Source organism: Alligator mississippiensis, chromosome 14 (genome assembly GCF_030867095.1).
Source record: "Alligator mississippiensis isolate rAllMis1 chromosome 14, rAllMis1, whole genome shotgun sequence".
In the NCBI taxonomy this organism is placed as follows: domain Eukaryota; kingdom Metazoa; phylum Chordata; order Crocodylia; family Alligatoridae; genus Alligator; species Alligator mississippiensis.
The window spans coordinates 45,065,999-45,293,814 of record NC_081837.1 but is presented as its reverse complement, the minus strand read 5'-3'; the positions used below and the strand labels follow the sequence as shown (position 1 = coordinate 45,293,814).

Sequence of the window (227,816 nt, the reverse complement as noted above, 5' to 3'; positions counted from 1 at the left end):
TGTGTGAGGACATTGCTGAGGGGCACGCCTGTCCCTGAGCCGCACAGGCCCGCTGTGCAAGGACGGGGGCAGGTGTGATGGAGCCCAGTGCTGAAGGCTGCCCGTCACCTGCACGCCTGTGCTCACGGCATCAGTGCGCCCAGCCCAGCCTGCTCTCCTGGGGCCAGAGGCAGGAGCCTGTCTCACAAGCAGGCGCCCTCCCAGCCACTCGTGCTGCTCCGTCCCACGGCCTCCTGCAGTCAGTGAGCAGCAGGGAGCTGGTGTGTCCCTCACCTCCAGAGCCGTGTCCCTGCCAGCCCCGAGCCCTTGTACACGGGCTTCCAGTTGCTGCAGCTTGCAGGGATGTCCTGGCTGCTGTGACGCCCTCCCCTGGGGGTTCTTCTGTCCCTGGCTCCAGCCCCGTGCACGGCCAGTGCACCGCCATCTGCCTAAACAACAGCACCCAGTTCCCGTGGTACCAGAACCGACGCTCAGGCCGGAGGATACGCAGACCAGCCTCATCCTGGAGCACAGTCTCATCCATGACTGCACCTTCCTCAGCAGGTGGGGTCCCTGCCAGGGGGTGCCCTTTTGGGCCAGCTGTTGGGTTGTCACTGTGCACATGCACTGTGTTCTGCTCCCTCTTGGCCACAGGCAGATTGCATTGCTTTCGCCGTCAGGCTTGTCTGAAAGCCAAAGCAAGGGGCACTGTGTCCAAGGACTGCTCTGTTCCCTGGCACCTGATGCTGGTGGTTGTAGTGCCTGGGAATCAGGCACATACAGAGAGATGCTCCCGATTCAACATCAGAGTAAGTGCAGCTGAGATGGCCACGGGCATGCTCTGGTGGTCACTGCGCTGGGCTGATGGAACAGCTGAGCCCTTTCCTGACTCTGCCACTGTTAGGTGGTGGCCAGCTCCTGTCACTGCTGCCATGTCCCTGACAACACTTAGCACTGAGGCCCCAAGCATCACAGCCCACTAACCTGAGGGGTCTGGAATGGGACTGTTGGTATACTCTGATCTGGTTGCTTTCACACCCGACTCTCTAACCTCCCTCTAGTTATGGAAGATTAAACCGTGAACTGACCACACGCTGCGACTCAGCACTTGCCTTCCAGGCAGAGGGGCAGAGCAGAGAGAAGAGGGACGGTGGCTGGCTGCAGAGTGCTCGCAACCTCTGGCAGATCTGTCACCAGTATTTCTTACCTGGAGGGTCACCCACAGCTTATTTCATCACCTGCAGAATAAACTGGTGAAGCCAACCCACAACCCACTTCTGAGTGAGGCAGTGAAATTCAGGGCTGCAAGATGAACACACTCGAGCCATCAGTTGCATAGCAGAGTCATGCTGCTTACACGAGGAGGGCTGTTTCCCACCAGGAGAGAGGATAGTTTCGAGAACACTAACGCACGACACTAACCCGCAGGCCTTAGCAGAACGAGCGAACAGGACTGCATCCGGGTGTGAGACGCCTTAAAGCGCTCCGGGGGCAGTTCAGCAGCTACCTACCGTCAGTGGGGTGGGTACACGTATCCACCTTCGTGGCAGTAGGTTGGAGGAGGTGGGTCAAGGCCATCTGGTAAGTCTTAAAGCTTTCCACTTCACTGTGCCTTAACTCTATAGACACACCTGCCTCAGAAGGGTAAGGCCCAAATCCTCAGTGACAAAACCGAAGAGCAGGCCGATGGGCGCTGCGGTTGCTCATTTGTTTCTCTTCACGTGTTACTTGTGAAGAAGCTTCCCCCAGAGGCACAGCTCCACTGCGAGGTGCAGCTCACATTCTCCCTTCCTTGTGGTACAGTGGCTAGTTTCTAATATATTACGGTTGAAGTCGGTCACGGAGCTCATGTTCTGCCGGAACAAAGGGATCCCTTTTCGTAACGGCCTTCCTCCCGCTCACATCGTAAGGGGCAGGCTGGCAAAGGTCCCTTTTTGTAATAAATCATTTCTGCAAAACTCTTTGCTGTACCACGAGAGGCTGCGAGACGGAAAAGCAAGTGACAATAGTTAACAAAATGTCTGTGTTTAGGTACAAATAAAACTACAGAAGCAAACGATCATCAGATGATGCGTTGCCATCTTTTTTGTCGGACTGCAGTCAACTGTGAATTAAGAAAAGAGAGAAACACATTTTCACTGAACATTACCTTGTCATCTGAAAAATACCACCGCTGCTGAAAGGCAACAAACACACATCATACAGGGCAAGAACCAGCAGGCCACGAGCTGGAGTTTCTTTTTAATATCTATATAAAAAATAATGAGCGATTTACAGGTCTCTCTCTAGTCCGAACCTCAGAAGTATATATAAAGGTGCTGTACAATATATAAACATTTACATCCAGTACATCCATATGTTGCTTAGCATTCCAAGGCCACATTGCTAAGTCATCTTATACAGTAAGTACAGATACAGGTTCTCTGGAAAGGAGGAATCACAAACAGATAGGACACCAAATCAGGTCACAATGCAAACGATCAGAAAAAATAGCATTTGGATGGGTACTTGCCGACAGGAAGGGAAAGGGATTTCAATGGTGCTAAGTTTCTGAATTTGGTACTGTACTCAATGGCTAGCACAGGTGCATACAACTCTTAATGAAGAGACTCCGAGAGGTTTACCAATCAAGAATACATGGTTAATATCTACATAGGCTAGTTCAAATATTAAATATTTTCACAGTCATACTCTACAATATCGAGTATTTGTACATATTGTGCTACAGCAAATTAATGGATTCATAAAATAGGAAGCAGCAGAGGACTGTCTGAAGCCTATTTTAGGATTGTTCTTAATTTAGACCTGCTGCCAAGTAGAGTCGTCTGTATTTCCAAAAAGTTTCTAGTGCAAGCTTGGAACTCATCTGCTTTGCCTCACGAAGCTTCACAACACCTCTAGACCCAAGCAGGCTGCTGTCAGCTGGGTCTTTAATGAGCCAGTCACAGTCGCTTCAGATTTAACATGAGGGCTCAGCAAGCGAGCTAGGCTTTTTGACCCTTTTTTCCCTACCGGCCTCTGCAAACTGGACCAATGAGCTGCTGCTAGTCTGTTTGCAGAAGCAGATCCATTGCTGATACTATTTAGAAATCCAAACCTTGCACTTTCTGAAGACTGCTATGCTTCCAGTTCATTATGTGACTGATACGCAAATACGTTGTTGCTCATTCCTCAGCATTATCTTTAAATACATATTAGAGCCCAAAGAATAGATATTAAGTCTCATGTACCCTGTACATCGTCGATTCCCCACTCTTAAACCATCACATTTAAAACAAATCACGTATTAAACATAAAATACAGGAGACTTCTAATAGGAGGCACAGGCAAGGGGAGGACTCCTTGCTTCGGAAGCTGACCGTGGTGGTTCTGCCTCAAAGATCAACACTCAGCCTACAGGCAAGACAAGAAATGAACTGGCATTAGAGATATCACGGAGGATTCCAACGCACGGCGCCCACGGGAGGCGGAGGCGCGTGTGGCGAGTGCCTCCTCAGTGTCCAAAAAGCGCCAGGCGAGATCCTGCCCCGCCAGCCAGCGGGGGCTCTGGGCTGCACCAGGGTGCGGCATGCCATCCCTCACTCTCCTAGCAAGCATCGCCACTGAGTCAGGACCCTGGAATATCCACTGTGCTACCTGGAAGCAAGGCCCCTCCTCTCCTCTCCTCTCCTCTCCCCTCCCCAGAAATGCAGAGACTCTCAAAACTATTTCAAAGCAGCTTAAGGGACCTTCAGGGAAAAGTGTTGCTTGGGGCAGCGTGAGCGGGGCAGGGCTGCTGCTGCTAGAACCAGCCACCCAACTTCTTACTGAAGCAGTGAGGGTGTGGGTACCTCCCCATGGAAACATGCAACATGCTTTTTGAGAAAAAATACTCATTTTCATCAAAACCTTGCCTTTTCTGTGGCTGGAAAACAGAGATGAAAAAGTTTAACTGGATGGGATACAGTAGATAACTTGGCACAAGAACAAGCAGTGAATCATGATCACATTGGCAATATAGGCATTAAATAATGTTGTTCAGAAACTCACAATACTATCTGAGAGCTGTAGCAGTGCAATGTTGAGCAGCAGGGCACCGCCTTCAAAATGACGAGGGGCAGCAGCTTGTGGAAGAGTTTCTTATAAGCGATCCCAAAGGTCCTTCATGCAGTTAGATAGGTTAAGAACAAATCGAATGCTCCCTCCCACCCCCTTAATCACAGTTCCTGAAAAATGACAGCTTTGTGAAAAGAAATGATTCTTTTAATTGACCATATTAGAAACTTGATTAAAACATGTCCTAAAAAAAGTTCAGTCAGACCCGTTTTTCAGTCACACCTGTTGCTTTTGTGACTTTACGTGCACTTGGTACCTTCCAAGGTCCAGGAGTTATTGGTGCTTTCCTGACTGGAGAACTGCTGTCAGGTTTTGAAATGCCGTCATCTTTGGTTTCATCAGTTGACTCCCAGTCTCTGTCTCTCTGGATTCGGTGCAGAAGAGCTGCCTCTCGAGGATCCGGCCTGCCCTGTGCCTCCATGGAAAGCAGTGCGGTATCGGAAAGACTTGCAGGTTTGATTTTGCCAGAAGCTGCCTCTCCAGAGTTTGCTTCCTCTCCACGTTCATATTCAGATGCGTTTCTCCTGGGTTCACTGGCCTTATTAAACAGAACAGTCTTTTCATTTGGTCTTGGGTGCTTTCTCTCTCGAGACCACTTCTCATCCTTCGCAGAAACGGTTTGCTTCATGTCTTTCCTTGCGACTTCTGATTTGTCTTTGCCATCTTTGACCTGCTCAGCAGTCTCAGTAGCATCATTAGCAGCTGTTCGACCTTGATAGTCTGGTAGCCTGGGTAATTTCTCTCCGTTTCCTCCTTTACTAGGATGCTTCTGGGGACTGGCAGATCTGCCGTGGGCTCCCCTGAGAGGGCCTTTTTCACACGCCGTGTTTGTGTTGATTTCTGCGTGTTTCTTCTCACCCCTTCTTGGACTCCCAGAAAGGTCTGGGAGGCTGCTGTGTGGTTTTTTAGGCTCCACTTTTCTGGGGCTGCGAGTCCTCTGCTCCTTAGGAACACCCGGCTTTTGTGGACTTGTAGATCTGCCTCTGCCACTGATGTCGCCACTCACTAAGCCTGGGTTAGTTTTCGTCTCCCGATACCCCGGGCCGGTGGCCTGGTCCCATCTGTTCATATTCTTCTGGGTAGAAGTCAGGTGCATCCTCTCTGACTGGTTTTCAGTTAAAGTGCTTTTCTTGTCAGGCACAGTGTTCTGCACTTCTTCCAGTTTTTCAGACATCTGAACTTTTTTTAAAGTGTCTTCTGATACTGGTGTACGAGCCACGTCAGGTGTGAAAGCAGAATGTGATGAGGAGGGCAATGGTGACTGCTCATCATATATTATGTTTGAAGATGATGGACTGAAACGATCCCAATCACCTGGAAGCAGACAGAGCAGTGTGACTAAACACCACGGAACAAACACTTGCACACAACATACTAGAGAGGCTCCCTGTTACACACTTTCCGTATGTGATCCTAGCACTCCAGTTGCTAAAACAGAACAGCTTACATTGATTTTTGGAATCACATTTTTCTTGCACATGAAACTTTAGGTTCTCAACATTGCTGAGAGCACCGCGGTTCAAAAAGCAGCCCCTGGGATGGTGCGTAACCTCTGCAGACTGGCGGGGGCTTGCGACGTGCATGCCCTGAACACAGGACTCGGCACAGCTTCGGGCTTCTATGGCACGCGCACAGAAATCCCTGACCAACATCGTTACAAGGGAAGCCCAAAGAAAACCGATACAGGGAGAAGGGGAAGCTATCACTTACAGCATTGGACTTTAAAAAACAGAAAGAGGTGAATCACAAGACATGCAGATTTACCAAGTCTTTAAGGAAAGACCAAGAAAAGCACTGAAAGCCTTAGTGTTGCTCAGGTTTCACGTAGGAGCACAAACCGGAAGGAGCCAAACCTGAAGGAGGAAGAGAAAAAGCCCGGACTATATACCAAATCACAGAGCAACAGATGTCACCACAACCACACAAGTCAAGTGCGACACCGCAGTGTAGTGTGGAACCACCCTCCCTCCCTACACTGCCTCCCGCCGGCCTGGCACAGCTCAGCGAGCGGGGGCTGCGGCCTAAGACCGATGGCTGCCTTTGTTGTGAAGCGGTACGTCCCCGTGGTGCCAGGACACAGTGCATAACTCTTACGTAGCTCATCCAATGTTTCTTCTCAGTTCACAGTAATTTCAGTTCATGGCACAATTAGGTTTAACAGTCACTATCAGGGACAGGCGCAGGAACTTCAGGATCCGCGCTGCCCTCTGAGAGAACCAGGTCTAAGATGCCCAAAGAGCAATGGGTTCATTTTCAAAATACCACCACTAACTAAGCACTAACAGCATCCACACTAGCTGCATAGGAGATGCACAGGAACTCAACATGTGCATTTGTGGAGATCTAAAGTGCTGGTTAACAATCGAGAACAGATGTTCCTGAGCTTTCATTCCTCAGACTAAATCACTTTTTAACTGAATAGGGCACCACGCTGTAGGACTGCAACGTGTTGAGATAGTTTCTACCTTTCTTGGGGAGGAGAGAAAACACTAAAAGAAACACTTTAGTGAGTGACTTCACCATTCCTATGTGAATGTCAGTCACTGCCCGTTTACGGTAAAAGAATACTGACAGATTTGCAGAGACTGCGGCATGCTTGGGAGCTCTGATTTTCACTGGTTTCTCAAAAGCATGTACATTTGTGGAGCAGCAGCAGGTCTTCCAAAGCGTCCCATCAGAAGCCTGACCGCAGCCACGAAGGGACAGCTGGAGGAACACTCCTCTAGCTCCCGGGGCACGTGTTTTGTTTGGAAATGCTGCTGCAGCTCCACATCAGATCTCTGATTTTTGCCAGATGCCCTGAAGTCAAACTCAGACCTGTGTGTAAGGCCTTCCCCCGTGAATGGAACACCAAGTTCTTGCAGGCATTTGTCTTCCTGCCCAGGCAAAGTGCTCATGGATTTGCGCCTTGCTGTCTTATGTGCAAAGCCACCAAGCTCAATGAAGAACACAACCATAGTCCTCCAGGCAAACGCCTTCCCTTTCCTTCCAGTCTTGGCTTGGAAAACATTAAACATTTTGGGATTTGACAGTTAAGAAGAAACAAGTAAAACTCTGCAAAAAGAGCTGCCTTGGCTGTGCAGTTTGACCTGGGCCTTCTATGCTGTACGGGAGCATTATTCTGGTATCAAAGGCAAGAGCCCCTTTGTTACCACATCTGGGCACAGGAGAATAGAAATTAAGTACCGACAGGTGGGGACACTTCTCTTCACCAGATCAGGAGATGGGGTGACAAGCACATGCACAGAATCACGTTGTGTCTTCCTAGCTCCCGCCAGGCCCATTTATTCACTGAGAAGAGAGGGGGAATTTGTTCCACATTCTCCTTAAAAGCCAAGGTGGGACAGAGACAGCTCCAACGGTCGAAGGAGTGCTGCCAAAAGGCTCGGCATGGCACATCACTTACTGTGATCTGGTATCAAGCCTGTCCCGGGTCTGAGGAGAAGAAGAACTTTGTTCCCACCAGCCTGGATCAGCTCGATGGCTCGTGTGTGAGTGATTCCTTGGGTGGGCTCCCCATTGATCTCCACAATCTGGTCCCCAACCTGCAGAGAAACACCAGCCAGGTTAAGCTCCGTCACCACGAGCGTGTTCTACAGTGCTACCAGAGCAGCCATATGTGCGGACAAGCCTGCCGCCTCTCACGCGTGAAACCCGTTCCCACGATCACTGGTCATCAGACTCCGTGGCAGAGCGTGGCCGAGGCACGCAGAGCTCTGCGTGGCTGCTCTAAGCCACTTTCACTAGCAGATCTCAGGAGGCTTTCCACGACGCCACAGAATAAATGCAGACCAGTTATTTAAGCAGTGCAGCTACAGCCATGCTCTTGTGTATGTCTTACAAAGGAATGGGCTTTACGCCTGGCTATGGGGACCTCCAGCGTACGGCTCTTTAAAAACATGTTAAATATATGCTTAACTCAGGCGTTACAAGTGACGCGGTAATGGCTCCAAATTAAGAAGCAGCGACTTAACAATACGCTGCTATAGCCGAGTGGGTTCTACCGAGGGAAAGATTTACTGTTTCGTGGGTGAGAGACCACTGCTCGACTCCTCACTCACTAATGAGCGGTCAGCTGGGAGGGCCCTGCACATTGAGAACCGTCTCAGGTAATGGGCAGGCAGCTGTGATTTACTCTCCCTTTGTAAGCACCAGAAAGTTTCTGGGCTGGATCCCACAAAGGGCTGCAAGGCCATAGCAGTGGAACTGATCTGCCGTTAGGTGTCACTACCGCATAAAGCTTGAAGCTGAGAGAGCCCACGCCTTGGGGCAGTTATATAACATTTTGTTTCAGGAGAAGGCGACAAGTTACCTGCCAGGACTGCAACTCTCACACCGCCTCTGTGTCCCTGGGAAACTGTGTCCCGAGAGAGGAGCTGCAAAGAGCTTTGGAAAACAGACCCCTTAAATATGGGGCCAAAGCTGCACTTCATTACTGGGGCAGCCTCTAGCATCCAGGCCTGGGCAATTAGAGCAACTTTCATAAGCTGGCCTCTGAAATTGAGACAGGACCAGGCAGGGACTGGACACATCCCAGCGGCCAAAGTGCGAGGTACTCAGCAACACGTGATGGTGAACGTGATGACGCTGAGCTCTGGTTCTGGCTGGGGCATGTCTAGGCTACATCCTACATGCAGGTTTCTCGAGCCTGTTCTCCTTAGCTTAGCACCTTATATGCTGTCACAAGCATTAAATCTGTTCACCCCCTGACCTCTCTGTTGCAAGAGCTCTCCCTTCCCTGCCGTAAAGGACACGATTGTGTGCACTCCCGTGAGCAGAGAGACACTGAAAGCTTCTCCTGGGGGGCAGCTCCAGTGGCAGCCGTGGTTCAGATGGGATGCAGGTGCCTTAACTGTCCTGCTGTGACCGTCTACATGAATGTGGTAGCAATCTACCACAGATGGAGCTACAGGGGGATCATTTTACTAGTGTAGAGGCACAGCTAGAAACCCAGGGGTGTAAAAGGAGAGCCACCATTTTCTTCCTTTCAGGTGTGATATCAGGAAGGACGGGGCCTTGTCTCAGCAGCCCTGCCAAAGCCACCAACACCGACCGAACACAGCTGGGTTTAGGTGGGCAGGTGACGGGCCTCTGCAGGGAAGCAGGGACCCCCGTGGTGGTGTTTCTCACCACAGAGCCCTGCAGTCAAACCGGCCGCCCACCGCCGGCTTTGGCACCGAGGCTCAGCGGAGGAGCAGATCCGTGCGCCAAGGGCATTTTTCAGAACAGACCCCAAACAGCTTTGTCACTGTCCCGGTAGCCTGGGAGAGGAGCCTACAAAAAGCTGGATGCAGCCTGGGCGCAGGGAACTGTGCCTGCTGGACGCTGTTTATGGCTGAGAAATTTCTCCAGTGCAAGCCCTGTCTGTGTAGCTGGGAAGTAAATCTCTGGCGTTTGGACTAACCCCACTTGAAGGAGCAATACCAGAAAACAGAAGCAGCAGCAACATGCTTCAGGAAGCTCTCAAGCATAAGGAAACAGTTAATTACTGTAAAGAATTGGGATAATTAACATCTAATAATACTTAAGAATTTTACATCCAATTAAGCCCTGCAGCAGCCCTGGCACTTCGCTGAGCCTTAACCCTGTTCTGCAGGCTATGGACCAACAGGACGGGGTTCAGGTACTTGTGAGAAAGGAGAGGACTCCCAGTGAGTCAGTGGTGCCCAGGTACACCTGGCTCTGCACATGGGTCTCAGAGCTCTGCCCGCCGTGGGGCTGCTTCACACTTTGCCTTCTGCACCTGGTGGTTTGCTTCAGAGCCAGGACTGCACAGTGGGAACCTGACGATGTTCACAAGAGGAATCACGGAGCCACGGCTGGGAAGAAGCGGGTCTGGACACATTCCAGAGCGTGGCACCCTGCAGAAGCCCAGAACAGATGCCAGGTCGGACAGCTAGGGCAAGCCCACGTTTACTTGGACTACGGGAATCTCTCACAGGCCTCATGCTTCACAGAGCCATCTTCACTGCAGGCATCCGAAAAACGCTTCTCCGGGTACCGGACACCTAGGTTATGGGACACGTGTCTCACTACGCCGTAGATGGGCAGCGCCTGGCCTGAACACCCAGCGAGCATGGTGGCACTTGCAACTCTGACTCAAAGATGGCAGCACTATCAACACCTGTGCTGCCTGCTGGGATACTGCACTAACAGGGAAGAAGATTTGTTGCCTCCTCGAGCCATAAAATATCCTGTGAATGCCGCCTTCTCCGAGCTGACAGAACTCACAAGCGATCCAAATAACTCACGTGGATTCTCCCATCCTTGATGGCAGGCCCGTCCTCAGCAAGCCGCAGGATGAATAAACCCATGTTGTACTCCTTTCCGCCACGAAGACTGAATCCAAAGCCCCGAGGGCCTCTCTCCAGCTCTACTGGATAACAGCCAAGGCTCTGCTTAGGGAAGCGGATAAACAAGATGGAGGTGTGGGCTGAGGAATGCTGTGAACAGATTTTAACCTCAGCTCTGTTGGAAAACATGGCCGAGTTTCCCTAGGCTTTAAGGAGAAGCAGTTCAGAAGGCCAAAGAAGCCTTCCCACCTGCGCCTGCTAGCTGAGGTTTAATACAAAACGGTGCAGGGTGGGTTTAATTCAGGGCAATATGCCATGAAATTTGAAGTCAGCGCAGCTCACATGTGATTAGGTGTGTGTGGGGGGCAGGGGAGGCAGAACCCAGCCAAAATCAGAGGAGCACTTTCCTTGTGCTGTTTCTTAGCTACGCATCGATGTTTAGACAGGGAAGGTCTATGGGTTTGTGCAGTCGCCCAGACTCACAGGCTTGTGTCCATTAGAGCTCTAATGATCAGTCATGTCTTTAGAGCACGTGTGTAACAGGTGACATTAGAACAGGTCGCTGTAGCACCGGTACCTCCTTCCTGCCTGACCTGGGCCTAGCCAGCACGTCCTGTCTTAGGTTAGCAGGATCTTTCCTCTGCGACAGACTGGTAGCCGTCTATGCCAGGAAGCACATCCGATGCCCCTGGCATGCAGACGGCGGCAGGCTGAGTGCTACAGCTTGCCCCCATGAAACAGGGCGATGCAGCGCCGTGGAGATACCCTGCTCGCTCCCGAGCCAGAAGTGGCACAGGCCGCAGCAGTGCGGGGCACTGCCATGACTAATTAGCCTGCCGAGAAGCAGCTGACTAATTAGCTCGGGCAGCGCCACACTGAGTGCAGACGCCGGCTCCAGGCTCTGAGCTAGCACAGCTGCATGGCAGGCAGAGCCGCTTGTTCGGAGCCTGCCCAGCACCTTTGTGGAGCGCTGCATTACGCTGTGCAGCCTGCCCCTGCCTGAGCATCCTCAGGCTGCGTGTAGCTCCTGGGCCCCACAGTGGTGCCTTACCTGGGAATGCCGGCTGCCCACCACCGAGGGAATCCCTGCGTCAGGCTGGGCCAAGTGCTTGTGCTCTGGCCAGGAGACCTTGTAGGTGCTAGATGCTTCCTTTCCGGTATCGCCCTCTGTGGCTCCCCTGCAGGACAGAGGAATAGAGACTTGGTCACATCACGCTCACCTGGACACTGAGTCCCCTGAGGGCTAGACTCTGTGTGTCCTGTCTAGACATGGCTGAAGGGGCTGCCCTCTGCACCAGGATGGGGGCTGCCTGCAGGCCAATGCGCCTTCTGCCTGACCCACTTGTGCATGCAGGCCTCCAATGGAGACGTGGCCTGGAGGGTCCCACCAGTCAGCTCCTCTGCTCGCGCTCGGATCCCGGTGGCCCGAGCACCTCGGTGCTGTGTGTACCTGTCTGTGGTCGCAGGGTTGGGCTGTGCTGGTCCCAGGGCTCGGTGCTGCAGCGCAGGGCTCTGCCTGGCCGAGTTGGTTCCTGAAGGGGGACCACGATGCTCTAACAAAGCAAAAAGACTCCCAATTAGAGGTGCTGGCATGGGGGAAGTGAACAGCACAAGAGGATTAGCTAGGAGGCTGGGCCGATCGGACTCTCCTGCTTGCCAGCTGCCTGTGACATGGAGGCAGGCGGCAGCCACATTTCCCACTCAGAAGCAGCTTCTGCTGCACTGGGGAGAGCTGGCAGGCAGACTCTGCATGAACAGGAAGCAAAGCTGCTGGGCAGCACAGGGGGACGTGATATGGGGGTGAGTGCTGCGCTCTCAAAACGGCCCCGTGGTGAAGCCCAGCCGCTGGGGGAGCTCCGTGGAGAACAACGTGGCTTCACTGGGGAGAGCTGGGTTCAAGCCACAACGATGTTACCAGTAAAAGCCTCAGTGCAGGGTCCTGCCCAATGCAAAGCATGATGGGTGGGGGCAGGCGGTCAATCCCCTGCCACTTAGATGGACACGGTGTGAAAACAAGGTACCCTGGCACTGAAAGAGCAGCACCATGCACTGTACCTGCAACCCCCTTAGCTAGAAATCTGGAATGGACTTCTCCAGCAGTTCCAAAGTCCGAAAACAAGGTCTCCAGTGGGGAGTCATTCAGCTGTTCCAGCCCCATTTGCCCAGAGGTGCGGGGCTTTCGCCATTCTGGGTAATCACTCATTACAAGACAGGAGCGAGCATGCGCATTTGAGGGAAGAGATGCATCCCCTGGCTTCCCCACTGCAGACGGGGCAATTAGACTGTCTCTCGCGGCTGTGCCAGGCCCTGCAGAGCTCATCACAGGACTGCCTGGCCTTATTGCCATGACATGCCTCCAAGAGGTTTTTTCTGCAAAGACAAATGCCAGCATTTGCTCCTGGTTTCCAGCCAGAGTTTTAATTAATAAGCACAGGTAGGAAAAGGCCTTCTGTCTGTACACATTGCTCTCTCCCTGATCAGCTCGCGCTGCTGCTTATGACATGACAGAGGCTGACAGGTTCCTGCTTTTGTGAAAAATGTTTGAGAACATCTTTTGGCGCATGAAGCAGAGTTTGTTTTCTGAGAATTAAAGAAAATTTTGGAACAAAGGATGAAGAACAAAGATCAGGCGTTTGCGAAAGCCAGAGGGAAGGAGAGGAGCCAGCAGGGTTACGTGGCTGGATTTTCACTGCCAATCTAGAGAGCTCACGTGGAAGATGATGCCCTGGGGAATAGCAGGATCAATCTGGGCTGCGCTGCTCCTGGTTACACAGGTGCTTTGCTCCCTGGGACCACATTATCCTCCCTCCCCTCCGTGTTCTCAGCGCCAACGAGCAGCAGCAGCATGAGGATGACCGGGTTCTGCATGGCCCAGCCAGCCCTGGGGCACAAATGACCAGGAGGTGGGATGGAGCCGCGCCGGCCGTCGCCCTTCTCCAGGGGAGGTGCTGCTGCGGAGGCTGCGCTACCTGGCGCTGGGTGAACTGGAGGCGGCGGCTGCCTCGCTCTGCAGCTGCTGCTGGCTGTGCTGCATTCCTCAAGCCCAAACCAGTGATTATTTTAAAAACTGTAATTTACTCTCATTTACGAGCAACAAGGATTTCTGCCTTGCCGCCAAACGTTACGTAAGTCTCCATGTACCAAACATTCGCACTTCAGCTCTTCCAAACCACGTGGTTTGCTGGGGTGACCCCTTGGGCCTGGTTTTGTCATCTGGTCTACACATTTCTCTCACCACCAAGTCCCACCCGGGTCCATGTTTTACTCCTACGGTAAATCCCCTAAGACTGAGGAATGAAGAAAAACCGAGATCATTGTTTTTACAGGCTGCGTGCACGTGTGTAGGAGCAAGGGGCTGGGGAAGGGGATTACATTCAAACGCTGATGGCAGAGACTATTTATCCCGGGGACAAGGTTGGCAAAATCAGACAGCAATGGACTCTGGTGCAACCCCAGCTGCAATGTCAGAAGCAGTAAGAGCGTCATTCTGGGTGACTGCTTTGAGGCGCATCCCTCTGCTCTGAAATGAATTAGATTTGATAAATGTGAAAATCTCCACTGAAAAATAATGGATTTTATAAATATAAAAAGCCTCTCTGCTTCAAGCACTAACGAACAGGTAAATTAAGCCTTTGATATTCTGTATTACAGGCCAAGATAGTGCGTTAAATATTTGCAATGAATATGGAATGAGAGAGAATCATCCACTGGCTTTATCCACGCGCTGGCTTTAGGTATGTATTATTTAAAGTGGGGAGAGCCATCTTTCTGGCAAAATAACGATAGCAGGTTTAATTAAATCCACACGCAGCAATCCAGAAAAAAGCAAGGGTAAGCAGGCTGGAAGCAGCCATTTTTCTTCAGCTGACTGGACGTTACATATTCATGGGGAGCTGTTTGTGTGGGGACAATCCTGCAGGGAGCGTGCAGCTTCAGGGGAGCTCAACGAGTAAATGCGGCCTCTGAAGATGGGGCTGCGGAGTTGCATACGTTCACTCTGGTGCTGAGAGGCTCCGGCCGCCACGCCTGCGGACGCGCTAGCAGCTAGGCAGAGAACTCGGGACAGAAGCTTTCTGGTGGGACAGGAGTGCTTTCATCGGCACGCTAAGGAGAACCAAGAGCTAGAGCAAGTTCTCGCAAGCCCTGGGAATGCACGTTGCCGCACAGCCAGGAGGCAGCACAGGCTGTGGGGGATGGGGTCTCAGGGCTGGATCCAGCTGGGTTTCGGAGGCTTTTGCTTCTGGCTGGCAGCAGAGCTGTCGAGGCGCAGCTGTCCCACCGGCCAGCGATGCCTCTCGTGGCATCCCCGTCGCCCGCTTGTTCAGGACAAGGGCTCCCCCCCCGATGTGCTGCCTGCGGCGGTGACACATCTACAACGCCAAGACCATCGCTGACTTCCTCAGGGGCAGCTGCTTCTCCCTGACTCCGGGCACAGGGGAAGCCCGGGCTGGGCAGGAGAGGGCCGCCTCCTGCCTCTGCTGTGCTTGGAGTCTTCTCCTGCCCGAGACACGGGGCCCCACGTGAAGCCTGTGCCTTGTCTTTGCAGTAAAACCTGCCCTTTGCTTTGTGTAGTCTGGGGCAAGAAGGGCAAACAGAGCAGCTTCTTTTGGCCTCTTCCTACCTTCCAGCTTTGGCCTGTCTGCAGAGCCTCTGTCTAAGTTTTCTAGCTTGAAAAAGGCACAAGCCAGACTAGGGCTGTTTGTACACTTACTACAGGGGGGCTTTGGGGTCAGTCTGAGCCCACCCGTGCTGCTGTGCCATGCAGCCGCGTGGGTCTTACCTTCCTCAGCCACCACCGTCAGCGTGACCACGTTGCCTGCGTCCTTGATGAGCTGCACAATGCTGTCATGGGAGAGCTCTACAATTGACTGGCCGTTCACTGCGGAGATGCGGTCTCCTACTTTCAGCTTCCCACACTGATCAGCCGGGCTCCCTTCAATGACGCGCCCGATCTTGTGAGGAATCACTAGAGAGCAAGAACAGGCCCGTTAGCAGTGTCAGAACATGTGCTGCTCTCAGCAGCTTACGAACGACGTATTTTAAGCATCGCAAAACATGGACGGCTCCATAGCTGTCCTGAATACATGCAGTCCCTGCCCTGGAGGGCTTCCAAGCTGCAAGTAACTAGCTATGCTGAGCCAGGGCTAATGGCAATAAGTCTACCCCATGATATGACAGGAAAGCACATAAGCAGGGAAGCATCTGGAGGAGGGGGAAATAGGGCTTGGGGCAACACTGGGGACTAGGGAGACAGACGGGAGGATGTGAAGCCCCACTGGTCCTCTTCCAAAGCAGGCCACCCACCACAGTGCTGCACAACACTCCTTAGGCATGGCCCTTTGGCGATACATTTAAGGGTTATGAAATGCAGGTAATGAAGGTAAAGTTTCCTGCCAACCCTCCCTGAACTTACAGCAGGTGTGAAATTGCAGGCAATACGGCTCTACGCCTGCCCTCTGCCAGGCGATGCTGATAAGCAGCTACCGCTACTGTTGGCAGCAAACCCGTCTCTGGCTATCAGCAGGCAGTCATCGTGGAAAACCACAACAGGTCCGGTGCCAAACTCAGCCAGCAGCACAAGCTACCAAAGCAGAATGGTTTTAAATGGTACTCTCAGCTGCACTGAACTTCCACGGCAAGACAGGCACGCCTGGGTGAGTCAGATTTATCAGCTGCTGGGCCCTGGTCACGTTTAGAGGACACCACTGCCACGGCCTGTTCACACAGAACTCGTAACTGGACCGGCCAAGATTTAGAGGATTGACTCCCTTGCTACCGATTTGTCTTTCTGTGGTTTCTGAGGGCCTGGTCCTTCTAGTGAAGCAGTGCAAATCAACGTCAGAAGCACGTGTGCTGCTAAAATGCCTGGTATGGCAAATCCATCCCCTAAAAGAGAACAGGTATCACCAGGCCAATCTGTGTGTCCAACAGACCCACTGAGCATCCCAGGGCTAACGCAGCAGTCTTACAATCGAACAAGCACGTGCTCGAGAGTTACCACTGGAATGAAGGCCGCCTCTGACCAGGACACGGCCTGCATGGGCATGTGCCTCATGCCCCATGCCTCATTCTGTGCTCACAGAGCGAGAAGGCAGCTATGAAAAGCTTTGATTTTCATTGTCAAACATATGGCCTAGGCCTTATGACCCACATGCTACCACAGCCCGGCTCTGAAGAGAGGTCTTTGCCTCCTCCCAGGGTCACGGCACCTCAGCACTAAAGCTCCGCAGCATTTCCCAGTCATTTATTTGCACAACACTGTGCAACCCCTCGTCTACACACGGGGAACTGAAGCACAAGGGGACTAGGCTATAATGTCTCCTCCTTCTGGTCTCCAGTTCATGGCATCTAGGACCTGGTTTTTTTCCAAAGTGCTCAGGATTATACTGCACTCCCCATTTAAATGCACAACTTCCAGTGACTCCACTTGCAGATAGAGGCCAGGCAGCAAGGTGCACAGGTCTGCGGCCAGCTGTGAAAGCTGGTTTGAAGTCTCTTGCCTGGTGCTGTGTAGGAGCCCCATGGCAGAGGCAGAGATAAACCCGATTCTCTAGGCCAGCGCTCTGCCATCTGAACCTTTACCTTTATCTTCCTGCCTGCAGGGAGAGATTTTGCAAACCTCGAGGATGCACAGTCCTTTATCACCCCGACAATGGACAAGGAATGGTTACAATGGACGAGTGCTCCAGGCAACAACTGACCTTTCCTTGCCCCCATTGGTGTTTTTAAAAACACCAATGGCTAAAAATATGAGAAGTGCCTATGGAACGGCCCCATTCAGCCCCATGGCTTTTTGTAGGTGTCACCGTGGGGGACAGCTCTGAAGGAGGCGGCCAGGCGCCTCCTCAGGAAAGGCAGCTTGTGCACCTGGAACCGTCTGAGCACAACCAGGTCCTGCACAACACGCGCGCTGGTACATCCTGAAGTGTGCTGCTAAGGAGGAAAGCATCAGGATGGCCTGGATTAGCTGAATGCTGGAGCTGGTGCCCCGGGAAGGATGCAGGTGGAGGCGCAGTACAGACTGAGAGGAAGAGGGGTGTAGGCAGAGGTTTACAGGACTACGAGGATACCTCGGTGCCCTGCGAGCCCCACTGTACCGTGGAGCACCTACAGTCTTCTGAGAGATGTACTGGCCCCTAGGCAATGGCCGTTTTCAAGAGACTGCCCAGACACGGCTCTTTCAGGAATGACGCACCAAACCCGGTGTGCTGTGCCTGGATGGCCAGATGCTGGGACGCATGCGATAAAGTACAGCCCACCTCTAATCCCCGGGCATCTCTGCTGCTCTAGCAGGCGGTACCAACCAGAGGCTTCCCAGCAGGGTGATGCAAGGACATGCCCAGCTACACAGCGCATCTGCACTCTGCAAACTCCCATCCACACGGTTGTGCCCCCTCACTGTGGCTTTGGCACCAGCTTCACACAAACTAGCCGTCTCTGACGATCCCCTGGTACAAACCCCATGAGCACACAGAGCTGGCAGAGCCAAGGAAATGCATTAACCATGCAGAACCACGACTGCCTTGCCCTGGCGCACAAGAGCTGCTATTATGCCTAAATGAAAGCACTGAAAGGAAGCAGATCGCATCTGCAGAGGAATGAATAAGAACTTAGGCATTAGGGTTCTCCGAGGAGATCTGTTCTGCCATATGCAAGGTGTTAGTTTCTGCCTTGCTTTAAAGTACTGAAGCATGGTGGGGAGGGAGGAAGATACAGAGCTAACTTGGTACAGCCATGGGAAATCCAGAGGCATGAATGACTTGCTCTCCCTCCCCCACGATACTCATAGCACCATGCCTCACTCCATCAGGAGAAGAAAAGAAAGCATTCAGACGCCAGTGCTTTTGGAGCTGGGCATGTGACGGCAGTGCCTGGTGTAGCCAGATGTGTGGGAATGTGGGCCAGGGCTCCAGCTCTGCACTGAACTGCTTCTTGCCCCCGTTCTTCTTAGTTTCATGACAGACACGCAGCCACAACCACCCGAGTCAGCATCTACTTGAAGTTACAGCCAGGCCTCCTGCCCAGCTCCTCCAAGCTGCTCACGCTCCCTCTGAGGCCAAAGCAGTAGGAAGGACAAGAGGAAGCAGGAAATAAAGGACAGGGGAGATGGTACTAAGGGGCTCAGTCATTTCAGTCTCTTTCCTGCAGTTGAATAAAGCAATGTACAGGCACAGGAAAGAGTGAGCTGAAAGCTGCGGTTGGGGGGGGGGGAGAGGGCAAGGAAAGTCTACTGAATGCATGAGCTGAGCATCCCATCCTTCGAAGCACAGAGCACCTCTTCTGCTGCAACCGGCCAGTAGCTGAACCGCTCGCACTGGCCTGCACCAGTTGTCCCAAACTCACTGCTTTCCACTGCTCCTGTTTCCAGGTGAGGCTGTCCCAGATCCTGGCTTTCCATCACTGCTCTCCGCATGAACTGGTTCCTGAAATCCCACGTGTGCACCCAAAGCACCACGGGGCCTCCCGCGACCTTCTTTATTACCACTGCTCTTCCAAGCTTGCTTTGTTGGAAGGGGAGGCGAGCAACACGGAGAGGTGTGCAGCATTAAGTACTCAGCAAGATTATCAGCTGGCATTTCAAGGCATGACAGCAAGTCCCAAACCTTTGAGAGCTGTCACCAGGTTGAGATTAAATTACCGTTCAGCTTGTAATTAAGGAGCTAACAATCGGTTGTTACCTGCTCGACAAGAGCAGACACGGATGCTCTTTAGCTTTTACCTCCATATTAAGGTTTAATTACATTTTCTTTCATCTCTTCTCCCATCGTGTAAAGATCTATGTTTTTAATATCGTTTATACACACAAGAGGTATCTGTGGAGGAAAAACGCTACATGGCTGTTACTGAATTACCTGGCATAAATATTCCAGCTTTACATCAACACCGCGGGTTCATTTTAAACGGTAACAGAAAAGTCCCCATGTGCGGCACGCTGATGTACCAATGCTGCTTATTTACCAGCCCGAGAAGCAGCCCGGGACTGCTACCCAAGCCACCCCAAGGCTGAAATAGGGCTTCAATTATCTTCTGCTACTCCCCATAAAAACTACTGCAAGCTGCAACAGCAAGTGACGGGAGGAATTTCAAGCTGCTTTTCTGACAAGAATGCTCTGTGTGATACAGTGTCAGGATTATGCGGGTAGGGTTCCTCCAATTTTTTAATAACTGCATTTCTCCAATATTATCTGGCTGACTAGGCAGCACAAAACCAACCTATCGAGCTGCTTTTTCAACACAGGGCACAATCATCCACACGGCATCAGAAGGTGACAGCTCCGGTCTCAAGTGTTTCCATAGCAACCGCTGTTATGAAACGCAAGTCGGCGTCCCCGCGCACCGACCCAGCCCCGCCGCCGTCACGCACAACTCTGCAGGCGCTCGCCCCGCCACAGCTACGGGGACAGGGAGCTTTCCACCACGTTTGTTCCGAACCTCAGTAAACCGAAGGCACGGTCCCGTCGGGGCCGAGACTTCACCCCAGCTCTAAACGAGCATCGTGCAGACTCAGCAGAGTAACTGTGCAGAAGGGGTTGCTGAGACACAGCTTCACTTGTGCTCTGCTGTTTTTAATCGCGTTATAAAGAGAAGGTAGAGTGAAAGGAGTGGGCCAGAAGGGGAGAGGTCCCCTTGCACTCACGCACATGTGAAAAGACAGCGACACCCGAGCCCCGGGCGAGCCTGCCAAGCTGGCTAACGGTGCTTCTGCATCACCCGGGACAGCACTGCTGAGAGCCCCCCACTCCCTCAGACTAGGGAGACCCCCTTCCATCTCTCCAGATCTCACGAGCGAGATCAATCCCAGCCAGCGGCTTCAGTCCTGTTCTGACCCCACCTTCTCATTTTTGAATGGTGCTGCTCAAATCTTGGCTGATACGTGAGAAGGAGCTGTGACTACCTGGTATCGGCTACGTGTGGCGTGCGAGAGGCTGGCACGCCTGTCGACAGAGGACAAGTCTAACCCCCTCTGCTTGCACAGCCCCGGGACTCTGGCAGCTGTGCTGACACACGAGGCAGAACACGCCTGATGCTGTAGAGCGGGCATCTCTTTGCAAGGCCCCTGGGGCGAGGAGGGGCTGTGGACCCTGCCATTAGCTGGGCTGGATTTCAGAGGCTCCCCTCAAATAGCTGCTCTCACTCATTTCCGCTTACAATGTGCCCTCTTGTTTTCGCTTTTAACCTGGATTGCTCTGCTCTGCATCTTAGCACCCGGGCCTTCAGCGAACTCCGTTCACCAGAACCCGGAGACCTGCTGCATCGCTACTGTGCTTTTCACACGTCTCTTGCAGAGCCAGAACAACTCCCAGTGATAGCAACTTTGCTACATTTCTCCACATACAGACTGCTGAGAAAGCCAGGGTCCTGCATAGTGAGCTACTTGCCCTCACGGAGCGAGCCAAACTAAGCTTGGGGCAGGAGATTTGCCTGTGAATTAATAACTCACTAGCTGATCTGATCTATTGGCACCAATCTCAGGGGAGTGCTAGATCTCTGGGCACGTGTGTACACTGTCCTACACGCTTTGCCCCAACATGGGCACTTCCCGTGTTCTGAAGACTATAACCCCACAAGGACACGTGCGTCTCAGTCCCTCCCCTGTATTGGTTAGGAATGATTCGTCCTTCACCTTTGGTGCTATATAAGCACAACTTGCAACACAGTCTACAAAGGCGAGGAAGCACATTCACTTCTGCAAGCCAGGCAGACCTGGCCTTCAGCCTGTGAAGCTGTAAACAGCGTGTCCCGGGTGAAACAGGTCTGCACCACACAAGCTGCTAAACAGGGAAGATAACTGTTATCCAGAGACAGCAGAATCTCTCGAATCCACGGCCCCGAATGCCCCTGGCAGGAACCGCAAGGCAGGAACTGAGTTAAACCGGCTCCTCTGCCCCAGACAGGCCCAGTGGCGCAGACGACGATGCCACACAGGGATTGTGCTCTTACCGCCAGGAGGTGGTTTGTTTTTCGAGGTAAGGATGACAAAGCCAAAGCCTTCATTCTCCTTCCGCTGTAGCCGGACGTCATAGACCTCTGGGGACGGCCGGCTTGTGATCTCTGTCCGATTCAATCGGGGGGACCCGTTCTGCGTGGCGCTGGGTGCCTGCGACTCCTCCTCTTCCAGCTGCTTTTCTCCTACAAAAGGAAGAGCCATGACCAGAGGTGTGACCACGAGCACTGCCAACGGACTGGGTAACTGCGAGGAGCTCAGTAACAGGCTCAGGAAGCACCTTTCCGTCTGGGACTGCATAGGCAGGTTACTACTAATGCAACCGAGAGGAGATGGCAGTGAAACTTTAGGAGACTAACCTGCACATTCAGTCTGGCTGTGAGAGAAGGGCCTGCATGCAAGACGGGAGGTAGCACTGCCTGCCCGCTCCACCCAGTAACCTGCACTTGCTGCCTGGAACAGGGCCGTGGTTGTACGGCACACCCGACGTCCTGGAGACTTTCCTCGCTGAGGCCTCCTCACCTCCTGGACGCCTTAAGCATGAGGCCTTACAGCAGAGATCCAGCTGCAAGCCAGAGCTCTTGCAGGTCTCACTGCAGAAGGCTGAGGGTTTATTCCAAAGGAGCTTGAAGTGTACGGCCAGCAGCACGGCACAGCACATGCGTAAGCATCAGCTCATTAAGACCCATTTACTGCTCCCCCCGGAAATGGGAAGTGAGGAAGGCACACAAAACACTTGCAGTCGACATGCAGATACAGCAGGGTGTGGATACTGTGGCATAGCAGCAGCCTGACTGGAGCAACCCGCCCCTCCAGCCTTGGCTGCTTTCCTTGCTGCGTCCAGTGGCACCACAACACAGATTGGTTTCTACATGTCAGCGGCCATACAAAGGCACATAAGCCATGCGGGAGGTATGGTGAATAAGATGGCAGGAATGCAGCGTGTCAGGGACAGGACTGGGATCACGGTCAGGACCTTCTGGACTCCCAGACCCAGGGTCAGCCCAGGAAGGTGGCCCCTCAGGCTGTCTCATGAAGATGGGTGGCGGTGTGGACTGCCACCCATCTTCACGAGACAGCCTGAGAAACGGGTAGAAGGAATGACTTGGGCATCCGCGGCTGAATGGCGTCAGTGGCAGGCGGCAGCATCTACCATTTGGAACGGGGACTGTGGCCGGGAGTGCTGGGGTTCAGCCCTAACTCTGTCACTGATGTGGTTGGTGACATCTCAGCCAATGTCATACTTCCTGTGCCTTGGTTTCCGTACCTATCCATCCCATGGCTCTTCCACTTCCTGCAGAACACACCACTGAGTTTCTTATTAATTTCTGCATTTAATGAGACAAAAACCTATAATTTTGGATGCACTGAGACCAGTGGGCTTTCCAGTGCAAGCAGAGCTCAGAACGCAGCACAATGCAATGCAGAAAGCAGGTGTGTGTTGCTGCCTGAAGCTAACAGCCCCAAATGGCCACAACACCCATTGCTCATAAAGTGACTCTGGATCCTTCAGTGAAAATTACAGGCCAGCACTGCAGAGCCCTTTGCAGCTAAGGGGCACAGTAGGGCACCTCATTTACAGCCTCTTCCCACCCAGAGCCCTTCTCATTCAATTCTCCTGCTTGTCCAGGAGCGACAGTGACAGCCTGAGTTTAGGAGGTCGCTCCTTCCTTTCCGCCACACTCCTCTACAGCTACGCATGCGAGCAGCAAGGCTCAGCACAAGGGATCCCAGGGCCAGGCTGCCAGACTGGCAAATGCATCACAACTGGCTCCGCTCCCAGCATGTGCACATACCGCCAAAAAAGATCTTCCTCCGGACGGTAAGTAGCACTTGGCCGTTCCGTGCAGCGCTGGTCATCAAGTCCAAGACCTGCTTGTGCGACTTCCCTTTGATGGGGATGCCATCGATGCACATGAGCTCATCTGCAGCTCGGAGTCTCCCGTCTTTCTCTGCTGCCCCCAGCGGGATGATGGCTCCAATATATATCTGGCAACAAAGCACAATCAGCACACGTGGGCTTTGAAACATGAACACAGCAGAACAGTTCAGGCTCACAGTTAATCAGGCATCTCCTAAAAACGAGGACGTTTTGCAGGCCTTCCTGGGAGAAAAATGCTTTCCCCACCTAATTAATTACAGCAGAAACAGGCAGAGGCCACAACAGCTGGGATCATTTGCACGTGTAGAAATGATCACACTGTAACAGTCGGGACATCTACCAGCCATACTTATTGTTCACCTTATTTTAAAGTTTGCTTTTACTACTCAAATTTTATTCATACGTGCTCATCTAATGAAGTGTCAATGCCTTGTGAGTGGGTCAAGAGCTGTCTTTGTACATTTATCTGCTAAATAATACTCTTGCTGTTGATCCTATTCATGCACTATGTATTTGTTACTGGTACCAAAAAAAATGTGCGAATCACCAAAAGCAAATGCCTCTGTTCAATCAACACAGCAAAGACATTATCTTTGCTGAGACAGGTCGGAGGCGGGGGGAGTAAAAGCTCAGAAAAGTACCCAAGTGCCACAGTGGAAAGCTGCTTAGACGGACACACGCACACAACCACACACAGGTGCTGGGGACCAAAGTCTGAATTCAGACACTGGCAGCCCTCAGTCCCCTGCCCTTTCACCCCAAGCAAATGCCATCTAAATGCAAAGCAGAGCAGGAGACGCGGCGTTTGACATGCTAGAAACAACGCTCAGTTTAAATGCAAGATCAAGAACTATTACAGCCAGCAGGTGTCTAAGGTTAAACAGCAGAGAGCAGAGTCATCCAAACTCTCGCAATGCACTCGGGGCCCTGCTCAAGCTGTTACCAACACAGCGGTTGTTGCTATAGCAACACAACGGTAAAATGCAATAAAAATGGTAAAATTGTGTATTTCTTGTAGCAAAGACACACAGCCCGCTCTTCCCTCAATGCCAGGAGGAAAACAACCTGGCTGTGGATCACGCACGCAAATAGAGAAGGCACCTCCTTCTATCCTCCACCCAGACGACAATCTCTCTCAGTGCCTCTCCTGGAAGCTTCAGCACGTCTCGGGCGCAGGAGCCAACACTGCCAGACGGCCTGGGACCAAATTCTGCCTTTTTGGGTGAATCCGCACTTGGGAAGTGAGAAGTGGGGCGGGCTCCTAAAGCCAGGTGTGCCGTGAGCAGGCAGCTCCTGGTCTGCTTCCGTGCTAGCCCGCGCCCGGAGCGGCAGGCCCTCTCGAGCAGAAGCCGCTGGCTGAGCCACGCTGTGACAGTGCTGAAAACCAAGGCTGGAAACCCTTGTTTCAGGGGTGACTCTCACCTCCAGCAGAGAAATGGCCAGCTGCCATCATGCTTTCTTCCACTCACAGAGGTGGCGGTCCAAATACGAAACAGCCCCCAAGTCCAAGCACAGGGCTGCCCCACCCTCAGCAGGCTCCTGGCTCACTTTTCTTCCACACACTCCACATTTTGAGCAGATGAGAAATGAGAAGCAAGTGCTCAGCTGCTGGCAGCCTGAGAGCGTGCACAGCCGGGCCAGGGACAGGCCCCTGTGTCCCTGCAGGGAACGTGCCAGGGCTTGCTTGGGATTGCAGAGGGCTGGGGGCTGCGACGAAGGGCCGTTCTGCGCCAGCCAGAACCCCACACCCCGGAGCTGCAAGAGGCAGGGCTTGTGCGCTGATTTACCACTTCCCTGGCCGCACAGTGCAGACCCCTAGGGAGGGCCCCTACTGTTTATCGGCACCAGGTTAGCAGAGAAGACACCAAGGCTGCTGCTTCAATCACGAGGACAGGTTGTGCCACTTCTTGGAAGTATTTAACTTCTTGTGCCGCAGAGCCCCGCTGCAAGACACAGCAGCAAAGAGGAGGTGCGCGTGCCAAGGTGACTCTCCCGGGGTGGGCGGAGGGTTCCTCCAGTCATCCACCTTCCAGCTAAACTGCTGGGAAGGGTTAAGTAGCACTGCCAGAGGGCATTGATGCCGACCCCATTAACAAAATTAGGTGCAAAGGCCTGGTGCCAACATCATCTTTTAGAGCATTCCCAGGACAGAGCACTTACAGGAAACAAGGGCCTGGATTACACACCTGATGGAGACCCTGTTGCTACCAAGACTCTGGGCAAACTGTAAAGAGCAGGAGCCCGAGGGACTGCTGTCCACCAGCAAGAGGGAAGGCAGGCAGGCAGGCAGGCAATCATCTGTTTCATCTCCTCCTCCCTTTGGAGTTCAGTCGGTGCTGTCCCGCTGCCCTGGTCTCACACAACATACACCAAGGACCTTCACAGCCAATCATCTCACTGAGACGGCAGCGGCCAGATCCACCCCACCACCGTCATCGGGACCGCGGCCCTGGAAACCTGGGGTGGACAAGAGCCAGGCGGGGCACACTCCCACGAAGAACCTACTACGTGGGTCAACAATCCTTGCCTTCCAGTCTCATAACTGGCCAGCAACTGCCCATCAGCAACCCTCCCCATAGCATCTGAAGCAGCGCACACACATCCTGGACCTGCTCAGCGCACAAGTGGCAAACGCATACCCCGTTGGATGGGAGTGGAAATAAATAAAACCTATCCACTAAGCAGGGAGAATGCAGCTTTTCACAACTGGCAGCACAGACTGACAAAGTCAAAGAAACAGGTAAGTTAATGCACTTACTGGCTGGTCAGGTCCGTCCCCTCCAAGCACCCGGAAGCCAAAACCAGATTCCTGTTTCCGAAGGAAAACATCCAAATCCTTTGTGTTTGGAGCTAAGACAAAATAATATAAGACAAAATAATATAACAGTGCATAATTCATTACATTTATTAAAAGAGGTAAATAGGGGTTTATACTTTATTTAGTCAGAGCAGTCATGCAGCCGGCCCTAAGCCGGCAGCTTTCTGTAGACACAACACGCTGATTAGAATGAAAGAGCAAGAAACAGCAAGTCCTCAGTTAAGTGCTCTTAAAATGTGTGATGAGGATGTATTAAAAACAGCTGCAAATGTCATTATTTGTTCCATCAGCATCTCACAGGGAACAAATCCCTTTCTCTCATGGTGCTTGAATGTTGGGCCAGGACTGCAGGGCGCTCTACAGTACATCAGAAAGACCTGTATTCAGCGAGCACTTGAACCGCCTATTTTATTACAACCTTTTAGAATGGGAGCACGTTGGAGCTGGACAGCCCCTCCAATTAGTGCTACAAAAGCTGGGTGGAGTCCACCTCTCGATTTGTCAGACAGGGTGGGATGCAATGGAGATGTGACTTTCTTATCATATGGTCCATTCAAATAGCCTCACCTTGAAAATGCTAGGTTATGGATTTGCCTAGGTTTGTTTTATTCTGCTCCAGGGTTGTTGCAATCTATGATCGCTTGGTTTCAGTGGAAAAATAATGGGAAATATTTTTTTTAACTGTAATGGTAGTTTTGTTATATTGCAACTGCACATAATCTTGCCTGTAGCTGAAGTCAATTCAAATATCGGCAAAACACTTCTAAAACTTATAAAGCATCCTAACTGGGCTGTCCTATTACTGATGCTTGTATTTGCAAAATTATAAAAAAGTGCTGATAGCGAGAATGGAAATTAAACAGGCTAATAAAATCTTGATGGCAGTTACATAACACAACTAGGTCAACAGCAGCAAAGCTGGCTGCTGCTTTCCTATTTCATGTATGAAATCTATTGCTGGGCAATGTGTTAGTGGGGGAGAATGTTAATGCTATTTACACTCAAGTCAGCTCTACGGAGATGAAGCCGAGGGAGGCAGCAGCGCACCGAGGCACCGAGTGGAGATGATGCACAGATGTGCCAGGCTGCAGGCCGTCTGCCTTGAAGGAGGAAGCTGCATTTGCTTGTACTGCATCTGCAACGTGTGGGCCTTACCCAGAACCAACCTTTTAGACAAACACTGCCGACACCATTAGCAGCAGGTTTACAGTGTTTCCATTAAATGCCCCATAATTACATGTGTGGCTGAGATGCCGTACTAGGGAGCACGTTAGCTACAGGGGAAATTCACAGGCCACAAGTTCCCTGGGGACCAAGGCCTCTTGGGGACACCTCACTGACCTTCCCCTTTCACGCTGCCGCCACAGAATCCCTCTGCCTAATGACTATAAAATCCTACTCGCAATCATTCACTAATGGGGGCACTTGAACCCCTACCATTTCCAGAGGGAGGGTTTATGTGGGGTGGCACACCTGCAGGACAAATGGCTTTTGTTCATCCAGTGTACACCACAACATTGAAATACCACAGCAAAGCACTAACACATATTTACACCTGCTTTCATTAACTGATCATCAGTCTTCATTAGTATATAGCCAGAGTGCTGGGCTGCGATGTTAAATGAAAGGTTTAAGCAATTACTCAATCACTGGGCTTTTTATCTCCTGCTCTTCCTGAGTGCACCCCGAGGTGCCTCAGTGTAACGACTTGTGTCTGTACGTGGACAAGAGCAACAGACTACCACACCAAGGCACCTGGCAGGAAAACACCAACAGATTTTCCTTTTGTGGAAATCACCCACCGATCCCTAACTGCTGTACATCAGACCCCTTAAACAGGCGTTGCCAATATTTTTACTTAGCAAATGAAATAAAGAAAGTATCTGTTTATTGTTGTGCTATTGCACGTTCCCCTATGAAGTCCATGTACTTACGCTTGTCTTCAAATATGGTCTTAGACTTTAGGTAGACTTCAGAAGGGTCTAGTTTTGGAGAGCCTGACCGTACAGCAGCGGGTGGGAAAGGCATTGGCTGCGGAACGGCATCACTGATGACTTCCAAGCTTCCCAAGTTCTCCTGCTTATCTGTCTTCTGAAACCAAAAGGAGCAGAATCCACAGTTGAAAGTGGAAATCCACAGTCAGGTCGAAAGTGGTGCCTGAACTGGGTTAGCAGGTGTGTATGAGCAGTACAGAGGAAAGACCTCTAGAGAAAGCTGCCATGCCTGGCACACCAGAGTAACCTGCTCTGATCCAGCCCAGTGTTTTGAAGCAAGAGATCCATTCCCTACACGGCAGGCCTCTGCCGCACCTGTTCAGGACCCGGAGACACAGTGGGAGGTGGCTTAGGCCCACAGGGTGAGCAAGTCTATGCAACTTTGTGTTTTTAACTGCCCGATAAACAAGCACTGAGTCTTCAGAATCAAACCATGCTATTTCTAACCTGTCAGGATTGCTCCAACTCTTCCAAGTAAAAGGAAATCTCTGTGGATTCAAATCTTCATTTCCAAGGTTTATGTAGCATGACTTCAAATGCTTGCTTTGGGCAGAAACCCAGCGTGGAAAGTCCTCATGCAGCAATGTGCATGTTTAATATGAACAACACTGGAACAAATTTAAGTCTGCCCTTTTGAGAGCACAAGTAAGACCCCCAAGGTTTTAGAAGTTTGACACTTTTTGCATGTTTATAAACCCAAGACCTTGCTCTTTTCTAACTGAATTAGCTCATGGTGCAGATTAAAGCCACCGAGCATCAGGTTTTTGTCTAGGGAAGCTTCCCGGGTATTTTTAGCAGGCTCACACGCCGCGTGTTGGTGCAGCAGCCACGCTGACATGACTGATGCTTCTGAAGCAGCACAGCTCTAGTCAGTGAATTTTTAGCAGCTATATTTCTTCTTACAAGTCAAGATCTGCAACTTTCCACAGAATAGGCTGTTTCAAATGCAAAGAGTTACCACGCTTACATTATCCTACAGCCCTGGCTTTGGCTTGGAAATGCATTACCGTACTTGCTCAGTTTGACTATCGCCAAGGAAGAATTTACTCCTATTCTGAGGAAATGGACTTTGCTAAACTGCAGCGAACTGTGATGCACAAATGTTCTTCTTGAAGAAATTACTCAATTCCTGAAGTCTCTCTTTCTACTAGAAAGGCACAGATGGACTGCAATAAAACCTATGCCTAAAAACAGTCTCTTTTATGATAAAAAATATATATAGATCTCAACCAACCACCTTTATTTTTTAACCTCAGGGGCAGTTAATCAATGTAGACTTTTCTTTCCAGCAAGTCAAATTTAAATCAAAGATATTCCTAGGGGTCTGATCTTTCCCAGAAATGACGCTATCAGAGTACTGAGACATGACAACTAAGAGATCATATTTATTGCCCGTTCTAACATTTGGTGCTAATAGTGCTTAAGAAGGGAACGCTGAGCTGTTTGGTTTTTTGAGGTTTCTTACCATCACAATAAAATTCTCCCACAGAGATGAAATATAAACTTCCAGAAGGAAACTCTGAAGACCCGATATAGGTAATTAGCAACAGAATAATGAAACAGTGCGTTTTTCCTTGCAATACCCATTCTGGAAGACTTTGCTCAGGCAAATTAATGTGTCAGCCCGACAGAGCTGGATATTGGATTTAAATAGGAAACACTTTAATAAAAATAATCATTGCAGACTGCCGCAGGGACTGAGATCCGGGAGGTGGGGTTCTGAAACTGGAATAAGGCGCACACACGAGGTGATATCAAATCAAATCCTTTTTTTTTTTTTTTTTTTTAAAGGACAGGATTTGGGGTGGGGTGCTCTTGCCTGAATCGTGGTCATGAAGGAAACAATTACAGGGTGGTGTTACCCGATAGCCAAAAATACGACCTGCCCCTTCACAACCAAGGTCTTCGAACCTGTCTGTTTTTCCCTGCAAACTAATCCTGGCCGTGGCTTCTGCTTTGGGATATGACGAGCAGGGGACCTGGCCCCTCCTGGAAGGGATAGTTTCAGTAGAGCAGCGTCCCTAGCTTTGTGTAGCCTGGTGGTATGGGACCCGGAGGAAAGGGGAACCAGAAGGAAAGAAAGAGGACATGCATAGGGAGGAAGAGGAAGACCAGCTCTCTAGATCGCTCAGCTGCTGGTGAGACTGTAGAGCAGCTGCAAGGGCAGGCTCTTTAAAAAATATTAATCATCATTTAGTATCAGGGTTAATTGTTCAAATGAGGGAGCAGGCTTAGGAAGGAGCATGCAGCCCCACAGAGCTTGAGAAGCAGAGCCCGTATCCTCAGCATGCACAGGGCGACTCTGCTTCCTGGCTCGTCATCTTCTTGCTATTTCTTGGCATCTTGTAGCTACCACAGTCAGGTTATCTGTGCTTTTAGACAGGACACACAGGGCAGCATCCCTCCCTGTTGCCAGGGCTGTGGAGCTGTATCACGTCTCAGACGGGAGGAGTGCAAACCGTGACCCTCGGATTGATCTCACTTGCTGCCACAAGCCCAGGAGAGCGGCAGCAGACACGCTGGAGATGCCACGTGACTAAAGAGACTGCAGCATTTTGAAAAAAAATTATCCTTGCACCAATGCAAAGATAATAAACACCACCTTGATCTAAGCAGTTTGCAAAATCCACAGCAAACTGTACCTGGACTAACAGCCACAGGCAGCTTTGGGATAGCTCTGTGCACCCTGCAAAAATGAGCCATGCTTGTCTGGCACTTGGAGAGGGGGGGCCATGCCTGAATATGCACCAGCTGGAGGACAAAAAGGGATGGGGACGGGCTTCCACATCAAACGGGCCCTGGGGATTTACGAGCTCGTTTGCAACTGAAAAATCCATCCTCTCAACCAGCAACGAGTGCAGTAAATATTACCGTCATCATCACCCAGACAACATCAATACTCACCACTTTGGCAGCTTTAGTAGGTGACGGGGGACCTAAAAAAAACAGAGGAAAATATCTGAATCTGAGACGGAAGCTTGGGCGGGAGAAATCAAGGCTGCTTTATCCTGCACAGATCTGAAACATTCAGCTCCTGTTCTTCTGACCACTGCTCCCTCGCCCTCCGCAGTACAGTTTAAGGTTTGCAATAGGTTCCAATATTCCTTTAAGACTTTAAGCAAATATTTACTTGGCCAACAATGCTGCCTGGCAGAAGGCCCCTAAACAGTAACTAACAGCACTGTGTTGAAACCCCACGCATTTCTCCTGCTGCCAGATACTGAGAGTCCAAGCTGGAGACGGGAGCACTCAGGCAGCTACAGCTTGCTTTGCCGGCAGCAGGAAGGGGCTCCGAGGAAGTTCACTTTGCTCAGCAAACCGGCTTCTATGGCAGAGGTAGCTGGCAACAAGACTTGGCCATGCTGAAGCCTGGCAGGCACGCATTAACACAGGGCAGTGGCGATACGACGGCAGGCTCTTGCTCTTGGAGGGCCTGGCCAGGGTCCATCGTTTACTTCACTGAGTCTGAAACCAGGCCTAGCCAATTCGGTTCCTTTCCCTCGACAGCTGCATTACTGCACACTAGGCATGGGTGTCTCTGCATCTAACCCAAGCGTCACTTTTCCGGAGCTGGCAGACAGTGTCCCAGCCAATGCTGCCGGTGCTTCACGGGAGGTGCAAGTGCTAACAGCAACAGTGCAGTCTCTCGGCACAGAGCACTTGCGTCGCCAGCCCATCTGCCCAGTCCAGAAAGCGCTCACGCCAAACCAAGGGTCTGGCTCAGGCCCTTTTCCTCAGGGCTCAGTTTACCGTTCAAACATAAGACAAAGCAGGCAGCCACGCCACAAAATCCCCTTTGCGCCTCTGTGCCGCAAGGCCTATCACGGGAGACAGCCTCAGATCTGTAGCTCCCCTCACCCACCCCAAATTATCTCAACCCGTTATGGGAATCATCTGACCCCTCCCGGCTGAGCCTGATACTTGAGCCAGCTGGCTCTTGAAAAGCCAGCTGATCATCTGTGCTTTTTCCATGAGCGATTGCCAGCGCAGAAGGAGCCAGAGCTGAGCCGAGTTCTCCCTTCCCAGCACTTAAAAAAAGAAGACGTTTCGCTTGACTCTGCCTCAGCACAGAGAAGATGCAACTTTAGCTGGTCTCCTGCATCCTACATAGAGAGCGTCGGATAACAGGTGATCAGTATTGAACAGAGGGAAGCTCATCAAGGAAGTAGGCTTGTGGTAAGCCCTGGGATAAATCACTAACTCGAGGATTTCAGTTTATTCAGATGTGGGGAGCAAAAAGGTTAATGCAGGAGTCATCATTATGGATAATGAAGTATTCTGAAGTGCTTGGATAAACGGGGTTTTATAAATGCTGAGTATGACTACCGTTACCATCTTGCAGATGTCTTCAGAGGGATTATTAGTTTGTGGGTTGGGATTACATGGTGCACACAGCTGACAACCACTGTGGCGATCTCCAGTAACACAGCCTGTGCCCATTGCCTTATCTCTATCGGCAACAAAAAGGGGAGATAATGTCCACAAGGTATCTGATACGAATGAAAAAACAATATCCTAAGTAGAAGGTCGCTACTAATATTACCGATCTAAATATTTTCAGGCATTAAACAGAAAGATATAAAAACTGGGAGAAAATTAAGTTGCGGAGAATACCAGTGAGCTCATTAATAGCCAGGAAACCGCAGAGAAAGGATCCTCTAGCACGGATGAGACTGTACCTTCTGGCAAAAGCACGCTAATTACCAGCTAGTCTATGGGGAAAGGAGACATTCTGATCTGCAATGAAGGGCAATTAGGGATATAAATATACACAAAAATGGAAGTTTTTCAGAGATTTCCAGATGGCCAGGCCCATTGCATTTCACAGGCCACTGCTTCTTCAGGAACCCTCCTGGCACCTGGGTTCATCTGCCCAGTACAGCCAGTGCTGCCGAAATCCCCCCGAAAGGGAAAAGAGCCCCGTCCCTTATCATCGGGTCACCTCTGCCAAAGAGCCAGTGTAGACTGTGCATTCAACAGCAGCCCACAATCAAACCTCTGGTCTCACATACAACTGATGACAGTCTCAAGGCCAAGGGCACTTGGAGCAAGGTGGAGAACTAACTTTACTGCTGCCATTTCTAAGGCTCCCAAGGCAGTGGTTAGATGACCGCAGTAAAAAGGCCCATGTGTGGGGGCAAGTAAATGATCACAGGTCTACTCACACTTTTACCCACCTCCTCTTACGATAAGCAGTGGCACCTCTGCTCCCACCGGGAACTGCTTCAGGACCTCCACAACCTGCAGGTGTGTCAAACTCTGCACGTTCTGATGGCAAATCTCTTTGATCACATCTCCCTTCTGGAGGCCCTGGCACCACTGGCTATCTAAAATCATCTTCACCTTTTGCCCCGTGGGACTGTCTGCAATCGCAAACCCAAATCCTTTAGGGCCCTTGACCAGAGGAATGGTGACGAGCTCCGGCTGAGAACCCCCTGACGAAGCTACAGAGACCCTCTGCTCATTTGGGTCCATGGAAGGGCCGTTCACACGACCATTGGCCAAAGTATGACCTGGTTTCCCGTTCTGGTCCAAAACAACTGTTCCTGGTATCAGATCTTGGCTGGTGACACAAACTTCTCCTTTGGTCACTGGCTGGCCGTTGATGACAGGTGTAGCCGTAACAATGTCCACAACAGGGTCTTCGTTGTCATCGGGAAGAGGGTAACCTCGACACAAAGTCATGTTGACATACTGGTTGACAGGAACTAGCTGAAACATTTGGACAACATCTGCATGGGTATGGCCAAGGACGCAGCTGCCATTTATGTCTACGATGACGTCACCTGTTAGAAAAGGGAACGCAAAAGCATTGAAAGCTAGAAGCTAAACAATGTACCACACCTGCTTTTCCACATATGTCGAGGCTCAGAGTGAAGAACAGACCACGCATTCGAAACTAAAGGCAGGAGATTATGCAGAATCATTTCAACTAGGAGTGAACAGGGGTTATGCCATACTCTCTTGGCCACATGCTTCGAGAAGGGCAGGATCTCCTCTTTGTGTTTTCTCTGTATTCCGTCCCGGTGAAGGACACACCGCTCCAAATGTACTGTTTAATCTGCAGCAGATTTAAAGAATGACACGCTATGGCTTCAGAAGAGGAAACGGGGCCCAAAGCATCCTAAGCAGATGTCTTGTGCTTTAATTCACATTACACAGCATTCTCAAGTCAATCCACAATAAATCAGATTTTCTTTCTGGCTTCTATATTTTTCAGACTGGCTGAACTTTTCCGAAACTAAGCTCTTACGTAAACATACAAGCCCTTGTGTAAACCTCTGTATTTTATATGTTTCCGTTGTTACTACTGAAATACACGGTTAACCGAGCATATGAAATAGCACCAAATCCCAGATCTTGAATGCTTATTCACTATGCTAGACCAAGGGGCGCAGGGAAACCCCTCCCAGGGACCAATCCAACTGGCCAGCCACTTAGGCCTGTATATTTATAAAATAGTAATGTTTAGTTTAGATTAACTAGAATATGAAGAGACATACTCCTCTCCACTTGAAGATTTCAATACATATTGGATGTACCCGAAGAACCTTGTCTACAACAGCACTAAGGCATTATCTTCATTTTCACATTTGGGGGGAACATAAAATGAAACAGAAAGTATCCTGCCAAGCTCCAAGCACAGGTCAGCTGCAGAGCCAGGAAATTAGGGGCTTCTTGTTGCTGTTCCTAACTGAGTAAGGAGAAGCATCCAACGAGCTGAGTAAGGAAAAGCATCTTTATGCAGGTCGTATGAATGATGGTTTCAGTAAACCTGTGTCTACAATACATTTAACTGCCCTCACATTAAAGGGTGTTCTCGCCTCCCTTGCTTGCCGGGTTGTGTAGACCTGTTTGTTTATTCCTGCTGCTGGCTGACTGTCATTTCTAACACTTGGCATTTTGCTTTTGGCAGTCACAGCACACCCCGGGCTGCAAACTCACTCCCAGGCAGAGCAAATGCACTGCTCTTAGTTTCCACACAGGCAGGGAGTGGAGTCCAGTCAATAAATGAGACAGAGCAAGTTCTAAATCTTTTGAAGCTGCTTATGTCAGACATTTGTAGAGAGCATTTATTTTGCACAGCTTTACAAGCAGAAGTAGAGCTAAAATACGGGCCCTTTATTTATGAGTGTGAATGGAAACAATAAAGGCTACGGGAAACTTTTCAGTAAAACTACTTTGCAGCTAAATGCTTCCTACAATAGGTTCCTTCATGTCTTGGTATTTTTAAAATAAGACACAAAACTCAAAAAAACGAAGGAAAAAGCAACCCAGCCAACATACCGCTCTGTTCGAAGCACATTAAATACGCAAGAATAATATGCAATGCCACATACGCCTACTGTTATGTCATGTGCGATTAAGATAAACTAGAATCTAAAATTAGAAAATCCTGAAAGAATGAGGAGCAGCTGTGACTTATCCTACTCGGAAACTGGAAAAGGAGTGGGTAGAAAAATCAAGCGTTGAAACGGACGCTTTGTTAGACTTGCAGTCACCAGCATACTTTTAAACAACAATGTATACGGGCACATTTGAAAGGAAAAGGCTGGTTTCTAATACTTCTGTTTTCTCCTTATGGTCCCTCACAGAATTCTTTTTTTCCTTTCTCTTATGCGCTAACCACTGTGCACAGAAGCTGGGAATGGAAAGCTCATTCTGGATGAATTACTTCTGCTTTCTGCGGAGGATTTAGTACGGGCTGCTTAGGAGTGCCAGGCTTCTGGGGTCATTCCTGAGACTTGGGTTACTGGCTGCAGATTTTATTTTGCCTGCCAAAGAAAAGTCGAGCATCAAACATTCAGGTAGAACCAGCTCTCCTTGGCTAAACTGAACCTCAATAATGATAGGAAATCTCTAAACCACCACAAGGACAACTGAGGTCAAACTGAACCTCTGAAGTGGTAGACAGGGTACTGATATCTACCACAATGACTGGTTGGAAGCAGACCAAGACTTTTTTGCTGGTTTCCCAACAACCTCATCATCAAATGCTGGGTATAAAACTGCTCCTTTATTCAGCTGGGATGCCCGTGACACTACAGCTCTTAGTTCACAGGAACCCCTGGCACAGTGCTGGGCACATTAAAGACATGCAGACGCACATAATCCTTGCAAATACTGCAGGGTGCTATCCCCACATGCAGGAAGTGCTTGCTAAGCCACTTGAGATGCAGCTGAGCACCGTGTGTGATCAGCTAGAACCACAAGCCTTTATTGCACACGCTGTGCAGAAGCTGCTTTAATCAGAAGTGTTGCTGAATTGTGCTGCACGCGCAGTCCCTGCTGGACCCCTGCCTCGCCAGGGCTGGTTAGGAATAAGCGACAGGTAGCGCTTGTGCCACGTAGCTCACCAGCCACACGTGGAACTACTGACAAAGGGAAGGCCACCGAGACAGCAAAGGTATCGAAGTCGCTTTGCTAGAGTGTAGGCATTGCTTCCAAACACCAGCAAAAGCCCTCGCCTGCCCATTTAGAGCCGCCAGGCTGGGCGTGTCACTCTGCGGATGCTGTTTTGTGCTATGGAAATGCAATGTGGTTTGTGGTCTTTCATTTCAGGTAGCAGCAGCACAGGGGATGTACACAAGCCTCCTCCTTTTCTGTGGCAGGGGACAATAGTGTCTTTGGGGAATCAAGGACCAGCTGTGAATGATTAGAATGGGCTTGGTAGTCTCTCCCTGTCTCCCAGGGGCTGGCAGTCCCTGCCACGGACCCAGCGGATGACCCTGGCTAAACGGTTTCACTTCTCTCTTCTGTTCAAACAGGTGGGGACAACACAAATGAAGAACCCGACGACACATGAAACGCGCGAAAATTTCAAGACAAAAAATGCAGCAGGAACACAGGGCTGTCCCACAAAGTTAAATGTGTCTGGTTGGGGTTTTTGCTTTGTTTCTTAACACTGAGAACTACTTGGGGCGGTTCTGGCAATCTGGTAGAGTTGCTCACAGTGAGCAGCTGCGGTGTGAAGCTGGTCGCTCATTGACCAAGCCTCCTGAGGTCAGCATGGACAGGCTGAGGCTCAAAGGCCAGGCACAATTAGCAAAAAGAGCGACGGCTCCAGCGGATGGCAGTCGCTGGGTATCTGAATCTGCTCAAGCTTCTTCCAACAAACAAGTGTAAAACTAGATTCTTAAGAAAACACATCATTGCTAGAGGAAAAACTGATGTCCTGGTGCCAACTGGATCTTTCACACACGCTCTTTCCCTGCGGCCATTACAATTATGTGCAGGAAACGGAAAGCTTAGAAACCATTAATGCATTAAAATGAGAAAAACCGTGCATTCAATACAAGGTATGACACCACATCTTATTTAGAGACCAGACTCTACAGGAACGGTAAGCAAGGGTAGAGGTGTAGCAAAATCAACACGCACAAATCAATCTGTTCATAGCCTACGTTGAAACAAATCAAACTGATACCAAACAGAGGCAGAGTCACGCTGATACCTCAGCTGTGACAGAGGCAACATATATATGAGAGTAAGAACTACAGAAAGCAAACCAGAACAGTTTAAGAAGCCAGCTCAATATGATGTTAAAGCCATCTGAGGAAACAGGAAAACTGTTTTAGATCCATTTCGATGGATAGCACTTAAATTCATCTTGGGAACGCTATAATACTAAACACCATCTCAACAACCAGAACCTGGACGCTGTTCAATCTCAAAAAAGATAACAGCATGGCTTCAGCTTTTAAGTGGTACCAGTTTTATTAGTAACAGCTAAATAACCAGGCAGAGCTCACAGAACAAACCCTGTAAAGGGTAACTGGTATCTATGCCAAGCTACTGAAGCTAGGTTTTACCTTTGGGTTGCTTCATACAGGTCAAAGGATGATTACAACATAATATTTGCACCTTCTGACTCCCACTGTACCTTGCTCTGCTGCACCCGCCTGAAAATGGTGTTTGATTAGGCCGTCAGCTGCCTGGGGCTCAGGCGGACACGATCTGTGACAGCAGTATTCTGTAACGTGTACCTGAAAATCTCCAGTACACCGAGCCAGTGAACTCTCCAGAAATGTCCTAAACTTGGATCTATATTAAAACATTTACTGCTATTCCATGTCAGGGCTTCAGACATTGATTTATGGTCTGATAAAGCAGAGTGTTGGGGACCTGCTTCACAATGAGTGCCTGTGGATGGAATCACTGGACTCCCTCGGGCCCCCCTCTTTTTGCCAAGCAACAGGGATGAAATGAAGTGTAGAGAAGTGTCACCTGGTGCCATCTTCCCATCCTGTGCAGCAGGTCCATCTTTCAGCACATTCTTCACTTGCAAGAACTCATCAGGTCTGTCCCCACCAATGATCGTAAAGCCAAATCCCATAGCGCTTTTCTTCAACGATGTCCGTATGAGAGCTCCTGTGAGCTGGGCTGGGTCTCTAGTGAAGGCAGACTTGTCTGGTTCTGCACAAAAACAATTCCACACACTGTCAACAGCAATGCTGCTAGGAAGTGACCCTGCTAGTAAATGCAGGCAGCTACAGCAAATACCAAACCAGGTGACTGTGAATGCACGTCGGGTTGTGAAACAGAGTGGGGTGCAACGGGGCGTTCTGAAGTTGAACTAAACCCCTTCTGCAATTTCTGAATTATCTGAGTGAAAAACACTACACTTCCTGTAACAAATCCAACGCTGTTTTGAAACGGTAGCTGGCTAAACCCAGCGGAGAAATTCAGCGCCATTGCTTGTGTTAAAAACTTACTTTTGATTTGTTTGGAGCAAGCGAGAATTGCATGCTGAAGAACGCAGCAATCCTTTCAAAGCACATCTGCATTCCCTCAGGCGTGGCACGTGTACACAGATGACCACAGGAATACTGGAGATAATTACGCTCAGTTTTACATACTGAAATATAGGGCAACCCTTGCAGCACCCTGTGGAGTGGGCAGACAGCCATGATCATCATCCCCAACCAACAGCGAGGTTACAGGAACAGGGGGGTTCCATCTTTTGGGCAGGTCACAAAGCAGCCAGTCGCAGGGCTGAAACTGCAGCTTTCACCCCTCACATCCCCCAAGCTGTAGCTTATGGATATTTGAGCTGCAGAAGACAACAGGCTTCAGGATGTTTTATGCTGCTTAAGCAGCCTTAAGGTCTCAGGTCAACTCCAACTGCAAAAACCACTCTGAATCCCGCACACTTAGGAGGACAATGAATGGACTGGTCAGTGGTAGGATGAGCTTGTACTGCCGTAGACTTCTCAGACTCCATCCTTACCATCATACATGCATGTACACACAGAGCTGCTTATCCCATCCACAGTACTAGCAGGCACTGCAGAGTTGACCAAATGCTGCCTGTCAAGTCTACCGTTTTCTAAATGACGATTGCCAGGTACAAACTGACCCATTCTGACTAGCGTCTACTGCACAGCCAGTAAGCTAGCCTGCAAAAAGAAAATATTTTTCTTGCTCCCTGCTGGACCTTTTAATTTGCCCGTGCCTTTTGTGAAGTACGCTGCCCAGAACTGGACAGACCATGTGTAAGGTGAAACCTTACCCAAGCTGAATAGAGCGAAGAATCACTTCTTGCGACTTGCAACCCCCCTCTGCTAATACTGGTCAATATGCTATTAGCGTTTTTGAGAGGCTTTTTTTTCTTTGTTTCTACAATAGCACACGGAGCTGTGTTCAGTTTGGGGTTTGCCACAACCCCAGGTCCTTTCTGCAGTACAGCAGCCTCACCTTCTATCTCTCAGTGTACACTGTGCATTTGACTGGTCTGTCCCAGCTGTCCTCAGCCTACTACAGTTCAACAGGCAAATTTAGGAAGGGTGCATTTGATTCCACCTACTGTATGATTAATGAAGATACTGAACAGTACCAGACCCAGGACAGACCCTTGGGGAGACCCACTGGAGACCTTCTCTCAGGTAGGCATCATGCTATGGATGACTCCTCTTGAGACTGATAATGCAGGAGTCATGTAGCCACTTTACAGTAGTTTCACCTGGACTGTATTTCCGTAGTTTAACCTCTGTAGTCCTGATATCAAAGCACACTGGTTTAGTGAAACTGCTTTTCTGCTAGTGATCAGGATCACAAAATGCTACCATGAATATTTACATTAGTGTCAAAAAGACAACAGCGAGGTCTACGCAGACTGACACAGGCAGAACACTTCATGCTCGAGACTGCTTTCCATGTACTTTACAGCAAACAGTGCTGAAGAGCAGCTATTTCAAATAATACCTGGTTTAGAAGGGCCAACATCAGTCTGTCCTAGCTGTTTTTTCCTTTTGGCTTCCAACACGGGATTTTCAAACTGGGTTTTCTGGTTGATGTGACTGTAAAATATACAAATGTTATGTCAGAATTTCAGCATAGAAAGTATTGTGCCAGCTATTTTTTTTTTATCCTGATGCTTTGCTTTACTTTTCAAAGCCCTTGAGGTTTTAGTACCTATAAGATGCCTGTAGAAGCAAAGTCAGTCATGTTCTCGTGCTTCAAGAGCCTTTCCATCATGTATTTCAGCCAAGAGACATGCTATTCAGTAAATTCCATTTTCTTTTACAAAAGTTGTGAGTTGGATGCATTTTAATACGGAATGAAGAAAAAAAAAGACACAAGTGCAAGAGCCCAGCTAAGTCAGCTCTTCAAGCTTCTTGGAAGCATAGGATTATTGTTTGTCTGTAGATGGGATGAACCCAAGCTCAGATCTGCACACAACAGTTCAAGCAATAGCAGCATCCAATTTGCTTTCAATTGACTGTGTGAGCATTAACTGCTTTGCACAGTTAAAAAGAAGACAAGGATATGCAATCTCAGCAGTGCACGCCTGCCTTCCTCTTGATTCAGCTGCAGCTTGCAGTTCTTGAGAAGATTAATCAAGCTTCCAGACAGAGTTTCTGAAGAGTCCCATTATGTGGGATCTCCCTGCTCATTACCAGCTTAGCATGGTTCTGGCTTTTCTGGGGGGCAGGGGAAGTGGAGGAACGGAAGGGTATACCTTTAACTACACATTCAGAAAAATTAACATCTATGACCATAAGCTAAGAATTGCAAAATTATCAACTTTCCTGGTATATTGTTGGTAATAAAAAGTGTAAATTTAGATTTTGTAAAAGTAAAAATGGACAGCCACTTTAAGTAACTACACTGCAATAACAAGGAACACACATTACTTAAATTAATCAATTCACACATTTTAAATGAAGTCTCCCCTTGCAGAACTTGCACTCCATATATCCCAGTGCTAGGGCGGATCACCAGAAAATGAGACTGATTTGATATGGACCAGTCAAATCTCTGTGCAAAGCTGAAAGAAGCACAAAAAACAAACTGCACAAATGATGAAAAGCAAATTAGATTTGAGTATGGTTTGTCAAAGAAGCCAGAGGAAAGTTAAATTTAGTGGGATTTGGACACCTCACTCCCTCAGATGTCTTTGAAAATCCCAGCCTTGTAGTTCTTTCAGTATTAAGAACTTGATCCACGCTTGGTCATTGGTTATGCATATACAGGGCCGGTGTGTGTGCATCCAAGGACAGAATTTCACCTTCAGGTCTCATTATAAAGGTAAGCACCTTAAAATAAGCGTTTTTTTAGACACTGGTGCCCATTTAATGGGAGATCTGTAATTTATATCTGGCAATAACTGGAGCTGAATACAAGCTCTTCCTTTTGCCAGATTGCTACTCCGTGCTTTTGTCTTTCCATGCCAGAAACTAGTAAACATGTCTTGACAATCATTTCACAGCTTCCTGGGCAGGACCCGTGTTTTACCTTGAAGTCTTCCCCTTCATTAAACATCCATTATGACTTGCATTACCTACACACAACATACATTAAAGCCTTTAATTCCCATTGCCTTTGAAGAGCAGTTTCTTTAAAACATACAGGATAAAAATGTAAAGTGAACAGCAATATATTAAGAAAGCTGTCAGACTGGATCCCGTAAGCCCCCACCCCCTTAGGTACAGGTCAGTGCTGTTGTATCCATTTCACAAAGGGCCGTAAAGGGACAGAGAAGTTACGCGACTTGACCGAGGTCACTCCATGCAGCAGTTCCGGGAGAACAAAAGCCACAAGTGCTGGTCAGTCACCTCGTAGCCTCTTCCCAAGGATGCATTCACAAAGCATCCGTTCTCGAGACCCAGCGGCAGCTGCGAGCAGAGAACGGCTGACCTTCTGCTTTATTCTTGTTCCAAACAAATAGGGGAGGAAGACATTACCCATTCTGGGTTCAGCCCTTTCCTCTGGTAGGTCCCTAGGAACAAACAGGCCTCCTACCTGGCTTTTAATTTCTGAAGCCCTTCTGGTCCCAGGTGGGATCAGCTACATGGGTTACTTCTGAGCTGGGTGGAATAATTTGAGCATTTCTTCTGCCTAATGACTTTTAAAGGGGATCAAAAAGGCCGGCCAGTTCCCCATTCCTGCTTCAAGAACAAGAGTGCTCAGAGGCTGTGCTTAGAAGGCAAAAAGAATATATGTGCTCGAGTGAGTTTTCTTTCTAAACAGAAAGAAAAAGGGTTTCAGAAGAACAAGTAGCTAACCCTGGTAACTTCACTCCAGATAACTTCAGTAGCACGGCGGACTGCAGTAGTGTTTGTTCCACTTCTCCTGTAAAGCTTTCGGAGAACCTTTGATAAAGACATTTCTTAAACCAGAGACTCTTCTGCAGCAATTATTAAAAAAACCCTAGCTCAGATACAGGAGCTGGTGCAATGAAGCAGCATTATTTTGGCTTCTTGCTGCACGCGTTATTCAGAATGCCGGTGTAAGTTTTAAATTTTCCAGCCGATCGTACTACTTGCATGCCACTTATTTGCTGCTGAATTTGGCAAGGAACTCAGTTTAGACAGGTAAGATACACATGCAGCCATCTTCAAGTAATTTCCAAGCAGCATTTGGAGAAGAGCTTCAGTGATGCTAGATTATCGATTTCTGATTTCACAACTGAAGATTATCTGAAAAATAACTTTTTCGGTCCTTTCCGTTTGAAATGCTGAAGGACTTTTCATGCAGCATGAGACACCCAGGAACTCAAAAGCCCTTATAAAAACAAAAAAAACCCAATCTGGGCTTAGCTTGCTATCATATATTTTTTTGTTGCTTTTCTTCCTCAGCCGTACTAAAGCATTTTTAAAAGACTTTTAACAACAAAAGACATCATAACTTAGCAAAAAGTTTTCAGATTAGCCTCACAAAGCAAAAAATCATTTTTGCCTGTAGATACTCCTGAACGAGGCACAGCAGAGGAAAAACAGCATTTCAGGTTTTTCCAAAACCGGCGTTTCTCACCAATTCGCATGCTCTCTTTTGGCTGAGTCGTTTACCACGGCAGATCAAGTATTTCTGCCTATGAACTATGAATCTGAAGGAAACTGCAGTTTTGCCTTGGGTTGTGTTTTGTAGCACAGTTCTCAGGTGTCAGGATATTTCCCCCTTCGGTCCCTTGCTCAGGATGCAGTCATCCAGCTTTCCCTTATTCCCCGGGAGAGTGCCTATCACGCTAGAATAGGCAAGAGGAGCAGTTATGTCAAGTTCACATAAGAGGAGAGGTAATCAGCTAAGATTTATTTCCCAAGCAAAGAAATCCAATACAGCAGCTTCCTCCAAAACACAAATCCCTAAATTATTCCTTCAGCTGATGAAGGCCACTGTAAGCAATTGTTAAGATCAGGATTAAGCACATAAATACGTAACAGCAGGTACGAGTCTTTTCCACCCTGCATGCGAACGAATGCAGAACTCTGGTTACGTCCTTTTTTCTGATTTTCATCCATAAAGATTTGAGCATGCCAAAAGATGATGTGGAACTAATTCCAGAAAACCCAATTACTGACCCATTACGAGTTACTGAAGCAAATGATTTCTCTTTAGGCACTGGGAATATCATGGCTCAACAACAACTGCTTTATGAAGCAGCAAAATATGGACCTAGGAAGGTTGGGGGTCGCATCGACTTCTAGCAACTACAATCCTACAGTCATCGTCGTGCTACTCGCAAGGGTCAGAAATCTGTGCTGACTCAAGTCTGACTCTTTCTTTTAATCAAAGATATTCATCCTCAATCTCAATTTTTCAGTCAGGCTCCTTCACAAGTCAGAAGCACTGATGGGTGTCGCCGCCAGTAGCAATAAGAAGTCATATGCATTGGCAAGTAAAAGCTCTATGAAACAACCATTCAAGTAGTAGACCTTTACCTCCATCACTAATTCACCTCTGAGAATTATTATGCTAATGACTCAAAACTAGATCGGCCTGGGAATAAAGCTATCTACTAGTATGCTGCGCTCAGCATTATAAACTGTAAGAGAGTCACCCATCTGGACAGTCATTAAGTTATTGCTGTATTAAACCACTGTATTTGAGATAAAGCAAAAGGCACACGACTATTTGTGGGGCAGAAGCAAAGCGGACCCAAGTGCTGCACGGGCTGTTCTGGGGTTCTCAGTCCATTGCTAGTGTTAACTACTACGGCTGTTACTTGCTTCCGCCCATCTGGAAGATCTATGGATGCGCCTCAATTAGCCTACAAGCATCATCGTGCACATCAGTGCTTAAGCATGGGGCACAATTTACGCGTGGCCTCCAGAACTGGCCCTTATTTTACACTGGATCTGTACAGTGCTTAAACAAGATGCACGCCAGTTTACATTTATTACATATCAACTGTTTCACTGTTCTCTGCTAAATGTGATGACTATCAAATGAATAATTACTGTAGGCACTTACTCAACATAGTACGTTCCATACTGAGGGTCTTCTATTTTCTCCCAACCATAAGGCAGTTCTGTAATTAGAAGAGAAGAATGAACAAAATTCTGCACTATAATGGAAACGCATTTGAGAATGTCAGAGTTCACGTGGAGAAACGAGTGGAGAGATTATGGATCGACTGTGCCGGAAATATAAATGCAATTTATGTCTTCCGGGTTTCTTTAAATGTTTGAGACTGGCCTGTCTGATGAGCAGAGTGCTGGCATTCCCGGAGGGAAATCGCCTCCTATAACTCAGTGGTTCATCAGAGGGGAGACATATTTTTTTTTAAAAACTGGTTTAAGTTTTAATAAACTTCAGAGCAGGACACACAGGCACCTACAGGAAAGGAAGTAGAGGGCTCATATTACCAGATCCATCCGGTTATAAATTACTATGTTCACTCGAGAGGCAAGGATTTCTTAGGCTGAGGGTCTTTAGGAGCTTGGGAACAAAAATTCATAAGCTGGCTGGACACTCAAAACCAAGGACTAAACACTGATATTGGGTCTACAGCACATTATATTTTATCCAGCTCCTGAATTCTTTCCATGCAAGAAAGGTGACAAGGACCCTCCTGCCTCGTGATAGGCCTTGATCTCCCAGTAATCAGCTGCTTCTCTTCTGCTAATTGTGCATCTCTTGCCTCTGAGAGAGTCCCTCTCAGGCCTCGCCTCTGCTACTTCTCACTATGCTATGCCTGCCCTCCTGGGATCAGAGACCTGAGGAAGAATGCCTTGCCTGTGAAAGCTTGTCTGAGTTTATCCCAGAGCTGGTCCAATAGAAGAGACGACTCTAAGAAAGCCTTGCCTGTTGCACCACATCGCTCTTACACTACCTACGTTCACTTGCGGACCTTCACTTTTAACTGCCTGCGTACTAATGTGCAACAGCACTGCCTGGGGCTGCATGGCCGTGTGAAGAGGGGCTGCGCAAGCTTCCGGCACGCAGCACCCACCAGCATCGCCATCATCGGTGCCGCCCTTTACCGAGTGCCCGGGGCACGTGTGCCTCACACAGCAGCTGCCTGCACCACTTGTGGCACACGTCCATGGGTCGGCCAGCCCCACCTCGGAGGCAAGTTGCCTTTTCGCTCCGAGATGGCTGTCTTGTTCTGAGGGATAACATCTCCACATAACGATTCTGTTTGTTGCTTGTGGCTGCTCTCGGCTCAACGAGTGACAGCATGTTACCAATTATTCATATCAGCACAGCTCAGCAAAATTCGATAAATAACCCAGCGCGCTATCCACTTAAGTGTTGTTCACCAGGACACCCTGCATCTCTCTTTAAAATGCCCTTTTATCCTGTGGTGGGCTTTACATAGGTTTAATAAGCAGCACTATGAGGCAGTTGCTCCAGCCACGCCTCGTTATGAATAGACAGCTGTCAGGCTGCCCAAGTCAGGAGGACGAGGCTGTAGACTCTTGTGACTGGGAGACATTTGCTGCAGACCAAGCTCTGCAGAACATTTTTTCTTTCATTGGCTGTATAAACTGCTTCGCTGCCTTGCAACTGTCTGCAGGATCTGCCCGGAGGCTGATCACCGCAAATGTCCTTACAGCTCGGAGTCACGGTGTGCAAGTCCTGACGCAAGAGGTGCTCAGTAATAAATACAGGTCAGCTCCTCTACACCCCCTAAACAGTCATGTACTGTGACAGAGGGTCACCCTCAGGTATCTCCTACCTGCTTGTTAGTTCAGTGGCTCTACCTCCTGTATCAGAGTTGATGCTGACTATATTAATTTTAAAAAGCCAGCCTGGGTACCAGCGGACTGGAAAGCAGGAGCAAAAGCCTCTTGGATTTGGTGTGGGACATGTTGTTGGAGGAATCAAGCGTTTTACATTAACAGAGAAAACCAAGGCAGCAGCCCTGAGTGAAGCAAGAAAGCAACAGGTGCTGTTGGTAGGGACCACGATCTGCCAACACGCAGTTTCTAGACGACTTTGACCTTTACTGTTGTGAACGGGCTAGGCCAATGCTCTCGAAGACAGGTGTGTTCCCTCTGGCTCACCCAGCAGGTGTGATCAGTGGGAAAGCTGCAGCTGGTGGCACACGGAGGGGTCAGGAGCAGAGTACTCTCGCCTGGGAATCAGGAGCTGTGGCATTGTACAGGTCAGGCTGAATCCAAGCCTGTCCACACAAGTCAGATGGACAACTCTTCCCCTTCCTTCGGTACCAGCACCAGCAGAGCGTGGCATCCTTGTGTGGAAGGAAAGCTCCAGTTGCTAGTTACATTTTATTCAACAACAAAATCCCTGTAGCCCTGATACACTGCAAATGAGGCAGCTAGTTGTTCCTGAAGTTTGGTATTTATTCTCCTTCCCTTTTACCTGACAGGATTTTGCTGGGAAAAACAGCATGGCTGACAATCACTCCCTTACCAGGGAACCCTGCTTAGATTATGGCTTTCAAAGGTTTTGCTGCTGCACAAAGTAGCAGAATTATGTCAATGTTCAGCCCACGTCGAGCTTTACTTGATGGACGCTCTGCCACCACAGAAGACGTGGAATAGCTTAAGCACAATTAATTCATACATTTCCACAAAGACTAGTGCTCTTGTTGACTGATTATCCAGATGAAAACAAATAGAAACAGAGACATATTTAAGTCAAGTTAACTTAGACAGGGCTTGAGATGGCAGCAGGACAACAGAAAGGTTCAAGGCTTTCCTTAAAACTCTTGTTTTCAAATATACATAAAAGAGACTAATTATTTTTGAATGTGCTAGCATAGATGTTTATCTTAATTATACACTGTGTTATGCTTTGGGGCTTCAATCTCAACAGAAATAAGGCACTGAAGCTTAAAATGTGGAATGGCTTCAGAGATTCTGAACTCACTAATATCATAAAACCCTCTTATCTGGCTGCTCCACATCCAAAGCACGGAGCCTGACCACTGCCTGCCACACCCTGACTGAGACAGCCCGTACAGAGATGTTTTAGCAAGTGACTGGATGCCCACAGATACGGAACTTCACATAAAATATAATGTGGATAAGAGAAAGATGCTCTAAAGCGCTCAAGGATGCATCCCTGGCATGCCCTACAGACAGTCAGTCCCTCTGGGAGCGAAGCCAAAGTGGCTGAATCTTCAGTTTCTGTAGCACAGGACTAGTTTTGATCCATAAATCAGTGAATGCAACCGATACTTTGGGAATTCTATTTATTGTTTTCAGAAGAGCTAGACTTTGGAACAAGAACGTAAGTACACCCCTGTTTTAGGCTGAACTGCCTGCTTACCCCTTACCAGCAAAGAAAGTCTTTGAAACCAATCCCCTACCCAGAGCTAGGTTCAGCGCTTTCATAAACTCCCCTGTTCACGTGTCATCACGAGGATGACGTCGTGAAACTCAGACGTGCAAGCACAGAGTATAAAAGAGAAGATGCTGTACAACTCACCTCCATCCTCACAGTCTTCTGGAGCTTTGGCTTTCTTGCAGAGCCGTGGATCAAGCCAGGTGGTTGTCTTGGTGTTATGGCTACGGGATGAAGGACATTCCCATCAGGAAAAAAAGCAATACGAGACAGAAGAAGAAAGAGGAAAAAAATTCCCGAGGAAAGGATTGGCTTGTTGTAGTTAGCACTCCTCTTCAGAAGTTTGCTTGTGTGTACAAATCCTTGCCTCTGGCTCAGCAAACTCACTGTTCTCACCCCTATCACATCCAAAAACACCATTTCAGAGAGGTGACACTGAAGTGTCAAAAGTACCAGTACGCTGGCGGCTGTTCTGTGCAGCCATGACAGGGGAGGTTAAAGGCGCAAACATTAGTCTGCAGTCAAAACTATTTCAAAACTGCGCTCACAACTGTGGTATATGCAGTTTCAATAGAAAAATAGCAGATCTGCTGGGAGTGAAGCAAACCTAGGTTACAGCTGTCAAAAAATATTTCGTATCCCCGTGTTCAGCGCACCTCACACATGCAGAGGAATTTGGTGGCTCTGTGGCACTGTGTGGGTGGATGTGTAAGCTCAGCACAGAACAAACAGACCCAGCGACAAACACACACCGAACAAACAAGTCCCTTCTTGTTCTCATCAGAAGAGATCCACAGCACCTCTGCTGAACAGCTGGGTTTTAAAAAATTAATACAGATAGCAAAAACTGCATGCTCTTGGGTAAGGTGCTAAATACCACCTCTGCAATAGGACAATCATGAAAACAGTCACGCAGAGTCCTGGCGAAAACAAACTCGGCATAAAAAATGAAGCCTGCATAAAAAATTAACTTAAGTTGTCCCCCAAATACTTTGAAAATTCACAACTGCGGCGCACGTGCGCAGAGAGAATGCACTCTGGCCCAAAACGTGTAAGAAACTGCCAGCGATTTGGCAAGATCAGTGATTTCGCTCTTCCATGAGAAGAAGTTATCAGTGCAATGACAGGATCATGCGATACATGTGTTAACTCCAAGATAAAGAGCGCAAGCTTCTGAATGTTACAGTTGCATCCAAAAATGGTGCTTTGGATCAGGTCTGTCGACACTGCCAGAACACCCCCAGTTATCCAGAGATATCTAGCTCTGCCCCGTAAATGTGCATTAAACAGAGTCTAAGCACAAAGCCCTCAACAGAAAATACTTCTTTGCTAGCTCACACAGCATAACAAGGCCTCTCAGAACTTTATGTCTAAAGCTCCGACAACGATATCAGTTTGGGGATATCGGAATATCGGATACTTTTACCTGGAGAAAAAGTCCTTTACCTTCTGCATATGTTTACGCCTCAGTGGAGTCTGGTACTGTACTTTAAAATTCACGGAACAGGCTCCTACCCATTCCACGAGCATCTTGATTTAAAACAACATGAAACAAAACACACATTCCATTTCAAAAGAGGCTTGCATGCAGGGCAGAAAGGATAAGCAAAATCCCCTCGACTCCAGAGCAAGAAAGCAAAGGAAAAGCATGCAGAAAATGAGATAGTTCTCCAGCTAACAATGCACAACCCCAGCTTTGCGCTGCATGCCAGACATACGACACACAACACAAACAACGGAGTTTGCCTGTGGAACTGTGACGCTCTCCTGACAAATGAATTCATACAGACACACTTGACAGTATCACACTACTTGTATTTACATGAACTGTCTCCTCATCTGCATTATGCAGGCAACAAAAATTACACAACAAAACCTGACAATGGAGTCCCCAAGTGTGACAGCCAAGATACTTGTTTGAGTATCTACCTATGCTGCTGACAGACAGGGAAAGCTGCTGGGATGAAAACGGAGAAGGGCTGCTTTGAAGTTTTTCTCGCTTCTGTAGCCTATTCCTCAGCTGACGTCACCGTGTGACATTATAATTACCTCAATGGGAGCCTCTCTGAAATCAAACACACAGGGCTGGTGACATTCAGAGAGGAATATGCAGCAGAAGCACGTGAGCCTTCAAAGCAAGACAGATCTTGTTTTTGCACAGAAAATCCCATCAATAAACATGGGCAGGGAGGAGGTTCTATAAAATAAGCAGAAATCTCCAGAAATAACCAGGTCTTGCGAGTCTGGGACAGGGAATTCAATCCATGCTGATACAAGCTTCTACTCACTCAATGAAGTAGATCATGCCAGTGTCCGTGTAGGCCATCTCCCAGTTCTTCGGGAGAGGCTCCAGAGTCTCATCCCGTGCCAAGTAATTCCTGAAATCCATGGAGCTGCTTGTCTGGTTGTAACTAGGAACAGGCTTCATCCAGTCGGAAGAATCCGAATGTTTCTCTTTGTTTTCTGCAATCGTTCAAAGGACAGCGTTGCAGCCTGTCAGATTTCCAGGCTGCTCTGCTCACAGAGAACCGCTCTCTCACTCTAGTTCTGAGCTCATGCCAAGCCCTCTCCCGCCCCGTACTTCATCTATATTTTTCTTCTACTAACTTTAAAAAGCAGACATGAACATATCGAGTTCTGCTCTTCCTGTGCCAAGCAGCATTAGCCTTGCACTGTTTGTCTGAGCTTAGGCTGAAAAATCAACACTGGAGCAAGTCCAGGTAGACTATTTCATTGCATTTCCTAGCCGAGAGAAGAGGATTTGTGCTACCCATTAGAGACTCCATCCCATCATCATTCTCCACATACCCAGACATGGTGTGAGAACCAAACTGGCAAGGCAAGAAAGGCTCTAAGTAATAACCATTTAAGCACCTTAGTTTCCACACCCACATCAATAACCTCAGTTCCATGATTACATTTGTGACAAATGCTTGTGGCCTCTCGCCTGGCCACTTTGCACAGTGACTCTCAGCTTTGCAGCTACGTAGCGATAGGCCAGGCTAGCACTTAAATAGGAGAACTCCAAGGACTGCGGAGATGCGGCATCACCTGCAAACTGGCTGTACAGGTTGCACCGGTCAGTAGTAACGAGGTTAATGAGCACAAGGCATTGCGTCAATCTCTGCAGCACCTCAGTGCATGCTCTGCTCTAGGTCCAATGCACTGCTCTTGAGCACCACTGGGTGTGTAAATCCCTTCAGTTAGTTTTTGGGTCCATGTGAAATCCCAACATTTCACAGCACAAGTGCGAGGGACCAGCATAAAATGCCTCATAGTGGATTCAAACACAGTAATTTTATCAAATGATATGACCAACGTAGTGGAGTGTGATTTATTCTTTATAAACCCACACAATTCCATGACTTGCAGGACTGCTTTACAGTTTTTTCCTTTGACTCCACACAACTGGCTGGTGCATCCTTCTGCGACTGGTTTCTGTCTCTTTGAGATTCATTATGCCCCTCATGGTGGCCTGCATACCCATTTGATGATGCCACTGCACATCTGGCTGACAGAACAGCTACTTATTTTTGGCCCTTGGCAGACGTTACACTTAAGACGCGAGTAATCTATTAACCCGTAACCTGGCCACATGCTCAGGCAATTAATGGCACGAGGAAATGGAAAACCAGCCATCAAATTATTCCACAAAATGCGTGTAATACATTTGTGGCTGGTTTGTATTGTGCCTTAAATTGAACACATGGCTGGGGGGAGCCTGATGCCGGCTGCATGTCATAGCTTGCCTGCCTGCTCCCCTGTGTCTCGAGGCTGATAGTCACGTGGCGCAGCCCTTCACGAGGCTGCAGCCTGCTGCTTTCAGGGGGCTGAGTTGAGGAGAGCTCATCAGCTGGGCCAGGGCGCAGGGTCATAGCCAGGAGCTCCCCATGACCCAGCAGGGTGACTGGCTTGCTCCGCAGCTCCAAGCACTCGTCACATTCCAGCCACAGGGATTCTGGGTTCAGGGAATGGTTCCATCATCCCAGGGTCTGCGTGCCAGGACACATGATTTTCTGATGTCCCAAGTGCAAGGCTTTGGGATCAGGGGAACTCTTCTGGATCCTGGGAGTCCTTAAAAAAAAAGAACTGGCTCCAGTTGGTCCTACCCCAGGAACTGCACCGATTTACACCTGCTGCAGACACCTAACTTTCAATTTGCTGGTGCATGATCCTGGGCTCCCCCTGCACTGGCAATTGGGATCCGATCCCCAATGCCAAAGCTGCAGGCCCTGCCACGCATGTGCGGCACAGCAGGAGGGATCAGGTCCCATCGCTCCACTGCATGAACATGTGCCGGGGCCTATAAAACTTAGTTTCATAATAAAGCAAAATATGATGTGCCTACAAAACCTCCTGATGCTAAGAAGCAATCAGCACTACAGAGTCCAGGGAAATCATTAAAGGAGCAGTTCAAGCAAGGCTAAATTGTGGCTCCACCACCACCACCACCAAAGCGTGGCATCTGCCACAGCTGAGTTAATTCATTCCAGATATACTGCAGGGAATTGCTCCCTGTGTTACTGACCTATGCCTCCGCTGCCATTAACTGTTTCCTTCTCCTCCTCCTCCTCTTCCTCAGGGAGAGAACTGTCCATTCTTTGCATCTTGCTGACTGAGGTGGTTCTCTTTCTCTGGGACTCTGTGTCAAACTCATTGTCAAAAAGAACTTGATCCACTGGGTCTGGCTGAAAGGGACTGGGTTCTGCTGGAGGCTTTGGAGTGCCATAGAAATTGCCTGGTATTGAAGGAGAGATGGTAATAATGAGAAGCACTGATATCTGGTCAAGGTCTCTGCTGCTATTGTACCTATTCTATTGTCACCGTAATGTGGTTCTTTGTGAAATACCTGAATGAATAGGACACTTATTGCACTTCATAAGACATCAGTATCATCAGCAGCAGTGAATGCTCAGAAAACTGTAATATGCTGCTTCACTATATTTTTGTTAATGCTGCTATTGTACAGCTGCGTATAATACATTTAATTCCAGATGACTGCTCTACACAGGTTTCCAAATCAAAAGACTGATTTGTTATTTTACCTTGCATTCGCTAATGACTCAGAACAAGACTTATGGCAGAATAAGCCAGGAGTAGAGAGGAGGGTAACAGTGAAAATCAAAATAAATTCTATTCTAATCACATAGCATTTAGTAATTAGTGAATCTGGGGTAACATGCAGCCTGCAGGTAGGTTGAAGCCAAAAAAAAATAAATTCATTATGTGCAGAAATATGAAATATCTATTTACACAAAAGCAATTTAAAAAAAAACAACCCTAAACTGCCTTGATTTTTTAGAATTGTTATCCTATATCTTCATCTGACAATTTGCTTGCAAATTAAAGACATTAATAACACAATTCTATACTGAACTTAGCCTGAGGATAAAGAACACATTTTCATTTAATATTTGGCCTACGTCACAAGATTCAGCAGGGTTTTTTTCAATAAAATAAACACTCTGGAGTAGATCTGGAACAAGTGGAGAGCGCCTCTTAATTAATCACATGATTATCATTAGAGAAATGAACACAAAGCCTGTTGGATTAACATTTGGTAGCTATATTTGCTTTCAACATATAAAACATGAAATGGGAAATGACTCTTAAAAGAACAGCGAGGGTCAGGCTCAAGTCACAGAATCAGGTTAAGAGAAAAGCTTGGGTTTGGCTTGACTGGTTTAGGTTTAGCTGCTAGGGGTGTCCTTTGAGCGCTCACAGAACAGTCAATGTGCAGACAGGAGGAGGAGGAAGGGATGATCACTGGCAGCCCCCACTGATACCTTCTTTGACTAAGTAACCTTTGGTGAAGGAAGAGAATGCAGTGGACTTTGGTAATGTTTTTGATATAGTCCCACGAGACACTGTCATAAGCAAACAGGAGAACCGTGGGTTAGATAGAATTGCTTCTTAAGCAGATGCATAACTGCCTGAATAAGCACAAGCAAGGGGTAAATATAAATGGCTTGACAAAAGAACTGTCCACAGGGGTCAGTTCTGCGTCCAGTGATGTTCAAGTGTAGGAACGAGCAGTTTCCTGATCAAGTCTGCGAGCGAGACAAAACTGGGAAAGGTTACAAACACTTTGGAGGGCAGAATGAGAATTCAAATGGGTTCTGACAAGCTGAAGAACCAGCGACATACTAAGGTAAGCTGCTACATATAGGGAAGAAGAACCATCTCTTGGGCATCCGATGGAACTCATCTTTTACGCTAACTGTTTGCAGAGACTGGGTAAAACAGAATTGCCTTTAGGTGCATAAATGGACATAGGAGCCTAGTAGGTGGTAGAGAATCTGGACCAAATGCACAAATACAGAACATGGTGACAGGCCAGACAGCAGTGCTGCTAAGCAGGATCAGGGGTGTTGGCAGATCAGGCTCAACATGCGCCAGCAACGTGATGCAAGCATCACAAAAAGCAAATATAAGAGTACTGCGTGTAAGAGGGGATAGGACCATTCTGTTCAGCATGGGTCAGGCCTTAGCTGGAGGAAAAGACAGACAGCGGTGCTGAGAAAAGATCCATGGCGGCAGTGTGCGCATGCCCATGCACGTGGGGAAGCAGAATTAATTACCCACGGGGCTCTGCCATGCGAAGCTTTTCCTGGTGGAATACATGCTGAGCACAGTAGAGAGAGGGGAAACCAGGACACAACTGAGGCTGCAGACACTTCATCTATCTAAAATAAGAGAGCTGTCACAATACTTTGACCATGCCCAAGCACAAGAGGTGGGATGCTAGGTAAAGGCCTTCCCCCATGTTTGGGCAATCTCCTAATGTAGGCTCTAACTCTGTGTCGCTCGAGACTCTGCTGATCTCACCAGGATGCTACCTGGACAGACGGGACCACCCATGTGGTTCAGACTGCCTTGAGTCCTACACCGAGGCCTGGAGAACTCTGGAAGTGTGGGCTGTTACTGCTGCTACTCAGAAGGAGCCACATGAGCAGTGTCAGAAAGCAACATGTACACCCAGAGGCAAGCTGTGGCAAGCACGTTCCAACTCAAAAGAAAAAACAAAACACTTTCCATTACTTAATAGTGACAAAGATAAATGGCCGATGTGTCACACTGCTCGTGACTTAAAGACAGATGTGCACAATGAATGCAGTTAAACAAACAAACGTGTGATAACTTTTTGTGAGAATAGCTGTTGACAGTCAGAGTACAGAAGTTCAGTGTTTTACAAACACAAAGATACGGAAAAGAAGCGGGAGGTAAAGGGATGAAACACCGGGCCGGTGGGTAGGACGCCTGCATGCTAGTCCTGGCTCCAGCACTAAATGAAGTGTAAACTTGAACAAGGGAACCACTTTGCTCCACAATTCCTCCATCTATAAAATGGAGATGACATTCTCATCTGTGGAGGAGAACAATGCTATATTCATCTGTCACCTCTGAGTACAAGGTGCCCTGATGAGACAAGCAGTCTGGACTTTAGAGATGCAATAAATTCGTCCAGGTCTTTATTGCTGCTCTGATAAGTCTATGTTCCAATTACACAACTCACCATCATATGTTCCACTTTCCAGCAGGGCTCCACTTTCTTCCAGTGCTTTGAACTGTTCAACAGGAATGAAATTATAATCCACCCCTGGGACTTCCCCATCCCGGGGAGCCCTTGTAGTGCCTGCAAAGACAGAAGAGGAAGAGATGAAAGCTAATCTAGTACTGGTTTACGAGACACCGTTGGGTGAAGACTGTGGCCTAAATAAAAAGTTAGTTTCAAGCTTTGCACACCTGCTGTGCCAGGTACAGGTGAGAAAACTCTTGTGCAAGTGAACGTTTCAGTATATGAAACAAGGCGATAAATTATGTACTAAGAAGAACAGCTATTTTAACAAGTAAAAACCTTCATACATTTATGAAACTGCCAACTATGAAGGCTTCACAAAAAGTAATGTTAATGCCAAATGGAGTTTAGCAGCTTAAGAACTAACTTTCAAAGCCCAATACACAGCATTAATTACTGGCTGGGGCAACAAATATCTGAACATTTTCTATATTATAGTTTGCAGGGTGCCGGCAATGGGTGGCCACATCTTTGTGGCTCCAGGCCCTAGCACCCTACACAGGGTGCAGAGGAAGAGTGCAGCTCCAGCACACAGGCATCTCCTATGCATATCGTTTTGTTGTAAATCAGTGAGATTTCACTTTTCTAACATAATACACACAAAATACTAAAAGAAAATACCTTTGGCTTTTGTGCCCAAACGATAGGTATTGATCTGAAATGTCCGTGAGACCTTTGCTCCCTGTTTTCCATCAATGAACCTTTGCAGATTGCATCGAGGTATAAACTCTTCCCATTTTTTAAATATTTCAATTTACAATAGAATTATTTTCTTCTCACACGTAGCTTTGTCTAGACTGATGGCTAAGTTATTCATATTAAATTAACATTTAATTTTTGCTGGTAGACATTAGCTGATAGGATTTACAGTAAAAGTTCTGTTGAGAATGCAGGTGTTAAACATTAACGTCTAATTAGAACGGCAGTTTTGAAATAATACAACAAGCGTCTCTCATTATTGTATGGCGGCCAAAAGCACAAACCAAGCATTAGTCCAGCTGACAGCACTAGATGTCTGAAGGAATGTACACTGATACTTGAGTTTTAAATGTCAGCTTAGCTCATTTGGACTCTTAATTACTTCATTAAGTTATGATATTTATTCAAATGTTAAGTCCACAGCACAAGAAATTAAGTGGAAAAACGCCCCCACCCATATCCCAGAGAGACACTATGTCAGGTCAAAAGAAATGAATACATGCGGTAGTGAAGAACAGCACGAGGTTCGGCATTGTGTACTCCCCTAGAGCAAACAGAGGTTCATTGGTGAACCTGAGTTTTTACTGTGGTTTGTATTTCTGCTTACCAAAGGAAATGGCAAATATTGCCACCGCTCTGCCTTCCTCGACATCTCACACCTTCGCATTGCCTAGTCACACGTCCTTTAAACAGGGGTTGTGTGAGCTTGGTCCTACGGTTTAACAAGCGGGTCGGCCGCACGTAAATCTCAGCAGACATTGTAGGTACCAGGAAACAAATGTCAGAAATGGTCGTGATAGGGAAGTCCCCTCCTGGAGAAGGCAGTTTTCTTTTGGTGGCAACGTGAAGAATGAAACAACTGCACAGGGGAGGCAGGGACCTTTCCAGGGACTAGAACTGGTGCTTTAGAAAACCGAGGCAGACAAGGTTCCTTGGGTGAATTTGATATCTTTTATAAGACCAACCCAAATAGTTGGAGAATATTCTTAAGTGAGCACAAGTTATGGATGCAAGAGCCTAGACAGGCAGCTAACAAAAATGAATGGCCTTCCTACGGAGGTGCTCAGCACCCAGCTGAATTCATTGGGTTCAATGAGTGGCTGGGTGCTTCACGGATAGTTCATCAGTGGTCACATAGCAAAACAGGGCATCCGGCTTTAGGAAGTCATTTTTTAAAAATCCTGGACCGTGTTTTCTTGGAGATGCAACAGGACTGATGAGTGAGACTCGGGGTTGGTTCTGCTTCCCCTAGAGCGCAGAACACCCCTACTACCACTCCTGTGCTAATTAAGACCTCAAAAGCTGGTAAATAGGGAGAGAGCCTGCTAGTTTCATCATTGGCATCTCCTTATTTCCTAGGGAAAGGAGAAATGTATTCAAAGCTCAATGGTTTTTTTTATACTTTTTAAAAGCAGCTTTCTAATCAAGTTTAATCTTCCCTCAGACAAATGGTTCACTCAGTAGATAAAATGATTCTCATTCTGCACTGTTAGTGTTCATACAAGTAGGTGTTTCTAACTTCACAGTGTGCAGCATTAATTGAAAGCAAAGTTATGGCTGGCAGGAGTTACCTAATGAGAAGCAGTTAAAGATAAGGCAAAACCATTATTATAATGAAAATGAATTGTATATAACTTTCTGTGAAGCAATATTTAAAAAATGAGAAAGTGTTCTAGTGTGCTGGGCCACGTCGGCTTACCGGCGCACACTTAAAAAAGATGGGAAAATTGAAGGTAATTAGGGAGCATCAATCACCTTCACAGTGATTTTCAGAGGAAGAGTGTTTTAGAAATCAGAAATTACTACACAAAAGAGGCAGGCAATAAAACTCGAGGATGAGGTGATGTAGGGAAAAATGTTCCCACATGCTGTGTGCGTGACTGATTTACTCTACAGAAGTTGGGGGAGACCTGGGCTAAGCAGGATCAATCAGAGATCTTTCTATTTTTTGGGAGGGGGGTAAGGGATGGGGAGAAGAGGCCTCTGGGATAACTGCGTGCATTTATGATTTATCATTTCCTTCATCTATTCCTTCGGTTCCCTTGGGACTGATTAATTAACAAGGCCAACGAACTAAGCAGATTATGATTTCTGACCACTTCTTACATAGCTGGGCAGGAGCATATTTATTTCCATCTATTCAGTTATTTGTAAGACCATATTTTATATTGGATAAACTGAGTTCTGTGTTCATACTCCAGGGTGTGACCCAATCTTCATTCTGAAGCCTGGAATATGATGTGACCACTGGATGCACTTCTTCTGAAAAAAAAATGTTGACTGTAACAAAAAAAACCTTCAAAGCAATCTACCAAATTGGCTGTCCTCATTCAGAAATGTGCAAAGGACTACAGGTTTAGCAAATAAGGGCCTGACCTAGTCAACAAAGTGCGATTAAAGCTCTCTGTAGCAAGGATTCCAGCGACTCGTTACCACACACAATCATATTTCACCCTAACAATCCTTAGAAATATGTTAGGATGACTCCAGTGAAGAACATGAGCAGCTCAATCAGTGAGGTCACCTCGTTTTCATTCCAGTGATCTTTCTCTGTGTCTTATTTGCTGGATGAAGTGGGAATTGGTGCACGGTGGGACATACTGAACATAACTAGGTGACAGGCCAAGACAGTGATTAGCCAGGCCAGATGATGCACAAGCAAAAAATGTCATTTTAGAAAATTAAGGCACACGAAACAAAATTAAATACATATTTGAAATAAAACCTGTGGCCATTTTCTTACCTACAGATGTCTCCAGTGGAAGGAACAGTACAGATGCTGGATCAGTGGAAAAAGGTGCACAGTACTGGAAAAGCTTCAGCATAGACAAGACCCTTAATAACAGGCCTCTCTAAGGCCCCTGGCACACGTTTATTCCATGGCACCACGGGGGCTGATCCCCAGTCCTACAAACCACACCTCCTGCCAGGCCACACATGCATGGCAGGAGGTGCCGATTGGGGTTTGGGGATCAGATCCCACTGCTGCCCTTTCCACTTGACAGTGAAAGGGGAATGCCAGCGCTCCCCTGCTCTGACAAGTGGAAAGATGGATGCCCCGGGGTTGGGGCCGCAGTCAGGCCCTGGGACTGCACCCGGGCTTTGACCCAGCCCTGGTGGGATCCCAGGCTGGGGCTAACCATCAGCTGATGGTTGACCTGGGCCCTGTACCTGACAGTCAGTGGAAGGCACCCTACAAACCAGCCACAGAAATGCTCAACATACAACATTTGTATGGCTGGTTTGTCACTTTATGGCACCTGAAATTGGATGCACATGGAGCACCCTTGCCATTCATGTTGCAGTCAACATGTTACCCATGGCATAAACGTGACGTGTAGAGAGGGTCTAAAGGTACGGCCCTTACACTGGAGCGCACCCTTGCAAATAAGCTAGCAGGCGGCTGGCAGGACAACTCTGTAACTAAAAGGTCAGATTCCATTTTAGAACGGCAAAACGTTGCCCGGTATTCAACGAGATTTGTATTAGTGCACAACAAAGAGATGCATTAAACCTAGTGCGCTTTCAGAACTGTGCCAAGCACAAACCGATCAGTGTTTTTCATCACCAGAAAGCCATTCACTTCACTGAAGCTTTGCCTTGGCTTGATTGTTAATTAAATAGTAAATATTCCTGCATGAAAAGTATCCCGAATGCCTTACAGTTTTTTTAGTAATTAAGTAGGAGGACAAGCTTAAAAACATACTGCTCCAATGAACAGTATTAGCTGAGGTGAAGTCTAAGAGCACAGTAACAATGCAATACCGACAGGCAATCTGTGTGAAGGGTTCTAAGCATATTAATAGTCTTTGAAGCTGATCAGTGAAGAGTGACTGAAATTAAAGAAATTGAGAAAATAATGACTTTTCATGCCAGCCACAGGAGCAGCAACCTCTTCAGGATTCCTGCACAAAAGCACATTAACACCTGAGATGTCAAGATAATAAGATGCAAAAAGAAGCCACTGTAGCGTGACATGCCTGGCATAAAGTCATGACCTTAAGCTCAGCCACGGGACCCGTCCCATGGTGCTCACTGATTAATAATGCATGCTCCCAGACTCAGCTCTACCTCTGCTAGCTTAGACAGGCTACTCCTTCATTTCCCAGCCCTCCTGCCAGCTTTCTGTAACAGTCTGGATCACTTGGAGATCTTAACCTCCCTTTTAAGAAGGCACAAAAAACACTGACGGGAGTTATATTAAGGAAAACAAGTTATATTAAGGAAAATTATAACTACTTATCTTTTCTTCCTGTTGTTCTGATGCTTAATTCTACCGACAGCATTTTCACTAGTTTTCCGAGGCTGCACGGGTTCATTTCAAATGACACATATTGCAGGGATGCTCTTAATTTCAAAGTGCAATATTTTTGTGGGTTTGTCAGTCCTTCAGCATGGCTATCAGTTAGCAGTAGTTTCCTACTGCATGCCAAGTTCACTTAAAACATTTCTTAATATGGTTACCAAAAGAGACAACTCTGTTCTAACATTCATTCTCATCTAAAAACAGCCTCGTGTAAAGGAATTCCTGCTGGGTTGGAGAACATAAAATACAATGGGATCAAAGGAAAAGAGCTAAAGGTTCTTAAAGCAGGAGGAGTTTTACCAAAACAGCCTGGTTTCTGCTTGCACGGTGATATACTCACATGGGATGGTTCTCAGATAGAGATTGTCTCTGATCACCTGCTGGAGTTTATGGTCGATGGAGCCCTTCTGGAACTGCAGGCTCAGATAGTGACGCAAATCTTTGTTGATGACTTTTCCTTAAAGCAGAAAAAAAAAATGTAATGAAAAACTAGAAGAAAATATTTCAGCTGCTGTTCAGAGCAACAACAAAGTTGTTTCATCATGTAAACACCTCTGCAAAATCCCAAACAGGCAATTACAGCTGTGGGCTTTTAAATGCACTAGTTGGAATGGGAAAGGCCCTTGTAAACTCCTCAGCTGCTATGAACTGGAATGGCTTCAGTGACTTCCACCTAAATGGAGCCACAATGATTTATCCCAGCTGAGGATCTGACTCCTAGATAATTTCATGACCGCTTATCCTGCCTTACATTGGACAAAGAGGTCCTGGAAAAAGGCTCATTCATTTTGGGCAGGACAGGTACAATGTTCAGACTACAAAACTACGATGTGATTGATAAGAAAACAAAATTTTTAATGAAAATGTCAAACCTCATTCAGGTTTTATCAGTTTTTTATGCAAATGTTTCTGAAGTACAAATTCCAGATGTACAAACTCCTCCAGGCAGACTTTAAATGGCTGTTCTAGATAGCAGGCCTTGCTGATCAGGCTTGTCAACTAATCCTTGAAGTAATTCCCCTCTCGAGAACCTGTGCATGTGCTCTACCAGCTTCCCTACTCTGTACTGGGATGTGTCTGGTGTTCACAAGCCTGTAATGCCCTTAGCTCATAATGCAAGACCTACTTATTATTACAGTATGTCAGTCAGCAAAAACAATCTATTATCTAGTTACAATAAATAAACAGGTTCCAGAGAAAGTAATGAATATCCTGAAGATGGATCAAGATGGAAAGTTTTGCATATACCAGGTTGGTAGAGGGTAAAATGCCTCGTTTGCATATTTGTTTCCAGTCCAGCTAGATAACAATCTTAAATTATATCCCTGTGCTGAAGACCTTTGATATTGTGATTTTTTTTGCCTCTAATAGACTAGAACAGAATGGCACGCATTAAAAAAAACCTCTGGGAGTAAGACAAAACCTATTGCCCCCCCCAAATAAAAGACATTACTCCTCTATTCTGCAAACTATTTTTCTGTAGTATATCCTACTGCTTTATCTAAGTACATGTGTAATGCAAAATAAGAATGGTTTAAGTAAAAACAGTACATTTAGAATTCCCTTAATCAGTTGGAGCTTTTTCTACAAAGCATACATATTGATGTTGCTTTAATTGTCTGTCGCAATTAAAAGAATCAGATCTTAACTGCCAAAGACCCAAGATATACAAAACCCAAGTAGATGAGCTAATCAAGTTAATCAGGAAACGAGGCTGCAGCATAACAGAATGAACACAGGGAATGAGAACGTGTGTGTTCGATCCCAAATTCTTATCAGCACCAACTTGCTGCATGTCCTTGAGCCTCAGTTACCCACTTGTCAAGTGGTGATAATACTCCTTAAACGCGTTCTGAGACCTATAGGTAGGATTAAAGTGTTGTTGAAATGCAAAATATTAAAATTACAACTAATTACCAGTTGAAGGGCAACACATCCATCAGGCAATGACAACACTGCCTACTGAATTTGAATCATTAAATTAGGTATCTAAAGCCCCTGACACGTTACATTTAAGGTGCGATTTACAGGTCAACTACGCCTTAAACAGTAACCCAACCACACATGTAACTCAACTTAAGGTGTGATGCAGTAAATGAGCCACACAGTTATTCCACATATAACTTTGCAGCTAGCTTGTATCACGCCTTAAACTGAGCATGTGGCTGGGACCTATACAAGACCAGCTGCTGACTAGGATTCTGCATCCCTGGTGTAATAATAATAATAATAATAATGTTTTCGTAAAAAAAATACTGTGTTACAGGAAATCTATTTTACAATTATTCCTTTCCGAGACACTCTTGCCAGGTATCATTAGCAAACTTGTCACATCTCCAGATAACCACTGCCCCTCTAGCCCCTCTTGCATTACTGCTTCGTTCTTCTGACAGAAGGGTACAAAGCAATCTATTGTACCCCGTCATCTTCCCAGAAAGCGCATTAACTAGGGTTCAGTGAGCTTTGCAAATTAAAGTTATGTACTCTCTCAGAACGCCCAAGTCTTTAGGTAGAAGGGATTTAATGATCATTTGTTTTTAAAGCCTACGAAGAGAGTGGCTGGTAAGATGTGCCAGTGAATCATAACAAAAAGGGCACTAAATTTACACCCACAGTTTTCTTTCCAGCTTATCATACGATAGGACCTAAGGGTCTAGAAATGTGACCAGCAACCATAACAACTGAACAAAAGCTGCAATGCACTGAAACAGCTATTTAGCTTATAACCTCTTTGGACAGCCAGCACGGCACAAGTTGAATCGCACCCAGCACTCTGGGAATCTCAACCTGATGCGAGGCCAGGAGACACTACTGGAATGCAAACGGTAAAAATACTAGCGAGCAGAAAAGGACTGAACAAGGTATTTTTCACATTCATGTTCATTAATTCCTATTCAGCGACAGCTAGTAATTAATAGCTTCAAACAGTTAGAAATATCATTTTAAATGACTGCAAAAGAAGAAAGCTGTCGTGAAAGGGTGATTGTAACAGGAGTCTGAAAAGGCTGCTGCTACCTAGCTGGGGAAGATGATGCCTTGAAGTAGCTAAAAGAGGATCATAAGTATGGCAGCCCCCATTCAGACTCATCAAGAGGGCCATTTCCAGATGAAGAAGAAACAAGTGTTTCATAAATGTGAACCACTACGATTCGATGAGGAGTTGCAGTTGTTGTAAAGAAGCATTTTATACCGTGGCTGACCAGCACCAGCGGCACGTGACAACTCAATTTTCCCAGAAGAAGCCAGACCACTGCAGAGTTGAAAGTGCACTTCACTTTTGGCAAGTTAAACACTTTTCTGCTTCAGGGGCAGTGGATGGATAATTCCTGGCATGTCATCACATTTAAAAAAGGACGTGGTGAAGATAACTTGTGAAAAGGATAAGTGACAGCTGCAGCACAGATGATGAAGAGTGGGCCCAGAGAAGGCTGTGGTCTAGCCACCAGAAGACAGGCAGTGGAGGGGGAAATAACCCAGGAGCACAGGGCACTAATGCAGAGCTATTAGCCAGATATTATGTAAGTGTTTGAAGCCAAAACACAGCAAGACCAAAAGAACTAGGAGCAGAGAAGAGAGAAAGAGAGATTGTTTGTAATCATAGTGGTCTGCTCAGTAGAAAGAATTTCTGAGCGAGGAGGAAGATAAAGAATAGCTCTGCAAAGCTCCATTTCTGAATGCGACATTAATCAAGAATTTATATTAGAAGATTCAAAATGTAATATATAGTTCTCGAGGCACTGAAAAAAGCATGTGCTGGCACAGTATTAAACTATTACATGGCAATTTATTTTTTAAGTATTCAATCCACTCTGCATAATCAGCAGCCACGTTCTCTGAAGTCTGTCAGTTAAAACTTCCTTTTTTCCCCCCCCCAGCATCCGATTCTGGGTAAGAATGAGCTTGCAGAGCCTTTGCCTCATAACGATTTACTGGTAAATAAAACTGTTCTCTGCAGTCTTTAGTTTCTAGTTTTTTCTAATTCAGTGGTGGTTAGCAAATAACCATAATATGCATTGATGGGGGTGAGATGAACTCAGATTTGGCTTTTTTCCCCTGTTTTTTAGACTGGGAGGCTGGCAGAGGCTGCACACAGAGAAGGAAGTCCACTGCTTGAAAAATCCTGATAGTCTTACCAAAGGCAGCCAGCCTTCTTGCCTGGATCCAAAGTGGCTCTGTTCACCTGTGAACGGTAGGGGGGAGATACTGGTGCGTGTGGGGGGAAACTTAGCAGAAAATTACATGATGTGTTTGTAGACGGGACATTGGGGAAGTATAAACTTTAAATCACAGCAATTATTCTTTTCTTTATCATTCTCAGGTCTTTGTGCTTCAACTAGGTAATCTGACATACTTTTCTGATACGGGAATTGTGAGGCTTAATATCTGTACTGAGCTGAAAATAAAGCACTACATAAACAGTATTTTTTCTATTTTAGCACACTTCACAACATAGCACACAGACAAGAGAGGAACTGGATCTCAAGAGCAGCTGGCTTGTGAATCCTTGGAATCCACGAACAGATGGCATGTGTGTGCAGGGATTAATGCTCCCGAAACCCGTTCCTACAAACGCATGCTTTACCTGAAGTGCAGAAAACTCGTTTTCAAATACAGAATGGATCCGAGCTACATACAGCACTCAGCATTTTCCCCTCCAAAATACTTGCCTCATAGCTCCATAAATGTACAGGCGCCTGCCAGGTCCATACTGCAAATGCAGTAGGATCAAAGCTCTAGTTTTCTAAATACAAAGGGGATTCTACTTCTTAAGGCCAGTAATTTGGGCTACTTGAGGCTGTAAAATTCAACTAGATGCTATTTTGTAGGGCTGAGCAAAGAAAAGTACTCTCTCTGAAGGAGAGAGACAGAATGAGCATGTGCACGCATGCGCAAACGCTAACAACATGGATGACAATAATGCAATTAAATTATGTCCTTGATGCCATCTGGTTTTAGTTAGTCTCTCTCTTGTGGCCCAGTAAAATTCTGCATACAGGAAAATATCCCAATTAAAATGTACAAAACTGCTGCTACAAATGCCACCTAAACAGGTGACTTTCATCTTAACATTTCGTCTTTCCCTTCTGAAAGCAGCAACAAATGAAGAGTAGCCTGTACAGTAACACACAGTGATCAGCAATAGCTTTCAGCGTCTCAGCAGTTTGTGTTTCCAGGCCATGTAAACAATGATTTTAGAAGCATATTAAGGATGACATGGCAGAAGCCTCACAGGTGTCAGAGAATGATTATTTTATCAGCTCATGGTTTCGCCAACGGGGGCGGCAGCGGATGTTCCAACATGAAACTTGAAAGACTTGCTACCACTCACCTTGGTTTCGCTGTCTTTGTTGCCAAGGCAGTGAGGATGTTATGAACCAAATTCCCTTTTTTTTGCTATCATGAGCTGTTCTATATAAAGCTTTGGATTTGCTTCCCGCAGGGTAATGAGCAAAACATGTCACAGAAAATGAAAACAAATAGTGTAATCTCAGCAAAAAGTGTATATATCTCTATATATAGCTACAGATATATACGTTACTAAAAATCAGTCTATTGCTTGTGGACAATCCAATTTCTCAGTATTAAAATAATATTTCAGTATTCAAATGGCCCCTCCAGCTCCCTGCCATAGCCGAATCGATTGTTTCACTGTAACAATACAAGCATATTCCACTTAGACAGATGAATCTGGGTGTTAACTAGTCCAGACTGTTGCACATGCCGAGAAACTTGGCAAGAGAGGTAAAGATCTGTCATGGATGCAGAATTTATACGTAGCCTTGATTCATACACGGCTCTTCCTCCCTGTACAAACTTTCAAGTTAAACTTCAAGTCAGTCTCCCTGTAACAAGTATAAAGCTATTTGCTAAAAACATCTCAGTAAGTATCAACATGCCCAGGACAGACACGGGATAATGAAGCCAGCAGTTAAGGCAGAGCAGCACGAAAGAGTACATTTTAAAATACAAAAAAGTGCAGCACAGGCATTTGGCTGTATTTTGAGAATAATTTAAGACTGAATTATGAAATGGAGGCTGGGATGGATCCCCTGGGGAATACAGAAGAATGGCAGACAAAGCATTACAGGGAAACCAATGCCAAAAACCCTCCTGGAGAGTGATAATATAAATTAGAACGCACAAAATCAAGTGGTAGCAAAGGTGCCCGAGGCAACCTCTGGAGCCTGTTTTTATGTAAAACCAGTCGCTCCCCCTCCCAAAGAGCCCAGGATGCTTCGTTCTCATAGATTCATCTTAAAAGCATCACATCAGCCCTTTTGATATGGCTGCGTGCATTTGGGGCTTCTACTCTCTGTTCTACCCAATTCTCCCAAGGAGGGAATAGATGAAACGTAGGAATGAGTGAAGGAGAATAATGCATTTTAAATATGCCGTGAGACCTTCAAGCTGTGTCTGCGTATGTTCCTTCTGCTATTCCTCCAACGTATTCATTTTACACGCTTCCCGGGGATGTTGCCCTATCTAGGGGCATGTCAGACCCGCAGGGTAGGTGTACCGGTCCCGCCGTGCAGAGAAGGGTGGGTTGCACGGAGTCACAGCCCCACACTCTCTCTTCGAGGGCAGTTACCTTATCGCTAGTATTCTTTATGATTTGCTCCTCCTCTGCCCATTTTAGCTATATCTGTCCCATGCTATGAGTAAGTTAAAATGTCACATGGAGGAAAGCATGTCTGAGCATGGGAGAGAGCACCAGGAACTGCCCAGCTGAGTTCAGCTCAGACAGTGAATCCTTGAGTAGTTTCTGGTAACTCTTATGCCCCTCCCTGGGCCAAACTCCACCCTAAAGATACAACCCAACTCACATTTGTGATTGCAACTCATGGAAATGGTCTGAACTTGGCCTTCTCCATGTTCTCTTCCTCAGTCTCCAACCTGAGGCAGTACCCACCACCCGTTTGACAAGACATGATGACCAGCGCTGGGAAAGCACTGGGAAAAGTCCCACCTAAATAGTATAAGCTGCGTTAGAGAGGCAATGGCAGTCTGTGTTTGGGGACATGGGCAAAAAGGAAAAAAACAATGTAAGGACGACTGGCAGGATGGCTGTTTTCAGCAAATCTGTACGCACTTTGGAAGAAGCCAACTGGAACTCAGAACCAGACTCTCTGCAATCTGTACTAATGGCACTTGGGAAGCAGCACAATAAAAAGTGCATTCGAAACACTGAACGTGACCAACCTCTGGAATCCGATTTCTCTTCCACTGCTTGGCAAACTGCCCACACCACCACTCATCTTCAGATATGTATTTTTAGGGTGGCACAAGTGGGTGTAAACAAGAATAACGGCATGAAAAAGGAAGATTTTAGACACTCGCTCTCTTGTCGTCATACACACAGACCATTACGGCTGCTTTAAGAAAATCACTTTCCCGTTTCAGCTGTACCTGCAGCACAACTAATGGACTGTAATGGACGTTTCAGTCCTGCTTGTCACAGCAACTCTAACGCAGTCTTTCTGTATGTACACAGACCTTCCGAATGTGTTTGTGCACACCCGTACAAACACAGATATTATACGCTAACACAACACACGGTGCCTGCCTGGAATCCCCAACACGAACGGTGGCCATGCTGGGTTGGATGCTGTACGTACATTCAACCATACTGTCCCAAAGACCGCGTCGTCACAAAACACAAGACAAAAGAGGGGGAGAAGGGATGCATCAGCCCCATCATACAGCTGGAGAGCCTGGACACAACTTAGTGAATGGTCCAAGATCAAAGTGTCTGTGGCAGACTCAAAGGAAACTTGATCCTAGACCACTCAAGTCTACCTCCAGCATCTTAATCACAAGCCTGGCCTCTCTCCCCAGCATGGGGAATTAGCCCATAATCAAATAGTTATTATGCAACAGATAAACTTCAGTTCTATTAGATTCCATTGTTGCCAAACCAGTTTGCAGGTGACATCTTGAGACACCAGTTGGTGACTAGTAGCTTCCTGTGACGACAGAAGAGCCGCTGCCCAAAGTCCAAACCTCTGTGTTTTAAACTTACGCAGGGAGTGAGGAACTGTGCTTCACACTTAGTAAGTCTGGACAACTATGCTACTAAAATACGCAAAATAATGCAAATCCTTCAAATTAGTTTTTCCAACTGCCTAAATCCAGCACAAAAAAAGCAGCGCTAAGAATATGAATGAATTTCTCCTAATTATTTAATTCTCGTTTTAGAGCATAACAACCAAGACTTGCCAGGAAAGATAGGGCAAGAACCATGGTTCCCCTCCCTGCGCAAGGCAGTCTGACACTCTTTGTTCCTCAGATTGTCTGTTCCTATTTTAAACTGGCAAATACTGAAGGTGAGGTGACAACGCATTTGCTTTAACGTTCAGCCACTACACTTCAGTAAACTTGCTACTGAAACTTGTTTTTCAAAAACACAAGAGCCCCAATTCTGATTCTTGACGGTAAAATGGCAATGCAGGAATTTCAGACCGTGGATCTTCATATGCTGTGTGCGTTGCCAAAGGATGTGAGCTGTGCTGAATTATGTTACTGCCCAACGATAAGCCACAGCAAAGCATATGTCTTAAGAAAATTGGACATCATCAAAACACAGAATACACTGCACAATGTACTAAAGATTTTGTCATAAATGGCTTTGAAGACAAAGATGCTGGTTTACATTAGCAGACCTTTTCATAAATCTGCCCTCATTTAAAACAAAAGCACTTATTTTTGCAGAACATCTATGCGAGGAACACTATTCTTCTGTTCTTTACACACATTACACGGCTGTACACGGCTTATTGTATACTTCGCTAAGAGAATGAGAGGTTCGAGAAAGTTAGTTAATTGAAAAAAGGTCACTGCTGGAGTTACAAACAAGCTTCCAAAGCAAGGACCCTCCAAATGAATATGGAAAAAGTTCACCTCTTTCCAAACACCACGGACTTCGCACACTTTCAGTACATTTGGCATGTTCAAAAAAAAGCCAGGTTTTTGGATATTACTAGCCTCGACAGAATATATTTGTTCTTGGCTGTAATGGTATGGCGGGGTGATGCCAGCAAACTGAGATATAAGCAAATCTTTTCCTGGAAGGATTCCATTTTGTTTGTCTGAAAGAAGCGGTTCCTCCTTCCTCGGAAGAAATAAGCTAGCATATATCATAAGGAGAAGAGCTTACACACTTCTTATATAAATGAGTCCAGTGCTTTTTCACTATATAAGATTTCAGATTTATAGATCCCAACACTCATTAAAATTCTAGTTGAACTTTACCATTCAGTATTGTGCATTAAGCACTGTGTTTTATTATGCAATTATCTTGAATAACATTCTAAATAAATGGGCTGGCTCCATTTAGGTTATTTTTAGGACTATGTGAATACTTAATTTCTCTAGCTGGCTTACTCGACAGAAACACTCCGTGAGGACAAAAACCTGCACATCAATTTAATCACCGAATTGTTCTACTGCTCTCCCAAATGCTTACATCCACCGTAAGTTTCGCTCTCTCTTGTGCATAAAGTAACTAATTAACCAGGGGAAAAATACTTCTGTATGACACCGTGCATCCAACAGTGTTTTACCAGAATCGTGCAGGGAGGACGAAAACAAAACCGTTACTGTTTTTGGAGGTGATACTTCCCCTCTATCGGGCGCTGGTCAGACCGCAGTTGGAGTACTGCGTGCAGTTCTGGGCGCCGCACTTCAAGAGGGATGCGGATAACCTGGAGAGGGTCCAGAGAAGGGCCACTCGTTGCAGGCCAAGCCCTACGAGGAGAGACTGGGGCACCTGGACCTCTTCAGCCTCCGCAAGAGAAGGTTGAGAGGCGACCTTGTGGCTGCCTATAAGTTCATCACGGGGGCACAGAAGGGAATTGGTGAGGTTTTATTCACCAAGGCGCCCTCGGGGGTTACAAGAGACAATGGCCACAAGCTAGCAGAGAGCAGATTTAGACTGGACATTAGGAAGAACTTCTTCACGGTTCGAGTGGCCAAGGTCTGGAACGGGCTCCCAAGGGAGGTGGTGCTCTCCCCTACCCTGGGGGTCTTCAAGAGGAGGTTAGACGAGCATCTAGCTGGGGTCATCTAGACCCAGCACTCTTTCCTGCCTATGCAGGGGGTCGGACTCGATGATCTGTTGAGGTCCCTTCCGACCCTAACATCTATGAAAGTCTATGAAAGTCTATTGTCCATGGATAAAAAAGGGGTGGGTGAGGGGCAACGGGCTGGCATGCAGATCTAAAAGGAGATGCACTCAATGGGCTGGTTGCACGACATGCCCTGCCTGCCTGCCTGCCTGATTAAACAAGTGGCTAGGGGCTAACCACTGCATTCTGGCAGGAACCCGGAGGGCCGGTTAAAGGGAGGGTTATATTTAAATTCTGATGATAAACCTTCCCTTGACAAATCACGAAACACTGTCCAGTTGCGGTACTATGAATGAAAAGGTAAGCACAGGATGCCACGGCATTGACTCGTTTCTCTTTAATCTCACTGCTAATACACAGTTATTTCTAAACACTTTGGGCACTGGAACAATGGGCCCTGGGGAACCCCGCACAGCTACAAGCTTCTTTCAGCATCGAGTACAGAGAGGATTTTAGTTAGGTTCCTAAAAACAGACGCAACTCTCCACATATATATACTGCACAGCCAACCTAACGAAGCAAACCAATGCACTATGGGCACACACACCCCTTCAATCTGTCCAGGACACTACTGCTCCCACACGCAAAGGAGGACCTCTCTCTCCACTAAGCAGCTGTCTTTCTGCTCCGTCTCAGAGTCTCCAAGCATTTCACTGGCACTCTGAGCTTCCCAACAAGGCAACACTGCAAACAGTTTGCCAGCTTCTCTTAATTCACTCTTCGACTGCTGCGCGCACATCTGCCGCTCACCTAGTTCGGCCCCTTCAAGGAACTAGTAAGGGCTAGCATATGATTTCATGCTCTGATCGAATAACTAACAAGGCTTACACATATCCACACACGCGCTCACGTGTGCCCTGAAAAGTGAGGATGACAGAGTGAGGGGAAGAGGTGTTACCAGGCAGAGATGTTTCCAAAGCAAACAGCACAGCTGAATGTACAGTGCCATGCCCCTTTGACTATTATTTTATCTCCCATCTTGCCAAAGGATAAACCAGCAAAGACTTGGACCAGCATGAGCCTGAATCAGTTACTAAACAACCCTTCCATCAGCCAGAGATCTAAGTACACGATGCCAAGGCAGTATTATTAAAGCAGGAGTTAAAAGTCCTGTGAAACCATGTTTTCACTGAAGCAGCTGCAGGGAAAAGGCCTTGGAAACAAAGCAACGTAATGGGGAGAGGGGAGGGCAGTGTGCGCCAGAAGGCCTGCGTGGTCTTTGTCCATGCTTTGCCTCCAAATAAAACCAGAATCTTTCAAAAGAACTTCTGTAGGTTACACAAAGGCCTGCGTCTTACACGCTCCCATACAGATGATAATGTCCTACGGACCTTAAATACTCCTTGGAGCAGCGGCCAACTCAACGTTACAAACCACTCACGTCAGAGGGGCTTGCACATTTGTCACTTAAATGAAGCAAATCTAACAGCACAGAGAAATTCTACAAACAGCTTAGGGCAGGAGTTAAGAGTACAGGAAGCTAATGCAACTAAAGGGAGAACGCGTAGCAGGCAATACATGGTTACCAAGTTGGCATTTGATGAGAATAATTAGGTTAAACACCACAACTCACAGGAAAAGCAGTGCTACATCCTTAACAGCAGACAATCAGGTTGTCACTTTTAAGACACCGTGTCACAAATGATAGTGAATGCTATCCTCGTGCTCAGAAATTGCATTGCTCTGACAAAACTGCTGCCAACTAGATGCGTTGCCAGCCTTTTCTTTACCAGGCAGGCTTTCTTGAAGATCTCCCGGAAAGCAGGGGATCTGAGATTATGACCCGAGGCAGCATGACTGCATGCCATTACGTTTACCTAATACTTCTGAAAGACAAAGAAACTTTACAAGCAAGCTCCACTATCATAACCTTGCCAAACACTTTGCATTAATGCGCTAGATTAACATGCTAGAAGCATGCGGTCATGTTTCAGTGAGCCAGGCCTTCCTTTATTTAAGGACACGATACTGCCAAAATGACAGCTTACTACTCCCTTTACTTCCTGCGTCTTATATGAGATTTTAAAGTTTTGCTTTTTTTTTTTCTGTAAAGATTTTGCTTGACACTGTCAGCAGGTCCCATGTGACGCGCACACTCAGACAATGTGACTGTCTTCTCAGGTCTACTCCATGTGTGGAGATTTAAGAGCCTGGCTCCTTAGCTCAGGAGAGCTGTGTGCATTTAGGTCCAGCATTAACAGGCTCATTCCCTGATGCTGGGAAAAGGTGCATCCCACTCTCTGCCGCCAAACACGCAGGTCATTTTGGGTTCCCACAGCTCTGGGTCGAGGTATGCTGAGAGTCGGCACTCTATCCCATTCAGCTTCTTCAGAGTACGTGGTATTTGCCCACGCACATTCCCAGCCAACGCTTTGCCCACGCACATTCCCAGCCGAACTGGCTTGTTATCAAACCTCACTTTCTTCCGTTCATCAAGCAGCAGTTTGAAACAGGCTCTTCGTGTCACATGTGCCCCCCCGGCACCCAGCTCTAGCACCCAGTTCAGCCCCCTGCTCTCCTCCGAGCATCGTCAGGACAGATCCTCCTTCCTGCATAACTGCGCCTGCCTGCTGTTCCAAAACGAGGGACCCCCAAAAGGCCGTGCCACGGGGGGTGGGAGTACAAGACCATGGTCTAAAGAGCATTTTGCCTGAGAGTGCCTATGCCACGGGTACCAGAGCCCGCAGTCTGTTCTAGCTGCCAGGCAATGAGGTGAGACCTGGACCCTCCTCTGCATTGGTTGGTGTGTTTTTTATTTTTGAAAACCATGTTATTCTGGCAGATTATCTGGTCCACATAAATGGGGTGGCACGGAGCAGTCAATGGAAGAAGCCCTTTACGTGCTTCAAAAGCTGCATTGTTCTGGGTTCTTTGCAAGGTTTTGTTTGCTTTGTTATTGTGAAGCATTTTATTTTTAGATTCAAATACTACAGTCAGATTGAAAGTAGCCTCAGACCTCCTCTTTGCTTTGCGTAAAGGAATGTCATGAATGATGGCAACAGAGAACCTTGTTCCAGGTCAGCAAGCTGTTCCTTAAATACAAGCCAGTTGGCAGATGCTGGGCAGAGAAGCAAAAGAATAAGAAGAAAAAATCACAGCCCACAGGATACCGGGCTTATTTAATCATGTATTGTCTGCCTCTAACGGCAGATAGTATGATGAGATGGATGGATGCGACGAGGAGGCAGTTGTGTGTGAATGCTGGGTAAAACTAAGAATTATTGTCACAAGGGTGATGGCTGGTTAGCATATGCAGGGGACCTCCTATCCAAAGGTTTCTGATCCCAATGGATTATGAATGATTTAATCCAAGTTATAGTGGTTTCAATTCTTATAGGACTATTTTAGAGGACTGAGACTCAGGCATCAAGATGGAAAAAAGAAATCTCCAAAATGAACAGATTCCTTCACCGTGTCTGGTCTTCGTCTGGACTCTCGTTCCTTGGACCGAATGACCCCGATGCACTCCAGAGAGAAGAAACACAGAGAGAGATGCGTTTTCACAGGCCTGTTCATCCCACTCCCATCTAATGGGAGCTCATCCCACTTCCTCTCCTGCCATTAGCAGTGATATTAAGACATTTTTTGGGACTGCTACATTTTGGGTCCAATTTGTTACCGAGATTCTCAGATCACAAATTTTTTCCAGTGGTGAGTCAGGCCTGTAGGTGTTGACTAAGACCAATGCAGAGTTTAATTTACTTATAAATGTGTACCTTTGAACAAACAGAAATAAAAAGGAATCCTTAAAATACACAAGCCAAGTCACAAGCCTACACCTGATCCTTTTCCTGAAAGTGTTATAGCTACCATCCCGTTTATAATTTAGGAAGAAATCTTATTTCACATTTGGGTAATTTGGCTTTGTTACAAACAAAAACTCTCTCACTTTTTTTATTCGTCAGCAACAATATGAATTTGTGCCTCACTCCTTAAAGTCTTCCATCCACGTTATGCTCCCAAAAATATTGGATCAGTCACAAACCTATAGGGTAGCGGCTTAGAGGGCATCGTTCTCTGAACACCGAGAGAAGGAAATCCGATTCAGTTAAGAAGATCAACATCACCTGTACCAACCTCCTGTCTCAGTTCCTTTCTGCGTGTACGTCAGCAGCGCTTCTGCAGCAAGGCCCTGAGCACCTCTAGCGGCAGGATCACAGAAAGGTGTACCTGGCTCTGAGCCAGCAGGCGTGGGGCTGTTAGTCTTGCAGCAGAGGTTTGTGTTTTTAAAGCCAAGTGCCCCAGGTTGAATCCCAGCTGCTGACAACATCCTCAGGAGTGTTCGATCATGCTTCCCAAACCCTGTCCTTCATGGAAGGAGGTTTGCAACTGCATTTTGCTGCCATCTCCTGGGGGAGATACTGGACTTTCCAGCCTTGTTCGTTTCTGTTGTTAAAGTCCGGGCTTGACTGGCTCAGATCCATACAATTAATCTGTGGCATACTGCCTTCTTGAGTTGACCTTCTCCTTTGTACTTTAACAGGACAGATATGTGTTTTACCTCTCAAGATCATACCCAGGTATCAGGAAGCTGAATTCATTTCATTTGAAACAGACAGTCATATCCAAGCAATTGCTCCACATAATCCTAATAAAGCTGTAAAAGCTCAGAGAATGTGGAACCAGATCCACTTAACATTACAAACAGGGAATGACTATTAGTGACAAAGGAACAAAATAAAAAGGACTGATTAACTAATGTATATTAAGGTCCATCAGTGTATAATCTCCACTCTGATGTCCAAATGCAATTCAGCATCCAGGAATCCTATACCTTACATCAGTGGAACTTACCCCAAAGTTATGCAGACCAGATTATTTTTATGCAGCTAGTAGATCATGAAAACTGTAATCATTAAACTGTAATTAGCTTTTGGAGGTAGAGAAAACACCTGCCATTTCATGAAACAGAATCTTGGAAACTAATCAATCACTTAGACATGAAAATTAAAGGCAAACTACATACATCTGCATAATGAATACTGGGAGTCAGTTGAGTTGAAATCTGAAATTGATACCAGATATACTACCCATTACTTCCCAGGAGGAACTCACAGTACTGGCCCCTAGTTCAAGGGTCTTTTACAGCTAGTTGAATGAGCATTGAGTCATGAAATAGATTCAAAAGCGTGTGGTACATGCGTAGTATTGTCTGTTATAAAAGCAAACTGATAGACAAAACTTGGAGAAGCCAGACTTTTAAACCACAGGCCAGAATTCCATGAGACTAGTAAGTCCGTTCTTTCAGTAAAACTATGCAAGGGGGTTAGATCAGCAAAGAGCGCGCAGAACCGAAAATGATCGTTGCGTAAGAAAATTCCCCGCAAGACACTCACTAGGGCCAGCAGAAAAGCTATACAACTTGTGTCCAGAGCAAAAGCGTTAACATTTTAATTCCAACCAGGACATTTATATTATACACATGGCCTTTGTGATTGTATCTTAACCACGTACCATTTAGAGGAACATTGCACTTCCAAGGAAACCCACCACCTATCAATGTGCGAGACACCGGCCTCCCAGCACCTAACAGCTACACTGATCTCACAGGCAACAGATGGAAACAGCTGACGTGCACTCTCAAGGGCCAGTCTGGTCTGTCTTTTCAGAGTGCTTAAAAGACAGGTTTGTCCATTTGCTCCCGCTGCCCTACCCACTGGACCTACCTTCAGATGTCATGCTAAATGCTTATGGGCCCAATGAATTTCATTTCACTGGGTGACCCTAGATCTAATCTGCGAGGTCCTGTGGAAACAAAAGCCTGATACAAAGGTACAGCATTAGCTAAAAATAGCACAGTGGAAAGTTTTAATTTCTGCACATAAGAAAGCATGGCCTCAGACATCTGAAATGAAAAGTGAAAAGAATACTAAGTAGTCAGATAAGAGGAAGAAAAAACCCCAGCGAATTCAATTGCTGTAGATCACGTTACCTGCCTTGAAAGAAGAGCTCAGTTTTATCTGTGCAGGGCTCGTGGGGGGGGGGGGGGGGGGAGACATCAGTACAGGAAAATTCAAACAGCAACTGAGCAGAACATTTTTGCAAAATAGGTGTAGTGTAACTGTGTAGATGAACAATGCAACGTAAAAAGGGGATTAAACACGGCTTTTCCATCCTCCCTTCCAAGGGAACATAGGGAACGCGATACCAAGCAAGATCAAGGGCTCAGCCCTGCATGGCAGTGGCTAATACCAAATGCTGTATATAGATAGAGTGCTGCAAGAAATGCAGCTGTTGGACAGTTATGTAATTACAGAATCATTTGCCCATCTGAGAGGCTCAGATAATTAGTCTTCTCTTTGGCTATTTGACCCTCACATTCCCTCTCTCACTTCCAAATTTCTCTCTCTCCTACTTGCCATAATTCAGGCATCACTCTCTCCTGGCTACTCTGAGGCTGAATTTCCATTTTCTGTAGGGCACTTTTTGCCTTGAATAACCTGCAAGAACATGGTTTGATGCACTTACTTTTTTCCATACATATTCAGTACATTTATTTAACTAATAAAATTATTCTAACATGCTGTGTTGTGCACTTAATTGAATTCCATTTTCTATCAAAATGCAGTCTGGTACAAACGATAAGTAAAAATTATTATCTAGTAATTAATGTTCCATTCTCCATTTTCTACATAAGGAATATTAAAATCTAAACAAGCATATGTAAAATTATGTAACTGCTTAGGTAAGTAGGTATAAATATATCTTATAATCCTGATCAGCAAAATAAAGTCTACATTTTGCACCAGATCAACATGCTTGGCTGGTAATAATGGTCAATTAGAATAAGCCTTTCTTTAGGAACACAGCTAGGAAGTACATATACAAAAGAGGATTAAAACATTCTTTCCTGCTTCCTGATTTCAATCGGACTTAAAATTGGTGATTTAAAAATCATCTTGTTCAAAACAATGCATATTGCTATCACAAAACCCCAGCACCCTGGTTGAGAACTACTGCTTTCGATAAATAACCTGAACTGGCCTCTCTCAGGCTTGCAGAAAACAAGGATGAAGAAACATATGGCTCTACTCAGGTCTACACAAAAGATTTCAGCCCCAAAGGAACAAAATGGGAGCACGGCTTATGGCCGAGCTGTGCTCTGCCTACAAAACCAGACCGTGATTTCAGGCAGTCCAAGGCGGAGGATCCTAGGTCCTGCTCGAAGCCATTAGGAACACAGGAGCCTGTTGGAAAACTTCAGGCCTACATGTTAAGTTCAGGCGTTGAATAGAAAGGTTGAGTCAAAGGCATCAGATCCTGGGCTCAGGTACGAGACATCACGGGTTTATGGGTAAGCATCTCTCGCAATTTGTTTGGTTTTTGAACGGCTTTTCAGTGGAGCACTCAGCTCGCTTTCAGAAAAAATCACTGCGTCTGAAACACTGCGAGGAGAATTCACCTTTTGCAAGCTCAAAAAATTGAATAAAAGCCTATATTCTAGCCAGTATTTATAGCTTGCTTTAGAATTAAAGTTGCTCCAGAGACGTTGAGGAGATGCTAAAGGCAAATCTGTTTCCCAGGAGCACTTGTGCCTCTTCATAGCAGGACAAAATTCAAGTACTCGGAAAATCTACATTAATCAAGTCCTCGGATTGCTGGGTCACACATCAGTAACAGCCACTCATTTATTAATTCAGCTGAGATTTTACAAAACAGCTTTAGTGCCACTTTAGTTCAGTGCCATTCAGACTATTTTGGCATTATTAATCATAGAAAATAAAGGTATTTCTATGTAACTGTTAGGCAGCCACAGTTTTTCCAACAGAAATATCCCACAAGACCATGAATTTTCTGTTCCCCACGTAAAAGAACAAGATAAAATTAAAGAGGCTGCACAGAATTGGGGGGGGATGGGGGACGGACCTAAAAGCACGAAAGGAACTTTTCCCCCTCAGTTCATAAATTCTCTTTCATTAAAGACAAAATGATGTTTTGCTTCAGACGGTTAAACAGTCACATAAAATATACCGAAGAAGACATCATGTGTGTTCCAACTATCCTGATGCGTACAAAACTAACCACAAACTCCCGCTCTTACTGCAGGACCTTTCATCGAGGCTGGGATTTTAAAGGTGCCTTCAAAAGTCTGGCATCAAATTCCCTTTGAACTTTCACCCTTGCAGCCGGCAGAAGGGGAAACTAAAAAGGCCCAAGGAGCGTGTGGAAGGGACTGCCGAGTTTTCAGAGTGAAGGAAGGGCAGAAAGCAGTCATCGTCACTGATGACAGTGAACTGGACTGTCTAGGAATAGGCTTAAGGATCAGAAGACACAGAGATTAGGAGCAAGGATACACAGATAAAACATTTTTATATTAAATTCTTAGATTAAAAATGTAACAGTTATTTAATATTAATTAAGGCTTAAAGCATCCAACTAAAGCTTCCTGGGGTATGTGAATTTCCCTGTACTAGACTACAACACAGACTAAATTATTTGACTGTAACGAGTGAATGAATAAAGATATTTTTATGAGGCTGTGCTATCTTTAACAAGCTGCCTGCAGTGTACTCAGAAGAAACTTGGGACGATATCAAAATCAGAGACTTCAAGCAATTGGCACGAGGTCTGGATTAGCTCCGAGTGTCACACACCAAACCCAAATTCAGAAGGTAAGGAAGACCACCACTCACCCACACACACACACACGCACGCAGCACACCCCCGACTTGAGTTTGAAGCAGAAATATCACCATACTACAGTGACACGTCACCAAAAGATACAGTGCAATGAATTAAAAGCATGACAAATGTACGGGATTTGCAGTTTTCACATGCAAGGCCACAACGCCTGCGAAACAGGCAGGATGCTACTACAGAAGTAGTAACTACAGCAATCATACTACTTTGTCATTGTATCAAGGAAACCTGAACTAGACTGTATGGTTTCAAACAACAAATAGATAAAGGATTAAACTGTGACGTGATGGATTTAAAATGACTAGCTTGGGGTACTCTTGTCAATTTGTTAAAGATCATATATCCTGTGCCTGAAGAACTGTTGAATCTATCCTCAGCAATTATGAAATGAGGATATATTTGCCAGTTTGCACAGGCAGAAAATATTCAACTATTAAATGATTATGAACCCTCAAAGGACCCATTACGTTCATATAGATAGAGAGAGAGAACCTTTATATCCTGTCACAGAAGAGTTATCTTGCATTAAACATGCAGGAAGATTGATTTACAAAACGGGTAAGAAACAATGAAAACGAGAGCCACGTAGCAGCCTTGTGCCTAGCTGAAGTGGTTCGCGCGTGCATAAATCTGTGGCCACCTCTGAAGGCTCGCCCTCCCTCTTCTGCTGCGTACTGTGCTTCTTTCTGGTCCCTACACAAACTGCAGGCAATTCTCTACCGTTAATACACTCCCTGACTTCTCTCGTTAGACTGCGAGCTCAGAGGAAGGACTGTCCCCAAATGGTCAGAAAGGGGGTGCTCCAGGAAACCGCCTGGGGCCTGGCCCGTGAACAGGCTCCTAGAAGCCACGGCAATACAAATATTAATGCCACAGCCCTGAGATCCACGGCACCTTCTGGGGGAGCTGTTATAAATAAGTAGCTACCCGGAAGAAGCTGCAGGAGATAATGAGGAAAACTATTTCTGAAGTAGGTTAAACACCAGGCTTGTGAAGAGGGCAGCATAACTCATATTACAGTCTAAGACGCTTGTGCTTGGAGTTGCCTTTTAGCAGAGCTATCGATTACCCCCCCTTTAACGAGGGCAGCTCTCAGACACCAAACAAACACTGCTTTTTGGCATCCGTCAGAATGAGACTGACTAACTCTCATGGAAGCACTGAAATAATTTTAACTGACATCCCTTTGTCCTATTTTACCCCAGCCTTTACATCACATTACATAAGAATATTTAGAATTCCTTAGACCATGTGGAAAATATTAGCCTTCGGCACGCTTGTCCTTTATGAAAACAAATCCTTCCACGCTGGAGTATGTAAAACTAGTTTTGCATGTCAGACCAAACATCTCCATTCTCAGAATGGATTTACAGCAAAATTGTTGTAGTCTCACCCCTGGTCTTAGTTACAAATACTTCCCGTGTGTATACTATGAATGTGGCAATTTACATGTCGTTTCCACATTCCTACATGCGAGAGAAAGGTGGGTCGGTACCCATGCACGATTAAATCGTGTACATGCACATGATCTCTAAAATGTGAGTAATGCATCTTTTACACGCACGCACGCATGTGTATTATCTTAAGCTACTGGATGCAAATGCAATGTCAACACAACAGGCTTTCATTAATTTCTAAGGAGGAGCTTTAATTAATTCTTTCATAGGGGTAGTCCAGATTAAGCTTTCACTGCCAATGTATGATTCAAGTTTTCAGTAAGGCGCTCGTAGCCCTTCCTATTGTTACAGTACCTGCCCTATATAACAATGCGCTATCATCCTGTGCAGTCAGCCTTGCAGAAACCAGCCTGAAGCCAAACAAAAGCAGCCACAAAATGTGAACTCAAGGTGTCAGCTTCACAACCTAGTTACGATTATTTAAATGGTGGCATTATAAAGCAGAGCTGTCTAGGACAAAACTCTCAAATGGATTTTTTCTTTGCCAGCCCATTTTCAGAGCAGGACTTCTGGGACAGCCTATTCAAAAGGACTGCAGTCTGAATGCCTCTTCTTCTTTAGCAAATGTTCCTCTAATTTTCTCATTTTATTTTTTTTTAACCTCCTCCCCCCCACCTTTTTCTCTCCTCCCAGTAACTAGACATATTAGACGCACGCTTTCCTGAATCTCTGTTACAAATTGGAGCAACGGACTGAATCTCTTCAGACTTGCAGAAAAATGTTAGTTCAATGATTAATGCTTTAGAAAGGATGCCTGAGCAAATTCAGCAGTCCTCCATTAAAGAATAAATAAAATAGCTTGAGGTATGGAAGCACGGAAGTTATTTATCAACCCGGAGCACAATGGCATCCCTTACAGGAAACGGGAGGCGGTTATTACATCCCTCAGAATTCCCCTTACATTTCATGACAAAAACCTTTTCTACTGGCGCCTCGGCAGAGAACGCTCCTCGAGGCGGCACGTACAATCACAGTCTCCTTTCTGAGGGGCTTGGAAAGACGCTAAGGCGTTACACTGCCTTCTCCATTTCTTCCCTTTTTCTTTGGAACGGAGACGTTTCACAAATTAGGCCACTTATGTGCATTCACCTAGAAAGCTGTCAATGCCTAGGCCTCAACGATATCCAGCCTTTGATGCTCAATCACGAGCTCAAACAATGTGCCATCTTCTCGCCCTCCATTCTGCTGCTGCTCCAAACTACTCTAGAGACAAACTGTACTCATGCGGACTATCTGAAAATGTCTAGGGCTTTTATTATGACCTAAGGTTCAGCGTCTCTCCTTTAATACAAAATTTCCTTCACCTACCTTCACATCTCTAGCCCAGTTCGTAGAGACTGTGTAGAAGGCAGACTGGGCCCAACTCAGTTTTGTATTACGACTGAAGAGGTCCAATTCTCCTCTGGGACAGGTAAGCAAGAGACAGGTGTCTATCACAGACCTGTGCACGCTGTTCTGAATGAATCAAGCTATGGCTAGATATAAAATAGCAACGTATGAATGGAAGTATTTGGGAAACACCACGGAAAACCAATAATCAGACATCCTCTTTAATAAACAGTTGCCAAGAGGCAGAACATGCAAAACCAGCAATCGGAGTTTAAAATAAAGAACTACGGCTATCATGACACAGTACAGGGACTCTGTTGCCCATGGCAGGGCAAGGGAAGGAGTGGGAAAATCCTGACTGCTGTGGGTCAGAGGCAGACAATACTGTCAGCATGGACATGCAAGTCATCTGTGCTTTTCCATTCTGACCTGAGGACCCTAAATTATTGCCTTTTTGTTGGCCAATATAAGCGATCTTGTTTCGAAAATGCCATTCCAGGCTGCTTCCAACGTGATGGCACACCTGCCGAAGAGGGAAAATCTCCATCTCCACCAGGAACTCAGCTTCCTTGGGACTTCCTAAAAGAGCCAGGGTGATGAAGCTGGAGCCTTTCAACCCAGCCCCAGAATGGGGGGCAGCTTCTTGCAAAAACTGGAGACCTTGCAACCAAAAAGGATACTCTCCCAGAGGGGCGGCAGGAACAAATTCAAGGCTGAAATCATCCTGTGGGACCCACACAGGGATCTGGGATTGACAGTCACTTCTTAATGAAACAAGTGGGAGAAAGACCAGGGTTTCTAGTTTTGGTGTCTAACCTTCTTGCCAGTCTCTCACAGGGACAGAAAGGGGAGAAGTTGCCTAACTGTAGTCTTTACTTAGGAATGGCAGTTTTCCATTGCTTTTCAAGTCTTCTAGCATTTAAAAGAAAAACATAACTGAAAATAAACAGTAAAATATTAAATTATTTCCTGACACACACACTCTTCCCTACTGTGTTTTGCATGGTTGCATGTCTGCATGCGCTGAGCTAAACTGAGGTAGGGTGGAAGGGGCTGGGCTGTTAAAGAAGTTAGCCAGGACAGGTAAAGCAAAGGCTGATATACCAGGTGAGCCCTCAAACACAAGGCAACTTTATAGCTATGAAAAAGCAAACCTTGGCCCCAGCCCTCACAACAGGGCTTTTTACTGAGGCTGAAAAGACTGAAAAAAACCCTAACTTGTGTTTTAAATATAATTGCACTTTTATTTAAACACATTCATTATTCAACTTTCTTTGCCATCCATAGAAATTAATTCAGCAGAAAGCAGTCTGGTTGACTGGGAGCTACTTCCTTTGGCATTATTATAATGTATGATTTTTATTACCACGCTGCCTAGGAGCTGCAGTCTAGACCCTATTATGCTAGGCACCGGACACAAAGCAAGCAGGCTGTCCCCGGTACTTTTATTCTAAATACATTTTCCTGCTATTGCTGAAGATGAAAGGTAACCCTTGTAGGTATTGTCTCCTATAGACACTTTTACTATTACATAGGACTCCCTCAGGGCTAGTCTATGCTATAAAAGCTTTGCTAGCATTGCTATGCTGGCAAAGCACATCAGTCAACACGTAGGTTATATCAGAAAGACAGAGTCCTTTTGCCGATACAGTCAAAACGTTTCCCTTAGCAACATCAGCTATTTTGACAAAGGGCTCTTCTGCTGGTGTAAGCAGCATCTACATGGGATTCTGCAAGCATGGCCGTGTCCGTTACTGGCAGGAATTTCTTCACGTGCCCTACACTGATATGCCGGCAAACCTTAGTAGCATAGAGCCGGCCTAATTTAACGGGTAAAAGCATAACAAGCAAACATGAAATGCAGACAGCTTAATACAAATTTAAAACAAGATGCCACCCCCCCCCCCCCCCCCAATCAGGGTAGTTAAGCCCAGAAATTGTTAGCCGGTATGGTCTCCATTTCTTGTCTTTAGCTCAAGGCAGGACATCTTCCTACAAAGATCAGTTCAGCCTGAGTTAGCAGGTCAGATGGAACAGACAGCTAGTAACAGTGTGGTTGGTCCATGTTATGTAGGAAGTTAAATTAGATCAGAATGATGCCTTCACCCTACAAAAATCAAATGTAAAGTCTTTATTAGTGATAGCTGGCTTCCTCTAAAAACAGAGTTTTTACAAACGGAATCCTTTACGATCGAATTTGGCAGGTACGGTCGCAGAATGCACTTAATTGCAACAAGTATGTACTTTATTCTGGTTGGGGGGAGATATGGAAATACACCCAATCCATTTAATAGTTCTGGTGAATGACAAGAAGAGTAAATGCAAGTTTAACAACTCTTTTCTGCTTAGTTCTTATTACTGTATAAGTAGAGGAATAAAAGAGATTTTCAATCGGGGAGGGGGGGCGTTAGAAAAAGTAGTTCTGTCGCAGGGTAAGCACAGTGTTAGAACGGCCGAGCATTTGCTTCATTTAATCCCTAAACTGGTACTGGTGAAGTATTTAAAATTAAAAGCAGAAAAGGATTTTAATCCATAACTACCAAATCAAACAAAAATAAAATTAAACAAACAGACTCAGCAAAAAACTTCAGGAAAGAAGTTGGCCTTTCAACTGAAAGCAGCAAGTCTGAAAGCAATGTCAGCACCGTGCCAAAGTTAGATGCAGCTCCTAGATGCATTGGTGGTCTCCTGGCCTCACAAGCAAATTCCTAGAGCAGTTAGAGTAGTTTATGAAAAATTACATAGAAGTCACAATTAGTTACTGCTAAAGGGGATTTTTTCCACTAAAGACAGTGCAGCTTCCTCAAATAAATTAGGCTGATCAAAAGAAACTGAAGTTTCTTATCTGTGCCGCGTGAAGTACAGAAGGCCATTAAAAAATTACCTGGAGGGAAAACACTTCTCTCCAGATGCGACTAGAATAGTGTTTCAACAAAATAAAATAAAACTCACTTACAGGTCTATTATCCTTGTACTGAAGAATACTTTCTACGCAAAGAACCTTCCCTCCTTAATGTTGTTTTTAAATTCCTGCCATTTTTATGTTCTCGAGGTAAAGCCACAAATCCTGATTGTATCATGTATACAGGATTTCCCATAGATGCCAAACGTCTATTCATTTCAGTAAAGACTTACTCTTGAAGTCGTTAACAGGGGCTAAGACAAAAACCTCTCTTCTCAGGACACTCCTGTGCCTGCATATACACAATGTGGTGTTCAACAATGTGCATGGTGACTGAACAGAAGACAAATAAGAAGCTGGTCATAAAGAGGAGACTTGCATGCATTGGAGCCCTGTGTAACAGTACAAAATACGGAAGGGAGGGCAGTGCAGCACCTGAGGGTCCAATTCGTTCAGAGGTGCCTATTTATTCATCTAACAAAGCAAGCTGTAGCTCGTGCCTCTGAATGTGGTGGTCTGTAAGGTGCCGCGCTGCCCTGCCTTCTGCCTAACTTCAGACCAACACAGCTAGTCACCTTCTAATACAAAATACAGTAAACATAACTGTAAAATTACCTATTTGCATGGCTCTATTAGTCTGATTCAATACACGCAGAGGGATTTAATCCTGATGTTCCTTCTTCATAACAAATGTTATGTTCCAAGTTCTGGCGAGGGTTTCTCAAGAGCACAAGCTGGGATTATAAAGAAAGAAAGAGCCTTTCAATATAAAAACTACTGCAGAGAATGAAACGTTGCACTGCAGAGGACCACAACAAAAGAATTCGACTTCATTCCCCTAATATAATGTAAAGACTTGGTGATAACAAGAAAAGACGAGAACGTGCAATATGGGTTTACCAAAGGTAAAAAGCGTCCGACTCACCAACCTCTTTCTCTAACAAGATAACAGTTTTGGTTGACAAAATAAATGCAGATCTCATCTGTCTGAACTGCAAGTAAAGTGAGCAAGCAACTGGCTGAGGGGAGATGCCAATATGCAGTGTTGAAATGAGAACTATTGGGCTGAAGGGAGATTATAGAGGTCAGCAACACTAATGATCTTGGTACAAGCAGGAGTGTGCTAACAAAACCTACTGAGTGATGGCACATAGCGCTGTCTAGGCAGAGGAGGGCTGGAATATGCTACAAAAAAGAACTGGATGACCTGAGGCTGAAGGAAATGGAAACGGGAAGAAATTCAATAGTACCAAGTGTAAGAACATGCATCTAGGGACGAATAACAAGAATTTTTCCTGCACTAATCACTTATCAAAAGAGCAGAAGCAATCAGTGTAATGCAACTGTAAAAAAGGCAAATATAATCTTGGGAAGTGTCAGAATTATTTGAAGTGGAAACATGGAGTCTCAAGCAAGATGAATGCAAATGGGAGCAGATACAGAAAAGGGTTGCAGAGGAATGGAGAGCCCATCACATGGATGGAGACGAATAAAGGCTTGTTTCTTTGTTTTTAAGAGAGCTAACTGGCCACGTCAGTCAGGGGCTGAGAGGGAGACACCAGGGGTTGAGCACCAGCCAGGGAAAAGAACGAAGAACAATATTAGTCCAAGGAATATGGCTGTAGCCTGACAATGAATACATTTACACTGGAAATGAAAAAAAAAAAGGCTCTTTACTAACAGATCAGTGAGGTTCTGGAACTGCCTTCTCCAAGGAAAAGAGTTGCAAGCAAATTGAAGGAGGAGATTTACTGGTTTATGAATGCAGTTATACAATATTGGTTTCCGCGGTATGAGGGAATCGGGCTAGATCGAGCTGGAGGTCTCCCCCAGTTCCTTTTCCCATAGAGGCAACAGAGGCTGAGAAACATAAAGCCACCAGTTTGTATTTTAAGCCACGGCTCCTGTTATAAACGGCACTGCTCCTCCTGCTCTGCACGTCGAATATATTCAAAACCAGGACGTTCGTCGGACACTGAAGAATCCGACAAGAAAAAGTCCAAATTTGGGGAACCTATTCTCTCTCCCCCCCACTCTGGGGTACGTAAATGCCACGCAGGAGGTGGCTGGCCAGGGAAGAAGTCTCCGTGTGCAGGCGCAGCGCGGAGAAGCTGTGCTCTCCACTTACTGACCGCGGCTCCAAGGGAACGTGCAAAGGAACCGTATGACCTTCCTACTCAGTAGAGCAATAAGGTCTAGTTTAAGTCCCTCGGTGCGACTAATTTGTAAACATATAAACATGCTAATAATAAACCTGGTTTCCTGCTCAGAAAAAAAATAATAATAGGCTTCTACTGATGGACAGCTTCTGCTGATTACCCAGCTGTATAATAAAGGTTGTTACTTGGCTAAATGTTACTGGTGTCAATCTCTCTTTAAAGAAAATCTAATTAAGGATCTTTTATGGAGCTGAACTATAGCCATGTCATTAAAGATATTCTGCAAATTCAGGAAAAGTAAAGGGTCAATATGTCAGAATGGTCTAATTACATCCACATGATAGATGCAGAACAATTGACAGCAACATTTACATACAGTCTTTTGTTGAGAAAGATCTCAAGGTACTTCATCACCATAATATCCCATTAACCAGATTCATTTACCAATTGAAAGCTGAAAAATATTAGAAAGATTTACTTTGAAAGTGCTCGTTTAAATTTAGTTCATTACACACTGTACAATACAACCTTGGTAATGCATTCATGCTGAAAGTGAGCGGGCCAGACTTGCCGTATTGAGATTCTGCTATTTACCCTAGCACTAAAGAAATACTGTAATCTTCTTACGTGTTTTAGAGTGTTTATAAAATAAATGAAAATAGCTTCTCTCAGATGTAAGAAACAAAACAGGGCGACAGTGCTTTTAAGCAATCCACTTCATTCAGGAGCTCGTCTGATAGTCACCAATCCAGTGTCAACTTCTCACCTCCTCTTTATTCCTGAAGGCTGCCCCAGTTTGGATAAAATGGGAACCAAACTAAACATTTACTCAGAACTGAAACCGAAACCCAAATTTTTGTTTGCTAAGGATTATTTTGGGGGTTTTTTTGCCCTGCAGTATTTTGCCTATGCTGTCTCTGCACTTCTCAGCTGCAAGCAAACTGCTGGTGGCCGTGTCGAAATACGGCAAGCAGGCTACGGTCCCCCAGAAGCTGGAAGTACCAACAGCTCCAGCACTGACTTTTAGGATTCCTCACACTTAGGAAGCTAAGTTCATTACCAACAATTTTGGCAAATATCAAGACACACCTTCCAAGGCTCACAGTGTACGTTTATTCTAGCTATCTTCCTGGTTGAAGACAACGCAGAAAGCCCCTCAGGACTGAGAGACAAGGGTCACTTCTGAGCAAGAAGAGACTTTGCACGCTGTATTTCAATACCAGCATTACTACCCCACCCAGTTAAGCTACCCAGTTCAAACTACCCGTCAGAGGAAATGAAACAGATTAACAACAACAAAGCTCAAGAGCAAAGTTTTCAAGAAAAGCTTATGTTCTCCACAGCACTCACTTGAGCTGCCTATATTAAATGAGGTTTTGAACAACTAGCTATAAAGACCACATAACATCATGTATTATAAAAGGCACCCTGACACTGCGAGGGAAAAGAGCCTGCATTAGCTCTTTAGCAAGTGGGGTAAAGAAAAACCAGATTCAGTGGGACAGACCTCTCAATTTTGGGGGGCCTGTGGCTGAATCCCCATGCCTTTGGAAAAGTGACTGCTTGCCACAGGAACAAGACGTGGAAAATACCAGCAGGATGTAGATAGCATTTACACATATTCTTTCCATAAGCACCATTTGGCTTGTGCGTGAAACAGCACTCGTTAGCCCACGAACAGCTGCCTCAGTCTTCAAACCAGACACCCATCCAACAGAACTGCATAAAACTGAAGCTTGGGAACAAGTAACGTTGGATCTGGCAGGCTGGACTAAAAGCCTCTTAAACGCTGTCAGGAATATCTACGATTATCTATCATTATCCAGTCTCTCGTTCCCTGTTTACAGTGGAATCATTCCCCCACGTCAGTACGTTCTGGCTGAGATGCTTCCGCTGGCACTACTCAGCAACTGTAACTAAAAGGTTTACGCCAACTAAAAGAGAAGCAAAAAGATCCGTCTTAGATGATAAAGCAGGAAGATGACCGCATGAAGTACAAGCATGGGCACACATTCTGCATCACGCTAGGCATGTTTAAGTGACCCTTTTTAATGCAGAGATGCAACCCTCGGAGGGCTCCATGTGGCTCTGGGCTCCAGGGTTTCATCACGTTTTAAATGATACGTTACAAATCCAAGAAGACATTATTGGATACTAAAATCTGAAGAGCTTCCCTGAATTTGGTACAATTGATTAAGTGTAGAAGCTATTGCTTTCTTCCTGGCAATAGGCTTTTAGAGGAGCAAGTGTTAGACGGTGTATAAGTGATCTAAAGGGCCACAGTCAATAGGCTTCAAGTGTAAAAGAGGGATCTGACCTAGTTAACAGCTAGTTAATCAAAGATGTGCCCAGCATGCAAACATATTACTGTAATTAAGATCAGCAGAAATACTTGATCTGAAGACTTACCATCTTCAGAGGGGGCTGCCATCTGGGTATCCTGTCTAAGAGCCCCCAGTCTCGGAATAACGCGTCTGTCAGCGTAATTCATCATCCTGACGAGCTACATGGTACCAAATAGATTTTGCTAAGACTTCTTCAATCGTGGGGGACGGGAGACTGTAAATAGGGAGATCGGCTGGAAACAGCAGGTGGTTCTAGCTTTTGCTTCACTGACTCTGGATCATATTGGGAGATGCAGCTGCACTTAAGTGTTTATTTGATTTCTCCCCGAAGAAGCTCAGGGTGGCTCACAACAACAAATTCATAAAAAACAGCTTAAATAATTAAACAATAATAAAACAATTCCCCAAAGAATAGCCCAGCTTCACCCCACCTGCAAAAAACCTGCCCAAATAAAAAGGCCTAACTGCTTCCACAAGACGGGCAGGTTTGGGCTCTCGCACTGAGGAGGAACAACACGCTTTGGCCAAGCGGACGCGGTGCGGGCGGAGATGGTACCTGCAGCAGGTTGTTCTCAGCTGACCCTAGGAACCGTGATGGAACAGAAGGGAGGAGGAGGAGGTGGTCCCTTATGTCCATAGGACCCGGCCATTTAGGGTTCAAGAGCAAACCCTGCACTTGAATTGCATCAGAAAGCTACAGGAAACCAACACCGACTCTTAGCTGGAATTTCTTTTACAGACATCCTCGTGTTATGTGAAGGAAGCTGAGCACCAAGGGATAAGACTTCTTTATAAAAGAGCAAATTCAAACAAATAAAAACAAATCACAGCCTTGCCTATTATTAGTTATATAGAGATTTAGTGCAAGGATTTGAACTCTCAGTAAGTGATCTCCAATTAGTTTGCCAAAAGCTACTGTGAAAATTAAGATGAGAAACATGAGCCGTTACTGGTTGACAGTAAATTTAATTAATGGGAAATTCAAAAGAACAACAAGTTTCAAAAGTGAGACCATGAATTAAATAAAAGTCCCAGAGATTCTTTGGGCATACGTGATTTCTGTCATTTCACATCTCCTGATAGCGGGCTTGTCAAATTTCTTCAGTGGAGGGAACTTAATTTAATTAATATTTGTGGGTTAGGGTACAAATTTAGGACTGTACAGTTGGAGTCATTCTAAATTCACTTTATATTCAGCACTGGCAGAGGGAAGGAACTGAGAGTCTAATACTGTACCTCTTTCCTGTCTACGATCCCGAAGAGTTTAAGAGTGACGTACAGTACAAGCCTTCAAGCTGCCAGCTTTTCAAACATGCCAGCATCAACTGTGACTGTAATTCCACAGCGCACACCCACAAAAGCCCATTAACCAGGAAGATGCAGTCAGAAGAACGACCTGTAAGTGGGAAGCTATCTAATAACGCCAAGTATTTTAGCATAACCATTACTGAATTGGAGAATGGCAGGGCAAAAAGACGACGGTACAGCTGTTTTGATATGAGATCAGAGATAGGAGCAGATATGAGGAGAACTCCAGGATTAAAATAAGTAATGTCTTTCAGACGAATGCAAATTTAATGGTGTCTTTCAACTTACCAGTGGGGAGGAAAAATACAAGATTTTCCACAAGAGAACAGCCTGACCCTCCATATTCTACATGGACACATTTCTTTTCCTACGTTTGACTTGATATTTATACAGAAGTGAGAGCAATGCGCTGAAGAGACTGTTGATAAGCAGCAAGTGCCTGTTATTTATAAATAATTTTTCCTGGTATCCTTGAAGAAATAATTTAGCTCTGTATTTCTCTGAGGATGCCTCTGAGATGACAAACAGAACATCAAGATACTCGGGCTCCCAGCAGACCGTGGGTGAGGTACGTAGGCAGCGCTCCATCTCCGGGAAACAGGACACTCTTCTGTAGCAAGACCTTGCTGTATGTAACGCTGGTGGGTCAGGGTGGAAATTCAGGACTCTCTTCTCCCCTCAGTCCACAGAGGAGCACTTACTTGCTGACACCTTTGGGAGGTTTTGCACAAATCAGTCTTTGCTTATCACTGCGTTACACGGAGAGGAGATGGATGCCGACAGGTGAAGAATCACCAATGATGCAAAGCAACTCAACCGACCTAGGAGGGTTGTTACGGCATCTAAGGTGCCCCAACGGTTGCTGCGGCCTCAGGACTGACGTGACTTATCACTAAGTACGTTAACGTTCCATTCTGCGCAACTCAGAAGGGCGTCACCACTGGTTTTGCCCATTTTATTTTGTACTTCAACCATTCACTTATTTCTCTCTTTCCTTAAGTGTAAATCTCTCTTTCACATTTCACTCCCTGCAGCAATTTGAAGTCATCCCTAATTGGGCTCCGTTCCAAGTCCTGCTCCCAATCTTATCCCATCAGCTAAAACGGATGCCAACACTATCTGAAATATCAAATTAGGCTTCTGAGACCGTACTAAGAAGGGGCATCAGGGAAGAATCACAGCTCTCCTAGCTTTCACTATTTGTAGACTCAAGACAGTAGGACAAAATAGATTTACGTGCACATTTTGAAAGTTCGTTGAAATGAACAGTGCTAGACATTTAAGAGATTTAAAAATAAAAAAAACCTTACAGTTTAGATTTTGCAGCATATAAATGTACCAAGTCACAAATCTAATTCAGTCACGTAACTCTTCATGTTGGGTGTTGAGGTCATTGCGTGACATGATATGCAAGCTCAAATGGGTTGCAGTCAAACGTGGGGCCTAAATCTGCTAGGAAGGTTTTCAGGATCAAGAATGACCGAAATTTGCAACACACAAACATGTTTTGAAAGACACAAACAAGATTACAGGGGTATTTTAAAGCAAACCAGATAACATTTTATTAAAGTTCCATAATTACACACTCAATAGTCTGCTGCAGAGTTTCAGTCAATATGTAATTGCTTTTATGGACAGTGAAGCTCTTTGAAATTGTCTAGATTACATTCATATATAAATGGAGAGTTAAATGCTGGAACTATAATATCCTGCAACTCCCATGTAGTCATTATGGCTTATCACAATATAGGCGGATTAGAAACATTTCAGTTGGATGTTCAATGACTAGATCTCAGAAACTGCAGTGCCCTAAACCATTACTAGGGTATTCAAGTCTGTGTGGCTGAACGTACAATTTAAAAGTTAAGTGTCTTAATGCACAGGAATCCTTGTGAAAATTTCAGAAGAAAAGAAATTTGATCAACACACATTCAACAACACAGAAGAGCTGTCAATTTTGCCAAGAAGTGAAGCAAGAGCAATTAACTTGCATGTATGCACAAGAAAGCTGCTAATTACCGAGCCACCATCTAATCACCTACCACAGCTAATGCACTGAATACGTTTGCAATGGCAAGGTTAATACAGAGTCATTTAGCCTAGTGTTAAAAAATTCAGCTAACAACAGGAAGCTTTTTTTAGCTGCATTATCCAGTCTAAATCGTTAACAATGCTCTCTCCTTTGTACGTGCCCATTTAACCACAGAAAAATTAGCTGGCCGTTCTAATGCCAGCTAATGTATAGCTGGTTTTCTTTACCGCAACCATGACCAGGCTCTCTCTTATTATAAATATAAATTCCTTTCCCCTAATTATGCCAAAATATTTGATGATGGTATTATTATTTTCACTTTATAGAACAGGATAATTAAGACATGGGTAGAGTTACCGACTTGTCTTAGATCACGTAGCCAGCGTGCGACAGAACAGAAGAAAACACAGATTTGATTCCCCATCCCCTGTTCTCGACTACTAGACAGATGTTGCTGTGTCCCTTGGATGTGTCAGCACCTAGACAACCTCTTCAGTCAAGGCATGCCCTCCATGACTTTTGTGCATTTACTGGTACTGTTTCAAAAACTACCTTCACCTGTGTTTTGACTCTCTGAAAATACTACAACAATTCTTCTGTTGCAGAGACCTGAGAGAGAACGCAACGGGTCAGAGAGTTTTTCACTACGAAGCACAGATTTCTGTTTGCAATCTTTAGGTTTATCTTGTGAATCGAGTGTAGGTGTTTGCACACCTAACACTGCTAATATTGCATGGCGTGCTGCCTTTAGAAGGATCTCAGGGACCCCGGAACGTCATGATACCCTGTTGGAGAGGTACCGTTCTAGAAAAGCATCTGGTATTACATATGACATATGATTATTGCCTATGTCTTCTGTTCAATAATAAGGCCTTCCAGAAAGTGCACGCTATACAGATTATTTTATTTCTGGGCATGGTTAAAATCGGACCTAGCATTTGACCTAGAGTAATGTCACATTCCACCTGCTCAGAAGTAGACTAGGTGGCACATCTTATCATTCCTTACGTCGGATGAACTTCTAGAGAATAAATGATGCACTTCAATCATACCTGCTAGTGAAAAAATAAAAATTAAAATGCTATAGCAGCTGCCGTCCATGTCGGACAAATGGCTGACTTCTGTCTGCACTCTGAAACCGTTTTCCAACTAACATGTACGTCATACCATACATGTCATACATGCCATACCATACATGCCTTGCATACGAGCACGGACAATATTTGATACACAAGAAAAGAAAATTCAATGTTTATTTAAATCCGTTATCACTAATGAAATGTTCCTCTTTTTAAAATAAACCTGTTTAAAGTACGAAATGATGACGGCATACATTAAATCTTAAGCTTACTGCAATCATTTACCTTTAATAAAAATATTCAAGCCGCTCATGTTTGCTGCTGAAATTCTAAGAAGTCAAATCACTGAACTGATAGGAGCCACTGGCTAAGCATCTGGAACCAGAGTTTGTTGAAGTGCTAAATCATATTTTGACAGGAGTAACTTCTTCTGCAGGTTCAGAGAGAACATATTCTTCATTTCAGTTTAATTCAATTAGTTCAGTTCACTGACTACTTCATCTTAAGTTGAGAAACAGATTAGGAGTTGAAAAAGCAGAAAAGTTATATTCCTCTTCTCAACTATGAACAATCTATGAATAAATAGGAAGCGAGTGAAGAGGAGTTCTACCAATTTTAAAGTCTTGTAGGACATGGCAACCAGAAAGATAAGTTCATATTGCTAACTACTGTTAATATTTTCTTTGTTTAATAAATTGGTTAATTATAAAAATGTAAGATGTGTTTTGATGCATGTTTTTTTTCCTACAGCCAGCACATTTAATGATTAAAAGCAAAAATTTAAAACACTCTTTTTGTTAAACAAATTCATATGTCCATGAAATTGCAGCGTGACAAATTTAATGAGCAGAAAATAAAGGATGTAATAAAAAATTAAAAATAAATGTGTATAGGTAGGCTGTGTCTCTCTAGCGAACCCAAAAAGAAGTACCGCATCTACAGACCAATGCTAGCCAACCTTTCCTTAGGAAAATGACCCAAGTTCAAAAACAAAACAAGACTGACATGGGCTATTTAAATCAAGGTCTCCTGCCTCTTCCAGAAAAATAACTTTAAGAGGTGTCAACTTCTCTCCAAACTGATGTAAATGCTCATCTAAAGTGTGTCGCAGTTTGCTTTTCCTCTTGCGCATCTCTGCCTAGACATCTCAGCCTTTCTTGAAGGCTTTTCTTTGTCCCTCTTACTTCGGGCCTTCGTGAAGCAGCCCAGCCTCACGTACGCAGGAGGCAGCTCTCCCTGACTGTGGGTTGGCTTTCCCTCACTAATCTCTTCTCCAGCGATGCCTGTACTTGCTGGGCTACCTGATCACGGCTCGTTATGTTTTATCTATCTAAATGAGATTGTGAGCTCCTCTGGCCAGGGACCTCCCTGACATGACTGTGTACTTCAAGTACACATGGGGCTCCATAAATAAAAGTAAATAATGCCACCTTCATAAGAGCAGTGTGAAACCCATTTCTAACATGTACATTCAACACACAGAGCTAGGATTCATCATTTTGTTTTCAATTCAGAGCCTATTTATGGCAGGCAGAAGAACAATTTTAAAGGAGTTTGCTTTTATTTCCCTACAAAAATGATGTTGTGAAGCATAAAGGGCTAATGGGCTGGAAGGAAGCATTATGGTTTGTATCCCCACATGAAATATTATACGTCATGTATATTCAAATTACTGAGATAAAGAAATATTTCTCCCTGTGTTCCTACTGCTTATTCTCCAGGCTGAATGGCATATGGAGATGTGGATTTCATAAATCAGATGCAGCAAGATGCAGGATGCCTTTCTGCAGCTTAAGTCTTCAGAGCATCACTACACAGGTTAGACCCAACAGAAAAGTCTTAACGCAGAGATTTATTGCTTCCTTAACATCTGTTTTAAACGACAGTATTTAACCCTTGTTGGTCTAACTGTCTCCTTTCCTAATCTTGGAATAGGAGGAAAACTCGGATATTAACAGACATACACCTGCTGCAACAGGTGTTCCTGTAGGCCATTAGGAATGCAATTTATTGGCAGAACAACTCATAAAACAACCTACTCCACTCCATACCAGTGTAAGAGTCCCATTTTACTTGGTCTCACCTGTACTGGGAGACCTAAAAGAAGCTGGAGTCACTGAGATCCACTGGAATTGCAGCTCTCGCAATGGAGCCCATCAAGGACGGGATTCTTCCCCAGCGGCTGAACGAGCTGGAGGGTGCCGGGCCAGCCAGAATCCTTCCTGCTTGGAAGAGTCACAGCAAGTCTCCTGCTCTGAGGATAATCAAATGGACTCACTGCATGACTGTGCTACCACTACCAGTCCTCCCACAACAGCCGCTGAGAGGAGTCAAAGCCTGACCTTCAGAGCCTGGGATCACGCCTCGCCACCTCTCCTCCCCGCCCCGCACCCACTCCATCCTCTGCAAAGTGGCTTTGGCTAAAATCTGAAAAGAATTGCTAAGGACTTCTCCTCTGGAAAACTGAATGGGAGGACCAAGTCCCTGCATGTTCACAGTACTGCACAGTTAAACATTTCCTATGAACGGTGGAAGAAGAGTTCCCTTAAATCCACCTACAACTTTATTAGAAAAAGTGAAATGCATAAGATCAAACCCGGAACAACAGGTGGGATACATGGGGATGCACTTGTCAAATGACTCTTTTGTATTAAAGAAGGCACCTTTACTTCAAATTTGATATTTACCAGTTAAAGGACTTGCAAAGAACAGGTTAATTTGCTCTAATAAAAATGCAAAACAGAACGAAATCTGGTACTTTATCTGAAACGGATGACTAACAAGTTCCAAAATGCTACCAGTAACTTATTTAAAAATTATTATTAAGTTCTTTTCAAATAATATTTTATAGTAGTTCAATTAAAACATTCTCACTCACAATAGCAAAAGATTGTTACCACGCTTACATTTTACAAATTAAAATATAACGATGAAAATTAAATTATGTTTTTACCTTAAATACCTACCCCCAAACCTGCAAACTTTGCCATAGCAAATGCATCTGTAAGTGCACAGTGGAACTTTATACTGCAGGAGCTTTAATGCGTGCTATAATGGCAGCTCTCTAATTTTCATGGCTCCCATCTCCCTTGTTTTCTTTTCTCTACTGCTCCCATAGGATCTTGCTTTTCTTCTATTAATATTTTATTATTATCAAATTAAGTGCTGAGATGTTTTCCTATCTTTGAATAAAGCACTACCATCTCTAGAATAAGCTCTAATAAAATCCAAGCGTTTTTTAAGGTTATTTACATTTCAATACGTACAAGCTCTGAAATATCTCATTTAAATCCAGCACCAATTAAAAAGAGAAATCAATCCTTCGTATGCATTAGGATGACTTGGCAACAGACAAGAACTGGTCAGGTAAAATCTCGGCGCGCGCACTCCCCCTCCCCATCCTGCAACGTCAAGCCCATGCTAGAAGTTTTAAAATGGTATGATGATCAAATTTCCTGACATCCCACACACCAGTCTTTTCATGTTTCCATGAGTTATAATAATTTCTTGACAGGGCACCCACCAGTTAATATGTAGCTTTTGGCTTTGCCTGGAGATGCAACTAATCCTTGGTGCACAAGAAACACCCCCGTCTCAAACTGAAACTGCAGTGGAGTAATCCTGCCACATACATACTACCTGCTAAGACACCAGGACCATCAAATTACTTTGAAAATACTAAATTTGCCCAAAAAACAAAAACCAAACCACTGAGATAACAGTTGAATAGTGAAACCTGTGAAGGACACTGGACTGTTTTAGGTCATTTGCCAGCACACCTAATAGCCATCAGCTGGTACAGACAGCATGGCATTTCTTCGTGCTGTGACGTTTCTCTCATGATAAATGTGCGAGTTTTCTAGTTGTGTGAGAAGCATAAATGTTAGTGAAACTGTTTAAAGAGTTCTGGTGCAAAGTGAGAAGGAAATCGTCAGTCCAGTCAAACCTGCTTCTCTTGCTATGGTAAGAAATTCATCCTTGAAAAACAGGCAGAGTTTTTATGTCTTTATGAACTGTTCACAACTTTTCAAGTGACACGTTTGGTTCTTCAGTTTAAACTCTGATGCTTCACCAAGGTGCTGCACCTGCGACCCAAATATTTGTCAACGACTGTTTTCAGGAGGAAGGTACAGATCACACTTAGTTTGCAGGTGCTTTCAAAAAGTGAGCCTCAAACTATTTCTTGAGACTTCCAAGTCCCTGATATCTTTGTGGATAAAGACACTCGCATCAAGGCAATCTGAAAATACTTGGCAGTAGACAACTGCCTGCTCATAGTGAAGGTTAATATTAATATCGTAACACTGCATTGCTTTCAATTAGCTGTAAAACCATAATTTTTGCCTGTGGCCACTGGACTACCCGTGCTGATTCTCTGCAATCAGGAGAGAGAGCCTAATGGATTCGGTCAAACTCGTAGTACAGTTTCAAACTGGTAAACTCAGAATGGGTTACTAACTTTCATCCAGGCTAAGAGTTTAACAGCAAAGTATCTTATTAGTAGTTTGAGTCCAGCAGTCTTCTGCTCTACTGAGATTCAAAGGAAAATCCTTCTTGGTTTAACCAGGTTTTATCCAAGCCCTATTTCATGGCTACAAGATTTGCAGGGATAGGGCCTGAAACTCCCCCCACCTGTTGCAAGCCTGAACACGATGCTATTCCACCCTGCTCAATTCCTTGTTAATCCAAAAGCTGGGCGAGTCCGACTCCTTGCTGCTTTTTTGTGATTTGGTTTGAAGGCTAAGGTGAAAGCATGTTACTAAAATAGAGGCATTAGGGACTCAAGATGGGTGAAACAGGGTCGTACACAGGCACCTAATCAGTGGGGTAGGATCCAAGTCCCAGTGCCCTCTGCATGCAGAATGCGTCTGACCCATGCGTGTGCCGAAAGCTAGTTGCTCAGAAGAGGCAGTTTTTAGACCTCGCTCTTCTTGTTCCTTTCAGTACCGTATTGCAGGGACTGGCGACCTACAGCCACTTTACCCAGCCTGCAGAGCTAGGGGCTCTGGGTGGTGTCTGGTGCAGGACTTCTCACTACAAGCACTGGCAGCTTCCAGCCTGACCTCAACGGTCAGAGCACCCGGGCAGCAGGCAGTGGCTCCCGTGGCAGCTCTGACTCTTCAGGTCAGACTGGAAGCTGCCAGCGCCTGTAGCTAAGCTCCATGAACGCAGCACCCCGCTGTGAAACGCTGTTGATCTCTGACCTATGGTACAGTCCACATACAAACATCATGTCTTCAGCAAGGACCAAAAACATAAGCCTTGGTCACCTGAGTAACTGTTGGCTTTCCATGCCCTGGGGAGGGAGGACTTAGCTTTGCTGGGATCAAATAACGTGAAGAGCACACAATGCAAACCTCCGAGTCCAGCAGCTGATGCGCAGCTTTCCCTTCACGCTTGCCCATTTGAAATCAGAGTTCCAGAGAAAATCCTCACTCATTTCCTTAGAAAAGAAGCGTTCAATCTCCAGCTCCAAATTATATGAAATCATTCAAAGGTGCAAGAGGTAGTAGCGTAAATACATAAAAGTAAACTGCGCCGTTATGTTCACAGAATGACAGAAAACACAGGGCTCGTTGGGATCTCAAAAGGTCTTTGTCCACCCCTGGTCATCCTGGGCTGTTATGAAGTAGCCATGAGCCTCCAAAATTGTTCTCAGAGTGGGAAATCCTCTCGGAGGCAAGCTAAGGAGAGGTTCGTGCAGGCCTCAATTTTTCTCCGGAATCTCAGCGTGTTTGAAAATGTCTCTAGCCGTTACATCTGTGGCCGAAACCTTGAGCGGGTAACTGGGTGCGACTGATGCAGAAGCAACTGTCCCACGTGGCAGAAAGCTTTCACAGGTGCTACCGATGGTACTTTGAAATGTCAATGCAGATACCTCTGTCACATGCAATGAAGGGGAGGAAGGACACTGTGATCTACTCAATCCACACCGAGTGACCTGCATTTTAGATCAGGCTTCAAAACACCGCATGGCAGGTTTTTTTCTCATGAAGCACAGAGCTCCACTTGCAAGGGTCTAGGATACAAGAACCCACAACAGCTGCTGTTTCTCCTTGCGGTCTACCCCAGTAGACAGTCCTGTTGTTGAGCTGCCTTGTTCAGGTGCTGGCTGCGAATCCTCAAGGTGCCAGAACTCAGGCTCGCTGGCCAGCATGCCCCTGCAAGCTGTGATGCACTTTGCAATGACTACCAATGCCAGAAAAGGTGTGGTGCATGCTATAACCCCATCACGTGGGGCTGATGACAATTTTTCCCAACCACTCATTTAAAAGCAGGGGTGTAGGCTGCGACTCCCCAGGTACCCCCCCCACCATTCATCCCCCTTCTCTCCCCGCCAGCCAGTCCATCTCTCACCCACTGACTCCTCAATCTACATCTTCACTGCCTGCCTGTCTTGTGTGCCTACCAGCCCAGCCCCTGGCTTCTTTACTTTTCATTCCATCCAGGAAAAGCACACACCAACTGCAGAAACTTCCTCCGCCTGACAAAGGGCTTTTCAACCCAAAAGCTTGCTTAAATTTTTTTCCCCCAACTATTTAAGTTGGTCTAATAAAAGATATCAGATTCACCCAAAGAACCTTGTCATTTAAAAGCAGACACTTCTGCAATCCTGACGCTGCAGAGAACGTTCCCTGTGCTTTCATGCCAAACACAAATGCAGTATTCTAGTCTCATCCGCAATCTCCTGGGAATTAATCTACATAAGAGTATGGCAATATGCCACAATATTAAAGTCTGACTAATTTTCTGCAAAAGAAATTCGCACTAAGTGCTTATACTGACCTTAAGATAGTACTGCACTCCTTCACAAAAGAACATTTTCAAAGCAAAACAGAACAAAATAATTGGTAATGAAATTCTCCCAAAACTTTTCCTCTGAAGAAAACTTATGTAACCTCAAAAGGCAGTTGGGTGAAATCGGGGACAGCTCGGCTCTTAAATGCCTTTAAAAACGTATCCTCCTGAAGCGTCTCTCTTGATTTCTAGCTTGATGCAGCAAGCCTCCTTTGAATCCGCTCGCAGAAACATTCTGTTATTGAACAAACACAGACAGACAGACTTCAAATGCAGGTGATCTGAAATGCTGCCAAGTGAAGACCAGGGGTAGAGGTTCAGTGTTGAGAATAAGCCAGTACTTCAGTCAGAGAGCTGCGAAGAGGAAACTATTCCTCCTGATGGGAATCATAAAATGCCATCTCGCCTATGAGACTCTAGAGATAACAGGAAAGGCCTAAGGATTCTGAGCTTCTTTCAAGAACCGTGTAACAAAATCTCTCTCCACATTACCTGTAATATAGCAGACTTAGAAAAAAGAACTACTTTTGACTAAAAAAAAATTCATTATGCAAAATTTACCACAGTTCTTGGCAAAATGTTCCAATGATAAATTACACGTACTGTTAAATGTTTATAGCAGAGTCTGCATTTACCCAGTTTCAATTTCTACCGGTTGGTTCTTGTTACACATAGGCCTGCTAGACTGAAGAGCCCTTTTATCACATTTTTTTCCTCCCAGAGATGCACCTAACGCTGATCAAGCCATCCCATAACCTTCTGTTGTTGAGAAGCATCTTGGGGTCCTGAAGTGACTTGCTATAAAGCCATGATTTCCAACACTATAATTACTCTTGTGACTCTTCTCTGAACAATCTCCAATGTATCACAGTCTTCCCTGAAGTGTTTATATCAGAACTGGATATGGCATTCTCGTAGCAATCACATCCGCGCCAAACAAAAGTCATATTCTCCCCGTTCCTATTTGATAAGTCTCTTGCTTATACGGTATATCCAAAGACTGCATTAGCCCTTTTGACCACAGATCTTGCTGGGCCTCATGTTCAGTCTATATCCACTATGACCCTCAAATCCTTTTCGGTTGCTGCTTCCAAGGACAGAGTTCTCCATCAGCAAGGAAGGCCCACATTCGTGGAAGTAAGTGCAAAGCTCGGTGTCCAGATGTCTGCTGCCACAGCTTTCACAGGTGACAGGATAAGCCTGACCTTCTTATTGACCATACTGAATGAAGTGGCTGCTAGCCAAACTGCTGGGCTCCTATTTCCCCAACACTGATGGTGGTAGAGAAGTAAAATTAACTTCTCGTCTCAACGGGGACAACACACAGATGCTATTAAAATAACAATCCCTTCACAAATACATATTTCCTTTCCGTATTAGGCCCTCAACACTGCACTATCCATATGCCCCTCAAAGATGTTCATTTCCCCATTAAAATGCGGCAAGAAATTACTTTGCTGAAGAAAAACATAATTGATATCTAGATCCCTGGGGAAACCCTGCTTCAGAGAACTGACATGCTCTTCTGAAGGCCTTTCCTCTGCTAAACAATAACCCTAGCTGGTCCAGTTTGAAGCAGTTCAATTTGAGATGGACTTAATTTCCAATCACATCTTCATGCAACATTGATGGCATGCTTGCTCATCTGCGACCTTGTTGAGAATCGTCTAAGCAACTGTGCAGATAGAATAGCTCTCACCTTGGACAGCGTTTATGCATCGTATTTTTTCCTTCCGGAAATATAAACGGTGTTCTTTGGTTCAGAACAAAATGTTTCATCTGAAAATCATTTGGACAGGGAGAATTTAACCTTTCTAGAAGCAGCATGATTCCATTTCTAATTCCTTATCAAAGCAAGAGTGTATCTCACAAATGCAGTGTCAAAGCACTGCAGTTTTTCATGTTACAGGCGTGTAGGTTGTAGCCAGGAAGAGCACACACCGACTGCTGAAACTTCCTTAGCCTGACGAAGGGCTTTTGAACCCGAAAGCTTGCTTAATAATTGTTTTCCAACTATTTGGGTTGGTCTAAGAAAAGATATCAGATTCACCCAAGGAACCTTGCCTGCAGTTTTTCTACCTTTCAACTTACTCTCATAAGCTGAAGACCACGGGACCCTATAGACAAAAGAGAGCTCATACATCTCCATTAACACGCCCACAATATTCTTAAGGAACACGTCTCAACCCACATCTACACATAACGAGACCAGTTTGCAGTGGCCTCGATTAGTTGAGCAGAAGGCTGGGTAGATTTGCACCGTACAGACCAATTAAATCAAAGATGAATAAACCTTTGAACGCACAACCTTATGGTACCATCTGATGAAGTAAACTTCTGCTTATGAAAGCCGATGCACCTCTGATTTAGATAGTCCATAGGGTGCAAATCTACCCAGCCGTCTGCCTGACATCAGACTAACACGGCTAACTGCCTCTCTCTGCTCTTGGTTAGCCAGTCATGGTAGAGAAGCAAATATGCAGGTACTTCTCGCCAGCGCTATACGCAACATGAGGGAACTCTGGAGGAAGCAAAAGTATCCTGGATGCTTGGAGGTTTTTATTTTAAAGAGCCACAGAACTATTCATAAACTACACAAAAGTTCAGAGAAACGATGCCGCCCCTCTGGGATGGAATGTAACAGCAATTATACAATAAGAGGAAAGAGTAGCCAGCGATAACAGGCAACACCTCTTGCACTCATTCAGAGTACTGTAAATCAGTGCTTCTCTAAGTGGTGGTCCGCGGACCGCCACCAGTCGCCGGTCTGCAGCGAGTTGCCAGGAAAGAAAGAAACCTATTTTTAGAGGCATACCATTGATGTGTCACAGCACCACAGTTCATACGTCCCAACACTCCAGGTGACGTCGCGTCGTGCAAAGTGAGGAAAGAACGAGAAACAGCCGGTCGCACGTTTGCGTAGCGCTGTTACATGCAGTTGCTGCCACCGGCTGAACCGGGCACCGGTCCCTGGCCCGCTGGAAAAAAAATTGCTGGTCCACCACATCAGATAGTTTGAGAAGCACTGCTGTAAATTACAATGTTCCCAGAGAACAGATATGACCTCAGCTTACCTGCTGCCATATAAAGGTTGGAGTCAACACTGCTGTGTTGCAAACCTACACTTTCCTAGAGATTAAACAAACCAAATCTGATGCTGAAAGGCAATTACACCTTCCCCGTTTCCTGGAGATTTTGCACTGAGTCAACACCAGATCAAATGTTGCACTAAGCACTAGAACTGTTAAACTGGCTACTGTTTTTCCGCCTAGGCTACTAATATTTGAAATGCTTCAGGTCCAGTTCATCATTAACCTGCAGATGACTGATGCTTCCACATAGGATGGTGGATTAGTCTTTGCTTGTAATGTGATTAGAGTGTTGTAGCCCATTAGAAACCTACCCTTGAAGAAGAATTAAAAAATAACCAAGAGTCTAAAGGATTCCTACAGATCTGACAGCCTTGATTGCACGGTAACTGACTGCAGCTACCCTGGAAGGCAAACACCTGCTTATGATAGGGGGGCTGGACTCCACGATCTCGCGAGATCCCTTCCAGCCCCTAATGTCTACGAATCTATAATGATCTTATATCAATATTTATAAAACATGTCAAATTTGATGCAGGCATTGGAAGTCATACGTCAAAACAGTAAAAATGATGATACTGCTGTATAACGGTATGAAAACTCCACATGAAAACTCCACTGTACGTATAATTGGTCGATATGTTAAAAATGCATATCAGGCATTTGGCTTCTTAATTTAAAATGTATTTGAACAAATTCATTGAAATAAGAAAAATCCACAAATACAGAATATTGATAACCTAATCATAATAAAAATGGCAGTATACCATGCTTCACAAAGCACGATACTTAATCCTGACCTAGACAGGGGTGCGGATCTCCTGTCACTGTAAACAAATATTTCAACGCAAAATGCTCTGCAGATGCACTAGTTTTTGCGTGGATTCAGGCAGGCAGCACTACATCAAATATCCTCAGTCAGGTTTGTAAGATTACTTTCACATAAATTAGAGCTGGAGTCTCCCTTCCCACCCCCCCCCCATCAATACTCCAGAGGCCTAGCAAAAGAATGACTTAAAAAAATCCACAGCAGAAGCCATCGACTCTGGTGGAGCATGACAGTGTAATGAATTATCCATCTTATTTGCAAATACAATACTTACGCCCCTATAATTCAGTAGAGTTCAATTTTAACACTGGCCACGTGGAATGATGATGTTAAGTTTAAACAGTGCTAGACTTTTACATGATGATCAATTATAACATGGCATACCAAAAGGCATCGTGAGTAGTTCTAACTGGAGAATTAGTCTTTACATATACCAGTACCTCATCAATATGTCTATGGACAGCAGCGAGAGACAAAACACCAAGCAGCCTGAGCCTGATAGACACGCCTTCCCCAGTAAACCTAAATTACCCTAGTAGCTACCCCGTAACAAAACTGAGTGACTATACCCCTTTCTGGCAAAGGATGAAGGTTAAGTTCACATATAAATCAGTCTCAATGGCTGTACATTTATTGCAAGGGATATGCAGTGACACTTGCTCAAATACTTCAAGGTGCTAGGGTTTCCATTACAGACTCCCATGTTCAAATCCCTCAACTATTTCCAAGACTATTTTGGGGCTTGGAATCTATCTGTTTTTAGCTTTAGGTTCAGAAAAATACCAGCTTCTTTTAACAGCAAAAGACATTTAAATTATCCTGGAACTGTTGCACAAGTTGACATATTGACAAACAGTTTGGTAAATCAAAACCCATGCGCCTTGTAGTCTTCAAAGACAGCTCCTTTCTTAACAAGTGAAAGACTGCTTACAAGCCACGTGCCCACATCTTCCAAACCAGATTTGATCCTGGTGGTAAATGGTGTTGCTCTGGACTTAAAGATGCCACATATGCCATTCCCTGCTAGGACAGTGTGGGCGAGCACAGCACAAACACACTCCTTGGACTTTTTGCCCAACGCAGGCATGGTTTGATGGGGAAAGTTAGCATAATGCATGTTGACAGTTTCTATTTAAGTCTTCACAGACCTAATGTTGCAGGATAAATGAAGGTCTCCGGCTTTGGTACTTTCACCTTGTACCTATCAAAGGGGCACAGAATTGGACCGTGGAAGACCTGTAGGTCTTAATAACAGCATGACATTTTTTTCCTCTCCCCGCTGAACCTACAAAGAAACAAAGGTCTAAGCAGACAGGGAGCTGGCACAGTGGAGCGCATTAGCAGCCTTTGACCAAAAATGAGTTCAAGGGTGTTCCCATCACAAATGTATTTAATGTTCTCTATTAACAGACAAGGGGTTTTTTGTGATGGCTTTTAGTGCACCCAACTGTACAGTTGGGGCAGATGCTGGACAAGCTTTGGGGCACAAAGTGCCCTTCCTTAGGTCATTTTCTTCAGAACAAGCCCAAGCGAGCTGAAGAAGGACACTTTGTGCCCCAAAGCTTGTCCAGCATCTTTCGCAGGTATACAGGTGGTCCAGTAGAAAGGTCACCCAAACAATCCCTTGCCTCTCTTACATTTTCTGGACCGTCTCGGCAACAACACTCCGATCCCGGTATCCACAGGACACTTCTCCACAATTTTGATGCGCTCTGCCCTAAACAGGCAGAGGATTAAAGCAGCAAATCAGGAGTGCTATTCAGAGAGATGGAATATGAGATAATGGATAAAGCCTTCCCATGACGTTGCATCTGTGGCTTGAGCTCATCCTGCCAGACTTGTCTCAACAAGCAGGGGAAGACATCCAGCACTGCAACATAAAACCCATATTGTAGTAGCAGTTACAAAAATAATTTTCAGGACAACAATGGTCTGAAACGGCAACAATGGCGCACAGGAAAAACCAGATAAAATTTACTGCGGTCAGGAAATATTAAAGACATAGTTCAAAGGCTTCTGGGAGAACTGGCACTGTATTATCTCAAGAACTAACCTAACACTGGAGACGAGGGTACTAGACTGATGAGATCTCTTCAAGATTTAACTTTACTGAAGTCTGACATCAAAGAGATCCTAGAGGCAAAACAGTATGAAAACAGACAAGAAAAAGGGGAGGATTTTTTTTCTCGTGTCCTCGCTGGGTACAGATGATTTCTACACCCCTGACAACACGGGCACTTCAACTCTGGAGAGACAGGTACGGAGCACAATGGCAAACTGCTGGAAGAGCTGGTCGAGTTGACTCTGAATCACTGATGAAAGACAACACCCATTACCTTGCTGAGATCCTGGCACTCAGCCACAGCTACTTCTGAACCAGTACAAATCAAAACAGATGGCAGCTCACACTCAAATTCTAGGGTGATGGATATGACACTCTGCATAAAGACAGGTGTCCTTGGGAGATTTACAGAAAGAGAAATAGCAGATGATCTTTTACAGTTCCAGTTTCCTATGATGTGTTACACCTGCAGGTTTTCTTGGCCCCAGGGGGGACAGAAGCTCCTTACTCTAGTTGGGGCTCATGGCATTAATATTATCCCAAAGTCTTTGCTAACTCCACTGCTCAGGAGCGTCCTGTCTGGCATACCTTTCAAAGGCAATTCTGGGCATAGGTCAGCGTTAAAGCAAGGTCATATCTACCGGATCACCACAGCAATCTTTTAAGAATGTGAATGCCAGAACAAACTACAGAGATTAAAAGTGTTAGTGTGCCGATGTGGCGCACTAAACTAGCAGGTTAAAATCTCTGGTACCTTGGCATCTGTACCTTGATCATTAGCTGTTAGTATCTGAAATAAAATCAAGATACTCAAAAAGGATATCGTGTTAAGTGTGTCATTGTGTCTTTGTTCAGCGGTTATCCAAATATCCACTAAAAAACCAACTGCTATGACCTACCAGACTCAGTCATTTAGCTGAGACAGTAGAGGCCCGCGGCTCATAACTAATGCACAAAAGTCCTCTCCTTACTAATAATGCACAGCTGTGGGAGTCATTAAAAATGCAGTATCTTTCTTTGCCTTCAAAACAACGGATCCATTCTAAACACCCCGGCATCATACGGCATGTTTTAGAACAGGGTCGTCTTCACAACAGGATACATTTTCAAGCAATGCCTCGCATAGACAAAGATCACTAATCAACAGGCTCCTCTGGGCAAAGGTTCCTTTACGCTCAACCCTGGATAAAAAGGTTTTATCTTCTGCCACGAAGAACTATTGCTGTGCAGTTCAGCCTTGCAAGCTGGAATTAGATTGGCTGAAAAAAGCCAGAAGTCTCCTTCTGGCAGGATAACCACAATTAAGGATTTCCCATCCTCTCAGATTTCTTTTCCCACTTTTTCCATTAGCTGTTTCTCACCGCTAGCCACAGCGGGGCACAGTCATCTATACGGCTCCATCCTGAATGCCACTGATTGGAGCCGTCTGCTTTAGCTTATACGACCAGGCTCTTCTATCCATTTCAACGCCCCCCCCCACTTCCCTTTTCATGCCACAAAACCGTCCTATCCAAAAGGACATACCATCGGTCTGCGATTCTTGGCCCAGGTCCCTTCAGTGTAGTGTAACTGCATCTATTCATTTTACTGCAGCAATCCCCAGCCAGCATGGAGCATGCTGAGCACTGCGCGCGCACACGCAACGAGTGTGGTTTTTATGTCCCGTTTCTGAAGCAAATGTTAAAAAGGGTCTCGTTTTGCTTCCACGGGGAACCCTGACATTTCAAAACCACAATGTTGGGGCATTGCTCGTGTGGTCACTAAGCCAGAGAGAAGGGAGGCAGTTTACTAATCAATTCAAGTTTCTTTCAAGACCTGGACCTGCACCTCACCTGTTCTCACAGGCTCCCAGGAAGTTAAAGATGATGAATGTGCTAAAACCCATAGGTTTCTCCCTCTGAAAATCCCAAGTCAGCACTTCCAATGGATCAAATTAACAAACGTGTCACACATAAATGAGCACTGGTCACGGCTGTATTGATTAATTAAAGATCTGTCTGAAGGATTTAATTCCGAAAGAAAATCACATACTCCCTGTGCGATATGTACAGTCAGCAAAATCCTTTCTACCTCCAGATGTGCAGTAACCATGACTAATGTTAATGCATGACTCATACAGTAAAGGATGGCATTTTTGCACTGAGGAAAGCATTATTCAGTCCTGGTACAACAGCTAAGTATCATGGGTACACAGCATTAAAAAATATAACAAAGCAGAGAACTACATTTCCTATGGCCTGGGAAATCTGATTAGGAAACTGTCACTAAATTTAGAAACCAGTAGTAGTGAGAAGGCATACATGCTACTACAACTTGTGGAGAGAACTTGGAAATCACTCACGAAAAGAAAGTCCTCTACGAGACACTTACTACAAAGACAGTTCTCTGATAAATCCATGATCCGGCAAGTCATGCAATCCCACTGGACATTAAGTATTCAAATACAAGACCAAATATTAAGGGTAACTACTATCCTAATCCAGGACGCAAAGCCTACCTACGTAACACAGCTACTCTGGCATTATGACAACAAAAGATATTTCTTCCGCTATTTAGCAACTGCACACAGCTTTGGCTGTTAATGCAGAGGCCTTCAGCCATTAACTACTTTGGAACCCGAGGACCTAATTTACAAGTTCATTTAATCTGCATTCTTTTAAGCTCCATAAGTTCTCCAGGCTGCAGTTTATTTGCTGTCGGTGGCAGTGAATGAAGTGAAGAGTCTGCCTTGGAGCTAGTGTTTGGTTTTCTCAATGAGCACTGTGCCAAAGGAAGGACTGCAAACTCCAAATAGGGCACCAGACGGGAGTCAGTCCCTTGTGTGATGTGGCCGCTCGCCCTCCCTATCCCTCCGTTTACCCCTGGGTATAGCAATACTGATTTTTATTAAAGGTTCTGAGAAACCCCGATGGAAGCCATTAAACATGGAGTGTAGTGATTATTCAGGCTGTAAATGGAAAAGTACAGATTTACTGGAGAAATTAACTTTTCTGCCACCAAGAGGCAATTATCTGTCCTACAGCAACACAAATCTCCTTCTCCACCCACGTGTTAGCAGGAGAAAAATCAATACCCACTAGTATAACATGGTTTAATTAAAATAAATCACCCAGGTGAAGAATTAGTCACGACTGAATGACCTACCTTTAATTCTTCCAAACTCATTCTCATGAGAGTGAGCTAAAGTGACCAATCATCCCGGGTGCTCCAGGAGAGTCTTTAGTTTTGGGGTGTCCTAGGATCCTAGAGGACTCCCTGAAATGCTCTCAAGTCTGAGGTATCGGTCTCGGCTCAGCACCAGGGGCTGCGTCAGGATGGTACAAATCATACAACTGCGTGGAGTCCCAAGATGGTCAAGAAGCCGCACTGCATTAGCACCCATGAAAACGACTTCCAGCCCTCAGTTTAAGAGCCCAAAGAACAGGGGCGCGGTATTGAATCTCTTCAGGGGCAACAAGGAGTGAATCCCACCCTCGGTCTACGTGCAGCTGTGGAGAGGATGCAGCACAAAGCTGCCTGGTGCCACCCGACTGTGGTTATACTGCTTCACCGAAGCAGAAAGGCAGCTTTTCCATGTGGCATTTATGCCTTTTAGGCATCTTTTTTTTAAAACAGATATTGGTCCAATTGCTGTGCACCATTTGCAAATTCTCTAAATCCAGCTGGCTGGGTGCATTTTGCTTTAACAACAACCTATTGTGAAGATAAAAAAATATAGTGCAAAGCGATGTTTTGTTAATTGCTCCTATTGTTTCTGCTCTGTATATTTGCTACAATTTATTCCTATAGATATCAAACCACCGTTTTGTTTTTTTACTCGAAAAAAGCTAAAATTAATGTCACACTAAGGATCTTTTTCCATAATGTGTTTTAAAATGCTTAGCTTCAAGGCAATGGTAAATGCAATAAAGTTTACGTGCTAAAGGAGATATTTTCCAACAAAGAAATATAAAGCCAATATCAGCCAAAAAGTATCCCAAAACACACAGAAGCTGCCCACAGTAAAGAAAGTGATACAATTCTTTCGAAGTGAATAAATCCAACAAGGATGATAAAATGTATATAAAAAAGGACATTGCCCAGGTATGTCTGAAAACATGAAGAATATCTCCAATGCCAGTACTTCTCAACCTCTTCACTATTTAGATAACAACCACTATTAGGAAATACATTTTGAACCTCTCAACATTTTTTAAAAAATCCTCTTTAAAAAGAGCATGTCTATTAGTGAAAATGATAAATGCTGGCCTGGTAGACTCATACATCCGTACGTACTATATATATTTCTATATATCTAGCTATCTGTGTGTGTGTGTGTGTGTGTGTGTGTGTGTGTGCGCATGTGTATATGTACGTAAAAACTTGAAAACGCTGCAGTGCTGTTTTTAATTTGAAGTGAGTGTGTGTGTGTGTGTGTATGTATGTGTAGTATATAAAATGCACCGAGACATTTTAAAGTCTTTAAATAGCATGTGTTCAAAAAAAGAGAGAAAAAATATAGTTATGGTTAAAAAGGCTGCCTTCCAAAACATTACCCAGGTACGCACTAGCGGCACGTACTACGGTGTTTAGTAAGTAACATGAAACTTTAAAGGATCTCACACTATTTAAATTCCTTTTCAGTGCCATTAGAGAATGTATTTAACACCCACTATACTGAATTATAAATATTTTACTGTGAGATTATCTGAGTGACAGAAGCATGTTAGTATATGGTGCTCTGCTCTTTAGAACAAGGCTTTCACTGACACTTCTCAGAAAGCATCTAAAACCATGCCATTTAGGAGGGGAAAAAAATACGTGCGCGCCTTCTTACACGTGTTATAGCTAAGGGCACTTGCGTGTAAGGCAGAGCCAAGAGCCTCGTCTGCTTATTCTGAAGTCAGAATCTCCCTGCTGCGCGCTCGGGCATCACGACTGGCCTTTATTAAGCATAAGCACTACATAGTGCCCAGGATTTCCACAACCGTCAGCTGTCAAGTGACCTGATGGAGTCTAACATTGGGTAGCAAGAGATTAATGGGATTTTTAAATAGGCTGCTCAAATGCATCTATCCTCATTAATTATAAGAGGGGTAGGAGTGAACGCTTGCATACAAAGTTTTTTTTTAAACCAAATATTTGCATGTCCCGAGGCATTAGTAAATCTGTAAGAACAGGCGGAGGCAGCAGCTTTGCCTACTGCTTTACTGCCTGCTTTCATCCCCGTAGAAAAAAGCAAATAGAACTAAGCTACACACAGGTAATGAACAACAATTATGTCACTGATAACATGGAAGCAATCTCATATAATGGGAAGCTGCAGAAACTAATAATCTGGCACGCTAGCACGCATTACACTCCAGCTTTCCACGCAGCCCAGGAATGCAACTGCACAGCAAGCAGCACCAGAAATTAAAGGTTTCGCTTTCAGCGCACTATGAACAATGAAATGCGACACAAACACGGAGCCGTGCAGAAAACTGACTGTCCACACTGGCATGGGGAGGCAAGGCAGAGAGCAGGGAATCTTCCAGCATTACACCAGAACCGGAGCAACTTCCACATGGCAGCAGCTGTCACGTTTCCTTGAGTATCATGCACTGCATTGCTTGGAGACGCCCCCGTGCACCCAACGAGAAAGAAGCATACTAAGCCGCTGTCTCGGACACATGAAGGCGGCAGCAATGTGCTCCAGAGACTCCTCTGCCTTCCTCTGGCCTTGATCTTCCTTTCACCCTCACCAGCGGGAACGAAACTTTGCCGGTTCTCCAACTGTCACCAAATATCAATCGGGGTCTATCTGCAGATACCAACATGCCTGCAGATAGCTAGAATACTCCCTGCAATGTTCAAGCTTAATGTGGTGTTCAGAAAGTGTTGCTTTACTGGCAAATAGAGAATTATTGTTAGCCGAGTATGGCCTTGGTTCCCTTGGCCAACGACTCAGCTGTAAGTGTTTGCTTATGAATAATCTGTTACGGAAGGCCTCAGCCCCGGATCGCTCTCTCCCAAATCTGATGTGGAAATAAAAAAAATCAAAATAGGTAATAAATAAAATTCTGTTGAGGCAGTTACACATCTAAAGTCACAAGCTGCTCGTAATCGAATCAGTTCAACTGAAATATTTACAGGTAAAATGCGAGAGGTAAGGGTTTGGTGGCTAATTTCTTTCACTGAACCAATGGCCACGTTTATATTTGGCATCCAAATCCCTTAACTGCTTTAGGACCTGGAATTTTATCTAAAAATGCAAGGCAATAATTTATAAAAAGTAACTGTTGATTTGATTTTCCATATGGGTTATTTAACAAGACCCGTTTTAAACATACCAAAACACTTCTTCTTTTCCAGAGCTTAGCTGACACACCTGCAGGAAAACAGGGGCCGTTCTGGCACCCACTAGAGACTTGCCCACACTGAGATTTTCTGCAAAGAGAAGGCAAATCAAGCAACGGTTTGAAGAGTGCAATCCCAGGCTCAGAATTAAAGCTGCCCTAGACTGCAGAAGCTTACTTCTGCTCAGCTGATTTCCCTTCGCTCTCGGGAGAGTAGTGTGTGCGCCAGCCCTACGGTGGAAGACCCTGGAGAGCCCCTGGTGAGGCTGCCCACCACTGCTCAGCTGCAAGACAGGGTGTTTCCGTGGGAATTGCCAGGACTCGAGATGGGCTCCGGGAGACCCCGGCATGCAGCAGCGCTGAGCCTTCCGCTACTGGTCTTTGAAAGGCTGGTTACATAGAACAGCCTACTGCAGGGGCTAAGTATTATTTATCCAAGAAACAGCAGCATAACCAGTAACCTAAGTGAAATGTGGAGGTGGGGACCTTTAAGAGATCAGCTGGGGACTGACTTTAAACTAGGCTGTTGAACCTGAAAGGCTGCTATTCATAAATACTTACACGTTTCCAGAGATGCAGCTAACTCTTTGCTAGATCTGCAAGGGATGCTATCCGGTACTGGCAGCTTCTTTCATTGTGAGACTAGCTATTAGAAACAGCTGCAGCATTAGACACGTGCCTGTTCGTGCTTTTATACACCCAATTATGTTTTATCTTTATTCATATTCTCCAGGGGCACATCTGTGAGGGGCCGGCAGGGGAGTTTCTGCTTTGGGGCAATCAACATGGGTTCATTAGAGGCAGGTCCTGTCAGACCAATCTGGTGGCCTTCTATGCCCAGGTCACAAAATCCTTGGACGCAGGTGTCGCGGTGGACGTAGTCTTTCTGGACTTGAGGAAGGCGATTTGGACGAGGGGGTGAAAAGCACCTTGTTCAAGTTTGCAGATGACACTAAGATGTAGGGAGAAGTGAGCACGCTAGAAGGGAGGGACAAGCTACAACTAGATCTGGACAGGTTACAGGGGTGGGTGGATGAGAATAGGATGGGTTTCAATATGGAAAAATGCAAGGTGTTGCACCTGGGGAGGAAGAACCAGCAGCAGACCTACAGGCTGGGGAACTCCCTTCTTGTCAGTGCAGAGGCAGAAAAGGATCTTGGAGTCATTATTGATGCCAAGACGAACATGGTCCGCCAATGTGGGGACGTGGTCAGGAAGGCCAACCGCACCTTGTCGTGCATCCACAGATGCATCTCGAGCAGCTCCAAGGAGGTGATCCTCCCCCTCTATGCGGCACTGGTCAGGCCACAGCTGGAGTACTGCGTCCAGTTCTGGGCGCCGCACTTCAGGAGGGATGTGGACAGCATGGAGAGGGTCCAGAGGAGGCCACCCGCATGGTCAGGGGGCAGCAGGGCAGGCCCTACGAGGAGAAGCTATGGTACCTGAACCTGTTCAGCCTCCACAAGAGAAGGCTGCGGGGGGATCTAGTGGCCGCCTATAAACTTGCCAAGGGGGACCAGCAGGCAATGGGAGAGTCCCTGTTCCCCCGAGCACTACCAGGGGTAACAAGGAACAACGGCCATAAGTTGACTGAGAGTAGATTCAGGCTAGATATCAGGAGGCACTACTTCACTGTCAGGGTGGCTAGGATCTGGAACCGACTTCCAAGGGAAGTGGTGCGTGCCTCTACCCTGGGGGTCTTCAAAAGGAGGCTAGATGATCACCTAGCCAGGGTCGTTTGACCCCAGCATCCTTTCGTGCCCATGGCAGGGGGTCGGACTTGATGATCTGCTTAGGTCCCTTCCGACCCGACCAACTATGAAACTATCATTTTTATGGAATTTTTAAGATAATGACAATTAATGCTATGGTGGCTTACATAAAGATACTGTATGTTAGCACTCCCTGCAACAACAATAGTGAAGTGTGGAGCTGGATAGATAGCCATGAGTTCTTACATCATATCATACATAATGCTTACAGAATTAGTCTACTGCTCAACAGCAGCACCTAAAAGACGTGTGCCGCCGTTACTGCGCAGTAGCGCTGATTATGGGCATTACATTAGTACCTGTTATTACAGGCACTGAACTTAAATGCACCATATTTATGGTGCATTAATGCGTGTGCAGATGTGCCCAGTGTGGATGAAAGACCAGCCACAGGCTGCAGAGGCTGAGAGACTGAATTGTTATGTGGGTGGATATCTAATTTAGCCTTGTTTGTAAAGTAACTGGGGAAGCAAAGGTTCATCTTGCAGGGTATGATGGGCAGGACCAATGGAAATAATTAAGATGGATTTGAGACACAAAGTCAGACCCTAAGTCCACTCCCAGATGAAACTTCTCGTGCGCAGGACACGCTCAGATCTGGTATTTTGGCTCCGACCTGTCTCTGAGAAGCTACTTATGTTTCGCTCTACGGAACAGAGTGGTGCAGGTCAGGTTGTGATTTTGCTGCTGTTAAAGGCGAGATCAAATTTTCGCCTCCTTGAGCAACAAAGCAACACCACAAAATAGGTCCCAGGTTCTCTCTGAGGATTTTTCTGTCACTTTCCCACCAGCTAACTTAGGCCCAGCCAGTTGATTTTTTATTTCAGGCTTTAGCCACCTAATGAAGCAAATCCAGACTCTGTAGCACAATTAAAAATAGCAGGGAAGTGGGTGATCTATTTCAATGTTCATTCATTTTGTGGCTATAATTACACTCTACAGAGCTGCTAAAAATAAACTGCACCCAAATGGTGCCTAAATATTTGGAAATTAAAATCTCCAATCCTGTCACAGAAGAGAGAATTGTAGAACCGCTGGGGAAGTTGCTCCAGCATATGAGGTTACTCATTCAGTAGGGATGTCCTTAGGAAGAATCTGTTTTCCTACAGCAACAAGTCAGTTGGGGTCCATGGGGCTGCCTATCACTTGGACGCTACAATTAAGCTCCAACAGAGTATCCTTGGTTTGGTTTTAGTCATGAACCTCGTCCAGGAGAACTGAGAATACCCAATTATTTTACTGAAGGCAAGGCACTGTGGCACCTTAGATACTAACTAGTTCAGGCAGGCATACGGTTTCAGAGGTGACAGCCTATTTTGTTCCTATTAATCTCCAAGGGCGTTTTTACCCATGCTGTGGGGTGGAGGGGAAGGCACTTTAATTAGAGGGGCCCATGGGAGCCGCTCTAATTAGAGCCCTCAGCATCACGTGTATTCAGCATCCTACGCTTCAAAATGGTGGTGGGGGCACTTTAGCTAACGCCTGTTTGACGAGCTAATTAGCACGTGGCAGAGCAGAGGTCTGTCACATGTGTAGGTGCCTCAAGGTGCCACCCTGCCCTACCTTCTGCTTGACTTTGGACTAACCTGGCTAATTACTTCTCTCCAATTATTTTATTAAGTTGTTGATTTAACCAATTTTGACTTGTCTCTCAAATGTAAATCAATTCAATTTGCCCGGCAGGTCCTGTGCTCCCCCACCCCCACCTTTTTCCTCCTCTTCTCGCTGCCAGAATGAGGTTGCAAAGTTGATATTACAGAGACCTGTCAGCTCTGGTACAGGTGGGCCACAGAACACTTGATACTCCCTGCCTATATACCATACAGCAGAATGGCCCCAACCTTGGGCAAGTGCCTCTGATGCTGCTGTAGGAGAAATAATCAGCGTAACCCCCTTCCAGGCACTACGACAAGGAACATAACTGCTATTCCACCTCTGCGCCCAAAGCGCTCGACTCAACAGTGCTAGGGAAGAAAGACTCTGCAGCTCTGCCCCTCTCCTGTTCGGGTGCGTCCCTACTAGGCAGGATGCTACCGCCTCTCTTGCCCTGCCATCGCTCCAAGCTTTCCCAAGCAGCAACATGGAAGTGGCCAAAAATTTAAGCAGGGGTCGCCTACAAGCTTCTGCTTAGCGAGGATCTCCGGAGCAGCGGCATATCCTAAAAGATGCAGCTGCACACCAAAGTAGAGCACTGCATTAACTTATGTTCAGTAGCTCACGTGTAGCTCAGTAGTTGTTCTTGTTTTTGTTTTTAATTTTTAACTAAAAGCTTAAATTTTGCACAAACTGATAGCTTGCTGAGCCCAAGAGAAAGAAGTTCCTGCTTGCCGTAGCTGACCACACTAGATTTTCTACTGGGTTTCGAGGCATTCCTTATGTCGCTAGGACAACACAACAATATATTCAAGGAAGAGTGAATCAGATTTCTGATATACTCCTAGCATGATTCAGTGTAATGAACAGACCATCCACCACAGCTTGGCACGCCACAGACTCAACAAATGTACAACAAGAGCAATCCTGAACAGATTGTGGCACAGTAATAGAAGGAAAATATTGTTCAAGTACACATACAAAATAAAAACACAATACTTTTCTTTGCCTGGTATGAAATAAAAGGTCCTGGAAGAGTGCATGGATGTGGACAACTCGAAATCCTGCTAATGTGAAAATAAGATCTACCAAGGCAGAAGGACTACAACATTCGCCATTCTCAGCCAACTATACTCCGAGGTGCCTTCTTCCTAAATCCGTTCTAGTGCTAGAGCTGGCTAGAGCTACTTTGAAAAAGAGTGCTACGCTGCATCCTAGCAAGCTGGGAGCAACACAGCATGCAATATAATCATGGATCCAATGCAGACCACAAATTAGCAGAAACCAGAAAAAATGCCATGAGAAAAACAGGAGAAGTAAATTAGCCGGCATAGGCTGAAAGGGAAGTTTTTCAGAACAAAAAAAAATAATGTCAGTTTTGAGTCTTGGCTTTGTTACAGGGCAAGTGTAACTCACTGCCAAAGCTACACTCAGGAGAACACCTACCACAGCAGCGGAACAGACTTGCCCAATAATTTGTACAGCGTCTACACAATTGGAGGCTGGCCTCCATGCATTGCCAAAATACAAACAACAAATAAATGTAGGAGCTGGCAAGTGTACGTGGTTTTGTGAGCAAGCTTGTGAACTGACTAAAATGAACTGCATATTTGTACAGATTTAATGACATAGTGATAAGGAAAGAGGTGACCAAGAACAGGCTACAATGCTCTTGGACAGCAAAACAGTCCCTTCTTGCTGAAACTCAGCACAGACCCCCTATGCCTGAAGATGGGTGACTGTGCCTGAAAGCTTGCTAAGAACTTTTTCCCAACTACTCAGTTGGTCTAATAAAAGATACCGCATCTACCCAAAGAACCTCAACGACTCCAGACACTCAGAAGTTACAATTCAAGAGCTCCATTCAATCCTTAGCCACGAAAAACACCCCCACCAGAATATAGGTCTAAAGGAACCTATGGAAACTGATGGATCCACCTGAAAAATAAGAATTTATCTCCACTTTCAACAAGCGTGGACTATCTATAAGCAAAATGCTGCCACATACACATACAAAGCTCCAACTATGACCTGGGAGGCATGAGATCCATAGCTATATACCCTTTCACAGTCTACCACGGTGCATTAGATCACATGCATAGTACATGATTTATCATATATCCACGTGTCTCATCATTTCTCATGCCACGAATAACAATTCTGTTATAAATATAACTTAATTATGAACTATCTCTTCCAGAGCTCCTTTAAAAGGTGTGCCATTGTTGAAATAATCACATAAGCAAAGATAAACTTGGCACATATGGGAATCATGGTAGAATATTAAAAATGAAAGGAATTTATCTTTCCCCTTGAACAGTATGCCCTGCTGCTTCATCACTATTCATTTAGTAAGATTTATTTTCAGTTATGGCACCCAGGGTTTTCAATTAAATGTGAAATATCACTTTCTACGTGAAGCATGAAGACAAGACAGAAGAAAAAGATGACAGCTCAGCTTTTTGGGTTATATTGCTTTCTGCCGAGCAGTCAGTAGTTAGATAGCAATCACTGTTTGACAGAACTTTCAACTATAAATTAGTAAATATATATGGTCTTATTTGGACCCTGAAGAGAGAGGAAGAGAAAGCTATCATTTATATTCCACTGATGTCTGAGTTGGAACAAAACAAAAGTAGATTTTGAGCAAGTAAGGACTCACATATTGATTTCGGAAGGTTTGAAAGTACTATTATGAGAAGTCAGAGCAAGGTAGCATCATAGGCTTTAAGTTTAATTTTAAACATTTTCCTTACAGAAATAATTATAAACTGCATACAAATCAGACAGTCTGTAAGATCTTACAACTAGGTAAATGTCCTGCAGGGTCTTTCACCTAAAGAGAGAACACGGGACAGCTTTTCCAGACATACATTCAATAAGCGATGCTTTTCTATTTGTATCGTAATTCCACCTGCCTGCTGTTCCTAGCAGTAGGCAACCATCCATCTTCTGGATCATGCTATACACTACACAGTGGGGTAAGAGGTCTAGTCAGGTGCCTGAACCTGTTTGGGGCCGACAAGCCCAATTCAAGAGCGACACAGCTTCTTACCAGTTTCACAGATCCACATGCTATCTGAGTTGCAGTCCAAGTTTATAGCACGCTGCTTTCTTTTTTCCCCCTTTGCTTCCATCCTCTGGATCAAAGCCGCTTCATGCTGAGCTGCGCCCAGCGCCAGATCATGTTCCCTCCAGACTGGACGGGATACCGCGTGCTCCTCCCAGCTTTCTACGTCGGACAACTTCGTATCATTTTTGTCCCTAGCAATGCTACCTCAAAATCCCAACAATAATGGTGTAGTGTACACTAAGCAATAACACCATTTTAGAAGGGAAGGCCTTGTTCAAAACTTGACTTTAAGAAAGAAACTTCCAAAAATATTGCCTTATTTTTGGTGGGTAATCCAACAGGACAGTTAGGATTGTAGAGAATACTATGACTCGGTAAAAACTGACCTTAATGACCATCAGAAATCCTGTACCTATGGTATCATCCTAAAAATCAAACGCTGGCATACTGCCCCCATTTTCTCGAGAAAGCTTGTCATCTAGCTGTTCATCAGAGTCCCCCTGTGGCAAACATGCAGAAGAAAGGAAGTGACATAAGGAGAGAGAGAATTCCAATTATGACGGGAATGTTCAAATCTGTCGCAAGCAGAGCAAAAGAAATGCCGAGTCTGGCAAAAGCAGTTATACTGGAAAAGTACCGTCAGGCTTTGGTTTTGTCAGGCGGCAAACAGAGGTGAAGAGAGACTAAAGACAAACCACTGAAAAAGATAGGGGAGAAGGGATCTCAAGAGGTCATTTAGTAAAGCCACAGGCTCAAGGCAGGAATCCTCTCTATCTAAACCAGTCCTGAGACAAACGTTTGCCTTACTTGCACCTGTAAACTTCCAGTGATGGAGACTCCACCACCTGTCTAGATCATCTGCTGCAATGTTTACCCAGTCAACAAAATCTAAAGCGGGCTACCAGCCCAACTACCTCACTTCCAAAACTTTCATTCCTCCTGTAGGGAGCATCCAGGCTCTTTACGTACATTTTAATTCCGATTGCATGTTCTGTTACTTCAGAATTGCAGAAAAGGAATCATTGTAAAAATCCAATCAAACTGAACTGGAAATCTGAGTCTCTCCTCCAAGCCGCTCTTTTTACAGCGAGAGGGAGCATTAATCCTAACTAAGTAAATAGCGTTGCATGAAGTACAATAAAAGAAAATGATGCGCCACTAGAGAATCTAAACTATTGGCCCCATACAGCTTCCCGAATCACACAAAACAGACTAGCAATCCAAAGTGCAAGCAAACCAACAATATGCTTGGAAAAGTACTTTGTGCATTAGCAATGGCTCATTTGAGCTGCAGATGACAGGCTTCAAGTTCATACCAAGTACAAGTACTATATGAAGACAAAGTTCTGAAACTAAATACTGGCCTTATTTCTTCTCCATACTTCCTCTCTGGCAAGGTTGATTTTTAAGCCCTGTGGTCTCCCCTCCCCGATCCGGACACGTATGTTTTCACAGCAAACAAATTGGGGCCCTGAAGCTCTTTGCATGAGTTATCGATGCAAAACTGTAAGCTGCATTCTTAGTATTTAGATGAGAATGCTGTTTACATGAAAAAGGCAAGGATTTTGGGCGGGGGTGATACTTTTTATTGGACCAACTGCCAGGCTGGGGATAGTTGGACCAACTTTCAACTGCAAAGCATTCTTCTTCAGGTCCCAATGCCTTGGATTCGACAGTTTGTCTAACTTTATCCCAACCATGAGGCTAGTCCAATAAAAGGTACCATGGAAAAAAAATCCTTGCCTGACCCATAAATTCCTGGACCGTCACTGCTACAACATCACTCTAACATCACAGATTATTTAAATGCATTGCACCAGACTCCTCAGAGCAACACCTGCTGTAGCATTAATTACTTATTTCCAGAGTTTGAAGATAATTTCCAAACACTTGTGTGTCTGACACTGAACCTGATTAATAAACTGTAAGTTGTAACCAGGGAATGCTAGGTCACAGTGCGAGGAATCATTTAATGCAACTTCTTGTGGGATGAGAGTATTGGTTTTGATTCTTCATTTTAGCTTGTGGCCCTTGTTTTTTCACCTACCTGGAGCACTCTAATTTTGAGCATTTTCTCTTAAGAACAGTTTAAACACTGTCATTTAGCAGCCTGGCCAACAAACAAGTTCATTTTCCAATGCTTTGCAGCATATCCTTAAAAATGACTACATGGAGTTAGCTAAGAACATGTCATCTGTTAATACAGATGTTGTTTTTTATGCTTCAAGTTAATCTCATTTCCTACAAAGGACCAATCTACAAGCTGCAAGATGATCAAGTACAGTATGTGCAGTGGGGGAGGAGCAGGATAAGACCTGGCCTGAACTGCAGATACATCATCCCATTGCACACAGGTACCACTTGCCCACATTTGAGAAAGCTGCTCCTAATTTTGTATGCAAAATGGATCATTTCCCATCATCCTTCAGAAAAACAGATCTTGGACTGTTGAAAACGATGCATCTTCAGTTTGTTAGTACTAGACATCCTCCCAAAAACCGAGGAGGGAAATTAGAACATAAAAACCTGACAAACAGTCAAAGACAAGTCTAGGATTATGAAAAACACATTCAGAAATTCCCAATGTCAGTTAAATTTAATGGTGGTAAAATGCTGTTGCAGAACGGTGTTTTTGTGTGTGGTAATACTGGAATAACATGTTTGTGAGCCTCATCGTTCTGAATAAATCCTTGAGACTTTTTTTTTCTGACGCTCCCAAGAAAGTATGCTTCTCCCCTTTTTCATTTTCTGGGAAGGCAGAGGGGTGGAGGATCAATTTTCCATCATGACAAGATCTGATTTCTGTTTTTGTGGTCATATAAAGCGTGGCAACTGTTAACGTGGAACCCACGCGTGTCCTAACGCTGCAACCGGTGTTTCAAGATTCGAAGGCAATTTTCAGACTTCGCTGAACCCACATGAACGTGCAGAAACAAAAGCTGCAAGTTTCCCAGAGGGGAGAAGGAGCAGGTCTATGAATGAACCGTTTTGGAAACTGGAAACATAACCTGAAGTAAGATCTTGCAAACAAACACAAATGCTTTCTGCAATGAATCTTTCTGCACGCAGTCTGCACATCCTGGAGAATCCCACCAGGTCTACAGGCCCATCTTTCTGGTTTTGCTAGTTAGATGAACTTTGCCCTGTGTCACCTTGCACAAGCCACTTGGGCTCTGTGGCCATTGATCCCCCAATTTGTAAAATGGGGACAGCAGTACTCTCCTCCCTCGGTAATGCTGGCAGGATAAAAGCATTAATGCCTGAAACTCTCTCAGATGCTGAAGTAGCAGACACCGTACAAATATCTAGGAGGAACAGGCTGCAGGAGAGGCTCTAAAAACATCCGCATGCTAGACTGCTTACAGAATAGTTGCTTAAAAAGTTTAGCTTTCCGGAGCAGGTGGAGTCAAAAAGTAGGTAAACTCCTTACTTTAACACAGAGAGCTACACGGCAGGGAACAAAAGACCTGCTTGTTCCTTGCCACCACCGCCACGAGTAACGCCTTAGACACATACACCGGGCTCTCTGCAGGCGGGGGGAGTAAGACAGACTCCTGGAACAGGTTGGACCACAACACTTGCATAAGGAAATCCAACTCCCAAGAGAGGAAGATGCAGATTAATGAAGAAAACAGACTAAAAGAGCAAGTTACCCGAGTTTAATTACACTTGCCAAGTCTTAAGTTAGAAATGAGGCCTTTGAACTGTACATAAAGCTATTTTTATAAGTCACCAAATCTTTAGCTGAGGCTCATTTAAGTGCTCTGCACATTGTTAATGCCCTCCGCGCTGTATATTTTTGTTCGGCATCAACGCCTTCTATAGGCACTGCATGTACACAGTATATTTCAAACCACTAAAATAGCTATTTAGCACTTTTAAACAACTATTTTCGGTTCTTAAACTTGACTTCTCATTTTTATTTAATCACTAAACTTGTAATATTAACTAAAAATCCTATCTTTAAAATATGCCTGTTGTACACTTGAGGGTTGAGAGTTAATACATTATTGATAGGTCTATATTTCTACAGCATTAAAGCCAAAGTCAAATGGAAGGCATTCAAACCAAATAATAATGCCAGCAAGCTGTAAGATAAGGGGCTGCACCATGGCTGCAAAGTCTAATGAGGCATCAGTCACACTAGCTGTGAACACCATACACATCAGTGAAGTAACACGAGGCAGCAAAATCTACCGCCACTAAAACATGAGAGAGATTCATGGTTTTTAATCTGACTGAGAGAATAATTTGTGACATAGGATACATCTTGATTGGAGAACACTTGACAGATATGGACATAAATCTGACAGGCTTTGTAAAGTAGCAGAAGGAAAGAAAAAAGGGCATAGGCCGTGCATTTGTGTCCCCAGTGAGGTAGATTCAGTGTCTTGATCTGAAGGCAGACTGGTTTAATAGTGGGTCATACAGATTAAAGGAGCAAATTATCAACCCAACAACTTAAAATGCAATAATGAGACTACCCATTCGCAGCAGAGATTCAGCCAACCTTATATTTTAACAGATGAGCCTGTTCTGACGTGTCTGCTTCATTAGGCTTTAACTGATTACATTTCCTGTCCTAAACAGCAATTGCTCATAATTTATTTTTAAAGCCGTGCAAGCAGAAGTAACCCTCAAGTTGAACTAGAAACTACAGAAATTGCCACAAAACTGCACAGTAGTGTTAAATATTAGGAAGGGGAAAGTGTTGTACTGATTTCCTGGAAGATAACAGGAAAACTTTTTGATGTTTCACATGTGTAAAACCGTCCATGCTGAACACTTTTCTATACACACACACACATTTTTTATGCACACGTGTGCATGAGCTATATATGCACCCACATAAGTTCATCCTTTCAAACTTTTGAAAAGATTCAGCACATGACAAAAGGGAGACTGTATTCTGCACTTAAGTTTTAATATTAAATTAACTGACTTTTACAAAGAAGGCAGAGCAAGATAGCACCTTAGAGACCAACTCAATCAGAAAAGCATGGGTTTTTGTATGCAACAGTCTACTTCATCAGATGCTACGAGTGGTCTCGCATGAAGGAGGGTACTAAATACTGCCTTCCCTTTCATAAAAAAAACAACAAAACTCAACTGTACCCGAACAAGAGTTTTTCTACCTGACAGATTTCTAACTATATATGAGCTGCAAAGAAAGCAAGGAGAGGCTTTGAACATGAAAGCCAACAAGCAGATTCCTACACTGCCTACTCATAACCTAACTGCATGCCTGGTTTTTTTCTCAGTGTAGCATTAACAAGAGCAATTAATAAATACATAAATAAATTAAAACAAGACCGCTGCACTGGGTGCATCTGTACATCATTCATTTCATTTCAACTTTCTGTATGTTTTGGCCATGAAAAAAATAAACCCTTTATCTAATGATCCAGGCATGATTTCAGACTGAAAAAACAGAGAACCGTACAGACTTGTTTCAAGAGGGACCATAGTTGTATAACAGTGAAATCATAAAATGCCTTATGACAATGTCATGTGTTTTATATGGGAAAGGGAGCATTGGAGATGGATCTGCTATTGTTTTAGGCAGTCCCAGCGATAAAAATAACCACCTCTCCATTGTCTGCAAATCAGGCAAACTGAAAGTGGGCCAGGTATTTATGCCTCTATTTCTTTCCCTGTCAATGGGGCTAGCACAATTACCCTAGTTCCTATGGGAGCTGGGGGAATTAAATTTCTGTGAAAACTCAGAGGGCTTTGTGGTGGAAATGGGGCTACTGCGCAATAATTCATAAATACTGTATGCGACCTAGTTATCAGACTGTTTCCTGTATAAATACGTTGCTTTGATTTAACAGCAGGCTTTAAGGAAAACAAGCAGGTGGAAGGAAAGACGGGTCAAGGTAAGCTGCCCCTCCTCCAAAAGCAAACTCCTCTGGGGTTTGAGCGCCAGTGCCATAGCTATTAGCTGAGAAGAGTCTACTGCCAAGCTACCAAACTTGTTTTTCCACACCGGGCAATGCCAGGAGCCAGAAGATCAAAAGGAGTCTGAGCTACTAAAAAGCTTCTCTGTGTCCAGCATTCAAGCAGTGGTTGCTGGGGAGCTGTTCAGCCCGACACCCACTCCTGACACCCGCCACGTTCAGCCTGGTACCCGCCGGGTACATGGAAATCCCAAAGGCCTTGCTGGATCCCATTTCCCAAGATCACAGGACTTAAAGGAAAGACCGGAATTCATGCAGACCAGTGATCTAAAATCCTAGCCTCTGCTTTATTCCTCTTGTAAAAATCGAAGCGACAGTTTGACAACAAAATGTAATTAAGGTTTCCCAGGAAGTCATTACTAAGTTTTCCAACATTAGAGCAAGTGAATTGGTCCCTTCTTCCTTTGCTTGGACACTCAGCGATCTGTTGTCTCCATAAGCATCGGTGTCCTACATTCCAGCTGGTAACCCAATCCAATTTGCTGAATCAACACAAGATACCACTCTCTCTGGAAAGGCACAGCACAATGCACAGCTCTACAGCCTGCTCTAGCCAAGGAGAAAATTAGGCACAAGGCCTGAGAGCTAATACCCAGAGACCAGAGAAAGGCCCTGCATCCATGCCTGGCTTCATATGAAAGCTGCTAAATGGAAGTGATAATTATGACAACAGCAAGAGCACAATTTCTACAACTGTAAAGATGCCTTTTTTTTCTTACCTTATGTCCATAGCCATTATATTCTCTGGCAAGTCTAACTGGGAGACACGTCTCAGGTGTGTAAAGGCAATTGCGATGCATAATACAAAATATTGGGGAATGGGATAATCACATTTGTTATTTACAATACACCTATGTTTAAGGCATCTGGCAACAAAATATAATGGAGATTTCCCAGGAAGTCGTTACAATGTTTTTCAAAATTAAAGAAAGCAAGTAAATTAGTCCCTTCCCATTCCTTGAACAGTCAGTGATCTACTGTCTCCATAGCAATGCTGTCCTATAATCAAGTCTTCTATCTAAGGAATAGTTTTCAACGAGTAAAAAAGAAAATGTGAAGAAAATTAAAACCAAAAACTGAAATAAATGTTGTGCAGAAAGAGTAAGCTGAAATATATTCTCACTCATCTGGCATGCTCTTGAAATAATCAGATGCAGAAATATAGCACTTGGAAGCCACAAGACAGACTTGCATCATGATAAGAAATATAACTATCGTTATTCTAAGATTATATTCAGCCAATCTTTGAAATGGTCTTTGCCGCTTATCAAGTTATATACACCCGTCTAGAGACTTTTAGGATTTTAAAGTACAAGAATATACTGTTGAATAAACTGTTTTAACTTTAACGGCTTGAGAACCATTAAGCCATTTAAAACCGACCTAGATTAACCACCAAAAAGAAATGACAGGAATCAATCCTGGTCTGGCAGAGACAACATGTCACCAGACAAAGCACTCCACCTCTAACTGGGGCCATCGCTTAAAGAACAGCTGCACCATCTGGGCCATCTGATATTATAAGAAAAATACCTCCAGGGTTAACGTTTCAGAAGAAAGAAACCAACTGCAAACCTCATACATCCCAGCACTGTGAAGAAATACAGAAACAGAGTTTACAGCCTTAAAAAAGTGGTGCAACTTCATAAGACAGGACAGTAGCCCAAATTGCTGGTCTTACCCAACCATGGTCAGGGGCAAACAGTAGATCCTTGAAGGTGAATGCTATAGAATGTACTCTGTCCAAGTTTGCAGATGACACAAAGCTGTGGGGAGAAGCGGACACGCCGGGGGGCAGGGAACAGCTGCAGGCAGACCTGGATAGGCTGGACAAGTGGGCAGAAAACAACAGGATGCAGTTCAACAAGGAGAAATGCAAAGTGCTGCACCTAGGGAGGAAAAATGTCCAGCACACCTACAGCCTAGGGAATGACCTGCTGGGTGGCACGGGAGTGGAAAGGGATCTTGGAGTCCCAGTGGACTCCAAGTTGAACATGAGCCGGCAGTGTGACGAAGCCATCAGAAAAGCCAATGGCACTTTATCGTGCATCAGCAGATGCATGACGAATAGGTCCAGGGAGGTGATACTTCCCCTCTATCGGGCGCTGGTCAGACCGCAGTTGGAGTACTGCGTGCAATTCTGGGTGCCACACTTCAAGAAGGATGCGGATAACCTGGAGAGGGTCCAGAGAAGGGCAACTCGTATGGTCAAGGGCCTGCAGACCAAGCCCTACGAGGAGAGACTAGAGAAACTGGACCTTTTCAGCCTCCGCAAGAGAAGGTTGAGAGGCGACCTTGTGGCTGCCTATAAGTTCATCACGGGGGCACAGAAGGGAATTGGTGGGGATTTATTCACCAAGGCGCCCCCGGGGTTACAAGAAACAATGGCCACAAGCTAGCAGAGAGCAGATTTAGACTGGACATTAGGAAGAACTTCTTCACAGTTCGAGTGGCCAAGGTCTGGAAGGGGCTCCCAAGGGAGGTGGTGCTCTCCCCTACCCTGGGGGTCTTCAAGAGGAGGTTAGACGAGCATCTAGCTGGGGTCGTCTAGACCCAGCACTCTTTCCTGCCTATGCAGGGGGTCGGACTCGATGATCTATTGAGGTCCCTTCCGACCCTAACATCTATGAATCTATAGCGGTGTTGAGAAAGCAGCAAGACATACGAAAGATTAAGAAACGATACAGAACTGGCTTTCTTCGAGACGTGAGTGACAGCACGCAGCGCTCGGAAAGCTTGTTTAATATGACCGTCACACTGTTCAAATAATCAGTGTCCATCTTAAGTGACCTAAGCCACATTTCCAAACATGCCAATGCTCTTACTGACAAATGTTAGTCTTATTTTGACAAAAACCAGTGAAGTCATTATCAAATGTGCATGGATATTCAGTATCCACAGCCCCAACACCAAATGAAAAATCATGATCCAGCATGCCACTTTGCTTTTTCAAGGCTTAAGAATACGTGCTCGCGGCTAAAGGCTCAGTCCCGACGTCTGACTCGTGGATGTAGCGTGGAGGCAAGCTAGTCCTTCAGCTTGTGTTTTAGGGGAGGGCAGTGAAGGGAGACGCGCTGAGGCAGAAACAAAACCGTTGACAAGTGGCATCTATGACTCACGAGGGAAAGTGGATGGCTTGTGTTGAGGGATCTAGGCTTTAAATAAGGCCACACAGGTTTACTGAAAAATAAATGTAACCAAAGTTATGAAAACCAGAAATCTTGTAGCTGTCACTACATTCATTTAACAAGACTGTCCTACTTTCAGTGTCCCAGGGAAATGGAAGTACTTTAACTCCTTACCTTCCTCGCAGTGATGCTCTAGAGAACTCCACGATGTACTGCTAAATAAGAACTAGCACTATGTCAAAAGTTATGCTAAAGAGCATTGTGTGTAAGGTTTGCAAGAAAAGTCAGCAAAATCCAATTAATAAAACAGAACCCCATCAACTGGAATAGCTCACGCTCCCTTGCTACAAAGGGTAAAAAAAGGTAAATGGATGGAAATTAGAAGAGAGTTGCCATCACTGTGCTGCTGCAGTACAGAGCAGCTGAACCCATCTGTATACATACAACTGCCCTTTGTAATTCCACGTGACACGGAAAGCCCTTTGCTTGTTTGCAGACCCTTCGCCTCCGAGAGCCAATCTCCAGAACTACAGGAAAGTAAATCATTAACTTGGAAGAAGAGACAGGGAAGGAGGGAGACAAGGGTAACAAGAGTCCTTTAACTTGTGCTCACAGATCTCTGACGAAGAGATTACCATCTTCGTAAAATACTCAAATAGCTTTATATTTAGATATTTCCCAGAAAGAGCTATTTTGGGAAAGACCAGCAAACTCACAAATCATCCCAACTCAGAAAGAAAACATAAGTATGACGTAGTAGTCGCTTTCCATTTTTGTTAGCGTCTCCATCTAGAAAATTTGTGAACCAAACGTGCACAGCACCTTAGGGTGATGCACTGGCACACGCCCAACATGCAAAGCTGCACTCTGACAATACGGCCATTTAAAATGTCAGGATTTTGCAGACTTAAAGACCTGGTGCATAAGTCCATCGACTACATCTACATTAAGCAGTAATTTATAAAGACCTGGGAATATGGGAAGAAAATGGGAATACTGAATTTATCTATTAAAGGGTTAAGGTTTTCTAAGTCAGTTCAACTGACCTTGGTCTGACTTACCCACAACACAATCGACTCTTCAGTAACACAGATGGTTGACTTGATGCTGCCAATGTTTTAAGCTCAGAAAATGCTTTTAATTTTTTTTTTTCATTTCCCCATGCTGTGTTTACTGTTTTACATATGCCTCTGACTGCCAAGGAATTGTTAACTAATCGGCATGAGATTCATTTTGCTAGTACACAGCTGGGTACTTCAGTCATACAACATCTGCTTCTCAACATTTCTTCCTCCTTCCCTTTATCAGTAGTTTGTAAGAAAGTAGTCTCAGCAGAGCATGTTAACTCAGTACTTGAAAGCAGGAACTGATAAATGAGTTTACTGACTACAACTCTTAATGCTTAATACCTAGCACTGATTCAACACTACTGGTACAGCAATAAGTTCATGTTCAAGTGGGACACGAGAGATGAAATAAGGAAAATTTCCTCAAATCTATTATTTTTTATTTTTCCCAAAATGGACATCAAAACCAGTTCATTGCCTTTCAGGAGGAGTGGGCCAACAGACTCAACTGAAATGATGTAAATAAGCAGCAAGCCAGAGTAGACCGAAACTGGAGCCAAAGGGGTAGGTTCTGGGTTAGGACGGTGACTGCACCAACGTCCTGGTCCACCTCCGTAAGGAGTCAGTTCTGCGTTGTCGGCTGGCACCTACTTCACCAGGTTCGGAGCAAAAAGTTAATTTATTTCAGTTCCTCCTCTTTATGGTCAGAAAATCTGAAGTTATGCCTTTTTTTTTTTTTTTTTTTACAGCGCTCTCAGACTAGGGGTGCCGACAATCTGTGGAGTAAGCTGCCTCCACTTCGTTAGCAACGTGATTCCTGGGAAACACATCACACACGATATGCCATTCCGCAGCAGTGAACGTATAAACCGGTAAGTATGATGATTCCTAATGTTCACCCTCGTAACTGTCACCAAATCTAGAAATACCAAGTGGGAAAACTTCAATCTCTCTCTAATGTAAAACTCTTGAAAGATAATGTGTCACTGAAGTCACCAAATCATGAATGACAAGTGATACTCAGACAAGTAGTGGTACGAACAAGAGACTTAGAGACCTCTCAGTAAGGGAAAAGAAATCAAACAACATGAGAAAGGTATTGGTACCTGCACAGAAGTTAAGTACTTTCTTTTTTCTAACTTCCATTTTAAAGCCCTACAGTTTTAAAGGGATGTCAGAGTGTGTGTTGCAGCACAAAATGGACAAAATGTATACTTCCGCTTTTGAAGATGTCGGAGTACGTGGCGTACTTATAATCCACACACAAAATGACCCGATGGCTTCTGGACGCCGCTGACTGCCCGCTCCAGCTCCAGTGAGGGGCCAGTTCTATGAATACTTGATGCGAATTCAGTGACATGCCAGCCGTGTACCTAGGTTTCAAACACCCAATACTGGTGAAACGCAAGAAGATTCCTGCCTGAATTTTTCATGAAGATAAAATACTCTTCTTTGTTACCCGCCATTTTCTTTGATGCACCTGAGCTGCCCTTGCACCACCAGCGCGTATGCCATGTGTCTAATCGCTGTCCTTTTTCTGGACACCCACTATGTTTTTCAACTCTGCATAGAGCATAAACAGATGTGACCACCCCAGCGTATGAAAGGATAAAGGTATACGCTCTTATGATGCAGCCGATACATCCCCATGATTCTTGTAGAAGTACAAGTGCAGCAGAAGTACTACTTTAATCTAGCTTCATCAGGGTCCAACTTACAGCAATTCAGCTCGCTTGCATGGCTACAAGATCATGCAGGTGTAACAGGCTGTAAAAGCTGATGCAAGCTCTGGAGCAACAGCAAGTCCTCTTTTAAAGCAGCTAGAAGCGTATGTTTGTTCCCTCCTGCAGCTGTCTAGTGCCTGCCATAGATACTTAAACGTCTAGGCATGGAGGCATTTAAATGTTCTGAGTGAAGGAAGCAGGCTTCAGTGCCAGTGAAACTCCACCCTGGCTGCATGATACCTGTGTGCTACACAACGGCCCTGTTTCAGGAAGGAGCTCAAATGCCTGCTTCCTTCTCGTTGGCTTTGATGAGACTTGAGCATATGCCTGACCATGATTTCAGCAAATCATTCATCAACCTTGCTGCCCGATGGGGTTTCTTCCCATTACTGCATGCTTCATCCATATGCTGCCAGGCGCTATCAGAAGAGGATGCGTGGCATGTCAGGAAACTTTTTACAGTGACTATGCACAAATGATTTTGACTAATGGCCCTCTCTCAGCTCTGCAGAGTAGATTTTTAAGCACAATCAGAATCTGAACTAATTATAATTCCTATTATATACCAGTCTTTTTCTAAGTTTTCTTTATAGTACAACATTCAATCTCACAGAAGTAAAATGGAGGGGGGGGGGGTGTCTCTATCTACTTGCAATTGAAATCAGCACATTTGTCTCAAGATAGATGGGGCAAATTGAAAATTTCTGGTATTCAAAACAGCATAAATCATAATACAGAGCTTGACTGGAGTACAGAATATAGTCACACAATAGAAACCTCCATGGGAAGGAATACTGTGAATGAATCCATCTTTTGGACATCTCTGGCTGTTGTGTATAATATGAATCAGAGAATCGCGGATTAAATCCCAGAAACATCAAAGAAAAAATAACAACTCAAAGTCTGAGAGAGCGCAGCAACAGGTAGTGATTCAGCACCATCCCTGAACAAATACGAGCCTCCCAGTCTCAACGTGAAGCACTCCTGCAATGCAGACTGGCTGACAGCAGCAAGTGCCTGAGCGCTGATCAGAGCTCACCAAGCTCATTTATTCTCTCAGAACGCCTTCCAAACACAAGCACACTACTTCAATTTTCTTATCAGCTTCCATGTTTGATACCAGGCTCTATTCTCCTCTCTTTTAAAACTTGCTTTTCATTCTGCTCTTTTTAAAAAGCTTTGCATCTGTGTTTTTCTCTATTACCTTATTTCAAACGATGTAATTTAACATAAAGGGACGTCCCTGTAGCTCATTACAATTTTTGCACAAAGAATCAGCACAAAGAATGAAAACACTTCACGTCCAGTGCTGCAATTTGGAAATGGCTCATTAAATGTGCAAGAACAGAAAATAGTGCTAACAACTCAAGGTTTTACTGATCGGACGTATAGGAATCTTATACGCACAGTCATCTGTGGTGTTGCAACATTTAATATGTGAGCAAACAAATGAAGAGATGGGTAGAAAGCGGGGTAGGATAGCACCTTAGAGACTAATTTGTTCAGAATATCGAATCATCAGTCTCTAAGGAGCACCTTGCCCTGCCTGACTTCAGACTAACAAGGTTAGGGTCAGCTACCTCCCTCTTCATAACGAGTTGGCCTTGGATACAGGTCACTACACGTGAAGTAGCTGCATGGCACAGGAATTCAGAGCCTTTACATAGCAAACGGCCCCACGGGCTAGCACTTCTCACACAAAAGGGATCGAGGCAGCAGATCCGAGCAGCAGTAGGACTCTTATTCCTCCCCCCGCTTGTCAGGGAGTTTGATAATATGCCCTCCGTTTGACCGACAGCACAGGAAGCTTCGCCCATAACTTAGGCGTTTATTGAAGTAGCTCAAATGGTTCATAAAGTGTCTAGTGTCCTCAGTAATTATTAACAGCGCTGCTCCCTGTCACATGGTGGAGGTCACAGAGTCAGACCGGCTGCCACAGGGTTTACAGCACTGCACACCCTTACACAGCACTGCCTCCGCAAACTTTGGTTTAGTCACGTGACACCAGTAATACGCTGCATAACTGTTAGTGAGCAGAGTGCGCGCCTTATTCAGTTGGCTGCTAGGAATACCGGGAAGCTCAATGCCCTTTCTTAACCATCAACGACGTCCCAAGCTCCACGGCACAGGCAGTTAGGACAGCCTTGCTTCAAAGCTTCCCCTTCCACCTCCGGCACTTACGGAGATTTGTGCAGACAGGAAAAAGCGACACCAGCATTTCATCAGTCTAACGCGGAGCTGAATATTAATAGTCGTGATGCTGGCACGGTAAGCAACCCCAGGCCAACCACTTCTGCGGGAGGGGAAGCAGTCGGGGGCTACAGACGAGCCGCAGCGGAAACACAGGTGCTTCACGAGGAATTCTGACTTTTGGCAGTTTAGCACTTACAGCCAGCATCACCCACCTGGCACTTCAGGTGCACCCAGACAACAGCCACCTGCATGTTAATAATGCACAAGGGACAATAAGTTATTAAAGAACTTGAAATCCCCTGCTGACAAGGACATGAAGAAGCCCCATCCAAAGTCATTTGTGTTTTAACTGCCAGACAGAAACCCACCTCAGAAACTATGGCTATCCAGCAAAACTCAAACATTATATTTTCTTTTATCTTTGTCTCCCGCCTTTTACTACTGGAAAATCGTAAAACCTAACACGCGCTAAGAACCACGTAAGCCGATGTGTGACCCAAATTGATCAGCTTATGCAAAACGGAGGTTTTGACCTTCTTGAAGCTTCGTAAAGCACAGCCAATTAATTTAAAAGTAATTCTGATTTAAAAAATACGGTTCCCAGGCAGATATCCCAATATGTCAAGTTTTCACAAGAAACCACTTCCAGCTAACTCATAAATCCCATCCCCCATGGAAGTGCTGACAGCACCACAATTACAGCGATGCTGTAAGGCAGCACTGTCATTCCGGGAATGCTCAAGCAGTGATGCTATCACACTGGTAAGTAAAAGGCAGCTTACCCCACTTTCAGGGAGAGGTTCTCGTGCCCACAGCCTCTGATTCAGCTGACCAACTTCCCTTTGCAGGCCATCCTTGAACTACAGATCTTGAACGAGATTGCTCAGATGCAAAAAAAAGTTTCCTACTGAGGCCAGGTAACAGAGAAATCAATATTCAGACTGCTGCAGTGCAGGGGTGCCACCGGAGGGAGAAGCCAGCTTACTCCCTCTTTTCTGTATGGTATGTCTATGTGGGAGAAAAACCTGGTGAGGACCGTATAAAGTCTCCACACACACACACACACACACACAGAACATTGCTTCATCTAAATGGCTACTCATTGAAGCAGGGCCCATCTATATGGGCTGTTAACAGAAAGAACAGTTTCAATACACTGAATCTGGGAATCAGAGTTGCAGGTCGGGCACCAGGTTGTGAACTGCAGTTGGTGGAGCACCTGCAAAGCCCCATGTGCAAGTGTCTTCACCTACAGGCTCCCACGGTCACTCCTATGAGCAGAGAGCTTAGAGGCCAGAACGCGTGCCACCGAAGACTCTGTGCTCCTGGAACTCCAGTCCCTGCTGCTGCTTTCTTCCTTGCTTCCATCTGCAAATTTCATCAAGAGACGCTAAAAACATTACCGAATTCTAACGCACCTTTTCCACATCGGTAATTTCTGTAAATTGCACACCAGGATGTTTCATGATCTCTCATGGAAGAGGAAGGCTTCTACAAGACAATGTCCCTGTCTAGAAGTGGTCCAGATATAAAACTTTCTGCCTTGGGTTATGAAGAAAATAAGGAACAATGAGCATTAGGACTAGTTACAAACGTAAAGTTTATTAAAACTAAAAAGCCCTTAAAAGTGGCAACAAATCAACACTCCAGACTGTGTAAACTCCTCTGCACAGAACACAGTCCAACATTGTTTTGGGGGATGCAGAAGAATTAGTTTAGGCTTGAAGTAAGCGGCATTAACATTTGTTCGCTTGTTTAGCTGGGGGACTCCATGGGTGTATTTTCAATTCAGGCCATCTTTTTTCTCTCTTTTAGAGCACTCATTTCCTGCAGTAAAACATGTTACACGTTACAAATTACTTCAAAGCAGCTTTCATAGATTTCATAGACATTCGGGCTGGAAGGGACCTCGGAAGATCATCGAGTCCAGCCCCCTGCCCAAAGGGCAGGAAGTCAGCTGGGGTCATAGGATCCCAGCAAGATGAGCATCCAGTTTCGTCTTGAAGCTGAGGGACAGACATGAGATTACAAACTAATTTTGAAAAAAATTGTCAGAATAGTAACAAAATAAGCAGCACCCGCATTTTTCAGCTCATACCATGCAAGTGATGGTGGATGAAAGAGCAGCCAACCTTCTGGGCCCATGTTGCTAAATTTTGGGGCTTGACTTAGGCATGTAGAACCATATTAACACACTGAAGGCACCCAATTTTAAAAGGTGCTGAGCAACCCCAGTTGCAATTGGCTTAAATATGAGCCATAATCTGCAGCTACTCTGAAGACCCGGTCACTTCTTCAGGACCTGACGGTGCTGATTTACGTGCAAAGCTTGAAGGAATCATGTGAAAATAACGGCTTTGAATTTGTTCACTTCCAAGGTGCTTGTTCCCCCTTCTTTTGGAATTAACTGGTGAATAAAAGGACTACGAAAGGGACACGTCCACAGCGAACAGGCATTACAGCAAACAACAGAACAAAAATAACAGAGTCCCCCAAGGGCGGCTGAATGGTAACCTATTAAAATAGAGTCAGTGACTATCATCCCATAATGCACTTACAAATGAATTCTGGCTCCAAAACGAATTACCCAAGACAGAAGTCCTAGCAAAAGAATTATATCTGTATAGTCCACGGGAAAGAAAGGGCCGTCTCATTTCCAATGATGAAAGGTCCGCATTCGGAGCGCTTAGCTAGCTCTTCCGTCCTGGTGTGCTGCAAGAAGGGAAACTTGCCAATCGTCCATCTTGATGCAGCTGTCTGCAGGGGCTAGACTCATTTATGTCTGCTTAAAAAAATTCACTAAACTCAAGAGCAACACAGAAAACACAATTCTCATAAGAAAATACTTCAAATAAAAAGGAGACTTTGAAGGCAAAGCCAATCTAATTTTTGCTCTCGATTCACGATCAATCACAGCAAAACTATGTAAACCCCAGTAGGAAAACCAAAACTGACAGCACAGTAGCTGTTTGCTGTATTTACTGAGCAGAGTAAGTCATGAAACATTATTCCCTTTGCTGTCACCCTCGTCAGACCATAGGCGGGGGCTCCTGAACGTAGTAATCTTTTTAAAATGCTTTAGTAATGCCACAGCAGAGTTATTCACGAAGCAGACGTTTTATTGCCAATCACGGTCCTTTTTTTTTCATTGAAATGCCTTCTCAAAGACCTGCGCTCAAAGCTTCATGTTATATTGTTATTTTACCCGGATGGACTCAAGATTCAAGAAAGAAAAACAGATACAGGTTCTGAATGTTCCCAAATGTGATCTCCCTCAGCAAGGAGCTCCTAGGCTCAAGTCCTCTGGCCAAAAGCTACCTGTCTTTAGTGTCAAGAAGAAAAGGGCCTTAACCTGCGCGCACGTCTCAGTACTATCCCACTGAAGTGCGGCTGCCTTGGTGCTGCGCTCTGAAGTACCTATGTCCTAATCTATAAAAGGACTTGCATAAAAAGACTACGACTTAGACTCTGGTGGCTCTGTGGGCAAGCAGAGTTCACAGAGCACACAGTGCTGCTGAGCAGATTTTCTGCCTTTCGCTTTATTTGACATCGTTTAGTGGAGAACAACAGATATGCAGGAGAATGGGGTTGCACTGAAGGCAACTCATGAAGAAATCCAGTCGGCAGCTGCAGCGCTTCACCAAAACGCCTTGGCTTCTCAGCCAGGAAATTCACACTTTTTCTTAAACTGTGGCATTACCGTGATTGTGGCTGCATCACAGACGAGCAATGGATCCTCGGGACCAGACTCTCAACTTAAATGCCTGTTCATTCTTGACGAGTTGAATTTTAGAAAATTGTAACGCCAAGATTTCATCTGTTACTTAAACTATATTCCGTAATTTTAAAGTAATTCATAGTTATAAATTATTAATGAATATTTATTATTTATACTCACAGTGCCAAGTGCACTTTTTCAAGATTCTCTATATTACATTAACTACATTATATTGTACCTATGAATGACACACATTATTTAATATTTAAAAAGACAAAATCAAGAGTTTTCTGAATCTCTCTGTAGTCTGCTATATAACTCACCTGGCCGTACAGCATGCTGCAAGTTACTGTTTCAGAATCGACTAAAGTACAGATTTTTAGGGACATGTCAAAGTTCATGGATCTAGTTGTTGTTCCATGTTTCTACAACTACTTCATGGGACTGAAAGGTGCCAAGGAGTATGTCCCCTTATCACAAAAAAAGAGGGAGCTCAAATTAAAAGGTGGCAGTTCAAAGCTGATAAACATTAATACTTTTTCATGCAACACACAGATAACCTATGGAACTCCTTGCCACCAGATGTTAACGAGTATGAACTCTGTCAACTTCAAAGACAAATGAGATACTCCAATGAACAGCAGGAATATCCAGATTAATACAAATTAATACGATCAGAAATTTGTGATGGGATACAAAACCTCCTGCTTTAGGGATTATTTGGGATTAAAATGGGGGGTAGACTGCCCTTGTATCAGCCCACTCTGGGCCTCTTGCAACTTAGCTTTGAAAGCCTGGTGCTGCCACTCTCCAATACAAGGCACAAGATTTCCCATACACCTGATTCAACAGGAAGGTTTTCTACACCCTCTGCTACTACGTGAAAGTGGAGAGAAATTCATGGGGACCTGTTTGAAAAACAGAAATGTATGCACTCACTAATTCATATTGTTTGCAGTTCTGAGATACCAGGCATCATAATAAGAAAGACTTCTATGTTTCCACTAAATCTGATTAACCAGAATTTCCAGACCCTTGAAGTAGCAAGGCGATTATGAGAGGGATACTGGCAGAGTGTTTTGGTCTCTGCAGTTCGCCACAGCAGATTTTAGGCCTTCCCGATTCCAATGTTTTAAACCCTGCAGTGAGGACATTCTTTGGGGGGCTGCAGTCTTTACCAAACAGATCTGGACAATTTAAATGAGCTGTCAGCTATGCTTGTTATAATCACGCACACCTACCATGGCCTGCTGGAAGGAACTGCATTACTAAGTGTTATCTGGCAGAATTCCATACTCTACTGTGTTCAGAACTAAGGAGAAACAGCTAAGTAAAATATTAGACGCAAAAATGTGTTGGCTAAGCTTATCTCCCACTGCATTCAACAGCGAATTCAAGCATGAATAATAATCCCATGAGACTATCCCAATATTTTAGTAATTCCCTTTGGAATTCATAAATAGCCCCTTCTACTTTATTGTACGGGCTCGTGGACTACAATGGCCACTGTTGTGCAGAGCATGTAACTTTTTTTTGTCCACATTATATATGATCTCAATTGCTTAGCTTTTTTTGTTGTTGTCTGCATAATAATTTCCCAATAAAGAAAGGAAACCTAAAATAAATACCAACTGTTGCTAGAGACTAAAATGTGAACCTTGTAAACCCGGGTCTCCCACAGACTCCTCTCGAAGATCTCTCTAGGCTTTAACGACGGACCACATGGTGCACCCTGAAACGCTAAGAGTCCCCTTAGTTGACCCTTTATTAGTAGCATCTCCTGGCTCGCCTCTGAAAGGCAGAATAGTTCTTCATATGAAGTAGGTGGTTGCCTACAAAAGCCCATGCCTCTCTGAATCAATTAGACTAAGGAACCACCCAGCTATACCTTCTGCCTATCCACTATATGCCATGCACAGTGGATTGGGCACAAAGCGATGATCCCTGGCTTTAGGTTTAAAGATTAAGAGTCCTGAAGGTCCAAGTTACACTTTAGATGCAGAACAATTTTCAAGCCAGGTCAATGACAGGAGTTAACACAGTGGCTCTGACAGCAGAGCAAAATTGACTTTAAACACAGGAAGCCATTATTTCATAACAACAGCAGTGTTACCTTAACTCTTCTGGAAGACTAAACACGATGCCTCGTTAGACAGTTTAGCAAGCCAGGAAAGAAAAGCAGTCCGTCTCCTCCACGCACACTTTGGAACAGAACGCCCAACTGCATACGTCGTCCTTGGGCTGCATGCAGCAACAATTCCCATCAACAACATCAGCTTCTGCCCATGTTATGAATATCACAGCAAAAGTTTAGTTCAGAAATGTGGGAGGAATACCTTCTACTGTCACACCTTGAACCCCGACCTATGGGAAGCTATAGGACACTGAGCAAAATTAGCCCAGGGAACAGCCTCCAAATTCCTCAGAGGAGCAAAAAATTGGAGGAGTGTGTGGACGTATAAGTCACAGCTATAGACTGGAAATGAACAGGAGCTTAAAGTCTAGTCACGGTGGGAAGTGTTTTGCTACAGTTCTGTAGGCTGGGTTTTATATCTAAAAAAGAAACCCAACCTACAGAACTGTAGCAATACACTTCCCACCGTGACTAGACTTTAAGCTCCTGTTCATTTCCAGTCTGTAGCTATGACTTAACTTTTCTCCTTTCACCCTGCAGTATTTGGTGCCAAGGCTTCTGGGTCATCAACTACTTGGAGTTCATATGCTGATATTAGAAGATATGCTGTGGTGCGTGCCAGTGCACTTGAGAGCAAGTTCATGCTTGCTGGGTTTTCCCTCCTACCCTGCCACCCTCTCCCCATACCATGCTTTTGGATTTTAAGGCTAAAATTAGCTTTACTTGAATAGAACAGCTCCATTATGCTGAAATGGAGCTTTGCCGTTTCGCTCGATTTTTCCCTGAAGAAAAAGCTTTTCCCCGGCGGCAAACTTCTAACGTTCTGTCTGCCGCATGATGGTAAGCGTGATTTCAACCTAGGACTCCTTCCTTCACAATATGCAGAAAATCTCAAATGGGAAAAGTGCTTGCAGAGTAGGGGGAGCCAACGGCCCTAAGACGCCTTCTGAAGTAGCCGTTTTCTCCTCGTTCCCATAACTCAAACATGGACACGCAAGATTTACAGATTTAAATGCTACCGCTTATTTTGTTCTACGCTAAAAGTGTGCGATACGTAACATCATAGAAAGGACTCATTCTATTCAGCCTTTCAGCTGGAACTTACACGTAGGCTAGTTTTCTGATCATTACACTTTTTTAACGTCAGAGTGAGGGTGTAGTTTTTCAGACATATAATGTGGGCACCCTGAAAAACGGAGATCGGCAGAATGCAGAAAAATTAACTTATCAAAAGAAAACAGGAAAAGCGTACCAAGAGCCACTTTGAATCCTAGGAAACCTGAGGAAGGGTTAGGGTTAGGCTAACTAACTCACTACAAAAATATATATCCCTGTCCACCAGGAAGAGGGGTTCAAAAACGAGCTTATTCCCTCCCGATAAAATGGATTTTATTGTTTGAAAAATATTTTACTGCTAAATTCAGTTTGTAATACCTTGCTGCAGCTTGGTGTCCTGAGGTATGACTATATCTATAGCATGCACTTAAGCTTTATGAATGCAGCTACTGTTTATAGTAAACAGGAGTGTCTAACCTCACCTCTGCATAACTATTCTGTTGAAAGAAAAGCTTCATGTAGATTTTATTCAGAATATGCACATCCAGGTATTAATTTGCAGGAAACATTTCTCAGCCAACTGAAAGTAACCTGAAGAAAGGACCAAATGTATTTGTTCTAATTCCAAGTTTATTATAGCACATTTTGCTCTGCTACAGGAAAGACATATTGCATTTTCAACTCTATTTCAGAAATAATGGAAATAGCAGGAGAGCTATTCGCATTTCTAAAATTTTGTGCAGCTGCAGCTTTCCCATTTCATATCCACAGCATAAAGAAGGTATCAAACAACAATTATTGCCAATGATATTTCTGTATTTAGTAATTGGCTGCCTCGAAAGGCCAACTCCAGTACTGGGACCATGTTTCACCAACGTTTAATTTCCAGGCTACTGAGTTATTCATAAGCTAAATTCAGATATTCCCCAACCTTGCTTATCTGAAACTTAGTTTCCCTTTTCATCATGATTATTACTGAACCCATCGTGAAAACAACTTTCCATTTTCAATATGGAAACAAAGCACAGAAGAAAAACAACGAACACTGGCAATGGTTGAAAAGCTAATCAGCAGCAGACCGAAGAAAATGATGGCAATGAACAGTGTCCGGCAGGCTTCTGTGAACAAGCAAGTATAACCTAACCGCTCTCTGCGTTCTTATTAAAATCTACACTGAGTCTTACAAACCCTGAAGATCCAGGGGGTAATGGACCTTTAAATGAGCTTGTTCTACTTAAAAAAAACAACCTCCCCCCCCCCCCAAAAAAAAAACAACCCCAAAAAAACAAAAAACCCCAACCGAAAGAAAATGCAGTTCCTGAGCTGCACCAGACTCACAGGATTTCAGGGCTCACCTGGTTATGGTTTTAGCCATGCACCAAGAATTTTGTGGACCCCAAGGTAGTGCAGCAAGGCAGAAATGGATTTCTTTTCTTTTTCTTTTGTGTTGCAGTACATGCCATGCAAAATGAGAGGGGAAAAAATAACAAAAAAATCGGTCAACAGAATGAATGTTCAAGCAGAAACTGTTGTACTATCCCCGCAACATGCCACTTGGCGTTACACAGCAGAGTTTGATGAGTGAATGGAAGGCAATTCCATTTTTAGTAGTCTTTTACATTAAGAGAGAGAGCAGAGAACAGCTGGTGACTGCTGAATTCTTTAAAGCTCCCTGCGGATATAGTACATGCACTTATCATGCGTAAATATAGACAGATAGGAAAACTAACAAAACGCAGCTGACCTGGCAACCCAGGGCCACTAGGCTAAGGTACGTTTCTTCACATTTAATGACAAAAGGCTTTCCACTTGCCTCCGTTCTCCTCTTGTCCACTGGCTCAGCAGTGATCTGCTACTATTTTTCACATCCAGCCTGCCTTTCACCTACCTTACTCTGGTAGTTATGTACCAACCTGTTCCACAAGTGATGCGTCTGCTCTGTGAGCATGTTCTACATGGTGAAACGTCCTGCTCTCTCTGACAAGCGTGCCATTTTTCTCCCATCTTTTCTCAGAACAGGACCTGCACTCTGGTGTTTCTGAACCATTTCTGCCATTTTTCATTTGCTGCCTTGAGCTTCTCATATACCTGTCTTTAATCGCATCGGACTACAAATGAAAATAAGACCCAGGTTTTAGCCGGTGTTCATGCCCGTATCTTACGCTACATGGTGGCCAAATCACCAGCAACTTCAAATTCCTCCATGCTGCATTTGAGAGCCGTTCCCAATCTTTCTAGGGAGGTGTTACTAACACCTTCCTGTTGCTCGTGTGACAGACAGCTATACCTTCACAGCTACCTCTTTTCATGCTGCCTTTTGAAATGACGCTTAAAGTGTTGCACTGCTAATCAGTTTATTAAATTCAAGCAAGCTTCAGCAGGGTGACAAAAAAAAAAAAATCACAACAAAAACCCAAATGTGGAAGGCTAGAGTTACTGAAACAGCTGAATGCTACAAACTGTCACTGCCGCACTTCGTAAGAACTAGTCAATCCTGATGCTTGACAACTGTCACTGGAACACAGTCTCATTCAACGATTGATTTTTCCAGCTTCTCTCTGTCACAGCATTCGCTATCTTTATCGCAGGCCTTTGTGTCTTCCGCATTTCATCTTACTAGCTATTTTTGAATGACTGACAAAGCTCTCTCAAGGCTTCTCGATGTTCTTTATGCCCTGGAACAGGTTCCAGGATCCATTTGGGTTTCCCACCACCATATTCCAGTCTGTATTATAAGAAGGTATTTTTTTCATCTACTTCCTCATACATAACCTTCCCACAGCTGCATCAGGTGCATGGTTACAGGCGATGTAAGCACTGTTTGTTAGGAACCTGTCTCTTGAAAATACAAATGCCAGGGAAAATTCAAAAACCTACACAAACTCGTTTTTCAAAAGCTATGCTTGAGATGAGCAAGCAGCTCTATGTGCCACAAAAATAAAAATATGAATGTGATATGGCATTCCTTGTCAAGTGTGTGCACACCAACAAGCACAACAGCACAGCAATCCCCTACAAAACAAGAGAACGATATAAGGCCAGATTTGTCTAGATAATCTGAAGTTTCAGATGATAATTAATGATCAATCTGGTGGTTCCCATGCTGATTAATTACATTTTAGGACACACTGCTTATCTTACGCTATTGACTTGTGCTTGTTTATGTCTCATATAATAAGCTTAATGTAGTTAGCGTACTTAATAGTGTGCATGCAATAGATAAGATTGTTGCTCACTGCAGGTCACCAATTACAAACCAACACTCAGGCCCTGCATTGGGATCCATTAGCACAGACATTTATTCCTGCATAGAGCTCCACTGAGACCAATGAGGGTACACAATAGCAGTTCCCAGTGCAGAACTGGGGGATTAAAGGCCTTTCTTCATTTGACGACAAGGTCCAATATGAATAGTGATAACAGTACATCTAACAAGCCCCCACATGCCTTTAAAAAATACATTTGACTCAACACCAAAAGCTGTTTTAAAGGTAAAAAACCACAGTAATAGAAAGCAGTTATCTACTGCATGTTGGCTAACACATGACAAGGGATGGTCATCTTCCTCCAGCTACATTTTCTGAAGAATCTAACAGCAAAGCCATCATTTCAGGAAACGAGAAGTGACTGCCAGAAACTGTCTCATAGAAATATTCTGGGATGCTAAAAATATGTCATTCTAGCTGGGCAGAAAAACAGCATAATGTCTGAGAAAGATCAACACCAAAGAGAACAAATGCTGGTAATCTGAAGCATCTCCAAACCAGCTAGCTACAATTTAATGAGCCTAACAGTTCAGCGTAGTTTTAGAAAGTATGAACTATCTGTGGCATACAAGAGACAAAGCACATGATATTTTGAAACTATGTTTTATTGAACGTGTGTCAGCTATTCAGAATCATATGCACACTCAGTCTATACATTTGTGCCAACACCTTGCATAACACATTATATCCAAACCATTCAACAAAGTCAAACATATTTTGCTTATCCAATTCTCCTTAAAACTCAAAGTTAACTTCTACAGCATACTTTGTAACCCACCAGGAATGTCATCAGGTGTAACAAATATTGAATGAAGAAAGCTTTCTAATCAGTCCATTTTCTCCATGCTAAATTTCCGTTTATGATGGAGGGTCCACACCCCCTCCCCCCTTCATAACTGGTTGGCGTCTACTGGAAGTCAGATGACATGCTGATAACAGCCCATTTGTCGATTCATTTCTGCGAGAACTTATGAATGAGTGACATGATTCCATATGCCTCTTCATAAGCTGACTGCAGACATACGTATGTTCACATATACATTTATAGCAGGGAGGCGCTTTAACTGCAATGTAAGCTGGTTAAGTGGCTTGCTACGTTAATACCAGCTTTAGCAGGATGACCGCTTTCTAATGCAAAGAGCTCAATATCCAGCTGAGGATTCAGAGTAAGAATAAGGTTGTATGTGTTCAGTCACGCTGAAATATCTGAAAGTGCAAGACCCACAAGTGAAGGATTGCTTTAAAGGTGCAAATACTGCATTTTCTGTTAACAACAACTCAATGCTGCGGTGACAAAGTGGCAGGAGATTTCCAGTCTGTACTCACAACCTATGATCTATGTGCTCTAACCCTCACATAAAGATGTGGGTCTGAAAATGTGCAACTGCTTCAAGATGCCACTCAGAAGTCTTTCAAAACATACGTTGCGGACATAAGCACAGAACAGAGCAGAACCGAAAGACAGGCAGGGTAATTTCCACTGCAGTAGATACAATGTATAGTACACGGAAATCAATTACTATCACTGCTATTTTGATGAACATTAAATGAATTCATTAGGGCAGGGCACTTAAAATTAAGCATTAGCAGCATCTCCTAATGGGTACTAATTAAACTTTTTTCCGGCATCTCCACCTTCACTAGAGAAAAGTAATTACTCATCACTGTCCTACAGCGAGAGAAATGAAATCCATGGGATTAGGTATTTTTACATTGAGGAAGTAGGGCAGCTAAAAAAGCCTCTGATTCAGAGAGAGCAGTTTATATCGTTTTTAATTCCACTCGCCATGAGCAGTATTTTAAGAACTGAGAAAGGAAAAAACAGCTGCAATTTTTATGCTGTCCTCAAATGAGCTATGACTAGATCTTGTAGCTGTTCAAAGCCCTGTTTAGAAGGGCTGGGCTACCCTAGATTTCTCAAGTTTCAGAGCTAGACTTCACTCGGGACCGAGAATGAAAATTGCGTTTTGCCGGATCTATCGCACTTATTCCACGTGATTTAGCCACCGGCTCTTTATAGCTATGAAAATTCCTTATCTTCCATTGTCTATAAGCAGATAGACAAACATAGATGACGAGAAATGCAATGCTGTTTGCATAAGCAAAGTGTTAGTATACAGTATTTATGATAGGCCTGTTCAAAAAAAAATGTACGTACGTAAGAATGACATCTGAAAGCACCACGGGTTTAATGAACGAGAATAATTCCTGTTTGCCAGAGGTCACATCTGGTCTGATTTTGAGTGAAACAAGATTTGCCATCTCAATCTAGTCACAAGGGTTTATCTGACAGTTTGTCTACAAAAGGACCAGCCTTCAAGAGTAGGACTGCCGCAAGTCAGAACAAGGTGCCCCTGAAAGCAGCATAAGAACATCTAGCTGGTGAGACAAGAGAACAGTGACCAAAGGCAAACTAAAGATTATGAGGAATTGCTTTTTAGCAGCGAAACTGGAGATCGGTGACTAAAACAGGCGTATTTTATCCGCATACTATTACAATACTATCATATTTACACAGTTGCCTTAAGAAAGCAGTTCTCAACCTTTTTAGACTGCTTGTCAGACTCAAGGCACCCCTTGGAAAATGCTGTGGCATCCTGGTTGAGAATCGCTGCCTGAGGAAGCCAAGTGTGAGAAGCACTTAAACGTTATAGCAAAGCCTGAGAGAGGGCACTATGTTTTAAACAGCAGTGATGTTCTTACAATATGAATATTCAAGCTTTATCCAATCTCATTCAAGCCATTATTAACTGTGGGAGTTCAGCGTTCAGATCTATGATGGCAAGCTCCTCCATCCAAATGAAAAGCCATCCTGGAGTCTGACTTACGCAAACGTAAGTATTTATCTTCCAAAGGGATGGAATGGAAAAGACAACAATGCCCAGATAACTACTCCAAAGCGACAGGGAAGACTAGAATACCAGCTAATCAAGCTACTGATACTGCTACCTGTCCTGCGATAGCATCCGTACCAGGCTGGGCACTATACACACACACAGGCGGAGTTATTCCACATAGTAAACAGCGTGCAGTATATATAGATGCACACCTCTGCACTGAAATAAAGCAACTGCAGCAGTGTGTCAAGAATTCTTTTCTTTTCTAGCATCTCATCTGATAGCAGCCATCGCCCATTTCTGACAAAGATGCAAGAATCCCCCCCTTATGGAATAGCCCGTTTTGATCAAGTGACTTTTCCATCTATTCCAACGTGTGTCCTTCGGAGGACCAGTATGCACCCCTGTAGGATATGGGGTTTGTTCAGTTGTTTGGCAGCAGCAATGAGCAATCTAAGCCCAGGCCCGGCAGCACAGCTGACTAGGATCAGTGCACACCACACAGGGGTAGGGGCAGAAACAGCGAGGACAAAGTAACACCCGTAGGGGCTTGCTGTGGGGACACTCGCACCTTGCCTAAGCAGCTTGCTCAAGCCCACGTGCCAATCCCTATTTACTAGTAAACGAGTACATCTCTCTTTCTTATTTCCCTTGAACATCAGCAGGCCAAGAGCCTGATTTCTGCACACCTTTAAAAACTTTAGAGCAGGAACTGGGAACAGAGGTTTGGACTTGTAGATTATTTTTCTGTCTTTGCCACAGACTTTTCACGTGATCCTAGGTATGTCGCTGTAATGCCTTTGTTCAGTTTCTCTCCTTTTAATCTATGCTGACCAAGGGCCTTTGCTAACAGGTATTGTGCAAGCATAAAGAAGGTCTAGATACGCGTGGTTTTAAGAATCAGGGGTTTAGTAAACAAGATGCAAACCATGACGATTCGGAAGTTTGTTACAAGTAGTTTCATATAACGAAAATAATTTTATAATAATAATTGGTGATTAAATTGCAGTTTGGTACCTTTCCTCTACAGCTTCTGGCATTGTTAGAGACTTTTCAAGTTTTTAATGAATATTCTCTTTTTATAAATATAACTTGAGACATTCTGAAGGACAAGTTATGGTCCTGGGCTGCCGGCATATGAGTTGGCCACTAACCATTTCAAGTCGGCTTTTGACCTAGTATTACTTTAAAAAATCTGTGACCACATGGTTAAATAGTATTTTGCCACATAGTTATCAGTCTTGATAATCCTTTAAGAATAGCTGTTGTTTTCAGGGTATACCCCTTCTGTTCTATTTGAGAAGGGCTGTTTTGCCGGCAGAGGCAGCTTGCAACACTTTCTTGAGCATTTGACAAAATGCCCTAGGCTCAGCTGCATGCTGCTGACACAGGTGCCAGGCTAGGCACTGCTTCTCCATTTGCTTGATTCATGACTCTTGCATTCCCCAAAGGAAAGTAATTTAAGGGAATTCAGCACAATATATCTTGTGCATTTGGGATATAAATACATCTGCAATAAACAGATGCCTTGTCTACTGACCACTGTACCGTAACACTTGGATATACACTGTATAAGCATCTTACTGGATGGTGTTTTGTAAAGCTTTACTTGATGTACAAACCCAGTAACAGAATCTTTAACTTCTTCAGAAGGCAAAACAGGGCATTGAGACTTGGTGACAAGCGATTCTGGTCTGTGTGTGTGTCAAGGAAGCGATGCAGGCAGCAGACTGACTGGATTTCTCTGCCTATTTGCTCTGGGCAAATATTTGCCCCGAAACCCTTTTCCACGGACTTCAGTGGTAGAGATGGGATTATAACACGTAAGGACCAGGCTGCTGTCTCAGGAAAAGGAGCCCTTTGCTGTGTATGTGCACTTTTGAAAGTATAAGCTGTATCAAAGCTCTCTCTCTCTAGCTGTTACGTATTCCTACTTCGGTGGTATCCAAGAGTCCTTCTACTTTTAATTTATCCTTCTAACACTCCTAGGAAGTCTGGAGGCACTGCTGTTTCAGATAGGGAGCTAAGGCAAAAAGGTTAAGTGACTTACTTTAACCAAGGTCACCCTAGGTACCTCCAGCATAAAGAGAAATTTAAACCTCAATTTCTAACTGATGCCCCAAGCATTGGTCTGTCCTCCCCCCCCTACAGCACGGAGGATCTTTTTTCACTTTGTTGAAGAGTTCAAGTCTGTATTGTCACTGCAGAGAGCGTGACTCAATTTGCCTGTTTTTCTGCAGGAATAAAGATGACATACAAGGACAATTTCCTCATACTGAAGATTCAGTCGAGTAAATGGGAAACAAACATCCATTACCTTTCAAAACAATGCTTCAAACAGTGCCTTCTGCATCTGTGCGCCTCCTCTCTTTGCAAGCTTGGGCCTTACCTACCATTCTGTTCTGACAGTAAGATTTGATGTAAGATTTTAAACTCGCATCATTCATATTGTTCTCACGTGTTCCCTCAATGACAGCGCTACTTCCGATTTTTCTCAGCAGTCTATTGGTCCACGTCAGCAGCATTTTAAAGAGACGTTGTTTGCAAGCTACGTATTGCCATGTTTTATCTATGCTGAATATGCTTATTTCATTGGCTGACTGAAAACAAAGTGAGCGTTGTTCATGACATCTTTGCCATCTCTCCACTTTTGAATCGTTAAAGCCTCCTATTATCAGACTTATCTGAACAAGGCTAGATCGGTGTGTTTCCACCTGATGGCATGCTGTATCCATAGGTATGTAAGATATATTGGCAGATCTGTTTTTATTGGTGCTAAAAATTGATGATTTGATGAAACAAGAGAAAAATCACTTTTTAAATGGACAAATATGCCTCTTTAGGATGACGCTTAAATAGAGGGTATATAAAATCCAAAGTATAAAACTCGTGTCATGACCTGCTGAACATGATACTGTTCCTACTCAATAATTTAAGAAGAGAGTGTTGAAATATTTCAGGCCTCTAAGAAATAGTAGAGGCTCATGAATTTAAAACAGACAGGTGCTTGTGTAACATCCCAAGTGTAAAGCATTTGCTGCTGGAGGATCACGCATCTCAGGTGGTGATCTCAGTGGGCAAGATCTCCTTTTTCGAAAAGCTAGATAGGAATTATGCATCGTTTCTTGTGACCTTAGACCAGCACTGTTGCACGTGCAGACGTAACTGCATTTGTAAAAGCACCCCGGACACTGCGTTTCAGATGCAGCACTGGGGCTTCTGTAAACCAGTTTAACACACATCGCTGTTAAGTAGTGGCAAAGATTTTTGTTTTTAAATCTACTTGGCAGACAGACACACATGCCTCGCCTAACTGCAACTGCAGATGGAACCAGTTGACAGCTTTCCAATAAATGTGACCCTTGGTCAGCCTGAAAATAGGTATTTAGTACCATACCTGCATTGTTTTCAGGTGCCAAACACTCCTTGATTTTGAGGAGGTTACTCCTAAGCAAATTATTTGAATGGAGAAGGTAAACCACCAAGTGAATTCCTCCCATGATCCCGACTGCCCTGTCCATGGTTCTGGGCCCCAAGGGAAACTGATACGGCCGTTGTAAAACTTAACTCCAGCTCTTCCTTCTTCAAAGGAGAAAGAAGCCCTTTTGAAGTTTGCTTGCGACCCTTTCATATATTCTTGCGACCCACTTTTGGGTCATGACCCATGGGTTGAAAAATGCTGATCCAGATCATCATACCCTGGGGAATGGGCTTGTTGCATTCTCCTCCGGTGTAGTTTCATTACTGACTTCCAGTCATAAATTGGATCAGAGATTGTAACAGCTGGTGTCTTACGAATACCAATTGTACATGCTATATACATTTTGGAAGTTAGCGTGTTCTGTGTCTTGCTACGTGGCAGCCAGAAACACATTATTTCCATTCGTATGGTAATGAAGTATTCTTTCAGAAAGGTATGGAAGACAATCAACACGGTTAATATGATTCGACTCAGATCACCTGTTGCTGTAGTTGCCTTTCTTTTAACCATCTTTGTTTGAAGTGGGGAGTGGCTTTTTAATACAAGTTTGTTTTCTCCCAGCATGAGAAGAGGTACTGAAACCATAACCTACAAGTGAGAAAAATGTATGTTGCAGTTTTGGATCCATCCTGTCTAGTCAAAGCTTATTTGGGAAGATAATGCAGTTAACTGGATACTCTGCAAATGTACCCAGTCCTAGCCCCAGCCCTGAACTTTGTTCAGAGCTACTGGAAACGACACCAAGAGGATGTCAGCTGAGATCACTGTGAGTGCAAGGAAAGCCAAGCAGCCTGAGAAGTTGTAGGCTTGATTACCAAGCCTATCACATTTAATTAGCAAGTGGGATAGCAAATTGTCTCTTTGGAAAAAAAAACATTTTATTATTGAGAATTACCAGTATCAAAAGAAATTGATAGGCTTTCAAAACAGAACTTAAAAAATGTGATTCTGACTCGCACAAGAGAATGCTTTTTCCTCCATCCTAGCTTACAGATTTAAGAACATCCAGCAGCTTGCATTGCAGACTAAAGCAGCATTCACATAAAAATAAAATATACCTTTCCTCACGTTGGGATACACCCATCTAGTAGTACATCACAGACGGTTTAAAATTTAAGAATCCATTCCGATTTGTTTAAAACAAAGATTTCTCATATAATAAAATATATAAAAGTAGGGTAACCATTTTAGTCTTTTTCAAGCTATCAACATTGTTTCCAAAAAGGCATCCATCCATTTTTCAAAATATTAATATTAATGCACTGTAATAATATCTAAATGTTGGAAACAAAACAGCTTCGTCACAGTGGTACTTGTTTCCAGCCCAGGGGTCTGCTACAGCTGTAGGCAGGTTCCGAACCGTGCCAGACAGCTCTGCATGGGGCAGTCAGGGGCAACTAAGGGCACTCTGACCTTAACACAGTTTCTGTCTGTGGGTAGATGCAGATATCTGCCAGAAGCTATACTGACAAACACCTTAAATTAGCAAATGCAATTTGAATATTCCTACTTCCAAAACCTGTCTGTACCAAGGTGAATATACCATGCAGTTTTGTATCTTTTGGTGGAATAACCTAAATATTAGCCTTCCCTGACAATTCAGTTACTTGCTAGGGATTATCATTTTCCTCAATTAGGGACAATGTCACTGTTCACCAGTTATAGCTGAGATTTGGTTCAGCGTTTCCACTGTATTTGCAACGAAGCCTTCCTCTTTCTGCAAGGAGCACTGCTGTGCTGGCAAACTGTAAAGGCTTCAGTGTTGGATTCAAGAGCCATCTCAACAGTGTGGGGATGCGGGATTGAGCCTCAGCTCTGGCCCTTTGAAAAAGTTTGCCGCGTTGGCACCCTCTGTGGATGGTATCATGCTCGCCGGCTAGGGTCGTGCTTTGGGCGTCCTGGAGCGCTGCTTGGAAGAAACTGGTTTTCCGCAACGCTGCACTGGAATCCTCCTCTCTTCTTGCACAAGGGCGGTGGCTGTCCTGCGGGCTCTTGCTTAAGACTGTACAGTATTTCATACTCAATGGGCCGAGGTGCTGGTGCAGTGGTACTTCAGTAGAGAGAACAGAGCTGAGGTGGGACTCATGTATAAAAAGGAGTGCAATGGCTTTCTACCCAGACAGGCTGAACACAGCTTTTTACCTGAAAGGAAACAGTAAGGGAAATAAAGCTCATATTTCATCCAAAAAGAGATCTGCCATACTGGACAGAGAAATCTATCCGATTACAGAGATAAGCAGGAAGAAGCGATGCAGCTGTCAAGTCACCCACTTGTGAGGTGGACATGAAGACTAGTGGATGGGACACAAGAGTGGAGAATAGTTTTGGCCCAGAGTGTCATCAGATACAGGGTTGGTAGGATTCCCCTCCCAAGCAGCAAGGTAACATCCATGTAGGATCTGTGGATGTTGTTAACTGAAGCTAGAAAATGAATATTGCCAAATTTGGTACTTTCTTCCCTTCCTCACATGGCCTTCCAGTCCCGGGCATGTGCATTGTAAGGAAAACAAGAAAAAAAAGGAACAATGAGACCACTGTAATGCAACATGTAAGATGCTATTAAAGTAAACACCAAAACTAACATTTGGAGACTAGCAGTTCTCTTCAGTTGATTTATAAAAGATGAGTTTTCTTTAATGAAATCTTGTACTTCTCTGACTGCTAGTAATGCTCCCCGAGGTACAAAAATGAAAATACCACTAAGCTCCTAAATCCCAGATTGAGATTGTTACAGAAACTCTTATAAGAGTGAGGTTGTTGTATTGATTGGCTCGTCAGGGTCTACGTAAGTACAGCGCGTGACTGCAGCGGGACATCTGGATTTGCCTCACTTGGCTCTTACTAAGGGAAGAAATGGCTGCTGGCAGATGAGATCAAGTAGCATGACCAATTTATTCTTCTTAGGGTTTGTAGAACTAAATGATTTGCCCCAACTGTGTTGTACATGTGTGTGTGTACATGTGTATATACAAACAACATGTAGCATGACAGCCAACTTCCTAGGATGGCCAACTCAAGAAGCTTGGCAATGTTTTAGATTGAACAAATGTAAAGCAAATCTAATTTGAATCTGCTTCCCCCCGCCCCCCCCCTTTGCTTTCTTTCTGGGAAGACTTTGGTTCAAAGTGCACAAAGTGACATAATTTGTAAGTATAAATAACGTACAGGCTGTAACAGCAAGAACGAGGGGAGCATGTGCTCCAAGGCCTAAGTTGGTGGCACCCAGGAGTCAGGAAAACATTGTCATTTTTGCATGGCTTTGAAAAACTGCCTAATAAGTGTATTTGGGAGGGGTTGAATGTTCTCTGCAAGGCCAGTGTGTGAGAAGGCTATTAGATTTCATGGACCAGTGGTCCTATTACCTTGGTCTTGCCATTTTGGAAAGGTGTAACTGAGTATGCAGTAGCTAACAGAGCTACTTAATACATTTGGCAAGCTCCAGGTGTTCCCAGGGTATCCTGGAGACTGATGTTTCACATTTCAGTAGAACAACATGCAGATGCTAGAACTTCAGTATTGAAAAATGTAATTACCCTGAGCATTGCTCACTGGCTAAAATGTTACTGTGTCCGAATAAGAGCAGTCACTCATTCTGGAGAAACTGCCAAAAGTGCCTTTCTGGACCAAAACCATAACCTTGTCATTTCTGCAAGCGTGTTTGAAAGGTCACACCACAGAGGTGATGCTGCCTGTGTCCTGCCTGCCAGGTGTCACTTGATCCCACCACTCTGGCCTAGTAGCTTGAGCAAGGGGATGTGCCAGGAAACCAAGTTTATAACCCTCGTTTGGACTTTGACTTCCTGAAAAACCTCCGGTGAGTCATTTTAACCTTGCTAGGCCTCGTTTGACTTACTGATGGAAGGCTTTTCTGCTTTTGTGAAGCACTTTGAAGTTCAGGGCTGAAAGTGCTGAAGTCATACCAAAATATTAAAAATCAACCAACATTTATTCAGAATTTCATATTACAATCGCTGGTTGCCTTATGCTTCTCTTAGACAAGGAAATATATCTTTCCTAGCCATTTTTAAGCTGCTTCCTCTCGTTAGACATGTTTCTGTTCATACGTACTACTTTATCTCAGTTACATGCCAGGCCATGACCTTATTCCTCATTGAGGAATCCCTAATAAACTGAAGCAGAGTTTGCTGGTACAACTCATGAAATCCAAGAGGATTAGCATCCAGTTTATTTCCTCTAAAACCACAGAATGATCAGGAAATAACTAAACCCTAAAGTTTTAGGTTTGCAGAAATGATTTCCTCCTAATGCATGTACTTCAGAGGAATTTCAATATCCTGTTATATAAGGGAGAAGCAGGGCCCTATTTTAATTCAGCGGGATGATGCTTCATGGCTCGTTTCATCTTTTATGGGTCTAAAGAGTTCTTCAGAAGGCAAACCATCTGACCAAAAAGTACCGGTGGAGTTTTTTACCTCCTACAGAAACCATTATTTCTCAATAATTTTACTAATCTTCTTTCCGGTGGGATTTGACTGTACTGTATAGATCTATCGATCTCTATCTAGATCTATATATTTATAGATAGATATAGAGAGATTTATGTAGCTAGGAAAAATCAGGTTGTGTATTAAAATCTTAGCTTATGCGTACACAACAGCTAGGCATCCAAGAAAGCTGATAAGGCAAGAATTCCTGACTACTCCCAGACTGAAATATCACATTGCAGGGCACACATAAGGACCCAGATAAGGAGATGCACAGACACTAAATGAAAAAATAGTTAGAGCTCAATCCTACCGGTAAGTATGTTGCATGCTTCACTGAAAATCTGAGACTGAGCCCCTGAGCAAATAGATTAGTTTTGAAAATAGGTTGCACATTATAGTGCAGGATTAAATTTAGAATGCTGAGAAATTTAGTTCTACTTATATTGTACGGAAAAGCTTAATTAAGTGACAGTCTGCCTCCTCAGCGTATTCACACAGTAGAAATACATACATTATAGCTAAATAAGTTCTTTTTTTAATGGCATATAAAAATCAATGGCAAGGCTTCCAGTGAAAGATAAGCTAACATTTTTTAATGCTGGAGAGCAGAGGAAAGGATCTTCATTCTAGAAATATCGATTTGTTTCCTCTGTCTGCAAGCCCCCGCAGAGAAATTATAACTAAATCAGTTCTCTCTTTTATATGACACTGAAATCTATAATAAATCTTCGGCTGAACAACTGGATAACATTTTTACCTTCATCTCGGGCTTACTGCTTCTTTTACTCCTTCTTCCATTAACTTTTTTTAAACATGTTGGAATATCAACGTTTCCTCCTGTTCTGGCATGGCTGATGTCAATCAAGGCATTTAAGTCATTTCTTTTAATTCTAATTTAAAATCAGCAAGTAGGAAACATTTTAATCTCGTTTTAGAGTTGTACTTTGTGTGTGTGTGTGTGTGTGTGTGCGTGCGTGCGCGCATGCGTGTAGTTATTTTCCTAACGAAAAACTGATTCGCTGTGGTATAACTGGGTACTTTCTGCTAATGAAGAGGATATTCTATATGCTATCCTTATACATATTTATTTAAGCAATAATGTAGCTTTCATACATTTATTCAGATTCTTAATTTTAACACTTTTATCGTGTTATAAAATGGTTAATGATACGCTTCATGTACACTACCTAATGATTTTTAGCTTGCGGCAGTGGCAAGCTGCGTTTGTATGGAAATTGGAAATGAATTAAAAATGCACAAAATAAAATTACTTTTCTATTATTTAAATAAAATGACCTGAAATGTAGCAGATGAGAAAATAATAAGTTTATCAGAATGTGTTTTGTTTTTAAAACCAACTGACACAGCATCGACAGCTGGCAACACGGACAGCCCGTGATCACTACATTGTTAATAATCCAGAACGGAGAGATCCTATCCATCTTCCCATGCCTTGTTTTTATCCAGAGCCTGGAAGAGTACAACAAGCCTGCCTACTTTTTCAGCTCCCAAATCACTTTCTTACCTTTGAACAAATCAGTCACTGACCTGAACTAGAGGACTGAACTAAAGAGCAACCTCTCTCTGAAGCAGCAGAAGAGATTCCTGTTGTTGAGAGCCTGGCTAACAATTCAAAAACTCTGCTTCCAGGTACTTAGCTAGGAACTTAAACAAATTTAAACGAGTTTAAAACACTTTGGTAGCAATTTTTTACTGCCTGAACATTTTATTTTTCTTTTAAAATATTTAAATAAATTACATGAAGCTTAGCCCTTAATACGAGTTACAATAACTTTTGAGTTGGAATATTCAAGATTTTATTGTTTTTTGGGGTTTTTTAAAGAAAAATGTGTGTTTAATTTAAATTCAAACAGGTTGGTTTGTGCGTTTGTTTTAAATAGTCAACACTTATCCACGTCGTCCTGCTCAGTGGAACAGACAACAGGAAGTGGCCATCCAGATGTCACTCTGCAGGACCGGGGGCACTCTGCACAGGGACGTGCTCCAAAGACCAAGCTACGAGCCGTGGATCCTGGATTCAGCGAGTTGCGTCACAGCGTAACTTCCAATCAATACCACTGTCAGCAACTGCGACGTGGATGACAATCCCACTCGAGATATTTACTTGCACCATCCCCAAAACACTGGTATTAAAAGCTGCCACACTCCTTAGGCAGAACAACTTTTAAAATATGGTATTATTGAAAGCATTGGTTAAGGGAAGATTTCCCAGGGCAGCATATTTTAGCCAAAAAATGAGCTGTAAGTGTACTTTTGCCGTGAAGACGGATCTCTTAGAAATCCTGGCAAAATTGTAGGCGATTCAGATTTTTCATACAGCAATAAAGTTAAATAGCTATGAAGCAGAACAAGCCTCCCACCCTTCTCCTCTACCCAAATAAAACATACGCATTCTTGACTACAATTACAGGCATTGCGTTTCTGCCTTTTGAAGTGGCAGAGCTACTGAACCACCTCTTATCAGATTGAACAGAAATGCTCGCCGGCTTCCAAATTCACCAGCATTAGATTGCAATGGTTAGGTTTTAGGCTGTGCAAAAGTTACTTGCCATACTTTCTGTCAACCAAGTCAGTTTTAGAGGTAAAAGCCTGCGCTGATTGAAGGCATGTTGCTCGACACGCAATTCTGCTAAGAGATCATCCAACCTTCCTTTTGAATCTTACTTTCATCCACTGCTATCAAAATCATTAGCCTGTTTAGCAGGCATCGTCAGATTAAGAGAAAGTGTTTCACTTAATAAATGCATGCTGCAAAATGGGAATTCTTAAAAAAGATGATGATGATGAAGAAAATGATTTGGTTTCTTTGCCAAAAAAATGGTTTGATTTCATGGCTGCGAAAATGGTTCAAGATTAATGAACGTCCAAGCTTCCTTTTCTTTGTAAATTTGTGCAAGTAATGTGCAGGCTTCAAATCTGCACTACTACTCATTTATGATGATACAGTATGTTGACCTCAGTGATCCCTTGAACCACCAACTGTGGAAAACAGAAGTCACTTTTCACCAACAATCCTGGTCCTGAGCCAGATCCTTCAATCTGTTCCTGCTGATAGCCCATAAAATAAGATTGCTGCTTTAATCCTTAATGCGTTGTGAAGCCTTCCTTTTGGTCCACCTCTCTTCCGGTCGCCTTGCGGCTGCCAAAATAGGACTTGTTTGGAGAGCCTGTTACCCATCCGTTACTTTCATCACCAGAATTCCCCAGAAGACCTTATCAAGTGGGCTGTAGCCTCAGTCAGGCACACAGAACAGGGGATGCGCCAGGCCATGAAGATGAACAAAATGCATACTTGTCTCATAGACCAGTTCCTTATGTAAAATAAACCAAAAATATCAGTAATTTTACCAATGGAAGTTAAAATAAAGCATGGTGTCAAATTTAAAAAGGGGTTTAAAAAAAACAACAACCCCAATCTGGGTTTTTACTGTACGCCGGATAACAATGTGCCCAAAGGTTGCCTTTAACAGGAAGGAAGCACTTAGACTAGAGAAGTATACAAAAAATGAAACTGGGGGAAAAGGACAGTGGGAGACGACGCTCCCAGTCTGGAGTGCTCGGCCTAGTCAACGTTCTTGCACACCCGGATCAATCCATCACACTTACTATGACCATCTTGCTTGCAGCATCTGAAGCACTATCCCACGGTATGATTTCAAGGCCAGGATTTTCATGCCTTTTTCCAATAACGGTGCACCTCATCTCAATTGTTAATCGAGTCAGCCAACTGCTTTGCTGACTTCAAACAAGGGACGTCCAGCCTATCTTTCAAGACTAACTAAGGGTTAAAAAAATAGGAGGTCTTGTTACTTTAAAAATAAAAAAGTTTCCATTTGCATTAAGAAGTCTCTCTCCTTCACAGAGGGCATGATTTTGCAGTGTACAGTAAGAACTAGCATTGTATTCACACTCAGAACAAAGATGACGACAGTGCCCTTTAAGGAGATCGATCACATTATGCTGTGGGTGACAGGAGCCCCGAGTAACTTTTACAGAAAGACCTCTTAAGGGTTGTCTTGACTGCAGAGTTAAATCAGGAGCCTTACTCAAGTACTGTCCATGTGCCGGCTCCCCTCCACATGCAAAAATCCCTAACCAGAGTAGGCTGATGCTTTCAACCAAGGCCTACCCTGGGGTATAAACTAAGGCAGGGTGAGGAATGCACTTGGAAGACTGTAGGACTGACAGATTAATAGCCCAAGGGTTTTTGGTTGTAGCTGTGTTGATCTAAGAACATAGGTAGGTAAGGAGTCTGAGAACAGCAGAAACTCCCAGTGCCTGAAGATGGGCGACTGGGCCTGAAAGCTTGCTAAGAACTTTTTTCCAACTAGTCAGTTGGTGTAATAAAAGATATCACATCTCCTCAAAGTACCTTGCCTGCCACAAGTCTTTCAAAGCTTTTCCACGACGTTCCTACGTGCCCAAAAGGTTCTTCCACAAACCACTGTGAAAGCATCACCGAGCGGCTGCCTGCTGCAGCACGCAACGGGTGACTGCAGTGCCACCGGGAACGCTGGCGTAGCATTTTGCAGGGTGGCCAACCCACCTCCAAGCTAAATCAACCCAGGAGTTCATGACTAAACACTACGACTCTACTTTACAGATCAAGCGTTTCCTCATTAGGACAGAGATATGAAAAGCTTAACTGCCCTTGTGAAGCTGAGGAGCCTGTAAAAACCTTTTCCGCAAAATTATAACAAATCACATTTGGCTCATTTACACTTATGCTAGTTTAACATACTGTTGAAGACAAATTATTGCATTTAGCTACCTAGTTACCAGATACACATCAATACTGCAGCTAATATCCATAATTTGCCACATGATATTATTAGGTTAGACTCCAAATGGCAAGGGTATATTTACCCATTCTCTGCGGTATCTTCCTTTTGCCTGCACCTCATAACCTGACCTGAGGAAGAAGGTCTTGCACCTAAAAGCTTGTCTGACTTTATCCTAACTACATAATTGGTCCAATAAAAGTTCATCCTAAGAAATCCTTGCCTCTCGCATCTCACAGCAGCATTAACTCAGCAGTTAATTTGCTACCTGCCGCGATGCACCTTTGACTGTCCCTGGGATTCCTGTGCCTATCAGTGGGTCTCAACCTTCTTTAGACTCCAGGCATGCCTCAGAAAGTGCCAGCTCTTCGTTTTCAACTACAGAGAAATAATACAAGGATTCTTTTGTTGCAAGGAACTCAGACAGACCACAGCAGGTCAGAATGGGTTCTTCTTTCAAACCGTGGGTTTATCTTGTGAATCTTGTCTGCAGGCTTGACAGTACTAAGACGTGGCACCCTTGACAGAATCTCAGGGCACCCTATTTGAGAATCACTTGTCTACACTGCTCACTTCTTCCTTGCCAATTGTACCTATAGCTTCTTTTAATCCAAAGCGTAAGTCAACAGCATCTCTGAAATATTCCCTCTATAAGCAAAGAATAAATTCTTCTTTAAAAATGGGGTTTGGAAGTCACCCCAACGCATTCAGCTATTCCCTGGAGCGTCATCTGGGAGCAGTTACCATTTCCAGCACAAGGCACCAGGAGTTTGAAAAGATTAATTCAGTACTGGCTCGAACAGCAATTAGCGATCCAGAAGACGAATGACTCTGGTTCTGGTTTCAGTGATGGGTAGCTCCATATCGATCTATTCTGCCAATCTCCCTGCTGCATTTTCCCCTTCATTGTGCTCAGTATTGAATAAGGAGCTTACTCTTGAATGCAGATTCAGAGAAGAGTTGCTCTTGTTTTCTGAACCCAAACCTAGTGCTCTTAGAACATATTGATCGAAAACCATCTTTCCATCCTGCGCATAGAATATGCGGCCTTTTAGAAACAGTCAAGGGTGTTTCTTAACATCAGACATAAAAAGACCAAGTAATCTGGAATAATGAGATTGCAGTACCTCCAAAGCCCCAAATCAACCATCTATCACAAAAACTATTAAAACCAGCTGGAGTGGTTTCAGCACTTCAGTTAGACTTCAATAACCTCCACTCAAAGGTCGCTATACAACATTTCAGATTTCTGGTAAAAATTGCCAGCTGAAAAATTCTGCTTTTCAGAGGCATTCAAGCTATGTTGTCATGTATGATTTTCTCCTAAATCATTCCAAATCATGTAAGCATAAATAATCGACTTAATTCAAAAGGCCAATCTGCTAAGAGAAAAGCGTATTTAATTTTAAAACGTCAGTGTTTCCACAGAAAGTGAAGGAAGAACTTTTGTAAAAGGAAACATATGAATTCAAATCTTTGGTAAAGCAGAGTCAGATGAGAGAGAGACAGAGAGAGACATTCTGTTAAAAAAGCAAGCAAAGATAACAAATGTAATTTTTTAACGAAAATTATTTAGAGGAAACCTGAAACTGGAGCCCCGAGGTCTAATCAAGGCTCGTGTTTTAGCTAACTCTTGGCTTAGCTCCTGTAGAAATAAAACATTTTTCTTTGCAATCTAAAGAACTGCTAAATAATTCGTTTACAGAATTTTTAACAAGTTTGCTTTATGCCAGTGCCTCCATATCCACGGATTGCTGGAAGTTCAGTGTCAATTTGAACGAGCACATTTACACCAAAGCATGTCAGCAATACTTTCAGTTATATTTGGCTGACCTCCGGAGTTGTTCAGCTTTAGCGAGAATAAAATCTCTGTAATGTGTTTCCGTGGTTTGTTCACACTCCCCCACCCCACACACATTACTAAGGAGCTGTCCTGGGAGTATGGATAGGGAGTAACACGTTTGGAAACTCTGTGAATCAGAAGACTGCTGTCTCGGTTGTGTGCTCCGACTCCAGCGTAGCAAACCCTGCCTCTCATGCTGCTGGGCCTCTCCTTAACGAACATCCATACAACCGTGTCAGTGACTCCGACGGGTGGGGGGAGAACGGATCGCAGCAACACGGACAAAAAACCTCACAAATTCAAACCCGTGTTGAGCAGCCCTGTAGATGAAGTCGTAAGGGCTCCTCGTTATCATTTTGAGGCTCATTGTAGCTAGGAAAGAACAGAACAATTAAAGAGCGCTGGCAGCGAAATCATTTGCACAATATTCATTACAGCATACGCTTAAACAAAGAGATGAGAGGGAGGAAATGAGCACATTCTACGCGAGGGATAAATATAATGTTTATACAGCAAATGATGTGGGAAACAAGATGACATGCCCAAAAAGAAATCTGTAGTAATGCTAACTCTCCATCCTTTGAGAAAGGCTTGCTGGTCCTCTGCCTTGACACGTCCCCCCCGTCTACACGACCCTGTCACAGCAAACACGAGACGCAAGCAACGGGCCAGCTGATTTCTAGAAGCGCTTACTCGAGCTCTTCGAGGAACCTCTCAGCCCAGGGACCCAGCCCACAGAGCCAGGGGGCTCAGGCAGTGTTCACCCGTGCTATGCTGTGGCTGGGCAGCAAAACATCTTTGCGTAGGCCACACTGTGGCTGGGTGGCCGGGTCCTCGCACCCGCAGCCCGAACCGCACCGTTCCGGCCTGCCAGAGAAACGTGGCTGACTGCCGTGCTAGCCCACCACCTGCCTCTCTAAGCTCAACTTTGATTACAGCTAGGTGGAAACAGCAAGCAGGATGCAGAAGGGGCTGAGGGATTCTGAATGTAGCACCAAGGAGGATGCTAACCAAATGAAGTTTGGCCCTGGCCCTCGATGCTTCTCATGGTGGACTCGACTGCTGTTGGCCGCTAAGGGGAGGAGTTTTTAATATGAATGGCTGCTGGGAAAGAGGACAAACTGAATAGCAATGTAAATATACCCTTATTAACAGCAGACCTCACACTGGCAGCAATTTCCAGAGCTCCTAAAGCAGTGGCTTTAGGAAGCTTTAATGTTAGTGTTAGTGGCTTTAACATTAGTTCAATAAAATAGTTAAAAGCATTTCTCAATCACTGGCTCTTTCAAAGGCATTTGAAAGAGCCAGTGATTGAAGAGCTCATATTCATTGGATACTGGACAAAGGAAACACGAACAATCTGGGATATCCTAACTGTGGAATGGAAGCAATCTTTCAAGTCTCATGCTTTTCAACTGTGGCAATCCACTTTTCCATTACAGTTCCTAGTTCTACAACTCTGCCATCGAAAGGAATTTCTGCAAAAAATTACTTTTCCCATTCAAAAAAAAAATAAAAAAAAAAAATCAGCAAAATGTTACCTCTATGAACCCACTACTTAGTGCAAGGAAAATCCTATCAACAGCAGGACTTCAGCTGGCTTCCTCAGAAGCAGAACCTAACAGAGAGCAGTACATTAGTCTGTTGAACCACTAGACTGGCCCACTGCCAGCTTCCAGAGAAATAGGTAAGTAGAATATTGCCTCTTCTCAGAGGGGCCATACCATCTTCTTGCATGCATGTTCCCAGCTGTTGTTTCAGGAGGGTGCATTCGTTATTTGGCTCGCTGTGCAGGCCGTCTCTGAATATTGCGCCCTTTCCCATCTGAACTGCCAAACCCTCAATTGTTTACCCCATGTGGAGGTTTCGTACCCACATCAAACACAAAAGAAAATTTAAACAAGTCTTATGTACTCAGCTTGAAGCATTGTGTCACAAATGCTGTATTCCTTTTCTGAGTCACTGTATTTCTCATCTTTGTTTCCATCCATCCTTCTTTAGGGAAAGGGAAGGAGTCACAGTTGATGGCTTGCAGCTTGACTTTGTAATGGTCATTAAAACCTCTTTGTGGCCATGGTTGTTTTAGCATACATTTATAAATTCCTATTTCTTAATTTTTAAATAAAATTTACACACAAGGATTCATCTAGTAGCATATAAGCGATTTCTTTCAATTTAACTAGCTCCTTCCAGCTTCAAGACTATGTGCAAATGTGTTATTAAAATTCAGAGAATCCTAGGGAGATCATCATGCCTCTCCGAGCTGGAGGAGCTTCAGCAGGAAGAGGTCACGTTTCCTAAGGCCAACAACTCAGCAGCAAACCTAGGCTCAGAACTCGGCGACGCCAGCTTCCCAGCTCACCGTTCAGCCCAGCGAAATGAGATGAACTGGACTGGACTTCTTTCACGACATTCTTTCCAAGTGGCAAAGGTTGCAGGCTGTGTTTTGGAGCCAGCCAAATGTTGGAGAAGGAAATAAAACAAACATCTGTTCAAAGATGTTCAAAGACTAAAAATATGTTTTAAATTAGTGAATGTTTTAAGTCTATGCCACCTTCAGGAAAACTAAGCACAAAAGAGAAAGGAGTGAAACTACAAATTTAAGACACGGTGCAGAAATCTATGGAGTTTCTCTTGGAACCAGAGAGATTCATAACTCCTGAGGGTTTCAGAAAATACACTGAAGCTTGACACTACAATCTATGGGGCAATTATTTTCCCAAATAGCTTTTCTCTTAGTGCATTAGTTAAATACAAAATGATGTTTGTTACTTTATTTTCTCCAGAGACAGATATATTGCTCTCAGAATAAAGAAGTGCCAGGAGTGGTAAAGGAGGTGGGCCACATATGCAATGGTATCTAAAAGTATTTTTAAAACACGTATTTTATAAGATGCACAAAACGAGCTATCACAACCATTTACGGATTGCAAGTCTGCTTGGTATTGATGCTGCAGTTAGACAGTCAGTGGGTTTTTTTTAAATAAACATTCTCTGTTGCTTAAGATTCCCTTAGAAGCTTGATAATGACTTTTCCTCTAACAATTTCCTTATCTGGTTTTTCTCTATTCATAATCATCGTTAGTCAATATGGCTAACTTCTGCTTAGATGCACTTGCTCTAAAACAGTGTACTGGTCCTAAAGCACATGATACAATCTCCCCCTAATTCGATGAAAATCCATCTTGAAGCGTCAGCAGAGAACAGGGAGAGATTCTGAGCTCTAAAGGCACAACCACCACCTAGGGATCACAGATCTAATTCTGCTGCTCTTACTTGGGCTATCAGGTCCAAGGGATACAACGTAGTGGCAGGTATTATTACCAAGCAACTGTAGGTCTGCACTGGATACTTTTTAGCCGGTTTTGCCATTTGCTGTATCTGAAAAAAATTAGAACAAAAAAGAAAAAAACAACAGTCTCCTCCCACCCCCTTTTCTGCTGCTCCACTTGGATAATGACATGGGCAGTCACTTCCATTTTTCTTTTGAGACTGTTTCTAGCTATTTGCACTTTTTACTTCTCCTGCATTTCCACAATGGTACAGCATTTTCACAGTGAACACACAAGCCTCAATCCTCCAAAGGCCTTAGGTGTCTAAAATGGGATGCAGATGGAATTTAGGTGGCTACATCCAGCAATGCCATCCTCAAAACCACTGACACCGTCTCAGCAGGGCTGGACACACTAGCACGTCTCATGCCTGAGCACAATCAGGATCTTCAAATCATGTATTCACCTGCTGAAGCGCTCCATGGTGCCCAGGTATATCAGACGCTGGATTTACCCAAAGAACCTCACCTGCCATGCTTGGTGCATACCTAACGCATGCAGGCAGGACTGGGCTCTGCACAAAACAGCAATGTGGCCAGAGGAAGTGATGCTACTCCCCTTTCACACAGTAACCTTGCCCCTCATAGCCTGTGGGGATGCCAGCCCACACCTCCCACCTTTTAGGAGGATGTCCTGAGCAACCACTGACATGTGGAGTGCTCTGCGCTGGGAGCAATCTCCACACCTAATGAAGCTCTACCTACAGCAAGTGGGGCACTGAACCCCAGGCTGTGGAGGCCATGGTAGAAGCCAGACACCTGCGAGCTAATCCTGATGCTCAATTCCTAAGTCCTTTTGTGCATCTGGCCTCAAGTTTGTAGTGTCTGACAATCCCAAACTCTCACAGGAGATCACAGCACGACTGAGAAGTGCTGTTTGCAATCAGCACAGAACAAACACGTTGTGATCTCAGAACTCAGAAACCAAGAGCAGGATTGGCTTTGATCTGCACGGGGAAGCCCTTTGAATGATATGCCCTATTTCTTTCCCCTCTAAATAAAATAGCTGTGTATCATCAGCGCTTGGCCATGCTACATACCCTAAATTCCCACAGCAGTTAATGGAAGCTGAGGACTCAGCACTCTCCTGTTTCAGACTTCTACACAGTTCCCATGCCGTAGCTATGAGGAATGCATGTCCAAGTTGGGTGCAATTATTAATGAGTCTGTCTGGGCTATGTCCAGGTGAAGAGACCTATAAACAATTATTTAAGAGATTAATCAATAATTAAAGGAGCATTAAAAAAATTAACAAGCATCACATGCATTAGCTTCCCATTTTATGAGAACACCAAGATTTGTTTGGTAGTATCTTTTAATGGATAAACTACATAGTTAGGAAGATTTATATATTAGACAAGCTTGTCAGGCACCAAAGGTTCAAGTCTGAACATTAATGCATCAAAGAAGGAAATCAACCTCTCCGACTTCGTCAACTGTCACCGTTAAAATTGTAAGATCTTTAATTATTCATAAGAAAGGTAAGGCAGGGCTTTACAATGCGCTAAAAGCTGTGACTTACTAGTTTTAATAATGCATTATTCAAGAGGTAATAACACTTGAAAGTTTAAGATAATCACCAGATTTCGGAAACTTTGCTTTAAAGAAATGCTTCTGCTACTCTGAAAGAGAATTCATTTTTCTAACAGGCTACAGTAGTCTGCTCTCATCTGGTACATGTCAAGAGGAAAAGGAATTCCCTGAAAGCTCCAAGCAGCTGGGAGGACCAGGGCACAGAGCCGTGGTCACGTGGCCGGGTTACAGGCCCAGCGTGACCACCTTCTACGTTTCAGCGCTTCCAAATCACAGAGCCGTTCTACAATTATTCCGAGGAGGATTATGCACCTGCTTTTTCTCTAGGGGAAACACTACAGAAGTGTCTGACTGGCGGGGAGTCTGGAAGACACGGCAGAGACTAGAAAGCGAGCCAGCATTCAGCATTTAGGAAAAACAATGGCTCCAGGATAAAGTGGGCCAGAAGTGGGGAAGTTCTGCAACCCTGGGCAAAGCAGAGGAAGAGAATGATGATAAAATGCTGGGAGCTGTTCAGAGGCCTCATTATCTGTAAGTAAAATCATAAAGCAGAGAGACACCCCTAAAGCAGGAGACACAAGAAAGACTATTAAAATGGCTCTTAAAGTGGCCTCATGAAGTTTACTTTTGAACTGATTTCATGCCAACTGAAAATCGTATTTGGAAAACAGACACTTGTCAATAAAAATATGCCCAATTAAAATAGTAATCAACTGGGACAACCATTTTCAAATTAATAATATCTTAGTACTTAGGCAAAACTAATCAAGCAAATGGAATTAAAAATCTTCAAGCTGGTAGACTTGCACTGTATTTTTTTTTTTTGAAGTGCTGTCTACAGATACAATCAAATCACTGAAAATACATGTGATGATACTCCTCAGCTTTTAAACTAATGCTGAGTGATCTGCAGAGGGAGATGAATGGGAACCTTTATAGAAAAGAAAAAACATTACTGCCTAAAAAAGCTATTGTAGGAGATAATCTTTAATTGGCAATGTAATAAACCCAGAATTAAAGATATATTCAAAATTACCAAGCCTAGTCGCAACTGTTCTGTATTAAAGAGCAACCTGAAGAGCGCCCTTCATATTCGTTCACAAAATACAACGAAAGACCTTTTCACTGTCAGATATTCTTTTCCCTGTTTTAAAAGTTCTAGTTACTCTGAAAGAGATTTTTGCTCCCTTCAGCTTATTCATACTAAAGCATCATGTTCCAGTTTCCAAGTCTCAGTCCTTCCTTCAACAGCAAATTAGATCATCATAAATGTGAGAGCAGAGTAATAATGAAAAAAACCATTCACATTTAAAAAGAAAAATCACCATGTGTGGTGACGCATGTATTAATAAATTAAGACCCAAACCACACTACTTATGGGGGCTGGTATAAGAGGGAGTAATTCAGGAGATTCAAAAGTGGAAGGGGGAAAAGTCAGATTCAGTACAAATACTAATGCTGTGAATATAACTACTAGCATCCAATCATACCCCTGAGAGTCAGCCACTTCCATACAGGCAGATATGGACCTGTATTGCTTCTGACGGGACATGTTTGAACACTGGAGAAACAACGTGAACAGAATATTCACTCTTTCCCTGGATAAACGCCCCAAACTTCAACTGAAGAGTCCCAACGGAGGTTTTCAAAGGCACAAAGAAGAGTTGCATCATTTCTAGTAGAATTGGTTTCCTAATTCTGATTTTTTTGCTTTGCAAGTTTTCTCCTGATCCGAACTGCTAATTTTAACCACATTCAAAAACAAGTTAGTGTGACACTGCTCGACATGAAATGCCCGTCTTAAAAGGAAACCACATGCAGTGTATATAACATTAATCGTCCACTTAGATGGCAAATAGCATAGGTTTCGGCAGGGAAAAGTACATTACTGAAGTGAACAACCGAGTTCTAATTCTTGATAACGGAGTGCCAAAATAAAAAAAAAAAAAAAAAATTAAACTTTTTAACAGATTGTTAATCATATTAAATCAGGACAAAAGGACCAAAGAAGCAGAAATGGAATATTCTTCCATTCAAATTAAGTGCAAAAAATTTAGAACCCATGAACATGGTTCTAAAAAAGGGTAACAGCATTAATGCCTCCACCCTCTTACTTCTTCTGAAGATGCAAAACAACCTCAGAGCTCTGATGAGTTATTTGAAACATATAGAGAAACAGGGACCATTGAGAAAGCACCTTCCAACTAAGTATAGTCCTGGTTCTTCCTTTACAGAAAAATGGCCTGACAGATTTTTAAACAGAACAAGTCACCTCCCAGCATTACTGATTTGTTTGGTTCAAAACAGAAGCAGGTGGAACTGCTCATACTTTGTCTTGTAGTAGTTTTAACAAAAAGCTACTGCAATATAGAAGTGAAGGTTCAACATTGTCCACAGTGTTTTTGCAATATTACTGAACAAATGTTTTACATTAGAAGCCTTTCTTATATATATATATATATTTATTGTACATCAAACTGACAATAGTAAAAAGTTCAATTTTATAAAAGCACCTTAGCCATTTTAGAATTTAGTCACCTGGAAGTTGGTCCGTGCGGCTGAAGGTCTAACCCCGCCAACCTCAACCAGTCAACTGGGGGGGAAAGATTTTAGACAAACTCCATCATCACCTCCTAAATCCTGATGGCAGAGAAAGCAACTTGAAAACATGGCTTGGCTACCCTGTATCGAGATGAGTGTTTGGACAAGTCCAGTAAGGGGAAGAAGAGTAACGAATGCAGCATCTGGCTGCCAGTCAGGCATTTCACCACAGATATCAGAGTAGTACTGGGCCATAATTAACACCACTGGCATCACAGCTGCCCATTTATAATCACAGCTTGAAAATAAAACGGGGGACAATCACCAGTAGAAAAAGATCTCAAATCTGGTCAAAGACGCTTGCCATTTTTCCATTATTCCTAGAAGGAGAAACACCACAAAATCTTGTAGCCTCTCACTTCTGCTGAACTTCAATTGTAGTAGAAAGTGAGAAAGGAAACCCAGATTTCACTCAAGATCCTGAAAACTGCAGAAGATGCATTAAAATCACAAGTCTTGATTCGGTGCACGCTTGCTGTTCAAGTCAAGCACTTAAAATCGCCGAAACTAATCACAGTAGGAAAATGAAGCACGTTATTAACTCTTTAAAAGCAGGTCACCTATAGCTAACTCAGTGACTCCATCTTGTTTATCAATTTTTGCTGCGCCTTGGACTGTGCGGGTTGGGACAAAGGCTGGATTGTGCACGTTTTGCCTTTTTCCTATGAATCAGATGGCCAATACAGTGCTTAGCTAGGAGTTTTAGAAACAACATGCAATTGTTTACCAAAATAAATGTATCCCACCCCACTCCCAGAAGAGAGCTAGTTTTTCTGATGTGTATCTGCAAAGAAAACATCAGCTGTAAATCGAAGTACGTTCTTGTGTTATTTACTTCAAACAGGAAAGAAAAGCTCAAACCAACAAAAGTAAGATATCAAAACAAGTCCGGTCACACATACATAACGTACTGAAGCAGTCTACCAACAGGTATTGTTTTCAGCTAACGAGCAATGGGGCCCTGTCCTGGTGCTTATATCATGTCTGCTGTCATTTCCTGCATATTTACCAAGCCATATGGCAAAGAATTCACAGCATTTCCAAGTTCAGGAGTGCAGGGTGTCAAATACCACTCGTACAGTAACTCACTTTAGAGAATGACAGATACCTTCTAGTACTCTCTGAGCCAACACATTTTCAGCACAAAAGAGGTTCAAGTAGCATGCGGCAGAGCTGCACTCCACAGGAGCGCCCACAAAGCCACAGTGCTATGGGAGGCTGGAGGGAAATGGCTGGATGTAGCATGCTTGTTTCCAGGATGGAGAGGCAGCAACCCTGCGGCCCTGAAGCTGCAACAGTCGTGGTGCCGTGGCTTTGCTAGCGTTGTCCTCTGGAAGGAGCAGAAGAGAATCCCTGCAGTCGTGCTACGCAAACTCTGAGCTGAGGATTTTGCGCATGTTCATTAATCCGCCCTATTTTAGGACCTTACATTTGCTTACAGCCTACCTGGAGACACCACTGGCTAGTAAGCTACTACTCTAATCGCCTGTATCGTTTCGTGCCAGTGGAAGCGCACTGGCAGAAGGGCTCAGTTCCTGCCTAAATATTGCAGTAAATAAAGATGAAGCCAACAGTAGACAGTAAACTAACTTTTAACAGAATTTAGTACTGAAGTGGTCAGCTGCACTGCACTGGAGGCTTATCTCCTCCATTCCTCCCTTCAAAGGCAAGAGCACAATCAGCACCACGCAAAACTTCAACCACATACCTTGCCACCAGCCGTGCCTCAATGCGAGAGCTCACTTTGCATTAAGGACAGAACTGTTTGATGTCTATGGCCCACTGGGCCTTGGCCTGACTCTTATCATATGGACATCTGCACATTAGGAATTAGCTTGAAGTCACCATGTTAAGAAATATTTATGTAGAATGTAAGGCATGGGTCATGTCCAGTCCAGTACATTTGACAAGGAGTGCTTCAGTATTTTTACCTCACCGGAAACGGCGTCCTCACCTTCGGTCTGTTACCAAAGATCTGGAGCTGCACGTCAGCGGGTTCGCGCTAGCTGCAGTGTAACAAACGCCCAAAAGCACCGTCAAGGAGCACAGAGCTCTGCACAGGTGCTAGCTACCTGAGGATTTACTCAGCTTCTCAGGGTGATTTTGAAGCCTGAGCTGGCCAGGCTGCTACTAGTAGACAAGCGAGCTCATTTAAAGCTGGCTCATTCCCTGAAGTTACAGCAGTGTTGCAACACAGACGTATGCAAAGCAGGAGGTCCTGAACTTGTACCTAGAGACAACAAAATATTAGGCATGTTTTCATTGGCAACTATGAATGGGGGACAGTTCTCCATCAGTGAAACAGGCCATTCCTTGCGATATGTAGTTAACAACTGGCATTCAAATCTTTCAAGTGTTTTTCTCAACAGACCTAAGCTGCATCTTGAAATCTTTATTGTAGATCCACTGCCAAGCTAGCTACAAGCATCGCAGATGCTGATTTCATTGCTATCAAATAAAGATGCTGTTTTCCTTAATGAAGAGTCATGTTTCATCACTGGTGCAAAGCAAGTCCAGCCCACTGATCTGCTGCTAAAGGCCACTGAAACACCCACGTGAGACCGCAACTGCACTACAGTATTGACTAAGACGGAGGCAACTATTCAACACAGAGGCTGTACAGACACTAAACAATTAAGAAACATGCTGACAGGTGACTCAATGTCAGGAGGCCAAGGTCAGGACACGCTCAGCACATACAACTGAACTTTGGAACACCCTTCCCCTCCTGCTCCGACAGCACCTGAGTGCAAGTACATGGCAAGGCCTACAACAGACGCTCTCCAGTTCCGTGTACTTTGATTTGTAAAGGCCCATTTTGCATTTTAAGGAAAATGGAGTATTAAGTAACTTTCCCCTATTGCTCTGTTGTGTTATTTAAATCAATTTTGTGCCTGTTTTTCCTTTATTTGACCACAAACAAAATGCCTTCCAAAGGACAAGATGCCGTGATGGATCATTAAAATCACAGTCCATATAAAAACAAAATGCAGCAGCAGCGAAGCAGAGCCAACCTCACCAAAACCAAAGCAGCCTTCCTCATCCCAGCGCCACTGCAAGATCGCTGCACGTCCCGCGGCCCAGGACTCAAGCATCCCCGCACAGTAGTGCAAACCAACGCATTGTGCGGTGTTCTGAAGCTCAGCAAACGTGGACCTTTCACTTCACCAGGGATGGAAAGGAAGGCGATTTCCAAGTCACAAGGCACTCAAAGAGAATGAATGCCTTGGCAACTTGGAGGCAGCTCTTGCTGAAGCACTGGCACTGAATGCAACTATGGCAATATTTCGCAGGGGGAGGGGAATGCTTTAAACTGCTGCCTTATAAAAAGCAAACCAACACCAAGTTGCCAAAATTCTCTTTAATCCACAGCACATTTAACTTTGCAACATGTTTTAGGATAAAAAAACTTAGTTCCAAGTTTGATTTGCTCCAAAACTGTAAAGCAGAGATACAGCTAACCTCCGAACGAAGAAAACACATCTGACCCAGGGCAGCGTTTACATGTGGTGGCTGTGTAAGCAGCGTGCTTAGCATCCATGACTAACTGCTGCAGTCCCACAGATGGAAGATGTCAGTATTGCTATGACCGTCTACTGCCACACTACAGCTCTGGATTCACCGAAAAATAATCGAAGAGAAAATTCGCGATTATTAATACTTGTTTAAACTTTGTCAAGTTCACACCCGCGCTGTGCAGAACTGGAGAAGCTGTAATTAGCTTCAGATTGAAAATTGTGAATCATTAGTCTGTGTGATTGCAGGTAACACTATTTAGCATGAACTTGACATTTGAGATGCATGCTGGTAAAGAGGACTTTACTGGAATGATTTGATAGTGCTGGCTAATTATAGTACACTTGAATTAATCCCATTCTCTGAACAGAAGCTGAGTTTTCTTTGGGAAATAAAGGAATTGCTTTGAAACAGTGATGAGGAATTCCAAGAACGTTGCATCATTTACATCAGTCCTGACCACGGACAAAGCCAGGATATCATCTGACCACTGTGATTTCACCCGCTTCAAATAAGCAGCGAACATCACTACGGAGATAACTTTCAGAAATTGTATTTCAGAACTCTGTGACACTGAGCTATCAAATAGAGCGCGATTAACTTCCACAGAAATCAGAGTCCCTAACCATTTTCATGTCTCACACACCAGAAAAACAAAAACCCACTTGATGGGAAAAGTGAGCAGGAAAGAGAGAGAGAGAGATTCATCGGCAAGTTCCTTTAAATCTACCTTTACTGCAAGCGATTCTCTTTGACAGTTTCACCCCGATTTGTACAGCCATATGTTATGTACCTTTACACCTGTATGCACATATTATAGCCCGGGAATAATCACTACCCCGCCATCACAATGCCCCAAAGGTTAAGCTCTGGTATTAAAACTGCTGTGTAGTCCTGCTCACTATAGATGCAAGGTAAAGTGCTTAGTTTATCTGACAATAGCCTAATTAAAAAACTGAAAAAAATCCCATTTGCCATGTAAATCTCAGATAAAAAGGAAAAGTAGCATATCCCTTCTTAAATTCAGAATCCATATTTATCAAAGTGGTTCAAAATTAATCAGCACAGTGCAGAATCTCCTGCTTGCCCTGGGGACATCTGCCATTTCATTCCTAGTCAGTCCCAATGTTTTACACACAGCCAGCACACACGCTTCATTTCTTATCTTTTTGAGCTTCTTTGAGAGACCTGTTTGTAGCGTTACTGGATTTTAAGATTATATAGATGTTAATCCACTAAGAGATGCGACTGGGGCCAAAACCCAGAGAGCCTTGCCTTTAGAAATACCCACCTCTGCCTTCAGTCAAGGGACTACAATCCTTTCCGATGCCTCTTGCGGCTGCAGGAAACATTCGCTTGGAAGTGCCAAGCCACCTTACACACATCACATGCACACCCCGCATTTCAGCGGTTGCAACTAGAAATTATTCACCGTGACACACGGATGTTTAGATGAGCTACAATGCTCGCATCAGGACGCAGCACAACACCAAACGATCTGAAGACAGAGCGGACAGGAAATATCCTAAGCAGAACAAAAGAACGAAATCTTAATGCCGAAGCTATAAAACAACCGTGGGAGGGCAACCCTTCGCTGCAAGACCAAAGCTTTCCATCAGACTCGTTTCTGTAGCAGGCGACCACAGGGCAAGCATTTTTAACAGGTCTGTCAGGACTAACGCTCTGCAAAGGGCAAGTCCTACTTCATCCAAAAATGGCAGGATGCCTGGAAAAAAAACCAAAACATGCTGGTTCTCTCTGTGCTGCTTTTACCCTCACCATCTTTCCTCCACCGAGTTTAGAAGGAAAGAACCTATTCGGAATAAATACTCTTATCTCTATTGCCACAAGCCTCCCCCCGGCCTCAACTCCTGCCACACATTTTACAAGGCCCGTGCGGACAATCTGTGGGTCCACATAAAGCTGACAGCCACCCTGGAGGGGCCCATCTCCGCTCCCCGCCCGCCCAGCGCCACCGCCTCGCACGGCACAAGTTTCCCGCGCGCGCCTCGCGTGCCAGGCGCCGGCCACCGGCCCCCGCAGCGCTCTGGAGAGGGGGCGCAGCAGAGCCGCGGGAGCGGGACGTCAAAGCCAAGTTACTCGTGCCAACTTCGCAGCGTGGGGAGCTGCAGGTCGGACGCAGCGGCGGAAGCCGAGTTTCGCAGGAGGGCCCCCCGCCAGGACGGGTTTGCTCGGCCACAAGCTCCCGTGCCAACCAGAGCGAGTGACCCCCCAGGCGGAGGCAAGGGCTGTCCCCAGCCCCGCGCCTGGGAGAGCAAACTTGGCCCTCCAAGTGCCAGCAGCAATGCGGGCGCCGCTCGCTGCGACAGCCTCAGTTTCCCCATAGTCTCGAGGACGCAGGCAGGGCCGCTCCAGCCGCTGGCCGGTGGTGAGGGCGGCGGCGGCGGGGCGCGGGGGGGCTCACCTGGGCGCACGGTCTTGAGGCGCACGGGCTCCCTGAAGTGGCGGATGACGGCCAGCGTGTCGCGGTGCGTGAGGCCGCTCACCGGGGTGCCGTTCACCTCCAGCAGCACGTCCCCGGGGCTGGGCGGCTTGCCGGAGAGCAGCGCGGGGCCGGGGCCGGGGCCGGGGCCGGGCTCGGCCAGGCGGGCGCCCAGGTAGGGGAACTCTCCGCGCTCGGCGCCGCCGCGCAGCAGCTCGGGGCCGGGGCCGGAGCCGGAGCCGGGGTCGGGCGGCGGCGCCCAGGACACCACGCACTCCTGCACCTTGCTCAGCCAGTGCCGCCGCCGGCGCAGCGTCTTGGACATGCCGCCGCATGGGGCTCCCGAGCCGGCCCGGCCCGGCCCAGCCCGACGCGACGCGACGCGACCCGACCCCACACACCAACCGCCCAGCAACCGACTGCCCGGCCCCGCCCCGCCCCGCCCCCGGCACGCCCCGCCCCCTGACGTCACGCCTCCCCCCGCCCCGCCCCGCCCCGCCGCGCCGCGCCGCGCACGTGTGTCTGCCCGCCCGCTTGTGGGACACGGCGCAGCGCAGCGCGGGGGGAGATTGATCAATCTATCAATCAATCAATCAAGGGGCAGGTGGGTTTAACACGAACCACGGGCTGGGGTCGCTCTTCCCCGGGGCACGGGGCACGGCCTCTGCCTCCCGACGTCCCGGGCCCCAATCGCTGGAGACCGCACGGGAGAGCAGAGCGCGCAACAACCCTGCTCAGAGCCAGCCCGTCCTCGCCGCCGTGCGGCCCGGCCCGGCCCGCCCGCCCGCCCGCTGCAAAGCAGGAGCTGCAGCCTGCTGCCCTTGACCTCGTGCGGGGCCACGCGGCAGTGGCACCCTTTCCCTCCGCGTGGGGAAATGCCACCTGAACGGGTGCTGACAGGTACGCGCGGCCCGCCGGGAGGCTGGGGCGGCCCTCGGGCTCCCGCCCTCCAGTCTCGAGGCTGGGGGGAGTCAGGACAACTCCCGAACACCTACTGATGTTGGCAAGGCTCACGCCGAACCCTAGATGTCAACTTGAAAAATAATCCCTAGAGAGCCTTCTGCTTCAGCGCGCCCGACCGGTCCGATACAGGCCCTCGCGCGCGGTCCCCCAGAAACTGCATTTCTTGCTGCGAAGCCGAGGGCCGTCCCTGCCTCAACCCTGCGAGGCGGGCCGGCTTGCTCTGGGAAGGGGAAGGCGACCGCCTTGCCTCGAGGCTGGCCACAGGACCGTGCCCGTTCAGCCCGCAGCTCAAGGAATCCAGCACAATCGTTTCTGAAGCTCTTCTGTACACAAGGCAATCAAAGCGGAAGCGGGGAGGGTGCGAGGTGTGACCTTACATAGCTGAGATACGTACGCGTGTTCCTTCGCACACAAGGAAACGGCCCACCTCTGGCCCTTGCTCTACGTCACAATCATTTATTTGTTTCCTGATACTCTTGGCCATCTCCACAATAACAGAGACTAGAAATACCAGCTTTGCACGCTGAACTTTCCCCCATAATTAACATCTGTGCAGAACCGTAAAAGGCAGCTAATTTTCTCGTTCAGAAATCACCGCAAACTTTCACCTCTAACAAACGGATACGACGCTTTGCTGTGGGTTTCCTGTGGCTTCTGCACGTCTTTATCTCCACCGGCCCGTATCTCCTATAGGTCATATGGTAATTACTGCCAAAAATAGGGACTTTAACAAAAAAATTAGTGGCATTTGAATCTCGGGACAAAGGGATTTTGGAAGGGCAGCCGGCAGAAGGGAGGATATCATTTAAAAGTTACACGAGTGGCTAGGGAGACATTAACTGGCCTCCAGCTGATCATATTGGTGAAAATATGATTGTGGCTCCGTTCGTGTTAATGGAGCTCTGCCAGGGATGGATCGGACTCATTACATGCGGTGCCATTTGAAGTGTACTTGGCTACCTGCCAACAGACGTGAAAATAACTCAAAATGATCTAAATTTTCTTTTACGCTTGCAGAATGCGAGTGAGAAGGCTGGAGGCTTTGTGGTGTTAGGCATCCTGGACAGTAAAAGGGACATTGTCGAATCCATTTGAATCCAAAATTTAGCATTTCACGTAGACTTGCCACACCAGACTAAATCAATAGTCCAGCCATCCCAGTAGCCTCTCTCTGGCCTTGGCTTGTGCCAAATGCTTCAAAGGAAGGCACAGCAAACCGTAACGCACAGACATTATGGGCAGTTCATTAGAGGAAATTTCTTTCCAAGTCGAGGGTGGTAGTTGGTCTATACCCTTGAAACAAAAAAGTGTTTATAGCCCTCGTAAAAATCTCTCTTATCCTATTAAATGTAACTGGATCTTCTCATTGGCCAAAATTTTAAAAACTGAGGTCATACTCTTAAGTCTACACGGTGGCACCTTAATGGATGCAGCGTGACATTCAAAAGTGCTGGGCGGCTGCAGCTAGCGTGCTAGCCTGCCTCAGTATAGCTCTGGTCGCCCAGAAGGATGCATGTCCAGTCCTCTAGGGAACCTAGAAGGTCTTCACACCTTTTGCCAATGCCTTGCACAGGTTAATTATATATTGAATTTTACAATGGTTCAATAAAACAGTTCAATTTTTATCAAATCCTTCAGTTGCATCATTTTTTTCTTCTCGGGGAAAGGAAATAGGAGAGTTTAATTTACTTTCTCTAATCAGCACCATTCACTAATTTACGTATCTCTCCGTTTTGTCCCTGCCTCCCACACCTCACTGTGGAAGGCTTTGATCCGAGTCTCTGGTTTTAGCCCCCAACCCCTGGTGCCATTCTGTTTCTGTTGTCAGAGGAGTGGCCAGCCCTGAACACTGCCTTCCAGACACGGGTGTTGCGTTGCAGGGTGAGGTCCAGCATGGGCTGCCCCAGGGCAGGACCCTGCCATCCACCCCGCCCGCTCCCCTCACACAAACCCTGGCATTTCGTTGACCTCCCACCCAGCCCTGGGGGAAGAGGGGTAGAGTCTGGTTCATGTTGCTATTGCACAAAGTAAGCGTATGGGTCCCTGGGCCCTCCTAGTCTGAAACCCTTCATCCCCTGCTCAGTGAAGGACACGGTTTGTCCCTCTTCCCTCCCAAGGTGCCATTCTCTCCACAGCCTCCTGCAAGGGAGTCTGGCTTCTCTCTGGAGCACGTGCTCCCGGCCAGGCTCGTTTGCAGGGCGGCCTCTCCCTGTAACCCTGCAGTCCATCTTCCAGGCAGGGCAGCCAGGAGGGGGGCTGCCATCACCTGGCCACTGGTCTCACAGCTGGCACAAGCAGAACTGGACCCTTTGCTCTCCAGGCTTCCCCCCTCTCTGCCAGGCAGAGCGCAGCAGATCCACCCAACAGCAGCAGCAATGTTTTTCGTAGTTTTTCCTTGTACATCCTAATGCTTTGTTTACCTTTTTGATCACTGCTGCATATTGCGGAGAGGCTTTAATTGGGCCATCCACAGTGATACCTAGATCATTTTCCTCTAAATTAGAGTGGCTGTTAAATTATTCATTCCAGTGTGCGTTACCTTGCAGTTGTGAGCGCCCCGTCTCACATGAACCTCCCCATTTAGCAATGCTAGAGGGTTCCTTTTCCTTGGTGCCCTGCTTCCCTTTTGATTTAGGGGCATGTAAGCTACTGGTGACTGCAACCAACTTCAAATGGTAAAAAAACCCCATAAAAATCAAGCCTGGGAAAGTCCTGGAGTGGATTAAAATGATGAGCTAGAAAAGATTTGCATTATTTCCCCATCTTGATTTGCATTGATCTCGGTGCACATTTTCAAGCTTTTCTCCAAAACCAGGAGAGCCAGAAACTCACTTTGAAAAGCAAAATGTAAAAAAAAAAAACCACTTAAAGCTGACACACTGATACATTTACATGACCTCAGGGTTTTAAGAACAACACAAATTATGAGATCTGGCAACACCAACTCCATTCTCAGATGATTAAATAGCTTCCATGCTGAGTCTAATCCATGAAGATGTTAATAGTCTCACTTCTGACTTTCATTCTCTTTACTAGCTTCCTCATTTGTATAATTATAAAGACCATGTATAACTGACTAGCTGTATTCCTTGCTCTAAACTGAGATATATAAAACCAAACAGCCTAACATTTTCAAAAACAAGGGCATGACTTTGAGATCTAGTCACTGGATAAATTCTGGAAATATTAGTCTAGTCTAATCTGCGCCAGTTTCTGTAATCTACAAAGAGATTTTCCACATAAGCCCGTAACAGACACTTATACCTCAAAGGAGTCGGAAATAATTCAGTGATCTCAGATGATGAATTAAGCAAAAGATTTATTTTATTCACAAGTATCCATGAAGACAGCTGTCAACATTTCAGTTCCAAAAGCTTCTCCAAGATCAATGTCCTCAACAAACCTATCTTGTTAAAGTCCCCAAAGCTTAAGTTTCATGCATGCTGCCAAAGCTTTCCTGAGTTCATTTCCAGAGCGCTAATGAAAACTTTAAAGCCTGTTTAAGAGAACCAGCTGGAAATTTTAATTCTGATTTGTGCCATGCTGAAGCAAGAATTTTCACCATTCATGCCTTCTCTGCCTCTCATTTCAACTCACAAACATAGTAAGTATTTGAGCTCACCTACAGGTAACTGGGAATAACACATTTTCTGTAATTACTTACCTTAATCTATCGCTGCATGAAGAATTATGTATTTTCTGTGCGCTCACACGTGAAATCTCAGAGAGCTGAAGCTCCATCAAAGTTGAGAAATGTCTCCAGTCCAGCACGCCTTATAGTCTGCCTGCTGCCATCTTTCTTTAGCTATCCACATCCAGCACCCTACAAATCGCACAAAAATAAGATGTCAAGACTTTTACTGAGATCATAACTAAAGGAAGAAATGGGCTGAAGTCAGTGCAACTCTCTGGTAGGCAGGGAAACAAAGTTTGCTTTTGGTACAACTCAGGTAAATGCAGAAAATATGTCACAGAGTGAATATCTAGTACTCTGGTGAAGATGTTCTCTCAGAGAGAAAAGGAGAAGGGAGATCGGAGGTGATATGTTGGGACTGTTGCAACAATATTTTCCTAACGCAGAACACAACCAGAGAGACCCCCGGTAGGTTTCCGAGAAGAATTAGCGCGGCAGCTCCTGTCACTGAGTGAGGATACAGAAGGTCAGTTTTGTTCCCACAAAAGGCAACAGCAAGACTTCCATCAGCTTCAGCTGGAACAGAACACGATGGTAAGACAGGACCACGCAGTCTCCTTTGACCCAAATCTTGCCTCAAAAGGCCCAGTCTTGCAAGATGCTGCCACCTTCAGCTCCCAGGACGTTAGTTAAGGTTACCAAGCATCTTTCAAGTACGGGTCCACATTGAGTGGGGTTCCGCAAGAAATGTGTACCTTCACATACCCCACTCCGTCCCACAACCGGTGCCAAGGAGAGTGGCAGCAGTAACAGGGAGGAAGTCTGACTTCTGCAGAAGCTGTCCAGAGTGAGTCACATAGCAAGGCTCAGGAAAGGGATCTTTGCACCAATGCCCCTGGCCTCTGGAGAATCCCCCTGGTCTTTTATTTCCAAAGTTGACATGATCTATAGGGATTCATGGCAGTGTGTTTAGAAAATGGGTCCCCGGCAGCTTCTGCTGGGAGCCCAAATCTCACTCCCTGATGGAAAAAACCATGAAGAAACTGCAAGCTTCACCTCACTGAGCCTCTGTTCCCTTACTCTGAAATAATCCAGACAGCAAAGGGTGTAGCTTTACCTTCAGCTATGATGGACTAACAGGTTTCCAGGCTAGGAGAGAAAGGAGAACGGACCTCCAGAAAGGGAAACCATTGGAAAGCTCCAGACTGGCATGTTCCCGTGTCCTGCAATGCATTGACTCTGGACACTTGAGGGGACTCAAAGCCAAATAGAAGAAAAAAGAAAAAAAACACACACACCAACCAAAGGAAATGCATACTGAGCATGAGATGAGAGAAGGCTGCACCACACTGGGTAGCGCTGTGCGTATGGGGACTGGCTGAGCCACAATAGTCCACCAGGCTGAGCTAGGGGTGATGCTGAGGACACGCTCTATGGTGCTGCTTAACAAAAGTAATACTATAAAAGGTACCGGGACCACAGAGCCTAACCAAGGAAGTGGCAGAGGGGACGTGCTCTCGGTTCCCACCCACTGAGGAACTGCATCTCGCACATGAGGCTGCGCTGCGCTGCTCTGCGCTGCGCTGCGTGCCTCTAGGGCTGCCCCAGCAAGTCATTGCAGGAGGAGGGAGGCTGCGAGCTATTGCTACGACCACTCCTCTGCGAACGTATATTTTGGGGACTGTTGGTCGGAGCAGTGTGCGACCCCAGGTTCGTGCCATTGGAAGCCAAACTTCTAAACGCCACGTAAATTAGCTTACCTTCTAGCCTGTGCTGCCAGACCAGGGGATTTCATCAGTTCTGAGACAGCTTAGAAAATAAATAATAAAGATCCACGTCAACTTGGGCTGACTAAGCTTCAGTGCCTGGAATCGTCACGCAGGAATGGAAAATGCATCAAAGCCAGAAGACTGTATCAGCATCAGCCCATACCTTGTAGACACGAAAGCTACCAAGTCAGTCCGTGTGTTTCTAATAAGCACATCACCATAGTACACAGATGCCAAGCAGCAAAAGCAAGAAAAGCATCCTCCTGCCTCAAGGCACTGTGCTCTTCTCCCTCCACCATTATAAAAAATACAGTGCACTGTTGGGCACTGTGCAAATATTAACTCATAATCAAAACTTGTTGCTGGTGTTTGTACTTTTATTTATAAGCTACCCAAACCCTTGAGAGAGAGCAGAAAAAACGCTGGACTAGAATTCTTCTCCCGGTTCATCAACAGCTTGCTGTGGGACCCCGGCAAAGTCACCCCCCTCTCTGTGCCCAAGTCTTTCTACATGCACCCTTTGGAGTGTTTGTGACGTACAGCGCAAGAGAGAGAGTTTAACCTTGCACATGTGAAGTGCTGCAAGAAATTCAGATGAAAGGAGCTGTAAAAGGCAAAGTGTTGCTATGGGAGACATTAAAAAGTGGATAATTGTTAGTGTAAATATTCAAAACTTCCTGCTGAGCAAGGTGGCTATAGGACACCTGCTACGTGGATATAGCCTGAACCGCTGATGCATCTATCCTGGGGCTATGTCGTATTTCCTTCAGACAGAGCCTGGCTAGCGATCCTCAGCACCTGACAAATTTCAGGGAAAAGGAAAGAAAAATAAAGAACCCCTGAACTTTCGCTGACGTTGGGGCAATAATCGTTCCCATCGGCTCTTCCAGCTGCAAATGCGTGCGGAGCACTCGCTCAATAGGTTTGTGAAGACTTGCGATCCATTTTGCCAGGTCCTGGGAAGGTCCCCCTGAAGAGGCAGAGATTTTTTTTAATATCATTGCAAAGATCATTTACCATATGCCTGCTGGAGAGGCAGTAAGTCCTGGCTGAGACCCTCTGCAACGCAATTAAGGAGATGAAGTGAAACAACTTGTCTACACGAATCAAAGAGAAACCTAAGCAAATACCTGAGCCACTCACTCTTAAATGTCTGAAATGCAGTGAGCTCACATGCAGGCGGCTGATAGATGCCAAGCAGGGAAAAGGGCTCAGCCAGCCCCATGAGCCAAAGGGTGCAAAGGGAGGCCACAGGATAGAGCTCCCAAAAGACCCAGGGAAAGGGTCACTCCCAGTTGCTGACCTTTAGATCTGCATATGATAGATGCCAGCCCAGCCTCTGAGGCTGCAGCCTCACAGCACCTGGCCTGAGCCCCACTCTCTGCAGTCCCAGGAAATGGGGCTCCTTCTCCTGTGGCTGGGCTTTATGCAGGGCCCAATGAGTTAGGTGCATCCTGAGAATCCCACACCAGGCTCCACAGGCCTGAGCAGCAGCAGAGCACCCATCTCGTATCTCTTATATCCCAGCAGTAGGCCCCCGGCGCTGCAAACTCTGCATGCCTCCAGGCTCAGGTGGAGCTGAGTGGGGAGTTTCAGTATCTAGCGTTTTGGCCTCCCCTGTCTCCAATGGTGCTTAGGTGCCTAAGTTTGGCTCAGGTACCTCTGTGAATGTAGTCCTCAGTGCTTTGCAGAGAAATCACAGCTAGACTGTGCCAGGGCTGACAAAGCAAAATGGGAATCTGTGATTTTTGAATAAATATTACAGGCAAAAATGACCTAACCAGCCATCAGGCTCCTCCCAGGTCCAGCCCCATGCTGTCTGCAGGGGATCGTAATAACTTGATATTCGTGAAGGCCTGATCTAGCCAGCTTTTGAATATTTACAGCCAGAGCACAGGGGCTTCCAAAGCTGCTTTCTCTCCATGTCCTCGCTCCTCACACAAGCTTTTCAGACTGAATTGTTTACCTACCTCTTAAGCAGTTCAAGTCGTTATTCCCCCCTGCCCGCATGGCAGCAAACAGGTGTTTCTCCTCCTCCAGACTGAAGCCTTCTTGATGGCTGCAAGGCTTTCATCACATCACCTCTTCATACCCCCTTTCCCATCAGTACACATGCAGCTCTTAATCTCGCCTCGTGTGTCAGGCCCTTGCTTGGATGTATTCTTGTACCACATCCATCAGCTGGGAATAAGCTGCATCAGCATTAGCAAGCAGAAGCTGGCTAGTGCGCAGCCCAGGCTGGGCGAGCTCTCCCCGCTCAGGTGTGGGACGGGCCCAAGCTGCAATGCTTGCGTTCTGATCCAAATGCTCCGGAGGCCGAGAGGATGGTCGTGGAGGCGTAAGAGCTTCTCTTCCCCAACCTCCTGCCTTGTTCCAGCTGCTGCGAGCTCAAAGAGCACCTGTGAAGCCCACACCTGATTCCAAGCTGGGGGCTTTGTGTTTGTTCAAACAGGTCAAGTTTAAATCCCTGCCACGTATCCGGTGAGAATGCAACAGGACGACGGCTTTGGAGCGTGCTTGGGCAGAAGCTGCACATCGCTCAACTCTGGGGGGTCTGCAGGCTGGCAAGGGCAGAGGGCGAGCAGCTGTCACTGCTCTAGCAGCAGGGTGAATGCCAGCGGGGAGACAATTCATACGAGCAATAGCAGAGACTGGTTTTGTTGTTACCAGTAGTGATATGCCTGGGTTTGGTTTGGACTCAAGTCTCTTAGAAGCCTCCTTTTAAGCTGTGTTGCTACTGCAAGTATTGCCTCTCTCTAAGAGCAGAACTGCAACAAAGGGAATTCCTCAAGACAACAACCTCAAGTCCCAAAAAGACTGAAACCAGCTGGCACTTGGGCAAGGCTGTGAATAGGCTGCTCGGTGGAGTTTAACGCAACGGGGAAGGTGGCGCGGAGAGAGCGGTGTCCGATGAATTCAGCCATTCCTTTGTAACTTTCCTTTCAGTCCCCGAGTACAGTTTACTGAACCTCTCTGGTTTCAGCCTATTTTCCTACAGCATTCACTGAGCCCATTTGCATTTTTAAACAGTTGGTCTCTCTCAGTGGCTTTACATCATTAGTGGGATCTGAGCAACCTTCAGCAGACTTAAGCTTCGTGGTCTCGCACACCGACAGGGGATAGATCACCTGGCCCCATGGCACACCTGGTTTCCTCCTGATGAATGTGGTCCAGCGCTCTCCCCTCTCCGGAGAAGCAGCTGCAAGCACTCTGCCACTTCCTACCGGACCCAGGTCCTGGGCACTAGGACGGCTGGGGAAGCACAACACATCGGCATTCAGAGGAGCAGAGTGAGATCAGAGAAACGACTGCCAAATGAAGCCTGTGCGTGGAATCACAGACTTCTTTAGGGGAAACCCTCTGGGAGACCATCCGCCCACCCCGATAAATCAGCGCTCTACAACGAGGAGCTTTACGGGCTGAGTGGGGAGGGGGTGGCAGGCAGCCAGAACGAGAGAACGGTGAATCCCAGGAGATCAGGAGGGACTGCAGGTTAGAGGGCAAGAGCTTTGGGGCAGGCACTTGTGTAGTACCGTGCCCACCAGAACCTGGGCTCCGTCCATCTCAGGCCTCTCAGCATGACTGGATCATAAGTAGTAACAAGAATCGTAAGGCAGCTTTCCCCAGCTCTTCTAAAACCAAGATGCAAACCCTAGGTTTGGTCACTGTCTGGGGTTTGGCTATATTAATAAAGAAATTACCATTACCTTTAGCGTGATCTCTCCCAGCAGCACTGGCTGCTTCTAACGTCTGCCTCCTGCTTACTCAGTCCACACCTTCGACTCCCTCTCTCCAGCTCCTTCACGCTCACCTCCTCTATGCCGGGGAGAGGTAAAAAAATCAGTGAGTCGGTGCCATGCACATAACCTTTTCCCAGCAGGATCAACTCCTGGCAACAGGATGAGCTGTTGCAGGCTAACACTGTCAGTCTGCTGCATAGCTGTCATTATGTCTTTACATGGTTCTATTAACTTAATGGTCTTTTCAGTTTTGCTGACAAGTTTGAAGGCATCTTTTGAGTAAACAAACTTTGCCTAGCTGCTGAATGCTGGCAGCATTAGATATCTATTTCTGTTAACATCATAATTCGTACCGGGTAACATCGCTCCCTGCAAAGCTACACGATTCACAAATCACTTGTCTTCGTATTCTTATTACTAGTATTATTATGTAAACACGGCCATTGGCATGCTAGGTATTCTTTACAGACGTGTTAGAAAGCAGTTCTCCTGTTCTTCCTCTTTTTCTACTGATATAATAAGAGTTAAAAGTCTCGGTAGATATGTCATAATACATATTATCAAAGGAACTAATTTAAATGTAAGGCTGTTTGCTACCTGGAAAATCCAGACATCGCAGGATGTAACATTTGTAGAAAATAACTTTGATTCAACTTCTGAAGAAAGCTTTTTGCAGCTGCTGCAGTAATTACAGCGCATACCGAAATAAGCTTCTTGGAGTTGGCTTGGATTAATTTGCACCGGAGAACAAGAAACCAAATAATGAAACACAGACAAAGTCGACTTCACCTTAAGGCAAGGAGATCTCGATACTGCTATCAGAGCTTAAGAACTTGTTGAAAAAGGTGCTTGAGAGAAAGACGATTGAGGCTACTCTGTCTTGCTTTCCAACAAGCCATCAGAAGGTTAGACAACAGGGAAGGCGGATCAGAGACCAGAGTACTGTGCCACTTATGCTGAATTACCCGCAGGAAGTGCAGGCTCTTGCCTGCCCACGATGCCACCTCTTGTCAAAGCCAGGCGTTAGGTAGCAGACTGGCTGCCCGCTCCATTCACAGATCGGCTCATAACTGCATCTCAGCAAGCCAGTAACAGATAGGAAAGGACTGCACCGAGCAAGGGATCTACCTCCAATGACCCTTTATGGAGATGGGTAAATTAAGGACACAAGATTAAAAGACCAACAGAAACAGCTACACCAGCACTGCCACGTCAAAGTTGCCCCCTCCCCTGCCTTGGGTAGCAGCGTCCGGAGTAGCTATCAAGAACACCCTTTCTAAAAACAGCTCACAGGACCACAAGAGACTTCACTCCCTGCTCTGGGTAAGTACATCCTCCATCACTGCAACCTCTGAAACAGGGAATATGTTTAAACACGTCTACTTCATGTTTGTGGTGGCAGGTTTGTGGCGGGCAGATCGTGTCTGACCAGTCTAGTCTCTTTCTATGACCAGGTTACAAAACGCCTGGACACAGGAGGAGGGGTGGATGTCGTATACTTAGACTTCAGGAAGGCCTTCGATACGGTATCCCACCCCATACTGGTGAACAAGTTAAGAGGCTGTGACTTGGATGACTACACAGTCCGGTGGGTGGCGAATTGGCTGGAGGGTCGCACCCAGAGAGTCGCGGTGGATGGGTCAGTCTCGACCTGGAAGGGTGTGGGCAGTGGGTCCCGCAGGGCTCGGTCCTCGGACCGATACTCTTTAATGTCTTCATCAGCGACTTGGACGAGGGAGTGAAGTGTTCTCTGTCCAAGTTTGCAGATGACACAAAGCTATGGGGAGAAGTGGACACGCCGGAGGGCAGGGAACAGCTGCAGGCAGACCTGGACAGGTTGGACAAGTGGGCAGAAAACAACAGGATGCAGTTCAACAAGGAGAAATGCAAAGTGCTGCACCTAGGGAGGAGAAATGTCCAGCACACCTACTGCCTAGGGAATGACCTGCTGGGTGGCACAGAGGTGGAAAGGGATCTTGGAGTCCTAGTGGACTCCGAGATGAACATGAGCCGGCAGTGTGACGAAGCCATCAGAAAAGCCAATGGCACTTTGTCGTGCATCAGCAGATGCATGACGAACAGGTCCAGGGAGGTGATACTTCCCCTCTATCGGGCACTGGTCAGACCGCAGTTGGAGTACTGCGTGCAGTTCTGGGCGCCACACTTCAAGAAGGACGCGGATAACCTGGAGAGGGTCCAGAGAAGGGCCACTCGTATGGTTAAGGGCCTGCAGACCAAGCCCTACGAGGAGAGACTAGAGAAACTGGACCTTTTCAGCCTCCGCAAGAGAAGGCTGAGAGGCGACCTTGTGGCTGCCTTTAAGTTCATCACGGGGGCACAGAAGGGAATTGGTGAGGCTTTACTCACCAAGGCGCCCCCGGGGGTTACAAGAAACAATGGCCACAAGCTAGCAGAGAGCAGATTTAGACTGGACATTAGGAAGAACTTCTTCACAGTTCGAGTGGCCAAGGTCTGGAACGGGCTCCCAAGGGAGGTGGTGCTCTCCCCTACCCTGGGGGTCTTCAAGAGGAGGTTAGATGAGTATCTAGCTGGGGTCATCTAGACCCAGTACTCTTTCCTGCCTGTGCAGGGGGTCGGACTCGATGATCTATTGAGGTCCCTTCCGACCCTAACATCTATGAATCTATGAATCTATGTTATAAGCAGGTAAAGAAGCGGTACTTGTGGGAAGTCTTGTCTATACTTCTGCTAGTGTTAAAACCCCAGTCTCCAACAGGACTGTTTTTCTGTTCATGCATGCAAATATTGTGACGACGGCCTAGAAGGTGCCAGACGCCGTGTTAAAGGAGCTCACATCTCAGATGGACAAAGCCCTTTTCTCATTTGGCCTGGTGGGCAGAGCCCTGGCCGTGGGCTCAGGAGGGCTGGGTCTGGTGCCTGGCCCATGACGTGCGCTCTGGGGGGGAACTCTGACAAATCGCTGAACCTCTGTGCCAAGTTCCCCATCTGCGAAATAAAGAAATAGTTCTCTGTTATGTCCTCGGGTGCAGTGAGACATTTAAATACTATGGTAGCACACGACATGCCACGCTCGGGAACACAGGCCTGTTGCATGATCTCGTAGGCGGGGGATGCCCATGAGATGCTCCTTCAGGCTGTGCCCGAGCCCCTGAGAAACACTGGGAACCCCTGATCAAACTTGTTCTTGACTCCAGAGCTTCTAGCTCTGACCTCAGGAGACCTCCACGCAGAAGGAAAGCATCTTTACAGCTAGAAGAGCTATCCTTCTGATTAGAATAGAGACAAGTGTGCTTATTAAATAATTAATGTTTACTTCATGCAGACCATTGAATAATTAGGAAATGAAAGCTTTGCTTATTTTTCAAGGGAACAGCAGCAATCTCGCTGTGCAGCCATGATGGCTGAGAGCCACTCACTCAGAAAAGGATCAGGATCTTTTTGTTGCACCTTGATTGCTTTTCAGTCAAATGTCTCCGACTGCTCTTCACACTACTGCTCAGCTACACAGGTCACGCTGTCGATGGATCACCTTGTGGGTAAGCAATGGGACAGGGACTCCTCAGGTACAGGCACCATTTCTAGTGTACCCACAGACTCTCTCTGGGTTTGTGAAATGCTTGGATGCTACAGGAATCATTGCTATGCAGCAGCCTGCGTATTCGAAACGACCATTTCCAGCGCATCTCACTGGTTCACGTTCAGCGGGAACCAGCCTCAAAGGCCACTGCCCAAGAATCATCCACAATTTAAAAAGAAAAGACAAAAAAGACTGCTGTGTTTATAACAACCCTTTCTATTAAATTGAATCTGTTATTTCTGCTGCTTTTCACTTGGCAAAAAGGCACCTACCAAATTTAGGGCAGCCAGTCGAGTGACAGCAGTTTCCGGTAGAGACTGCCATGGCAAGCGCATGGAGGAAAATAGATTTAAAATGAAGCCACAGCACCGGTGCACCTGCAGCAGCACAGGGATCCTCGGGTGCTGGCTTTACCTACTTAGTCAGACTGGTTTGACTTACCATTTGTTTCTCCCATTAGGTTAAACGAAAGCAATTGTTCAGCTTGGACTGTACGTGCCTCTTTCCCAGACATGATGAAAACTGCTCAGAGTGCAAGAGCTGGTCTCTCACCTCTCCCAACAATGCAAATTGGTCCAATTTAAGATACTGCATCCCCTGGGCAATTATGCTTCTCTCGCACCCCAGAACCTTCTACCGCTACAACACGACGGCCACCACCCACCCAGAGCCCTGCATCCCAGCGAGAGGGACTTCCCATTCTGCAACTCATATTTCTCCTTTTGGCTCCAGATAGTTTGTCCCACGTACATGTAGTCTTAAAATAGTGAAACGCATGACAGAGACGGACAGAAATGTCAAGATAGCCAGCCAAAAAAAAAGAGGAGGTGTTTACCATTGTAAAGCAACGAATGTGACTGGATGGCGAAGCCTTATTAATAGCTTTGTTTTGTGCTACTAGTCGAGGAGTCCTTTGAAAAATAACTAGTGCGTAATAGCAGCTCCATAGCTGAAGTTGTAATTTACCATTACCGTGCAGAGCTGGTTTCTTTTGCAGTCATTAATGAATAATGACAATATAATAATAATCTTCAGAGCTCACAATTCTAGCACCAACCTTTCCTCTGAACTTATAATTAAAATGTCAGAATTCATTTCTGTCTCAGAAAGCTGAGACTTTTTTGCCCACTGATTCTAAACTCCATCTTACAGATATCAATCCCCAGGTCTCGTGCATTAGCTGTTCTGCAAACAGAAGCTGCTATAAACAGACCTTACCATTGTTACCGAACATGAAATGGGTTTTATGGTCACTCATGTCACCCAGGACATCTCCCAAACTGTGCCCTTCCTACTCTCCTTTGATGAGCCCCGCACCCTACTTAAGCAGCACAAGCAGTGGCCTTAATTTCATCACAGCCATGACCCTAACCACTGCCAACACTGTGCTCTCACATACTTACCTGCTTGCTCCTACACTAACTGCAGCCATTTACTTTCTCTGGTCGACCCTGAAAGGCTGATAGCTCTGCTCACACATTTATTAAGGAAATTACTTTTGCTGTGCAACGCTGGAAATGCCAAGGCTCAATACAATCAGATCCTGATTATGCATCAGGCTCGTTTGACGGAAGAAACCCAAACGTCTCCGGCCTTAGCAGTTGTTGCCTGGAAAAGATTAGCACGTGTATTGTGTGGAGCCAGAATGTGCTTCAGCTCCCAACCGTGAGCCTCCTGAGCCCCGATCATTTCCAGGAGCAAGACAGCTTTCACTGACAGCTTTCTTATGCAGTCAAATGACAGTTATCATCCTCTCATCACCTTTTGTGCACTTCAAACCAGAGAAATCTGGAAAGCTCCTGATGAGCAGTGATTGAGGGCCAAGAGCTGTCACTTTGCTGCACCCAAATGTTTGTCTAACTAAATGCGAAAGGTCCCACGAGGTGGACAAGTGCTCGTCCAGCCGTGGGGATAGGAGACTGCTCGGGCCCCAGTCCAGAGCCCACCAAAAGCCTTGGGAAGCCAGGGTAGTGGTGAGATACAAGCTCCTGGCTCCCTTATTGAATCTGCTTGCTAAAACAAGGAGAAACATCAATCAAGTCGGTGGAAAAGGAGACTGGCGAAGAGATGGACACTGTTGGCCTGGCCAGCCAAGGGTGTGCACACGTGCTGCTGAGAAAACAGATCAGCGGCACATAAAAAAATAGTTGGGTTATCCTCTAACCTGCACGGCCAGGGATGTGTTCAGCATTTGGGGCTTGGACTTGCTCAGTGCTCAACTGCCTTTTTGAGAGAACCAGTGACCTTGCAGCTGTCCCAGCTCCTGTCTGCCCCCCGCACGCAGCGCTGGTCTTCAATGCAAATGGAAAGACTTAAAATGTAAGCCTGCAATTTCACCGAGGTCAGCAGGGCTAAGCCCAGAGCACCAGCCTGTGAGACAAGTGGAGGCCACATACGGATCTGATGCCGTGAGCGCTGACTTGCCTCGAAAACCTGATGGGAAGTGAGAGGAGGAGCAGTGCTTTGCGAGCGGAGGATCAGGGAGGCAGCCCCCAACGCATGCATGTGCACCCTCTTCTCCCACGCTGGAGGGAAGTTGAGTGCTCCCAGGTGAAGAGGAGGAAGGCAGCTCTGAGTCCACTGTATTGGCAGCCTGCTTGGCCAGGAAAAGGAGCAGGAGGCTACACAGACCCAAGGCAGGGCCTAGGTGGGGGTTCAACACCACTTTCTGAGCAAGAGGCACTTGTACTCAATGCCTTTCTTAGTGTGGCTCTAGAATGAGCTTTCTGGCTAGATCTCTCTCATCTCATTTGTTTCCAAGAGGGGTTGGCTGGGTCCTGTCCCTCCTTGCCCCCCGGCAAGCTTCATGATGCAGCCAAGTCTTCCCAAGCCCTTCGGTCACTCGCCCCTGCAGGACAGAGCTCAGCATCTGTGGGCAGCTGCCACCCAGCTCCTCACCCTCTCAGGACATTCCCTCGTGTCTGCCACCTTCACAGCCTCCCAGCACAGGCTTCCCATGCTCCACAGTCCCAGACAAGCACCAAGAAGCACCATTTCCATAGCTCTAGCGGTGCCTTAAGTAGTTTGGGCAATACTCAAGTCAGTAGGGGTTACCGATCTGTGACACGGCTGTGTGGCGCTTGACCCCGAGTGCCTCCAGGAAGCTGCACGCATAATCCTCGGATCCATCTGTCATTGCAGCAGGCTGGGAAGTCTCATGGGATTAAGTGCGGACGTCAGGATGCAGACGTCAAAACACCGCCGTGACCCAGCTCCTGCAATCCACTTTCTGCTGTCTCATCACATATCGGGGGAAACTAGCTAGAGAGTCCTTGCCTTGGTGAGTCTAGCCCTCCTGGGGCTCCGGTCAGCCAGACGAGGTCCGTCCCAAGCGACACATCCTGGGAAATTCCTCTTCTTCCAAGTGATAAATGTGCATCATCGGCAGAGCTGTCAGGTTCAGGTCTGGGGTCAGGAAGCACGTGGTCTCATGGCCTCACTCCAGGCTCCTGTCCCAGAAAGCTCAGGGCTCAGACATTTAACCCCAGACCGAGGATGGCCAGTGTGCCCCAAACGGGGCTTGGGAGCTGCCTGTGCCCTGAGGTGTTTCACCCGTGGGTGCACAAATGCTCCAGGATGCAACATGCAGCTCCTAAGGGAGCACATCTGCAGGGCCTCCTGCTGCCAGTCAGCTGCCGGGCCAGTCTGCAAGAGAGTTTTCTGTCTTACACAGAAGAAAAAGCTGCAAAACTGGGAAACCGGCTCCCTGTGCAGGGCCCTCCTGAAGTGCTATCGCTGGTTCTTGCTTCGAGGCAAACACAAGCAGCAGAGGCGCAGCGTATCCTAAAGGACATCCTTTAAATGAAATATTCAGCTCCTCTTGCTTCTCCGCACCTGTTTTTATTGCTAACAGATTTTCAGCTGATAACATACCAGGGAATAAATTATTTAGCCTACCTCGCTAACTTGCACTACTTAATCCTTCCATTACACCGACATGCATCTGATGTTTATGAACCAGGTGCTTCAGCCTTCCCTGGAATTTGGGTTACTGCCTGCTAGAAGGAAGCTGCGTTGTCTGCTGGACGCGGCACAGGGACTAAGCCAGGCCAGGACGCGGAGCGTTTGGGAGCCTGCCCTTTCATGCTCCCACAAAAGAAGCTGCTGTCCCCAGGAGCTGCTCATCCTTCAGCCCAGGGCGGTCCAACTGGTGGCCACGGGCTGCATGTGGCCTGCAGGGCTCGGACCCCAGAGAACAAATGGCACCGCTGCTTCCCTCCCTCCCACCCCCCATCTGCTGCTGAATGCAAGGTCTCTGGTCACTGCTGGGGACTAAAACCAGCAATGGGGGGAAAGAAGGCAAGCGGCAGTGGTGTTCCCACCCCGGGGTCTGGAGCTGCGCCAACAAGCCGCTTCTGGAGGTGGGTCATTGGCCTGTGAGAAGCCCCTGGGTTTGGATCCGGCCCCCCCGCCCCGCCCAGGGCCAAACGAGTTGGACAGCCCTGCTCTGGCCAAAGTGGAAGTGAGCCGATGGAGAGGAGCCGGCACTAGGGATGAGAGCGGTGGCCCGGGAGTCACGACTCCTGGGTTCCAGCCCCGGCTCTGCCAGTGGCTTGGTTTAGGAGCCTGTGCCAGGCACTGCACCCATACCTGGCGCGGAGCTGGTCTGTTTATGCACTAAAGCCCTGGGGACAGGCATCTCCTAGGGGTTTAAAGCACTATTTCTAGCACTGTATTAATGCCACCACTAATGAATCCCTCTCTCTGTCTCCCCACAAGCACCGTGAACATAGCAATTACCTTTGTTCCTCACAGGGGGGTTGTGAAGCTTAATTAATTTGTGCCTTTCAATGCTTTGTGCTCTCCAAGTGCACTGTGTTTAACTCCCGCTTTACTGCACAGTTACCAGTATTATTTATTCGCAGTGCAGCGGCACTTGCAGAGCCCAGCTGACAGCAGGGCTCCATGGCACAGGGTGCTGCACAGACACGGGCCGAGGGGCAGCCACTGCCCTGAGAAGCTGTCAGCTTAGCAATACGGATCGGGGCCCAGTGACCTCCCTATGGCCACGCAGGAAAGGGGCTGGCAGAAGGAGGGGTCATCCCGGCAGCTCCAGGACACTACCAGTTTGCCTTCCTGCAACAGGGTCCTGCTGATAAGGGTCTTGACCACTTCAGTTCACTTAGCAAGCGCTCATCTGCCTTCTGAATGGGGTCATCCTTCCCATTTCACAGCCAAGCAGGCTGAGGGGCAGAGAGGTGCAGCCCCCAGAGCAATTGCTAGCCCCAGCCCCGTGCTCAGGTCCTGTCTCGTCTAACGGCCCACTAGCAGCCAGGGGCAACACCCGACAGCTACAAGCAGAGATAGCCAGGCACGTGCAAAAATGGGTCTGGCCCCTGGAGCCACTGAGTGAGCCAGCTTCCCCCTGCTCTGCTCCCTGGGCCAGTGAGGTGGGAGGCCTCCAGCTGAGCCTCGGGTTGGCCCAGTCTGCATTTTTGGAGCACTTTTAGTTCAGCTCTACTACTGCCACACAAAGCACAGCTCAACCAAGTGCAAGGCCAGCGCCGCCAGCTGCCTCCACTTCTTCCCTCTCCATGCCAGTCCACATCAGACACCAAACTCCTGCTGAGGAACCACTGCAAAATCCTGCATGGTCATGAGCTGCCTGAGCCAGCTACCTTGTCCAGAAGCCCTACAGCAGCTCGGCCGTGCCACCCTCACCTGCCACGTTGGACAGCATCAGCCAGCTGCTCCCAGCACCACGACTGCCAGCCCTTCCAGCCCAGGCTGCGTCAGGCAGGAAAGGACTGCTGCGACATCTCCCCTTCCTTGAGCAGAAGCAATAAAGAAAAGAAACGAAGCAGCAGAGCTCTGGTTGCCAGAGCCATGGAGCCCAGGGCCAGGCTAGACCTTTCCGCTCCAGCCACGTCTTCAGCACCCAGGACTTTCCACGCCCTTTGGCTTGAATGCAGCACCTAGCAGGCCCCAGTGATGCAGCCACCGCTGCAAAGGCGATCACGGGGACCGAACGTGGAGGAGATGGTACCTGGAGATCATTCCAAGCCACGGCTTAGCTGAAGGCAGCTTCTGCGCTTCACGGCTTATTAAAGACCTATCAAGACAAAAATTAAAGAGGCTCTTACGCAGCAGTCGAGTGGATTAATGTTAGTCTGTCTCCTGTACATTGTAGGATTTCCACATGCCTTTGAAGTTTGCGCATTTGAAAATCACTTTCCAAGCCACATAACTCTGAGTCTTACATGTTTCCTAACCGTTCTGTGGTTGAGGAACAGCTGACTAATCCTGCAAGATTGAATGAGGTTAAACGAAGACGCACAACTCAGTATGGGAGCTGTAGGTAGCATTTTGGTAGCTAATGTGGAAACAGCAACTCTACCCATTGCCATCCGCCAGACAAGGGACCGGCTGCACTCTTGTCACTCTTGTGGAGGATTCTCCTTTCTTCATAGGACCTGGTGGGGGGCTCTGGTCTGATGCCCATTCAGTAACACTAATTAACACGAGGATCTTGCATTTCGATTCCAGGCTTTTATTTGGTCTAAAAAGCTCCCTCTGCGCAGTTTATACCTGACCGGAGGAAACTACTTCTTCCCCCGCATCCCAACAGGGCAAGTGGAGCAATTTCACTAGTAACCCAGCGCTTCATGCCAACGGGAACAGGCGGCCGCTTGGCTCTGGAATCTGCTTCCTGCTGCTGGTCCAACAGAGCCCAAGTCTGCTGGCTTTCAAAGCCTGGCATCAGAGCCGTCAGCTCAATCAGGGTAAGGAAGAGCCCGCGGCAGGGGGACGGAGCCACGGCAATTCTGAAGTCTGGATGGAGCTGTTCATTTAAACCTCTGCATGTGTGCCGAAAGCGTGGGAGGGAGGGACGGCGACGTGTCAGCAGGTGATGGCGCACAGGCCCTGGGAGGCCGGCCGGCCGGCCTTGCAGCAGAGGATTCCCAGTGCTCGTCCCTGCTTTCGGGTCCTGCCACTTTCCACGTGCTGCCCTTGCCACTGGAGCACTGACCCCACCAGCACCGTGAGGGCCCACAGCTCGGCACCGCCAGCCCGGTGCAGTTGGGAGAGAAGGAACAGGCAGGGCTTTGCGCGCGTTCCTCTCTTCATTGAGTCCTGTTACAAAGCAGGCAGGGAAGCAACTGTTTTATGTGCCGGGAGACAGAACGATGAACTTAATTTGATATTTACTGTAGAAGCTGAAGTCACACATAACAAGTTGACACATAAATTCATTAGGATGCAATTATGGTGATCAGAACTTAGGCTGCCCAATTATTTTTAGCAAGTACATGTAATTAACTGCAGGTTCACATCAAATGCTGCCTGGTATCATGAATCAGGCTCAGAAAGCAGCTGAAAAGAAGTGGTATTTTATCAAAGGGCAGTCTTCCAGCTGGGAGGCAAAACCAGGAGCGAGGAATAGCAGGGCATTTGTTTTAGCAAAAGACGCACGCCTGGTTCTGGAGCAGTGAACTAGCAATGCCCAGGGCACTGGACCTGGGGAGCCAAGCACCTGCCCTGGGAAGACCGCTCCTGCCCGCGGGATGGCTGACCCCTGGGAAGAGCCGAGTCTGGCAGCTCAGTCTCCCCGGGCAGACTCACCAGTTGGTTGTGTGCAAGTCAGACAGAAGCGTGGCCAACCCTGCCGTGCTTTCACAGGCAGGCAGGTAAGGGGGTGGGAGACGCCTCACGCTGCTCTGGCCACGCTCTCTCAACACAGACTGGACGCACAGCTCTACGGCGAAAGAAAGGGAACAGCAGCAGCTGCAGGACTTATCTCGAGGGACGAGACTGTGTGCCCAAGAGGGGCCATCCCCTCGCCAGGTACCGCACTTCCCTGGGGCCGCGGGAGAGCGGTTGGCCAGCGACAGCCCCAGGCATCTCACGTGCTGGAGACAGCCCCCAGCTCTCCGCTAGCCTTCTCCCACCTCCCGTGCTGGAAGTCAGGAGCGTCCTGGAGCTCGGCTAGGGCGCAGCCTTGAACCTCGCCCTGGAGCTTCCCCGTGAAACAGGACAGTTTGATTCACGCCATTAGCCAAGGCAGGTGGCAGGACGCTGGTTAACCTCTTCTAACAGCGGGTCTGGCGGGGTGATTATTGACGGCACCCAGCGAGCGCCGCGGCAGAGCTCTGCTGTACTGGGCACAGGTGCGGGCCACAGCCAGACGCCTCCCTCCCCTGCAGCGCCTGCGAGCCAAGATTTCCAGGCATAGGTGCAGAGGGGGAGGCTCCAAAGGCTTGATTGATTTTCGAGGAGGCAGAACACACTCCCACTCCTTAGATTCAGCAGGGTGGAGGCTCCCGGGTGGAGCCCTGGGAGACTGGAGGTGGTAGGGCCCCAGGGGCACGGCCTGGGCACCCACAGCACTTCCTGACACCAGTGACGCGTACAGGCGGCCTGGCCCATGCAGACTCGGGGCACTTATTTACTTGACCAAACAGGGGTGAGGAGCCCGGCTTCAGGATTTCAGTCTTCTTAGCAATCACCTTGAGCATTATCTGCACCCGTTGTTGCAGCTGTGCGGGGAACAATTAAAAGAGGGAGAGGAAAAGGAGGCTGCTTCCCTCACGTCTGCCAGGAAGGGTGACCAAGAAGTATCGTGCCTTCCTCTCCCGTCTGCAGCGAGGGCTTGGAGCAGGTGAGATATATTTCACAGGCCTTTGCTTGGTGTCGTTGGGGATGCAGGGCCAGGCGATGCGGCACCTGCGCGACGGAGAGGCCTACTGCCACCTGGGGACGCCCACCGGCCACCGGGCCAGGCAGACGCCGGAGGAAACCATCAACGGCATCGTGCAGGACGCGCACAAACTGGACTCGTCCCTGCTGGCCCCGTGGCAGAAGATCGACGCGGTGAACACTTTCCTCATCCCCCGCGTCGCATTCGTCCTGAGAGGCTCGGCGGTCCCCAAGACCCCCCTCAAGAAGGCGGACGCCGAGATCCGACGGCTGCTCAAGAAGTGGCTGCACCTGCCGCTGCGGGCCAGCAACGAGGTCCTGCACATCCCCTACCGGCAGGGGGGTGCCAACGTGCCCCGCATGGGAGACCTCGGCGACATCGCCGTGGTCACCCACGCCTTCCGCCTCCTGACCTGCCCGGACGCGACGGTAAGTATCATCGCCGCCAGCGCCCTGGAGGAGACCGCCCGCAAGAGGATCGGCAGGCAACCCACCGGACGTGACTTGGCCACCTTCCTGAGCGGCTCGCTGGAGGGCGAGTTCAGCCGAGACGGCGGGGACTTTGCCTCGCTGTGGAGCCGAGCCCGCAACGCCACGCGCCGCCTCGGGAAGCGCATCGGCTGCGCCTGGACTTGGACCGAGGAGCGCCGGGAGCTGGCAGTCTCCCTGCAGCCAGCCCCGCACGCCGACTCCGTGACCGTGACGCCCCGCACGAGGACCTTCCTGGAGAGGTTCCTGAAGGACGCCGTCCGCAACAAATACGCCGGCGACCTGAGGGCCAAACCCGACCAGGGCAAGGTCTTCGACGTCACCTCGAAGTGGGACGCCAGCAACCACTTCATGCCCAGCGGGAGCTTCACGCGCTTCGCGGACTGGCGCTTCCTCCACCGCGCCCGCCTCAACTGCCTGCCTCTCAACGGGGCCGTCCGCTTCGGCCACCGGGACAAGAGGTGCCGCCGGTGCGGCTACGCGGCCGAGACCCTCCCCCACGTGCTGTGCAGCTGCAAGCCGCACGCCAGGGCCTGGCAGCTCCGCCACAACGCCGTCCAGGACCGGCTGGTGAGGGCCATCCCGGCCGCCGCGGGGCAGGTCTCCGTCAACCGCACCGTCCCGGGCTGCGAGAGCCAGATGCGCCCCGACATCGTGATCACCGACGAGGAGGCCAAGAAGATCACCATCGTGGACGTCACCATCCCGTTCGAGAACCGGCGCCAAGCCTTCGCCGACGCCCGGGCTCGCAAGCGGGAGAAGTACGCCCCGCTGGCCGACACCTTGAGGGGCCGCGGCTACGACGTGACGGTCGACGCGCTCATCGTGGGGACGCTCGGAGCCTGGGACCCCAGTAACGAGAGCGTCCTGCGCGCCTGCCGCGTCTCCCGCCGCTACGCCAAGCTGATGCGCTGCCTCATGGTGTCCGACACCATCCGGTGGTCCCGCGACATCTACGTGGAACACATCACGGGCCACCGCCAGTACACGGACCCCAGCAGGAGAACAGCCGCCGGACCGGACCCGGAGGGGACCGCCTGAACCGCCCCCCTCCGCAACAGACGGACCTTCGCTTCAAGAGGACTCATCAACGACGGACGACGACCCAGCGCCACCCGAAGAGGACCCCCGCGATAGACTGTATCTAGACTGAGACGCTTCATCTTCGGACCACTTCTCCCACCGTCGCGGACCATTGTCACGGGTATGTGTGTTTCTATCCTCTTTCTCTCTCAGCGTCGCGAAACCCCCCCCTCCCTCCCCCTCCCCACTCCCCTCTCCCCTTACCCCCGGGCTTAGTTGGCTAACTTTGTATCGCATGTAACCTAGGTGCGTTCCCAACCTCACCCCCATCCTTTTATTGTTAGTCCCTCGCCCGGGCGTTCTGTATTTCCCTATCGGCTTTGTCATCTTTTTTGGATTTACCATCCTTACCATTTACTGATAAAAGTCAATCAATTTAAAAGCAAATCAGCACAGAAGTCTCCCCCATCACCAGTCGAGCTGTGGAGATGTGGCTTTGGCATGCTCTGATTTTGGGCCTCTGCCCCTGGAAGCTACAAGCCCCAGAGGCAGTCGGCAGCTGTGCATCCATGGCCGGAAGGAAAGACGCCCAGCGCGGCCCAGCTCCTGGCACTGCCTAGGCTGGTGGCCCAGGATGCCGACCTGGAGTCGAATGAAGGTTGTGGGCCTCGGGCTCAGCCCCTGCCACTGTGGGTTCAGTGCCTCCTGCAGCGTCAGCCAGGCTCCCCAACCCGCTCGGCTGCCGCTTGCTAGGGACAGTCGGGACGAAGCGATGCACCAGCCTCACAAGCCAAGGAGAAGACAGGAGGCGGGTGGCATGGGCGGCGCACAAACACTGCACTGTATCTGGCTGCTCCAGCCCAGCAGCCATCACACCTCTCCTAGCTGCCACGGGTCCAGCCTCAACCCAGCTTTCACACCTCAGGGAGGATTCAGCTGCTTCCATCCCGGGACTTCCTGCCACAAAGGCGCGCACAGCACAGCATGGCCGGCAGCTCTTGTTCCCAGGCCCGTGACCATCGTCTTGCCCATCGCTGAAGTGCCCCTCTCCTTTGCAGACTCAGCTCCCATTCAAGTACCCTCACCCCAGCCCTTTCCGCCCACCTTTCGGCAGTGCAGAAGGACTCGGTGCCTTCGGCACGGGGGTGGGGGAGCCAGAGGGGCCTCTTCAGCACTAAAAATAAATAACGGGCCCCTCCAGCTGCTCCTGGGATGTATGCTGAGTGCATCACAGCCGGGTGGAATATTATTTCTTCTGCTCTACTGCCGCTTTGTGATTAAATGCCATAAATATTTATGATTTATTATAGCTGCTTTGGAAGGGATCTGCTTGTGACGGCTCATAGATCATAGTAACGCTGAAAGAAAATAAAACTCGGTAAAACAGTTTCCCTGTTGCTCATTTATAACTCTCTCTTGTAGCTCCTGGAAAGTGAGAGGCAGTGGTGAGGGCTGCTCTAGGGAAGCTGAGTGGCAACAGCACTGTTTGCCCCTCCTTTTCTTCCACTGATAAATTATTTTCTAGGAAGATTTTTTTTAATAGGAGCTTAGATTGCCGCCTGTCAGCTAACATCTCACTTATCCCCGCGCCTTCAAAGATGCTGCAAAATCTAATATGCAAGTACAGATGCTCTCAGGGATTGCCAAGCAGCCTGGCTGCCCCGGAGGAGGGGTGTGAAGAAAGTGAGCCTTGAAGGCAGCTGACAAAAGGGCACGGGCTGAGATCTGGGACATCTGGCTCCAAGTCCTGCATGACTTTGGACAAGGCTTTGAACCTCTCTGGGCCTCAGCTTTGCATCCACAGGATGGGGATAAGAAGCTTCCCTTTCTTTCACACTCCCTCGCTCTGCCCGGCCTCAACACACGCAAACCGCCTCTCCCGAAGCAAGCCGGCACACGCCACCCGGAGAAGAGCTCCTGAACAAGCAGCCTAGTTGCAGGCAGAAACAGTCTCCACCAAAGAGGGGGAAACAAAAGGTTGTTAATCACCAAGAAGAACATTTCTGCTGTGTTTCCATCACTTGGGGCTTGCAGTTTTAGCCGGGGTTGGGAAGAGGGGCGAACAGCTGAGAAGTTATGAGATGGGCAGCCCGAAGCCAGAGAGGGACCCTGGCAATCTCTCGCCACACAGCACGGCGAGGAGACCAGCAGGCCTCTTTCCACCTGTGGTCGCTCCCAGGACAGCAAAGCCGTATGCACCCACATGCCACTGGCCACGCATCTCTTCAGGGAGCGGGAAACAAGGAGGCGGCACCATGGGACGCTCAGTGCTGGATGACACCTTTGCACAAAACACCTCTGTTAGCTGGCTCTGGGGGCCTGAGGAGTTCCTCCACCACTAATGCATTTCACTGCTGCATAATTCATGCCTTTTTAGCAGAAGATAAAAACTTCACAGCTGCTAATGTGAGAGCATTCACTGATGTGGAGACTGGCCTTGCATTTGGAAAGAGCTTTTGGGAAACCACCAGAGTCTCCTCCCCTCAAGCAGGTTAGGAAATCTCTTTTCACCCTCCTGTATGTGGGTGCTATTGCCCTGGTGGTACCTGCTCCACGCTGCTCTCCAGAGGCAGCCACGATACCACCAGGTTGTGTTGCTCCTGAAGAACGTGGCGCTTTCAGAATTCATTCCCGTCAGCCGAGCAGGCTCCAAATGTGCCACACTGGTCATATTTCTTTCTCCCCAAGATAAAGATGCTAAACGCAGTAGCGTGAGATAAGAGCATTCATTCCTAGGCAGCACAAATGGGAGGAAAAGCCAGTGTAAATCTTGCTGCCTATACAGTCACTTGTAATGCCCGTGATTATTTTTAAGCCTGGGAAATAAGGGCCAGCTAACCTCCAGAGCCCTCCATAGCATGTGTATTCACAGACGGGCAAACGGAAGAGACGTGTCCTCCTGCAGCCAGCAAGAAGGGGGCCGTGTCACGGTGGTCTCTCACCTTGCACGAAGGGCGAGGGCTGCACGCAGAAGACAGAACGCAAGGCCGCAGGGCACAGAAGCCAAGCCACAAAGCAGGATGCCAGGCCTCCCGCGGTGAGAGTCACTCTTTGGTGGCACTCCCCCATACAGATGCCAAGCATTGCACAGCCAGAAATCAGCTCCCGAAGCTGGGATTTCTATCTCCCGCTTCCTGGAGAGGTTTGAGGCCATTTGTGCTCACAGCGCCACGGTGCTCCAACGGAGTTACAGCTCCACAGTGAATCTTCCCATCGCCCTCATCGGAGACAGGCAGACAACTGAAAATACAGCGTTTAGCCACTGCAGCAGAGAGCTCAGCGCTTCTCAGCTGCTCCCTTTCCCCCCAGAGCCTGAGAAATCTCGGGGCCAGGGCTGGGCTTGGAAGTGTCAGCACATGGGGTCGAGCATGCCATCACACGTGGCAAGTCTCGCCTTCTCCCGAAAGCGTGAGCATTGCCCCACAATGGAGGGGGTTAGAAAACAAAGCATACTGCAAATACCTTAAATTAATTGGATTAATTAATGCTTGGCTAGCAACACATGTCACGTCAATACCTATATATATATATATATATATATATATATATATATATATATATATATATATATATATATATAAAAACCTTATTATCCAAATAGTAAGTTAACGACTTTGGCCTGCAAATTTAAAAATATTTTTGAAATGAACTCTGATTACAAGAAAAGTGTCTTTGTTCTAATGATCTTAATTACAGGTTTTTAATGGAAAGTAGCTGGAGAAATAAAAACATATGTAAATGACAGCCCCTAATGATGATGGCTGCACCTGGTAACACTTCTGCACAGTTGACAGGGGTAATGAATGCGCTGATTCCTGCTGAAGAAGGGGAAACTGTGCAGGTCCCCGGGGGAGGGCTGTTTACGAGCAAGACGCATGCACACGCCTGTCACGAGGGCTGGCTGCGACCATGCACAGCACCCACTGATGTGTCACTTCAAAACCCAAGCGGCAGCTGCTGCTCCCTGGAGCTGCTCCTCCGCTAAGGCTCACTCCTCCGTCGCCCCCGCGATGCTACATCTCGGCCGCATGCTCATTTCTGGGCATCCTGCCTTGCGCACACCTTCCTCCTCACGGACACCCAGCCTGTCCAGACCCACAACGTCTGCTACCAAGAGCCGAGAGCAGCTCCTTTGGGTGGTGGGGGGAGGCTGTTCCATTCATCGCACTCCAGCCGGGCATCACGATGCTTTAACATCTTTATCCCTCTGCATTTGGTACCCTGCCCCTGGGGGCATCTCCCTGACCACCCTTCACACTGCAGCTGGGACACCCTTCTACCCCGCAGACCTGCCTGCCTCAGCCTCAGAGCACGGCAGAGCCAACCCCAGCCCCTCTTGGAGTGTGATGGAGGGCTCCACATTCTGCCACAATTAGCTCATTAATTAATTGGTCATCTTGGCCTTGTTAGCCGGTGCCCTGGAGGGGACCCTGCACAATGTGTCGAGGCAGAGAAGCTTGACCCGGAGATGGGGTTGTTGCTGAAAGTGCAAAGTGCCTGCTGTGACCATCCAGAGCGCTTCCCCTGAAGACCCCCAGCCCGTTTAGAAATGGTGGCACGAGTTCAAGACTCACCGCAGGAAAATGTGACAGATGAGGGAACATGATGGAGGAGAGAAGGTGCTGGGTGTGGACCAAGCCGCCCTGGGAGAGGAGCTGGAGGAGACTTGCGCTGTGTTAGTGTTACCTGCCGTGCTGACAGCACATCCCAAGCCCAGGAGAGAGTTTAGATCCAGCTGGGGGGAGTGGGCTGAAGCACACTTGAGGACTGCAACTTGCTCATACTTCCTTTTCCGGGACTGCATACGGGAGGCTGCCGCACGCTGCGGCCTTGCGGGACATCCCGGCCTGGCCAAGGTCGCAGCTGCACTTGGGTCCCTCTCTTGGAAGGAGCTCCACTGGCTGCTGGGGGCTTGGGCAGGGCCAGGTCTGGGCAGGAAGGGTGAGGCTTGGGTCCTCTTTGTGCACGAGTGCCCATGCATGGAGGGGGTGAAATCCTGTCCCTTTGCTGTAGCGAAGCCTTCTCTAGGCCCTGGAATTGGGCTGCAGTCTCTGCAGGCCCTTGACTTGTGCTTTCACTGCCAGCCCCCGACATACCTGAGAATTTCCCGGTTACTTGTCTGCAATCCTTGTGCAATCTTCATTCCTTTCTCTGCTTTAGCTCCTTATCTTTCTTCGCACTCTCTTAGCTTCAGTCTGCAAATGGCTTCAGTCTTCTCCAAAGCTGAGGGTTATACGCCTCTCACAGGCTTCCCCTTATCTCTGAAAGAGAAAGTACAAAAAGTAATCATCCACTTTGGCCGATTGCTGCACACCGCACCGCCCTCTTGGAGAGACAGGGCTGACCTTGCTTTGGGCATAACACTCAGCTGACTAACGGTGTAAAAAGCGCGCAGTGAAAGTGCGAGGCTGAGGGTGTAGGCTAGAGCCAGGCTCGATGCGCACAGACGCTGAACAAGCTTCTCTCACCCAGCTTGGCCAGCACACCCAGCCTTCCCACGCCTGTTCTGGCCCTGACCTCCACCCCTGGGCCTAGCTCACAGCAGCCCCCAGGAATCCCCTCTGATGAGAGAGTCAACCAGCCCGGTGTGGCCTCGTCCTGCCCCGTGCGAGGGAGACGGACACGTGTCATAGATTCATAGATGTTAGGGTCGGAAGGGACCTCAATAGATCATCGAGTCCAACCCCCTGCATAAGCAGGAAAGAGTGCTGGGTCTAGATGACCCCAGCTAGATACTCGTCTAAACTCCTCTTGAAGACCCCCAGGGTAGGGGAGAGCACCACCTCCCTCGGGAGCCCCTTCCAGACCTTGGCCACTCGAACCGTGAAGAAGTTCTTCCTAATGTCCAGTCTAAATCTGCTCTCTGCTAGCTTGTGGCCATTGTTTCTTGTAACCCCCGGGGGCGCCTTGGTGAATAAATCCTCACCAATTCCCTTCTGTGCCCCCGTGATGAACTTATAGGCAGCCACAAGGTCGCCTCTCAACCTTCTCTTGCGGAGGCTGAAAAGGTCCAGTTTCTCTAGTCTCTCCTCGTAGGGCTTGGTCTGCAGGCCCTCGACCATACGAGTTGCCCTTCTCTGGACCCTCTCCAGGTTATCCGCAACCCTCTTGAAGTGCGGCGCCCAGAATTGCACACAGTACTCCAACTGCGGTCTGACCAGCGCCCGATAGAGGGGAAGTATCACCTCCTTGGACCTATTCGTCATGCATCTGCTGATGCACGATAAAGTGCCATTGGCTTTTCTGATGGCTTCGTCACACTGCCGGCTCATGTTCATCTCGGAGTCCACTAGGACTCCAAGATCCCTCTCCACCTCTGTGCCACCCAGCAGGTCATTCCCTAGGCAGTAGGTGTGCTGGACATTTTTCCTCCCTAGGTGCAGCACTTTGCATTTCTCCTTGTTGAACTGCATCCTGTTGTTTTCTGCCCACTTGTCCAGCCTGTCCAGGTCTGCCTGCAGCTGTTCCCTGCCCTCCAGCGTGTCCACTTCTCCCCATAGCTTTGTGTCATCTGCAAACTTGGACAGAGTACACTTCACTCCCTCGTCCAAGTCGCTGATGAAGACATTGAAGAGTATTGGTCCAAGGACCGAGCCCTGCGGGACCCCACTGCCCACACCCTTCCAGGTCGAGACCGACCCATCCACCACGACTCTTTGGGTGCGACCCTCCAGCCAATTCGCCACCCACCGGACTGTGCAGTCATCCACGTCACAGCCTCTTAACTTGTTCACCAGTATGGGGTGGGATACCGTATCGAAGGCCTTCCTGAAGTCTAAGTATATGACATCCACCCCTCCTCCTGTGTCCAGGCGTTTCGTAACCTGGTCATAGAAAGAGACTAGGTTGGTCAGGCACGGTCTGCCCGCCACGAACCCGTGCTGGTTTCCCCTCAGCATAATTTGTCCTGCCGGGCTCTCACAAATGTGAGCCTTGATCATTTTTTCAAAGACTTTACCAAGGATGGAGGTGAGACTGACCGGCCTATAGTTGCCCAGGTCCTCCTTCCTCCCCTTTTTGAAAATGGGGACCACGTTGGCCCTTTTCCAGTCCTCCGGGACTTGTCGAGTGACCTGGCCACAGAACATCTGTTAGCTTGCTGCGTCGGGCGCGAAGGCCGGTGGCACAGCCGGGGCGGACACTGCAGGTTTCCCTGCGGGCTCTTGGCAGCCGTGTTCTTTCCATTTGCGACCAGGCTTGACACAGGACAAAGCCTGAAGTAAGGAACAAGAGCCATAACCCTTGGCAACGAAGATGAAGTACCTGAGACATGGCGAGTAACAAAGAGCTGCTGAATGCATGGACAGCGCGAGCCGGCGAGCGCACGCCTGCATCAGCTGCAAAAGCACCTCTGAGTGCAGGGACACGGGACATGCCGAGGCACGTGCAAGTGCAGGAGAGCAACGGGCTGCTCCAGGAGCGCCTGTGCCCTGCTACCTGCACAGCACAAAAGCCCCCCGGGGCACTGCCACGTCTCTGTTTCTGCTCCTCCTGTGCAGGCAGTCGCACCGTGCTGCTGACCGCTCAGGGGCGCCCGTCTGGCTCGGCCTCATTCCCTGGGAGTTGGGGGATGTTTTCTGGAAGACCAAACCAGGCATCTGGCAGCAGGAAAAGGAGAGCCCTCCTGTGCTCCACTGGGAGCAGCAGTGCAAGCGTGGATAGTTACTATGGGCTGCAAAGTTACGTTCCTCAGTGGCTTCGGGATGCGCTGCCTGCCAAGGTGTTCGGGCCATTCCTGAACTTAAAATCATGGATAAAAAAATCCTGGTCAGGCGTCACGTAGGAAGAGCATCAGTGGGATCAGGACGCCACAGCTTTCAGCTCAGGCTGAGTATTACAGGCCTGGTTAAACTGTTCCTACAGGTCATTTGTCAACATCTCATCGGAGAGGGAAGCATCCCAGGCATCATCCCTAAAGCTTCTCAAGCCGCGGTGCTTGCAACAAGAGCCTGAGAATGAACCTGCGGGGCCTCGACTCAGCGTTGCCCCAGCACGCTTGAGACCCTGCTTGCGTTGTGCAGGCTGGGGACACGCGCTGTGCCAAGAGAAGCGCGGGCCGGAGTCCACGGGGAACCCAGACGGGGCTGGATGCTGCCGACATCTTCAGAAAGACCGACTCAAAAAACTGAAAGACAAAGCTGCATTGTGCGAGGGCTCCTCTTACAGACGAGGATTCTCCGTACTCCGCCAGCGGGTTTTGGAAGCAGGGCAGGAGTCCGCACACTCAGACACGCACCAAAGGAGCTAACTATTGGGAGCCCCCTCTGACTGCCTGGCTCTGTCGGGGTCTCGGGCAGCAGCAGCCACCTGCTCCGTCCAGCTGTACAGAGGTCTTGGCTTGTGTGCGGGGAGACAGGCGAGCCCAGCCCCCACTATTATGCAGTCTCTTTGGGGTTGCACCCCTTTCTCTTCGGAGCCATGCCCCATGGCTTTGCCCTGCTCCACTGAGATGGGGTCTCTGGTTGGGACACCCCTCCTTCTTGCTGTGGCTTCTCCGGTTGAGTTCACAAAATCTTAAGTCCCATGGTGGAGCCCTATCACGCTTGCCAGCGAGGCAGCATGGGACAGCTGCTTCAAAAGAAGCCAGCCCTAGTAGCTGAAGGGACACCATCAGTCTTCTGCTGCATCTTGGGCGACTCCATTCATAGCAAGGGATGCGACTGACCCCTGGTCCCCGACCCGGGAAAGACACTAACCTCTTCAGTCCCAGGAGGCAACAACACAGAAGCAAGAGGGAAAACAGGCACGCTTTCCATACAAATGATGCAAAAACACCGTCCTGTTCTCCGCAGGGCCCTCTCACTGCCAGTGTTATATTACGATACATGGCAGGCTACACGTGAGCACGCCTGGCATTAGCCCTGCATAGGTAATTCCCCTGGCAGAAGGAAGTGTTTTCAGTAACCGAGCGTCAGCGGTACAGTCCCAATGAGCTTTTAAAATAACAAATACGGGCAATATTTCAAAAGGGACTTCATCACGGCAGGTTCTGCAGGTTTCCTCAAAGCAACGGATAAAGTCAAGTCCCTCATTAGCACGGCAACAAAATCACCTTCTGGACACACGCAAGTGGCTCTCGCCAGCACGTCTGCTCATCTGGGGGGGAAGGAATTGCTCTGCTCCCCCATACGCTGCCATGCCCGTCTGCTCAGCCCCCCGGACTCTACCCATTGCACGTGCCTTTGGGAAGTGCTTTGGAGGCAGTGAGCGCCCACAAGCCAAGGGGCACGGGGGCTATAATTCTTCCTCAGATATGCAGTTGTTTTTCTCTTCTGCCTGGACATAGGGGCGCAGAAATTCATCAGAGACCTTGAAAGAGAAAGCCTGCTTGCTTTGAATGCCGACACCAACAGGGCTTCTAAGAATAGACTCCAAAGGGAGACACAAGACAAGCGACATGATAAGAATGCAGTGCCTTCCCTCGCTGTGCAAGGCTCTCGAAATTTCAAAAATAAAATATTATGCGGCACGAACAATAGAGAGGCCCAGCCGGGCGCGCTGCGGACCTTGGGAGTTACGTAACGCGTGTCAGGGACGAGGTTAGTAGATACCGTTCCTCCCCTTGGGAGCTCTTCTTCTGGAGGCGTCATTAACACACCGGCAGGATAACAGACCCGGCTCTCTAATGCTCTAGGTCAGAAGCAAATTAAGATGAGGAAGCTGATTTGCCATCAATCTACATTAGGCACGGTTGACCAATCCACCCATTTGATACTCGCTCCTGTTATGTATAAATGGAAGGGTTTATGACGGGTAGGGCTTGGAATATAAAACCTCTGTCAGTTTTACCCAGCAACATCTCTTCTCATTTGTTGGCTGAAAGAGGGAAAGTTTCAGAGCTTGCATCAGGAAGCGTACCAGCATGCCGGCACCAGAGCAGCCAGGCAGAGGAACAGACAGGCTGGGGTCACTCATTCCAGCACGCAAAGCATCAGTGGCTCTTTCTAGAGCAAGGTGCCCAGCTCAGTACTGCACCAGCGGGTTAACTACGCTGGCGAGCCTCCCCGTGTCGCAAGCCCTAAGAAGAGGCACGTGTCCACGCTGCCCAGGCAGCCGAGAAGCAGCGGGACCACCTTGGAAACGGCTCGGTCAGCTCTGCTGCAGAACTGCAAGTGGTTTGAAGTAACTGTCAGAGGCGGTGCAGGGCAGGAGGGCCACGAATCACCGGGAGCTGCCTGTCTGGAGGAGTCCCAGAATGGCACTCGCCACAGCCGGTGCTGGAGGGGAGGGTGGAGCGGCCTCCCCCGTGGGGTGAAGAGGCACTCGAGCCAGCGGATGCTCAGGGGCAGCAGGGAGCGGGGCGCAGAGGGATGCTGCAGCTACAAGGAAGCAACGAGGATGCTGCTTGCAGGAGGAGGGACAACGAGGCTCCTCACGCAGTTACAGAGAGATGGAGAGGCCCGAGCTTCTGCCCACGAGCTGCTCCTGGATCCCAGCTCCTCTCCTGCCCAGCCTCAACTCGCAGACGAAGGATGCAGCAAAGTGGACCGGCGTTGCTGTTGGCTGTGGGGGGGGAGGATGTTGCGAGATGCCCACCCCAAAAGCACCGGCTGCCCAGCCCAATCTGGTGCGGAGGGGAGGCCCCACAGCATCCGAACCAAGGCCCCTTATGGCCTGAATGGCCCATGCCAGGATCTCACACAGGTTAGACCTACAGCTGCCGCCACCGGGTAAGAGGTGCTGCTCACATAGTCCCAGCCACGAGATTGTACCACCTCTGCATTCAAAGCCAAAGGGATTTAGATGCAATAGCTCCTAGCTGCCTGTCAAAGAGTCTCCTCGGCTTTGCAAGCCTCGGCCGCAGGTATTAGCTCTGGAGGTCCTGGCTCCAACCAGCCAGAGGGGGTCTGTCTGTCACGTGCGACGGGAGCGGCTGCCGCAGGATCACAAATTGAGGGCAGCACCTTGCTGCGAACGCGAATCAGAGAAAGAAAGGAGGCCTTGGCTCCCACATCCCTGACCTGAAGCAGCAAAATCACAGCCGTGAGAAAACCCTCAAGCGGAGAAAACGTGGTGTGTGGTGGTAGGAGCAGCTCCACGGCTCAGCACAGCCCCGTGCTCCCTTGCTCCGTACAGCCGGGCGGGGGAGGCTGCTCTCCTCAGCCAGACAGACGTTTCTTGACATGAGGTGCCAAGCCATCGTGCTCTGGGGCCGTGAGGAAGAACATGCAAGGAAGGTAATGCGAATGCCACGTGTTTGGGCCACGCTGCCTCACTGCCTGCCCCCAGGGGGAGCGTTTCCCTTCCTCCATCCCCGGATCTCGTCTTGGAGCTGCCGAGGCAGCTGCAGACGCAGTCGCTCTCTGGGAAACCTCCCGAAACGTGTTTGCGAGGAGCAATACCCCGCCCCGCACAACACACCATTGCAAATGCTCCTTTTAATGTCAGCTTCAGCAACAACTACCTCCCCGTCCAATTACTTGCCTTACAACTGCCATCACAACACTACACTCCTAAGCAGCAGAGCGCTTTCAAGGACTAAGCTACTTGAAAGCAGACACGATTTAGACGAGCAGTGCTTCCTTTCCAGTCCCCGGCATTATCAAAGTCACCGATGCATAATCAGCTGCGTTTAACGCAGGCTCCGAGCACGCAGCCTAGTTAGCTCTTGGAAGGCCCCATTCACAAGGCTGCTCTTTTTTTTAATGCTGATCATTATATGCATGCCCAAGGATGCTGAATCCCTGCAGCACACTGCCCTGCCCTGATCCAACAGGCTTGGGCTGGCTGGAGAAACACCCTGCACCCTGCTCCCAAGAGTCAGCCCTTCTCCCTCAGATCTCAGTGCCTTGTGCTTGCAGGACAAGCCACCCTCAGGACATTTTCCATGTGTTTTATTGACTAAGAGATGCTGGAAGAGCCCCGTCCCTGGAAACACCCAAGCCTCAGGTAGGAGCTGCTGTTCTGTGGCTCCAGGGTTTGCAGAGCCCGGGAGGGTGCAAACGCATCCCTGTGGCCCTCCAGATCACGGCGGCGGTGCCGACAAAGCCCCTTCCCGTGTGCGGTCAGAACCAGCCTGCTCGGATGCATCACGGTCTTCAGGAGGGAAGGATCGCTGCTGGCGACGGTCCCCAGACAGGTGCGTCGGCCTGTCACTTCTGTGAGGCAGAAGCCAGTCTGTTCACACGGGGACTGTAAAATGTCACTCACCCGTGGGCGCACGCGAGCGCACTTCATCCCGATCCAGCGAGGCAGCCGGGCTTGTCACACAATTCTTCCAAGGGGCTCAGGGGACCTCACTGCTCCACTTACAGCCGCTGGAGAAAAGCCTCGCTTTACAGGGGCTGGCTTTGGGATGGCAAGGCCTGTCTGACATCAGAGGGCGGCTGCCAGAACAGCACATCACCGGTGCTCTTTCAGCTCACTCTCCACTTGAGAGGCCTTCTGGTGTGATCTGAAAGTTTATCGAAGACTGGGGTCAGTAAAAATCAGCTATAAAAACCACAAGTGTGGAAACATCAATACACCTGATTACTGCATGTACTTGTGCTGAATAGGAAGCTCCCCAGTGAGCAGAGGCAGACGCACTAGCAGAAGAGGATGCGTTTCTGGAGCAGGGAAGCAGAGGAAGCTGTGTTGCAGCCAAGAACAGAAGGCTCTGGAGGTTTTCTGCGAGGCAAGAAAACACCATAAGCCCACCCACTTTCCAGCAGTGCTCCCACCCCAAACAGCAGCACAGTCCTTTACCTGCCATAGCCACTGTCACCTTTACCCAGCAAACAGCCTGACAGCCATCCGCACTGATCACCTGCAGCTCTCTCCAGACGAGCTGCATCATCTTGAGCAACCCTCGCTGCTAGCAGCTGGTTCAGGAGCAGCTTGCAGGGCAAAGGTAGTGCTCTCCACCTCTGAGCTTTTTGACGGGAAGCAAGTTGCATAAAATGACTGCTGGTATCTGACTGGAGGTGCACAGGTCTTTATACTCAAGTTTCTATTGTTAGTACCCACACCTGCTTCATCAGAGCCACCTATGCTTACCTTGGACCTGAAAACAAACTCCTTGGGGACTGACAGGGCGAGATGTGCACGGAGAAGCATGAAGGCTGTCAGAGCCTGTTAAAGCCAGGCAGGAACATGCACCATTTTATGTTGAGCGTGTGCCCCTGGATGTGTTGATTCAACCTTCCCTTGTCTCCTCTCAGCACTGTGACCCAGGCCCCAGCGGTCACGCAGCTACCTCCCCACCCATGCTGGGGCTTGCTTGGGCGGCGCAGAAGCCCAGGAGCATGGCTGAACCCAGCCCAAAATCAGGAGGGTCAGGGGCATGTCAGAGGAAGAGGAACAAGGGAACAAGTTGCTCAGGAGAGGACCAGAGTACAGCTTCTTGCACCCTCTGTGGAGGGCAGGGACCCACCACTGCTTACAACCAAAACCATTGTGCTCCTACTCACTTGCTTCAACGACGAGGCCGCATGGCAGCTCCTGCCTGCTCTGTTTCACCGCCCCAGGGCCGCGATGCAGGCCAGCCCATAGAAAGCAGCACCTTTCGGTTCACAACTCTGCCCACAGGACACATGCAGCTTTTGCAGCTGACAGCGGTGCCATCCCAGGGGAGGGAGCATGAAGCAGGGGACACGGGCGGGATCGAGATGTGGCCCAGAACAGCTGCAGACTCCTGGATTCAGAGGCTCCCCAAAGCTGCTGCCTCAGTCTCCCATCCTGGGGGCCTCACCTGGGACTTCCCGCCATCTCTGCCCTGCTCTGCTTCCCAGGCAGAGCAGCTGGTCTCGATGACATGCTTGAGGACCTCTCCGAGACACTTGCTCCTGCAGGGAAGTCCCAGGGGCCTATGGATAGTGGAGCAGTTTAGGCAAATGAGGAGCAAATATTCTCCAGCCATCACCTGTGCAGCTGAGTCTAACTGGGCTGCCGCTGGCGCTGGCTGCACTGATCACCTGCTCTGCCTCCGACACGGGCCAGCTGCAGAGTGGGCCAGGTGGCAGGGTGCCCACGTCCTCTGCCCCACTCAGCTTCATAAGGCAGTGGCGTGATCTGTCCCAGAAGCAAAGACGCAGGCCGAGGGGAGTGAACCAGACGCAGGGGCTGGGGGGAAGACTCCCCTCCCAGGGCCTCCCTCTCCCAAAGGCCGGCCCCGTATTAGAAGATCCCTCAAAAGCAAAAGCCTTTATGGGCTTGCATCCGCAGAGAGAGAGAGTGGGGCGCTCGGACGGTAACCCTGCCAGGCCCGGCAACGGCTCCGGACGCGAGAGCCCTGTCTTAACTTGGGTGCCCTTGAGATGTTTTTCTGGGCAGTTCTGGCAGGGGAACGCAGGCAGACCCAGCTGACACGGCGCCTTGCAAGCCCATGGGGCACCGAGCAGAAAGGGAAGTGCAATCTGCGCTGCGCCCCCTGCCCCCGAGACACAGGGAGAGCTCCCGTGGCAGCGTGGGACGGGCTCAGCCCTGCCAACAGCCTCCGTGCAGCGCAGACGCAACGCTCAGGACCCGCGTACATGGTGACCGGGAAGCACTTCCATTGGCACACAGCACAGGCGGAGGGCAACTAGGCACCACGGTACCCCGAATGCACATTTCTGCCTGGCCTGGTCCCTAATTAGATATTACTGCACTAGCCTAAATGGATAGGCATTAAGTTTAACTCCTGAAGCAAGGTGCAATTAGTTGGGCATAAAAGAACACTGAAGGGATACTAATTACATTCTGAAGGATGAATAGAACCGAGTCAGAGGAGCAGAAAATTACCTTTGTGGGAAATCAGCTTAACAGTCCACACTGACGCAGCAGCCGCTGCACGGATACTGCGCCTCCCCCTGCCTCCCCTTTTCCTGGCTGCACAGGCCCCAGGTCGGGGTGCGAGCAAGGGCTGCGGCAGCTGTTGCGCCTCACTCGCGTCACGCTGCAGCTGTCTGCAGGGTGGCTCCTTCAGCCGCGTCCCGGCGCCTCGCTGCATGGCCCGAGCGGAGCGGAGAGGGCTGCTAGCTGCTTTGCAGGCTTGCTCTTAGAGCAGGGTTTTCCCGGCTTCTGGAGAGGCAAAGCAGGCAGCTGGTTTAGCTGAGAGCCCAGATGGGTGGAGGGGTGTTGCTTGTAGCCATGGGGGTCGGAGGACGTAGGCAGACAAGTGATCCTTCCGCTGCCTGAAGCAGGGCGTTTGTACCCAAAAGCTTGCAAAGAAGTATTTTTCCAATGATTTCAGTTGGGCTAATAAAATATATCAGATTTACCCAAAGAACCTTGTCTGCCAGATGGGTGGAGGCATGTGAGACACTCCCCAGCACACACAACCACACAGATGCGCTTGTGCCCCAGCTTGTGAGAGATCACTTTGTTCCAGCCTGACCTAGGCTGTGCCAAGGGCAGGCAGGCAGGCAGTCGCGGTCTCGGGCAGGAGACTGTGCTGCTGCTCATGTCCAATTCACACGCACAGGGGAGCCTGCACCACAACCTGGGCTGGAAACATTAGCATCTCTCTGCCTTATGCCTGGGTGAGTCAGCTCAGAGCAGGTATCTTCCCCTGCCCTAGCGTTTGCTAGGAAATCCACTCCAAGATGGCAAGGAGTTGCTGGCTTGCATGCCTGCTGGCCAGAAGCAAAAAGCTCTCTGAACTCGCTGTGCTCAAGCAGAGGTCTGCAGAGGGCAAGTGCCTTGGGCACTGGTGGTAACAACTCCTCCCTTTCATGTCTGTTGGAGAGAGGAGACGCCAGACTGTGCTGAACTCATCCTGAAGCTGCATCAAAGCCTGCACTCCAAGTCCTGCACGGGGAAAGCAAACCCCGGAGTGCATGGAAATCGCAGGAGCTGCTGCCCTGGGCAGGTGCAGCCTGCAAGCCGCCAGCAGGCCTGTTACAAGGCACAAGCATGCGGGACAATGGGTACAGCCCTGTCCAAGCGCGGCTTGGGGCATGGGCTAGAAGAGCAGGTGCACAGGATGGGAGCCTGGCTCTCGAAGCTGCAGTCAGCCCTGGGCTGAGAGACATCTTCCTGTCTCCTCTACTGCCCACAGCTCCCTTGGCACAAGTGCTGGGCCATGTCTTCGACCCTTGATTTCTCACAGCCACAGCTGCAGGGGGTTGCAGAGCTACTGGGTGTCTTTGGCATCATCCCATCTCAGGCCTCATGTTGGTGAAGGACAGAGAGCAGTGCTTCCTCCCCACCTCAGCAAATGCATGCTGTGCAAATAGGATGCACACCAGCTGCAGGCGAGGTCTGATCTCCACCTGCCAAAGGTGCAGCACAAGGGTCATTTGCTTTAGCATCATTATCCATGTGGGTGGGTAGTGGCCTCCCCCCCACCCCTGTAGCTGTCCTGCAAGGACCTGGATGTGATACCTCTGCATCCGCGGTTTCAGTCCGATCCGGGGTCTCTGCCGGGACTCCATCCTGAGACCAAACCCACGATTCACCCGTGTGCTCATCACACACAGGCTCAGCTTTCAGGCTCACCGCAGACAGAGGCCAGCCCAGCCGTGCAGCCATCACCACTGCACAGGGGACACGCGGGGCCTTGAGGCATTTGTGCGATGAGTCTACTCTCACCAGTGACACAGGCCTGTCTCTAAAGGCCGAGCCCAGTGTCCTGCAACAGAGCCAGACGCCACGCAGCAGAGGCACAATGGTCACAACCTCGCTTCTCGGCAGGATGCGGATGCATCCAGCTAAGCCGATGATCCACGAGACACGCGAGGAGGAGCTGGCGGGAGGTGAGAACAAAAGGAAGAGGAACCCTGGGAGGAGTTGGAAAGAAACGCTGCCAGCCCCAAGCACAGCGTGGCCAGTACAAGTCTCCCCACCTCGGCCCGAGGTGCAGGTCTGAAGCCTGGCTAGCTGCAGTTTGCAAACACCTCATCTCCCCTTTGGAAGATTCCTGGAATCTTTCCAGGTTTTTAATTAGCCCGTAAGTATTCTCTACCCATTTAGCAATATTCAAGGAGTCTACCATGCTATTTTTGTGTCTTCCCAGTAAGCTTCCCGGTATTAGCTCATAGCACCTTTTTGATTGATAATTGCTTGCAATAGCAGCTGCCAATTCATCACAGACAAACCTCCCCTGATTACGGCCCACTTAGCGATGGAGTGGCAGTGCTCCTGGCAAGACCCAGCCCCATGCTGCCAGGTTCCCCGGGAACGCAGGGGTCCAGAGCCCTGTGCCGGGGGGGCCGGTAGGTACAGGAGCATCTTCAGGCCTTAGAAGGATCAAGACCCAGGATGCCCAAGCAGCATCTCTGATGCTGTAGGCTGCAGCTCTCCTGCTCTCTCCTCTCTCCGAGACTGCGCAGTCCTATCAAAGCCCCTCTCCGATTCACATTTATGGGGCAGCTCGGAGAAGGCAGCACGGGGACTGAAGAGTAGGAAGGCAGTTTACAATGCAAACCTGGCTGCAACCTGCTCCCCACACAGCTGCTGCTGGCTACCTAGCAGCCCAGGCACACGAGCGACCGTGGCTCTGATGCATCCAGCAGAGGCCACGTGTGCCAGCCTGGGTGTATGTCAGATGGCAGCATCCACCCCACACCCAGCACGGACTTACCAGCAACAAGCCGGCACCACTCTGCCGGGCTGGGAGTGTCATTCTGGGCAGGACAGGCTCAGGCATGCCACGCTCATGGCTCAGGGGTGTTTCCCCTTGCGTGCAGCATCCCCACATCCATGCCCAATCTAAACCCAGGCAGTTCAGGCCAGGAGCGGCATGCGAGCCAAGTGCTCCAGCAAGTCAGCTGATGGAGGCTTGCTGAAGCCCCCAGGACCCATGCAGAGGGGTGCTGGCAGCCTCCAGCACAGCCTGTTGTCCTAGGCAAGGCCCACACACGCATGCACTAAAGGATGCTGTCTGCCCTACGATGGGAGGAGGGGAAGCAAAGGTCTTCCTTAGGGCTGGGACTTGCCCAAGACCACGGGCAGGCTAGCGGCTGAGCCAGATGAGGATGCAGGCCTCCCAGGCCATTCTGTCCTGAGATTGCCCACCTGCCCCATCCGCAGAGCTGCAGCAACACCGGAGCCTCCGGCTGCATCTCAGCCACGTCACGTGACGGTGCCAGCCCCCGGGCTCCCGTGGAGAGGGTTATAGGTGGGCCTCATGCATGAATTGCCTCTGCGTGTGGTGTGTCGGGATGGATGGATGGATGGATGGATGGAGAGCCATCACACAAACGGCCCATGCGCCAAAGACAGCGGCGGGGTTGGCAGAGGACACACGCCTGGCTGCCACCGGCTCAGGGGGAGGAATGAGCAAGCTACGTCCAGCTTGGGATGAAGGGAAGATGGTGCTGAGAGCCGTGCAAGAGGCTGGGGCTGGGCATCCCCTTCCCTCCACCTCCGCTGTCCAGGGCTGTTTGTCCCTTGCCCTAACCTATTACCCTGAGGCACAAGAGCAGCCTGAGGGAGGGGGTTCCCCGTTCCCAGCACGTGCCAGCACGCTCACTTCAGCCGCTGCTAAAGCGCAGCCTGTACTGAATGCATTTTTGACAAATTCCACGTCCCTCCGCACAGCAGCCCAGAGACCGCGCCGGAGCCAGAGCGCTTGTAACGCGCTGCAACGTGTCGGCACTTTGCACGAGGGCGCTCCGCATGCGACGGTTCCAGCCAGGCAGCAATGCCCCCTCCAGCAGCTCCTTCTGGCCCCCACAAATCCTGTTCCCCCTCTTGCCTCCCAGCACGGAAGCGGCAGCTGCGTTAGCAGGAGGCCAAGGAGCCTTCTTGACAGGTTACAACCGTTCCACGGCCAGACACCAGTGACAGGCAGGAGATGGGAAACCACGGATGTGGGGAGCGGGGAGCCGGCCCCGTCAGCTCCAGGGGGAGTGAAGGAAGGATGCTTGCAGGGCCCGGACCCTGGGCTGGGAACTGTATCAGCCGCCCCTCCCAGACATGGGCAGGAGCTCCCAGGCCGGGACTGGCATCCCCAGCCCATGCAATGCCACAGCAGCTCCAGCAGCTCTGGGAGAGCCAGCGCGAGGTCCCATCTATGGCTTCCCTTGAAGACCGGTGGCACTGAAGGACCCGTCATGCAACGGGTCCAGGACTGACACACACCCTGAGACCCCCTAAAGGCACCAGCATGAGCCCAGGCAGCGGAGCAGACCCCTGCTCTCACCTCACCGCAGCGCAGCGCAGGGCAGGGCAGGGCAGGCAGGCAGGGGAGGACCTGCTGGCAGCCATGCCACCCTTGCTGTTGAGAGCAGGAAGCTGCTGCAAGCAGCAACCCAGCTCCTAACCATGCTGCTACAGCTGGGAGCAGCCCTGCGGCTGGCTGGCTCCCGCGTGTCGGGTCAGGTCGGGTGGGTGACGCGCAAGTCGGTTCCCTTGCCAGCCCATTCATCACGGTTACTTGCTGGCTGAGGTAAGCCTGTGTCATCACCTCCGAGACGGTCTCTCCCAGCAAAGCTGCATTATTCACACGCTCAAGGTCACACAGAAGCATCTCGCTGCACTGAATCCAACGGGACACCAAGCGCCCAGCGCAACCTCCACTATGAACGCAAGCAAGGGCGTCTTGGCTGATTCACCTCGCGCAGCACCGGCTGCTGCTCCGTCCCGAGACTCCCAGGGGCACGGATCGGGGAGATACATTGCCTGGCCCAGGTGCACACACTGTCCTTACGAAGGGTTTTTGAGCCCGAAAGCTTGCTTAATAACCATTCTCCAACCATTTGGGTTGGTCTAATAAAAGATATCAAATTCACCCAAGGAACTTGTCTGCCTATGTCCTTAGACCAACACAGCTACAACCCAAACCCCTGCACACTGTCCTTATGCATTCTTCCTCTGTGCCAGTGCCCCTGCAGCTCCGGGCACTTCCAAGGCCTGAGGGAAAAGGCTGGCGCCTGCCCTGCCTATGGGACAGGCGGAGACGGAAGAAGGCAGAAGAAAGGGCATTCCCCTACCAGCCCAAGAACACAGCCGGACCTCTGACGATTTCCCCCAAGAGACAGCCCTGCCGTGCATCTGCAGGGGAGGGAAGCCCCCGTCTTGGCAGGCTGCCTCCTGGCAGCTCAGTCCTTGCATTGTTGGCAGGAGCCGGGATATGCCGCGTGGGTGTATGAACGCATACACCTACACCCCATGCTCAGGCTCAGTTGACCAAGCTTTCTTCTCTGTAGCCACTGCTGCAGGTCTCCGGGGCAGAAACACGGATCAAGCACGTGCACTGACCCTCAGGCCTGCAGTTGCAGCAGCTTCCCGTGCTCCTCGGGAAAGAGCACATCTGGGTTAGCACAGCCATCAGCCCTGCCAGCCCGGGCCTTTCCCAGCAGGACCTGGCAAGATACCAGCTGCCGTGACCCACAGATGCAGCTCCACGCGGACGGGGCACAATGAACCCAACAGGGAGCAAGTGCCCACATTGCCCACCACCAGCCCCGGAGCAGCAAGGGCAGAAGGAGAAACAGCTGCAGTCCTCGGATGCTCGGGGCTGCCGGGAGATCTTCCAGTGCATGCGAGATGGAGCCACGCTTCAAGACCAAGACAGATTCCCCCGGGAGTGACCGCCTCACTTTTGGGGAATAACCTGTCCTGCCCTTCTAGGCAAGGGGCGTCACGTCAGCGACCCCATGCCCCCCCACTGCCGAACCTCCCAGGATAAAGAGCAGAGCCATGTTCTCCCATCGCCACGCCACCCTATCAATAATACAGGCCGTTTCCCCAGATGGGACTGGGAGATTACGCAGCCGTTCGCGCTCTTCATCCACCGCTGACAGGCCAGGAAGGCGCTTTAATAAGATCGGCTCTGACACTAACACAAAACAACAACAGCATTAAGGGAAGAATAATGGCCGAAGCAACTGTCAAAAACCTCATGTTCCCGAGCAGCCAGACAGAAATCAAAGCTGTCAGGCTTAAGCAGCAGCACGAAGCACAGCCAGGAGGAAAGGCCGGGGCTGTGGGCAAGGCCAGGCAGCACCGAGCATGGGAAGGAGGAGATTGCTCCCTCCAGCGTGGCAGCACCCATGCCCCAGCCGTGGCAGAGACTCTCACGACGTGCCGTGGAAGTTGGGGATGAAGCATCTCCCTGATAAGCATGAAGCCTAGCCCGGAAACTGTCCTGCGCCCTGCGAGGGGCTGAACTCACAGCCCCGGCTACCACCTGCCCCCTGCCGGCAACTCGCCCAGACCACGACGGCTTCATCTAGCCCTGCTCTGCAGCTCCCCTGCCGGGAGGAACTAGACCCAGCTCGGCCCATCTTGAGCCAGCTGCCAGAAGCCAGCGAGGAGTTAAACAGCTGCGAGGCTGGCGAGAAACAAACAGGCCTTAATGAAACCTTTATTTTTAAAATATGTTTTTTAATTTAAATGCAAATAGAGAGCTGCGCTGTCTGCAGGTCGCCCGGGCTGACATGCTGGGTAATTAGCAGGGATGAGTCTCAGGCAGCAGAGGCTGCTAATGGGCCGGCGCTTCCCGCGCATTTGTTTTAAGTTAATTACAAGTTTGCCAAAATGGGGATCAGTCTTGCTCTGTGAACTGAGCCCAGGTCCACCACGCACAGGCCCAGGGAGGAGGGAACACTTGCGTCTGCCCCTGGGACGCCCCGTGGCAAGTCACGAATCACCGCCCACGGCTCAGGACCCCACGCCACTCAGGGAGAGGTGGCAAGACCTCCCCAAATACTCCGGGCCACAGAGAAGAGTGCCAGGGAGGCATGACATGTAATGTGGGATTGCGCCGTAGAAACAAAGAGCAGAGCGGCCTGGCAGGGCCGTCACACCAGCACCATCCATCTGTCGCGGGCAAGTGAATATCCAACCTTTGGCAGAGGATGGTGTCTGGAGGAAATCCGCCCGTGCTGAGCTAGAGGCCTGACTCACTGAAGCGAGAATAACTGTGTTCACGGAGGCTGGAATTTGCGCCAGCGCTCGTATTAGCACGGCCACGTGGGTCACGCACCACAGGAAGAGACAGAGCCTGCCCGAGCAGGATGCGGCTCGCTACAGCCAGGCTCACCCTGCTCCCCGCCAGCCGGCACGCGGGAGGGAAGGCTGAGGGGACCCGGCTGGGAGCTGGTACGTGGCAGCGGTGCCCGTGCCGTATTGCCGCCCGCCCATGACCTTCACGTCGATTTGGGTCTCATTCATCGCCTTGACAGCAGTGATGGATGAGGCCTTCAAATGCTCTTGAGCATCTCGAAGCAGAGATGCACTCCATCTCTGCTCCATCCTCAGCAGAGCCAGCTGCATCCCCCCACATGCAGGCTCTTCCGCAGAGAAGGGGGCCAGTGGCCTCTTCGGGGTCTTGCCCCATCGGGGCTCACGAGTGCAGGAAGGGCCCCAGCCCTGCTGTGCTACAGCACACGGCTGAGCTGCCCGGACAGACCCCAGGCGCCCTGGGATACACCGAGGGCATCGGGGTTCCAGGACTGCCCCAGGCCAGCCGGGCTCAGGCCTGGAAGCAGTTGCCGTGCCCTGGCCAACGTAGAGAGAGCTTGTGGCCTCTCGCACCCACACAGGGGCCGATGCACAGCCACCAAACAGCCCTTCCAAGCGGAGCCAGCACTCAGCGCCTGGAAACGAGGCCGCTGCAATGCCATGAGTGCTCGTGTTGCAGATGGCCCATGCTTTCAGCCTGGGCATCGCTCACTACCCTGAGAGGGTCCATCTCCCTGACATGGGGCCTCCCAGGCAGATTAAAGACCCCTCTTCCAGGCTGCCTGGGTGCAGACCAGATGTGGGACAACCTCCGTCTCCCATGGCCCCATCCAGAGGTACCTGCTCTGCCCAGGGAGCGGGCCCTGCCCCGCCAAGACTTACATTGGTGCAGACCGGGCTGTGGGCAGCTTTCCTGCCTCTCACGTCCACGCTGCGGAGCGCTACCGGAGCCCAGGCCAAGGCACCCCCACAGCGTGGATGGGATTAGTCTGCTCTGCTCCTCCTTTGCACGCAGGACTTGTATAGATTAAGAAGCCAGTCAATGCTGGAAACGGGCCCTTGCTGACCGGGGGCAAGTTTGTTCTGGAAGGGGATTTAATTGGGAATTTAGCACAAGCAGCTGAGACAGCACAGCCCCAAGGGCTGGATCGCTGCACGGCCAGCTCTGCCAGCACCAGCAAGATGGCCACACGGGTCGCCAAGGCAACAGATGCAGGGGAGCCACAGGGACACGTGCAAGTGAACAAGCTACAGCGCAGCCCCTTCCCCGAAGGGAGAGATGCAACAGCTGTGGCAGGGGAGAAGGGACCAGCAAGGGGTCTTTGCAGGGAAGTGGTGGGAACGGTCCTGCAGGCCTGGGGTAAGAGAAGAGGATGCTCTGGGAAAGGCCTCGTCCCAAGCCATGCACCGAGCAGAGAGCTGGCACGGTCATCCCACCTCTGCGCTGGATCCTAGGCCCAGGGCTGATTGCCGAAGGGAGCACAGCTGCAGGGTGCCAGGCAGAACCACCCCGGCCCTCCAGTCAGGCCACAAACCAGTCACCCCAGGACGGGGCGTGTCCATGTCTGGGCCAGGCAACAAGCAGTTGAGCAAACTCACCGTCCTCCTGCTCCGCTGCATCCTTTGCTCTGCTCCACTGGCCTCGCTGGACGCCTCCGCGACGACCTGGCGCAGGCGAGCCCGGAGCTGTGGGGAGATCAGTGCAGGCTGTAGGCACTGGGGAAAAGCAGCAACACTTCACCTCCCCAGGCCAAGCTGCGGGAGCCCTGCAAGGTACAGCTGATCTGGGGCCAGTCCAGATGCAAGCTGCCTGCTCCGCTCAGCCTCCGTTAAGCGCAGATAAGTTGTGCACTTCTTCACCGGGCAGCGAAGCCACGGCCTGGTTTCAGCCCGCGTGGTGCAGAAACAGGTGCCCGCACTCACCTCATCTGCCCTGGGCAGTCCTCCCACACCTGGGCCTGGCCAGCAACCCCACGAGGTTCTGCATTAACGACCCCTTCGGACAAAGCCCCCATGCTTTGGTCTTGCCAGGAGAAAGCGCCATGCTTTGCTGCCCGCTCTGAGCTGCAGCAGCAAGGCACGTGCTTCTAGTGCCTCTGGCCAGGATCTAGAGGCGCTTGCTGTCCTCAGCGCTGGGCACGGAGCCAAGGAGCCCCCAGACAAGAGAAAGGGCACCATCAGCGCTGGTGCCACGGGACCTCCAACAGCGTGCAGAGCAGAGGGCCTTGGGCAGCAAGCTGTCAGGCTCTGGCCCCACTGTTGGCACACCTGTGCATGCCAGGACCCATCCAGGCAAGCCCATCTCTCTGCTGAGGGCTTGGGTCTCTGTAGTGCGAGCTGCTGGCTTCTGCACATCTCCTGGATGCAGCCATCTGAACTCGTATGCACGCAGGGACATGGAACATGCCCAGCGCGGGCCAAATGCTGCACAGATGTGCGTGGGAGGGAGCAGAGCGCCCCGGCCCATGCACGAGGATGCAGGCAGGGACCGTTGTGCCGGGTGCAGTGGACACCAGCACCCTTCGCAGGGTCCCCATGAGCCCGGCTGCAGGGAGCAACCCAGCAGGGCCGGGGAGCTGGAGCCCTCCCTGTCCCCTGGTGCGTGGCAGTGTTTGCTGCTACAGGGACACCAGCCCCCTGCCTCGCGGCAGAGAGCAGCTGCCGGCCTGCGAAGCAAATGCCGTGTGATGTGTCACTGGCTGGATGGGGAGCAAAGCAGGGGAACACGAGATGAGCAGCAGCTCTAAGAGTCTGGATCTGCGCCTGGTGCTCTGCTGCTGCTGCCCAAAGCAGGCCTTAATTACCAACGTCACGTGGTCCAACACTGCCACGTTCTCCCTGGTGTAAAGTCCCAGGTCCTGGGCCTGGCCAGGTTTCACCCAGAGGGCAAATCAGCAGCCCCAGAGAGGCTTGGGGGACCCCACGTGTCCCGTGGAGACCTCACATGTCCCTCCCCGCGTGGCTGCACTATACAGAGGAGGAGCACAGATGGCCTCAGCAAACTACTGGAGACCAGATGGCTGTAGCCCAGCAGACAGGGCATGGGCCTGGGGCTCGGGCTCCTGCCTCGGGGCAGGCCCGTGTCCTCCCCTCAGGGGCATCCAGAGCAAATTGTTTGCCTTGCGCGAAAGCCAGCAGACCCCCGTGGCCATGAAGGCCCGCGGTGCTTGACCCGGCTGGCCTCTCTCGAACGCGCTGCCCTGGACACGTGCGTCACTGACCCGCCCACCCCTGGCGCTGCCGGGCTGCGACGGCCGGGCTCAGGCACCGTGCGCTTTCCAGGGTGAAGTCATCTGGTTTCGTGCATGTTCCCAGCTCGCAGCTGCAGGGTAAATGCCATAAAAATTAAGCTCTGGCTCTGCTTGCTCTGCGTGCTTCTGTTGGCCCCAGAACGAGCTGTGGTTTCGCTTGAACGGGCTCGGTGGCTCTCTCCCAGCTTCCCGCCCTGCAGGCTGACAACCCCAGCTTGGGGCCAAGGCCCTGCCAGGGATGAAAGCAGCAGCCTCTTCCCCAGGAGGCAGGGCTGGACCCAGCCCTCCCCACCCCTCAGTGCTTCACTTTCCCTAGCCTGGAGCACACGTGCCAAAGGGCCAGGCCCGGAGCACTGGCAAAGCTGTCCCCCAGGCCCAGAGACACCGGCAGGACTGCTCTGCAGCCAGGAGCTGCTCCAGCCACCCCACATGTAGGGCTGAGCCCCCTTTGCCAGGTGGGAGAGACCTGGGGCAACTGCTGCCAACCCCAGGCCCTGCGACCTCTGCAGGAGCATCACGTCAGCGAGGGGCGATCTGGGTGGCTGTGGTGTTGCCACCCCGAGTCCCCCCAGATGCAGCTTTCACCTCTTCCAGACGTCACTGCTTTTGGACACGGCCCATGGGGCGTCAGGCGCTTCCTCCCCGCCTCGCTGTGTGTGGCGGCGCTGCACAAAGATGGATCCCTCCCTCGCACGCCCTTTCCCATGGCAGTCCCCGGCAGCGCGGGTGCCACTTCTGCAGCATCGAGGCACCATCTAGGGGTCATCCTGCGTAGAGCAGCCTCCCTCTGGCAGGGCCACGCTGCAGCCGTGGCCTGCAGAGCTTCCTTAAACCGGCAACAAACTTCCCCCCGGGGAAAACGAGACCAACTCCAGTGCCAAGGATGACATCTCCACTTCTAATGAAGCATCCAACTGTCCGACACTATGGAGGATCAGGGCAGGGAGGAGAGGGGCTGACCGCAAACCCCCAAGTGAAGGCATGTTGCTAGCCAAACCCTAGGGTGGATGCTGTTGTTTCCAGGCTTTCCTCTCTTCGATGCCCCAGTTTTTAAACTCCCCAACACCAGGCTGCAGTGTTAATGTTTAAATACGGCCGGGTAACTGAGATGATTACCTGTTCGCGACCATCATGGGCAGAGCCGTCTCTAACGGGCAAACAAGCCCGACTTTGCAGGGGCAGCAATGGTACTTCCCAGCCCCACAGCCCCATAACTCTGCCTAGCCCCTTTTTGACCCCATGAGGTGACCGGCCTCCACCACGTCCTGTAGCCAGGAGCTCCGCGTGCCAGTCACGCTCTGATCCCACGGCAGCTTGTTTGAGAAAGCCTTTAGGGAAGGAAGGACTTTGTTGAAAACTTTGGGAAAATCCCAGCATGCTGCATTGACCGGAGCCTCCAAATACATAAAAACCGGCTGGGAAAGGGCTGCATGGATCAGCTGTGGTCTCGTGACTCATTACTGCTCCGGTCATTAGCTTGTTCACCGCTGGCCAAGTTCGTCTGTGCTGGTTCTTCACATTTCCCCGAAGCAGCGTGGGAGTCCCCTCAGCAGCCTCTGCGGCAAGGGATGCAAAGAATTCACCCAACGGCTGTGTCCCAGCCTGGCCTCACCTGCTTTGCACCTATCCCACCTGCATCGTCCATGGGCCCCGCTGGCTCTGGCAGGCTTTGCGCTTCCCACGTGCTCAAAGCCACGGTTATGAGCTTCAACGAACATGTCCCTCCCAGGCTGGCAAGGGTGGGGTCCACAACCACGCTGGCCTCTGCAATGCGTTTGCTGCTCTCACTACAGGGAGAGCAGCAATGTGACTTTCTGCTGCCCCAGGGATGGTGCCACAACAGTGAACAGCAGAGCTGAGGGTCACAGCCCACACGCCACTGGGCCTGTGCGTTACAGAAGGGTAAGGGCCAGGCTCACTTGAGATTCCTGCCGTCACACAGGGCATCACGAGCAGCCTGGTGAAGATCCTGGGGTCCCAACACCCAAGCCTCTGCCCCGACTTTGCGAGTGCCCGGGGCCTGCCCCTGCTCTACAGCAGCAAGCAAAAAAACAAAGGGAGGCAGCAGCACAAAGCCACGAGCAGCAGTGCCAGAGGCGGCAGGATGTTAGCTCTGGCCTGGACTCGAGCCCAGGCTTGCTCTCCTTCTTAGCCCACCACAGGAGCTGCAGCAGACCAAGATCACAACCCTGGACTCTCCCCTCCCCTCCCCGCCCAGCCCAGACACACACACGTGGGTCTGCAGAAGGGAGTGCAGCCCAAACAGGAGCTGTGCAGAGCCTGCCAAGTGCCCAGAAGTGACCACAAGCACATGGCAAGGCTGCTGCCCAGCTGACCCCCTCAGCTGCAGGCCCGGTTAGACAGCTGGCTGCCAAGTGCAGGCCTGCGCGCTCCTGGAAAAGCACCACGCGGAGAACAGCATCTGGATGGTGCTTCTGCCAAGCTGGTCCCATGGGCAACCCCTGCTCCATGCTGTTGCAGCAGCTGAGGGAAAAGCAGGCCAAAGGTTGCCATGTACCAGGCTTCCCCAAACGGTCGTGTGCCAAGCACAGTGGAGTTTCATGCATGTGAACCCGAGCTCTAGGAAGTGAGGCTTTCCTCATGCAAGCTCTGCTTGTCTGCCCAGGCAGATGAGGACACTGTTATAAGCTGCGTGCTGACCTGTGTAGGGTAGGCAAGGCAGAGCAGAGCACTGGGTCGCACTAGAGCACCGGCACAACAACCACCCCAGGAAGACATCCCAGAGAGCGGATGGCTAACCATGAGCTACCAACAGGCTACTATGCAAAGACTATTGAGGCAGCAACCAGGCAAGGAAACAGGCAGCAACAAGCAACTTACTTTCATCCTTGGGGAGGAGCGTAGCAAGGTGGTGACCTGGCCCGTGACATGGTCCTGCAGCAAGGAACTAGAGCCTGCTCCTAGAGCCAGCAGTCTGCTCCAGCCTGGGACAACGGCGCTAGCTCAGCTCAGCACGCCGAGCCACCACGGAGAAGCCGCCACTTCTGGTCACAAGCGAGCGGGGCTGGGGGAAGAGCTGAAGCAGAGCCGACTGCGTATGCCTGGCCCGGCGCTGCAGCGGGGTGGCCGAAGGGCCCACACGCGTCCAGGAAAAAGCGTAAGGCGCTTCCTACTCAGCCTGCTGCAACGCGATGACTGACAGGCTGACATTTCCCCTCCTCAGCAGAAGCACTCTTACCCTGGGAGACCAAAAAGATCAATGGTTTGACTCAGGAAGAGATTTGCTTTTCTAGAGGGAAGGCAGAGGCATGGATGGATGAAGCTGGTATTCACCACGTGCCACAGAAGTTGAACACAGACTATGCACGCGCGCTGGGAGGCTGCAGGCCTTCGGACACCAGCTTCTCCTTTCGTAGCATCGCGCCCTGTCGAAACCTGGTTATGGAGGGCTGCTGCTGTCACTGGAGGCCCAGTGTGCACAGGCCATCAGGTGGCCAACTTCAGCCACCTCCACGCTGCCTGAAGGTCCTTCCAGGGACTAATCCTACATGCACAGAGCAAAAACCTGCAAAGCATTGCAGGTACTGTTAGTTCTTCTCAGAGGGCTTGTCAAGCTTGCCTAGTGACAACCGTGGATAACGGGGTGCATGGATGTACTTGGGGGTTTCACAGGTTTAGCTACAGTGGACTAAATTTGGACCTGATCTAACTCTGGATACCCACTACAGACGGTGCCACTACAGGAGCAGCTGTGAGCCTACTGCTGGTTCCCTCTTGCCCCCATGCTATCAAGGGGTTTTTCTTTGACAATTGACTCCAGTTTTGAGGAATGCATTTCTTGAGTTGTCTGCTTTCTTGTACTTGAGCAAAGAAGAGAGATTAGCCTGGAAGGGACTGCAGCAGTGTCAGCTTAGAGCAAATACTTTGCCCTCTTCCAATGGATAAATGAAGCCCTGCTTTGCATCTAAGAGGCCAGGTCATCACAGTGCATATCCAACTGTGTTTATAAAGAAATGAGGAATACTAGGCCTTGCAATACATGGCACTGCTCAGTTAGTGAGGACTTGAATGGTTTACAGAGCTCCTGCGCCCTCTCTCAACCCGCTGATTATCTCCTATTAGCTGTTTAAAGACACCTTGTTGTCTGCTTTCTCCCAAGAGCCACTCGAAGCAGAGCAACTGCTCAGCTAGCCCGGCAGTGCTCACGCATGCTTCATTAGCCGTTTGTACGCAGGCCACCCACCACTTGCAAGTCAAGACTTTCCAAACCCTCGGACCTGTCTCAGATCCGAAGGGGGTGTGTGGTCAGCGAGAAGTGGGATTATCAGGCAGGAGCTCTGACTCCCCGATAGGCGAGGGCTGCATCCGTCCCACAACAGGGCTCAGTCCTGGGCAGCTGTCTCTCCAAGCAGGCACATGAG

At 47.2% G+C, this 227,816-nt stretch overlaps 1 protein-coding gene and 1 long non-coding RNA gene across 7 annotated transcripts; both read right to left on the bottom strand.

Annotated features, from left to right (window-relative positions):
- Window positions 1-2,179: 2,179 nt before the first annotated feature.
- On the bottom strand, window positions 2,180-174,980 carry MAGI3 (membrane associated guanylate kinase, WW and PDZ domain containing 3). 6 transcript variants are annotated; one of them, XM_059717335.1, is made up of 23 exons: window positions 174,539-174,980; window positions 60,908-61,024; window positions 55,500-55,619; window positions 52,512-52,721; window positions 50,272-50,446; window positions 48,128-48,207; window positions 44,699-44,756; window positions 40,211-40,305; window positions 38,234-38,422; window positions 33,184-33,792; window positions 30,911-30,942; window positions 27,947-28,103; window positions 25,953-26,044; window positions 23,109-23,301; window positions 21,309-21,497; window positions 15,148-15,333; window positions 12,423-12,737; window positions 11,818-11,920; window positions 11,419-11,545; window positions 10,326-10,472; window positions 7,481-7,619; window positions 5,839-5,927; window positions 5,299-5,388 (listed from the first exon to the last, which is right to left on the bottom strand). In XM_059717335.1, the coding sequence occupies exons 1-22, from the start codon at window positions 174,879-174,881 to the stop codon at window positions 5,878-5,880; spliced, it is 3,726 nt and encodes a 1,241-aa protein (XP_059573318.1). In that variant the 5' UTR covers window positions 174,882-174,980; the 3' UTR covers window positions 5,299-5,388; window positions 5,839-5,877. The 6 variants fall into 6 exon arrangements, with proteins under 6 accessions (XP_059573314.1, XP_059573315.1, XP_059573316.1 ...); XM_059717331.1 differs by lacking the exon at window positions 5,839-5,927 and having other exon boundaries at window positions 2,180-5,388; window positions 174,539-174,978; XM_059717332.1 differs by lacking the exon at window positions 5,839-5,927 and having other exon boundaries at window positions 2,180-5,388; window positions 10,326-10,469; window positions 174,539-174,978.
- Window positions 160,670-165,497, bottom strand: LOC109285566 (uncharacterized). Its single transcript, XR_009456597.1, has 2 exons — window positions 164,409-165,497; window positions 160,670-161,504 (listed from the first exon to the last, which is right to left on the bottom strand). It is a non-coding gene; the product is annotated as an uncharacterized LOC109285566 (long non-coding RNA).
- Window positions 174,981-227,816: the final 52,836 nt, after the last annotated feature.

Excerpts from the sequence above, each read along its gene's own strand:
- MAGI3 (XM_059717331.1), bottom strand. The coding sequence starts at position 174,881 with ATGTCCAAGACGCTGCGCCGGCGGCGGCACTGGCTGAGCAAGGTGCAG. Across the intron at positions 50,447-52,511 it reads TAATGGCAGCGGAGGCATAG|AAAACAAAGAGAAACATTCG; the intron begins GTCAGTAACACA and ends GAACGATTGCAG. Across the intron at positions 11,546-11,817 it reads AACCCTGCGACCACAGACAG|GGGAGCCACAGAGGGCGATA; the intron begins GTACACACAGCA and ends TCTGTCCTGCAG.